The sequence below is a fragment of the Tursiops truncatus genome, chromosome 15 (genome assembly GCF_011762595.2).
Source record: "Tursiops truncatus isolate mTurTru1 chromosome 15, mTurTru1.mat.Y, whole genome shotgun sequence".
Taxonomy (NCBI): domain Eukaryota; kingdom Metazoa; phylum Chordata; class Mammalia; order Artiodactyla; family Delphinidae; genus Tursiops; species Tursiops truncatus.
The window spans coordinates 1,791,998-2,053,896 of NC_047048.1; the positions used below are offsets into that span (position 1 = coordinate 1,791,998).

The 261,899-nt window shown below is 49.6% G+C and overlaps 4 protein-coding genes across 16 annotated transcripts; 2 read left to right on the forward strand and 2 right to left on the reverse strand.

The window, feature by feature from the left end:
• Positions 1–1,696: 1,696 nt before the first annotated feature.
• IQCE (IQ motif containing E) lies at positions 1,697–43,440 on the reverse strand. 8 transcript variants are annotated; one of them, XM_033840435.2, is made up of 24 exons: positions 43,301–43,437; positions 40,912–42,716; positions 34,271–34,318; positions 33,160–33,205; positions 30,799–30,927; positions 29,189–29,259; positions 26,383–26,496; positions 26,213–26,263; positions 24,244–24,314; positions 22,853–22,925; positions 22,604–22,653; positions 20,218–20,381; positions 18,901–18,956; positions 17,476–17,675; positions 15,686–15,790; positions 14,324–14,414; positions 11,685–11,843; positions 10,065–10,088; positions 7,738–7,845; positions 7,148–7,269; positions 6,714–6,859; positions 6,328–6,428; positions 5,275–5,388; positions 1,697–4,028 (listed from the first exon to the last, which is right to left on the reverse strand). In XM_033840435.2, exons 2-24 carry the CDS (start codon positions 41,062–41,064, stop codon positions 3,972–3,974), a joined length of 2,253 nt encoding a protein of 750 aa, XP_033696326.1. In that variant the 5' UTR covers positions 41,065–42,716; positions 43,301–43,437; the 3' UTR covers positions 1,697–3,971. The 8 variants fall into 8 exon arrangements, with proteins under 8 accessions (XP_033696326.1, XP_033696327.1, XP_073647932.1 ...); XM_033840436.2 differs by lacking the exon at positions 6,714–6,859; XM_073791829.1 differs by lacking the exons at positions 1,697–4,028; positions 5,275–5,388 and having other exon boundaries at positions 5,447–6,428; positions 40,912–42,125; positions 42,500–42,716.
• A 745-nt stretch (positions 43,441–44,185) lies between these two features.
• BRAT1 (BRCA1 associated ATM activator 1) lies at positions 44,186–63,963 on the forward strand. Of its 5 annotated transcripts, none has more exons than XM_073791825.1 (14): positions 44,186–44,323; positions 44,406–44,548; positions 48,100–48,254; positions 50,255–50,402; positions 50,904–51,276; positions 51,635–51,748; positions 52,809–52,900; positions 53,605–53,723; positions 53,798–53,984; positions 54,212–54,285; positions 55,174–55,441; positions 55,562–55,660; positions 55,840–56,015; positions 56,339–63,963. In XM_073791825.1, exons 2-14 carry the CDS (start codon positions 44,422–44,424, stop codon positions 57,035–57,037), a joined length of 2,631 nt encoding a protein of 876 aa, XP_073647926.1. In that variant the 5' UTR covers positions 44,186–44,323; positions 44,406–44,421; the 3' UTR covers positions 57,038–63,963. The 5 variants fall into 5 exon arrangements, with proteins under 5 accessions (XP_073647926.1, XP_033696322.1, XP_073647927.1 ...); XM_033840431.2 differs by having other exon boundaries at positions 55,339–55,441; XM_073791826.1 differs by having other exon boundaries at positions 50,258–50,402.
• Positions 63,964–78,696: 14,733 nt separating this feature from the next.
• On the forward strand, positions 78,697–102,685 carry AMZ1 (archaelysin family metallopeptidase 1). 2 transcript variants are annotated; one of them, XM_073791832.1, is made up of 7 exons: positions 78,697–78,954; positions 85,352–85,966; positions 87,078–87,245; positions 95,508–95,636; positions 95,949–96,094; positions 96,526–96,702; positions 101,305–102,685. In XM_073791832.1, the coding sequence occupies exons 2-7, from the start codon at positions 85,663–85,665 to the stop codon at positions 101,845–101,847; spliced, it is 1,467 nt and encodes a 488-aa protein (XP_073647933.1). In that variant the 5' UTR covers positions 78,697–78,954; positions 85,352–85,662; the 3' UTR covers positions 101,848–102,685. The 2 variants fall into 2 exon arrangements, with proteins under 2 accessions (XP_073647933.1, XP_033696219.1); XM_033840328.2 differs by having other exon boundaries at positions 85,443–85,966.
• A 10,493-nt stretch (positions 102,686–113,178) lies between these two features.
• GNA12 (G protein subunit alpha 12) lies at positions 113,179–226,221 on the reverse strand. The gene is made up of 4 exons (XM_019947377.3): positions 225,817–226,221; positions 175,025–175,240; positions 117,084–117,134; positions 113,179–116,011 (listed from the first exon to the last, which is right to left on the reverse strand). The coding sequence occupies exons 1-4, from the start codon at positions 226,126–226,128 to the stop codon at positions 115,442–115,444; spliced, it is 1,149 nt and encodes a 382-aa protein (XP_019802936.1). The 5' UTR covers positions 226,129–226,221; the 3' UTR covers positions 113,179–115,441.
• Between the last annotated feature and the right edge of the window lie 35,678 nt (positions 226,222–261,899).

Here is a 261,899-nt window from a genome sequence, read left to right on the forward strand (position 1 = left end):
TGGGGTCAGAGCCTTGGGGACACCCAGGTCTAAGAGACTGTAGGGGAAGGGCTGGTACAGGCCAGGAGAAAAACCATGTCGACGGGGAGGGTGTGGGGAAGGGGCCACTGCGTCCCCAGCTGCAGAGAGAGCGGCCGTCACAGAGCTGAGTGGGGTGGGGTGCGGGGGGGCCCTGTGAGACCCGCTGACAATGGATGAGGCTGCTACTAGCAGGGACAGCGGCTTTCCGCCGCTTCTGTGAGCTGCGCCCATGGCCCACCTACCCCCAGGCTTCCCGGCTTTTACTCCCTCAAAGCCGGGCCGGAGGGGAGGGCTGGGGGGCTGCCTGAATGGCCGCCCCGGGGAGCTTTGGCACACATGGGGCCCTCTGCTTTGAATCCCAGCCTGTTCTGGGCTTCATTAACGAATAGCTCAGGGGCACCCCCTCTCCCTGTTCAGAAAGGACACAGCACCATGGAAACGTCCCCCAGATTCCCCAGGCAGGCACTGCCTAACGGGGCCACCTTCTGGGTTGTCGCTGCCCGGCAGGGCTCCCAGGATAACGGAAGGCGCTGGCCAAAGGCCACTGGTTGGCGTCCAAGCAAAGAAATACGGACCCGTTCCTCCTCCCAACATTCATGCTCTGACCCCAACAGCAGCTAAGAGAAACCAGGGATTTGCATTCTGACATTTTCCCCCCTTAGCCTGCAATTTTGAGGAACCTCCTGTTTAGAATCATCTTGGCGGAGGCCTGGGGGTCACTCTCGGCTACCAGCCTTTAAGGAGGCTCACGTGCAGACCAAGCTGGGCTCCACCTCTGAAGTGAAGAGAGCTGCCAACAGCAAGGAAGGCCAGTGGCACGAGTGGGGAGAGGGATCCCACGTGTTTGTGCACAAGTACGTGTCCACACGTTTACACCTTCCTGCCGGCTCTCCTCCCGCTGGGTGAAGGCCCGAGGGGGCACAGTCCTCCATTCTCCTCTCACCAGCTCCAGCTGAGACCCCCACCCCTCCCCCCTTGAGGCTGCCTCTCTGCTGCCAGGCCCCAGCCTCACGGGAGAGTAGGTGGCAGCAGGCGTGTGGCCGGGCTAAGGGAGAGATGAACGCTGCTCTCCTCTGTCACAACCTCTTCAAGGGCCAACCAGCACCTCTGAAAGTGCCAAGTCTTCCAAGTGACCCATTTGCCCGTGACAAGACACACGGCGACCCGCTCGGGCCGGTGCTGGAGCCAACAGACCAGTCCCTGTAGGGGCGTCAGACAGATTCGAGGGCCCAGCAAGCAGCCGCCTGCAAACGAAGCCACAGGTGCACCTCGTGCTGCGATTTTCCAACAAAATATTGGAAAACCATTATTTTTTCCAGAAGTCAACTATTTTGGGCTCATTCACGTCCGTCTGAGTCCCCAGCAAATGATTCCTTCCCTGCTCCTAAAACAAAAACTAGAATTGGGGGAAATACTCCCTCATTTTCACTTCTTGATGCTCAAGTCCTCACTGATGAACAAGGAAGAGAAATTCAAAGACAGATGCACGAGTTCCCGCACGGCGGGGAGCTGGCTGTGGGACCCTTCCCTCCGGCCGGCTCTGCGCTCCCAGGGCTGTGCTGTGAGCAAAGCAAAAGCCAGGAGCCCAGAAGCACGGGGTTTGTGCAGCATGAGCTACGGCAGTGGCCCACCCAGAGGTCATGAAAGGTCACGCGTTTATAGGGCAATCAAGACAGACCCTGCAAAACAGCTTTTATTTACAAAGGCCAACGATGAGTAGCACAGAGGGAAAAGCTTATGCCTTCCGAGAGACTTGCGTACAAATTACGCGTAGGTCAGAGTGTTCCTAAATACAGAGGTCAAAGACCAGCGAGTCCACCACTTCCTCCTGGAGCCACCTGGTGGCTTCACATTTCAACTCCCAGATGTGGGTTCTCTCGCTTCAAAGGATGCGTACCCGGCGTGATCAGCTGCTAACAGGCCCTTGGGAGCTCGGGGAGGTCCTCACCTGGAGCAGCTGCCGGCCGGCCCCGGGCAGGTCTGAGTGTCCACTCTCCACTGCTCAGAATTTCTGAGCCACACGAGAGCAAACATTGCTTCCAAAACCACAGCAGGGGTTTGAATTGGCTTAGACGGCTTCTCGTGGAATTTAAATTCTATTCAGCTCTTGAAGGTGAACGGGGCTTTCCGCACAGGGTATTTATTACTTAAAAACGAAGCAAAGCTCTGCAGCTCTCACGCTGGTTGCTCTGAGCTAGGTGGCCGTCCTTTTCCTAATGCCATCGGTCTTTTTGCTGGGACGAGGGTTCTGGTCTGTCTGCAGGGCGGCCGGGCCCGTCCAGAGGGGCAGCAGAGAGGCAGGCAAACAGAAGGCAGGCCCTGTAGGCCCCAGGCCCGTCCCGCCCCGCACTGTGCTGCTCCGGCAGCCCTAGAACCCCAGCCCCGAGCCGTGGGCCCCGCGAGCACGCTGGGCACCTGGCATTCTCCAGGGAACAGGTCCACACAGCGTCAGAGGGTCACAGCCTTGAGTTAAGTCATTTACTGAGGTGTCTTCAAGGCTGCTTACTTTTACTAGATCAACATCGCTGGGCCCAAGGAGCACAGGCAGACAAACGTACGTATCTGCAATTCTCAGGAGCATTTTCTTGGAAAACTCAGGTCCCGGGGCTGAGCTTGCCCATCCCAGCTCTGCCGACGGCCAGCCCGCTGCACACACGGCCTTTTCCTCCAGGACCAGGCGAGGACGTCCCGACAGTGACCCATCCGTCATAGGTCTCCAGAGCCCTGGGCTCCTGAGAGCAAGGAGTAATGCAGAAATGCCCGTTTTTGAATGGGGTGGGGGGGAGAATGACCCCCTGGGGACCTGCAGGCCGCGGGCATCGCCTTCATCACCCTCTGGGTGCCTGACTGGTGGACTGGCTCCTACAGGCCTTTAGCTGAGCCGGCACCCAGAGGAGGAACGGGCCCAGTGGATGAAACAAGGCAAAGGTCGGCAGTGAGTTCACCCGAGTTAGCCATCAGTCCAGCGGGGGAAACAGAAGAAAAAACGGACTTGGAAACTCACAGGCCGAGTAAAGAAAACATGACACAAGCCTGGCCCCCTGGCTGAACTTTTTTCAACCCACTGTATGACCGGCACCTGAGCGGTGAAAGGGGCTGGCGGGTCCCCCGCCTGACTCCGGGTGGCCGGGGCTGGGAGATCCCTCCGCCTCTCTCACGGGACAGGGCAACACAGATCCTCCTGGCCACACGCCTCGCCCGTGCTGGAGCCGGGAGCCTCTGACCGCTGTGAGGAGGGCCCCGGAGTTTCTGAAAGAAGGAAAAGCCTGAGCCGGAGCCCCTGAGGTGCAACACGGGAAGGGCTGCCGCGCCGTCGGGGCGCTGGGGGTCCCGCTGGCGACGGGGAGGCGGAGGGGTGGCCCGGGACTAAGCTCTCCCTGGTGCGCAGGGCCCTCCGTTCGGGCTGAGAGCGAGAGTTCTTGCATCAGCTCTCCCAAGGCGCGTTGCCTGTCCTGGAGCTGGTGGCCGAGTGGCGTCAGCGCCGATGAAGCAGCCCGCGCCTACACGGCCGCAGGTGGCCAGAGGTGCCCCGAGAGGACGTGTCTCGGCCGGGCCCCCTGCTGCCCCCCAGCCCGGGCAGGTGTGTCTGTCCGGCATGAAGACCACCGGGGGTAGGGGGGGACGCGGGCCTGCAGCCGGGGCTGCAGAACGTAGGCGACCCCTTCCCAGAGATAAAATAAAGAGAGGCATTCGGGGTTCCCTCAACAAACAAACGGGCAAAACGGAAGAGAAAAACCGGGGACGGAGGTGAGGTGTCAGTAGGTACTGTTCTCCTCCCCACAAGATAAGTTCCTTTCCGGTCTGAGTGCTTCTGTCCTCTGAACCTAACCTTGCCCGGACAGGGCATCGCCACGTGCCGGGCGACCCGACCGCAGGGGCCTAGGGCGGGGAGGCGATTTTCTTCGTGGGCACAGGCGGAGCTAAGACGATCTCGTCGGAGTCATCGGAGTTCACGTCCTCCGCGGGCGGAGTCGCGGCGCGCTGCGGCCCCGAGGGAGGGGGCTCCGCTGCAACAGAGAAGGGCCGGCGGTCACAGCCACGCTCAGCGCCGCCGGGGGCGGACACGCGAGGGACGGCGGGGCAGGCCTGACGGACGCCACGCCACGCCACGCGGCCACCCTCGTTAGAGCCTACTCGCACCCTCTGCGCTCAGCTCCCAAGCGTCGGCCAGTCTCCCCAAAGCAAAACAGCCGCGAAAGGTGAAGGCTGGCGGCACGGGGGAGGCTCAAGGCGGCGGCGGGGATTCTCTGCACGGCGCCCTCACGGTAGCGTGCGTCCGGGAGTCTGCGGCCCGGGAGGCCGGCTGTGACTCGTGGGCAGATGCAGCCGGTGGCCCCCGGCTTCCTTGGGAGGACACGCCCCCCGCAGGAGGAGGGGGCCGGCTAGGCCAGGCCAACACCCAGGGACCACCCGCGAGCTCTCGCTCCCTTCTTCACGCACATCTGAACTCTTCATCGTAATCGACCCTAGGTTGGGATGCGCCTGCCGACCACCCTGCAGACCCCCTGCGCCCTCAGTGGCCACCTGGATGGGATGTGAGGAAGGGGCAGTTTCCCCTGGGGCCTGGGGCCCGTGCTCCCAGCCCCAGAAGACGGCCTCTGCTCTGACTGCTTCACAGAGTAAAATGCCAATAAAAAAGGAACCAATCCCTGACTTGAGATAAAAGAAGGAAGGAAATCACCACCCCGCGTGCTGCGGATACTGTAACTGTGTCAGCTTTTTTTCTGTAACTGTCAAGAAGACTATGAGAGTGGAAAAACTTATGAAATTAAAAACAGCAGTTTTCAAGGTTAGCTTCAGTTTTTCTTTCCCTTTAAAAACACTTTCACAATCAGATCCAACAAGGGCTCCATGTGCAGTTTTCACAGGGACCGTTTCCTCGTGTCAACAAGGGCCCGAACGAGGCCGGCGGTGGCACTTTTCAGGCAGGAGGATGAGCTACCGCTTTGAAAGGACACGCGTTTAACAAGAGGAGGAAAGGGCGGTATACACAGGCCCTTTAGCCCTGATCGAGGAATCTAAAGGTCGCCAGACGTAGGGTCTGGTGAAATCCGCCTGAAACTGGTTTTGGGAGAATAATATGCAGCCTTTGGGGAGCTTTACAGACGGAGGTTTTGGACAGAACCTCAAAGTTCAAAGTTCGCTCTGACAAAGCCAGACAAGATTACCGAAGAGGACAGAGTACGATTTTTCACACGTGGCGGTTTCCAGGTCAGGCAAGCCCCGGAAGGGCCCCCGCGACCCGACACTCACCAGAGCAGGGCAGCGGGGCTGCCGGTGCCCCTGGCCCCCATGGCCTCGGCGCTCCGTCCCTGGGAGCCGGAGCCTCCGCGGTCTCCCCGCTGCTCCCCTCGCTGTCTTCCTGCCCTGAAACGACAGGCACGTGGGAGGCTCCCATCCTCACAGGCTCGTCGCACCCACCCATCTCCCTAGGCGCACACTTCTGTTCAGAAAAACTGCTCCTTTTACAGTTCTCCCTCGTTACGAAGCACCACGCCCTTCCTGCACCTGCCCTTCTCCGACTGCGCCTCTGCGACCTCAGAACTCAGCCCGCGCGCCACGCTCGCAAACGAGACTCAAGAGTACGCTGTCTAGTGACAGTCCCCAACCTCACGCCGCCACCTCTGTGCCCCCTCTGGCGTACAGAGATGGTCCAAGCAAGTGTCCCGGTTACAGTCTGAGGGAGGAGGACCTGAAGTACAGGCAGAATCATACATTTGGGGACTGAAAGCGACTTGCAAGGGGCCCTGCCCAGCCCTCGGGCTCTCGCACAGGAGGAGTGAGGCCCGGGGAGGACCCCGAGTCTGGAGTGGGGCAGAGCCGGGACCGGGCCTCACCATGGGCTGTGCGCCCCTGCCAGTCCAGGGATTTCTCCACTGACTGTTACTGGATCTTAATGAAGCAGAAGAGGAAATACAGGCAAAGTTTTACTTAAAACCAACAAACAGGAAAAACATTGGCCCAAAGGAGGGACACCGCGTTGCTCTAGTTAGAGCTGAGAATAAAAATCAAAACCACGAAGCTCCGGCGGCGTGGGTTGCGGTCACCGACCCCGGAACCGGCCAGCCTGTCGGGCTCCGGGAAGTCGCTTGGGGCCGGCTCTTTCCCCTACGACCCAAGGGACAGGGGACGGAGCTGTGACAGGAAGGTGTGGCCGAGGCGGTACCCAGCTCGCAGGTGGCCGTGGGACGAGCCCCCTGACACGACTTTACACGTCCCAGCTTCCGGGACGGTGGCAGCTCTTTTGGTTGAAACCTCAGAAGGCCAGCTGCCCCTCGCGTGAAATCCAAAATGAAATGCAATTACCAGGAGAGGCTGCAGGGAAGGGCGGAGAGGAGGGTGCACTGTGTGGGGCCCAAGCAGGTCTGTCGGGAAACGCTGCAGGGGCAGCTCGTGGACCAGCAGCACTGGGAGAGAGAGAGAGACTAGCTGATTCTGACTTTAGGGAAGGCCAGCGTCGTGCGAGGCCGACGGGCCCAGGTCCTGAGACATCGTGCGAGGCCGACGGGCCCAGGTCCTGAGACATCGTGCGAGGCCGACGGGCCCAGGTCCTGAGACAGGCGGGCTGTGAGGGGCCTCGGGCGTGTCCCCTGCACCCCTGGCCGTGGCTGGCTGCACCAGGGACGGGCCCCAACCCGAGCTCGGCCCCTGGCCCGCTGTAAGTCCCACTGTTTGCCCGAGGTGACTCATACAGGGTTCTGAGCCGTTGCAGCCGGGACAGTCCTGACCAAGCCCCGGCGGATCCGGCAGGCACGGCGCCACTGACAAGAATGTGTTGCTGCAGCAAGGCTTCTGACGACACCCACGTCTTCCTGAACACGGGTCATGCCATGGTGTCCTTCAGGAAGGGGCAGGGCATCGGCACAGGCCGACAGGCAGTCTGCAAACCGAGGGCTCCCCGAACCCCATGCTATTAACCCCTCCCATCTGTTTTCTCCCAGCAGGAGGAACGGTCCTAGAAAGGCTTCTTTCCGAGGACCGGAGCCTGTGGCCCACCTCACCCGGTGGGTGGGTGTAGCTTACGCTCTGGTGACACACCCTGTGCCTTTCCGGCTGGGCAGCCCCCGCAGGTGTCCGGCACTGCCCCGCGATACAGAACAGAGGTAGGCCTGCCAGGTGGACTTACCTGTGCCTGGCCCGTGCCAGGTGTGCCCGGAAGGCAGACTGGATGATGGTGATGGCCTCCTCTTGCCACGGGTCCCCCTCGGCCTGGACGACGGGGCTCGGGACGCGGGGCTCGGGCGAGTCCTGGGGCAGCGACGGTGGGGAAGAGAACCGCGTGAACCCCCGCCACCTCCTGCGCGCGGACCCTCGGCGCCGGGTTAGGAGCGCGGTTCCGACTCGGGTGCTGCCTCGTTACTATTTCATCAGCAGTCTCCTGACTGCAGGTTACTTGGACTCTAGAGGTTCTTAGAATCGGTGTCTGGGGGTTTTCCCAGGGGAGGGACTCCTATCTTTGCTGTAGTTTAAGCCTCTGTCTTGACCCCAAGATGGACACGGTACTCGATGGCCCAGCACCTCAACGCCATTCGGCTCCTGAAGCTCAACCCTGGGGGGGGGGCACGGGTGCCAGGGGTTGGAGGGCGAGGCACACGCCCAGGGCGAGGCAGGACGCGAGGACCCAAAGGCGTCTACGCTTGTCCCGCCGACAAAGCGTGGGAAGAAATGGAGAGAGAACGTTAGGACTTGGGCCCGTGTGCAGCCCCTGAGGGTTACCTGGGTGGGAGGGCTTGGCACGGCAGGGGGGTCCGGGCTGCACACTCCACTAGACAATGGCCTCACCCGTGCCGGATGCGCCCGGAAAGCCGCCTGCAGCACGGCAGCCTAGCGGGGGCAGCGGGGTGGGGGGTGGGGGGAGACGGAGACGGGTGTCAGTTTCCCTGGAAGATGGCAGGCACGGGTTGGGGTGTCCCAGAGGGAGAAGCTCCAACGGCCGAGAAGAGGGCTCCCTTTCTGCCGCAGAATCTCGGCAGTGCCTGAAGGAGCCTCTCTCCCTCACTCGCCACAACCTCCTACAGCGAGAAACCCACTGCTCTGGGAAGGAAAAGGCCCTGTGAAACGCTATTACATTTAGCTGCAAATGTGATTCCGTATTTTACACGTAGTTATGTTTTCATGCTGAGATCGTTTATTCCGTGTTGGAATAGTTATTCCACTCCATACGCTTTCCACGTACAACTTCTAAAGTCAAGTAGGGCGGAGCCTGATCTCAGACTATGACAAAGGAATTACGTATCCTTCGACCTCAATCTTAAATCATTTTCTTTAGAGATACACGTGGATGCTCTGTAAGTGCTGAGATCAACGTTCCGGAGTTTAGGGGCGGCACTTTTATTTCAGGGGTCCTGCCTCTAGTCCTGAGCAGGGCTTACGGCTCCACAACGTTTAGGAGAACGACACTCGAGCACGCCGGGCCCCACCGTTGAACCTGCGTTTAGAGGTTCAGATGCTTCCATGATCACAGTCACCAAAAGAACACATCTTTGTCTTCCTTGAACGCAAAGTGAAGGAAATGCCACAAACAGGGGTTAGGAGACAACAAAGAGGCGAGAGAACATCAGTTACTAAGGACAAAATAACGCACGAAAAGCAAATGAGTATCTAGACAAACCCAGAAGGTTCCCACCACGCGGTTCACAGGAAAGCCACCGCACCCGCTGGAGGGGAGAGGGTGCTGACCGAGCAGGCCAGAAAGGGGAGCAGGCGTCCTGCACGCCATGCTGCCCACACGACAGCCCGCACGGCGGGTCTGTCATCACCCTGGAGGCTGAGGGAGGAGGGGACACCGGAGGGGAAAGGGCGGAACACCATCGACAGCACACAGGCCGCCGCCTGCTTCATAAAGGTGCTGTACGGTCCTTCCAGGGACCCTCGTCCCCTCAGTCGCTCACAAACGTTTACTGAATGCCGACCGCACGCCAGGCACCCCTCTGGGAACCAGGGACCTAGCAGCAGAAACACGGGATGGTCCCTGCGTCCGCGAAACTTACATTCTAATGGGAGGGGCAAACAGTTGCAAAAAGGGTGAAGTATCGGGTAGGCACAGGAGCTATGAAGAAGACTAAAGCAGGGCGCGGGGCTGGGGAGTGCCGGTGGTGCGGCATCCAGGGAAGGCCGTGTTTCAGCAGAGACCTGAGTAAAGCCGGGAGCAGGACATGCGAGTGTCTGGAGGAGGAGCCTTCTAGGCAGAGGGCGCAGCAGGCGCAAAGGCCCTGTGGCAGGAGCAGCCTGGATATTTTCAAGGATGCCAGAGACGCCTCCAGACTGAGCGGGGCCGGAGGGGTGACCGGGGAGCAGCGCACGCAGGGCTTCAGGGAACAGCTTTGGGTTTTGTTCCAAGTGTGAGAGGAGTCATTACGGAGTGATGTGGTTTAACATTTAAAAACATCATCCAGGTGGCTGCACAGGGAATAGGCCGTGGGAGGGCAGAGCAGAAGCTGGGGCCGGTGGGGAGGCCGGGCGAGGGTCCCGGCGGCTTAGATGCGCACTGTCTACCACATACCCTACTGTTCTCCTCTGCTCTGACCCGCATTCCGTCACACCCCTGCTCTCCTTTTCCCGGGCAAGCCACACCCTTTCCCTTACCCAGGGCTTTGTTTGCCGAATTCTCCTGCCCAGGATGCCCTTCCTCTCACTCCCCAGTTCAGTGAGTCCCTCTCCTTCTCAAGGCCCGCCCCCCCCGCAGGGACGTTCCCGGCCCTGGTGAGCAGGAACCCCACAGTGCCGTGGACGTGCCCCTAAACCCCGCTTCCATCCTGGACTGGCCTGTCTGTCTTGATGTCTGTGTCCTGAGGGCCCACAGAACTGATGATCAATAAAAGTGTGTTGAGAGACTGATGAATGACTGAATGAATTATGAAAGTGTGAAATTATCCAAGTGTTTATTTGATGTTAACATCACTTCAGTATTTTAACTCAGTGCTGGGGCCTGGCCTGGGTTCGTGAAAACACGGGCTCAATGACGCGTCTTGAGATCTCCGCACAGTCACTTGAACCAAAGTAAAAATACGTATTTTGAAATTAGTAAAATAAAACTGGCTTACCTCGTCCAGAACGGCCTGTTTTTTCTGAAATAAGGAGATCAGTTACGAATTAACATGAGGATGAGTTTTCTGTGATACCGTATTCGTCCCTTGGTCCCTCCCCCTGCCACAGCCAACAGCGACGCAACAGCAGAGTCAGCCCCCTGCCCGCCACCCGTACCCAAGGGGCTCCGGGAGAGGCTGATGGAGCTGATGCAGACCCGCCTGCAACAGCGAAGGAGGAAGCGAGCGGCCGTGACCGTGACCGGGAGGCGAATCACAGCCGAAGCCCAGGCCGCCACGGGGGCGTCTGCGGTTCCTGGCCGGCTGCACGGCAAAGTGACTCGCAGGGACCACTGAGACGGGATTGTCTTAGGCTCCATGTGAGGAAGCCCCTCCCCCAGCCAGAACTGTCCTATAACATGCTGTGTCCTCTCTGGAGGTCCACAGAGCGGCTGACACTGCCCGCTGGTGATGTTACAAAGGGGACCCCCGTGCAGGGTCTGGGTCACTGACTCCCAAGTCTGACCAGTCATCAAAATCACGGGGTGGCGGGGGAATTTCTCCGGTGCTGTCACGGTACTATGGTTAAGTGGTACATCCTCATTCCTAGAAGATACGCACTGAAGTCTCATAACGTCTAAAACTTACTTTCAAACAGTTCTGGAAAAAACAGTACGTGCAGAAAAGAAACGTGGCTAAACGCGCGCTGTTGCTGAACCGCGGTGAGGGGCGAGAATTAGCACCTCACTGAACATACTGAGTTCTTTCAACGTTCTATGTTTTGTAGATTTTCGTCATCAAAGTTGGGAAGAAGCCATGATTAAAAAAACCCTCCACCGGCAGATTTCCGGAGCTAAGATCTTACACTATTCGGGCAGGTGGAGAGCTCCAGTTTCTGTTTGTTTGTCCAGCTGGGGGAACAAGGGTCACGTGCGTTCTATCAAACGGGGGGAGGGGGCTTTTTTGGAGCATTTCGTCATCAGAGAGCACCGTCCTTTAACAACTGCAGTCTCCGCGAGCCCCATCTCCGCGAGCCCCCCCAGGAGCTGATGAGAGGAGCCCCACTCCTCCCCCAAGAGAGACCACGGGACATCGCGGCTCCCGGTCTGTCGTGCGCAGCCTGCGGCCCCTGCTGCCCTACTCAGCCCACCCCCGGGCCTGAGACCCCACGCGCAGCCCTGCTGTCCCGTCACCCACACCGCTGTCCCCTGAGGAGCAGCCCCGAGGCAGGCTCTCCCTGTTCCTGACAAGATGGCCATCCCGGGAGCCCCAGCGAAGGGCTGCCATGGGGCCCGAACCGCCAGGGAGACCCCTAAGCTCAGTCCCGTGCTTGCAGGGGCGCTGCACCCACAGCCTGCATCCCTGGGACCCATCGGGAGGTGACAGAGGCTTCCAGACCAGCCACTGCCCGGCCCGCGGCAGGCACCCCCCAGCTCGCCTACACGGGCTCCAGGCGCGGCCTTCCTCTCGCCCTCGCCACCCAAGACCCCGGGTCTCCGGAGGCTATCTTCTGCCTCCCTACGTTTTCCTACGTGTCTAGGGCGTCTGGCATGGAGCCCGCCCCGGCAAAGGGACGGAGGAAGGGCTGGCGAGTGAGGATGTGGGCGGCAGAGGGCCGGCGGGTGAGGGAACTCTCACCCAGTGCTGGTGCCCCTTCCATCGGCGCTGCAGGAGCCGGGCGGCGGCGTCTCTTCTCCCCTCGGAGCAGCCGGAGAGGGGCCGGGAGGAGCCCCCCTCGCTCGTGTCCAGCTCCGAGTCCGTCTGGGAGGGACCGGGGGGTCGGGGCGCTTCCCGGGTCTGCAGGAAGTCCAAGGTGAGAAGGGTGACTGGGTCGGGGATGGGGGCGGAGAAGCCGGCTATCAGGCCAGGAAGCAGGATATTAGGATGCAGGCAGAGCTTCTCAGACTAGACTTTAATTTAGAGGAAAAAAATCAGTGTCCATACCGCTCAGCATGCCAGACGACAGAAGAAGTCTCTGGAGAGCTAACACATTCGCTAGTAACTAGGGTGAAAGTCGGTTTTCGTTAACCCTGTAAACTCTGGGGGTAGCGCTCTCCCGCGAGGAGGGGAAGCAACGTGACCTGTGGCGTCATCAGGTAACCACACGCACCGTCTGAGCTCAGTCACGTCGGTGCACCCGTTACCTGCTTCCCGGGAGGTCCTTTACCGGCTCCCTTTTCGTCTAATACTGGATTACAGAAATGGGACTTCTGAGATAAAAGGCAATAGATCCCTAGCTTGGTTTTTTGTTTGTTTGGCCGGACCCCGTGGCACGTGGAACTGCCCGGACCAGGGATCGAACCTGTGTCCCCTGCAGTGGGAGCGCAGAACCAGATGAATTGCACAGACAAAGCCATTACTGCCAGTTCCGGTGGACGTGGAAAATATTTTTTCTCCCTAAGGGAAAGCTCCAGGAATAAGCAGAACTCTCCAATCCACGTGTGTCGGGTGCCCCCCAGGGGTCAGGGCTGCCTGCGGCGGACAAGCCACGGGCCGGTCAGCACCGTGAGCATCCCACTGGGAAAGGAGCCTCGAGGAGACAAACAGCGCGGCTCTGCCCGCCACACGCCGGGCAGTCAGCGGCCCGGCGCCGCAGCCACCTGGGGCCGACAGCGCGGGCGTTTGGGTAGGTGGGGGTCTCCTGAAAAGGGCCCATCGGGCAGGGTGGCCAATCTCCTGGACAGGAGGACAGTGCCTCTGCAGGACTCAGAACACTCTCTAAAGCACTGGAAAATCCGCCAAGGAGATGCACCCACACGGGTAACACAGAAAGCCTACTTTCCTGAACAACGGAACGGACCGAGATGGACCCACACGTCCACCCCACGTGTGGCCAGCTGGACATGCGGGGTCAAGGGCACCGCACAACCCCCGGGGCTCCAGCCAGCCTGCGCCAGGACAGCCACCTTTCCTTTGCCGAATCAGTCGGCGGCCTGGGGTTTGTCTCAACTTGTCATTGGAGAGAGACATGCTCGTCAGCTTCTCCACATTCCCTTTTAGGGCTTTTCTCTTTCCCTTTTGTGCTGGGGTTGAACTATATGTAGCGTCAGATGCTAAAAGAAGGAGGGGCCTTAAAACAGGACTCCAGCTAAATAAGAAAACCTTGTAAGAGGGAGGCCCGTCTAGATTTTTAAAAAAAACAAACCCAAACACTTTTCTTTTCCACTCTCAGCAGATCAGTCAACCCCGCACCTGGTATGCCCTCCCTCTCCTAGAGGCCAGTCCCCGTCAGGCTACTGGCTACCGAAACAGCAAGTCGCTTTCTGAAGCAACAGAACTTCTCGGCTAAAACACGTGCCGGGTAAAGCCTGGCCGTCCTGGTGGATTCGGCGTGTTACTCAGATCTGTAGCCAGGGTCGCAGAAGAGGGCGGCACGGCTGCCCATCTCAGCGTGCACCCACGCTGGACGCCCCGGCCAGGCTGGTCTTCCCTGTCACACACTCACACGACAGGCTCCCCTTGGGGCAAACTGCAGCCACAGGGTTTCAATACCTCAGTTATTAGTTTTTTGTGTTAACAGATGTAAGATTATAATTGCCATCTGGGGAATCCATTAATCGGAAAAAAAAGGATTAGCGAGGAGACACACTCTCGCCACTAGAAGTTCTAGCATAGGTGGCACTGGGCCGACAGGGGCCAGAGGGCTCCCCTGGTTCAAGAAGGTGCTCAGGGAGGAGCCAGGGGAGACCCTCGCCGTCGTGTCCATAGAAATGGAGGGAGCGAGGGGACAGGGAGGAGGGTCAGCCTAGACTCACCGCCTGCCTACCTGCCCACGCGCCCTGCGGAGGGAGCTGCGGCTCCCCAGTCACCCAACCCCCGGCCTAGGGGCAGGGGCAGGGGCCGTGCCGGCCCCCGCGAGCGCCTTCCCGGCCGGCCCCCGTGTCCGTGCAGACTCTGCAACTTACATTGAACCTCCCGGTTCTTCACTGAGAGTTCCAGCCTTCCCCGGGGCCTTCCCAAACTCCTTCTCGCCTTCTAACGGCAACCCTTGTTGGATATTTAAACTTTTATTTGAAGTTTGGGGAAGATCTTCACTCACCGGCTTAACTATCTAAGACGCGAATACTAGTTTGAAAAGTCAATTAACTGATAATTAGTGCAGAACTCCAGGATTCAATACACGCAATTTATAGAAATCGACTGTGATGGTAGAAGGAAACTGGACTGTCAACGTTGGACTCAGGCAAAACTCCAGGCACGGAGACAGTCAGAACCATAACGCATCAGCTCAGAGTCCCGCCATGCCGGACAGGAGGTAAAAACACAGACAACCCTACCTCCGGGCTCGTTTCCTCGGGGTCCTCCTCCCCTCCTTTCTTACTTTCTTCCAGTTCTTGAAACTTCCTGGTAAGTGCTTGAATTTCCTCCCTAAAGTGGGAAGGGAAGAAAGTGACACCTTACTTGCCATGACGCCGTGTAAGATGTCTGTACGTGACAGGAGGGGTGGCGGCCTGCAGAGCTGGCAAGGACGCCCCCCGGGAACGAGGTGGGTGCCCCGCCACCACCTGACTGCCCAGGAGCCGGCACTGCCCAGGGCGACCCCTCCGACCCCACTCCTGACACACGGGAGGAACGGAAAAAATACCGACTGCGTGAACGTTGCACGGATATCCTTTGGGGTTTTTAACAAGCAAGGCGAGTGGAAGGAAGAACAACTCATGTACTTGCTACAGATCTCAGAGGCAAGGTAAAAATAATTCTTCACTGTACGCCCGCCCATTCTGATTGACTTTAATGCTAGGCTTCCGGCAAAGTCTAGTCACGTTTATTCTGAAGATACAATTTGGTATTCATTTCGGTAATCCGTGTCTTACTAATTATTCTGAGTGCTAAATATTTCTGCGCAGATTTCTAACCTACTTTTTTGGGCATTTCTTACTGAGATAACATTCATATAACCCCAAATTCACTATTTTAAAATACGCGATTAAGTGGTTTTTAGTGTAGTCACGACGTTGTGCAACTATCCTCACTATCTAATCCCGGGATAGTTCTGTCACCCCAGACAGGAGCCCCTTACCTGCCACTCCCTACTCTCCCCTCCCCCACCCCCAGCAACCCCTAAGCCGCTGTCTTCTCTATGAATGTGCCCATTCCAGATATGTGCGAATTGCACAGTACGCGGGCTTTTCTGTCCGCCTCTTCAGGGAGCATCAGGTTTCTGACTCATTCACGTCGTGGCAGGTGTCAGCCCTCATCCCTTTGTACGGACGTACTTCCGTTATTACTCTCTTCACCAGCTGACGGACATTTGCCATGTGTCCACTTTTTATCTACGGTGGACAGAGGTCAAGGACGGAGCGTGGGAGGTGGCGTCTGGACCCGGGGTGTGGAATCAGGGCGCGTCTGAGGCTGCCCGCAGCGGCCGTGCTGGAGGAGGGTGCGGGCCGGGCAGCTGGCCGTGATGCCAGAGCGGCAAACACTGGCCCAACCGTGAGCAGCCTTTCCCCAGAGGTCGGATATTTACTCTGAGGGAAACAGCCAACCACGGGAGGACCTCAGGAGAGGGGCGATGTGATCGGGCTGGAGCTGTACGGGCCCGCTCTCGATGCGGGCTGAGCGCGGATGCGCCGGGGTGGGCGGGGCTGGGGAACAAGGAAGGGCCTGGGGCTGCGTGTCTTCCGACTTCGTCCACTCACCTCAAAGCCTCCTCTCTTTCTCTTCCCTCCTTCTCACCCTCCTTCATGTTTTCCAGCTCCTTCTCCAAGTCAGCCTTTATCTGCAGTAGCTGCTTCACCTCCAGACTGAACGAGGAACCAGAGATATTTCAGCGTCATTAAAACAAAGGCTCGCAGTGACCTGGGTCACCAGAGCACGAAGAGCTTTCAGAAAACGTAACGGGTCCAACCTCCTTCCTTATGCATGGATGAGGACGAAGAAAGGCCCTTCTTTGTAACTGCAGGGATCTGGGAGCAGCGCCGGGGGCGCCTGGTTATTTACTGAGCACTTCCCGTGCGCGCGGGCAACGGACGGAGCAGGGCTGCCGGACGAGGCGCAGGCCCCGCTCTCACGGGCGTCACCGTCCCGCGAGGAGAGGCATTAACCCAGCGGTCACACAGCTGGGCGCCTAATCTGCTCCTGAGATGAGAGCTCCCAGGACCCGCCACGGACCAGACGGCGATGCAGCCTGAGCTGAGGCCTCGAAGACAAGAGGGTACCCAGGCACCTCCACCCGAGCTTGCCTGTGCCCCACAGGTGACGCCTCGCTGAGAACGTGGCTTTAAAACGTTCCACTGCTCACGTGGTGGTGACCTCACGTGAATGAGAAACATCACCAGGAGTGTCACACGGTAAGGGCTCACGGAGTGGAAGTTATTATCGTGCCATGCGACGGCTTAAGAGATAATCAGAGATGCTATTTACCATGCAAAATGACTGGCCTAATTTTTATAAAGAACCTAGCACATGGATGCACTATTAGGCTTCGACTGGAGGTGAAAAAACAGGTGGAGTGGGAAGGGATTTGCCTTCTGCTGTGAACAGAAGGCAGCAGAGACGGGTCCTTCTCAGACCTCGACGTGCACGTGAATCACCAGGGGGGGTCTCATTAGATGCAGAGTCAGGTTCAGGAGATCTGGGCCAGGCCAAGGTAGCCAGCCCCGGGTGGGCAGGGCCCAAGGGTCTGCATCTCTAACCAGCCCCCAGCTGATGCTGCGGCCGTTGGCTTCCTAGGCCACACTCTGAGTAGCAAGGTCTCAGAAACACCATCTCAGAAGATGCATGGGTTTAGCCTGCTCACGACAGAACTGCAACTGGAGAAGCCACACGTAAACAGGAGGAGACAGGAGCATTTTAAGGGGGCTACAGAGCGAGACACTAGAGAACAAAGGGCAAATGAGCAGAACCTTGAGGCTTCGCCTTCCACACTCTTATGGTCACACTGAATACTCCACACGCCACAGCACTGTCTTGTTTGATGCACAGATTAGGTGCTGTAAACATAGTACTGAATCTTTAACCCCTTCTGCAAGAGACCTGATGGATGGCCTGTTATCTTACACGCATCAATCACAGTCAATGCTTCTCTGAAAAAGAATTTGGAAAGCCCTCTGGAATTCCGTGTAAAGAATTTGGAAAGCCGTCTGGAATTCCGTGTAAAGAATTTGGAAAGCCGTCTGGAATTCCGTGTAAAGAATTTGGAAAGCCGTCTGGAATTCCGTGTAGAGAGATTTAAGTGGCACCCTCCGCCCCGTGCTTTTCGTGACGTCATACGGCCAATCAGTGTCTCCTTTTCCCCACTAAAGCTGCCTTCATTTCACAACTAAAACACCACAAGTTTCAGTATCGTAGAAACGTATCTGTGTGACGACTGCCATGAGCTGAGCCTTCCCCAAATCCCCAGAACAGCTCAAGTCCCGCAACTACACAAGTCACGGGAGCAGGACCCCTCCCGGAGGTGGCCGGGCGCCAGCCGTACGGGACAACGTACTCTCGCTCCTGCAGCCGGGTGTGCAGGGCATTCCGCTCGCCCTTCAGGCTCTTCACAACCCCCCGCAGTCGCTCGCTCTCCTCCTGGCGGTCGGGACGTGGCTGCCGGTGCACCGTGGAGCTGGACACCGAGTGAGCCGGCGGGGTAGACAGGACCACCTCTGAAGCGTGTGATTTGGGGCTTTCCATCAGACTTATTTTCTGGAGGCAACAAGGCATCTGTTAGACGTTATTTCTTACTTTACTTTCCTAGGAAAGGGACAACGGCCAAGGGGAAACTCATCCCAAGCAAGGGAATGGGAAGAGCTCTGCGTGTGATCTGAGAAGCCTGGGACACTGACCGGGGACAATTCTGCTCCACCAGAGTCCTGGGGGCGATGGAAGGGCATTCCGCACCCCCCCCCCCCCCGCCCCCAGAACTCTCTTCCTCTGGAGCAGGGAGCACGCAGACCCAGCCGGGATGGGGCAGGTGCGGTAATAGACAGCAGAGCACGGAAGGTGAAACCGTAAACTGCTTTCCTTTGTGCTTGTTTACCCTCTTATTTCCCTAGGACGTCTGGAATTTTCAGCCTCTGTGCTTTCACACGTCAAGGACGATCCAGCTCTGCCAGCTGGAGATACTGAGCGCCTTCAGATTCCCACTGATACCAGCATCTCCCCGAGCGGAAGAGCGCTGCCCCACCGGCTTCTGGACCACCCCTGGCTGCCCTTCCTTCCTAACAAGCTTCATTCTTGAACTACCCACAATTTATAGACACTTAAGTTCTCTGCTTTGTAAATACATGAAATGATTGTTTTTTTTTATTGCTCCCCTCTAGGTTTCCTCTGCATCCAAACAGTGGACAGTTCTAACTTGACACTGTACCAGTACTCAAAAGGGAGGGACACTTCTGACCCATTTCAACAGAACCAGGTTGACGACATTTGCAAATTCACATGGGGGATATGAGGAAACGGTAACTTCCTAACTTTCCTGGTTGGCAAAGTGCGGATGCACAGTTTTCTGAGAATTCAAATACTACACGAGTGGTGAGAAACAGTCTGGTAAGTGACTGGTAGTAAAAAGCCCCCAGGTGCACGGCAGGCTGGGTGTCTGAAAGGCTCTGGGATCCTACGCACCCAGCGACGGGTGCCCACGAGAGCCTGAAACGATTCGGTGTGTCGTGTGACCATGCTTTGCCGTCTGTGACACGAGGGACAGGCATGACACGCCCTTAGGTCTCGTCCGGACCCGTAAGAGTCTCCTCTTGCCAGCGTGTCCGCGTGCCGTCTGCGGACAGACGGCCACCGTTTACATGTTCAGCGCAACCCGACTCCCTGCGTAAGTCCCGGGAGCGGCGCTGCGTCTGTCCCATGTTCTAAGACCCGCTGCTCTCACATAGGCAGGTCCTGAGCAGGGAAGGTGCCGTGGCGGGACCACACTCACTTTTTCCAGCTCTGCGATCCGCCGAAGCAGCCGGGGCTTGCTCCACTCCACCGAGCCTGATGGGACAGCGGGGTGTGACGGGCGCCCTTCGTACAGCCGTCCTGACGGGCCCCTTCAGCCCGGACCTCCCGTCTGGAGCACGGCCCGACGGCATCCCCTCCAGAGGCTGGCCCCCATGGCCGGCGGCCCCACGCCCGGCAGACCTGCGGTGCCGAGGGCGGCCCCACGGCGACGTCTGTTCCCTTTCACCGCGGCTTTACCGACACAAGCGGTCGGGAGAGGGCTCAGTGCGGCCTTCTCTCCCGATTCCACCCCGTCGGGCTCTGGCCTCACCAGCCTGCCAAGACGGCCCTTCTCCAGCTCAGCAGCAAGTCCACTCCGCCACATCCCAGGCCCCGGCCTCGGCCCCAGCCCCCGGGCCACCAGTGTGTTCCCCGACACCCACACGCTCCTGGAGGCCCCTCAAGCGGCTCAGCTGGTCCATCCTCCCCCCACTCACTCGCTGGGTGACCGGACTCTCGCCGGGTCACCTGGTCCCCGACGGCCTCCAGGACGGGTCCTCCTGCGGAGGGCCCCGCCCGACCCCCGACTCACCGACGCACCGACCTCCACCGGCCACCTACCCACCCCCCCGGCACGCTCGCTCCATGTCCCCCACCCCCCCGTCCTTTCAGTAGCCCGGACCCCATGTGCCTCACAGGCTGCACCCACTCCCCATGTGCACCGGAGCCCGGCCACCTCTCACCACTGCTGTGCCACCTGGGCCAGGCCACCAGCGGCCCCTGCGAGGCCCTTTCCTACACGGCGTCCACTCAGCACAGGAGCAGGGGGTCCTCGAGAGGCGAGGCAGACCCTCCCACCCCTGCTCCAGCCCTCTGTCCCCTGAGTGGCCTGCAGGGCCCTGTTCTCCCCCGCCCTCACCTCTGTGTCCATGGCCAGCGCGTACGCAGGCTGGGCCCCCGGCCTCAGACGCGCCGGGACGCTTGGGGGCTCTGCGCCTGCTGGTGCCCCCCCCCGGCCCCCCTCCTCCTCGCCCCCCGCGGCCCCCTGACCCGCGCTCTTACCATTGGCCGGCATCTGACCTGCTGGCTTCTCGTCTTAGCAAGAGCGCCTTCACTGCTCTAGCTGTGTCTAGAGCAGCGCCTGGCGCTCAGCAGGCTGCCGCCGCTTTGGAACACAACTTGGAGCAGCGCTGCCCCGGGTGCGCGGGGGAAGGAGGGCCATGACTCCCCTGCGGCCGCAGCCGCCCGCATCCTGGGGCCCCTCCTGGCGTCCCCAGCCCCGCCTCCCCCCTTGGTGGCTCTGGGGAGCAGGTACCCTTTATCTTGGAGACAGTGGGGGAGTCGCTCAGCACGCGGTCCAGGTCCTCCTTCAGGCTCTGGTTCTCCTCCGTGAGCTCCTGGACGCTCCGGGACAAGCTCAGGAGGGCGCTGCTCATTCTTTTCTGCCTTTTAAGGCCGACGTTCTTCTCCACTGGAGGCCTAGGAGGAACGAGACCAAGCAGCTAAGGTTTGGTGCCTGAACTGGTTTACTACGCGTCCTGAGTGAGGGCTGGGCGCTCGGCGGCCTGGGCACTCAGCGCGGTTTCTGCCGATGAACGTTTGCGATTGAACAGGGAACACTAACTCTGAAGCCCAGACAAGAAGACTGCTATCCGCTCTTCTCATCAGCGAGCCTGTGTAACGAAATACTGTGTTCAGTCATTAGCAATGGACATTAAACAGGACCACTAAGGAACTTGTGGACGTTTACTTTCTCTGTTGTTCTGTAAGTACTTAGATAATAGTTTTTTTTTTCTTTTTTCTTTTTTGTTTTTAAAGATGTTGGGGGTAGGAGTTTTATTAATTTTTAAATTTTTTTAGATTTTTGCTGTTTGGGTCTTCGTTTCTGTGCGAGGGCTTTCTCTAGTTGTGGCAAGCAGGGGCCACTCTTCATCGTGGTGTGCAGGCCTCTCACTATCACGGCCTCTCTTGTTGCGGAGCAGAGGCTCCAGATGCGCAGGCTCAGTAGTTGTGGCTCACGGGCCCAGTCACTCCGCGGCATGTGGGATCCTCCCAGACCAGGGCTCGAACCCGTGTCCCCTGCGTTAGCCAGCAGATTCTCAACCACTGCGCCACCAGGGAAGCCCCTTAGATAATAGTTTTGATCTTGCCTTTTATTCCGCAAAATGAGTCTAAAATACAGTCAATACCCTTTATTCACAGAATCCATATTTGCAAATTCGCCTACTCACTAAAACGTATCTGTAACCCCCAAATCGATGCCTGTGGTGCCTCTGCGGTCAGTCTGTGGGTCTGAGTTGCAGGCGGGCTCACTCCCGGCTGGGGGGACAAGCGCCATCCGCATCTGGTCTCAGGTCTCGCCCTATCCACAGGGTGGATTTCGAGGTCTTTTCTCGTCTTTGTGCCTTCTGTTGATTTCGCCGCTCTCAGCGGTCCCCTGCAGCATAGTTCTTACTTGCTAGGAGGCTGTGACTCAGCTCAGGGAGGAACCACACGTGTCAGAGCTTCGTTCAGGCCTGAGTCACGGCGCGGTTGGTCAAGAGTTCAGTGCTAAGAACGGACACTAAATAAGGTGCCTTTAAACGGAAACACACATGAAGGCGGGTTGTATGCCGGTCAGGTGATGGGAAAGCTGTGACCAGAGGGTCTCAGGAACAGAACTCCGTGCTTCCCCTAGAAGCACTGGTTCAGCATTTCCCAATTCAGTGTTTGTGGACACTTTACAGAACATAACACTGTGAATAATGGGAATCGACTCCTCTGGCCCTTTACAGAAAGTTTGCCACCCCTATTTTATTTTATTTAATTAATTTATTTTTGGCTGCATTGGGTCTTCGTTGCTCCATGCGGGGCTTTCTCTAGTTGCGGCAAGAGGGGGCTACTCTTTGTTGCGGCACGCAGGCTTCTCACTGCGGTGGCTTCTCTTGTTGCAGAGCACGGGCTCTAGGCACGCGGGCTTCAGTAGTTGTGGCACGTGGGCTCAGTATTTGTGGCGCACGGGCTCTAGAGCGCAGGCTCAGCAGCCATGGCTCACGGGCTTAGCTGCTTCTCGGCACGTGGGATCTTCCCGGAGCAGGGCTCGAACCCATGTCCCCTGCACTGGCAGGCAGATTCTTAACCACTGTGCCACCAGGGAAGTCCCGACCAGCCCTCATTTTAAACTACTAGGAGGAAAGGAGAAAAAGGGAAGACCACGCCTGGCACATTGTAAATGCTCAATAAATGTCAGTAATTCACTGCAGAGGCTGGTGACACAACCAAATCTAAGATAAGGGATCCCTCCTTTCCTAATTTGTTGAAAGCCTGATATCACCTGGGAAAGGGACAAGGGAAAATCCACGAGATAAGGAAACTTTGATGCCTCTCCTAATAAACTTATTTGGCAAGATGAACTTGTACTTGGTACTAAATGTCTTCCGAAAAGGAAGATCTGCTTTGAAAAATAGTGTTTTCTAAGTCTAAGCTGGAAGCTGTGAAGTAGTACAAACAATGAGAGCCCAGAGCACCGACGGTGCTGTTAGTGGGCAACGCATCTGTAACATCCCAAAGGGAGACACGCCAGCTCTAACCATGAGCAACACGGGCGCAGGCTCCCAAGTCAGGGCAGTGTCTGCAGGCCCCACCTAAGGCCTACCCTGCTCTGACAGCAGTTTAACATGAAAACAACACATGAAACATGGCTCCCAAGGAGAGGATCATACTTCTTTCCTGTCGTTTCAGAACTTGCCAGGAGAGTCTGGAGACGATGAATCTGTAAACACCAAATTAAAATGCATTTAATACAAAATGAAAAAACGGCAGTGATTCCTGACTTCCACCCAGTGGCAGGAAGTGAGCGCTAAGTTGCTGATTTGTGTTCAAGTTAAGATGAACTAGAAGAGGGCCCCTCAGTGCAGCTGGCCCCCCACCCTCTGACCCCGCCCCCCACCCCGGGGCAGGAGGGCACGCACCTCCTCGTAATATGTCTCCATGGCGATCCTCATCTCCTCCAAGTTAGTGGTCTTCATATCAGTCTGCAGTTTGCTAAAAACCCAAGTTCAGAGTTGACATGGCGGTGCCAGCATTCCCGGGCAGAGCAAGAGGAAGCCTGTTTCCCGGGACATGGGAGAAGGATGGGCTTTGGAAGAGAACCGGGCTGGGAAGCGAAGCCTGAGCCGGCCCTCAGCTGGCCGTGGCCTTGCACAAGGCCGAGGAGAGAATTCTCACACCTCCAGGGCCCTTCCTTGTTGGACCTGCCGCTTTCCAGGGTGAGGTAACCGACCCCCGGCAGGTATTCTTTGCTAACAAGGGCATGTCTTTAAAAACGGCAGGAATTGTGAAGAAAGACCTCAGGGTTAGACGGGAAGAGTCATCTTTGGGGAAGGTGGAGGGAATGGTTCTTTAAAGGAAAGAGAATCATTTTTTTCAAGTTGTATTGCCTGTATAATTCCCCTTGTTCTCAACACTTAACAGACTTTAGGGAAAAGGCTCTAACAGAGAAATGAAAGTAAAGTTACAGAGTTCAGGATTCTGAGACACAGAAGAAATCGGCAAATGATAAAAATTTTAAAGTTGACGATTCCAGCAAGAAACAAAGGAGGGGGGTTCTATTGTATAAAGAGGATACAACAGAAAGTGAAAACTCAGGTTTCCTTAAGTAAACTCAAACACAGCTAGGAAAGGCTCTCCTCTGTGATAAAACAGCAGGAAAGGAGTCCGCGCTGCTGCCCTAAAAACAGCACCAGGGGGGCTTCCCTGGTGGTGCAGTGGTTGAGAGTCCGTCTGCCGATGCAGGGGACACGGGTTCGTGCCCGGTCTGGGAAGATCCCACGTGCCGTGGAGCGGCTGGGCCTGGGAGCCATGGCCGCTGAGCCTGCGCATCCGGAGCCTGTGCTCCGCAACGGGAGAGGCCGCAGCAGTGAGAGGCCCGCGTACCGCAAAATAAAAAAATAAAAAAAAAAAAACAGTATCAGGATAGTGCATGACAGCGAGAGAAGCAGGTAGGGGAGATGACCAAGCGTTAAGGGCTTGTATCAAGGTCTATACAGTTCATCTTGGAGATGAAAAGTGACCACAGAAGACTAAGGAGAGAAAGCACTTCTTCAGTGGAACAGGAACAAGAAAAGAGGAAAGGGGAACACTGCTCCTTAGGGTCGGATGGAAGAGGCGCGGCTATTCACGGTCCCGTTTTGGTGAACGGGATGCTGGACACAGACGTGGGGGCAGGGTGGGAACGGAAGCTGGAGCTGAGGGCACAGCGAGTGTGGACGTGGAGCCGGAGGCAGGCCAGGTGCGCGCCCAGCGGGCCCCTCCCGAGCCTGGGCCACCCCCCGACCCCGGCCGGCCCCCCAAGGCTCCGTACTCGATGGTGTGGTTCTTCTCCTTGCACTGCTGCTCCAGCTTGAGAATCCTCTGCTTTAGCCCACTGATCACCTGCCAAGGCAACAGGACGCGTCAAGCTGACGTCTCTGCGGCCATGGCCTCGCCCTCCCCCTCCCGCCAGGGGCTCAGCCGGCCCCATTCCCCGGGCGGGGTTGGGTGTCCCCGGCCCGCTGACCCGGCAGCACCTGCACAGCCTCCTGCCAGAGCGCCTTCCTACTTAGCTGTCCTCCCCATCAGCGCTGGCATCTCTTCTAGACTCAGCTGGAGAGACAGGGCCAGGCTGTCCTGCCCGCTCAGAGCAGAGGGGCCGGTGAGTGGGGCCACAGGGGATGCTCCCACTCAAAAGGTGCCGCCGTCCCCTCCATCCCATTCCACAGCCACCCTCTGGAGGAAGGACAGGCCGCCGCACGGTTACCTTCGAGGAAGCCACCTCAGTCCCTGGATGCAAAACTCACCAAGCCTAGCCCGCCCAGGACACCCCGGTCCCCAGCACGCCCCTGGGAGGGAGCGGGCCTGGAGGAGGCCGGGCAGCTGGACAGAGGCCTTGAGACGCCCTTCCGTCTCCATGCCTCCTGTTCTCTGTTCATGGGACACTTTGGGAGATAACACCCTGTACTCCCGAAAGAACATCCCTTTCTTTCTTTTTGTAGAGTCAAACAACTTTTTAACTGGATTTTACGGTAATTTTTAATTATACTAGTAATACATGAATACATTTTCTTGAAAAAAAATTATAGATGACGCTATACCCTTGGAGCTGACCCCTGTCAACTAAATACTGTTATCAACTTCCTGTGCATTCTCTAGGCCTTATTACACACGCACACACGTGTGCACAGCCCCTGAAAGTCTGGCATTTTGCTGTTGTTTACACAAATGGTGCCCCCCCCCCCCCCCCCCCCCGTCATTCTGCAGCTTGTTCTTTTCACTCAATAGGCCGTCTTGGTGATCTGTCCCCACTAGTTCCTACAGATCGATGTTATTCTAGTTACCCGTTCCTCTACTGATAGATGCTTAATTTGTAACCCACTCTTGCTATTACAGAAACTCCCGGCCGGTCCTCCTTGTGCACACGGGCAAGTATTTCTTTTTTTTTGGCGGTACGCGGGCCTCTCACTGTTGTGGCCCCTCCCGTTGCGGAGCACAGGCTCCGGACGCGCAGCCTCAGCGGCCATGGCTCACGGGCCCAGCCGCTCCGCGGCATGTGGGATCTTCCCGGACCGGGGCACGAACCCGTGTCCCCCGCATCGGCAGGCGGACTCTCAACCACTGCGCCACCAGGGAAGCCCTTTTTATTATAAATTTTAAGTTTATGTTATCAAACCCATTATTAATTGCATCATTAATGTGATTTTTGTGTTCAATAATCTCAGAATTGGATCCTGTCCAGTTTTCTTTTAGCATATCAGGTTTTTTTAAAAAATGTACTTCCTTGACTCACGTGGGTTTATTGTGATACATTTTCCTCCACCTGCTATCGTTTGTTGCCATAGCATTCATCATACTGGCTCCATTTGCCATAATTTTGTTCCATTCAATCTGTTACGTGTTATTACATAACACACAAGAGGGGTTTGTATGTGTTTTAAGGTCTAATTCTGTTTCTGCTTTGTTTCTGTCTTAAATCAGTATCACTTGTTAAGCCTGACGTGTGTTTCTTAGGTGTGGCGGGCTAAGTCCCCCACTGTGACTACCTTTTTCTACAGTGTATTTCCGGCCTTCGTGCTAAGCCTGCTCAGCCTCCCTCCCACTCCCACTAAGAGCCCCCCAGCATCTTCTTGTAATCCCTACGGCTCCGCGGAGTAGGGTTTCAGGAGGTCCCGAGCCCTTCCCCGAATCTGCTCCTCCTCTGGTATGAGTGCTGTAGAGAAAAGGCATCTCTCTACAGGCTGTTTGGAAGGTAAGGTTTCAGTGGACAGGTTATCTGTTTTGCTGGAGATTATACTCACCCAGCCAGTATCAGGCCTTTTCTCTGCCAGAGTCCGAACAAAATCCGGGCCCTGTGGGAAGTAGATTGAGGAATGAAGACAAGACGTGGTCTAGCCACGCCCCCCCGCCCCCACGTTGGCCACGCCCCACGCCTGCCTCGGGGCACCGCCGTGCAGGGCCAGGAACTTACTCGGGAAGGATCCAAAAGCTGCTCTATCTGCCGGTCCTTTCTGCTGTTTTCCTCTTCTAAGCGCCGAAGCTTTGTTCTCATCAGATCCATGTTGCTTTTGTGCACGTGTAATGACTGAAGGAAAGAAGGACCACACACACACACACACACACACACACACACACACACACACACACACACACACCGTGCACACACACACACATCCTGGTGAAACACTGAGTTGGAGAGGTGTTTTACAAGCTGCCTGGTTCCCAATCAGGGCTTTGCGTGTGCAGTGGGTGAGGGAGGTCTGGACGTCACAGTGAAGGCTGGGCCAGGGGGTAAATGCCCCGTTAGGTGCAGGGCTACCCAGGCAACTAGGAACTCTGCCCCACACAATGCCAGCAGCACCCCTGCCACAGACAAACGCTGCTCCCCCAATCGATACTGCCAGCAGCACTTCTGGAAGGTGCCCATGTGACGCTCTCCTCCATGTCCGTGTGACAAAGCCCATGTTCTTCACACACCACATACTATCACAGTCTTGTGTCCATTTAAAATTCTTATCCTCAACTAAGGCTCAGTTGGTCAGAGCAGTGGTTCCCAAACGTTTACCTGTGGATGAACTTTTCACCAGTCTGGGGTGAACTTAGAGGGAAGACTGTCAGTTTTTCATAAAACTAAGTTTTTTTGTTTTTTTTTTTTTTTTTTTGCGGCACGCGGGCCTCTCACTGTTGGGGCCTCTCCCGTTGTGGAGCACAGGCTCCGGACGCGCAGGCTCAGCGGCCATGGCTCACGGGCCCAGCTGCTCCGCGGCATGTGGGATCCTCCCGGACCGGGGCACGAACCCGTGTCCCCTGCATCGGCAGGCAGACTCTCAACCACTGTGCCACCAGGGAAGCCCCATAAAACTAAGTTTATTCAATTTTTACCACTCTCCTGTACTTTGAAATTATGCCCTTCCTATTATTTTGGACATATATAGTTCTTTTATAAAATGGTGATGGTAGGGTATTTTTAAAGTTTGTTTTCAACGTCCTCACTTGAAAAAGCTTTTCCCTAGTCCGGGAAGCCCCACAGCCTGAAAAGCGTAAGGTTAAGCCAGTGCTCGTAAGCCTCATCTGGAAATGCCCACGCGGGTCAGCTAGTTCCGTGGTGAACCAGCGTCCAGCACCAGCCTGCCCCCAAATTAGCCAGTTATCCTGGAGAAGCCCTTCTCCTTTCAAGGGACTCGTAGTGCTCAGAAGAGAGTCCGAAGTGTCTGAACACAGCCAGCCCCCAGCACCGGAAGGACAATTCCCACCAAGTGTGCGTCCCACTGGGGGAAGCCTGGGGAGTCGGCCACATGGCCACAGCCGGCAGGAGAGATACTGGCCCTCACAAGTGTTTAGTGAATTAGTCAATTAATGTACGGTCACTGGGAAAGATAAGAAATCCAATACCGGGAATTCTGCTTCCAGAAATATGGATTCCAGAAAAGCGCCCTCCCTTTTCCCTGTTCCTCGTGCTCAGCACAGCTACCAGCCCGGTACTAAAGCCCCTTCGTGGACCATTTTATCGAATCCTCACAAAACCCTGTGAAATTGTATTATGATTAGCCCCGTTTTTCTACAGGAAACTGAGGCATTACCTGCCCGAGAAAAACTACCCTGATGCCCCAGCTGCCAGAGCGACAGAGTCTTGAAGATAAAAGTCTCTCCTCTCTGAAGAGAAGCCTCGGCTTATTTAGTTTGAGTGAAGTTAGCATCATTTTACCCAGAGACCCATTTCTGGCCCCAGGCAGGTTCCTCCTGAGAGTGTCGCTGCGGCGATTGTTCAGGGCTCTCAGAGCTCACGCGGTACGGTCCCTTCACCAAGGTAGCAACCCTCCCTGCGGTGCCCCATTCACTTAACACATCTCTGGACAGGGACGTCCTGACTCATCGGGCGGGCCCTGCACTGCTGTGCAGCTCCCACGGGTGAGGGCTGGGTCCCGTCCACGGGCCCTGGCCCGGTGCCCCTCAGGCGAGATGGCTTCTAGACTCCTCACGTGCTCTGGGCACGCTGGCTGCCAACGCCCTGCTTAACGCTGCCCAGACTGATCACAGCCCTCCGGACAGACGCAGCTCAGCTGGCGGGGCAGGGGTGGGGTCGGGACGTCAGGTCTGTGAACAGACTCACGTGGCGGAAGGGAAGGAAGCCCAGTCGTTTCTCCAGCGGCACAAGAATATGTGCGGCTGTTAAAGACCGGTTTGGTGTAGCGGTGACGGTGAAGCAGGTGAGGATGATGTCATTTTCTGCAGTACAGTTTGTGCCTTAGGGAACGGGTGGCAGGTGACCTTGATGGAAATCCTGGTGCTACTACTGGTTAACCTTGGAGAGACTACTCACCTCTCTGAATCTCAAGGCTATGACCTATATCTCTTGGGGCCCTTGTGGACATCAACTGAGATCAGGCCTGTGAAATGCCCTTAACACCAAAGAATTATGCAAACGGGAAGTTATTGATAATAATAACACCAAAAGACCTATCATAAGGCCAAGTCTCAGGGCGCAGAGGGACTGGAGTTAATCTAGACCTCCCCGGGTGCTGTCCACTGTGGGGGCCGGAGAAGCAGAGCACGGCGGGCTCTAACTGCTGTCCAGGCTCCTCTCACAGCGGGATCGAGGCCCTCTCCGTGAGCCAGTGCCGCCCAGCTGCTCAGGCACCGGGCCGGGGTTTAAACTCAGCTGTCACTCTACAGCTCCTATTTCCCACGTGACACATCCCAGCACAGGTGTGACTTTCCATCCACGTTACCGAGGGCTTTCCCGCTTAAAGTCAACAGAGAACAGAGGGAAACGCTACCTTCTTCAGCTCAATGATCTCGTCATACATGCCCTCCATCTCTCTGTAGACAGGGGTCCCAGGAACATAACCTGCAGGGAGACACACAACCCTCTGAAAAGACTGTCTGCAAAGTAGAAGGAATTCTTGGCCACACCTTAAGGGAAACCTGGAGGTTAATGAAATTATTCTTTTTTTTTTTTTTCTTGTTTTAACTTCTTTCCCCAGAAGTAAGGAAACCAAAACCGGTATTGATATAGAAAGAAGAAGCAAGAGAAAACTAAAAGATGTGAACACGGGGCTTAATTATAGTAAAAGGATTAACGGAGGGGGTCAAAAGGAGAAGTGCTGTCTTTAGATTTTAAACAGCAAACAGATAAAAAGACAAACAAAAACAAACGTGGTCATGTCATCACGCAGGTGACAGCACCCAGTCCGATGTCTAACGGTAGGTACAGTGTACACTGCTCTCTGCTTCCATGTGATCCCTAAGGGGTCAGGACTCTGAAACACACCAGCCTGAAACAGCGCTGCCAGCTAGCAGTGCGGCAAGGTGACCATCCCTGGCACCAGGACAAGGTTCCTCTGTGCTTCCCACGGGGCCAGGGCCGAAAGCAAAGCAGTAAAGGAGGGAGGAAGCACATGGGTAAGATCAGACAGGAAGACGGAAACATGAAAACCAACCGATTCTTTCTGGTGACATCTGGGGTTTTTATTATCCTTGCAGTTCTCATTTCTGAGATTGTTTATACAACAAATTTAAATACAACTCTAAGTTTAGGGAGATAGGCACCACTGAAGCCCGGGACGATGTCTCTGTCCACATCGGGAAAGCCGCTTTCTAGGAGGGCAGGATGGACTTTCAGGGGCCACTGTCCTCAGGACACTGACTGAGGGAGCCCCAGATCTCACTGTCAGAGCACACCCACCAATCCCCATGCCCTTCCGCTCTGCTGTTCCTCAGTCGTGGCTGTGTCACCATCAACGTGCTCACCGTGGCTGGCAGAACGCCTGAGATTTGACCTCTGCATTCTTTCCGCTTCAGTCAAATCGTCAGGGGTGCTGCTGGGGGGGGCTGTTGGTCCATGCACGCTCCAAGGTGAGGTCTGATTTCAGGGCTGGGGTCAGACTTCCCGGTTTCAACGTGCATGGATTTAATATGACAGGGACAAGCAGAGACAACGTAAGGCGCTGCCTCTAATAATCAGTCTTCAGGGTTGAAGAAAGCTTAGGGAGACCAGTGGTGTGTGAGAAACGTCCAGCCACCGGCCCGCAAAATAAACAAAGCCCTGACGTGTGGCGTTTGCCCACTCCCGCGGTGTGCGTATCCCCGGCACACCCAATCTCAAGCTGCCGGTGTGACACGGGACAGCTCACACAACTCCTCAAGCCAGCAGGAGCAGCTCCAACACACGACTTCCCGCAGCGCCCAGACAAGCCAGGACCCAGGCGGCAAACGTCAGGAACCACACCACACGCTGCGTAAAAGCCGTGGGGCGCGATGTCTTTGAGAAGATCAAAAACAGTGCGGCTCCAACGAGTCGTATTAAACGCTCTGTGCCAGGTCACCACCCGAGATTTCTAAGACGCTCCCTTCGAGCAGGAAGGGTTTCTCCCGGGCGACCACATACCTTGCTTTGAGCTTCCCAGCCACAGCTTCTGGGGGGTTAAGGACATTTGGCTCCCGAGGGGCGCGCTGCCGGCTGTCCTCAGAGACCTCCAGGAGGCCACTTTTCGCGGCTTAGAGTGATAAGGTGACTCTGAAAGGCCAACGTGTGGTTTTAGAGGTGCCAGGTATCAATGTCCGCTCAACATACGTGCTTCCGAGAGACAGAAGTGGCAAAGCAAAATATTCCCAAGGGCGTGCCAACCCCAGATGAACACACTCCGACAGAATTAAAACTATAGTTACGACTTGTAGGTATACTTACATTTGTTTTTTACTTTTTATTGTAGAGAAATAACGGGACATTTATTTTAAAATGTGAATCTAAAATTCTACCAATATTACAGTACTTAATTTCCCATTCAATTTTTTCAGAGGCATATGTATTTTTATATAGCTGCAGTCATAGTGAACACACAGTTTTGTATCCTTTATACTTAACACCGTAAATATTTTTTCATGTTGCTGTCAATACCTAGCGTGCAAGTAATAGTATTTAGAACTTGATACGTAAAACGGCTAGAAGAAATGAGGAAAAAATTGTATTTTTCCAGGGCATTTTTGATTTTGTCATCAAAACAACGGAAAGGTTTTAAAATTATATTTTAATCTGGAATCTTATGGAGATTATGCAAACTTATGCAAAACCAAGCTATTCATAAAATATGCTTATATTTCTTAAATACCAAAGAAATTTATATTTGTAGAAGGTCCTGGGATTCTAAATCTAATACATTTAATTTTTAAAATTTCTAAGATTTTTCCATGGCTTCAGAATTTATGGAAAATTTCCCATTATTGTTTAGGGTGAAGGAGTAAAGACACATTGGAGTGCTCATTTATGAAGGTAAATTAGTGATTGGAAAAAACCCACAAACGACATTTCCCTCCTAAACGTATGGGATTTATCGATAAGTAGTAAGGATTCCCAAACATGTACGCCTATGGATAGAGCTGCGAAGGAAGAAGGAAAAAGGCAGCAGGCGGTGGAAACCTGTCGGTGTGGAAGGACCGGAAACTGGCCGCCTGCCCCGGCCTCCTCAGAGCGCTGTGAAGCCCGAAAATCTCAGAGCGCGGGTAGCTGCAAACCCACGTGGCCCCGGACTGGGCAGTGAAGAGAACCACTCATGAAGTGAACAGGACAGGCATGACTCCTTCTGTCACGGCCCGGAAATCAGACAGGCGCACACCTCTTAAGGGAGTGTTAGGAGGGCGGGCTGGGGGTGTCCCAGGGAGGGGACACAGAGCGTCCTGTCGCCGTGTCCATGTTGGATGAGCAAGGTGCCTGGGATCAGCGCTGCTGGGGGGACAGGCGTCAGGCATGGCCGGGGGAGAGCACGCTGGGGGGCGGGCAGGGGCAGGGCCACTGAGTGACAGCACACCTCTCAGGGGGTTTTAATGCTTCGGGGGTTCTGGCCATCCTAAATTACGTGAAACACAATTCTGACATTTACAGAAATCGAGATAAGAGTAATTTGGTTACTAGCATTTTCAACACTTGAAATGCTTGACTTCCAGCAAGAATAATGAGAGATGTCTGACATTTACCTTAGGTACTTTCTAGACAAGAAGGACTGAAACAAAATGGGCTGAAAAGAGAAGGTTTACAACACAAACACCCATACTTTCACTTTATATCAATGCTCAATTTTCTCCACGGAAGGAGAGCCGGGACCTCCGAACTCCAGATTGCCAGATGCTTCTTTCTAACACTCGTATTTGTTTGTGATATGAAACATACTTTCTTCTCTTTGCAGGAATCTATCTTTCTGATTATGTGGTTCCTGGGCTAATATGAAAGTTCACTTGTATTCTCTGAGTGTGTCATATATAAGACAGTATGTTTCAAATACTTATGTGTATAAGAAACGTAAGCCTACGCATATGGTACACACACGTAGATAATAAGTCAGGCAAGGCCGCAGGCTTGTGCGCAGCAGAAGGAAGCCAATCTAGGACTTGGTTTGTCACAAAGGCCTCGGGAAACATAAAATTCAGCAAAGCACCCAGATGAACAGCTTTGTGTCTCGAGGAATAAATCCTGCGTTGTCTTCCCTTTGGCAGCGCTGGGAAGCGCATGGCGACTTGAGAAAGAGAACGTGGAAGGCCGCGAAGCACTGTGTGTGGGAGGGAGGAGGGGGGCTCAATGGGACAGTGACAGCTCGGGACCTCAGCCCTCGCGGGCCCTGCCTCAGTGGCCCTAAGGGTTCAGAGAAGAAGGCGGTCCTGATCTTCCTCGCAGGACGCTGGGGAAGGAGGGCTTCCAACCACCATTTTCTGAGTTAAACTGTGGAAACTTGAGGGACAGGGGCCTGGTCATACTTACTCGGTGATGTAGGGGGAGGTCTGTGGAAACTTTTCCTTTTCGCTTTCTGAAAGGAAGAAGAAACGACAGAAAGCGGGTTGAGCCTTCTCGAGCAGCCCCAAGGGTCCCAACCAGGAAGCACCGGGGTGTTCAGGATGGGCGGGGGCGGCAGATTAACTGGCCGAAGCAGAGTGCACGCAAAGGAGGGCACAGGGCACAGGGAGATGCCCCCAGACGCAGGAGCAGCAGCCCGGCCGGCGTCCAGCAGAGACGGAGGTGTCCCGCCTCAAATCCGCCCTGAAGGTACCACCAGCCGTCCCCACGCCCCCCTGGAGCACGGGGGTGTGACTGTCCGCAGGCGGGACTCAGCAAGATGAAACCTGAGAGTGAGGCAGAGGGGAAGGTGCAGCAGGAGTGGCCCGCCTGGAGCCGGGGGCCCCTTCCATGCCTTCCTCCCCGATCTGCTTCACGCCGGACACAGAACCCCACTTACTTCCCCGCCAGCGGGAACACTGAAGTGCTCCGTGCAGGCTGACTTTCCCCCAGGAGACTGGTCCCGATCCCTCCTCCTCCCGGGAGCATCTTGGGCCCACGCCCTCAGTGGCGTGGAGGGAACACTCTTAGCTCTGCGGAGGTCCTGCGCCTCAGACAACAGGCCCAGGATGCCGCCCCTGGAGTCCCCAGAGCTGCGGTGGGACGTGCTGGGGCCGCCTTCCCCCAGGGCTCCGTGCTGTGGTTAGGCTAGAATTTGTCTGCTGGGAGGCGAGCACCTGCCAAGGTCTCCTTTCTCACACCTCAGCCTCCGACTGCATCACGGAGCTCTGCTCCCGCCCCCCCCACCCCCGCCCCGCCGTTACGTGCAGGCCAAAACCAGGTGCAGGATAGGAACTTGTCATCAGCCTCAAAAGTACTCAGCTCACGACTAACTTCCGGGTAAAAGTTTTAAAATTACCATCTAAGTTATTCAAATCCACCTGAGGGCCTGGAGCTTTTCAAACTCGGAGCAGCATGTGGAATTTGTGATGGGGCGCTAAACACAGCACTTGTGGGGACGCCGCGTGTGAGCACCGCAGCCACGCCCCACCCCCCCCACCCCCCCCCCCCCCCCCCCCCCCCCCCGCCCCGCACTCACCGTCTCTGAGTCAGAGTCGAAGGTTATTGCAGACAGGCTGTCATCTCCCTGGAGGAAGAGATGCGAACAGAGAAAGCTTCAGGCGCCAGCTTGGCTCCACAGTCACCCTGACAGAGTGGGAGCGGCCGGGCCAGGCCGTGCTGCGGCCGCAGAGCCCCCATCCAACTCAGAGCATCCGTCCACAGCAGGAGCAGCCAGTCTGTCCCGTCGCATCCGAAGGAACAGGTGGGGACACAGAACAAAACTCTGCTGGCCCCACCCCTCTAGGTGGTCACAAACCACCGAGGTGGGATGGGGGGGTGGGAGGGAGGGAGACGCAAGAGGGAAGAGATATGGGAACGTATGTATATGTATAACTGATTCACTTTGTTATAAAGCAGAAACTAACACACCATTGTAAAGCAATTATACTCCAATAAAGATGTTTAAAAAAAACAAAAAAACACAAAACTCTGCTGGCAGGGCTGCTCCAGGCCTGTCAGTCTAGCGACACCATCTCCACAGAATTGACAAACACTTTTTTTTTTTAATTTAATTGAAGTATAGTTGGTTTACAATACTGTGTTAGTTTCAGCTGTACAGCAGTGATTCAGTCACATATGTACATATTTCAGATTCTTTTCATTATAGGCTATTACAAGATATTGAATATAGTTCCCTGAGCTACACAGTAAATCCTTGTTGTTTATCTATTTTATATACAGTAGCGTGTATCTGTTAATCCCATACTCCTAATTTATCCCTCCCCCAACGAACGGTTCTTGATAAAAGTATTTCATCTTTGTATCAAAGCACAAGGAACCTGTGACTACATCCTGGTGAGAACAAATCAGTCATTCACGTATCCATCAGTACACGAGTTATTTGGGCGTATGGAGGTTCCTACCTTCTGATTCCAGTGATCTGCCCTGGCCCCGGGAGTGAAGTAAAATCTGTACTAACATCGGCACTGGCATGTCAAGGAGAAAAGGGAACTTTCCCAAGAGAATGATGTGTCTGTGTTAACACACTTACTCAGGTTTAAACCCTACAAGGAGAGAAAGCAGAACAATTTCTAAAATCCCTCCACCGTCCTGTACAGTTGACCTAAAACGCTGATACTGAAGTTAGGACTGAATGCGCCCGTTATGAACCAATAATGCCGTATCTGGGTGGCGGTGTAACTACGGTTCAGCGAGCTGTCTGGAGCGCAGCTGAGTCCATGCAGGGCTGTAGCGGGACTGGACTGCATTCTGGAAAGCACGTGTATCGTCTACAAGCTTAACTATCAGTACGTTAGCAACAATTCTGCTGGCCGCTTGAACTTTTACTAAAAACATGGGGTCGCACAATCACACGGGCAGGGGGCAGCTGCCACAGGGGGCACCCTTCCGGTGCGCGCCTCTTAAACAAGGAGAGTCCAGCGTAAGGGTGCGGAGGGACTGGATTCGGGGGACGAAGGGAAGGTAGTGCGTTCCAAACAAACAGAATCTTTAAAAAATCAGCCACTGAATTACTTTTTTGATGTCATTAAACAGATGACATTTTAAGGTATAAATAGCAAACGATAGTTGTAAAGTTTTCACTGAACCTAGTATATGGAAATGATGTGCAAAATTGAGGCAGGGAAGGGAGGGAACTGGTATACACACGATGTAGGAGATCAGGAAAGCCAGTCAAAGGCTCAGTCTTCGTCCCCTGGCATCACAAAGGGCAGCCCGCCAACCGTGAAGGTGAGCTGTCAACAACTGCATAGAAAAGTAGCAAGACTTTCTTTTGTGAATACTTGTCACTATTCTTTGTTCTGAACAAAGTCTTGAAAACTTTTTAAGGACCTGCAGTTTCTACGAGGGAATGAGGTTACGTGTGTGGTGAACACAGCAAAGTGGTCTCTGTGTTCGTAGGTGGGCTCACCCACACCATCGCTTCCCCCCCAGTCAGTCCCCCTCAAACTCTGCCACCCTCCATCCTGCCAGTCAGAAGGAACTAAACAAGCAAAATAAAAGTATCTGAAATCATAGAACAGCCCAAGATCCACCCCTCAGTCAGCAGCATGAAAGAGACCATACACGGCATTAAAAAAAGAAACAAAAGCGCACGTTAACGGCCGAGTCATTCTTCCTTCTCCAAGTACGATCTGAGCTGCCACGCATTCCTACACGAGATCGCATTCATGCACCGTGAGTCAGGAATCGCAGGGCGGTGATGGTGGCCATGCCCCTCACCCCTCTGCATCGCAGCTTCCTCGTCGACGGGGAGGACACGTTCTCCTACCAGGATTTTTAAAGCATTAAATATATACTAACTAAAACACTGGGGAAAAAAGACATAGTGTCCAGAAAGAGATGCAGGAACATATGGGGACTTAGTATATAGTAAAAGCGGGGAAGGACTGCATTCATCCAGGAGGCATCGTCCAGAGCGTGGAAGGCCCTCTCCTCAACAAACAACCCCTTTAACAGAAGAAGCCACGAAACAATCTTTTGCAGTTTCTGGAAACCGACAAAAGCACCCAGCTATGGAGAAAAATTGATTCAAAAATATCTACTAAGTCCAGGGAAGAACGTCGAGAGTCAGAGGCACCCCTCAGCTCCCCGTCTCCATCTGATAGAAAGGATTCCAGAGAGCTCTCCTCCAGGCGGGTGCAGTCAACACAACAGGGGTGGTGGTGGATCCCCTGCCCCCAGCTCCCAGAAGTAGGGTGTAAGCTCTACCCCAGAGGCGGCAGACGAAGACTTCCCCTGTGCTGGTAGGGCACAGGGTCCACGCAGGGAGGGCAGGCCCAGAAGAAGTGTCACTCCGGGGAAACACTGCACTGTCCCTGCTGTGCAGTGGCCCAGAGGTCCTCCCCAAAGGGAGAGGCAGGACGACGGCTGTGCCGAGGGGACTGACTGTATTTGCACCAGAGAGTGGAGAATTGCACGCCTCCCTGATTCCATTGCCAAGTTGCAGACAAAGTGGGGAGCGATCCCGAGGCCCCCAGCTCCGCGGTCACGCAGCAGAGAGCTCACTGGCAGAGCAACCGGAAGGTGAAGAGCCCAGAGCGCCCTCCTGAGGTCGCGGTCAGCCCTGAGGCTCAGGGAGGCCGCTGGCAAGCCCTGGAGTGCTCTGTCGGAGCAGGCTTGTCCCCACGCTGCACCCACGTCAACCCAAGGGCGCGAGCCCTGGTGGTGCTGGGGCTTTGGCGCAGCTGCTGACCAAACCCTGGCTGAATGATAAACTACCCTGACCCAAGAGCAGACCCCAGGAAGCCAGGCTTCAAAGTACAATGACAGGCACCCCCGGAAGTCCAGAGAGCCACACGCATGTCCAAGGTCGCCCTCTCAGGAGAGATGGGAGAGGGAAAACCCATACGCGCTAGTTCCCCGTTGTGCGTGGGCAAAGATGTAAACCCCTGAACTGTGATAGCAGCCTACACACACACACACACACACACACACACACACACACACACACACACACCACTCAATGGTCAAGGGCGAAAATCTGACTGGCCCAGGGGGTGAAACACAACCTCTGACCAACAAGTGGCTTCTGCTGACCCAAGGGTAACCCCTAGGTAGTTGGGCTAAAAGATTTAAACAAGAAAAAATCTGAGCAGGGAAACAGAGGCTGCACGGTGCGGGGAAATCGACTTCACACGTTAGCTCGGCCAAGTCACTCAGCACATAAACGAACGACTGAGCAAACCACATCAACCCCGTGGGGAGGAGCTGCTGTAATATGTTATCTAAATGTCTAGTTTTCAACAAAAAACGACGAGACACACAGAGAAACAGGAAAGTGTGACCAATATACAGGGGGAAAGAGCAGGCAATAGAAACTACTTTTGAAGGGCCCAGATGCTGGACCTGGTGGACAAAGGCTTCTAGAGCAGGCAGAGCCGTAGAGCAGGGAACAGAGAATCTTCCAAGTAGTAAACGCCCTGCCCTGTAAATGCTCTTACTATCTTGCTCTAGAAACTGTGAGCCCTTTAAGAAGCGTTGGCCCTTAAATCACCAGGGACCACGCCCAGCCTCCACTTCACCCCTGTGGCTCTGCCCTGGCCAGCGGGGCCTGCTCACGGCCACGGCACAGTGGGCTCCCTGGCACCGCGGTAAGTGCTCTGTGAGGTTCACGAGCAAGCCCAGAGGCGGCTGTGTTCCAAGGGACTCGGGGGATTGGACAGACTGGACAGTGCCTGTTCACAGGAGGTTCTTGTCTGGTTGAGAACAGACGTAAGCTCAGCAGAGAAATTGCCAGTTAGCCTGGGCCAAGGGCGGCGAGTCTCCTAAACGCCCGGAGAGCCCTGCCCCAGCCTCTTCCACAGACTGGGTTCCTGGAGACCAAGGCACTGGGGCTCAGCTTGTCTTTGTCTCCTCAGAGGCCGGCATGTATAAGGGGCTTAACAAACGCTTCTATGTGCAAGAACGTTTACAGCAGCATTGCTTCTAACAGCACAAACATGAAAACATGAGAGTAAAAGTGAGCTTCCCTGGTGGGGCAGTGGCTAAGAATCTGCCTACCAATGCACAGGACACGGGTTCGAGCCCTGGTCCAGGAAGATCCCACATGCCACGGAGCAACGAAGCCCGTGCGCCTAAACTACGAAGCCTGTGCTCTAGAGCCTGAGCTCAGCAACAAGAAAAGCCACCGGAATGACAAGCCCTCGCACCGCAAGGAAGAGTAGCCCCTGCTCGCCTCAACTAGAGAAAGCCCGCATGCAGCAATGAAGACCCAATGCAGCCAAAAATAAATGTAAATAAAATAAATAAATTTAAAAAAAGGGTAAAAGCAAGGAAATGGAGAGTTAAAATAGGGCTATCCTATTAGGTTAGCATTTTATTTTTTAAAAATATTATCTTTCCATTTTTGCATGAGTAATAATTGTCGAGAATATTTATTTATTTAGGCCACGCCACACGGCAGGCGAGATCTTAGTTACCCCACCAGGGATCAAATCCGTGCCCCCTGCAGTGGAAGCACGGAGTCTTAACCACTGGACCGCCAGGGAATTCCCACGTTAGAGTTTAAAAAAAAATTTTTTTTTAAATTGAAGTATAGTTGATTTACAGCATTGTGTTAGTTTCAGGTGTACAGTAAACTGATTCAGTGATATCAGACATATATTTTTTCAAATTCTTTTCCATTATAGGTTATTACAAGATACTGAATATAGTTCCCTGTGCAATATGGTAACTCCCTGCTGTTTACATGCCATATATAAGTGAGATGATACAGTATTTGTCTTTGATGTATTTCTTTTTTTAAAAAATTGAAGTAGAGTTGATTTACAAGGTTGTGTTAGTTTCAGGTGTACAGCAAAGTGATTCAGTTATATGTATATATATATAAAGTTAGAATTTTAAAAATCATGTTTTTGAAAGTGTGTGGATATGGGAAGATGCTAGGAAGAAATAAAACGGCAAAGGTTACAAAACAATATAAAAATGATCTCAAGTTTTAAAAAGCACATGAAAAAAAAAGATGCGCTGAAGAAAGGTCGGAAGGAAATACACCAAACATTAACTGTGGTTTTCTGTAGGCAGTTAGATTATGGGTAATTGATTTTCTCTACTGGGCATGAATAACATTTATAATAACAATATGAGACGTTGAAGGAGCAGTAACTGAGGCCACTGTAGACGGGCAGGCCTTCCAGATGAGGCAGGACTTGGTGCCTTGAGGGACAAGTAGGAAACTTTCAGCAGCTCCAGTGGCAGCAGCACTGAGCCCCCGCTTGGGGTCAGCTCTGTACAGCCATGCTGGGAACTGCCATCTCTGGGAGAAGGAAGCAAAGTGAGCCAGGTTCCCTTTGTCTGGAGCCCTCCAAAGGCTTCCCACTGTGGCCCGAATACATTCAAACTCCATGCGTGGCCTGCAAGGCTCTCCACGGTCAGGCCCCTGGCTCCCTTCCATCCACACCCATGCCCTTGAGGAGATCCCAGCAAGCTTTCTTTAAGGCTCTGGAACCACTGCACTTTCCCACCCCAGGACCTTTGCACCTGCTGGCCCCACTGGTCTCTGATCTTTACCAGAAGGCCTCCTTCTCATCAGTGACATCAGGACACTCCAACTTCTCAGAGTGGCTGTTCCTGGCACCCAGTCTAAAGCAGCCTCCCCAGTCCACCTCCGTCACATGGGCTGTTTTATTTTCTGCAGCGCACTTTCCACTTTCTGACTTGATGGACATGATCTGTTTTTTTACCTTGTTCTCCCCCACCCCACCCCACGCCACTGGAATGCAGTTTATTCATCCACAATAATGTCTCCAGCAGATGGTTGGCGCGCCAGAAACACTAGGTAAACCAAGTCCCCCGCCCTGGAGGCACGGGGTGGGCGGACACTTACGCAGTAAGCTCTGTCACCCGGCGGGCCGCGGTCGCTGGCTCGGCACAGGCCCGGCTTCGCAGGCGCCGAGCAGCGAGGGCGCAGTGTCCGGGAGGGCTTTCCGGAAGCGACGGCCAGTGCAAGGACAAGCGGGGAACTAGAGGTGGCTGGAGGCTGGGCGAGGGGCAGCGACGCCCGGCCAGTCGCACGCGGCCGGGGTCCGGAGGCCCGCTCTTATGCGGTAACAACAATGGCAGCTGTCACCGGCGGTCGCCGGCCCTGCGCCCCCTTCCTCCAGCCCGCGCCTCGGCGAGGGGAGGCAGCCAGGGGGCCTCCCCGCCCTCCACGCTTACCATCTCCGAGGCCGGCTCCCCGGTGCTCAGGGACATGGCGGCGGCGCTGCCCGATCGCCCCTGGGCGCTGCGAGTACGGCCGTCCGGTTCTGGGGCTCCGCCGACCGCCAGCCTCGGGGCCTGCCCGCGCGCCCGCCGCGACCCCGCTGCCATGGCAACCGCGCGGGCCCCCGAGCCCCGGATGTGGCCGGCGCCCCGCGAGGCGGGCCGACAGTAAGCGTGCTCGGGGAGCCCCGGCGGGTCGACAGGCTGCGCGCCCAGAGTGTGGTGCGGAGAGCGGGGCGGAGCTGGAACGGTCCAGCCGCCGCCGAGGCTGCAATGTGAACCTGTGCACTAGTCACCAGAGCCGGATATTAATATTTATTAGGTTAACGATGAAAGGGACAAGGGGCTTCTGCGGTGTCCACAGTCTGCCAGCTCTGAACGCCTGGCATTCGGAAAACCATCTTCCTGATCTCGGTACCTCAGGCTCAAGGGTTCTGATGTAGCCACAGGACAATAAAAAATAAGAGTTTGCACTCACTGTATTCAGTGTGCGTCATGAAGATCTTTAGGCGAGTTGGGCTGCAAAGTTTATTTAAATTATTAGCAAGTATAACCTGCCCTTTCTTTTCATACAGACCTCCAAGGGCATCTACTCTGTCCCCCTGCCCTGCTTTATTTTTCCAGCCCCCTGGCCTTTATGATCTACAGGAACTTCCCATGTCTAGCATGTAAGCTCTCTGGGGCAGGGCTGTGTTTTGTTCACGGCTGTATCTCTCTCCTTTGGATCAGGGTCTGGCACATAGCAGGTCCTCAATCAATAGGTATTTGGTGCCCGGCAAGTCATAACTTCTCTGTGCCTGTGTCCTCAAGTAGAAATTGGAGAAAAGCGATGTGGTGAGGATCAAATGAGTCAGTATCTCTAAACTGCTTAGTGCAGTTGCCGGTTCCAGAGTGAGCGCAGTGTGACAGTGTTAGTACACTGTTATGAGGTGAACAAATGAATGAGTCTCCACACAGGGTAGCGTGGTGTAGCAGGAGGAATGCCTGGCAGGTTACGACTGTTCGAATTCTAACACCACCAATTATTATGAGTCCATGACCCTCGTTTCTTCAGTCTCCTCATCTGTACAACAAAGGGGGTGAGCCACACGGTGGTCGGACGCTGTCTCCCCACAAGCTGGTTAGTGCTCAGGAGCTCGGGTTTAGTAGTTTCACCATCGTCTCCTTGTCTGCAAAGTAGAAACAGTTTCAGGGCTTTTGCGGGCACTAAAGGAGAAAACAGCTAAAATTCAGCATGGTGCCTGGCACATGGTGAGCACCTCAAAAAAACAAGCTACCAGGTAACGCTTTGCCGCTGGTCCAATTACTTGAATGGTATTTTAAATGGCAAAATTTTATTTGTTCTGAAATTATCCCCTTCACTCATTGGCGCTCCTCTGCTCTGTGAAGCCCTGTTTCCGGAGTGGTGTCAGGTACAGTCTGTACCCCAAGTTCTGGTTCCCTATTTACACCTTCCCTGATGGATCCTAAAAGAAACCACATGCTCTCCTCTGAGCTGCCACCAGAGTTGTGTATAAAAGGTGAATCTTACCAGGCCTCTCACCTTCTTAACTTCCATTTGCTTCCTCGGGGTATTGTTCACGTGGCAGACAAGTGCTTTCAGGATCTAACCTACCTATGCGCCAGTATCTCTTGCTCCTCTCCTGGGGCTCCGCAAACCCCCTGCCCTTCCTGCATCTGTTGTTTCACTTACTTTCTCTTAGTTACAGACGGTTCCAGAATTTCCATGCTTCCACTTACAGTGTTTTGACTTTACAATGCTGCAAAAGCAATACATATTCAGTAGAAACCGTACTTCAAATTTGGAATTTTGATCTTCTCCCATGCTGCCGATATGCGGTAGGTAGGATCCTTTCTCATGACGCTGGGCTGCGGCGGCGAGCCGCAGCTCCCAGACAACCACGCAATCACAAGGGTAAAAAACCATCCACTTACAGCCATTCTGTACCCAGACAACCATCCTGTTTTTCACTTTCAGTACAGTATTCCATCAATTACATGACATATTCAACGCTTTATTATAAAATAGGCTTTGAGTTAGATGATTTTGCCCAACTGTAGGCTAATGGAATTGTTCTGAGCAAGCTTTAGGTAGGTTACGCTAAGCTATGATGTTGGGCGGCTTAGGGGCATTAAATGCATTTTGGACTTACAAACGGGATGAAACCCCATTCCGAGCGGAGGAAGATCTGTTTACTACGCGGCTGGCGCTTAGCTTCTTTTGCCCGCCCAGACACGTGGTCCTTTGGCCGGCGAGGCCACGCCCCTTCACACATAGCCACGCCCCTTCCGTCGAAAGCCCTGCCTTCCGGGCGCAAAGCCTGCCGGATCCTCGAGCACGTACCTGTGAGCGTCCCGCTGGGGGTGGGTGAGTGGATTCGTTCGGCGGTGGCCTGTCCTTTTCAGCCTGAGCTCGTTCCCCGAGCCTGGGCCCTCTGGGCTCTCGGAGTCACCTCCAGGGCGATTTCACGGTGCCCCACGCCCGCCGTTCCCGTCCTCGCCCCCTCCAAGCCCGGCAGGTCGCACGGTACGGGGCGGGGCCTGCAGCGGTGACGGACGTGAAGCGGGTGAGGCGCGCGCCAGGGAAGGGGTCGCGGTCGCTGTGGCGGGCCCCGCGGGGTCGGGGTTCGGGGCCCGGGACCAGGGCCGGAGAGCAGCCTGGGGGCCGCGTGCGTGGCACGGGTTGGGCCCCGGCACCACCGCGGCCGCCGGCCTGGGGTCCTCAGCGGGGTCCACAGGGAGGGCGCCTTGCGCAAGGACTTAGCCTGGCCAGGGATGGACAGACAGACGCCCCAGCCCAGCAGGCCTGCTCCTGACCCGGCACACAGAGTCACTGCCACCCCACCCCCCTGCAAGAGCCCTACCTGAGCACAGGACCGACGGGCTCCGTGGACCCTTCCCAGGCCGGACACGCAGGTCCAGTTGCCGCCGCGGGAGGAACCGGCAGTGGGCAGGGCGCCTTCCCGCCCCCGCGCCCCGCACACTGCTGCTGCAGGGTTTTCACACTGACCCTGGGAGGGACAGACACACACCGCCAGTCTGGACTGAGCCACTTACAACTCGTCCTGAGCCGCTCTGCCTCCTGCACGTGGCCGGCCCCAGAGCGCGCACACGCCCCTCCCTCGGGCCCGCCTGCAGCCTCGCTCAGCTTCGTGCTCCCTTCGTTCTTCCCTCCCACCAGAGTCCCAGGTCGGCTGACTGAGCTGCTCGGGCCTCAGGCTGTACTGTAGATTCCCTTCCATCTCCACCGCCAGAATGGAGGGCTCTGCTTGCTCTTGACAGTCTCCGGTCCCACCTGAGCTGAGGCTTTACGTCCATCTCGGCGACTTGCAGCTTCCGTCTGAAGACTGTGGTCACCTGGGCTGAGGTGAGAGTTCTGGGGCCTGGGCGGGCATGGGACTGCCTGTGGCTAGGGCAGGCGGGGTCTGGCCCTGACAGTGCCTTTGCAGGAGCCCCAGCCTCGTCATGGACCCAGAGTGCTCCCGGCTCCTCCCTGCGCTCTGTGCCGTCCTGGCAGACCCCGGGCAGCCTGTGGCAGATGACACTTGTTTGGAGAAGCTGCTGGACTGGTTTACAGCGGTAACCGAAGCAGGTAAGGGTGAGGGTGCCGCTGCTGACTTTCCCCGGAGGCCAGAGGGTGCCGGGCTCCCCTGTCCTCTGGAAGGACTGTCTATCCGGTGTCCTTCCTTCATACCTTAGAGATTCCCCCTGGCTTTGGGGACGCAGCAGGCTGAACCTAAGGGGGTGATCAGGAGAGCTCGAACTGCAGGCCGCCTGGTATTCAGGCCATGCTCGGTGGCTGCCGGGGCCACGGGACAAACTTACCTTGTTTTTTTTGTATTAAGAAATCGGGTTTTCTTTCTGATTATGTAAGTAATACATATTCTTTAAATAAAACTTGAACAGCACAGAGGAGTAAACAGGAAGATTAAACCACTCCGAACATTTTTTTCCTTCCAAGCTTTTTTCTTAACACGTCATAATTCTGTACTTTTCTTATAAAAATGAGTCACACCGTAAATATAACATATCTTGCTCTTTCTCTCTTACTGTCCTAGTGCGTGTTTCGCCACTGACACGTTGATTTTATTGACTGTATGTCAGTTTGCTCTGTGAATGGACGTTAATTTTACAATTAGTCCACTGTTGTTAGATGTCTGTGTTTCTAACGCGTCATTATTATAACTAACGACATGATGGCTTTCTTTGTACGTATATCTGCTCATGTAAATGTTTGTCTGATAATTGTTTTAGTGTGGATTACATGTCATAAATTTCTGCTGTTTGTTTCTTTGGTTTATCCTGTTCTTTTACCCTCTTTTGAGTCGAATATCTAGGTCTGTCTTGTTTTCTAATAGATGCATTTAAGGCTACACATGTCTCTGCAGGTATCACTTTAGCTGCACCCTGCAAGTCTTACTATGTGGTGCTTTTGTTGTGATTTACTTCCAAATATTTCATACTTTTCATTATAATGTTTCTTTATCCACAAATCATCAATGTTTAAAAGGGTATCTTTAGATTCATGACTTGGGGTTTTTTTCAGTCTTTTTATTACTGATTTCTAATTTATTTGGTTGGAGTTAGAAAGTATTTGTATTTTGATTCTTTTATATCTGTTGAGGCTTTTATTGTGGCGTAGTACACAGACCATTTTTGCACATGTTCTATAGATTTCTCTATAGGATATTATTTGTTGGTATTTATAGAGTCCTCAATTGTGGCCTAGTAGTTAAATTAAAAAAAAAATCTTTTTAATTGAAGTATAGCTGATTTACAGTGTTGTGTTAGTTTCTGGTGTACAGCAAAGCGATTTTTTTTTGTATATGTATACACACACACTTTCAGAGTCTTTTCCATTATAGTTTATTACAAGATATTGACTCTAACTCCCTGTGCTATACAGTAGAACCTTGTTGTTTATTTTATATATAGTAGTTTGTATCTGCTAATCCTAAACTCCTAATTTATACCCCTCCTTCCCCTTTAGTAACCATAAGTTTGTTTTCTGTGTCTGTGAGTCTGTTTCTATTTTGTAAATAAGTTAATTTGTATCTTTTTTTTAGATTCCACATACAAGTAATAAGATATCTGTCTTTCTCTGTCTGACTTACTTCACTTAGTATGATAACCTCTAGGTTCATCCATGTTGCTGCAAATGGCATTATTTCATCCTTTTTTATGGCTGGGTGATAGTCCATTCTACACACACACACACACACACACACACACACACACCACATCTTTATCCATATCTGTCACTGGACACTTAGGTGGCTTCCATGTCTTGGATGTTGTAAATAGTGCTGCGATGAATTTCGGGGTGCATGTATCTTTTCGAATTATGGTTTTCTCCAGATATGTGCCCAGGAATGGGATTGCTGGATCATATGGTAACTCTATTAAAAATTATTTTTAAATAGCTTTATTTGAGATATGATTTACATATCATGAAATTGATCTATTTAAAGTGTGTAATTCAGTGGTTTTTAGTAAATTCACACAGTTTTGCCACCATCCAAAGGTTAATTTTGCAACATTTTCATCCCCTTAGAAGAAACCTGCTGTCCATTAGCAGTTAACCTCTTCCCTCCTCCCCAAGCCGTTACGTATTTTCCTCAGTGTTGTACATGATGAAAAGGATATAGTCTCCATACTTGTTCCTTAGTTCAAGTTTACGTTGTTAAAACCTGTGATGTTCTTGCTAATTTGTTTGCTTAATTGTTTTTGAGAGATATGTGAAAATCTTAAACTAAGATGGTGGATTCAACAATTTCTGTTTGAAATTCTGTCTTTTTTCCCCCTTTGTATATTTTGAAGTTAGGTTAGGTATGTACAGTCTTAGACTGTTATATTTTCCAGGGTTTGGCTGTTGGAGCAATGACTTTCTTTCTAAAGCTCTGACAGAGCTTTTTCCTTTAAAGTCAGTTTTGTTTGATATTACTCTTTCTGCAGCAGCTTTTTAAAAATTAGGATTTGCCAACTGTATCTTTTCAGCCTTTACAAATCTGGCCTTCTGTGTTGTCACGCTTCATTGTTTCTTACACACAGTGTGAGGCTAGCCTTTGGTTCTTGATCTAGTCTGCACAGCTCTTTATTCTAATGGACAGTTTCATTTGTTTCATTTGTTGAGTTTACTGTTATATTTGAACCTATTTTTATTATATTCTTTTGCATTTAAAATATTTTTTCCATGCCTTGTTGTTATGCCTTTTATCTCCTTTTCTGCCCCCCCATTGGATTAATAAAGCTTTTGTTTTTTCAGTCTTTCTGGTTTTGAAGTGAAGTTTTGAAGCATTCCACTTATGTTTTTAGGGGTTAGTCTTACGTGCAAACTGGATTGTAAAAGTTGAAAGTCAGTTAGAATCTCTGTCTTCTGCGCCAACCACACACGGAGCCTCGGGCACTTTAACTCCAGCTGAGTCCAGTCTTCTGTGTTTTGTTGTCTGGTATTTTGATTCTGTTTTGTTTTAAACTCCTTCAAAATTACTTAATTTTTAAAGTCAGTGCTTTTTTAGGTTTGCCCACATGTTTTTGGTTTCTTTGATTCTTGCTTCTCTCTCCTTCACCCTGTTTTTCCCTCCTTACTGTGCCTCATTGTCCTTTCACAAGGGCCTCGCAGTGGAAGCCCCTCCCAGTGTTAGCCCTCCCAGTGTTGCCCCAGGTTTCCTCCCCCTTCGCCTCCCCCACCCCGTCAGTGCTTTGGAATGACAGAGCAGTTGCCTATAGACGTTTTGGATGCCACATCTGGAAAAGAATGCCTGTTCCATTGTGCTTCTCGCTTTCGTATTCTCAGTTTAAGAGAAAAGTATCTGTTGGAGGTGAAAATTGTCCTCTGCTTTAATTTGCATTTCTTTTTCGTAATCAGCAAGGCAGAATATCTTTCGTGGTTTGCTGGCCACTTGTATATTCTGTCCCAGCCCCTTGCCTGTTGTTAAGGTATTGGCTTTCTATTTTGTCCCCCTCATTGAATTAAAGTTATGGATCCTTTGTGGCAGTTGTTGCAACGATTTCCTCCCGGTTGGACTGCTGAGTCTAATAGCCTGAGAGAAAGGGAATCTGGGGGGTGCCAGAAGAATGGTCCCTTAGGGAGGCATGCGCTCTGCCCCTGGTAACATGCTTCCCGGCTGGGCCTGTCTCCAGGGTCCAGTCTCCTGTTACTACAGGAAAATCCCTGCCTGGTAGAGCTGCTGTTCCACGTGCTGAAATCCCAGGACCTAAGTTCCAGAATCCTCTCCTTCTCACTCCGCCTCGCAGGGATATTTGCAGCCCAGGAAAACTGCTTCCAGTATCTTCAGGTGAGCCTGGGTCCTCCCACCTGAGTGACCCACCTTCTCCTGCAGGTACACAAAGCACTGGTGGCTGTCATGACCCCTGAGTCTCTGAAGCTTGTTTTGCCCCGCGTCTTGACGTGTACCGCAAGGTTTTTATTCCTGAGTATAGTTCTCCTTTGAAGAACTGACCAGGAATGATGTTGGGGTGAACGGTGAACATTTTAAAATACGGCAGAGCTGGGGCTGGCTCTCTGCCCTGGCGCTGCCCTTCATGGGTGTTCCTCAGTTCAGCAGTGCAGGCTCCAGGGACCCAGCCCACACCAGCTCGCTGCGGGACAGGCTTCCCAGGATGTTCCACACGGAAGTGTGTTTTAGGAAATGACTTCATGTGTGATAATCCACCCATACCTCTGGTGCTTTGCAGTTGGTAGAACACCTCAGTTTACAAAATCACATTCATGTTATCCTGGGCGCCCTGGCCAGTAAGCAGGTCAGGAGTCTTCATCTTTCTCCTGGATTAGGAGACAGTGAAGGCTCAATATAAGAATCCCACAGAGCTGGCAGAGCTCACACTAGACCCTGAAGAGTCGCACTGTTCGAATGCTCTGTTACACCACCTGTTGCTCTGGAAGTAAATCCTCAGTCCCAATCAGATGGCCTTCCCCAACTTCATTGATTTCCTGAGTACTTCCCAGTTCCCGTCTCTACTTCTCCACGGCCTCCTCTTCCTTCCCAAGGTTGACCATGGCTTTAGGGGCTTAGAAGGCCACTGACTGCCCTTCAGTCTGGTGGTCGGCCCTCTGCACGTGGGGATGAGGGACACGGGCAGGTTCGGGCTCTGAGTCGCAGTGGAAGGTTGCTTTCTGTCCTGGGCCCGTGGCACTGGCTTGGGCTCCTGTTCCCTTTTCACCTGGCCCTTCACAGCCTCCCAGGGCGTCTGGTAGCCCTAAGGGCCCTTCAGCAGCCGGATGCTCACCAGTAGACGGTGCCTGGGCAGCGGACATGTGGACAGACTACCTGAGGTGGGGGGCTGAGCCTTTGTACCTTCCCGTTGGCTCTCCCCCAGGGAGAGGCTGCAGCTCTGGGGGCGCATTTCGGTGATGCGAGATCCCACAGAGGGCCTGCCCTGTGAGCCGCCACCTCCAGCAACACCCCTCAAGGCCTCGAGGCCACTGCGGAGTTAGAGTCATCCTTGAGCGATTGGAAGTGTGTCTCCGAGGCCCCGTGGTCCCTTACGCTGGAGTCTGAGATGACTTGAGGGTGGGGACCAGCATTTTATTGTCAAGATAGACAAGGCTCAGAGCTAGTAGCTACACCAGTGAGGGGCTCCGTTGGTAAGAGGCAGCCCCCGAGTTTCCCACTCATTGGCACCCTGTAGTGAACAAGAGCCTTGTGCACGTGGCAGCAGATCAGGACAATGCGTTATTGTCCTATGGACGTCCACGAGCAGGTGGGGATTGAGCGGGGAGTTAGCCACTGCCTGCTGACGGGGCGGGGTGGTCAGCTTCGTAGGGGCAGTGGTCTTGCAGCCGGGTTGTAAGGGGTTTGAGCAGGTGTATGGGGGGTGTGTGCTGGGGGATCCAGGGTAGGGGACACCTGGAGGAGGGCAGCTGCCCTGGAGGGCCCCGAGTGCCAAGCACAAGAGCTCAGTAGGCAGTGGAGACCTTTGGGGTCCTTGAGCGCAGCATGTCACGGTCAGAGGGGGACCGTTGGTGTTGCAGTTGGTGGGCTGTTTGGGGGAAGGGTTTCTGAAGTGAACTGTGACAGGGTTGATGAGGCTTTATGTAAAACCCAGTTCTCCCTTCCGAAATTCTGTCCCCTGGAAGGCACAGTTGGCAGTGCTGTGGCTGCCATCGGCCTGCTCTGGTGGCCACCTGCCACCTCTCACAGGCTCTTTGTCGGCCGCTCACGAGAAATTCCCCCAAAGAAGCGCCTCGACCAGCTGTGAAGGATAGAAAAGCCGTCTCTGATGTGGGGTCCCCTGGGAGCTTGCTCAGGTCCCCACTTCCTTCTCTGCTTCCCAGCAGGGGGAGCTGCTGCCCATGCTCTTTGGGGAGGTGGGCCCCCTCGGAGGAGCGGCCTGGACGGCCCCCGCTGTGCGCAGCGGCTGGATCCAGGGCCTGCGCACCCTGGCACAGCATCCTAGCGCCCTGCGCTTCCTCGCCGCCTGTGGTGAGTGCCCCCGTCTGCCCTGCCTTCCGCCTCTGCCCTTGCCGTGCCTGATGCTCTGCGACTCCTGGGAAATCACTGCACCTTGCTGGGTCTCTTCCTCTGAACATGAAAGTGGCTGTGGTATCGTAGGGCTGTTGTGAGGAACATTCGGGTAACCAAGGGCTGGAGGCCCCTCAAGGGTGTACGGTGTCCTGTGGCTTGTAGGTGAGAGCCAGCAGTTGGGGTGGCTTTGAAACTGACGAGAAGAATCCCAAGTGGCCAGGGTTCTAAAGCCCCTCGCCCTGTGAACCCTCCATTCTGATTCCATTGCCTCTGAGTAGCGGGGAGGCTGGGCCTCTGACAGTGCCTCCGCATTGGGTAGTTTCTGAGTTCTGTCCGTGAGGGTCTGAAGTCCAGTGGTTGAAGCTGCTCAGTGGTTTCAGCGTCTCTGCTGTCACCATGGACTCTGTTCCAGCTGAACCCTGTTTCTCTCCCCACCCGTTGTCCCTCCCCGCCCCCCAGGTGCAGTTGACACCATCTTCTCCCTGCAGGGAGATCCCAGCCTGTTTGTGGCCTCGGCAGCCGGGCAGCTCCTGGTGCACATTCTGGACTTGGCGATGCGGGGCCCAGCCGAGGGCCACCGCAGTCCGCAGGCTTGTGACTGGCCAGCATGTGCCCAGAAGATCGTGGGTCACATCGAAGACTCCCTGTGCTCCACAGCCGTCCCGCAGGTCACACAGGCCCTGAGTGTCCTGACCACTGCGTTCGGGCACTGCCACGGCCTTTGGACGCAAGGCCTTTGGGTGCGGCTGAGCCCCCTCGTGGCCCGCCTGCTCGAGAAAGACCCTGTCCCAGCCTCACACTCGCTCGTGGATCTCCTCCTCAGCGTGGCCCGGTCAGGCCCCCAGGGCGCAGCTGGTGGGGTGGGCAGGAGGTGGGGCTTGTTTTCTTCGGGAAGTCTTGGGGCAGCCATCACACCTGGGCCACATCTCCCTGGCTGCCCGAGAACGCTGCCTCGAGTAGAGGGGACACCAGAGGGGGTCTGGAAGCCCGCACACCTGGGCCACATCTCCCTGGCTGCCCGAGAGCGCTGCCTCGAGTAGAGGGGACACCAGAGGGGGTCTGGAAGCCCGCACACCTGGGAAAGGCCTTCTGTCTCAGCCGGCACACCCAGCCCAGGCCACGGCGGCCCGCTGGGCACGGTGTGGGCTGGACGGGGGAATGACGTTCTCTTCCTGGGCTCCTCTCCGCAGTTCTGCGCCGAGCTCTTACCGTGGCCTGTGGGAGACTTTGGCCCAGACACTGAGCCACTTGAGCCCCACACAGGCAGGGCCTCTGGCTTTGGGGATCCTGAAACTGCAGGACTGGTAAGGATTGGGGTTCATGTTGTGTGAGGCGGGCAGAGAGGTCAGGGAGCTTCAGGGGAGCTCCTGAAACCAGAGATCGGTCAGAGGCAGCTGGCCGGGGCGTGGCCGGGCCGTCCGTGGTTATCAGCAAGGTGTTGGCACAGGCTCCGGTTTCTACAGTTTTTAGTGGTGGAATAGCTTTATTCACAGGCTCCCCAAAGATAAAAGAGATCTTGGAGCAGCCCTGCTCAGAGCAGGGCTGGGTTCATACTCAGGATCTGCTCAGCTGCCTTCTGCCACCTCCCCAGTGGCCTCACCTTGTGGATCCTGGGCCACGCTGTGTGCGTGCCACTGTGGGGGGGCGTACTAGGGGCTGTGGGATGGTGGAGGGGGACCCAGTAGACAGGAGTGACAGGACAGATTCCCAGAGGGAGAGAGAGATGCGCCCTACCAGGAAGGGGGTGTGGGGTCTGGAGAGGTGGGAAGGAAGAGAAATCATTCCAGGGTTTCAGGCGGACTAGAGCCGGTCTTGGTGGCCCAGGTCTGGGGTGAAAGTGGGCACAGGGCGCTGGGGTTACGATGCAGGCCTGGCTCTGGGCTCCAGGGTCTCCAGATGTTCAGAGAAAGGGAGTGGTCCTAAGGAAGAGGGAAGGATTGGGCAGCTGGCTTGGAGGGAGAGCTCTGTACCAGCTTGGCCTCCCAACCACCCTGGGCCCAAGCACGTTGGCGAGAGGCGAGACCATGTTCTGGAACGTAGGAAAGGATATCTCAGCATTGGGAGTACTTCCAGCAGCTGGGGCATCCCATCCCTTTGGCCCTGAGCAGGCACCGCCCATCGGAGTGGGTGTGGCCAGGCCTTCCCCAGGCTCTTCCTGGGGCCTGGGTGGTGCTCTCGCAGCTCCTTGGAGTCCCCTGCCAGTGGTGTGAGTGCTGGTCACAGTGCTTACAGGGAGGCTGTTTCTCAAGGGGGTGTCCAGATCCCCAGCACTGACCCCTTTGGCCCAGACTTGCTGGGGATATTAGGAGGGTAGCCAGCTTGCCTGAGGGCGGGGACAGCCCTCACCGTGTCCTCTGTCCTCAGTCCACAGGCGCTGAGGACCCAGGCCTTTGGCATCCTCCTCCAGCCCCTGGCCTGTGTCCTGGAAGCTGCTGCTCAGGCCCCTGGACCCCCAGGTAGGCTGCTTGGGAAGGGTGGGCAGGTGCAGGAAGGCAGGACCCTGGGGTCCTGAGAATCCTTGGGGCCAGGGCGGGCTGATGGGCAGCGGGACACCTGGCTTGCCACCCCACCTAAGAGTGAAGGTGGCTGCGGTGTAGGCTGCCGTCCCAGGTGTGACCGCTGCTCACGTCCCTGCCTGGGAGTTCATAGGGCAGCATTGCCCCCTGTGGGCATCAGCTGGAGTGGCCCCCAGAGTAGCTGACCTGGCAGTTGGTGGTGGTTACCGGGGGCCTGGGCCACGTGGATGGTTCCTGACCCAGAGCAGGCACACGGGCTTGGCACTCGTCCTCCCAGAAGGTCAGTTCTGTGATGGGAGAGTGAGTTTCCTCGCTGCGACTTGTCTTGCTTCAGCCGCACGATGGGGTGAGGATTAGAGAAGGGGGGCCAGCTTTGCCTCGGAGCCCCATGTTGAGCGTAGAGATGGGCCTCTGACCAGCGGAAACCGGCCCAGGCATGGGCTGCAGGGAGAGTGGGACTGCTTGAGAGCCCTGCAGACAGGTCCAGACCTCAGCTCCGGCCGGCTGGACGCCACCCTGGATGAGCCACCTGCTCGGAACCTCCAGGCCTGGTCTCTGGTATGAAGCAGTGACCAGCGGCAAGGCCTGCAGTGGCCACACAGGAGGTGCCCGCTAACCAGGGGCTGTTTCTGGTCGCCCTCTAGGCTTGCTGGAGGGGGCCGCAGGCAACTCGATGACGGTGGACACGCTCCTCTCCTCCAAGTCGGCCTGTGTGGGTCTCCTGTGCTGTGCTCTGGCCCACCTGGGGCTGCTGCAGCCGCTGGTAGGTAAGGCCCGGCCCAGGTCCACACTGGCAGTGGGACTTGTGGCCTGCATTGACCTTCCGTCCTCCCCCAGCCCCAGCGCCCCTCGCCCTGGCCGCAGGCGCCCCTGCTTGGGGCTGCGGTGACAATACTGCGGCTCTGCAGTGGCTCAGCGGCCCCCACCTCCGATGTGGGCAGCCGTCTCTGTGCGATCCTGGTGGGCTGTGGCCGGGTCCAGCGAGCTGCCCTGGATTTCCTGGGGGCGCTGTCTCAGGGGACCGGTAAGTGAGAATGTTTTCTCTTGCACAGCTCGGGTGTTGGGCGAGCCCCACAGCTGCTCAGAGATGTCCCAAGACTGCTGTCCTTTGCATGTTTTCTCTGGGGCAGGGGCTGGGATTCAGCTGACCGATGGGTTCTGTCCCCTGTTTTCCTTGGGTTGCCATACTTGTGGGCTGGGGAGGCCCCAGGGTAGGAGGTTGGGTGCTTCAGCCATCCACGTCTGTCTCAGGCCCTCAAGAGTTGGTGACGCAGGTGTTTTCCGTCCTCCTGGAGTACCTCGTGAGCCCTGAGTCCAGCTCCATGGTACACGCACAGGGTGCAGGGTGGAGGGTGGAGGGAAGGGGAGGGGGAGGGAGGCAGAGGCAGGGCACCCCTGCAGGCCTCTCTGGGGCCAGAATTGCCTCTTTTTTTTTTTTTTTTTTTAAATAATTAATTTTAAAATATTGGCTGTTGCTGCACGCGGGCTTTCTGTACTTGTGGCGAGCAGGGGCTACTCTTCGTTGCGGTGCACAGGCTTTTCAATGCAGTGGCTTCTCTTGTTGTGGAGCACGGGCTCTAGGTGCAGTGGGCTTCAGCAGTTGTGGCTCGCAGGCTCAGTAGTTGTGGGTCGCGGACTCTAGAGCACAGGCTCAATAGCTGTGACGCACGGGCTTAGTTGCTCCGCGGCATGTGGGATCTTCCTGGACCAGGGCCCGAACCCGTGCCCCCTGCATTGGCAGGCGGATTCTTAACCACTGCGCCACCAGGGAAGTCCCCAGAATTGCTTCTTAAAGTGAGTTTCAAGGGGCAGGCAGCTGCACAGGGTTCGGCCCAGGGCCTGGCATTGGTGGAGATTGAGTGAGGGGTCGCCAGGCCATGGAAAGCAGGGAGAGGATCCAGTCTTACGAGGAATTCTCCATGAGAGATGTAAACTAGAACCAGGTGGGCCTTACGCTTGGGGTCCCAACTCTCATTGAGGTTTCCTGCAAATCTCCCCGTTCTCGTAGCCCTGGGGTTGAGTCATGCTCTGGGGGTGCAGGAATAGCATATGTACTGAGCAGGCAGTGGGGAGATTGGATGATAAGCCTGGCAGATTCCGGGGCTTTCAGGAAAAGGTGCCGTGGGTAGTTCCTGCTGTTTTGGTGCAGAAGTTTCATTTCCCCGGTAGTGGGGCTTCCTGACAAGAGCTGGCCTCTCCTCCTCTCTCTCTAGTCTTGGATGCCAGTCGGCCACTTCCAGAGGCTTCTGCCTCGTAAAAATGAAGTCCGGTGTTCCCTGTCCCCATGTATCCCGTCCCCATCTTATACCCCAGGGCGGGGACGGGGGCAGGCGGGCCAGCTCACCCCTGGCCCTGCAGCCCCACTCTTCCCGCTCCAGGTTCTGAAGAAGGCCTTCCAGGCCACACTCAGGTGGCTCCTGAGCTCACCCAAGACCCCCGGCTGCTGCGACCTGGACCCCCACACCCAGCTGTTCCTCAGAGGTGATCCCAGCCCCTCCCAGGGGTGAACTGAGGGAGGAGCAGGGATGGAGGCGACTGGGGGCTGGGTGGGAGGCAGGGTGGACATGGCCCGGGCCCTCTGAACCGTTCCTCCTGCCCCAGAGCTGCTTCCTGTGCTACAGAAGCGCCTGTGCAGCCCCTGCTGGGAGGTAAGGGACTCAGGCCTCGAGTTCCTGACCCAAATGACCAGACACTGGGGAGGTGAGTGCAGGGTGCGGCGCCGGGGGCTGGGGTCCCTGTGGGAGGGCTGGCCTGGCCTTGGCACACCGTTGTCCCCAGGTAGTTGGGAACTCGGACTACCTAGGCTGCCTTTGGGGAGGGAGGAGAGGCTGTGGACTCAGCTTTCGGTCATAGCTGGTTGTGGCTTCTTGGACCCCCAGGGCAGGCCGGCTTCAGACAAGCGCTCCTTGCTTCAGAGGTGCCTGAGCTCACCAAGCAGCTTCTGCGAGACCCTGAGAGTTACGTCCGCGCGAGCGCAGTGACCGCCACAGGGCAGTTGTCTAGCTGGGGGCTGTGTGCCACCCCTGCCGGCCATGAGTGCCCAGGGGCTCAGCAGGTAGGAGGCAGTGGGTCCTGTGGCCGTGCGCCCACCTGGCTGCTGTCCTGATGCCAGGGTGGAGTGGGTCTGCCGTCCAGGGGTGGCATTCAGGGTCGGGCGTGTCCCCTGAATCTCCAGCTACACTTCCTGGAAGCCCTGTCTCTTGGGCACGGCCACCCCTGTCTGACGGTGGGCAGATGGGGGGCTGAAGGGCACATCGCCTGAAGGAAGCCGAGCATGGCAGGGGGTCCTCATGGGGGTTCTCCCTGCTGCACCCCGAGCCCGTCAGCGGGAACTCGACTTCCCTGGTCCCTCCACCCTCTTCCCACTCTGTCCTCCAGGAGAGCCTGCTCGTGGAGCTTCTGCACATCCTCTCCACAGACTCGGAGGGCTTCCCCCGGAGGGCCGTCATGCAGGTCTTCACTGAGTGGCTGAGGGATGGCCACGCTGATGTAGCTGAAGACGCGGAGCAGTTTGTGGCTGGAGCGCTCCAGGCGGCGAGCAGGGACTTGGACTGGGAGGTGCGGGCCCAGGGCCTCGAGCTGGCACTGGTGTTCCTGGAGCAGTTGCTGGGTCAGCGCGGCTCCCACTGTCCCTATGCCGTGGCCCTGCCCGAGACAGCCCCACCTGGTGTGCTGGCCCAGGCCCTGCAGGTGCTCTGCCGTGTGCAGCTCTTTGAGTTTGCCTTCCGTGCCTTGTTTGACTGTGACCGACCTGTGGCCCAGAAGTCCTGTGATCTTCTCCTATTCCTGAGGGCCAAGGCTGCTCCCTGTGGCAGCCCGCAGGAGGCGGGGGACAGTCCCAACGTGGCCTCTGTGGAGGCCACCCTGCAGAGGTGGCAGGCAGGTGAGCAGGGTCAGCCCCTGGGGTACCTGGAGCCCGGGGCCGTCGTAGCTCTGCTGAGGTCTGTAGACCTGGAGGGCCTTCGGGACACTCTGGCTGAGAGCAGTGACCATGTGGAGAAGAGCCCCCAGTCACTCTTGCAGGACATGCTGGCTGCCGTGGGCGTCCTTGGGGAGAACGAGGCCGACTGCTACTGACCAGCCTAGTAGCAACCTCCCCAGGACCCTGCTGCTGCACCACGTCCCTTCCTTGGGCCCTGCCATCCTGAGGGCTCTAGTCTGGCCTGGCTGCACAAGGGACCCTCCGGGGAAGCCAGGACCAGGTGAGCCCAGCAAGCTCAAAGAGCCCCACATTTTGATGTATTGCTGAAGAAGTGGCTTATTTTCTACTCAAAATAAGTGTGATTTGATGGTGCCACTGGGTCAGCACAGTGTCCTAAGACTGCCCAAGGGTAGGCCCCAGGCCTGGTGGGGGCTGGAGAAACATCTGGGGGGGACCCTCTGCACAGTGGCCACGTGCTTCCTTGGCACGGAGGGGTGGTTCCTCTGCTTGGATCCCGCCGTGCCCCAGGGACACCCAAGGTCAGAGAGCAAGCAGCTCAGGCTGGAGTGTGTCTGGCCTTGGTCCCTGGTCCCTAACGGTAGTGACCCCAGGTCTAACCAAGCCAGGTTTTCAGTCTCTGAACCTCCAGGATCAGCTTGACTTTGTAACGGTTCAGAGCTCACCATTTCAACTCACCAGGCATGTAGGGTCGCCAGTGGTAACATCAGGGGAGTTCAGCTCTGGGCTGGTCCTCAGGGGACCAAACAGACGGTACACCAGCCCAAGCTCTGCCATTTCCCAGCCATGTGACCCTGGGTTGACCTGTTCCCCATCTGTAAAATGGGAATTTTACTCTTTGCCTCCCAGAGGTAAGTATCTCAGTGTTCTAAAGCACCCAGCACAGTCAAAGAAGAAATCTCAAGAGAAACTTTAAAATATTTTTAACTGAATGAAAATGAAATTACAACTTACCAAAATTTGTGGGATGCAGCAGAAGCAGTGCTCAGAGGGATGTTTATAGCATTGAATGCGTATATGAGAAAAGAAGAAACATCTAAAATCAATAAACTAAGCTTCCACCTTAGGAAACTGGAAAAAGAGCAAATTCAACCCAAAGTAAGCACAAGAAAAGAAATAATAAAAACTAGAGCAGAAATCAATGAAATTGAAAACAGGAAATCAATAGAGGAAATCAAGTAAACCAAAAACTGGTTTTTGAACAGATCAATAAAGTCAATAGGCCCCTAGCTAGGCTAAGAAAAAAAAGGGAAGACACAAATTACTAGTACCAGAAATAAAAGGGGACATCACTGCAGATCCCATGATAATTGAAAGGATAATAAAGGAACACGGAGCAACTCTGTGCCCACAAATTTGATAACCTACCTGAGATGGACTAATTCTTTGAAAGACAGTCTGCCAAACTGATACAAGAAATAGATGATCTGAGTAGGCCTGTATCTGTTAAATTGAATCCATAATTAACAACCTTCTAAAACAGAAAGCATGAGGCCCAGGTGGCTTCACTAGTGAATTCTACAAAACATTTAAGGAAGAAATTATACCAGTCCTCTACAGTTTTCCAGAAGATAGAGCAGAGGGAATACTTCCTAACTCATTCTATGAGGCCAGCATTACCCTAATACCAAAACCAGACAAATATCCAAGAAAACTAGGAACCAGTATCTCTCATCATAGATACGGAAGTCCTTAACAAAATATTAGCAGATTGCATCCAACAATGTATAAAAAGAATTATACACCAAGATCAAGTGGGGTCTCCTTCATGTATGCAAGGCTGGTTCAGCATTTGAAAATCAGAGCGATCCATCCCATCAACAGGGTAAAGCAGGAAAAGCACAGTCGCATCAGCTGCAGGAAAGGCATTTGGCAAAACCCCTTACTATCCTCAGGTTTTAGGTTGGGCTGAGAGGTGACCCCACAGCCTCTGGGAAGACCCATGTCCTTTGCTGTGTCATAGAAACTTCTTGCAGGGAGAGGTGTGTGTGGACAGCAGGGGACCTGTTCCTGGGAGATGCTGTGCCCTGTGGAAAGCAGCTGGTGTTGTCTCGGGCAGAATTTGCATTCTTGGTGCAGGCCTAGCAGGTCTGTCTTCTCACTCCTTCACTAAGGCAAACGCCCATCAGACGGACCTACCTGGTCAAACCCTGGCTTCACCACTTACAGGCTGCTCTGTCCTTGGGCAGGTCATTTAATTCCACTCAGCCTGGCCTTGTCTATGAAATGGGGATGGACCTCCCCAAGCTGTTGAGAACTGACTGAGACATGGTGAATAAAATGCCTGACATTGTGACTTTCACAAAGAAGATAGTCAACAAGAAGGTGTTAGCTTCTTCCTTTAGTCCTTCCCCTCCCTTAACTGCTGTTCCCAAGGTTGTGTGGATCGGCCTTTTCTCTTCCTGCTCTGCCCACCTCCTCTGAGTGAGTTAATTCAGTTCCCTGGCTTCACACACAACCCTCACACCAACAGGTTAGGACTCCTGTCAGACTTCTCTGAGCCCTGGACCTGCATGTCTAGTGCCAGTGGGTCAGCTGCACTGGGTCAGCTGCACTGGGATAGGACAAGGACCCTGCACGTGTGACAACACTAAGCTGCGTCCACTGCTTCTCTAGTAGATTCCTGAAGTCACTTCTCAAAGGGCCTCCTTCCAGCAGCCTTCCCTTCCTCTACTCTTACCCTCTCTGGCTGAAGCAATCTGTCCAAACCTGGTTATTCTCACTCCCCTGCCTAGACCCTACTGTGTCTCCCCATTGTCAACAGGCTGGCACACAAGACCCTTCAGGCTGGGCACCTGACATCTCCAGCACAGTCTCCTGCAAAGCCCTACCTTAGTCCCTACCCTGGAAAATCGCCAGTGTGTGACTGTGTAAATCGCTTGGCAGTGCTTAGATTTCTGGGCCCTCTATCTGAGTTTCTGAAGCAGGAGGTCCACAGTGGGGCCCGTGAAGCTGCATTTTAAAAAAAGTTTATTTTTGACTGCATTGGGTCTTCATTGCTGCACGTGGGCTTTCTCTAGTTGTGGTGAGCGGGGGCTACTCTTCGTAGTGGTGTGTGGGCTTCTCATTGCGGTGGCTTGTTGTGGAGCATGGGTTCTAGGTGCGTGGGCTTCAGTAGTTGTGGCACATAGGCTCAGTGGTTGTGGCTTGCAGGCTCTAAAGTGCAGGTTCAGTAGTTGTGGTGTACGGGCTTAGCTGCTCCACAGCATGTGGGATCTTCCTGGACCAGGGATCGAACCCGTGTACCCTGCATTGGCAGGCGGATTCTTAACCACTGTGCCACCAGGGAAGTCCTGAACCTTCATTTTTAACAAGCGTAACAGGAGAGCCTGGTGATAAAAGTATGTGTTTTGGTTTGTCTAAAACTGTCTTCACTGTCATACTTGAATATATTGAGCATAAATTCTAAGTTAGTGTCTGTTTCCTTCCAACACACTGAAATACACTGAGTGCATTCCACCATGCCCTGGCTTCCATTGTTGGGGCCAAGAGGTCACCGTCAGTCTAACTGCTGTTCTTGGAGGGAGCCTATCTTTTCAGTGGATGTTCTGAAGTTTCCCATTGTCTTTGGTTTTTCTGTAATTTTACTACCACGGATAGGTGAGAATTTTTAAATTTATTCTTGGGATTCTTGAATCTGGATTGGTGTTTTTCACCAGTTCTGGCAAATTCTCAGCCGCTATGCTTTCAAAGTGCTTTTCTCTGATCCAGGTTCTCTCTCTAGCACCACCCCCTTCTCTTTCTCTCCTAGAATAGAAATCTATACATCTGCGATCTCATTGTTCTCTCCACATCTTTTAATCTCTCCACTATTTTCCGTCTTTTGATTTTTGTATGTTGTGTTTGTGCTTTTAAACATTTGTTAACACTTTAGCTTCCTGTCCTGTGCCGATATTTTCAAGCTTACCTTTGACTTCTTCAAACCTAAGAAGCTCCGTTGTTTTATAACCCATGTCTGTATTACAGTAACACTAGCTGCTTATCAAACAAACCTTAAAATTTCATGGCTTAAACTAATGCAGGTTTATTCACTAACCACAGAGTAGTGCACTGTAGGTGTTTCTCCATTGGGCAGCTTTCCCCCAGGTGGTGAAATGGGGACCCAGGTCCCTTCATTCTGGTGCCTTCTCATCATCAACCCATGGTTCCTAAGATTCCCGTAGAGTTTGGGCCCAGGCCAGGCATCCAGGAATGAGAGAAGACTATGGAGATTCAGATAGAGGTTTTTATGGGTGAGGCCCAGAAGTTGCACAGTTGTTATCACCTACATTCTTTGGCCCAGACTTCAGTCATTTGGCCATGCCTGACTACGAAGGACTCAGGAATGCAGTAGGGCCAAGTGCATGGGACCGACCAGCCGGGGTTTGCCACAGTGCGCCCAGTTCCAGGACACAAAGGCCACACGTGTCTGCTCGTGGCTTGTTGTTTTCACATGTTCTTGGTCATCTTTAAATGTGTGGTGATCACTGGCTTCAAAAACTTATATGTGGGGATTCTTGGAAGCCTAGGGTGAAGGGGCCCCCATCATTCCAAATTCACTGCTTGGAGTTCTCTGCCCAACCAGCTTACACATCCCTGGGTCTCAAATCAGTGAAAGGGCAGATCTGTAGCTCTGACTTCTCAGGAACTTGGTTGCATTTTGATTTTGCTTCTCTTAGCACCAAGTCCGTCTTATCTACGGTTCCCTGAGATTTGGAGCAGGATGGAGGGGGCAGGTTTAATTCTGAGTCATTAGTACCCTGAGAGCATAACTCTTCAGATTTTCAGTTTATTATTTTTGCTTTTTGAAGTATAGTTGATATATAATATTAGTTTCAGATGTACAACATAATGATTGAATATCTTTATATGTTATACTCTATTTAAAGTTATTATAAAATACTGGCTATAATCCCTGTGCTGTATAATATATCCTTGTAGATTATTTATTTTATATAGTAGTTTATACCTCTTAATGCCCTACCCCTATTTTGCCCCTCCCTCCTTCCCTCTCCCCACTGGTAACCACTAGTTTATTCTCTATGAGTGTTTTGTTATATCCATTTGTTACATTTTTCAGATTCCACATATAAGTGATAACATATAATATCTGTCTTTGTCTGACTTATTTAAGCTTAAAACCTTCCAGGTCTATCCATGTTGCTGCAAATGGACAAATATTCTTTTTTATGGCCGAGTCATATTCCAGTGTGTTTGTGTGTGTGTGTGTGTGTGTGTGTACTTATCCATTCATCTATTGATGGACACTTGGGTTGCTGTCACATCTTAGTTATTGTAAATAGTGCTGCTATGAACATTGGGGTGCATGTATCTTTTCAAATTAATGTTTTCATTTTTTCTAGATAATATACTCAAGAGTGGACTTGCCATACCATAGGGTAGTTTTATTTTTAGTTTTTTAAGAAACCTCCGTAATGTGCTCCATAGTGGCTGCACCAGTTTATATTCCCACCAACAGTGCACAAGGTTTTCCTTTTTCCACATCCTTGCCAACATTTATCATTTGTAGATTTCTTGATGGTAGCCATTTTGACAGGTGTGAGGTGGTATTTCATTGTGGTTGTGATTTGCATTTCTTTGATTAGCAATGTTGAGCATCTTTTCATGTGCCTGTTGGCCATCTATATATCTTCTTTGGAAAAAAATGTCTCTTCAGGACTTCCACCCATTTTTTAATTGGGTTATTTGTTTTTTTGGATGTTGAGTTGCATGAGTTGCTTATACATTTTGGATATTAACCCCTTATCGGTTATATCATTTGCAAATATTTTCTCCCGTTCAGTAGGTTGTCTTTTTGCTTTGTCAGTGGTTTTCTTTGCTGTGCAAAAGCTTGTAAGTTTATTAAGTCCCATTTGGTTATTTTTACTTTTGTTTCCTTTGCTTTAGGAGATAGATCCAAAAAAAAAACCCCAAAAAACTATGATTTATGTCAAAGAGTGTTCTGCCTATGTTTTCTTCAAGGAGTTTTATGGTTTGTGGTCTTACATTTAGGTTTTTAATCCATCTTCAGTTTATGTATATGATGTGAGAAAATGTAATAATTTAATTCTTTTACATGTAGCTGTCCAGCTTTCCCAGCACTGCTTATTGAAGAGATTGTCTTTTTCTTTCTTTTTTTTTTTAACATCTTTATTGGGGTATAATTGCTTTACAACGGTGTGTTAGTTTCTGCTTTATAGCAAAGTGAATCAGTTATACGTATACATATGTTCCCATATCTCTTCCCTCTTGCGTCTCCCTCCCTCCCACCCTCCCTATCCCACCCCTTTTTCCATTGTACATTCTTGCCTCCTTTGTTGTAGATTAATTGACTATAAATGCATGGCTTCTCTATTCTGTTGTAGATTAATCGACCATTTCTGGACTCTGTTCTGTTTCATTGGTATACATGTCTGTTTTTGTGTCAGTACCATACTGTTTTAATTACTGTAGCTTTGTAGTATAGTCTGAAGTCAGGGAGTGTGATACCTCCAGCTTTGTTCTTTTTTCTCAAGATAATGTTGGCTATTCAGGGTCTTTTGTGCTTTCATATTAATTTTAGGATTATTTGGTCTATTTCTGTTAGAAATGTAATGTGTATTTTGATAGGAATTGCATTAAATCTGTAGACTGCTTTGGGTAATATGGACATTTTAACAATAATAATTATTCTAATCCGCGAACATGGGATATCTTTCCATTTCTTTTCTGTTTGGTTCAGCTAGGACTTCTAATACTATGTTAAATAGAAATGGCAAGAGTGGGCATCCTTGTCTTGTTCCTGATTTTAGAGGAAAAGCTTTCAGCTTTTCTCTGTTGAATATGATGTTAACTGTGGTTTTGTCATAAATGCCCTTTATTATGTTGAGATATGTTCCCTCTATACCAACTTTTATGATAGTTTGATTAATTGGTGTTGAATTTTGTTAAGTGCTTTTTCTGCATCTATTGAAATGATTATGTGAATTTTATCGTTCCTTTTGTTAATGTGGTGTATCACATTGGTTGATTTGCAGGTATTGAACCATCCTTGAACCCCTGGAATAAATCCTACTTGATCATGGTGTATGATCCTTTTTATATATATATTGTTGAATTTGGTTTGCTAATATTTTGTTGAGGATTTTTGCATCTATACTCTTCAGAGATTTTCTTTTTTCCTCCCTCCCTCCCTCCCTCCCTCTCTCTCTCCCTCTCTCCCTCCCTCGCTCCCTCCCTCCCTCCCTTCCTCCCTTCCTCCCTTCCTTCTTTCTTTTCTTGGTAGTGTCTTTGGTTTTGTTATCAGGGTAATGGTGGCCTCATAGAATGAATTTGAGAGTGTTTCCTCCTCTTCAATCTTTTGGAATAGTTTGAAAAGGATAGTTATTAGCTCTTCTTTATATGTTTGGCAGGATTCCCTTCTGAAGCTGTCCAGTCCTGGACTTTTGTTTGCTGAGAGTTTTTTGTTTTTGTTTTTGTTTTCAATTACAAATTCAGTTTCATTACTAGTGATTGGTTTGTTCATGTTGTCTGTTTCTTCCTGATTCAGTCTTGGAAGACTGTATGTTTCTAGAAATTTATCCTTTTTTTTCTAGGTTGTCTAAGTTGTTGACATATAACTGTTCTTAGTATTCTCTTATGAATCTTTGTATCTCTGTGATACCGGTTGTTATTTCCCCTCTTTCATTTCTTATTTTGTTATTTGGGTCTTCTCTTTTTTTCTTCATGAGCCTGGCTAAAGGCTTATCAATTTTGTTTATCTTTTTAAAAAAACAGTTGTGGGTTTCCTTGATCTTTTCTATTTATTTTAAAAATCTCTGTTGTATTTATTTTCTCTCTGATCCTTATTATTTCCCTCCTGCTGACTTTGGGCTTTGTGCTTCTTTTTAAATTTCTTTAGATGGTAGGTTAGCTTGTTTACTTGATATTTTTCTTATTTCTTGATATAGCCTGTACCACTATAAACTTCCCTCTTAGAACTGCTTACATTTGTGTTTTTATTTTCATTTGTCTCGAGATATTTTCTGATTTTCTGTGATTTCTTCATTGACCCATAGATTTTTTAGTAGCGTATTGTTTAGTCTCCACGTGTTTGTGTTTTTCCCATTTTTCTTCCTGTAACTGATTTCTCTTTTCTTACCATTGTGACTGGGAAAAAAGTGCTTGATATAGTTTCTATCCTCTTAAATTTGTTGAGACTTTTTTTGTGGCCTAGGATGTGATCTAGGCTGGAGAACATTCCATGTGCACTTGAAAAGAATGTGTATTCTTCTGTTTTTGGATGGAATGTCTGTAGATATCTATTAAGTCCAACTGATGTGTCATTGAAGACCACTGTGTCCTTATTGATTGTTTTGTATGGATGACTGTCCATTAATGTCAGTGGGTATTAAAGTCCACTACTGTTATTATATTATTGTCAGTTTCTCCTTTTATGTCTGTTAGTAGTTGCATTATATACTTAGTTAACATTATATAATGTTAAAGGGATCACTACCAGAATAGGATATAACATTTGTTAACATATAACTTATATATATGTTAACAAATGTTATATCCTATTCTGGTAGTGATCCCTTTAACATTATATAATGCCCTTCTTTGTCTTTTGTTATAGACTTTGTTTTAAAGTCTATTTTGTCTGATATAAGTATTGCTACCCTAATTTTCTTGTCATTTCCATTTGTGTGAAATATCTTTTTCCATCCCCTCACTTTCAGTCTGTGTGTATTTTTAACTCTGAAACGAGTCTCTCATGAGCAGCGTATAGAAGGGTCTTTTTTTAAATCCAGTCAGCTACCCTAAGTCTTTTGATTGGAGCATTTAGTCCATTGACATTTAAAGTGATTATTGGTAGGTATGTACTTATTACTATTTTGTTACGTGTTCTCTGGTTGTTTTTGTAGTTGTTCTCTGTTCTGTTCTTCTTCTCTTAGTAGCTTCCCTTGTGGTTTGATGATTTTCTTTGGTGGTATGTTTGTGTTCCTTTCTTTGTCGTTTTTGTGTATATATTGTAGGTTTTGATTTGTGGTTACCATGGTATTCATATATGTTGACCTATAACGTTATCTACTTGTTTTAAAATGATAGTCATTTAAGTTCAAACACATTCTAAAAGATCTGTTTTTCACTCTTCTCCCCCACGTTTTATGTTTTTGATGTCATATTTTACATCTTCATGTTTATTCTTTAACTGTTTACTGTAGTTATAGTTGATTTTATAATTTTTTGTTTTTAATCTTCATACTATCCTTTTTATAAACTTATTTGTTTATTTATTTATGGCTGCGTTGGGTCCTTGCTGCTGTGCGCAGGCTCTCTCTAGTTGCGGTGAGCAGGGACCACTCCTCGTTGCGGTGCGTGGGCCTCTCACTGTGGTGGATTCCCTTGTTGAGGAGCACGGGCCCTAGGTGCACAGGCCTCAGCAGCCGTGGCACACGGGCTCAGTAGTTGTGGCTCATGGGTTCTAGAGCGCAGGCTCAGCAGTTGTGGCACACAGGCTTAGTTGCTCCGCAGCATGTGGGATCTTCCTGGACCAGGGATCGAACCTGTGTCCCCTGCATTGGCAGGCAGACTCCCAACCAGGGAAGTCCCCTCTTCATACTATCTTATTTAATTGGTTGATCCACAGCCTTTTCTATGTATTTGCCTTTACTAGTAGGATTTTTTCTTCCTATAGATTCTTCTTGTTGCAACCTTTTCTTTTCCACCTAGAAAAGACCCTTTAACATTTTGGGGGGGTTGGTTTAGTATTGATGAACTCTTAGCTTTTGCTTTTCTGAGTTCTTTACTTCTCTTTCACTCCCTTCTGGCTTTTCAAAGTTTCTGCAGAAAAATCAGCTGATAGCCTTATAGGGATTCCCTTGTGTGTGACTTTTTTTTTCTCTTGCTGCCTTTAGAATTCTTTCTTTAACTTTTACCATTTTAATTACGATATGTCTTGGTGTGGGTTTCTTTGGGTTCATCTTGTTTGGGACTCTCTGTGATTCCTGTACCTGGATATCTGTTTCCTTTTTCAGGTTCAGGAAGATTTCAGCCATAATTTCATCAAATACATTTTCAACTCAAGTCTCCTTCTGGGACTCCTTTAATGCAAATGTTAGTATGTTTCATGTCCCAAAGGTCCCTTAAACTGTTCTCTTTTTTTTTTTTAATGTGTTTTTCTTTTTGCTGTTCTGATTGGGTGATTTCCATTATTCTATCTTTCACATCATTTATGCATTCTTCTGTTATCACCTAGTCTGCTATTAATTCCTTCTGTGTGTGTTTTTCATTTTCTTTATAGTATTCTTCAGTTCTGACTGTTTTCTTTTTCTATTTTCTGGTTTCTTGTTAAAATTTTAACTGCATTCATTTATTTTTTTCCCCAGATCAGTTAACATTCTTATCACTAATGCTTTGAACTCTTTATCTGGTAAGTTATTTGTCTCTGTTTGATTAGTTGTTATTTTAGTTTTTTTCTTGTTCTTTCATTTCAAACACATTCCTCTGTCTTCTCATTTTGCTTAGTTTTCTATGTCTTTGAAATTAGGTGAAGCAGTTACCTATCCCAGTCTTTAAGGCATGTCCCCATGTGGGAGCGTCCCTGTACGGTCTGCATGTGCCCGTTGGCTTTGCTGGGAGAGCTGGAGCTGAAGTGGGCAAGAGTCATGTCTTCCCCCAGGCTGTGCTGGCAGCTGTCGCCTTGGTAGGGGGTGTGGCTGGAGATGTCAAGGGGCTGGAGCCAGAGCCAGGTGTGAGCTGGAGCTTCTCGTCTGTTCAGTGGCCATGACTGCCCTGTCAGGGCAGGTCCCAGTTTGCTGGAGCAGCTGTCCTGAGGGTCGGGTCCAAGCTGGTTCTGTTCCAAGTGTGCGCTCTCCCCGCTCCCAGCAGCGGCATCTTTGCCCCCAAAGGGGAAGCAGTGCTGGAGCAAGAGGGGCCGGAGCAGGTGCTCAGCTCGGGTGGGGGGCGGGGGCTGGGGCGGGGTGGGGGCGGCTGGGACGGGGGCTGAGCCGTGTGCTGGGGCAGGGGCTGCAGCTTGTGCTAGGGCGGGGGCTGGGGCGGGGCTGGGGCGATCCCGGGCAAGCAGCCAGAGCCCCGGGCAGGCTTCATCTGCTTCCTCCGCCTTATTCCAGGAGTAAGCAAGCCGGCGCCCACGCCTCACGAGTGGAGTCTGGGCTTCTTACAGCCCTGCCGTTAGTCCCACTGGTGTTCAAACCAGCCATGGTGACTCATTGTCTCGGTGTGGATCCTCAAGGCTGGGGTGCCCCAATATGTGGTCTGAACCACTCACTCCCCAGGGAGGAACTCCAAGCCCATGCAATCCCCCTCCTCCTCTGTGTCCCCTCCCAGGGGCACGAGCCCTGACGTGATCGCTTTTCTTCCCTTCCTTCCCGAGTCCGTACGCATCTTTCTCACAGCCTTGGTAGCACAGGAGTCTCTGCCAGTCTCCAGTTTGCTTTCAGTGGGAATTGCTCCTCATGTAGCTGTGTTTCTGACGTGTTCATGCTGGGAGGTGAGCTCCGTGTCCCCCTCCTGTGCCATCTTGCTCTCCTCCTCCAGGTTTTCAGTTGAAGGTCTGCTGGGTGTTCTGTGATACTCCCCACTTGGACAGGACTGGCCCTGGCTTCTGTCCCTTTACCCCGTGAGGTCACAGAATGAGCTTTGGTTGGTGTGCCTGACCAAGGTGCAGCAGCTGTATGCCAGCACTGTTGCCATGCAGATATGTTTTCCCAGTGGAAGCAGGCTAGATTATCTGGGCCAGCCGTCTCACTGAAAACAATGAGAAGTGCTGGGTAAAGTACTTAAAACCATCAGTTTAGGAACACTGAAGTGCTGACAAGAGAGTGGGGGAAATTGGATGACTCATATACAGGCCCCTGTAAGAGGGGCCCTGGCTCTCAGCTCAGGGAGGGAGGGGGCCCTGCCCCTCAGATACCCCAGCGGGCAGTAACACTGATCCACAGTCCTTAGTGAACAGGGACTGAAAAATCACTCCAATAATGACCTAATAGGTGCAGTTACCCAGGAAGTAAAGTGTTTCCAAACAGGTGTCCAAGAGGAGAAAAGCAGAAAGCTCTGACCCAGCCAGGTTCTGTGGCCATGCTCACCTGCTCCTGCCTGTGACAGGCCTTGGGCAGGTCACCTAGCCTCTCCCACCTGTAAGGGGGGCCCCATAAAGCTGCCGTCTCAGTGCTGCAGACTCCTAGAAGGCAGAGGTGGTCATCTCCCTCCCTAGGTTCCAGCACAAGGCTGGCACACAGCAGATCTGTGTACAGCTCACGTGCTCCAGCCCAGCCCTCAGCATGTTGGGGGAGCTTGTAGGGCACTCAGCATGTGCTGATTGCATGAGGTTGGGTGGCTGCTGGCCAGGGCCCTTGGAGGAGGGTGTATCTGTTAGCTATTGCTGTGTAACAAACAATCTCAGGTCAGTAACAAAACAACATTTTATTGTTTCTGAAGGGTCTGCGGGCTAACCTGGCAGGACTGTTGCTCTGGGCTTGCTCTCTTGCATCTGTGGTGGGTTCGCTGGGGGGTAGCTGGTCTAGAGTGGGCTCAGCTAGGATGACCCATATGTTCTCTCACCTTCCAGCAGACTAGCCCATGAGAGAGCAGGCGGAAGCACGTCATCCTTGAGGCCTAAGTTCAGAACTGGCATAGCGTCACTCTGTCACCTTTTATTAACCAAAGCAAGTTACAGGGCAAGCTCAGATTCAAGGGTGGGGAAGAGGCTCCCCTACTTCACAGGAGTTGCAGCAAAGGGAATGATGGTTCAGGGAGGGTTGCAGAATCAGGGTTGCTTTTGCAATTGATGTACAGAGGGGGAGCCCAGCGTCCTTGCCCCACGTGGGCAGAAGGTGGGCGGCTAGGCCTTGGTGCTCAGGGAGCCAATGACCTGTCTGGGATGGGCTCTCAGCTGGGCAGTGGGACAACAGTCCAGCCTCAGGACATGACCATGAGCTCTTGTGAGCCAGGCCTACTCCTCAGGCAGCTTTGTAGCCAGCGTACAAGGTTTGTTGAATGGCTGAGCGACTTACGTCCTGGAGCAGGTAGCCCAGAAGAAGTCCTGGAGCCTCTTCTCAGATGCAGGCCTAGTTCAGGGTGGGGCGGGGGTGGTGTCTCCACTTATGGGAACACCCGCCCTTGCCTGCCTGGGAGCCCGAGGACGCAGAGACCTCGAGTCTCGTCCCTTCCACGGAGGCCGTCTTCCCTGCACTCCACTGCTCCTGTCAGAGCCAAGATGTGTCGCCATGGAAACTGCTTGGCAAACATGCCGCAGGCAGAGGCGGCAAACAGCAGCTCCGCGCCTGTTGGAGTGAGGGTGGGGGGACGGCGTGAGCAAGGCCGCCTGGCTGTGCGTGTGACTGTGGGGGGGGTGAGTGCTCGGGGCAGCGCGTGCTGGGAGGGAGTGGGAGCACGCACGCGTGTGCACGTGTGTGCCGGGGGCAGGTGTGTCCGTGTGGGTGCGCTCGGAGTGCCGTGCAGGCAGGGATGCTGGCTGTGCGCAGGGACGTGCGTGCTGTGCTGTGACGCGTGGCAGCACAGCCACCTGGGCTGAGCGCTCGCTATGGGCTGGGCGTTGCACTAGGTGCTACCAGGAACACCCGCAACCCCCAGCGTGCAGCTGCGGGCCGAAGACAGACACTGGCCAGGTAATCGTGTCGATGGAAGCGCGTGACTGGAGGGCTTCTGGGAAGAAGCAGCCGTGGGGCCTGAAACCTAAGTGTGCAGAGGGAGTCCTCCCTGTGAAGGGGAGGGGGACGGGTGCTTCAGGTGGGGGCCTGGCTGGCTGGCAGAGACCTGGAGGTGAGACGGGGCAGGAGAGGGGAGGGGCTGGAGCAGATGGGGAGGGCAGCCGGGGGTAGGGGGAGCCGGAGCCCTATGGCACCCCCATGAGGTTGGGGCTTACCCTAATTTGGGAATCCCAGCTGGGGTTGCAGGGTGCCGAGGTACCTTCTAGGTAGAGGAGCCCCAGAGGGAGGAAGGGTGGTGAGGGGCTCAGACAGAGCCGGGGCGGCTGACAGCTGGTAAGGGTGTGGTGTGATGGGTGGGTGGCCAGCGCCCTCAGGGGCTCCGTGGGAAGGTTGGGCTTCAACCTAAGAGCAAGGGGAGTCCTTGAAAGGCTTCTGTGGCCACGTGGCTTCACCTGGCTCTGGATGTGTGGCTTGGAAGGGGCCACGGGAGGCCTGAGCCGTCATCCAGGTGAGGCCAGGTGCCTGGCCTGGGGCTGTGGGCAGTCGAGAGAGATTCCAGCGGCTGACCAGATGCAGCCTGGCCTCTTCAGGCCGACTCTGCCTCCACCTGGGACCCTCCCCGCATCGCCTTCCCTGACCACCCTCCCCCCACTCCTGTGCCTGCTTGCAGAAGCTTCTGGATCAGGGGTTCTGAGGACTCAAACCGGCTGCAAAGCTGGGACCCCCTCAGGCAGGGTTTGGTGTGGCCAGGGCCCTGTCTCCTCACAGGCCTGCCCAGGACAGCCCACCACCTAGGGGTCTGCTCCCACTAGATGCTGGGCCTCCCCGGGTCTCTCTAGTGGGGCAAGCAGGGGCAGGTCATCTCTGGGAGTGAGAACATCCCAAATCCCAGTGCTGTGGCCTCAGGTGGGTCCCCTGGCCAGATCACCACAGCCTGAGCCTTCGAGACCCCTGTGTCCACCACACACGAGCTGGGCCACTTGTGCCAGGCAGGGTGCCTTGAGGTCAGGAACCTTCCAGAACGCTGATGGCATTCCTCCCCACGATGCCCTCGTCCTGGCTGATCCCGTCAGCCCCTGTGACCACCCAGGAGGGGGTGGGATGGCCACGTCCTACGGTCGAGGGAATGGGGGGCAGGAGGGGAGGCAGCCAGTCTGTCTGGAGTCACCGCTGTCACGGCTGAGCAGGATGCAGGCTCAGTCCTGGAACCGCCTGCGACTGCCCTGCTCTGGGCACCTGAGGATGGAGCTGCTGTTGTTGTTGGGGACCACATGCAGGGACTGTGGCTGCCCGCAGCCCAAATGGGTGGCACGCAGGTACGAGGGGAACGTCTTCAGGTGCCCAGAGTGCAGGCTGACCTGCCGGGACGGGTGTCGCCAGGCGTGGGGCACATCCCGAGGAGAGCGTGTGTGCTCCGGGAGATGTCTCAGAGGCCCCGGCCCGCTTCTCTGTTTCCGTTCAAGAAGCGGCACGTGGGGGTCCTCTCTGGTCCGCTGACCGCACAAACCACAGTGGGGAAGAGAACGAGGCAGAGGGAGGGAGCAAGATGCCCAGGAGGTGGATATAGACGCAGATGCAAAGAGGGGGGTCCGTCCCCTGGATGCCGAGGACCCCCATTCCCGCTCCAGCATTTGCTGAGCCTGTGGAACCCGGGCGGTGGGGACGACCGGTGCTGCCGCCAGGAGGGGCTGGGCCAGGCTGGGGCCCCGCCTCACCTCGATCCCGCGCCCGCAGGAGGGCCGTTCTCCTGCTGGGGTGCGGGCCAAGCCCACTCATCCGGCCTCTAACGCCAGGGGCTTCTGTCCCCCAGGCCTGAGGGGAGCCCCAGCCGGCCCTGAGCTCTGCGGGTGAGGTCCCAGGGCGCCCAGTGTGGGCTGGCACTCAGGAACCGGTCTCTTTCTTCCTTCCTTCCTCCCTTCCTTCCTTTCCTTCCTTTCCTTTCTTTTCTTTTCTTTCTTTTTTTTCCTTCTTTATTACAGAGAAAATATTTTTATTTATTTAACATCGTTATTGGAGTATAATTGCTTTACAATGTTGTGTTAGTTTCTGCTGTATAACAAGAAATAGTCAATTTAAGATTGGCTGCTGGGTGGTTCCCCAGGAGGCCATGACCTGGGGGAGGCCTCGACTCGCATCCCTGCCCATCCAAGCAGACCCCAAGCCCCCCAGGTCCGAGGTCCTCCCCATGACCCCCCACCTGGGCCCTGGCTCAGCCCCCATCACCTCCCACCTGAACGTCACCTGCCTGACCCCTCCCCCCCACTGCTCCCAGGTGCCCTAGTGAAAGGTGGGGAAACCCCTGCTTGGGCCATCTGGGCCCCCTTGGCCTTGTTCCGGTTCCCTGACCCGCCCCCTCCCCGGCTCTCACCTCCCCCAGATAGCCCTGCTGCATGGAGCCCTGCACTCCTGACACCTGACCACCGATGACTCCACTCCCCACAGGCCCTGCCCACCCTGACGTCCAGGCCTCTGCCCATGCTGTCCCTTCTGGCCGGCAGGACCCCTACCTCTGCCCGGAGACCGCAGCTCAGCTTATCTTGCCCATCTCACATGGCACGAGCCTCTCAGCCCCTCCTTCCTCCTCTGCCCGCACGCGATGTCTGTTCTCCCCCTTGTCTGCCGCCCGTGGACAGAAGGGAAGCGCCGTGTCCCCCGAGCACAGCACCTGGCACACGGCGGGTGTCTAAGTGCTGGCTGGATAAGTGGCTGCCGTGTTCTGAGGACCTACCGAGTGCTGACAACATTCTGGATGTTTTCCTGACCCGTATAACAACCATATGAAGCATTTTCTTATTTTCCAACTTGCATTAGATTCCTGAGGCTGCCGTAACAAATGACTGTAAACGGAGCGGCAGGGGAGGGGAGGAGCTTAAAACAACAGAAATTAATTTTCTTAAATAAATTTCTAGAGGCTGGAAGTCCAAAATCAAGGTGTTGGCAGGGCCACCCTCCTTCCAGAGGTTCCAGGGAGGATCCTTCCTGCCTCTTTCAGCTTCGGGTGGCTCTGGGGTCTCTTGGCTTGTGGCCACATCCTCCACGTCTGCCTCTGGTGTCACCTGGCTTTCCTCCCTCTGTGTCTCTCCTCTTCTGTCTCTTAGGATGCCCCCCCGACTGGATTTATTTATTTATTTATATTTTAAACTTTCATCTTTTAAAACACATTTTATTGAATTGTACTTGATTTACAACGCTGTGTTAATTTCTGCTGTATAGCCTAGTCAGTTATACATATATATATTCTTTTTCATATTCGTTTCCATTATGGTTTATTACAGGACATTGAATATAGTTCCCTGAGCTGTACAGTAGGACCTTGTTGTTTACTCATCCTATATGTACTAGTTTGCATCTGCTAATCCCAAACTCCCAATCCTTCCCTCCCCCACCTCCCTCCCCCATGGCAACCACAAGTCTGTTCTCTGTATTTGTGAGTCTGTTTTGTAGATAGGTTCATTTGTGTCTTATTTTAGATTCCACATATAAGTGATATCATATGGTATTTGTCTTTCTCTTTCTGACTTACTTCGCCTAGTATGATAATCTCTAGGTCCATCCATGTTGCTGCAAATGGCATTATTTCGTTTTTTTTAATGGCTGAGTAATATTCCATTGTGTGTGTATATACACATATCTTCTTTATCCACTTATCTGTCGATGGACATTTAGGTTGTTTCCACATCTTGACTATTGTGAATAGTGCTGCTATGAACATAGGGGTGCATGTATCTTTTCGAATTACAGTTTTGTCTGAATATATGCCTGGGAGTGGGATTGCAGGATCATACGGCAGCTCTATTTTTAGTTTTCTGAGGAACCTCCACGCTATTCTCCATAATGGTTGTACCAATTTACATTCCCACCCACAGTGTAGGAGGTTTCCCCTTTCCCCACACCCTCTCCAGCATTTATTATTTGTAGACTTTCTGATGATGGCTGTTCTGACCTGTGAGAGGTGGTATCTCACTGTTGTCTGCCATTGGATTTAGGGCCCACCACAGGCCAGGATGATCTCATCTTGAGGTTCTTACCGTAATTACATCTGCAAAGACCTTTATTCCAAATAAGATCCCATTCTGGGGGCCTGGGTGGGCACATCTTTTGGGGGCCTCTGTTCAACTGCGGGGAAACTGAGGTGCAATGGGGTGCAGCACCTTCTCATTGGGCTGAAGGGACAGGAGGCCCCGTATCACTGCCCATTTCTAGATCTGGCTGTAGCGAGGTGGCTTCACTAGAGAGGTCTGGGGTCTGAGATGCACGTGTCCCGTGTGCAGGGGATGGACTGCCTGGCCACTGGCTGCCTGAAGCCTCATCTGGCCCTGGGCTGGGTCCGTAGGCCGCCTCTCCTTTCTGGGGTCCCTGGCACTAGGCATCCCCCAACTTAGGGCAAGGATCCTTCTGGGTGAACAGGGGGCTTGCCTGGATTTCCAACTTCATGTGCTAACTGGGCAGCTGAAAGGAGATGTCACCCCAGGCTTGATAGGTAATTACTCTTCCAGTTCCTGTCTCTTCCTGGCCACACCAGGGATGGGGCAGGTGGGGAGGTGGGTATCCCACGCCTTCTGTGTAATAACGAGTTTCAGGACAGAACACCAAGCATTTCTCAGGTTCCGAGTTCTCGGTCCCCCACAGTAATAAATTGGAAAATCCTGGTAGCTACACGTGTTAAAAGTGTAGGCCTGGGCTTCCCTGGTGGCGCAGTGGCTGAGAGTCCGCCTGCCGATGCAGGGGACACGGGTTCGTGCCCCGGTCCGGGAAGATCCCACATGCCGCGGAGCGGCTGGGCCCGTGAGCCATGGCCGCTGAGCCTGCGCGTCCGGAGCCTGTGCTCCGCAACGGGAGAGGCCACAGCAGTGAGAGGCACGCTTAACGCAAAAAAAAAAAAAAAGTGTAGGCTTGTGACCCGCAATCTGCAGGAATTTATCCTAAGGGGGGAAAATCAGAAACCTGTGTAACGAAGATTTATGAAAACAAGATTATCACAGTGATATAGATATAGATATGCTATTTATATTATATATATACATTATTTTACAAAATATATATATTATTTTTTATAATATATATCATGTAAAATAGTGAGAAACTGGGAAAACCCAAAGTGTCACAAGCCAGGTGAATCCTCCATGAAGCAAAACAGTGCAGACAACACAATGAGGACGCCAGTCCTGGGCTGTTGGCCGGGAAGGGTGTCATGTGACACAGCCTCCGGCAGCACAGAATACTGTATTTACATGTTGAGAGAAAAATTATTTGAAGGATGTCTGACAAAAAGGCAGAGAGGTGACCTCCTGATGCTTGGATTATGGGATCTTTCTTTTTTTTTAAGTTTTTTAGAATTTTCCAAATCTTCTACAATGGACATCTATTGTTGTGGCATCATTTCTTAAGGCTTAAACAGAATTCCCTTGCAGTGCCAGGGATGACGGTGACACATCCCTCAGCCATCCGTGGGGGCATTTCTCCTGAATGAGGCTGGGCAGGCAGGGGTGGGCGGCCCTGCCGGGAAGGCCTGGAAGCTGGCAGCCCAGAGCTGGGGTAGCATTCGGCTCAAAGGAAGCCCTTATCATAAAGGGTTCCAAAGAGGCAAAGGGCAGCTGGAGGAAGTCTCCCCGTTGGGGCCGGAGCGATAATGCCGGCCTTCACGGCCGGGCTCCTCCCTGTGCTGGGGGTCCTCTCCCGCCTTGGGGTTCCACGTGGCACCGGGCGGAGGGGCACCGTCCTCATCCCGCTGGCTGTGGGGACTGGACAGGAGTATGCTGACCAGCCACTGTGACCTGGAGATGGGACAAATGGTGGCCCTCGCTCAAGGCGCATGTCCTGAGACTGAGCCCTCCCTCCCTCTGGCTGACTCTCCCTCTGCCCTGTCCCCCAAGACAGGACCCTAGTGGGACAGAGACCTCACGGAAGCCGGGCAGGCAGTTCCTCACCTCCCAGAGTGCAGGGGAAGCTTCTCCAGGAGGCGGGAGATGCTTCCCGGCTACCCAGGGGACCCTGGCGTGACATGGGGTGCCTGTCCCCCGCCTCACCTGTTCACTGCGCCTCCTTGGTCCTAACCTGGAGCCCAGTGGAGAGTCGGGACCCAGAATAGCAGCTGTTGAATTAACAGCCGTCTGCCTGGGTCTCACAGATGGGAGGAAACCAGGGGTGAGATGTGCGGCTCAGCTTGTGTGGGTGATGGGACCCTCACTCTGCTCTGTGCATCTGCCTGTAACGGCCGGCCCACCTGCACGTCTCGGGACATCAGTGCACTGTCAGGAAGGCCTGATGACCCTGGGGCTGGGGAGGGAGCAGCGGGCTGTCTAGTCTCCCTTGCTTAGGGAAGCTCAACGGGGAGCAGACGGGGGGGGGGGGGGGGCGGGGTTGGGGGGAGGGGGGGCGGTGCCAGGCCTTCTCTGCTGTGGGACCAGGCCAGAGCCCGGGAGGGGACAAGGTGACTCATGGCTGGAGCACTGCCCACTTCCCTCTGGGATGGGCAGCCTGGAGGCGTTCTGGGGCTCTTTCGGGGCTCCCCAGACCAACACTTCCAGGGCAGGTGGCCTGAGAGCGGCTGAGTGTCAGTCAGATGGGGACCAACATGGTCGCCCCCACCTCTCCCCCCGGTTCCACAGACACCACAGGGATCACTGACACCTTGTGAGCAAACAGCTTAAAGACAGGGGGTGACTTTTCCTGGTCCAGCAGCTTGAGTAGCTGATCCAGAGCCCAGATGTTTGACCGCTGACCCTGTGGCCCCGGGCGCTTCTTACACCTCCCTGGGCTGCTGGGAAGTCCTTGCAAAATCCTCCCAGACAGGACTGTCCTCGGGCAAGGTTTTCTGGGGGCGGTGCACAGCAGAAACCCCCTGAAAGGCACTCAGGGTCACAGAGACTCGGGCAGCTTCCAGCTCTCAGGAAGCCCCCGCAACCCTGCCTTCTAGACCTTCCCCCTCTGCACTGGGGTCCTGGGCTCTGTGCCGATGAAAGGGGAGCCGTGCAGGGGGTGCAGGAAAGGCCACGGGGCCTGTGGCCTGAACCGCATGCTCTGTCAGGAGTGAGGACACAGGACAGGGCCCCGTGCACTGTGGGTCCCCGCGCTGAGCTGTGGAGAGGAGGAAGGAGGGAACCCTGAGCAGCTGCCCCTGCCCTCGCTCGGCGGCCTGAGGAGAACGATGAAAAGCACAGAGGCCGCCGAGCCTCCTAGGGCCCAGGCACGTCCCTCTGTATCTCAGCAGCTGATGGACGCTGCTCTAGAGGAGCACGGTGCGGCTCAGAGGGCCAAACGCCTCCACCTCCGTCAGCACCCGCCCTGCCACGTGGGGATGTCCCCGCGGCTGTGCCGGCCCCCCGGGAGCTGCACAGCGAAATCCTGACTTCGAGGCGGGAGACACGGCAGGCGGGCCACAGGCTGATGGCCTTGCAACGTGGTGGCAGGAGCACAGGGCCCTTCTCAGGGGACAAGGGGACCCAGAGACAGCGTGTGGTAGGAGCTCCCTGGACAAGGGCTGCCTGCCTTTCATCTCTGGGGATAAAGGCCGCCTGGACCCTCTCTGAGGACCCACGGCGTTCGTGCTGCCAGCGCGTGCCGAGCGCAGAGCCCGTGCTGCTCCCCTGGCCAGGCGCTGGGCCCCCGCCCTCACCGGCGCTGGGGGTCCTCAGCCCCGGCCCTGCCGTCTGCACGGGCCTGTCACTTCCCCTGCCTCCTCAGAGATTCATCTGTGAAATGGGGACAAAAAGGACAGTTACCTCCCAGACTTGAGATAGCACGTGTACAGCATTTAGTATATTGCGCCTGGCGTATAAACGCTTCTAAGAAGATCATCACTACATCTTAATAGGGAGGCCGCCAAATGGAGGGGAAGTTCCCGGGGAACCAGTGACGACAGGGCTGGGCTGTGTGTCATGTGCTGGAGCCGTGCCCGCACAGTGCTGAGGTGACCCTGATGCCAGCCCCTTTCCTGGGCAGCTCTCGTTACCTGTATGACCTGAGGGCCTTAGCTGGGCAGCGCCGCTCTACTTCTCTCACCTGGGCAGCGCCGCTTTCCCTCTCTCACCTGGGCAGCGCCGCTTTACCTCTCTCACCTGCTTTGGCTTTAGCGTCTCAGGCCCCGCCTCTACCCCAGGTGTTTCTGGGAGGGTCAGGGGCGTCGCAAGCGCGCTTTACAAGGAGTCAGCAGAGGTCGGAGCCCATGTCTGAGGACCGGGGACTCCTGCCAGCACTCTGCCCACTGGTGGCCCGCGCGTGATGCACCCATAGCAGCAGGAGGGGGTGTGGCGCCCACGGCCAGGCGGCGCGTTACACTTTCCACCGGGTCCCGCCTCGGTCCCGGCCCCTCGGTGCTGACGTCACGCGGAGACCTCCCCGATTTCCGTGGCCCACGCCGCGTGCCCACGCTGCCCCCCCGCCTGGCACCGCCTCTGCCGGCTCCCGAGGGCGCAAACTGCGAGGTAGGGGCGCAGCGGGGAGGACGGGGGGGGCGCACGGTGGGGAGGAACCGGAGTGCGCGGCCCGCAGGACGGAGGGTGAGGGGGAGGACCCGGGCGCGCGGCGAGGAGGACCGGGGCTGCGAGGTAGGGGTGCGGCGGGGAGGCCGAGGGGCGCGGGGACCCAGGGCGGGGACCGAGAGGAGACCGGCGGGCTGGGTGGGACGACGCCGGTGCCCCGAACCGAGCGGGGCGCAGGGCCCGGGTCGGGACGCCTTGGCCGCGCCGCAGCGCCGAGTCCAGCCGCGCAAGCCCCGAGGACGCCCTGGCGGCGGCAGGCGCGCTCGGGCGCGGGGTGCGCGCGGACACGGAGGGCGCGCTGGAGCGGGAGGTGGGGTGTCGGGGACCGGTGTGCCGAGGAGTGTTTGGTGCAGTGCCGCGCTCTGTGCTCCGCGCCAGAGTCGAGACTTCCCGGCCTGGGCCCGCAGAGGGGAGCCGGGCGAGGGAAGGGGCTCGGGGACCCCTCCTGGCCTTCTGCTCCCCACGGGAGGGCGACCTGCGGGCTGTTTTGCGTCCTGGCGATGGGAGCAAACAGGCTGTGGGAGAGCCCAGGGCCAGGCACGGGAAGAGTGCACTTCCTGGCCGGTCCAGGTGGGCATGGAACGCCCCCAGAGAGCCTGGGGATGCGGGGAAGGGGGCCACATGACCACCTAGGTATTGGAGGAGAAGCCGGCCCAGTGCTGTCTTTCTGTTTCCCAGGAACACCTCCAGCTCAGAAAAGCAGGGTGTCGGCTTCCACAGCGGTGCCAAACTTGAGAATGCTGCCAGGGTCAGAGGGGAAGGCTGGGTCCTCCGCTGCCTGTCGTGGGAAAGGAAACTGTCAGGGTGCAGCCAGGGCAGGGAGGTGAGGGCCCTGCAACAGGAAGCAGGGGTCTGACGCGGAGACCCTCTCCCCGTGATCGCCGCCCTCGGTTCCCCTCTGAGCAGATGGAAACCTCCGAGAAGTGTGAAGCCACAAACCCTTTACATCCCTCCTGCGTGGGGCTGTTCAGAAGGCAGACAGTAGTGAATAGCTCGAGGCAGCTGCCGGGATGTTTTGTGAAGCGTATTCAGAATAACAAGAACCAGAGCGTGCTTTCTTGCCAAAGTCTGAGGCATCTGTCCAGTCGGATTGGGAAGCAGGTGCCCGGGCTGAGGGGTCTGCGGCCGCCTGCCCTTCCTGCAGCAGGCCCTCCCATGGGAGTGGAAGCGGCCTGTACCAGAACATGCCCTTCCCTGGCCTCTGGGCAGGACAGTGGACAGGTGAGGGGGACGTGGGCGCCTCAGGGAGAGGGGAGGCGGGCTGAAAAATTTGGCCGCGGTCCCAGTGTTAACAGGGGCAGGGCAGAGACATCCCACCGTGTACTGACGGTGAGACCTTCTCTGCTTCTGGAAGCCCACTGGCACTTTAAGAGTTCTGGCTCCAGTGTGAGGCATGGCTCTGAGATTGGACCTGGCCTCGGTTTCCCCATCTGAGACATGGGCGCTGTTAATAGCACCTGCAGCGGCACAGGGTTGTGTGGCTTGAATGAGATGATGCCTGCAGGGCTCAGGCGCGAGGCCAGCGTCCAGTGCTCCGCAGCTGCTGCCCCACGTTATGGGCAGAGGAGAGCGTTCATTGTTGCCAAGATTAGCGGGCTGGCGGGTCGCGGAGAGGGCCGGGAAGGCCCTGCTCTGGCTGCGGCTCCCTCGCTCGGCACCCCCTGGCCTGGGGCTCAGCCTCGGTCTCTGCCCACGTCCAGCTTCTGCTTCTGCACGAGGGGTGGTCTTGTGCAGAAATGACCTGGCAGGACCGAAGGGTCAGGGTTTCCCTGAGTGACCCAGGAAGAGAGTGTGGCCGCCTGGGCGTCTTGAGAGGAAATGCTATCTGGGCAGACAGATGGCCGGACCCCGGAGAGAGTGGAACCCATGCGGATGGACAGGACACACCTGTCACACACCCTGGGGCCCAACCTGGAGCCTCCCCTTGACCCGCCAGCCCGCGCCGGTCCGGGGCCAAGGTGGCCACTTCCTCCGAGCTCTTTGGGCTTCTGCGTGGCTGTTAGGCCAGAGGCTCTGCACCGGGGCAGGTGCTCTGGGCGTCCCTGCCTCACACCAGGCCCGTCTTTCCCACTGGATGCTGCAGACACATGCGTGCTCAACACGGCCCTGCGGGCCTGCAATCAGCTGTCCCGGGGGGAGACGTCAGAGTGAAACGGTGGTTCTCCAGGTGTGTTCCGGGGACCCTCACTCAGGTCACAGCAGCGCTCACAGCAGTACCGAGCCGTGGCGTCAGGTGGGCGCTGCTGGTGGAGGCGGTGCTTTGTGTCCTTGTGTTGCACACAGCTTTCGTTTTTAAGTTCCGACGTGGCATATGATCGATGTAACCGCATGAACCAAAGCTCTTAGGATCCCACACGGCTCATAACGGTGCAGACGGGCCCTAAGGTGGACATGCTTGCGGCCTCCTTGGAAACACCGCTTGTGCCTCGGGTCCCTGTGGCGCACAGGACCAGAGGCACCTGGCCGGTTCTGGGCCATCTGAGGTTTACAGTTTGGGCCCAAGTCACTCCTGGGATGGACGTGCCAGGGCCCTGGAACTTTTGGTAAAAAGTAGGCATTTTTCGTTTCCCAAGGCTTTGCCTGGCTTTGAGGTGTTTGCTGGCAGTGAAGGCCCTGAGCGGGGTCGGTGGGTGGTAAGGGACAGTGGGTGCTGGCAGGAAAGACTCTTCGGGGGTGGGAGAAGGTCCTGCACATGAGGCCCAGAGTGACACTAGACAATATTTATTTTTATTGCCTTTTATCGTCTGCCTTACTTCTCTGTCGGGAGTCAGGAGTACTGTGTCTGAATCCTGGTGAGCTGTGCAACCCTGGGCAAGTGGCCTCGCCTCTCTGAGCCTCCATGGCCTTGCCTATAAGACATGCGGATGCTAACAGCTGTGTTTCAGGAAGTTGTGGGTTCAGAGGAGGTGCTGGGTCAAGATGGTGGACCTGTGAGGAGGGATGTCCTCGGACGTCGGTGTCTGTCTCACTCTCACCTCCTTAGCAAAGCTGTGACACAGACCTCCTCGGCGTCTGGAAGGCCCCCGCGGCCCCAGAGGAGCAATTTACAGGCCACTCCCAATTACAGAAAGAATAATTCTGAGCTGGCTGTGACAGCAGGGAATGCTGTAGCGGTACGAGAAGCCTCCAGCTCGCTGTGGGAGGGTGCTGGTGAGCGGAGGGTCTGGGGAGAGAGAGCCCAGAGCAGGTACCGGGGTCCCGTGGGCTGCATTTCGAAACAAAAATAAGTTGGTGAGATGCACGCGGTGTTGGCGCTCAAGGCCGCTCCCGGGGCTCAGGGCGGACCTTGGACTGTAGCTAGCACCTCCTCTCTGCTGGGTCCAGCCTCGCTCAGGGCAAGGGAGACAGGTGGAAGCGGGCTGAGGCCCGGGGGATTGAAGGGCACAGGGCCAAGTGCAGGTCAGAGCCCCGGCTGGCCTTCAGGGCGCTCCCTCCTCAGGGTTGCCTGAGCGCCCGGGTCCCTGTGGCCCACGAGGCACGCCTGAAGCTTCCTGGAGGGTCTGCCTTCACATCCAGGCCACCGGGGGTGGGGGGGGAGCTCCTAGAGCCCGGCTTGCAGCCTCACGCTGCTCATGTCAGCCCCTTCTCCTCGCCCCGGGGGTGGGGAAGGCCAGAGCTCGGGGAACACACGGCTTGGAGGCTGCACGATGTGGCCCTGCCTCCCTCCCTCCCTCTCCCCCCTCCCCCCCCCAGAACCACGCCGGCCTCCCCGCTGCCCCTGCACCCGCCTGTGTGCACTGTGTGTGTGCAGCGGGGCCCTTGCGCATGCCCCTCCACTCGGCAGCCCCCCTGCCCGGCTCCCTCCTGCCAGTCTGCCCAGCTTCTCAGTGAAGCTGCTCTGGTCACCCTCTGGAAAAAGGCCGTGCAGCCCTGGCCCTCCTGAGCCCCATGCCCTGATCAGCCTTCTCCTCTTCAGGTGCCATTAATCACCTGACACATTAGACAATACGTATTTTTCTTGCCTTTTATGGTCCGCCCAAATCTCTAGCATTCCAGCTCCGCGAGGCCAGGGACCCGGGGACTGTCGGGGCGGGGAAGGAAGGGAGCCACAGGGGCTCCTGCGCCGGGACCCTGCCCACCCGCCCCCCCTTGGAAATGTTGACCATGTCCTTCTGGTCACACAGTCCTCACTGGGGCCTCCTGGCACGTGGTCTGGGCTCCTGGAGAACTCGCCGCCGCGGCCCTTCCGTGCTCGGCCTGTGATGTGCTTCCCAAGAGGCTGGCGTTCTTCCCGACAGCCCGGGAGCAGGTTGTTCGTCCCACTGCAGCCTGTCAGTTTCGCCCTAGTGTCTGGCGGCAGGGACGGGGGTCTGGGCAGGGGTCCTGAGAAGGTGGATGGACACGGGGCTCCTTGACAATCGGTGTGTTCCAAGCCCACCTCTGATTCTCATGTGCTGCGTGGCTCTGATTAAGCTAGTTTTAACCTTCCTCTCTGCCTCAGTTTCACCCTCTTGAAAATGAGAATAACTGTCCCGCCTCCCTGGGTGTTAGAGCCCCGCCTGGAATCAGCGGGGTATTCAGTGCTCTTGGTGACTGTTTTTATTGGCTGCTGACTACTTAGAAATCCGGGGCGCTGTGGGGTTGCCGCTTGGTGTGGCCTTTCTGGAAAGCAAATACAAATCGCTTTTGCACAAAAGCACAATTTACACAAATCACAATTTGGCTATACAAACCGAGATTTTTTTTTTTTTTTTTAATCTTTTGGCTGTGCTGTGTAACCTGTGGGATCTCAGTTCCCCAACCAGGGATCGAACCTGCGCCCCCTGCATTGGCAGTGCAGAGTCTTAGCCATTGGACACCAGGGAAATCCCTTCAAATCGAGATTCTTTAAACATCCACACACAGTATCTTCTGGGAATCTCTCCTGAGGAAATGGAAACACAGAGCCATACGCGAAGATGTTCACTGTGGCGTTTTTGTCCAGCCATTAAAAATGGCGTTTTTTAATAGACTGTTTAAGGATTTGGGAAAGCACTCGTAATATACCAAGTCAAGAGGATGTAAGATCGCACACACAATTGGTTGTAAATCGGTGAAGTATATATGCAGCCAGAAATGCTTAAAGCTCTCTGCTGGCAGGAATCTCAGTAGGTGTTCAATCCTGGCTCCTTTCCCTTCATCTAAGCCAGCAATTAACTGAAAAGACACACCCATGTGTGTATGTATGTGTGTATGTACATAATATCCCTGGAAAAACATCACGTGTGTATAATTTTCTGGAGGAAGATTTATAAATTATACACGCGCCCAGTCTCCCCCCTTTATGAATATGTGTGTGTATGTCTACGTGTACATATTTGCACACACACACGTATATGCATATATGCCTTTATTTTCTGGATGAACGTTTTGAACTGAGGTTAGTTAAAGGGAGTACTGCCTCGTGTCTTTATTCTTCCCACAAAAACAAGGCCGTTCCTGTTTCTCCAGTTCGGCCGCTCCCGGCCTCGCGACTTTGTGTTCTGCAGAGACGGGTTTGCGCGTCTGCGTGACTCTCTAAATCAGGGACCCGCCGGAGCGCTGTTCTCCTTGGTCCCGATCTGTTACTTTGTGCCTCTTCTCTTCTCTGGCTTGTTCCTTCCGTCGCTTCCCCCTCCGAGACACAGTCAAGCCCACAGCAGCCAATCCCCTCCCGGTAGCTTTTCAGGGTGTGCGGTGGGAGGGCGCGTTGTTTCTGATGAACCCGGGATGCGATGCGCCAGCCAGACCCTGCTCCTGCGTCGGGAGGAAAACCCCACTTTGTGAAGTGACATTGTCACCGTTCTCCCCGCCCATCTGTCCCCCCGCCCCGCCGCGTCTGCCCTCCCTGCCTGGCCTCCCCCTTTGTTGCTTCCCCACGTCTCCCTAGTGGCGCTTCCGTGGTCGGCACATGTGCCTGCCCTTCGCCTGTGCTAGGAAACTTCTGCAGCCGGCACTGTGGGGCTTGCTTTCCTTCCCCACAGACACCTGTCCAGCCCCTGGCTGGCCTGGCCACGCGGACTCGGGCAGCGCGGCTTCATCCGCAGGCCCACGGGGCCCTTGCTGGGAAAGCCGGTGGCTGCAGGTGCTGAGGTGGCCCAGGCGGTGGGGTGACCACAGGGGGCTCAGGGGTGGCTGGTTTCCCGGTGGAGGGGCCCCTGGCTTTGCGGGTGCTCAGCACAAGGGTGGGGGGTCTCACTGCCAGCGCGCCCTCCCTCCTGAGGGCTGGGAAGGGGCGAGTCCGCGCTGTCCTCACCAGGGTCCCATGGAAACCGCATCCCTGCTTCGGGGGAGGGAGGGTGCTTCCCCACACTCGGTGCTGGTTAAAGACCCGGCCCCCGAGAAGAGGAGAAAATGGCGTTTCTGGCCTGGCTGGGTGCAGGTGCCGTGTCCTGGAGGGTGCGTTCCTCCCCACAGAGCCCCTTCCGCGGGCCTGAGAACGGCCGGAGGCTCAGCCGGGCGTCTCCCCGCAGGTGCCGACGGGCCGGAGGGCGTCCGAGCCCCTTGCTGCTGCCAAGGAGGTCCGACGCCAGGCGGAGCTGGGCCTCGCAGGCCCTCGGCCTCTGGTCCACGTGCCGGGAGCCCACGTGGCCGCTGCGCTCGGCCCGAGGGAAGGCCGTGGACGAGCTGGTGGCCAGGCTCTGGGCGGTGCATGGGCGGCCGTGGGGCCTCCCCAGCGTGGCCAGGCCCGTCATGCTGCAGTGCCGGCCGGCCCAGGAGTTCAGCTTCGGCCCCCGGGCCCTGAAGGATGCGCTGCTGTCCACCGACCCGGCCCTGCGGCAGCTCTACGCGTCCACCTTCTCCCCAGCCGAGCGGCTCTTCCTGGCGGAGGCCTACAACCCCCGGAGGACGTTCTTCCGCACGCTGCTCATCCACTCGGCTTTCGACTGGCTCCTCAGCCGCCCGGAGGCGCCCGAGGACTTCGAGACCTTCCACGCTGCCCTGGCGCCCCGGAAGCAGAGCCTGGGTCGGAAGCACATTTACCTGCAGCCCATAGGTACCTGCAGCCCGTGGGTACCGGCAGCATGGGCACCCGCAGCCCGTGGGGCAGCAAGTGGCGATGAGCTGGAGGGTGGCATCCTGGGCCATCAGGACACCCCGGGGCAGGTGGCGAGGGCCTGGGTCTAGCATGAGGTGGGGATGTCTGTGCCCGGACCCCAGGCAGGACCTGATGTGAAGGGGGATGTGCTGGTGTGCTTGGGATTCGGGGGTGAGGCTCAGCTCTCCCCTCACCCCAGCTCCACACTGTTCAGAAAGCCCAGGGCCTTGGGACCCCTCGGGCAGCTCACTGCCCTGTTCTACCCGCGGGTGCCGCCTCGTCCACCTGTGCCGTCCTGGCCCTGCCCTGTTGGAGCCAGCGCTGTCCTAGGCACTGTACTGGCTGCTTCCTCTGTGGTGCGGGGTGCTGGGGTCTGGGTCACCCCGCTTCATCGGTTAGGACACTGAGGCTGGGAGGGCAAGTCACAGAGCTGGTGATTGGCAGAGGCAGGATTTGACCCCAGCGCCCTGCTCTTAACCCCGAAGCTGTACTTGGAGACACTGGCAGGGCCTGGCGGGGACTCGGGGGCTCCTGCCTGGTCCTCCAGCGCTCAGACTGGGGACACCAGGTGTGAGGGGCTGTGCGTGGACCAAGGGCCGAGATGCCTCGGCCAGGCTCTCCAGGGCTTGCTGGCCAGGTGCTGGGGGTGAGCGGGCGGGCCATTGGCTCTGCATGCCAAGGCAGACCTTGCCGCACGCAGGCTCATTACCCGCCCTCCTGCCCCTGAGGACCAGAGGCCTGCAGGCACCCCTCCTGTTCCACTGCCCCCGGCCAGTCGGCCATCTCTGTCTGTAGACTCTGCTTCCAAACTCCCAAACCATCCATGTTGTCTCCCCGCTGACAGTTCATCTTGTTAAAATGCGGGTTCTGGTTCCAGAGATCTGGGGTGGGCCTGGGCACCTGCATTTCTAATCACCTCCTGGGCAAGCCGCTGCCCTGGGGACACTGCAGCCACTTTCTCGCAGGTCTCCTGGCTTCCAGCCTTGGTCCGTGTCCAGGGTGCTGGGCACAGGCAGGTGGGGGCTCCGAGGAGCGGGCAGGGGGCCTGACGGCACCGCTCCGTCCCCAGATCTGAGCGAGGGGCCGGCAGGCGGCGCGCTCCTGGACCACCTGCGGAGCTGCACAGAGGCCTTCTTCCTGGGCCTGCAGGTCAGGTGCCTGCCGTCGGTGGCGGCTGCGTCCATCCACTGCTCATCACGCCCCAGCCAGGACTCTGACAGGCTCCAGCTCCACACAGGTGAGTGCGTGCGGTGTGGGCACAGGTCAGGCCAGCGCAAGGGCAGGCGGCCGCCGCTTGGCAAAAAGCCCTTTTTGGAGGCAAAATGTGGGAGGGAGGAGCTTAGGAGAAGGAAGGAATCCCCCTGCTTTTCTTGGGGGAGGGAATATCTATTTCCCAGCCTTTAGAAAAGGAAGACTGAGGCAAGGGTTCCCTTCCCCGCTCAGAAGCGTCTGGAGACTGGACCACACAGCCCTCTGTCCACCGGAAAACTCAAGGGCACACAGCAGGTGCCACAGCCTTCTAAGGCCCCTCTAGCTTTTTCTCTTTACAAAGCTCTCTGACCCCATCATTCCCCAGGGGGTCACTGGCAGCTGGAGAATGAGGCTGGGTTGAGAGGCGTAGATGAACTGGGGGCTCTCTGATGTACAGCAGACCCAGACTCAAGTGTAGGGAGGTCCCCAGGAAAGGGCTGGGGCTCTGTCTCTGGCTGATGTTGGATCTGGGATGAGTGGACTGATGTCTTCCATTAGTTGTGGGAAATTCTCAGCCATGATCTTTCTTCCAATGCTGCCTCTGCCTCATTCTTTCCCCCATTGAGGACTCCAATGGGATGCATGTTCATCCTCCTCACTCTCTTCCCCTTTCCTTGTATTTCATCCCAGTTTTATTGTCACCCTCCAGTTAACTAATTCTATCTCTAGCTGCACCTAATATGCTATTAAACCCATAGATAGAGTTCCAAATTTCAGTTATATTTTTCAGTTCTATAGTTTTTAGTGGATTTTCAAATTAGCAGTGTCACTTTTTAAAAATTTTATGGAAGTATAATTCCTGTACAATATTATATAAGTTATAGGCACACAATATAGTGATTCATAATTTTTAAAGGTTATACTCCATTTATAGTTATAAAATATTGGCTATATTTGCTGTGTTGTACAGTATATGCTTGTAGCTTATTTTACACCTAATAGTTTGTACTTCTTACTCCCCTCCCCCTATATTGCCCCCCCTCCCTTCCCTCTCCCCACTGGTAACCACCAGTTTGTTCTCGATATCAGTGAGTGTGTTTCTTTTTGTTATATTTTGTTGTTATTTTTTTAGATTCCACATATAAGTGATATCATATAGTATTTGTCTTTCTCTGACTTATTTCACTTAGTAAAATGCTCTCCAAGTCCATCCATGTTGCTGCAAATGGCAATATTTAATTTTTGTTTATGGCTGAGTAGTATTCCATTGTGTGTGTGTGTGCGTGTGCGTGTGCGTGTATATGTATGTATATACACCACATCTTCTTTATCCCTTCATCTGTCGATGGACATTTAGGTTGCTTCCATATCTTGGAAACTGTAGATAATGCTGCTATAAACACTGGGCCTCATGTTTTGGGTTTTTTTGGATGTATACCCAGGAGTGGGATCGCTAGATCATATGGTAGCTCTATTTTTAGTTTTTTGAGAAACCTCCATACTGTTTTCCACAGTGGCTGCACCAGTTTACGTTCTCACCAACAGTGTACGAGGGTTCCCCTTTCTCCACATCCTAGACAACACTTGTTATTTGTGTTCTTTTTAATGATGGCCATTCTGAGAGGTGTGAGGTGATACCTCATTGTGGTTTTGATTTGCATTTCCCTGATGATTAGTGATGTTGAGCATCTTTTCATGTGCCTGTTGGTCATCTCCATTTCCTCTTTGGAAAAATGTCTATTCAGTTCTTCTGCCTATTTTTTAATCAGATTGTTTGTTTTTTTGATGTTGAATTGTATGACTTGTTTATATGTTTTGGATATTAACCCCTATTGGTCATATCATTTGCAAATATTTTCTCCCATTGTGTAGGTTGTCTTTTCATTTTGTCAATGGTTTCCTTTGCTGAGCAAAAGCTTTTAAGTTTAATTAGTCCCTGTTTGTTTATTTTTGCTTTTTTTTGTTTCAGGAGGCAGATCCAAAAAATATTGCTACTATTTCTGTCAAAGAGTGTTCTGCCTGTGTTTTCCTCTAGGAGTTTTACAGCATCCAGTCTTACATTTAGGTCTTTAATCCATTTCGAGTTTATTTTTGTATATGGTGTTAGAGAATGTTCTAATTTCATTCTTTACATGTAGCCATCCAGCTTTCCCAGCACCACTTATTGAAGAGACTGTCTTTTCTCCATTGTATATTCTTGCCTCCTTTGTCATAGATTAATTGACCATAAGTACATGGGTTTATTTCTGGGCTTTCTATCTTTTCTATCATTGATCTGTATTTCTGTTTTTGTGCCAGTACCATACTGTTTTTATTTATTTATTTTTGGCTGCGTTGGGTCCTTGTTGCTGCGCATGGGCTTTCTCTATTTGCAGCACGTGGGGGCCACTCTTTGCTGCGGTGCGTGTGCTTTTCACTGTAGTGGCTTCTCTTGTTGTTGAGCACAGGCTTTAGGCATATGGGCTTCAGCAGTTGTGGCACACAGGCTCAGTAGTTGTGGCTCGCAGGCTCTAGAGTGCAGTCTCAGTAGTTGTGGTGCATGGGCTTAGTTGCTCTGCAGCATGTGGGATCTTCCCAGACCAGGGCTCGAACTTGTCCCCTGCACTGGCAGGTGGATTCTTAACCACTGCACCACCAGGGAATTCCCCCATACTGTTTTGATTACTGTAGCTTTGTAATATAGCCTGAATTCAGGGAGTGTGATACCTCCAGCTCTGTTTTTCTTTCTCAAGATAGCTTTGGCTGTTTGGGGTCTTTTTTGTTTCCATACAAATTCTAAAATTATTTGTTCCAGTACTGTGAAAAAAATGCCATTGGTAATTTGATAGGGATTGCTTTGAATCTGTAGATTGCTTTGGGTAGTATGGTCATTTTAACAATATCGATTTTTCCAATCCAAGAACATGGTTATATCTTTCCATCTGTTTGTGTCATCTTCAATTTCTTTCGTCAGTGCCTTTTTTGTTCTTCCGAAAGAGAGACAAAGTAGAAACACTTTGCATTCTTTTCAATACGAACAGCAAGATATTGATACCAAAATTTTACAGACATTATTAGTAAGGAAAATTGGAAACCAATTTCTCATATAATAAGAACTCTAATGTAAAATATTAGCAAATCAAATCTAGAAATATGTAAAATACATTATAATTCACTTGTATTTATTCCAGGAACGTGAGGGTAGTTTAACATTTATTTATTTATTTTTATTTTTGGCTTCATTATTCTCTCACTGGTTTTTTTTTTTAATTGAAGTATAGTTGATTTACAATGTTGTGTTAGTTTCAGGTATATAACAAAGTGATTCATTTATACATACATATATATCTATTTTTTTCAGATTCTTTTTCCTTATAAGTTATTACAAAATATTGAGTATAGTTCCCTGGGCTATACAGCAGGTCCTTTTTGGTTACTTACTTTATATATAGTAGTGTGTATATGTTAATCTCAAACTCCTAATTTATCCCTCCCACCCTTCCCCTTTGGTAACCATAAGTTTGTTTTCTATGTTTGTGTTTTGTATATAAGTTCATTTGTATCATTTTTTTTAAGATTCCACATATAAGCAATATCATATGATATTTGTCTTTCTCTGATTTACTTCACTTAGTATGATAATCTGTAGGTCCATCCATGTTGCTGAAATGGTATTATTTCATTCTTTCTTATGGCTGAATAATATTCCATGTATGAATATACCACATCTCCTTTCTTTATCCGTTCCTCTGTTGATGGACATTTATGTTGCTTCCATGTCTTGGCTATTGTAAATAGTGCTGCAATGAACAGTGAAGTGCATGTATCCTTTCAAATTACAGTTTTCTCTGGATACATGCCCAGGAGTGGGAATGTAGGATCATATGATAGCTCTATTTTTAGTTTTTTAAGGAAGCTCCATGTTGTTTTCCATAGGAGATGCACCAATTTACATTCCCACCAAGAGTGTAGGAGGGTTCCTTTTTCTTCACACCCTCTCCAGCATTTATTATTTGTAGACTTTTTGATGATGGCCATTCTGACTGGTGAGGTGATACTTCATTGTAGTTTTGATTTGCATTTCTCTAATAATTAGTGATGTTGAGCATCTTTTCATGTGCCTTTTGGCCATCTGTATGTTTTCTTTGGAGAAATGTCTATTTAGATCTTCTGCCCATTTTTCGATTGGGTTCTTTTTTTTTATATTGAGCTCTATGAACTATTTGTGTGAACTATTTGGAGATTAATGTCTTGTCAGTTGCATAATTTGCAAATATTTTCTCCCTTCTGTAGGTTGTCTTTTCGTTTTGTTTATGGTTTTCTTTGCTCTGCAAAACTTTTAAGTTTAATTAAGCCCTGTTTGTTTAGTTTTGCTTTTGTTTTCTTTGCCTTAGGAGACAGATCCAAAAAAATATTGCTATGATTTATGCTTTCCTCTAGGAATTCTATAGTATCTTTTCTTACATTTCTGTTTTTTTGTTAGAACCATGCTGTTTTGATTACTGTAGCTTTGTAGTATAGTCTGAAGTCAGGGAGCCTGATTCCTCCAGCTCTGTTTTTCTTTCATAAGATTGCTTTGGCTGTTCGGGGGTCTTTCGTGATTCCATAAAAATTAAAAAATTCTTTTCTAGTTCTGTGAAAAATGTCTTTGGTAATTTGATAGGGATTGCATTGAATCTGTAGGCTGCTTTGGGTAGTATGGTCATTTTGACCATATCGATTTTTCTGATCCAAGAACATGGTATGTTTTTCTCTCTGTGTCATCTTTGATTTCTTTCATCAGCATCTTATAGTTTTCAGAGGATAGGTCTTTCGCCTCCTTAGGTAGGTTTATTCCTAGGTATTTTATTCTTTTTGATGCTATGGAAAATGGGATTGTTTCCTTAATTTCTCTTTCTGAGCTTTCATTGTTACTGTATAGGAAAGTAACAGATTTTTGTGTATGGTTCTTTGTATTTCTGTGGTGTTGGTTGTAACTTCTTTTTCATTTCTAATTTTTTTGATCTGGGCACTCTCCCTTTTTTTCTCGATGAGTCTGGCTAAAGGTTTATCAATTGTGTGCAGGCTTCTGGTGGGAGTGGCTGGTGCCTGCCCACTGGTGGATGGAGCTGGGTCCTGGTCCTCTGGTGAGCAGGGCCGTGTCAAGGGGTGTGTCTAGAGGTGGCCGTGGACTCAGTGAGTCTTCGGAAGCCGGTTTGCTGATGGGTGGGTTGTGTTCTCGCCCTGTTGGTTGTTTCACCTGAGGCGCCCCCACTCTGGAGCATGTCGATGGGTGGGGCCAGGTCTTGGTGCTAACATGGCACCCTCCAGGAGGGCTCACACTGATGAATATCCCCCAGTATCTCCACCACCAGTGTCTTTGGACCCACAGTGAGCCATAGCTGCCCCCGGCCTCCCCAGGAAACCCACCAAGACCAGCAGGTTGGCCTAGCCCAGGTTCCTATGAAGTCACTGCTTTTGCCCTGGGTCCTGGTACACACAAGACCTTGTGTGCATCCTCCAAGAGAGGAAGGAATCTCTGTTTCCCCAGTCCTGTGGAGCTCCTGCACTCAAGCCCCACTGGCCTTCAAAGCCAGATGCTCTGGGGCTCCTCCTCCCAATGCCAGACCCCTAGGCTGGGGAGACTGGTGTGGGGCTCAGAACTCTCACTCCTGTGGGAGAACTTCTGTGATATAATTGTTCTCCAGTCTGCGGGTCACCACCTGTGGGGTATGGGATTTGATTATATTGTGAATGTGCTCCTTCTGCTGTCTCTTTGGGTTTCTGCTTTATGTCTTTGGATGTGGAATATCTTTTTTGGAAGGTTCCAGTCTTTTTTACTGATGGTCGTTCAGCAGTTAGTTGTGATTTCTTGGTGTGCTCGTGAGAGGTGAGCTCAAGGTCCTTCTACTCTGTCATCCTGTCCCAGGATCTTTCATCAGTGTCTTATAGTTTTCCGAGTACAGGTTTTCTGCCTCCTTAGGTAGGTTTATTCCTAGGTATTTTATTCTTTTTGATGCAGCAGTGTCACTTTTTAAAAAAATTTAAAAAATTTATGTATTTATTTATTTGGTTGTGCCAGGTCTTAGTTGCAGCAGGCGGGCTCCTTAATCGTGGCTCGAGGGCTCCTTAGTTGCAGCACGTGGGCTCCTTAGTTATGGCATGTGAACTCTTGCATGTGGGATCTAGTTCCCTGGCCAGGGATGGAACCTGGGCCCCCTGCGTTGGGGGCTCAGAGTCTTAACCACTGGACTGCCAGGGAAGTCCCAGTGTCACTTTTTTCATCATTCCCAATTCCCGGCTAAAATTACATTTAGCATTTATATCTATGAGCATAGCTGCTTTATAATCTGTGTCCGTGAGTCCAGCATTTCGAGCACCCGTGTTGCTCTTTCCGCTAATTCTGTCTTTGTTATTTTGCCTCATTGTTTGTCTTATTTTTGATTGTTAGCTGGACGTCTTATGTGAAAAATTAGTTTAACTTTTAGAAGAATTTGTGGCCTGGGATGATGTAGTTTTTCTGCGAGAGGATTTTATTTCTCCTTGGCCAGGCACCTAAGGGAGCTGACGGTCTGGGCCACCCTGATGACCCCAGGAGTACAGACTTCCTCTCCCTGGGTGCGGCCCTTTGGGGTAGCAGGCGGAGCAGGGGCTGTGTCATCAGGGTCACCTTCCCATCCACCGTCTCAGAAACAGCTCAGCTTCATCTCTTGGGATTCTAATCTTCTCCCTGTTTCTAGTTTCTCAGTAGGTCTCTGGTGTTTTAAAAGTCCTGTTTATTGAGGCATAATTTACATATAGAGAAATTATTCCTTCTGGGTGTAACCGTTCTGAGTCCTGACCCCCACACACACATCACGTAGCCATCACCATAAGAGTGTGTAGAACAGCTTGCCTCGCCCCCCAAGCCTTGCTCCGTGCCCTCCTGTAGCCACCCGTCCCCCATCTTCGCTGCCCTAAGAAGCTGTTCTTTGTGTTTCACTCGGCTTGTCTGGTTATCTTGTAGCGGCAGGTAGTGCGCTGTTACAGCCGGCGTTGAGTTTCTGGGGCTGACAGGTACTACTGGCCGGGTGGGTGCCGTCCCAACGGTGGCGTGCCCCTTCCTCTGTCCCAGACTGCAGCCTCGGTCTCTCGCTGGGCACAGCCCTCCCCCGCCCCCCCGAGGGTCTGAGCGGGGCCCGAGGAGCAATGGCCGGCCTGGGCCCCGCCGCTCCTGCCCCGTGCGGCGCCACCACGCCTGCCGTTGCTTCCGCGCGACTCGGGGGAAACCCAGCATCTGTCCAGCTGCCCCAGGGGCTGTGGTGCTGGGGTCCGGGTGTCCATCTCTGCTGACTGCCGAAAGGACTGCTGTTTCCCCCGCCCTAGGCTTCGTGGGCCACTGGGAAGGAAGGGGGCCTGGGAGGGCTCGCCCAGCAGGGGGCGTGCAGAGGCTAGGAGAGGCTGGATTCCCGTGGTCAGATTACGTGGTGCGGATGGCCGTGTTCGTTTCCTGCGGCCGCTGTAACGGAGCACCACAAACTGGGTGGCTTAAAACACAGAAGTGTGTTATCTCGCGGTCCGGAGACCAGAATTCTGAGACCAAGGTGTTGGCGGCCCTGTCCCCTGTGAACGCTCCGGGGGACCCTTCCTCACCTCCTCCACCCCTGGTGGCGGCCGGCGGTCCTTGGTCCAGCCTCGGCCTCCATCATCACGTAGCTTGTGTGGCTTCTCCTCTTAGGACCCCAGGCGAATTGGATTAGGCCCACCCTACTGACCTCACCTTAACTTGATTACATCTGCAAACCCTGTCCCCAAGTAAGGTCACATTTCAGGTGAAATGTGACCTTGCAGCCCCTCCTCCTCCAGAGCCGGCGCTGTGGCCCCTTCAGCTCTCTCTGACCCTCCTGCCTCCTCTCGGGAGGACCCTGGTGATTCCATGGGGTCCAGCTGGGTAATCCAGAATCACCTTCCCACTGGGAGACCTTTAATTTAATCCCATCTGCTCGCTTCTGCCAGGTGAGGAGCACACGCACAGGTCCCGGGGATGCGATGCCACGTCTCTGGGGCCATCAGTCAGCTGCCCGAGGCTGCAACGGCTCTTCCCACGAACACCGGCCTCATTGGCCCGGCGGCCTTTCTGGTGTCCCCCCTTGGACTACCCTTTCCAAACCTGAGCTCTTTCTCCCCCCCGAGGCCCAGGCCCGGAGCCCCCGCTTCACACGGTGCAGCTTGGCTGCTGAGTTTTTCCTGGAATGTCACTAGCTTGCGTCCGACTGTGGGACGAGTTGGTCCCAGGCAGAGGAAGCGGGGGATGGGCCCGAAGGGGCGGCCAGCCGCCTCCTCACTGCCCGCTCTGGCCCTGTCCCCGCAGACGGCATCCTGTCCTTCCTGAAGAGCAGCAAACCGGGCGATGCGTTATGCGTGCTGGGCCTCACGCTGTCCGACCTGTACCCCCGCGAGGCCTGGACCTTCACCTTCGGCACGTTCCTTCCAGGGCATGGTGAGCCGGCACCTGGGGGCCTCCTGCCTCAGCGCTGAGGCTTGGGTACAGGGCCTGGAACACGTGGGGACGTCATCCCCTCGCTGCTTCTCCCAGCACGGCTCCTGGGGGAGGAACGGGCATATATGGAAATGCTCTCTTGAACCTGCAGCCCCAGTTCTCGCCCCTCCTGGGCCAGGGGCTGTCTGCCTGGCAAACGCGCTGGCAGGGCGGGGCCTTTAGGACCTGTGCATCCTGAGGAGGGTGGCTTTGCCCGTGGGCTCCCTGAGCTGAGGCCACTCCTGGCGCCTCCGCCTCTCTGCCTCTCCCCAGAAGTGGGCGTCTGCAGCTTTGCGCGGTTCTCGGGGGAATCCCTGCAGCGGGGGCCCAGCACCCCTGACCTGGCCCCCGAGGCACCCCTGCAGGACAGAGGCCGGACCGTGTGCTTCAGCGCCCTGGGGATGGTCCAGTGCTGCAAGGTGGGTGTTGGGGTGCTGCCCAGGTGGTGGGAGGAGACGGGGGACAGGAAGAGGAGGGGCTGCTGGGGGTTCTGGCGAGCTCCAGGAAGATGCTAGGGTGTGGAATCAGACGGAAGGGCGTGAGTGGACAGCCATCGAGCCCTGGGTCCAGCAGTTACGCTGTCCCGTCCTCACGGTGCTGAGGACCATCCTTCACTTCAGGGACTACGGCCACTTAGGCTCAGAAACGCAAGGTGCTTTGTCCAAGGTCACACAGCTCTCAAGTGGCAGGGTTGGGATTTGAGCTCTCGTCTGTCTGACACCCAACCTCCATGCTCTGAGGCCCCCAGAGCTGACCACACCAGCTTGCCCTTCTCCCCGCACCCAGGGGTCCCGGGGATCGGCGGGTGGCGGGCTCCAGGATGCAAGGCGGTGGGGACCTTCTCCCTCAGGTCACGTGCCACGAGCTCTGCCACCTCCTGGGCCTGGGGAACTGCCGCTGGCTCCGCTGCCTCATGCAGGGCACCCTCAGCCTGGACGAGGCCCTGCGGCGGCCCCCGGACCTCTGCCCCATCTGCCTTCGGAAGCTGCAGCACATCCTGGGCTTCAAGCTCGTGGACAGGTACAAGGTGAGTCGCGGGCAGGGGGAGGGGTGAACAGGTCTGCGGGTCTCGTGGGTCTGGCTGAGTCCCCCGCCAGGCGCCTGGCCCAGTGCCGGTGGCTGTCACCACAGGGGCGCACGGCTTTTATTTCCCAGGCAACCCTAATCAGAGCCCGTCTTTACCGGGCACTGACCGTGTACTAGACCCTGTCCTAGAGCTTCCTGTACTCGGGCCGGTTCTGGCATCACCAAGGGGCCTTCCCCAGCATCACTTTCTCCCTAATTGGCTCACAGCCCCTCCGGAGGAGGAGGCGGAACCAGACTAACCAAGAATCACTGTGGAAAGGCAGGCGCTGCTCTTAATCCGGCCCCGCCCTGCGCGGGGGCTGAGCCAGCGCGGCGATGCTGCCCTCTGCTGTCCGCACGAGGCACTGCCGGGGAGCAGGGCCCAAGAGGGACCCTAGGGAACCGGGTCCATCTGCTCCACTGCAGGGAGAAACCTTATCCAACGGAGAAGTTCGTTTGCAAACTCAGAAACTTTACTCTGAGTTCACAGTTCAAAGGCAGGTAGTGGTTATTTTCTCTTTTTAAAAATCTTTTATTATTTTTTAATTGAAGTATAGTTGATTTACAATGTTGTCTTGATTTCTGCTGTACAGCAAAGTGACTCAGTTATACATCTATCTATCTATATATACATACATACATTCTTTTGTATATTCTTTTCCATTACGGTTTATCCCAGGATATTGGATATAGTTCTCTGTGCTATACAGTAGGACCTTGTTGTGTATCCATTCTATATGTACTAGTTCCAAACTCCCCATCCATCCCTCTCCCACCCCCCTCCCCCTTGGCAACCACAAGTCCGTTCTCTACGTCTGTGAGTCTGTTTCTGTTTTGTAGATATGGTCATTTGTGTCATTTTTTAGATTCCACATATAAGTGATATCATATGGTATTTGTCTTTCTCGACTTACTTCACTTAGTATGATAATCTCTAGTTGCATCCACGTTGCTACAATTGGCGTTATTTCATTCTTCTTTATGGCTGAGTAGTATTCTATTGTATATATGTACCACATCTTCTTTATCCGTTCATCTGTCAGTGGACATTCAGGTTGTTTGTATGTCTTGGCTTTTGTAAATAGTGCTGCTGTGAACGTAGGGGTGCATGTATCTTTTTGGATTAGAGTTTTGTCTGGATATATGCCCAGCAGTGGAATTGCTGGATCATATGGTAATTCTATTTTTAGTTTTCTGAGGAAGTTCCATACCGTTTTCCATAGTAGCTACACCAGTTTACCTTCCCACCAACAGTGTAGGAGGGTTCCTTTTTCTCCACACCTCTCCAGCATTTGTTACTTGTAGACTTTTTAATGATGGCCATTCTGACCGGTGTATGGTGAAACCTCCTTGTAGTTTTGATTTGCATTTCTCTAATAATAAGTGATGTTGAGCATCTTTTTATGTGCGTATTGGCCATCTGTATGTCTTCTTAGGAGAAATGTCTATTTAGGTCTTCTGCCCAGTTTTTGATTGGGTGGTTTGTTTTTTTTGTTATTGAGTTGTATGAGCTGTTTGTATATTTTGCGGTAGGCAGGCCTCTCACCGTCGTGGCCTCTCCCGTTGCGGAGCACAGGCTCCGGACGCGCAGGCTCAGCGGCCATGGCTCACGGGCCCAGCCGCTCCACAGCATGCGGGATCCTCCCAGACCGGGGCACGAACCCGCGTCCCCTGCATCGGCAGGCGGACTCCCAACCACTGCGCCACCAGGGAAGCCCTGTTTGTATATTTTGGAGATTAAGCCCTTGTCGGTCGCCTCATTTGCAAAAACTTTCTCCCATTTCATAGGTTGTCTTTTCGTTTGATTTATGGTTTCCTTTGCTGTGCAAAAGCTTGTAAGTTTGATTAGGTCCCATTTATTTATTTTTGTTTTTATTTCTATTGCCTTGGGAGACTGACCTAAGAAAACATTTGTATGATTTAAGGCAGAGAATGTTTTGGCTATGCTCTCGTCTAGTTTCATGGTGTCATGTATTATGTTTAACTCTTTAAGCCCTTTTGAGTTTCTTTTTATGCATGGTGTGAGGGTGTGTTCTAATTTCATTGATTTACATGCAGCTGTCCAACTTTCCCGGCACCACCTGCTGAAGAGGCTATCTTCTTCCCATTTTATATTCTTGTATCCTTTGTTGAAGATTAATTCACCTTAGGTGTGTGGGTTTATTTCTTGGCTCTGTATTCTGTTCCATTGATCCATATGTCTGTTTTTGTGCCAATACGACACTGTTTTGATTACCGTAGCTTTGTAGTGTTGTCTGAAGTCTGGGAGGGTTATGCCTCCTGCTTCCCCCCACCCCCCTCAGGATTGCTGTGGCAATTCTGGGTCTTTTATGGTTCCATATAAAATTCTGGATTATTTGTTCTAGTTCTGTGAAAAATGTCATGGGTAATTTGACAGGGCTCACATTAAATCTGTAGGTTGCTTTGGGTGGTGTGGCCATTTTAACAATATTAATTCTTCCAATCCAAATGCATGGGGTATCTTTCCATTCCTTTATTAATGTTTTGTAGATCTCAGCATATAAGACTTTCACCTCCTTGGTATTTCAATTTTTTGGTGCAATTTTAAAAGGTATTTTCTTTTCTACATTCCCTTTCTGATATTTCATTGCTAGTGTAAAGAAATGCAACCACTTCTAGTAGCGTTTGTGTGGAGTCTTTAGGGTTTTCTATTTATAGTATCATGTCATCTACAGAGAGTGACAGTTTTGCCTCTTCCCTTCCAATTCGGATACCTTTTATTTCTTTCCTTGTCTGATTGCCGTGGCTAGGACTTCCAATACTATATTGAATAGAAGTGGTGTGAGTGGGCATCCTTGTCTTGTTCCAGGTTTTAGTGGGAAGGCTTTCAGCTTTTCACCGTTGAGTATTATGTTGGCTGTGGGTTTGTCATAAGTGGCTTTTATTATGCGGAGATATGTTCCCTCTCTACCCACTTTGGTAAGAGTTTTTATCATAATGTTGAATTTCATCAAATGCTTTTCTGCATTTGTTGAGATGATCATGTGGTTTTTGTCTTCTTTTGTTAAAGTGGTGTATCACATTGAGTGATTTGCATATATTGAACCATCCTTGTGAACTTGGGATGAATACCACTTGGTCGTGGTGTATGAACATTTTTAAATCTGTTGGATTTGGCTTGCTAATATTTTGTTGAGAATTTTTGCATCTATAGTCATCAAAGATATTGGCGTGTAATTTTCTTTTTTTGGTGGTATCAGGGTGATGGTGGCTTCATAGAATGTCTTTGCGAGTGGTCCCTCCTCTTCAGTCTTTTGGAAGAGTGGTAATTTCTTCTTTAAATCCACCTTTGGATGAAAATACCAAGTTAAAGAAGTTTTTTGTTCAAATGAAGGCATAGGCCCACCAACAAAACAGCTTGGGCTCAACTTTAAGACCCAAAGTTTTAAGCCAGACGCTTTAAGTGTATCCCGTTGTGTCTGAGGTTCTGGGAAGCCCGTCCTCCTCTAGGAGATGGTCAGCTGCTGGAGCCCACTGGATCCGGGGGCTGGACTCGGGGGAGAGGCTCTTGGACAGGCAGGAGTTTATGATCCGGTGCTTGTGGAGGGGTTGGCTCTGTGTTTCTAACAGGCTCCCAGGCTGCTGCTGGTCAGGGACCCCAGGCTGGGGACCCCTGAACACGGGGCTGGGCATGTCCAGGTCAGAGCTGCCTCCCGGCCTGGGTCTCCCCTGAATGTCTCTGGGGTAAATAGCGTGTCGAGGGGCGCTGAGGAGGCGGCCTGCCTCGCTGCAGAGGGGACCCAGAGGCAGTGCCCCCGTAGGGAGGTGCCTCTGCTGCCGACTGGCTGACGGCGCTCAGCAGGATGCGCCGGGCCAGGGCGTCACCGTCACCAGAGCGCCCGCCCCACCGAGCGCAGGGCTGGGGGCTTGGCTGTAAGCTGCCCATTATCCTCGTGTGCGTGTAAGGTGAAGCGGGGCAGCCGCGGCCTGCACAAGGTCTGGGGTTTCTCACCACTTCCTTTCTTGGGGTCTTGCTCGCCTATCGGATCCGAACTTTCAGGCCCTTCGTCCCCCTCCCCTGACGCGTGCCTTCCCGCGACTCCTAACCTCGAGGGGGGGCGCCCTGGGCCTGCTCTGGATCTGTTCCCATCAGTCGGTGGTGTGCTGGTAAGCGCCCTCTAAGGAAGAATCCTCGACTGGGCCTATCTGCCAGTTTCCATCGTGTGACGACTCCACCACGGCCGGTTCTCAGCCATCACGGAAGGAGAGTGGGGAGGAGGTGGGCAGTAGCTGACCGCGGGCGTCTCTGATGCCCGCATGCACCACGCGCAGAGGTGCTAGTGGGATGTAGGAAAACCATGATTCCCTTTGCTTTGAGCAGAGTGGTAACAAGTCAGCTCAATTTATCTACGAATAACGGTCGGGCTTGCAAAGCCCCATTCCGAGGGCCCCATTCCGAGGGCCCTTGTGGCGCCAGACTGCCACTCGCCCTGGGTCGTGGGCACAGTGGGGTCCCCTCGGGAGAGGGGCTGGGTCTCCTGGCGGCTCCCTGGCGAGGGAAGGGGCCGGACAGGCCGACTCAGCCCGCGTCTCTCCCTCGTAGAGACTGTACACCTGGACGCTAGCGGCGGCGGGGACGCGGCCTGGGCCGGCGGCCGGGGAGCCGTCCGTGTCGGAGGACACCCTGCCCTGCAGCGCGGACTCGGGCCTGTGCGGCGAGAGCGACTCGGAGCCTGGCAGCGGCCTGTCGGAGCCCCTGTCCCCGGACGCCTGGAGCCACGCCTTCCCCGCGGGCCCGGAGCTGGAGCCTGAGGACGGGCTGGGCTCCCTGGCGGCCGCGGAGAGCCCGGGGGAGGCCCTGGCGGAGCACGGGCGCTGGCTGGCGGCCTGCATCCAGGCCCTGGAGAGGGACGTGACTGAGGAGGAGCTGGCGCGGGTGGACGGCGCCGTGGACGCCCTGGCCCGCTGGGACCTGTTCACGGGGCGGCTCCCGGCCCCCCGGCAGGACCCGCCCTGCGGCCGAGACGGCGCGGGGCTGCGCCGAGTCCTGGGCGACAAGTTCTCCTCCCTCAGGCGGAAGCTGAGCGCTCGCAAACTGTCCAGGGCCGAGGCGTCCCCGCGGCGCTGGAAGGCGGAGGACAATTAGCACGGCTGCCGCGTCTTGTCCAGCACGGCTGGTGCGTCTCGTCCAGCGCCTGCCTGTCCCCAGGGCGCTGCGGGACCGGCTGTGGGCGGAAGGGACGGTGTCTCGGGAAGCGGAAGGCGATCCGTCTGCACGTGGACCCCGCACCCCCAGCCCTAACCGCAGCCTCACGACGCGGCCGGGTGGGGGGGGGGCGGGGTCCCAGGTACCCCGAGGGCCGTCCTCGGGCCGCACCCGACCTCACAGAGCAGGTGCCGGGCAGGTGCCTGTCTCTCCCGCGGCCTGGGGCTCGGGGCTCTGCTACGGCCAACTCAGATTGCAAGGCCCCAACATGGGTCCTCCGCTCGAAGGAGGGCAAAGGGGGTCTTGTTGCAACCTACAAGGTCCCCCGCCTCCCCCGACCCCAAGCCCATAGAAAGGGCCCCTTTGTGCGGCGCTAACCGCACTCTGACCCTTGGAACTTGGCGTGGGCGTCTCCCTGAAAGTTCCGGGTGGCCACCACCTACCAGACCACGTGCCCAGAGATGTGCCGCTTCTTCTGACAACCGTTGCGGGAAGGGAGGGTGTCCCGTGTGCAGGTCTGAAGGTGCTGCTGCGTGCTGTGACTTGCAGAGGTGAAAGCAAACCGCGGCTCCATCCTCAGGACAGTTTTCTGACAAAGGTGGCCTGGACCCCAACACCAGTGAGGGCAAGGAGATGAGATTTGTTCAGAACACCTGTGTCTGTGTTTTTTTGGTCTCGTTTGACCAGTTGCTGCGAGAACAAGTGATTTAGATGTTAAAATACCCATCACCCCAGTAGAACTGATTTAGATGTTAAAATACCCATCACCCCAGTAGAACTGTCTGTCTGCCTTTAATTTCGTCAAACTTTGCTTCCGGTTCTTGGAAACTCCTTTATGTGCAACACACACATTTGACTGTTAGGTTTTCCTGACCGACTGACCGTTTTCATTATCAAATGCCCCGGGCTGCTGCTTAGGAGTCCTGGGGAGAGATGCTTCTCGTCCGGACAGCAGAGCTCCCGCGGAGTGATGAGTAGTCGCAGCTACTTCCCATCTGGAGAGAGGCACGAACAGAAGCAGCTCCCACATTTCGTGCATATAGCTTAGACAGTTTGGGGGGGGCCTTCTAAGAAAAACAGTACAAACTACAAATACAGAATCAGGAGGGTCGCCCCCCCAAGCAAGGACGCCTGAAGCCTCCTTGTGAGGTAGGTTCCAGCCCCAGAAAGATGGAAGGGATGAGCCCATCCTGAAAATAACGCAGCGAGGGTGCAGCTCTTCAGACCCGCATTCTCTGTTCCATGCGGTTGAAGATACAGCACAAGGATCCAGAGGTAACTGATGGGGAGACGAGGACGAGCCAGGCTCTGCAGAAAGTGTGCTGGGGCCGACCCCACAGAGCGCGTGATGGAGGAAGGGAAGGAGGCCTCGGTGTCTGTCACTGTGAACAAACCACTCACCCCTTAGTGGCTTGAAACCCCAGCAACCTATCCAGCTCAGCTGCAGTGTGGACAGAGCGTACCCCTGGGGCTGGGCTGGAGCGTCCTGCTCTAGGGCGGCTCACTCACGGGGCTGCCGCGTGATGGCCGAGGGCCAGGGCCTTGGTCCTGTCCGGGTGGCTTGGGCTTCCGTGTAGTATGGCGGCTGGCTACCAAAGGAGGGGTTTCCTGGAGTCACGTGGAAGACGTGTAGCCTCTCGGGACCCAGCCATACTCCGTTAAGGCCGCCTGAAAGGCTCACCCAGGCTCACCCACAGGGAGGGGATGGAGATCCCACCTCCTCATAGGGGTGTGGTGAGCTTCTAGAAGAGCTCGGGAGGTGAGAAAACAGGAAAAACCTGCCCCAGTTAGCATCTGCTGCTCAGATTGGCCATCATACCTGCGGCAAAATCTTACCTGTTTTTCTTCTGCAAAAGATTAACGACTGGAATGATGTAAGCACACACACAGGTGACGAAGAGAGACGAGCCTGGCTCAGACTGAGGGAGGGAGCTCAAGGGGGTCGTTACGAGATTCTTAGTGCTGTCTGTCTGCAACTGTGGCCTTTGGCTCCCAACTGTGACGAGTGTCCCAAAAAAGCATTCTGAAGTGGGGAGGGACAAGCCACTTCCTCCACGGGCTTCACCAGTTGCAGATGGAGGACACTTTTTAAAGACAGCTGCTGGGAGGAAAGTTTTGAAATTAAAACGTTTAGGAGCAGAGATGATAGCTTCCTTCCTCTGCTCAAGTATCAGCCCAGGTTCTGCCCCTGCTGGGGGTGGAGAGCAGTTGGGGACAGTCCCCAGGGAGCGGCTTTTGACAGAGGAGGGGATAACGAACGCCATCTCCCATGGCAAAGTCACGGCTCACCAAGTTCAGGCTCAGACGTGGTACAGCTGGGCACCTTAACGGGGCTGAGCTGAAATAGCTTCAGATGACGGTTTCCGAGAAACAAGGGCCTGGTTTTTACTTATGCAGAAGCACCAAGTCAGAATCATCTCATCTCATCTCCTTATCTGTCAAAGGCCCCCCTGCAGGTCAGAAGGAGAGGCCTCCGAGCTTTCCCGCGGACCCTCTCGGAGCCCCTCACTCTCTGGTGGGACTGGGTGGAGGGGCTTGAATGGAGCTAAAAATACTTTGGGGTCGTGGCGTTGTGTCACCGTTCCCGTGTGAGATGGGGCTGGGACATCCACGCATGCCTCAACACATGTGGAAACTGTGTCCTGGTTAGGGGCGATGGGAAGCAGGGCCCGGCAAGAGGTGACAGACCCTCTTCCTGCCTCTCATTCTTCCCCCTCTTCTTCCCCAAAGCCCAAACTCATCGTCGGAGGGAGAGGAGGACTGTTCTCAACTCCTTCCTCCCCACCTGCGGGGCAGGAAAGTGGGATTAGCCCGGGAGCCCCTCCGCCGGCCCCCCTGTTTCCAGAGCGTGGGTCGGGGGAGGGATGTGGGCCTGTTAATACTGTCCCGTGGGACATCTGATTCAGGCCTTTCTGGGAGGAAAGCAATCTCTGCAAGGGCTTAAAAAAATAAACACACAATAGCTTACCCGAGCAGCTAATATTAAAACGAAGAGTCCAAATTTAGATCCCACCAAGTTCAAAGGAGCGGCTGTAGCATTCCAGGGACGGACACACACACACACACAAACACACACACACACACACAAGGTCCATTCGCGGGGCCACAGGAGCTACTCTGCAGACCCGCCAGGCAGGGCCAGGCGGCTAGACCCTCATCCGTCTGCGGAAAGACAGGGAGCTCGTCCTTGCAAATAAAGCCCCCCTTTGAACCTGTCCTTCTAAGTACCGGGGAATTTCTTACATCCCTGCAAGGTAGATACCTTGATCCCATTTTATGGTTAAGGGAGCTGAGAGGTTTGCTCATCTGCCTGAGGCTGCAAAGCAGGGCCTGAGAGTCCCAGCGGGTCTGCTCTGACTTAGCCCTGCGTGTTCCGGGTCTTAGGAAAGCACACCGGGGAAGTCTGAGCAGGCAGAGAGTCAGGAGGAAAGCACAAGGCTTGGGAGGTCTGCACCCCGGGCTCCCTACTTGGGCCGCAGCCCTGCTGGCTCTGCCCTGGCTTCTAAGGTGGCCAGGAAGCTGCCTAGTGGCTGCAGCACTTCTGGGCCAGAGACTCCCCAGAGGGCCGAGGAATGGCCTGGGTGGGTGGGTGGCCGGCTCTCTGGGCGAAGATGCCAAGGTAAAGAGAGCCCGGAGCTGCTGGGGCTTTGATTTGTTTGTAGAAAGAGGGCGAGGCCCCAGCAGGACTATTTTTACCCTGAAGACCGGGAGGATCAGGGCTTTGCTGGGCGGCTCCCGACTGAGCTGGAGCCCACGCGCCCGGGAGTGGACAGAGGCCTCTTCCAGGCCGCCTTCGCCCGCTGCGGCCAGGCTGCAGAGGGCGGCTGGTGCCGGGGACCCGAGGCCCGGCCGGCCCTCGACCCCCGCCTGCCCCAGCGCTGGAGTCTCTAGTGGAGCCAGATGCATCCTGGTGGCTGTAGGGACGACTGTCCACAGAGGAGCCCGGTTCCAAGGAAACCCCAGGAAGCAGCAGATTTACGGCCCCTAGAACGACAGGCTGTGGAAACTAAGCACCGAGAAGAATCTGGGAAATGCCTACTGCGTGGCTGACAGCACCACGGCCTTGGGAGCTGCTGAAACCCGTGCGAAGAGCCTGCCTCTTCCAGCGCCCCCATCTGGGAGAGCCCAAAATAACCGAGGCTTGTTTTTGAACTCTGCTTCTTGGGTAAAGAGACGGATGAAAACGAGCTACGTCAGGGGTTTATTTTAAAAAACAATTTCCAAGAGGCGTCCCAGGGCCACTACGTGTTCAGTCCAATGCCCCTATCCCAGCGGCGAGCCAGGGCGGCCGAGGACGCGCTGGTCAAAAAGGCGACTCCTGGGCTGCTGGAGGGGACCCGTGGGGCATCCCACCTAGCGCACGACCCTGGCTCTCCGCACCCTAGCCGGAAGGGAAGCCAGGTCCCCCGGGAGGCCACCAGCGCTTCCGTCAGCATCCTCTCTGCTGAGCCCTCCTGTCCCTCCCGGCCACGACGCAGCTGAAACGCCCTACAGCCAGGCCCGCGTGGCTTCCCTCGCGTCCCCCGGATGGTCTGAGACATTTACCGTGTGGTCCTTATGGTGTCCCGTGGTCACCACGGGGATGTCTGTTGGCCTCTCACTGGCCGGTGATCAGTGGGGAACCAGTCAGGAAACCCACTCCCAGGCCGCTGCGGCGCCTGCAGTCTGCACTCACCTGCCACGGGGACAAGGCAGGACAAGGTGGGACGAGGCAGGACGCTCCCGGGGTGGCGCTGACCCGCCAAGGCCGACCGGCTCCTCCTCTTTCCCTCCTTCAGCCTTTGAGCCACAAAAGGTGATTTATTTTCACTGTTTCTCGCAGTGCCTGCCCAAAGCAAGAGGGGATTTCAAAAGGGGGGCGGGGCTGACCGTCTACACTGGACGGTGGTTGCAGCCGAAGCTGGGGGGATGCTGGGGGGCGGCGGGGAGCGGGGGCTGTGTCTGCCTCTGTCCTCCTGCCCAGCTCGTACTGTCAGTGGGGACGCCCCTGGGGAAGCCCTGCCGCCCTCCTGGTTCAATGGGGGGACGGAGCTGGTGGCAAAGGTGTTCCTGGAAGGAGAGGAGAGAGCCCCACGGGGACCCAAGGGTACAGATGGCAGCTCTTCTGAGAGCAGCACCTCGTGTCAAAGGCAGGGGCACAGGGGAGCAGGTCCACCTGTGCCAGCAGCAGAAAGTGCAGGGAGGGGCTCCCCATCTACCTGAACTGGCACTGAGTCATCGTCCGCCCTTGCCCCTGGGGAAGGACCAGGGCCGTTCCTCTGAACGTCCGTTTGGGGAGAGTCCCCTTCGGTGGACGGTGGGGACAGTGGCGTCTGGGCTGCCACCTCACCTCAGGTGAGCGGGACCCAGGCTGCGGGAGCTTCTGGGAGCAGAGGTCGACACTCCTCTTTCTTCCTCTGTCCTCGGGCCTCCCCGGCCCTCTCCCGCTTCTCCCTGAAGCAGCCGGTAAAAGTGGGGCTCCCGTTAGCTCAACCCCGGCTTGTCACACGCTCCGAGCAGAAGCGAGGCCTGAAAAAGGTGAAGGAAGGTCCAGGGGACCGTGGCCCCTCGTCCCCCCCATTGTTGGCCCCCAAAACAGGCCTTTCTCAGTGGCAACACCTTCGTCGGATTATGTGAGCTTCAATCACAACTTGATTAAACGACTCGATCGGCCTCGTTCTTATGTTTAAAAGTCCAGAAGCCAAGTGGAAACACACGCACACGTAGGCATCTTAATACCGGGATTATGGATGACTTCGACGTACAGAATAAATTCTGTGTAATTCAACTTTTTAATGCTTACAGATTACATTTTCAATCTCCAAATTAATGCTACAAAACCTGAATCCTGAGGGAAGAGGATGATATTCTAGAAGTCTAACTGAAAACAAGAGAATTCATCACTTGAATGTAATAAGTAGTTCCTTCTTGCTTGGAATGCACAGTGCCCGTTAGACTCGACTTGCAGTGCGGCCAGCGCTTTCACTGTGTGTGCACCTTCTAGAAACGGAATGGTCTGTTCTCCTCCTTAGAAGGGCCTCCTCTCAGAGACTCGGATCCTTGTTGATGTGGACAGACTGGGAGAGTCTTTATTTATCCACGACACGTCCACCCAACACACATCCACTAGACACCTCTTCTGCTCTAGTCACTCTGCCCAAAGTTTAAAAAAAACCTTATCCACTGCACTGGCTCACTTCATAAATGCTTGTTCCTTGTATCCATGCTTCTCAGGGTGAAGGTTGATGTTTTTGATGCGACATAACAAAAAGGCTACTTTTTCTTTTTTTGGGGGGAGTGTCATTACTTCTACTTATACTAACATTACCTACAACATTTCTTCTGCGGTGACCCTGGAGGTTCGACGTTGTCACTCAGCTGTGTTCTTGCATTTCATCCAGACTGCAGTCTGTACTTGTGACGTCGTTGAGACATGCCTGACCCTATGGTTGAGTAAACACTGGAGAGTACGTGGGATCCCTGCCAGGGAGGGGACGGGATGAGGGAGCAGAGTCCGAGGCCCAGACCCCAGGCTCTAACCACCCACCCACCCCTCTCCTGCCCGGTGCCCACTGGAGCCCTGGCCACCCGCCCCAGGGGTGGAGCTTCACCCAGGAAGCTGGCAGACACAACAATGAACACGCACTCAGGGACCCAGTAACATGCTCCCCGTTCAGGGGGCTTCGCTCATGGCTGCCGCAGGGCGCCAGGGACGCAACACACCAGAAGAATGTAATTTACGGCAAGTTTTAATAGATTTATAAAAGTCGTATATACAAAACATGTTAAACTAACCCCCGTAGCTATACAATACACTTTTTACACTGCATCATGTATCTCTTAACCTGGAACACAGCATCTGTAAACCGAGGCCTGTCCCCGCTGTTGGTGCCATTATGGGGGGGAGGGGAGGGGTGTGGAGCTGCAGTGACACCCCAGGGGCGGCGCCCGTGACCCAGCACTCGGCTGTGGCCCTTGAACTTCCTTTCCGAGTGGAGCGAGCCCGGGAGAGCTCAGAGCTGTTTCTGCAGCCGCTGCCGCAGCAGATTATCCCCACAGCCCTGCCCCGCCACGGGGTCCCCCACGCCCTACAGGGGCCACAGCACGGCACTGAGGAGGTGAGCTGAGGACGTGGCAGAGCGGAGGGGGCCGAGCACACAACACTGAACTTCCTGGCTGCGCTCGTGTCAACATAGAATAACATGCCTGCCAATTTTAGCTGCTTCGAATGGACTGAAGGAAAAGACACTTGGAATGTTTTGCCATTTGCATTAACAGGTCAAGAGGTAATGCTTTAAGGTCCTAGAGATGGGCAGACTCAATAGAGATCTCTTTTAAATTTCTTGATAAACAGGCTTGTTAGAGAATCTAAAAGTTAAGATGATGGTCAGAAAGTTTCACTGGGTGCCCGTGAGCCCTCCTGGGACAGGCCTTGGCCCCGGCTTCCACAGACTCCGCAGTGAGAGCTCTGGCCACCTGTTTGCCAGTGAACCTGGAAAAGGTGCCCGGGCTCGTCCAGAAAGCTTGGGTGAAGAGGGAAGCCACAGAGAACCGGCTTGGTTAGCCCGACTGTCAGATCAAGGCTGGTTCCACGTTTGTGACCTGAGTTCCAGAGTCTTCTAGGTGACAGTGCTCTCTGCCCGGCGTGGGCACGGACCTCTTTAGAAGACAGCCGGACAGACGGTGGTGAGGAGACCTCCTGCGTCCCCCAAGGCTGCGGGGGGCGTCCCCGGGGGCCGGGCCCTGAGCAGAGGGGCTAAGGCCCCAGGGCAGAGGGTTCAGCTGAAAGGCGCGTGGCAGTCCCGTGAGATGCCGTAAAGCGCCCAGGCTGCTGCGGCAGCACACCTGGCCAGTTGCCACTCAGGGTGGGGCCTCCCGGAACCCCATTCTCAGTTCCTTCCCGACTGGAGAAATTCTGAAGTCGGCTGAAGAGCTGGGCCCCTGGACCAGCACCGGGAAGCAGCAGAACCCACAGCGGAGGGCCTGTTTCCCCCGACTCACAAGGGTCATGCTCTCAGCTGCCCCTACATTGGACGTCTCTCGGCCGGACTCCGGGTCAGCCTCACCAGGCGGAATGCGCGGTCCACCCCTCCCCAGTGCCCACACCGCCTGGGCCACCAGAGCGGTCTGGCTCTGCAAGCTGCCGGGAAATGCGGTCCCGCGGGGAACCTCCACCTTGACTGTGAACAGCTGCGGTGATGTTCATTTGGGGGAATCACTCGGCTTTTGAAAGCACAAAATAAACTGTGTTAATAAAAAGGCGCCCGATGACAAGCCTGGAACAGACAGATCAGGACGACTGTGAGCCCGCGCGGCTCAGCCCCATCGACACCTGCCGGCCGCGCAATCAGAGTGCCGGCTGCCTGCCCGGGAGGAAACGCGGGCTGGTCCAGGAACCCCCAGTAGCTGCTCTAGTGTTTCACTGTGGTTTGTGTTACACACACACACAAAGAAAACCTCCGGAATAAAAACACCACCTTCACAACCAGCTTGGAAGTGGAGAACCCAGTTTCCAGGGGGAGCCAGGTGTGCGCTTCTCTGTGAAGCAAGCCACGGGGCCGCGTTTACAGCAAGTCTTCAGGTCCCTATAATAAGCACCTCACAGCGACGTGCCAAGGTCCTCGCTGGATCTGAGGAGGAGGGAGGCGTCATAGGTCGGGTGGGACACAAGAGCAGTTCCTGCCTGTTCTCAGCTACTCCACACCCTAATCGCAGGCTGCCGGGGAGGGCCTGCTGCCCTAGAGTTCTGCGTTTTGGGGCAGGAATCTCACGGTCTGTTTCTGAGTTCCACCCCATTTCCTACCTCTTGCTGCACTCAGACGCTGATTCCCGGGAACATCCATCCTGCTAGGATGCTTGAGAACTCACTCGGGCTGGCAACATCCCGCTCCTTCCCGCGGTGACCTGGGGCGGGAGGCTCGCGTAGCAAGTTCCCACGCTGAGCAGCGCTCCGCTCTCCTAGGGGCTCACGACCACCGTCAGGGTCAGCAGAACCCCTGCAGGTGTGTGGTCCACACCGAGGAGCCGCTCTGGGTGTGGCGCATCCCATGCCATCCAGCGAGAGGCGGGCACTGGGGGTGCTTCTGGCAGGTAGCAACCTGTTGTGCTTTGAAGTAGATTTTCACCTGAAAAGGCGCCAACATGGTGTGGAAACCGAAACCACCTATTTCAGTGCCCTCCTGCGCGCCAGCGAACACCCAGCCTCTAGTTCCAGCAGGTTCCGGAGGGCGGGACCTGGCAGGAGAGGGCGGGCCCACACAAGTAGCTGGGCCTCGCGTGCCGTGAAGTCCTCCTCCAGCAGAAGGTAGGAACCACACACCAAGAGTGGGACCGAGGAAGCGGAGTGGCCCTTCCACGCCCCAGGGGCTCCCCTCCACCCACAGCGAGCCTTCCCCTTCCCTGAACTCAGCACGGACCGCGTGCCACCTGCCGTTAAGGGCTGTCAACACAGCGAGTGCCAGCCTCTGAGCCGCCTTAACCAAGCAGCTCCTTCCTCTGGGGACCCGCCACCACCCTCTTCAGGGCCCAGCAGGTGCCTCACAAACTCAGTCAGTAAAAGCAGCCCTTGCTCAGGGGGGCTGAGCTCTCAGCCCCCCGCCAGCTGCAGGCCCAGCACCAACCTTGGCACCAGGGCCTGCACCCGCCCCGAATGCCGAGTCCGTGAAACGCAGGGATCCCACACGCAAGGCCCACCTCTCCCTAGCGCCGCCAGGCAGACTGTAAAAGGGCTCGTCCTCTCCTTCAAGCAGAGCTCTCTAAAGTTCCGGGCATCACTGAGGAATGAGGTTGCTGAGCGCAGCTGATGTACCTTACGGAGAAGGTGGCGTCAACAGGCCTGAAAGGACCACCCGACATGCTGCTGAAGGCTTAGTGGGAACTTCTGCTCTTCACTTAAACCACAACAGAAAAGCCAGCATCACTTTCTTCCTGAGGCAGGTCGTAGGTCACAGCAAGGGGAGGATTCGGGGGCCAGCACGTTGTGGACCACAATTCCAGCGGCCTGGAGGGAGTCCTCCATGGTCCTCTGCTTCATGGCCTGTGACCCCGGCTGCACAGCAACCACCTGGGAAACCAGGAGTGCGTCCACGTGATGCTGTACTGCACAGGTTCTGGGTGGCTCAGCCCAGGGCTTTGCAAAGCCCCTCAGGTGACCTGACTGCGGCGCCAGAGCCGAGCATCGTGATCTGATCCAACTTTTACAAATGGGGAAACTGGAACTCAAAGACCTTAGCCCTCAGCCACGTGGATAATGACGAGTACAAGTTTCTCTGGGGGCGGGGGGGGGGGGCAGTTCTGCCTTCCCCACATGTGGACGCACACAACGCCTACCCGGGTGATGGCCACGGGACAATACATACGTGCCTTTTCTATAAGAGAATCCTGAGCGCCACGAGCTCCATCAGCTGGGAAGCATTCGCACTTTGCATCAGAGGTTTCTTCGTTTTGTGATGGGGACGGTCACCCCACGGGGTTGCGGAGAAAAGAGTTCCCACCCTTGCCTTCCCTTGGGCTTGCCCCAGCCTCCTGTCTCTGGCCACATCCACATCCATCACCAGGTCCTCTCCTCGGGCCCCCAGGTCTCAGGGCAGCAGGATCCCTCCTTCACACACACACGTGTCTTTACATGTATTTGCCCCGTTCCTTGTCCTGAAGTCGTGTTCTAGAGGCATCCACTCAGTGACAGCGCTCCTGTGTCCCACGTGGAAATAAAAACTGTGATCGACAAGTAATGAACCTGTGATCGACAAGTAATGATCGACAAGTAAGGAACATTAGGAGTTATCCAACTGCTCTGAATTTTGGGGACTGTCAAATTAATGTTGACTGCACATGCTGAGTTATTTTCTATTACGCAAAGGAAAACTGAGGATACATCCAGAGACTGAAGGTGGTCAGATCATCAAACCAGCCCCTCCAGCCAATGCTAAAATGCTGTGCAAAGTGTAAGTGGTGAGCAGTTCACCCCGACTGCTCTCCTCCTAACGGTGCCTTTACTCACGATACCAAGTTAGTGTCTGTTCCCAGTATGCCCAAGTTAGTTAGTCATAGCTAATAATCTTGTTTCAAGATTATTTCCTGATCTTGGAGTTGAAATAACCTGACTCATTTTTATCAAAGAAGTAAAAAAATTACAAGAATAAAGAGTCTAGAGAACTCTCTATATAAATTACAAAGCTACAATGCAATATCTTTAAAACAATTTCTCTACAAACTGAAGGGTTAAAAAAATATTTCAGTAAAAAACGTACATGTGTCCTTATGTGTAAACAGTATAACTATGAGGAAAATATCTTAGTTTGAGGAAGTTTATTGTTACATTTTTGTAATAACAGATGAGGCACAACTATCTCAATAAAAAAAGACAATAATCGAGGGTAACAGTGAAATTAAAATAAAAAAATAGAAAAGCCTAAGGTTTTGGAGAGAAAAGTGACTATAATCTATGTGTAGAAAGGCTGTAAATGGTTTCAGTTGACCTTGCAAAGAGCGATCTTCTTCTCGGAAGCCGACCAATCATGGCATTGAGGGCCGGGCGCCTTGCCAGGACTAAGCCGTCCACTCAGCTTACCGTGAAGAGGGGAGCCCGGCCGCAGCGGGGAGAGCGGGTCAGTTCTGGGCCAGGCAGGGGCCCCCCTCGGGCCATCCCCCCTGCTTCCCAGTCCGCTCAGCTTCCCTGTCTATACCAACTCGCTTCCGCCTCCGAAAGCAAACCAGCAGCCGCGTCAGACGGTTGAAAGGACAAACGGCGCTTGCTGACCGTGCTGACCCCACTCGCCAGCAAGACGTTCGGACGGGCACCTGCACCGGCTACGCCGACCGCCCCCTCCGCCAGACCACAGGGAGCGCTGCCAGGCTGGTGAGGAAGCGCGTGGGTCCCGACACACGTGTGAGACCTGGAACCCGGCGGGCGAGGAGCGCTCGTGCCCCAGGACAGGTCCTCTGAGCAGCGACGGCGGGGTCTCGGGCCGCCCTGACGCAGCCTGTTGAGAATGTTCTTTTTTCTTTCAGCCTCGGTCATCGGCCCCGATCCCGGGGCTCGCCCTCTCAGTTTATGAAGAGCCACAGGAAGCAGTACAAAAACAGCAACTTTTCTCCAGCCAAAAAAAAGCCGAAACCCCAGCGAACATCGACAGGAAGCCTCGAGCGCCCAGAGAGACAGGATTTCATGTCGTCTCCTCATTAAAACCCTGTGATAACAAGGCTGACTCAGAAGCAGTTTCTTTCCTCCCTTTCCTCCTGGGCCAGCATCTGCCACAAGATCCCTGTTTATCTGCTGGGTGAAGGCAAGCAAGCCACTCACCAGGGACACAGGACCGGGAACAGTGTGGCCTGGGGATGGGGCCCGGGGACGGTTACTTAACCACAGGAACATTCTGGTGCCACTGACAGAGGAAGCTTTTTTCTCTTTTAAATGCTAGGCAGGGTCCTCAACACGCCAGACACTTTTGAGTAGAGTAATACACAGTGGGGACCAGTTTGGAATGCAATGTATTTTTAAACACAGTGAAAGACACCTGGACAGAGTAACCGGACAAGTTAACTGAGTGTAAGATTGACCAGCTCGCGTCGACATTCACAGCCTCTGCAGTTTCACTCAGAGGAGACCACGTCCAACACTTTTCCTGCTACATGTGTACGTTAGTAGAAGCAAGAGACCGTGATGAGAACCTCGATTCTCGGCCACCAGGAGGCAGCGCGGAGCCCGGGGGCAATAACGAGGGCTCCGCTGGCAATGCCGCCAGCTCTCGGAAGCCCCTGAGAGGAAAGGAGCTCTCCACTTCCTCCAAAGAAGGAAAGGCTCCCTGCAGCCGACTGCAGCGTCGGAGACGACTGAGAAGACAGAAGAGTCATCTGCAAGGCCAGCTGGTTGAAGTTTTTGCCGAGGGGCAGGGAGGGTGGGCACAGAGGCAGCGGGCACTGCCCTGTGCAGAGGGGAGGGGGCAGGGCGGGAAGAAAGTGCAGGCTGTGGGGCCTTAAGTCCACACTGCCAGCTCTCACTGCCACCCTCTCATCTGACAGCCGGGCCAGGGCCTCTCGGGACATCGGCACAAGAGACTTAAAAGGCAGCGCGCTCCCTTGGGGAAGTGGTGGCGACAGCCCACGCTTCACCTCCTACAAACCACCCTCCCCCCCGCCCCGGCAACACTCCTCACCAAGCACTCTCGAGTTAGAGAGAAAAGCCATCTGCAAAGATGTCGGTTTTCGTGTCTCTGTCATTAAAGACAGAGTGTGTGCGCACACACACGCAGTCCTCGATTACACTGTGTCAGAGAAGGAATAGCTTCTGTAAAAAGAAAGAAAGCTGTGTTATTAAGCACTACACATTAATACCAAAGTGATCGCTCGGATTTTCAGTAGTTTCACTAGTCCCCAGGATTCAGTAGCTAACATCAAAGTGTCGCGTCCTTTGGCCTAGAGCGTGGCGGGCCTCACGGCACCCCTGAGCCAGGTGTTGGGGGCACGGATTCGGGAAACCCGCTCCGGGGCACCGGGGAGATCTGGCCTGTGGCCGGCGAGGCTGCTGAAGGACCACAAGAGTGAGGGGCGTCCTCCTTCACTGCAACATAATATCCTTCAGGTTCTCTTGCAGGATGGTGTCCTTCACAGCGTGAAACACGAAGCGGATGTTCTCGGTGTCTATGGCGGTGGTGAAGTGGTGGAAGAGTGGCTTACTGCGATTCCGTCTCTTCCGGTCGAAACACTGGACCAGGTAGCGCTGGACGTCCTCCAGCCTGTGGGGGTCACCCTTGAAGTCTGGGAAGTGCTTCTTGATGCTGACAGTCTTTACTTTCTCCACCAGGAGGTCCATCTTGTTGAGGAACAGGATGATGGAGACGTTGAAGAAGAGCTTGTTGTTAACGATGGTCTCAAAGATGTTCATGGACTCCACCAGGCGGTTGGTGCGCCTGTCTTCCATGAGGACCTGGTCGTACTCACTGGACGAGACCATGAACAGGATCGACGTGATCCCATCAAAGCACTGGAACCACTTCTGGCGCTGAGACCGCTGGCCGCCCACATCCACCATCTTGAAAGGGATTTTTTTGATGACAAAGTCATGCTCCACGATGCCCTTGGTGGCCTTCCTCGCCAGCAGGATGTCCTGCTTGCTAGGAAAGTAATTCTGTAAAATAGGATAAGGGAGAAATTCAGGAGAGGAAGAACATGAGAAAACAAGAACAAAAAGATGGGGTGGAAGGAAAGAGAGTTACAGTGACTTTTGAGAGAAGCTGAACCAAATACCAGAAGCAACTTTCAATTACAAAAATATAAACTCACCATGAAACAAAAAGTGAAGGAACTAAACAGCTCATTTCAAAATGAACAAAGGCTCATCAGGCTGAGGAAGGGTTATCAGAATCTTCACTGTTAGGCCCCACTGCAACCTCATCGGCTTTCTTCTCCACAGGAGACTTCCATCTTTTTTTTCCTGCACCATAGCTACCTTTCTGTTTTTCTAACTTCTAGGGCACACGCATTCCAAACCCTTACTATGAACTGACTTAACTTAGGTTTTGCAACGCTATTTAAACTTAGCCTGCAATATATTTAATATGTTATCCTTGGAGGACTCTTAAAGTCTTTAGCAACACACGGGCAACTGTGGTCACTCAAACCACTTTGATCCTGCACTATTAACAATCCTCCAGTGATTACTGCACACCAGCACTCACGCATCATCCTTGCCAAAGATCCAAACAGGGCTGAAGCCTCTAGCGCCAACGACCAATTCATGAGGCACAGAGTGGGGAGAGAAACACCTTCAACAACACTGCAGGGATGGAAGAGCAAAACTGAGACGCGAGAAACCCTGCAGGAGAAATAATGTACTTACTCCAACAAATAAACTGAAAGGAGGAAAAGATGGAAGGAGAAACCTAAAGAATAAAAGAAGTCCAAGTGCCATGGACCAGTTGCAATGGATGGACCGTAATAGGATGTTGACTCAAACTACTGAAATAAAGCAGCAGCCACAAGAAGACACTAATGAGACAACTGGGAAAGTCTCAAAACTGACTTGATACTAAGGAATTACCGCTAATTTTTTAGGAGCAATAATGGCATTGCAGTCGCCTGGCACCACAAACACGGCTCATGAGGACGGCGAAAGCCCTCACCGCTTGGGCTGCTTTGGTCTCCACACAAACGTTTTCTAATCCTGGATCACAGACGCCTGGGGTGGGGGTCTTACTCACCAGCTGGCCAATCCGGTCCAAGTTATCCAGGAAGTACTTCACTGATTCACCCTGTCGTGGAGGAAATAAGAGTCACAACTCAGTCTAGGTTGAGGAACCCTGATTTGGTAAAATGACTGCCACTTTGCCTCTGTGTAAACAGGAAGGCAAAGTAAAAAGGCTAATGGCATACATGTATTTTTTTAAATTAAAAACACCATTAAAATTTAAAAATGCAATTTCTCTAGCTCTGATCCCAAGGTTCAAATTCAGACTGTGTTTTCCAAAGCGCCCCTGGCTTGATCCTGGTGATGGGCAGGGTACTGACTCCCTTCCTTCCCAGATATGGAGACTGGCCTGCTCCAGGCCACGCCACCAGGGAGCTAGCGCGTGAGATTAAGTGTCTGTGAATGGTTTCGCTCCTGGACAGCTGGCCCAAGGCACTCTAGCCACCGTCTTTGAGGCACATGACAAAACACGCACCAGTTTCTGGAAACAGGCCTGACATTCCATTATTACGTCACATATTTGTGCGACCTGATTTACAGCCTCGAACGAGGGGACTCTTTGGTCTGGATTTCCGTGCTGGGATGACCAGTCTTTCTCTACCCACTGGACGTTCTCCGGACTGAACGTCGATACAAACCAGGGCCGTTCAATAGCCAGAGTGACCTTGAAAATCACCCACGGTCCTGTTCTCGGAGGACTGAACCCCCCAACGCGGCGGCACTCACGGGGCATAAGGAGCGTTCAGAGGGCCTTCAATGTCGATTACATGGAGGGAACAGAGGCAGTGGAAGTGAACGAGCAAAAGCTCCCCTTAAAAAGTGGGACGTTGATTATACCCCGTGTGCCCAGAGGACACGGCTTCCTGCAAGGTTGCACCGAGCCTCACTCTGCAGACAGGGACCGGCGAGGACGCTGGGAGAGTCCCCCAGGGAAGCCACGCCAGCCCCGTGTTCTCACGACAGTGGAGGGTGGCAAGGAGGTGGCACTCTGGGCTTTTAAGGACGAAGATCATCTGGAAGGTCCTGGATGGCAGCTTGAGCTGAGACTCGTAAAAGACGATGAGGAAAGACAGGAGCGGCAAGCCCTGGTTCCTCCCTCCCCACGGGCCTCCTCCGGGCCTGAAGAAGAAGCCGACGGGTGGGCTTCCTTCAGTGAAGAATCAACCTTCCCATGTTAAAATGGAGGCCTGTGGGTGATTCGGCAGAGAGCATTTTGTTTAAGGAACAGAAACACACCTTCCCTGCGTCACAGCACAGACCACGATTTGCGATACGACCTTCCTCCTGGGCACCCGTGCTGTCAGGGCACAGGCCGACTCTGCCCTCGGAGGCCGGGGTCCGGGCCGGCACAAACACCTCGCCTCCAGCTGCGGCCCCCAGCCCGCACACAGCTCCTCCCCGTGGAGGGGAAGCTGGGTTCAGTGCGGCGGGAGGTCGTGCCCCTTCCCGCAGCTGCCGATCGTGCCCTGCCGATTGGCACAGCCTGCCTCCTCCCATGGCCGGACAGGAAACAGCTGGTGAGTGAAGAGCTGCCGGAGTGGACGCCAACTCACCTGATTTACGGCTACTCCTTCCCCAAAGCTCCCATCTCTCTTACCCCCCACCGCCTCTCATTCGGGGCCCTCGGAGGCACGACGAGAGCTCAAGAACAATCAAGGCACTGCCCGTGTCCCCCGTGCATCCTTCCAGGAAGGCGGGGCAGCGGGGGCGGCCCACAGCCAGCCTCCTGCCCGACTCGGGCGGGGGCTCCAGGCACAAAGACAGTGGGACCAGCACCCGCTCCCACCACCACCCGGCCAGGGGTCTTGGCCTGACTGGGCACAAAAAGTCACGGCAACGCAGATACCCCGGCCATGTTCTGTCACCACGGCATGACAGTCGTCCCGGTGGCAGGCACCGCGACATGGGTGCAAGTGCAGAACCCTGACACGCAGACGTGACCTGCAAAGCGTCCCGAGGACAAAAGTAGGCATGAGCTAAACACAGACTATTAAGAAGGGGAGGACATCCTTTTCCCCCAGTTTGACTTTATTTCTAACGATTGCGTTTGAAATCAGGGTCGGACCAATGGACCTTAAAACACACCAAATGCTAACATAAACGGACCTTTACAGTTTGTTTCTCCACCAGAACGGTCTGTTTAATCATCTCACCAGCTTGTTTCACAACCTCAAAGGGGGTGACTTATTGGTGACTCCGCTGCTCTGCATGGTTGGTGGCCTTGACTCTTTCCAGAAGAATCATGTATGACGTCGGAGAGGGGAGAAATCCTGCTTCACCTGGACAATAAGCTACCAGGTCCACGTTAGAGCCGCTGTTGAACCGTAAGGCAGAGGACTACACCATTCTGCTCTCCAACGCGGGGCTGGCGGGAAGGGGACAGGAGGGGATGAGAAACCAACGTGCTCAGACCAGAAATTGGCCCATAACCTGGGCGCGCCGCGCCATCCTGCTGGGCTGAGTTGGAACCGCGGTCGAGGTCACTGTGGTTTATTGTCAGAGACTGGAGAGCACGTCACTCCACTGGACATGTAGCAATAGGCTTCACGATCCCCACAGCGTCAGCTCATTTAAAGGTCCAGGTTTACACTTCTGATCTATCCTCAACACCAGGAGAACGCGGTCATGTCTTCAGAGAATAGTGTCTGGCAGAACCTGAGATGCTAACCTGAGATTAACCACTCAGACTTTGCTACAGACTGAATGTCTGTGCCCCCTGCCCCCCATTCACATGCTGAAGCCTATTCCCCAGTGTGATGGTGTTAGGAGGTGGGGCCTCTGGGGGTGCCGAGGTCATGAAGAGGGAGTCCTCACGATGGGATCAGTGCCCGTATCAGAGGGACCCCGGAGGGCTCCCTCCTGCCTCTGCCACGTGAGGACACAGCGAGAAGACGCCGTCTATGAACCCGGAAGCGGGCCGCCACCCGACACTGAATCTGCCCGCGTCACGGACGCCCAGCCTCCAGAACTGTGAGAGACAAACGCTTGTTGTTTATCTGTGGCGTGTTTATTACCGCAGCCTGAAGGCACTAAGACAGCACCTCGGTAGGAGGAGGCGACGTGACCCCAGTCTTCTCCTGACAGCTACTGGGGCAACGTGGTCTAACAAAAAGGAGTGAATGGAAAACGGGCTTTTTACAACCCTGCTTGGTTTGAAAAATCTATATCACTTAAGATTGCTAAAAACATGGATTCACGGATTAGACAAAACACAACAAATTCATTAGCTCAGAGGCCACCAAACACATACTTGACATCAGCCCGCCCTCCCGACCCAACGCTCCCGGCAAAGCACTGACCCTTATTAGCTCCGGATGGATGGCTGAGGTGGGGCCTCGCGGGTGAAGAGGGGGCTGTTTCAAGAAGGAGCAGCAGGTTTATCTGGGGCCCGTGCAGCTGTGCTAGGCACAGACGCCGAGCGTGACGTGAGGGACGTGCGCAGGGGCCAGGCTCATGGCACCAACGAAGAGAATCATCTTTTTGGCAAATGGACTCTGTTCTTCACCGAATCTTCACTGGACGCTCCTATCACCCACAGCTCTAGCAGAGGTCATACACACTCAGGGCTCCATATTCAAGGCTTCCTTCCGTCCGGCACCATCAGACAGACCCTCCTGCACACCCACCCCACCCTCCGTGACAGCCCCCGCAATACTGAAGCCACTCCTCCGTCGCACGTCGGCCTCAGGCACCCATTCAGCCCATTTAGGCCTGAGGACAGAGCCTCAGCTCTTGCAGCGCGGAGCAAGCCCACTCTGGTCACATCTCTTTCTCTGCCAGTAATCGATCCAGCCTCCCATACTTGGTTGAATTCTGGTCCGTTCTGTCAGTGTCACAGGGGAGCTGTGTGCATGAAAGAGAGCCCGTCCAGGTCAAGAATCACTGGCAGAGGCCCCACAGGGGATGGAGAAAGGACAGAGGCGGGCGTGGGTTAGTCCGAGATGCAAAGGTGGAGGCAGGAAGCAAGCAAGGGCCAGCGAGTGGTTACAGAGGAAACGAACACTAACGCCCACTTCGGGACAGGCAGCTTTCCAGTTCCTAGTCCTGTATCTGTCTACACACGAGCGGTTCCTGTGTTCCTGGACTCAGCGGAAGTAACTGTAGAATTCTAACACAGGGCTTGTCAATGTGAGCACGGGGATTCGAAGATTTAGTTCACTCGCTCAGACGCAGCAAATCAGGAGACAAACCTCAAAGCTGCTGTATATTAGAAACAACAGACTACTCTAGATGTCAGATTTTCATTTCCATCACTTAATAAATATTGAATTTATGATTTAATTTCCATTTAATAGAGATGCTAACCCCACAACCTGTTTGAATAGAGAACTTTTAAAAATACTTTAGAGGATAGACCTTCAAGATGGTGGAGGAGTAACACGCGGACATCACCTTCCTCCCCACAGATACATCAGAAATACATCTACATGTGGAACAACTCCTACAGAACACCTACTGAATGCAGGCAGAAGACCTCAGACTTCCCAGAAGATATATAATATATATATATATATATATATATATATATATATTTTCCTTTTTCTCTTTTTGTGAGTGTCTATGTGTATGCTTCTTTGTGTGATTTTGTCTATATAGCTTTGCCTTTACCATTTGTCCTAGGGTTCTCTCTGTCCGTTTTTTTTTTCTTTTTTCTTTTGTATAGTTTTTAGCGCTTGTTATCATTGGTGGATTTGTTTCTTCGTTTGGTTGCTCTCTTCTTTCTCTTTTTTTATTACTTTTTAATTTTTCCTTTTAATTAATTTTTTATTTTAATAACTTTATTTTATTACTATTATTTTCTTTCTTTCTTTCCTCCCTTTTCTTCTGAGCCATGTGGCTGACAGGGTCTTGGTGCTCCAGCCGGCTGTCAGGCTTGTGCCTCTGAGGTGGGAAAGTCGAGTTCAGGATATTGGTCCACCAGAGACCTCCTGACTCCACGTAATATCGAACAGTGAAAGCTCTCCCAGAGATCTCCATCTCAACGCTAAGCCCCAGCTCCACTCATGACCAGCAAGCTACAGTGCTGGACACCCCATGCCAAAACAACTAGCAAGACAGGAACACAGCCCCACCCATTAGCAGAGAGGTGGCCTAAAATCATAACAAGGTCACAGACACCCCAAAACACACCACCGGACGTGGTCCTGCCCACCAGAAAGACCAGATCCAGCCTCATCCACCAGAACACAGGCACCAGTCCCCTCCACCAGGAAGCCTACACAACCCACTGACCCAACCTCAGCCACTGGGGGCAGACACCAAAAACAACAGGAACTATGAACCTGCAGCCTGCGTATAGGAGACCCCAAACACAGTAAGGTAAGTAAAATGAGATGAGAGAGAAACACACAGCAGATGAAGGAGCAAGGTGAAAACCCACCAGACCTAACAAATGAAGAGGAAATAGTCTACCTGAAAAAGAATTCAGAGTAATGAGAGTAAAGATGATCCAAAATCTTGGAAATAGAATGGAGAAAATACAAGAAACATTTAACAAGAAACTAGAAGAACTAAACAGCAAACAAACAATGATGAACAACACAATAAGTGAAATTAAAAATTCTCTAGAAGGAAGCAATAGCAGAATAACTGAGGCAGAGGAACGGATAAGTGACCTGGAAGATAAAATAGTAGAAATAACTACCGCAGAGCAGAATAAAGAAAAAAGAACGAGAAGAATTGAGGACAGTCTCAAGAGACCTCTGGGACAACATTAAACGCACCAACATTCGAATTATAGGGGTCCCAGAAGAAGAAGAGAAAAAGAAAGGGACTGAGAAAATATTGGAAGAGATTATAGTTGAAAACTTCCTTAATATGGGAAAGGAAGTACTCAAGTCCAGGAAGCACAGAGGGTCCCATACAGGATAAATCCAAGGAGAAACACGCCAAGACACATATTAATCAAACTATCAAAAATTAAATATAAAGAAAAAATATTAAAAGCAGCAAGGGAAAAGCAACAAATAACATACAAGGGAATCCCCATAAGGTTAACAGCTGATCTTTCAGCAGAAACTCTGCAAGCCAGAAGGGAGTGGCAGGACATATTTAAAGTGATGAAAGGGAAAAACCTACAGCCAAGATTACTCTACCCAGCAAGGATCTCATTCAGATTCGATGGAGAAATTAAAACCTTTACAGACAAGCAAAAGAGAAGAGAATTCACCACCACCAAACCAGCTTTACAACAAATGCTAAAGGAACTTCTCTAGGCAGGAAACACAAGAGAAGGAAAAGACCTATAATAACAAACCCAAAACAATTAAGGAAATGGGAATAGGAACATACATATCAATAACTACCTTAAATGTAAATGGATTAAATGCTCCAACCAAAAGACATAGGCTGGCTGAATGGATACAAATACAAGGCCCATATATATGCTGTCTAAAAGAGACCCACTTCAGACCTAGGGACACGTACAGACTGAAAGTGAGGGGATGGAAAAAAACATTCCATGCAAATGTAAATCAAAAGAAAGCTGGAGTAGGAATTCTCATATCAGACAAAATAGACTTTAAAATAAAGACTATTACAGGAGACAAAGAAGGACACTACATAATGATCAAGGGATCGATCCAAGAAGAAGATATAACAATTGTAAATATTTATGCACCCAACATAGGAACACCTCAATACATAAGGCAAATGCTAACAGCCATAAAAGGGGAAATCGACAGTAACACAATCATAGTAGGAGACATAGTAGTGGGACACCCCACTTTCACCAAAAGACAGATCATCCAAAATGAAAATAAATAAGGAAACACAAGCTTTAAATGATACATTAAACAAGATGGACTTAATTGATATTTATAGGACATTCCATCCAAAAACAACAGAATACCCTTTCTTCTCAAGTGTTCATGGAACATTCTCCAGGATAGATCATATCTTGGGTCACAAATCAAGCCTTGGTAAATTTAAGAAAATTGAAATCATATCGAGTATCTTTTCCGACCACAACACTATGAGACTAGATATCAATTACAGGAAAAAAATCTGTAAAAAATACAAACACATGGAGGCTAAACAATACACTACAAAATAACTAAGAGATCACTGAAGAAATCAAACGGGAAATCAAAAAATACCTAGAAACAAATGACAATGAAAACACAATGATCCAAAACCTATGGGATGCAGCAAAAGTAGTTCTAAGAGGGAAGTTTATAGCAATAAAAGCCTACCTCAAGAAACAAGAAACACCTCAAATAAACAACCTAAACTTACATCTAAAGCAATTAGAGAAAGAAGAATAAAAAACCCCCGAAGTTAGCGGAAGGAAAGCAATCATAAAGATCAGATCAGAAATAAATGAAAAAGAAAGGAAGGAAACAATAGCAGAGATCAATAAAACTACAAGCTGGTTCTTTGAGAAGATAAACAAAATTCATAAACCATTAGCCAGGCTCGTCAAGAAAAAACAGGGAGAAGACTCAAATCAATAGAATTAGAAATGAAAAAGGAGAAGTAACAACTGACACTGCAGAAATACAAAGGATCATGAGAGATTACTACAAGCAGCTATATGCCAATAAAATGCACAACTTGGAAGAAATGGGCAAATTCTTAGAAAAAGCACAACCTTCCAAGACCAAACCAGGAAGAAATAGAAAATATAAACAGACCAATCACAAGCACTGAAATGGAAACTGTGATTAAAAATCTTCCAACAAACAAAAGCCCAGGACCAGATGGCTTCACAGGCAAATTCTATCAAACATTTAGAGGAGAGCTAACACCTATCCTTCTCAAACTCTTCCAAAAAGAACAGAGGGAGGAACACTCCCAAACTCATTCTATGAGGCCACCATCACCCTGATACCAAAACCAGACAAAAATGTCACAAAGAAAGAAGACTACAGGCCAATATCATTGCTGAACATAGATACAAAAATCCTCAACAAAATACTAGCAAACTGAATCCAACAGCACATTAAAAGGATCATACACCATGATCAAGTGGGGTTATCCCAGGAATGCAAGGATTCTTCAATACACGCAAATCAATCAATGTGATAAACCATATTAACAAATTGAAGGAGAAAAACCATATGATCATCTCAATAGATGCAGAAAAAGCTTTTGACAAAATTCAACACCCACTTATGATAAAAATCCTCCAGAAAGTAGGCACGGGGGAACTTACCTCAATATAATAAAGGCCATATATGACAAACCCACAGTCAACATTGTTCTCAATGGTGAAAAACTGAAACCATTTCCTCTAAGATTAGGAACAAGACAAGGTTGCCCACTCTCACCGCTATTATTCAACATAGTTTTGGAAGTTTTAGCCACAGCAATCAGAGAAGAAAAAGAAATAAAAGGAATCCAAATCAGAAAAAAGGAAGTAAAGCTGTCACTGTTTGCAGATGACATGACACTATATATAGAGAATCCTAAAGATGCTACCAGAAAACTACTAGAGCTAATCAATGAATATGGTAAAGTAGCAGGATACAAAATTAATGCACAGAAATCTCTTGCATTCCTATACACTGATGAAAAATCTGAAAGAGAAATTAAGGAAACACTCCCACTTACCACTGCAACAAAAAGAATAAAATACCTAGGAATAAACCTACCTAAGGAGACAAAAGACCTGTATGCAGAAAACTATAAGACACTGATGAAAGAAATTAAAGACGATACAGACAGATGGAGAGATATACCATGTTCTTGGATTGGAAGAATCAACATTGTGAAAATGACTATACTACCCAAAGCAATCTACAGATTCAATGCAATCCCTATCAAACTACCCTATACTACCCAAAACAATCTACAGATTCAATGCAATCCCTATCAAACTACCAATGGCATTTTTCACGGAACTAGAACAAAAATTTTCACAATTTGTATAGAAACACAAATGACCCAGAATAGCCAAAGCGATCTTAAGAAAAATGGAGCTGAAGGAATCAGGCTCCAGGACTTCAGACTATACTACAAAGCTACAGTAATCAAGACAGTATGGCACTGTCACAAGAACAGAATTACAGAACAACAGAACAGGATAGAAAGCCCAGGGATAAACCCACGCCCATATGGTCACCTTATTTTTGATAATGGAGGCAAGAATATACAGTGGAGAAAAGACAGCCTCTTCAGTAAGTGTTGCTGGCAAATTGGACAGCTACATGGAAAAGAATGAAATGAGAACACTCCTTAACACCATACACAAAAATAAACTCTAAATGGATTAAAGACCTAAATGTAAGGCCAGACACTATAACACTCTTAGAGGAAAACATAGGCAGAACACTCTATGACATAAATCACAGCAAGATCCTTCTTGACCCACCTCCTAGAGAAATGGAAATAAAAACAAAAATAAACAAATGGGACCTAATGAAACTTCAAAGCTTTTGCACAGCAAAGGAAAACGTAAACAAGACGAAAAGACAACCCTCAGAATGGGAGAAAATATTTGCAAATGAAGCAACTGACAAAGGATTAATCTCCAAAATTTACAAGCAGTTCATGCAGCTCAAAAAAAAAAAAAAAAACAACCCAATCCAAAAATGGGCAGAAGACCTAAACAGACATTTCTTCAAAGAAGATATACAGACTGCCAACAAACACATGAAAGAATGCTCAACATCATTAATCATTAGAGAAATGCAAATCAAAACTACAGTGAGGTATCACCTAACACCAGTCAGAATGGCCATAATAAAAAAATCTACAAACAATAAATGCTGGAGAGGATGTGGAGAAAAGGGAACCCTCTTGCACTGTTGGTGGGAATGTAAATTGATACAGCCACTATGGAGAGCAGTATGGATGTTCCTTAAAAAACTAAGACTAGAACTACCATACGACCCAGCAATCCCAGTACTGGGCATATACCCTGAGAAAACCATAATTCAAAAAGAGTCATGTACCATAATGTTCACTGCAGCTCTATTTACAATAGCCAGGACATGGAAGCAAACTAAGTGTCCATCGACAGATGAATGGATAAAGAAGATGTGGCACATATATACAATGGAATATTACTCAGCCATAAAAAGAAACAAAATTGAATCATTTTTAGTGAGGTGGATGGACCTAGAGTCTGTAATACAGACTGAAGTAAGTCAGAAAGAGAAAAACAAATACCATATGCTAACACATATATATGGAATCTAAAAAAAAAAGAAATTGGTTCTGAAGAACCTAGGGGCAGGACAGGAATAAAGACGCAGACGTAGAGAATGGACTTGAGGACACGGAGAGGGGGATGGGTTAACTGAGATGAAGTGAGAAAGTGGCATGGATATATATACACTACCAAACATAAAATAGATAGCTAGTGGGAAGCAGCCGCAGAGCACAGGGAGATCAGCTCGGTGCTTTGTGACCACCTAGAGGGGTGGGATAGGGAGGGTGGGAGAGAGACGCAAGAGGGAGGAAATATGAGGATGTATGTATATGTACAGCTGATTCACTTTGTTATAAAGCAGAAACTAACACAGCATTGTGAAGCAATTTTACTCCAATAAAGATGTTAAAAAAATACTTAAAAAAATATTATATAATTCCCCAAAAGAAACTTTGAAATCAGGCTTTGCTAAATTAGTAACTATGATATCTCACTGGGATCTTGCGAGATTAAAATTGTTATCACAGCTCTGAAAGTAATTGGAAAAAGATTAAGCATCATATTAATATGTATTAGAAAAATTAAGTTTCTCACATTTTACTTTGGGTGCCTATAACTGTCTGTTGCTAATTATAATCCTAATATATCAGGCAAAAGATTCAGTGGCAAAGTAGAAAATGCACAAAGCTGCTCGCTGCACCACTATTACAACATTAGAAGACGGGGGACAAGCCAAATGCCCGTACCATCAACTGTGGACGGGAATGAGGGGCCTCTAGGGACAGTTACAGAGTGACTTACAGACAGATAAAAAACCAAGGTGCAAAATAGAAAACAGTGTGATTCCTGTTGTAGAAGGAATGGTGGGGAAATGAAAACATCTATACTTATATTTTAAAAAAGAAACATTGAAGGATAAACCAGCAAGAAGTAAAAACGATGAGGTACAGGGAGGGGAGAACAGGGAAGGTGGGACGGGGTGGAAGCAGACCTCTCTGAATGTATTTTGACTTTAGAACCATGAAAACATCTTACATAATTAAAAGCAAAATTAAATTAAAAAATAATCACCCCCTCAAAATTTAGGCAAACTGAAACAAAGGACCCTAACAGTGTATCAAGCTGGAGGCCTCGACCTTCTGCCCTGGAGCACGGGCTCTCTAGCTTTGCTGTGCAGGCCTGTGCCCGGGATCGTGCTTAAGTCCCTGTACCCAAGCTCCAAGCCCCCCACCTGAGATCCTGACAACGGCTGCCGCTTGGCAACCAAGGTGAGACCCCAGGAAAAGGTCCAAACAGGCCCTGGAGGCTGGCCTGGCTTGGGTGGGTCTCCTTGGCCTGTGCAATGGGGCTGAAGCCACAGGCCAGAGCGCCAGGCCCCTCGTGCCTGGGATTCTTCTGTTTCTTAAACTGAAGTAAAATCCACATGACAGGACTAACCATTTTAAAGTGTGCAACACAGAGGCATTGAGCACACTGGCCAGGCTGTGCCACCACCTCCCGTACCCAGTTCCAAGGCATTTCGTCACCCCAAACGGGACCCTGTGCCCACAAGCAGTTATTCCTCAGCAACCACTCAGTGGTCTGTCTCTAAGGATTTGCCTGCCTTGAATCTTTCCTACAAACAGAACCGCACACTGTGCGCCCTTTTGTGTCATCAGGCTTATTTCACCCAGCATGTTTCCAAGGTGCATCCATGTTGTAGCAGCTGTCAGGACTTCATCTTTTTTACAGCTGAGTGATATTCCACTGAACGGATGGCCCCTATTACGTTTATCCATTTGTCAGCGGATGCACATTCAGATTATCTCCAGCTTCTGACTACTGTGAATAGTGCTATGAACACTCATGTAGAAGTTTTTGTTTGAACATCTGTTTTCAGTTCTTCTGGGTATATAGTCCACTTAGGAGTGAAATTACTGGGTCACATGGTAATTCTATGTTTAATTTTTTTGAGGCACCACCAAACTATTTTCCACGGTGGCTGCACTGTTTCACATTCACGTCAGCAAGGCACAAAGGTTCCACATCTTCACCAATACTTGTTATTTTCTGATTTTTAAACTGTAGCCATCCTGGTGGGTGTGAAGTGGCATCTCTTCATGGTCTTGCCCGGGTGTTATGGTGGTTATGTCTGTAGCACTATGAAGTCGTGGATTTTTATACATCAGAAGCAAAGATGGCAAAGTGTAAATACATGTTACTACTGGGAGTGGGTATATGAGTATCTGTTAGGCTCATTATGTTAAATGTTCCATAAAAAGTTTAACAGTCCAAATTACAGATTCAGCTTTTAAAACTATGGATTTAGATTCTACATTTGTATCTCAGGGACCAGACCATCATAGAAAAATGAGCTAAAAAGAAGTTCCAGAGCATGTTCTTAGATATTCTCTTTCTCCAGATAAGAAAGCACCATGGGGTGCAGGGAAGATGAGGGCTTAGCCAATTTTTATAGCCTCCACCACAGAATCCCTAGAAACTTAGTACATGATATACTGGGCGTGTCATAACCATGGCTGCCTATCGCCTTTCTACATCTTGGGGAAATTCACACCAGGATTACAGCCTCTGCAATGTAGCATCCAGAACCCAAGTTCCAAGTCTCACCGGGGCAGGGATAGAAGCGCACGTGAAAAAGTTGCAAGAAGGATACAAAGAATACCCGTACACCCTTTGTGTGGGTTCACCCATCATGAACATTGTGCCTCATTCATTTGCTTTAACCTTTGTTCTCTTCCCTTCAATTTACAGTTGACCCTTGAACGACATGGGTTTGACTGGCATGGGTTCACTCATATGCACATTTTTTTCAATAAATATGTACTACACGATCTGAGGCTGCTTGAATCTGCGGATGTGGAACCGCAGATGGAGAGGGCCAAGTGTAAAGTTAGACTCGGATTTTTGACTGCATGGGGGTCAGCGCCTTCCACCCCCGTGTTGTTCAAGGGTCAACAGTGTATATATTTTGTTTTTTAAAACCATTTGAGAGGAAGTTGTCCATTTACCCCTAAAAACTTCAGTGGACCCGTCCTAAGAACAAGGACCTTTGCTTCTACGACCCTGTAACCCCGGGAGACTTGATGTTGATGTAATCCGTTTATCCTGGCTGCATTTCCTCCTCCAGCACAGAATTCAGTCCAGAACCAAGTACTGCATTTAGCTGTCATGTCTCTTTCGCCTCCTTTAATCTCAAACACTGATCTTTTTGAAGAATACAGCTGCCCCCCCGCCTCAGGTGGGGGTTTTTGTGATGTTTCCAATCTTCACCATGACAGTTGCAAAATGGTTTTCCAATCAATGCTACAACCACTGGTCTGTGGTTGACATTCTCTTGTAAACAAGAGTCCTCCCTTCTCTCCTGTTTCTCTCTTCATTATCTACATGGGCTTATAGATGCCTGTATTTCTCAAGGTTTGCAATTCGCTGCTGTCCTTAATTATCTTGGTGCTTGAACTGAAGACGGTGTTGGCCCTTTGCACTTCCCTCTTAGTTCTGAAACCAGCTGTCAATCTCTACCCTCCCTCCCCACAACAAACCTGAACAGCCTTTAATTCCTCCTGGTAATGCTTTATACGTTTTTCTGCACAGAGGTTCTACACGTCTTGTCTTAGATTTCTTCTTAAGTATTTATCCTTTTATGGTGCTTCTTAAACAGCATCTTTAAACATTTTTCGTTTTCTAATTCTGTTGTTAGTGTACAGAAATACAATTGATTCTTGTACATTGACTTGTGTCTAGTAACTTTGCTAAGCTTCACATTCATCCCAACAGTGTGTCTGTACTTTCCTGTTAATTTTCCAGGTATACAAGCACATCGTCTGTAAAGGAAGACATTTTGGTTTCTTCCTCTCTCTTGCCTTAGAGCACTGGCTGAGGGCTCTAAGACAGTGCTCAGTGGAGCTGGTTAGTCACTGCAGCTTGCCTGCTTCTATCTCAGAGGGAAAACTTTCCATGTTTAATCATTAAAAACGATTCCTGTGGTTCCACTTCCGGCATGAAGGATTAAACTCTTAGCAAAGAGAGTCTCCTGCAGATAACAACCATAAACTCTGGTCAAATACAAAAAAACAAAGATCTGAGGGTTCTGGAGACTGAGTAAAAGCAGGCCCATTTTTGGAGGGGAGTAGAAACTTGGAGGAAGTGAACAGCACAGGGCGAATTCCCGTGGCTTTGCCCGAGGTCAGCCACAGTCCGGTGGGATGTGGCAACAACTAACATTCTGATGGAAAGGCTCCCATCTCTTTGGCCAGAGGAACCAGGGGAAGGAGCCTGGGCAACCAGGGCTGGCAGGGGGTGAGGAGGGAAACCTCAGATTCTGTGTATAAACGCTGCCCAAGACTCTGGTTGTCCCTCAACCACTCGTGCACAGGGCCCTGGAAGGGGTCTGAACTGATATCTGAGCCACCACCAACACAGGCATGACAGAGCTGGGACTCTAGGTCTCACCAAGTTAAGTGCCTGCTAGAGCAAAAAATTCAACATTGACTGGTGAACATAACAGGATCTAGAGCCCCTAAAACAACATTCATAATGTCCAGGATATAATCCCAAATTACTCAATGTATGGAAAGCCAGGAAAATGGCACTCATCTTCAAGGGAAAAATAATCAATAGATACCAACTCAACCCAGATATTGGAATTATTAGACGAAGGCTTTATGTTCAGTTAGATTAAGAAATGCTTATAATGAATAAAGACACAAAAAAATCTTGGCAGATACACAAAATACAAAGACAGCCAAATAGACATTTTAGAACTAAAATGTATAATATATGAAATAAAGAACTTAACTGATGGACTTAACAGACTGGAGATGACACAGGAAAGAATTAGTGAACTTTGAAGTTAGAGCAATAAAAATTATCCAATCCCGGAAAGAGAGAAAAAAAAAGATGAATAAAAGAAGATAATGACTCCAGCATCTTTGGGGGTGATTTCAAAAGGTCGAACATACCTTAACTGGAATCCAACAAGAAAGAACAGGGAGAATCAGGCAGAAAAAAAAAAAAGCAGAAAACTTTCCAAATTTGGTCAAAGACATAAATTTACAGATTCCAAGAAGCTCCACAAATTCCAAACACAATAAATATGAAGAAAACCATACCAAGGATATTAGACAACACACTTCTAAAATAATCCACGGGTGAAAGAAGTCATCACACACTTTTTTTGTCTGACATGTAAAGAGCTTGGCAGTAGTCACTCCAGTCCTCACAACAAAGAAAAAGCTGAACAAACTGAAAATCAACAACTCTTCTTAGATCCATCAGAGAATTGATGTTTCAGGGCCAACTGTTGCTCTCCCAACTGGAGAGACAGGCAAATACAGAGAATTACGGCTTACCAGGAACAGAAGACATGGCTGGAGCCAGCAACTGACACATCAGGTCCGGTTTTCATTAAATTACAAGGCATACTAAAAGGCAAAACTTACGGTCTGAAGAGATAAAGCGAGCATAAGAACCAGATTCAGATTTGGCAAAAACTTTGGAATGAACAGATCAGGAAATTAAAATAATTATGATTAATATACTAAGGTCACTAATGGAAAAAGGAGACACCTGCAAGAATAGATTGGGTAATATAAGCAGACAGATGGAAACTCCAAGATTCAAATGGAAATGCTAGAAACCAAGAAGAAATCACAAAGTAAATTACAAAGTATTTTCAATGGAAAGATAACAAAAATAAAACACCAAAATCTGTGAGATGTAGTTAATGTAGTACTTAGGGGAGAAATCTGTAGGGTTTTTTTTTTTTTAATTAGAAAAGAAAAATGATCCAAAAACGTTGACCAAAGTTTCCATTTCAAAGAGCTTCTAAAAAATGAGCAAAGTAAACCCAAGGTAAGTAGAAAAAAGGAAATAATAAAGTAAGGCCAGGTACCACTGAAACAGAAAATGAACAAGTAATGGAAAAAATTAACAAGGCCAAAAAGTTGGTTCTTCAAAAGATCAACAAAATTGATCACCTCCTAGCTAGAGTAATCAGGTAAGAAAAGTAGAAATCGAATCACTAGTACCAGGAATGAAAGAGGAGTTACACTACCAATACTATAGACATTAAAAGGCTAATAAGAGGGCTTCCCTGGTGGCGCAGTGGTTGGGAGTCCGCCTGCCGATGCAGGGGACGCGGGTTCGTGCCCCAGTCTGGGAGGATCCCGCATGCTGCGGAGCGGCTGGGCCCGTGAGCCATGGCCGCTGAGCCTGTGCGTCCGGAGCCTGTGCTCCGCAACGGGAGAGGCCACAACAGTGAGAGGCCCACGTACCGCAAAAAAAAAAAAAAAAAAAGGCTAATAAGATATATTTTTTTTAAATTATTTTTTAGTTTATTTTTTATTGAAGTATAGTTGACTTACAATGTTTCAGGCAAACAGCAACGTGATTCAGATTATACAGGTAACAATCTGGACTTGTGATTGGCATGTGAAGTATGTGACTGGGGGACAGTCTTGTGGGACTGAGCCTTCAACCTTGGGATCTGATGCTACCTCCAGGTAGATACTGTCAGAATTGAGTTAAATTAGTTAAATTGTAGGACACCCAACTGGTGTCTGCAGAATCTGAGAACTGCTGGGTGTGGGGGAAATCCCCACACATCTAGGCACAGCAGTGTTCTTGTGAACAGTAAAGGAGACACACAGGAATGTGTTTTTCCATACAAGTCAAAACCAACACTGTATAAAAAGGATAATACATCAATAAAACAGAAAATTAAAACCATTTCAACAAAACGAGGAGGAGAAGAGATGAACATTTCAATAGATGCAGAAAAAGCATCTGATAAAATTCAACGTCATTCATAGTTGAAAACTCTCATCAAACTGTATATATGGAAAGGAACTTTCTCACTCTGATAAAGGGCATCTATGAAAAACCCACAGCTAACATCACAGTTAATGATGAAATACTGACTACGTTCACCCTAAGACTGGTTACAAGGCAAGGATGCCCACTCTTACCACTTCTGGTCACCACGGTTTTGGAGAGCCTGGCCAGTGCAAAAACGCAAGCAAACAAATGAAAGGCACAAGGACTGGAAAGCAAGAAGCAAGACTGAATTTGCAGAGCGCATCACCGTTTGCATACAAAATCCTAAGGAAGCTACAGAAAAGCTAACGCTTGACCGAGAAGTGAGTGCAGCAAATTCACAAGGCACAAGGTTAATATATATATATATATATAAAAGACACAAGGTTAATATATATATATATAAATATATAAAAGTGTATTCTTACAGGCTGGCAGCACACAACTGGAATTTAAAATTTGAAAAACACAGTTCCACGTAGTACTAAGAAACATAAAATATTTAGGAATAAAAATTTTTTTGTTTTGCTATGTTTTGTATTTTGAAATAACTAGATGCACAGGAAGTTGCAAAGATAGCAGAAAGAGGTCTAGTGTACCTGTCACCCCATTTCTCTCAACGGTTACACCTTATGTAATTATAATATATCAAAATCAGGGAACTGACATTGGTACAACATATGTGTATAGTTCTATGCACTTCAATCACATCTGTAGATTCACGTAATGAGCCACCGCCCCCAGGCTCTGCTCCCCCGATCAAGGTAGAGAACTGATCCATCACCACAAGATCTCCGTCCAGCCCCCTTTACAGCCACACCCACCCTCTTTCCTCTACCAGTCCTCGTCTCTGGCAAACACTAATCTGATTGCCGTCTCCACAGTTTAGAGTCATTGACCTGTTTTCTGTCTGTACAGTTTTGCCTTTTCTAGAATGTACTTTAAATGGACTCATACAGCGAGTGACCTTTTCAAAATGGCTCTTTTCCTTCACTCGGCAAAATGCCTTGAGATTCAACAAGCTGTCGTGCGTGTCAACAGTTTGTCCTCTTTACTGCTGAGTAGTAACGTCTGGTATGGATGTGCCACGGCTTATTTAACCACTCACCGATCCGGAGACATTTTGGTTGTTTCCACATTTTGGGAATTCCAAATAAAGCTGCTATCAACATTCCCGTACAGCTTTTGTATGGACATAGTTTCCATTTCCCCGGAGTAAAAATGCCCAGGATGTGATTGCGGGGTTTTATGCTAAGTATGTTTAGTTTTTTAAAGAAACTCCCAAACTGTTTTCCAGCATGGCTATATCACTGTACATTCCCACCAGCGATGTATGAGGGATCTAGTTTCTCCACATCCTCACCAGCCTTTGGTGGTGTTTGCTAGTTTTCACGTTCTAAGAAGTGTCTCCACAAGGTTTTTATCTGCATTTCCCTTAATCCGCAGCGACCCAACAGCTAGTGAAGTTTGCCATCTGTATGTCCTCTTAGGTGCAATCTCTTATCTTCTGTCCATTTTCTACTTGGATTGTTTTATTACTGTTGAATGTTAAGTGTTCTTTATATACTCTAGATATTGAGTCCTTTGTTAGATACGTGGTTGGCAGATACTTTCTCTCAGTCTGTAGCCTGTCTTTTCATGCTCTTAAGAGGGTCTTTTGCAGAGCAAAAGTTTTGGATTTTGATGAAAACAAAGCTGATTTTTTCTCCCCCAAAACGATTTTTTTCTTTTATGGGTCATGCTTTTGGTGTCATATCTAAGAACTCTTCACCAAGCCTCAGGTCCCAAAGAATTTCTACTAAGTTATTCTCTCCAAGTTTTTTTTTCTTTTTTGCGGTACATGGGCCTCTCACCGTTGTGGAGCACAGGCTCTGGACGCGCAGGCTCAGCGGCCATGGCTCACGGGCCCAGCCGCTCCGCGGCACGTGGGATCTTCCCGGACCGGGGCACAAACCCACGTCCCCTGCACCGGCAGACGGACTCTCAACCACTGCGCCACCAGGGAAGCCCTCTCTCCAAGTTTTATAGTTTTACATTTTTACATTTAAGTCTATAATCCAGTTTGAGTTAACTTTTGTATAAGGTATGAGATTTAGGTCAAGGTCCTTTGTTTCTTCCTTGTTTTGCCTACGGATATCCAATTGCTCCCCACCATTTAATAATAATCATCAGAAGGCGATTCTTCCTTCATTGAACTGCTTTTTCACCTTTGTCAAAAATCAGTTGGGCATACTTGTATGGAGCTATCTTTGGGTTTGTTCCATTGACCTATGTGTCTATATCTTTGCCAACACCACACAGTTTGATTACTGTAGCTACACAAAATGTCTTGAAGTGAGGTAGAGGTGACTCCTCCCACTTTAGTCTTCAATTTCAAAATTGTTTTGGCTATTCTAGTGCTTCTCCGTATAAATTTTAGAATAATCATACTTATATTTACGGAAGATTTTGTTGAGATTTGGGTAGGAGCTGTATTAAAGTTTGTATATAAATTTAGGGAGAACTGACATCTCTACTATGTTGAGTCTCCTAATCCATGAACACGGTATGTCTCTCCATCAGTTCAGATCTTCTCTGATTTCTTTAATGAATGTTTTATAGTTTTTATATGTCCTATATATGTTTTGCTAAATCTACACCAAAGTTTTTCTCTTTTCGGGGGAGAAATTGTTAATGGTACTGCATTTTAAATTCTGTTTCAATATGTTCATTGCTAGTATATAGCAATAAAACTGATTTTTTTTCTATGTTGATTTTATATCCTGTAACCTGGATGGACTGACTTACTAGTTCTGTGGCTTTTGGGGTGGATTCCTTGGGATTTTTCTATGTCATCTGATAAGAGGAACTTTTCTGATTTGTATGCTTTATATTTCCTTTCTTATATATCTTGCCTTATGGCACTAGCCAAAACAATTAAAAAAGAAAAAAGTAAAAAACCTCTTCGTTGAAAAATGTAGAACACTGGTATGGGACGGCTCCTTGAGCTCATTCAAAGGGCGACGATCCTGGGTGGGCCTGATCTAATCAGTTGAGCTTTTCAAAGAGGCCTCTCCTGCTGGCCTACAGGAAAGGAAGCAGCTATGTTGTGAGAGGAGGGGGCCACATGGCAGGGAACCGAGGGCAGCCCCTGGGAGCTGGGAGTGGTCCCCGGCCAACAACTAGCAAAAAAAGGAAGATCTCAGTCAAGCAACTGCAAGGAGATGAATTCTGCCAAAGACAGGTCAGCTGGAAAAGACCTTGGAGCTTAGATGAGACTGCAGCCGCACTGACACCCTGACCTCAGCCTGGCGAGACCCAGAGCAGGGGACACCGTCAACCCGGGGCAGCAGTACTCCTGATTGGTACACACCGTGAGACACACATTTGTGCTATTGTCTGAAGTTTCTACACTGTAATAACTTGTAAACAGCAATTAAACTAATACATTTCTTAGGGCAAAACCCCACGAACCATCAGAGAAAAAGGTCACTTCTCTTGTATATCTGCTTGCATTAGTAGCTACTGAATGAAGATGCGTATTTTTTCAAAGCTGAATCTTAATGTGAGCTTAAACATTATTTCCTTTAATAACAGTGAATTCCTGACCTCTGTTTGCTGTCTAGGACCTATTTAGAAAAGCTTGCTCTCCCCCCACCCCCCATCAGAATGGCAATACTAAGAAATGATTCCTCCTCCTTCCCGATTAACATAAAATAGAAGCATTAAAAACCCAATAAATGTCTGAAAAATCTCTTGCTTAGGCATTAGTCATTAGCTAACTCAAAACAAATAGGATGAGTCAGGTTTCTTCAGGCTTTTTATGGAAAGCCCCTGTACTTTTACTAACATTCAAATAACACAAAGAAAAAAAGCCTCCAAAACGCAACAGCTCCCAAACTACCAATATGTGTCGTATTAGAAATTAAACCTGAGAGAATTTAAAAATACAAAAACATACAAGCGTATCCCTAGTTAGCCACCAGTGATGACACTGTCACATGTCACACGGCCTCTGGAAAACCCTGCTCTACACTCTTGGGAGAATGGAAGTGAAAAAGGCAAATAATGTCTTAGTGTTATTATGAAAGCAGTCTGACCTTGTGGGGCCCTTGAAAGGGTCTCAGGGCCTTGCAGCCCACACTTTGAGAACCACTGCCCTAGAGAGCTTTGGCACAGCATAATCACCAAAGCCAAGGCTGGAAGCGACCCCAGGTCCATGCGCAGCTCATGCATAAACTGCAGCATCGTCTTAGAACAGAAAACCCAGGAGAACGAATATGAGGGGACCACCACCACGCGCATCTCAAAACAAAACGGGGAGCTGGAGAGACAAGTCATAGTCAGAGATTTACACTATCCTTTATTCACATGAAGTTTGAAAACAGGCAGAGCTAAACAAAATGCAACAGTCACAGTCGCTAAAGCACATGTAGCACTTCCTACGGGCCAGACACTGTTCTGAGTGCTCTTCACTTATGGATTCAATGAATCCTCACAACACTACTGGAGGGAGGTATACTGTTATCCCCATTTTACAGATGAGAAAACTGAAACAGTGTTTAAGTAACCTGGCCAATGGGAAGTCATATGGTTCCTTGGTCCTGTTTAGGGATACACAGGCGGTCAAAATACCATCAGAACGGTGGTTACGGTGGGGTCCACGGGGTTTATAAGTTACCGCTGATATTCTTAATCTGAGGGGAAGGTACAGACGTGATTGGCTTATTTTTTAAACGTTTAAACTGTTTTAAACTAAATATGTTTTCAAACCCTCTTCTGTACAGGATATGAAAAACATTTATATATTTTACAATTTTTAAAAAGAGCAAGAGAGAAGGAAACACAGTGAAGGGCATTACAAAACAACCCTTGAGGTCTGGCCACTCCCTCCAAGTGTTTTTTCCAAAAAGTGTGCAGATCTCATTAAATATAATCATTCCACCACTTTTGTCCAAGTCCCACGATTGGGGCTACTTTCTTTCTACCACCTGATCTCCTGCCACCGGACTGCCACCAGTGGCCTTGTCATATGACCATAAACACATAAAGCAACACAGATACTCAATATTTAAAGCATTGAAATAGAAAAACACCTGGTATTTCAAGGCTGACGAACTAAAAGTCAGAAAGAAAGTCCTCTGTTAGCAATATCTAGGTGGGGTACACGGCTGAGAAAAGAAAAAAGCACCATGTGATGAGGTCCGTGTGTGTTTTCGGAGAGTCGGAGTCTCCGCTCTGCTCTTCCCTATTGTCCGTTTTTGCCTTGGGGAAGAAGTGGAAAATTTGAGAGATGACTAAAACGATAGTAAATTATGAATTATTCAGGCTTTCCAAGTAGGAGAGAGGTCACTTTTACCCAAACAAATGATTCAGGCTTACTTCTGGGTAGCTGCCTTTTGTGAAGTCCACACATCTCATTCCCTACACATCCCTGAGTCAACAAGCGCTTCATCAGAACCTCAGCGGGGCTGATCACTGCTCGTTGACAAACCTAAGTAATCAATCCTACTGGTCTTTCCCACACACAACGCGAAGCACTTAAGAGCTAAAAATGCCTTTCCACCCAGAAGTCCACACTATGGTTTTCCTTACTTCTGGGCACCGTTTATTCTTTGCTCCAAAGACACACCTCTGACACGATGGCAGGTAGGTGACCATGCTCACAGATGCCACATGGGAGCCTGGTAGGATCCAGCCAAGCACACACATCCCACAAGTGTCCCAGAACCATCTTTTAAAACCTGTCGCTGCCCCTTTAAATCTTCCCAACCCCCTCCCCCCAAATCCATCTTCACTTCCTTCTACTGGCAGCTTATCCAGGGAGCTAAGTTTAGCTACCAAATGCTCCAAATGCTAATCTTTCCTCGAGGGATGTCGACTTAGCTGGAGGGGCCGCCCTGGCAACAGAGCACTTGCTTCCCCAGAAGAATCAAAGCAGAGCGGCTGTCAAATCCCTGGTAGGAAGGGGTCTCTCCTCACAGCATTTTTTTTTTGGCGGGGGGAGGGGGGAGGAGGCGGGGTGTGGTAGGGAGGGAGCATCTTCTGGGAGAACTGTTCTTCACTCCAGCTCATCCTATCCTTTCCACAGTCTCGACTAGGTCAGCCAGGTCAACCCTCACGGTCCCTGTCTCATCTTGGGACGGCTTGTTATTTTCAACCCAAAGCAATAAAATTTAAACAGAGTCAAACTGCAGCACAGACCTCACAAAACCCACTCTGGTTTCCTACATCACCTGGGTCTCAGCCGTGGGAATCCTTTTCGAGTTAGACTTATGGAAGGAAAAAGACGACGACCTGCACAAAAGTTCATGTGAAGTTCAAGCCCCAGCTCCGGGGCGGGGGGGGGGGGGGGGGGGGGGGGCTTCACCGCGGGGGCCGGCTCTCTGGGGTGTGGGCTCTCCAAGGGGCGTGGTTCCTCGGCTGAGGCCACACCTCCTGCCACATAGGGCTGTAAGATGGCTGACCTGGTGACAGACTCTGAGATACCACAGAAGTAAAAGGAAAGGAGAAAACCCAGTGAGGTTTTTTTTTTTACCTGATGGTGTTCAGGCTACACAGAAAGAGAAAGCTTAAAGACCTACATCCTCTTCTGTAGCTAATGGAAGTGACTGTGAGATTCTCCAGAATCATGACTAGCTCGTCTCTTTTAATTCCTAAGGATAGAGACAATTCCCACTTTACAGCACACATGCTTCCAAAACAAGCCTCTCAACCCTAAACCCACATAAAATTTCACTTGATTTACAATCTGGAAACTAATGGTTCTTCTTTCCCGTTTACTTGAATTTGCTTTAACAAAAATCATGAACACTTGCCAGAATGGGCTCCTGGAAAACAAAAACTCACCAGCACAGCTGCGATAAAAACGTGAAGAGACAGCAGCTAGAAGGGCTGCATTCACACTTCTGGGAGTGGCTGGTGCCAACCAGCTCTTTAGATGGCCACTTAAAATTCAGCTCCCAACCAGCCCACGTCATCCCATCTGTCACGCCAACAAAATGCCTGAACTTGAGAACAGCACAGGCTGTCCAGCTGCCCACCAGCTTAGCCATTACAGGAGCCCGGCGTCACCTGACCACCTCACATGCCTGCAGAGATGCTGGGCTCTACCCTCATTCCTACCACGACTACCAGCTCTGCCCCCAGCCCCTAAAGAAAAATCTAAAGCGGTGGAGAAATCCGTGAAATCAAGACATGCCAAAAATATTGATCCAGACACCACAAAGCTCTGACTCTGAGGTCGAGGAGGTGAACACAGGTTTCGTTTCTGGGAGGAGTTATAAGGGCCTAGCACAGTGCCTGGCTAACAAATGCTCATAGGTACTTGATTTATGGACAATCACAGATGCGCAAGGGACTGGATCAGCGGAAACCACTCACCCTGCTGGACAACAACGCCAATAATAGGCTCTCGGTGCCCGGTACTGTGCTACGCTGGCGACATATGTTATCTTCTTTGATCCAAACATAGTATGATTATTCCTGCTCCCCAGGGGAAGAAAGCAAAGTTTAGAAGCTAACTTGCTCAAGGTCAAAGAGGCTGCTCAACCCCAAGGCCAGGCTCTCACCCCTCCACTTGCAGGGCTGGGCTGTAACCCACGACCAGAGACCACCCGCCAGCCTCCAGGGATAAGCGCGAGGGCACTTCCCAGAAATTAAGAGATCGGAACAAGCATGGGAATCCCATTCCTGCCACGAAAGCCGGGGAGGCGGCGCCCAGGCAGCGGGACGAGAGGGGACGTCGTCGGGACGGCCCCGCCCCCACGGTGGAAGGGCGCCAGGGCCGGGCCAGGGCGCCTGCAGCGGGCGCTCCATCCTCCCCCACCTCGGCCGAACAAAAGGGGAAGAGAAGGGCTCAAAGCAGCCCTCTGTTTGCCAAAGCCTGACTCACCCGCGGGCTCGCCGCTTGGCGCTCGGAATCAGCAAAAGGCAAGCTCTGCTCAGGGAACCGGAGCCGCGGCCGGCAGGGAGGACGGGAGGCCAGGGGCGGGGCCGTGCCAGACACTCCCGTGGGCGGGGGCCGGCGGCTCACCCCCGTGGCGGGCAGGTCCGGACCCCAGGACCCCAGACTCGGCACCCCCGCCCGCAGGCCCTCTGCACCTGGGGCCTCCCCACGAGCCCACTGCCTCTCCACCCTCAGCCATGCCTCCAGTTTGCTGCTGACCCGAAGTTAAGCAGGATTTCATGAGACACCCCCCCACCAAAAAGGAAAACCCCACCAGAACACACGGCTTAGTGTAAGTGCCAAAGGTATTACAGTTCACAGGAGAGACTCAGTCCCCGCGACATGTGACAGGAACCAGGGAGGTTTAGAACAGGACGGCTTCATGGCTGCGGGCGGGCCAGTGGGCACTCAGCACCCACGTTTATTTGCTTCACCTGGCACAGAACACGCGGAGTCCAGCACAGGTGACCCACCAAGGGCGTCTTCCTTTGGCCTTGCCAACTGTCTGAGCACATGCTCGTCTGGAAAAGCTACCCGGGCTCCCTCGACCTCAGCCACCACGCAGCTCTGCTGGGTGGGATGAAGCTCTGCAGACGTGTACTAACTCATTTTTCAACTGTAAATGGACCAGTGATCTAGACAAAAAAGAATTATTTCAAGATGTGCAATACCTGGAGAGAGCTGCCACAAAAACATGTATGTTTCCCAATGAGAGGCATCGTAAAGAAGATTCTGGAAGCAGGCACTGACTGGTACCTGTGTTGTATTTATTACTGGGTCATGCTGTGGTACTTCAAAATTCAGCACTTCCAGTAACTACTCTTAAAACTAACCTAAAAAAAAAAAATCACATCAGTAAACCTCTGCCTTAAAAAAGGTTACGTTACAAAACAAATCAGGCTGAATAAAGTGATCTTTATTTAGGTTCCAGTTTGTCACCAAAGGAGACAATTCAATACAAAGACCAGCCTGTCAAAATCACCTATAAAGGTGACGTGCAATTCAAGACACAAGATGAGTCTTAAGACATTACTTTTGTGAAACTGATTTGCCAGGCCATTTGGAGAACCAACCTCTGTCAGTAACTAGGCTTCCTGATCAATCCCTGTCTCTTTTCTCCGCAGCAGAAAATGGCATGTGAAATAAACATCCAGCTGGCTTTCTTCCCTCACGAACCAGAGCCGGCCAGAGAGAACTTCGACCTTGGCCCTTGAGCGAACTGCCACGTCCCAGAGGGCGCGCCCCGGTGGAGCAGCCACGAACGTGTGGAAACCCCAATCCGGGCTACTTTTGGGGTTCCTCCTTAGAACAACATCAGGGATTTGCTCAGGAGCAGAGCCAAATGAGACGTAAGCCACCCACAGCCCGAGCAGCGGGGCCTCCTGACAAAGGGCACATTTGAAAGGTGTCAATAAATTGCTTCTCAAAACAACATGTTTTCCACCTTCTCAGATGGGGAGTTTTGCTTGACATTTCCAAAAAACACTTTTTTAAGCTCAGTAAATAAAAGGGTGAATTGTAGGGTTATTTCACAAAATCTTGCTTCTTAAAGCTCAGAGAAGACACAACGTTCTATCACATCCGGCACTAAGACTAGTAGACCAAGTTCCTTTTTAAAAGAGAATATCCACTGAGAAGCCAAAGTAGAGATTATACGACCCACTTCCAACCTCATAAACTAAAAGCTGTTCCTGGTGACCAGCTTCAGCCAAGGCCGGAATGAGCAATAATGAGAGAAAGGGGGGAACTTCCCTCTCGGGGCCACCACTGCTGATTTATGGTGCTCCACGGAGTTTCTCTGGAGAGACAGGCTTGCCCTTTCCTTTCAACAGAACCGACCACCAACTCACCATCGTTAAGGGACCCTAAATTCTCATGCAATGTTGGGTAAGAGGAAAGACAGGGAAAAAATAAAATACCACCTATCGTGAAAACCACCCCCAAAGAGCAAACTTTCCTCCTTCTCGTAAGCACCATTAATATATTTATATTTCCTTTAAGAATGATGCAGAAGAATGTTCATAGCAGCGTTCTTCTTCTGGCCAAAGAGTGGAAAACAACCCAAATGCCCATCACACAACTGGTGAATAGATAAAGGAAAGGTTTACCCACATAGCAGAATACTATCTAGGGATAAAAATGAATGGAATACTGACACATGCTCCAATATGAAGGAACCTTGAACACATTAAGCTAAGGGAAAGAAGCCAGGCACGAAAGGCCACACACTGTATGACTCCATTTATAGGAAATATCCAGAAAATCTACGGAGACAGAACGTGGATGTGGGGCTGTCGGGGACTGGGCGCTGGGCGTCGGTGGACTGGGCGCGAGGGGCCTTACTGGGACAATGGAGAGGCTCTGAAGCTGCCTTCTGGTGCTGGCTGCACAACGTGGCGAGTTTACCAAAAGTCACTGATTTGCACACTTTAAAAAGCTGCGTAAAAAAAGGAAGTGTCCATAAAATCAAGTTATTTATTCAAAAATGCTCTTTTGCTCATACTGAGAATTAATCATCTCCATTTAAAGACTCCTAAGTAGGTGAACATTGGTTCAGGTCTAAGAACTATTTCAGGGGCTCGAAATTTTCAGGGCAGGTAAAACTCCAATTATAAAGTCTGTTATCATCTTTATTAAACCACAGCTATTTAACAAAATAGCGGCTGGAATTACACAGGCCCTGAACGTCACTTAAACGGACACCAAGTTGTCACTAAATGGAACGACAGGCTCCTGCATGAGCCCCCGTCCCCGGCCGCCCCAGGCCTGGGCTGGTGCTGCCACAGTGAGTGGAGGAGGATGGCACTGGGACCCCTGCAGGGTCTGAGCTTGACCTTCCTTCCTGTGCAGATGCGAGTCTGGGCCTCTCAGAACCCCCTAAGGAAGGAAGGCGAAAGCGAATTTTGGTGTTGGCCTATCTACCTTCTAGTCCAGGGATTCCCAAAGTGCATCCCCTCTGCCGAGACGTCCTTGGAGCAAGGTCTGGGCCGAAGCAAACGGCCCCTCTTCCCTGGGAGCCGCAGCATCGTGAGAGGCCTGGACATATTCTGCCCAGAGAGGCCTGCTTAGCCGCGTTTTCCCCATTTTTCTCACGTTTATTCACTGTCAAAATCTTCCTTCACATTAGACTAAAAGTGTACCCTCTTTTAGAAATTAGAAACAAAGCCCTCTTTACAATGTGTCCTTATGAAAAAGGGAGAAAATCGCTATCCTTGTTAATTTATTAAAACACTTTGGGGCTTCCCTGGTGGCGCAGTGGTTGAGAGTCCGCCTGCCGATGCAGGGGACACGGGTTCGTGCCCCGGTCCGAGAAGATCCCACATGCCGCGGCTCACGGCTGTGCCCGTGAGCCATGGCCGCTGAGCCTGCGCGTCCGGAGCCTGTGCTCCGCAACGAGAGAGGCCACAACAGTGAGAGGCCCGCGTACCGCAAAGAAGATAAAATAAAAAATAATTATTAAAAAAAAAAAAAATTTTAAAAACACTTTGGCATCTGACTGGAAGTATATCAGGCCGTCCGTGTCTTACAATTTTGACGTAAGACAAGGATAAAAAAAAAAAGCATTCAGAGAAAAAATTATATGCGACAGAGAATGAGAAAGGCAGTGGGGAGAAAATGAGAGTAAGCCAATGACTGGAGTCCTTAGCACTCCTCTTGAAACTTTTCTGTAGTTCGAAATGATGTCAAAACAAAAAGTTAAAGAAATTAAAAATGATAATCGGAGACACTCTATGCTTGTAAACATGGGCACAAATGCTATCTGAGGAAGGCTGTTAACAATACTTCAAAAAGTCAGCCAGTGAAATAGGTACTCAGAGTCTGTTTCCAGAAATCCTCTTGCACAGGTAATAGTCAGATGGTGCCGCTCTGCAGAAGGGCTGCTTTAGGGACTCACACACAGGACCAACTGTGTCTGCCTGGTCGTGCACTGAACTGCCCCATAAAGATGTTACGGGAGGACAGGTCCACGGCTCTCCCCTGAAAGGCATACATTTTCTAGAGTCTCCCGAAGGCTGCTGTACTGGTAGCCTCTCTGGCTCATTACTGTTTATATTCACTGGTGTATCATTCACGTTCCTGGGAATTTGCTGACTAGATTCCAGTTGAGATTATGCACGAAGTTTATCTGTTCAGCTATTTGAATCCTCCAAGCCATTCCTCCTAACAAACAGCTTACGTGTTAGTATCACGGGGGAGCGCACTTTTATTTCATAACCCAGACTCCTCTCCGTTGGCATCTGGAGAGCAGGTTTTGTTTCCAACATATAAATGAATGATTTTCTCTACCACAGCTTAGGGATCCACATTCGTAATTTTATTTCACCTAATGCTAAAGAATTTCTTCTTACTCAAGTATTTTGTGAAAGTGATAACTTGAAAAAGAATTCAAAACAATTTCTAACGCTTCAATTCTAATATTCTTCCTTGAGGGAAAGAAACCCAAACCATCTCTAATCCAGTGCCTGTCAGCTGGCTTCATCAGAGCCACGGCCTGTCCTCTCAACTGTAGCCGCACATGCGTGCAGTTGAGTCGTCTTTGTTTCTCTGGGACTGGAGGGGAGCTGAATAAATGGCCCTGGAGGTTTCAGCCACAGTTGGGTTCTAGGGAGGCACCTGAAGTTTCCTCTCTCATTTCTCACAGCAGGTGCCAACGAATCCTGAAGGGAATGCAGGGATTAATTACAGCTGGACTTACTTTGGCCCGATCCTCTTAAGGCATGAAATCCTTGGAGACTTAAGGAAGAATTAATTATTTAAAATGCTTCTGTTCAGGCTGAATGCACAAAGTGTTGAGGTAGGGCTGTTAGATTTTGTGCAGTGAAAAAGTAATAATCTGCATCATGAGGAAAATGAAGACCTTTCCTTGAAGGGACGGGAGGCATAATCCTAGGAACTCGGATCCCAAGGAACCCCAACTAATTTTCCAAAATTTTAACCCTTGACATTTATCACTTTCATTAAAATTTAAAGGAAAGGTAACACCAGTTTTGCCAGGCTGATCGATGGCAGAGGCCAATACGAGATTTTGTTAAGTGAATGAATGAGCAGGAATAGTGGGTACTCTCTAAAGCTGAGAACTCCTGAATTTTGTGGCTCAAACATTCAATTAAAGGTAAAGACACAGACGTAGAGAATGGACTTGAGGACGCGGGGAGGGGGAAGGGTAAGCTGGGACGAAGTGAGAGAGTGGCATCGACATATATACACTACCGAATGTAAAACAGATAGTGGGAAGCAGCAGCACAGCACAGGGAGATCAGCTCAGTGCTTTGTGACCTCCTAGAGGGGTGGGACAGGGAGGATGGGAGGGAGACGGGGACATATGTATGCATATGGCTGACTGACTGTTGTACAACAGAAACTAACACAACATTGTAAAGCATTTATACTCCAATAAAGATCTATTAAAAAATTTTTTTAAAAAGGTAAAGAAAATCAGTAACAAGTTGGAAGTTCTGTATCCTGTTTTTATTCACAACAATGTATCTTGCATGCTCTGTTGCATATTAACACACACATATCTTTTTTTTTTTTTTAAGAATTGTAAAAAACAAGTAACATAAAACTTCCCATCTTCACTATGTTTAAGTGTGTGGCTCATAGTGTTAAGTACCCTCACATCGTTGTGAAATGGGTCTCCAGAATATTTTCAACTTGAAAATCGGGAACTCTGAACCCATCCAACAACAACTTCCCATTCCTCTCCCTCAGCCCCTGGTATCCTACTTTGTTTCTATGAATCTACTGTAGGTACCTCATGTAAGTGAAATCACACAGTATTTGTCTTTTTGTGACTGGCTTATTTCACTTAACATAATGTCTTCAAGGTTCATCTCTGCTGTAGCATGTGACAAGATTTCCTTCCTCTTTAAGGCTGAATCATATTCCACTGTTTGGATGGACCACATTTTTGTTCATCTGTTTATTTGTCAAAAGACACCTGTGTTGCTTCCACTGCTTGGCTATTGTGAGTAATGCTGATATGAACATGGGTATGCAACTATCTCTTTGAGAATCTACTTTGGATTCTTTTGTATACATGTGCAGAAGTGGTGTTGCTGGATCATGTTGTGGTTCTATTTTTAATTTCTGGAGAAACCATACTGTTTTCCACAGCACCTGCACCATTTTACAATCCCTGCAACAGTGCAGAAGGGTTCCAATTTCTCATTATTCTCACCAAGACTTGTTACTTTCTGTTTTTTCTTTTTATCATAGCCATCGTAACAGATGTGAGAGGTAATATCTCACTGTGGTTTTGATTTACATTTCACTGATGATTACTGAGGTTGAGCATCTTTTCATATGTTGTTGACCATTTCTGTTTATCATCTTTGCAGAAATATCTATTCAAATCCTTTGTTCATTTAAAAATAGGGGCTGTTTTTTGCTGTTGAGTCGTAGAGGTTTTTAATATATATATATATATATATATTTTAGATATTAACCTTTTATCAGCTATATGATTTGCAAGTATTTTCTCCCATTCCACAGGCTGCCTTTTCATTCTGTTGACTGTGTCCCTTTCATGCACAAAAGTTTGACGTAGTTCCATTTGTCTATTCTTGCTTTTGTTGCCAGTGCTTTCAGGGTTCTATTCAAGAAATCATTGCCAAGTCCAATGTCATGAAGCTTCTCCACCAGTTTTCTTTTAAGTGTTTCTAGTTCTAGGTCTTAGGTTTAGTTCTTTGATCCATTTTGAGTTAACCTATGTATTATAAGTGTCCAAATTAAAAAGAAATTGCTATACAGCATTCCACTGAATACATGTACAAAAACTTAGCTGAGCCTATCAACAGCCACTTAGGGTATTGCCAGTGTTTTGCTATTGTGAACAATGATGACATGAATACTCTTTATGTAAGTTTCTCACACACATGAGAACAAGTATCTCCCGGTCTTTTTAGGAGTTAGAGTTATCTCTTGACTGGCTTATTTCAAATTTTAATTTTTTATTCTTCATTTCATTTGTATTACAATCCCTTTCCTTGAAACCCTTAGGACTAGATAAATGTATTTTGGAATTCAGAAATTTCAGATTTTGTCTGTAATTTAAAAAAAAAACTCCCTACAAACAAAAAAGTCCTAGGATGTCCTGTGGCTTCACAGGCGAATTCTACCAAACATACAAAGAAGAACTTATGTTGATCCTTCTCAAACTCTTTCAAAAGACTGAAGAGGAAGGAACACTTCCAAAGACATTCTCTGAAGCCACCATCACCCTGATACCAAAACCTGACAAAGACACTACTAAAAAAGAAAATTACAGGCCAATATCTTTGATGAATATAGATACAAAAATTCTCAACAAAATATTAGCAAACTGAATCCAACAACACATAAAAAAGATCATACACCACAACCAAGTTGGATTCATCCCAGGGTCACAAGGATGATTCAATCAATGTGACACACCACATCAACAAAAGAAAAGACAAAAACCACATGATCATCAATAGATGTAGAAAAGCATTTGATAAAACTCAACATCCATTATTGATAAAAACTCTTCCCAAAGTGTGTACAGACAGAACATATCTCAACATAATAAAAGCTATTTATGACAAACACACAGACAATATAATATTCAATGGTGAAAAGATGAAAGTCTTCCTGCTGAAATCTGGAACATGACGAGGATGCTCACTATCATCACTTCTATTCAACACAGTCCTGGAAGTCCTAGCCACAGCAATCAGACAAGAAAAAGAAATAAAAGATATCCAAATTGGAAGGGAAGAGGTAAAACTGTCATTATATGCTGGTGACATGATACTATATATAGAAAACCCTAAAGACTCCACACAAAAGCTACTAGAACTGATAGGTGAATTCAGCAAGGTAGCAGAATACAAGATTAACATACAGAGATCGGTTGCATTTCTTTACACTAACAATGAAATATCAGAATGGGAATGCAAGGAAACAATCCCTTTTACAATCACATCAAAAAATAAAATACTTAGGGATAAACCTGACCAAGGAGGTGACTTACATGCCGAGAACTACAAAACATTAATAAAGGAAACTGAAGATGATTCAAAGAAATGGAGATATCCCACACTCTTGGATTGGAAGAATGAACATTGTTAAAATGGCCACGCTACCCAAAGCAATCTACAGATTTAATCCAATCCCTATCAAATTACACATGACATTTTTTTACAAAAGTAGAACAAATAATCCAAAAATTTATAAGGAACCATAAAAGACCGAGAATTGCCAAAGCAATCCTGAGGTAAAAGAACAAAGCAGGAGGCATAACCCTCTCAGACTTCAGAGAATACTACAAAGCTACAGTAATCAAAACAGTGTGGTATTGGCACAAAAACAGACATATAGATCAATGGAACAGAATAGCGCTCCCAGAAGTAAACCCACACACCTACAGTCGATTAATCGTCAACAAAAGAAGCAAGAATATACAATGGAGAAAAGACAGTCTCTTCAGCAAGTGGTGTTGGGAAAGTTGTACAGCTGCGTGGAAATCAATAAAGTTAGAACACACCCTCACACCATACACAAAAATAAACTAAAAATGGCTTAAAGACTTAAATATAAGACATGACACCATAAAACTCCTAGAAGAGAAGAACATAGACAAAACATTCTCTGACATAAATCGTACAATGTTTTCTTAGGTCAGTCTCCCAAGGCAATAGAAATAAAAGCAAAAATAAACGGGATCTAATCAAACTTACAAGCTTTTGTACAGCAACGGAAACCATAAACAAAATGACAACCTACAAGAAAATACTTGCAAATGAAGAGAACAAGGGCTTAATTTCCAAAATATACAAACAGCTCATACAACTCAATAACAACAACAAAAAAAAACCCAATCAAAAAATGGGCAGAAGACTTGGACATTTCTCCAAAGAAGACATACAGATGGCCAACAGACACATGAAAAGATGCTCAATATCGCTAATTATTAGAGAAAAGCAAATCAAAACTACAACGAGGTACTACCTCACACTGGTCAGAATGGCCATCATTAAAAAGACTACAAATAACAAATGCTGGAGAGGGTGTGCAGAAAAGGGAACCCTTCTACACTGTTGGTGGGAATGTAAATTGGTGCAGCCACTATGGAAAACAATATAGAGGTTCTTCAGAAAACTAGAGTTGCCATATGATCCAGCAATCCCACTCCTAGGCATATATCTAGACAAAACTATAATTCAGAAACATACATGCACCTCTATGTTCATAAAGCACTATTCATAACAGCCAAGAAATGGAAAAAACCTAAACATCCAACAACAGATAAATGGATAAGGAAGATTTGGTACATATATACAATGGAATACTACTAAGCCATAAAAAAGAATGAAATGATGCCATTTGCAGCAACATGGATGGACCTAGAGATTATCATACTAAAGTGAAGTCAGAAAGAGAAAGACAAATACCATATGATATCATTTATATGTCGAATCTGAAATATGACACAAATGAACTTATCTACGAAAAAGAAAACAGACATAGAGAACAGACTTGTGGTTGTCAAGGGGAAGGGGTGTGGGGGAAGGGTGGATTGGGAGTTTGGGATTAGTAGATGCAAACTATAATACATAGAATGGATAAACAACAAGGTCCTACTGTAGAGCACAGGGAACTAGATTCAATATCCCATGATAAACCATAATGGATGATAACATGAAAAAGAATGTATATATATGTATAACTGAATCACTTTGCTGTACAGCAGAAATTAACACAACATCGTAAATCAATTATACTTCAATAAAATAAATTAAAAAAAAGAAATTTCAGATTTTGGAAAGTATTATGGCACATAGGCTATACATTACAAAGTATTATCAGTTGGGATTTAGGGTAGCACCCAGATTGCTTTGTTCTGGGAACTCTTTAAGAAAGGCAGTCTTTTCCTTCCCCTCCCCATCATCAAGTCACATCCCAGGTATTGGAGAACTGAGTACATGTTTAAAAAAAAAAAAAAAAAAAGACAGTGACATTCAAAGAAGCTGCCTTTCAATGAGTTACTTTCATATGGCACCAGGAAAAGAATCCATTTAAAACCTGATCCAGTGAATTAAGAAAATTATTTTTTTAAAAAAGAGCATAACTGAGGTATAATTGACATACAAGGAACTACACATATTCAAAGTGTACAGTTTATTAACTTTTGACATATGCATACACCTGGGGGATCATCACTACATTCAAGGTAATGAACATGAATCCATCACCCTCAAAAGTTCCCACATGTCCCTTCCTCTCTCCTGCAGTCCTTTCCTGTCTCCAGGCAACCACTGGGACATACCTTAAAGTTAGGTAGCATCACTCTTCCAAATTTGTTCTTCTCCTTCAATATTGTATTGGCTATTCTGAGTCCCTGCCTCTCCATATAAACATGAGAATCAGTTTGTCGATATCTATGAAATAATGTACTGGGATTTTGATTGGGATTACACTGAATCTATAGATGTTGGGAAGAAGTGACATCTTGACAATATCAAGTCTTCCTATCCATGAAACATGGAATATCTCTCCATTTAGTTCTTTGATTTTGTTCATCAGAGTTTTGTAGCTTTCATCATGTAGACCTTGTACATATTTTGTTATTAGGTTTATGCCGAAGTACTTCATTTGGCTGGGGGGGCACTAATGTACATGATATTGTATTTTAAATTTAAAATTCCACTTGTTCATTATCGGTATATAGGAGAACAATTGAATTTTGGAAATTAACCTGGCATCCTGCAACCATGCTATCATTGTTTATTAGTTCTGTGAGTTCTCTGTCAATTCTTTTGGATTTTCTATATAGATGATCACGTTTTCTGCAAACAGTTTTATGTCCTCCTTCTCAATCTGTATACCTTTTACTTCCTTTTCTTGCCTTACTGCGTTAGCATGGATTTCCAATATGATGTAGAAAAGAAGTGGTGAGAGGGGCCACTGTTACCTTGTACATGATCTTAATGGGAAAGCTTTGAGTTTCTCACCAATAAGCATGACGTTATTAGCTGTAGGTTTTTTGTAGATCATCTTTACTGAGTTGAGAAAGTTTCCCACTATTCCTAGTTTGAGAGTTTTTATCCCGAATGGGTGCTGAATTTTGTCACATGAGTTTTCTGTATCTATTGATATAATCATGTGATTTTTCTTTTTTACTCTGTTGATGTGATGTGATGATTTGATGAATTCAAATCACTGACTTTTGAATGTGGAACCAGCCTTATGTACCTGGTATAAAGCCCACCTGGTCATAGTGTATAATTCTTTTTATACATTTTTGAATTTGATTTGCTAACATTGTTGAGAATTTTGCATCATGTTCATGAGACAGACTGTTCTCCAGTTCTCTTTTCTGGGAATGTCTTTGTCTGATTTTGGTATTAGGGTAGTACTAGCTTCATAGAATGAGTTAGGAACTATTCCCTCTGCTTCTGTCCTCTGAAAGAGACTGCAGAGAATTGGTATAACTTCTTCTTTAAATATTTGGTAGAATTCACCAGTGGACTCACCTGGGCCTGGTGCTTTTGGTTTAGGAAGGTAATTAATTATTGATTCAATTTCTTTTATAGATAAAGGCCTATTCAGAGCATCTACTTCTTCTTGTGTGAGTTTTGGCTGATTGTGACTTCCAAGGAATTGGTTCACTTCATTAGGTTATCAAATTTATGGGCACAGAGTTGTTCATAATATTCCTTTAATATCGTTTCAATTACCATGGGATCTGTAATGATGTCCTCTCTGATTTCTGGTATCAGTAACTTATATGTTTTCTTTTTTTCTTAGATGGCTTGATTAGAGGATGATCGATTTTATTGATCTTTTCAAAAAACAGCTTTTTGTTTTGTTGATTTTCTCTACTGATTCCCTGTTTGCGATTTCATCTATTTAATTCTTTGTTTTAAATCTTTCTTCTGTTCACTTTGGACTTAATTTGCTGTTCTTTTTCTAATTTTCTAAGGTGAAAACTTAGATAATTGATTTTAGATACTTTTCTACTATAAGCATTCAATGCTACAAATTTCCCTCTAAGCACTGCTTTTGCTGCACCCCACAAATTGATAAGTCTTTTCATTTTTACTTGGTTCAAAATATTTAAAAATTTCTCCTGAGATTTCTTCTTTTACCCACGTGTTATTTAGAAGTGTATTGTTTATTTATTTAAAATTTATTTATTATTTTTGGCTGTGTTGGGTCTTCATTGCTGTGCGCGGGCTTTCTCTAGTTGCAGTGAATGGGGGCCACTCTTTTTGGCAGTGCGTGGGCTTCTCATTGCAGTGGCTTCTCTTGTCGTGGAGCACGGGCTCTAGGTGCATGGGCTTAAGGAGTTATGGCATGTGGGCTCAGTAGTTGTGGCTCGCAGGCTCTAGTGTGCAGGCTCAGTACTCGTGGTGCACGGGCTTAGTTGCTCCACGGCATCTGGGATCTTCCCGGACCAGGGACTGAATCTGTGTCCCCTGCATTGGCAGGCAGATTCTTAACCACTGTGCCATCAGAGAAGTTCCAGAAGTATGTTGTTTAATCTCCAGTATTTTGGGATTATTGATATAGCTGGATTAACATCTGTCACATTTGTTACTGTTTTCTACTTGTTACCTTCGTTGTTTCTGTTCCCCCCCCTTTTGTCTCTTATATACAACTGCTTAATAGCTCAGTGGTGTTAAATACAGTCATCATGTTGTGCAAGCACTGCCGCTATTCTCCACAGCTCTTTTAATCTTGTAAAGCAGAAACTCTGGAACCATTAAAAAATAACTTCTCATTCTCCCCTGCTCCTAGCCCCTGGCAATCACCATTTTACTTTCTGTGCCTATGATTTTGAATATTCTAAGTATTTCATATGACTGGAATCATATAGTATTTCTCTTTTAGTAGACTGGCTTATTTTACTTAGCATAGATCCTCAAGATTCACGCACTGCAGTACGTGACAGGACGTCCTTTCCGAGGCTGAATAATATTCCATTGTATGTATATACAACACACTTTGCTTACCCATTTATCCACTGATGGATACCTGGGTTGCTTTCATGCTTTAGCTATTGTGAATAATGCAGCTATGAACATGGGTGTACCAATATCTCAAGACCCTGCTTTCAATTCTTTTGAGTATACCCAGAAGTAGAGCTGCTGGATCACACAGTAATCTTATTTTAAATTTTTTATGAGTTGCCATTCTGTTTCCCACAGTGGCCACACCTTTTTATAATCCCACAACAGTGCACAAGGGTTCCAATTTCTCTACATCTTCGCCAACACTTTTTTTTTTTTTTTTTTTTTGCGGTACGCGGGCCTCTCACTGTTGTGGCCTCTCCCGTTGCGGAGCACAGGCTCCGGACGCGCAGGCTCAGCGGCCATGGCTCATGGGCCTAGCCGCTTCGCGGCATGTGGGACCCTCCCAGACCGGGGCACGAACCTGTGTCCCCTGCATCGGCAGGCGGACTCCCAACCACTGCGCCACCAGGGAAGCCCCACCAACACTTATTTTTTAAAACACTGTAGCCATCCTAATGGGTATGAGGTGGAAGATTTGTATTTCTCTAATTATCAGTGATGTTGAGCATCTTTTCATATCCTCACTGGACATTTGCATATATTCTTTGGCAGTGTCTGTTCAAGTCCTTTGTCCATTTTTGAGTCAGAGAGTTTATTTTTTTGTCGAGTTTGGAGAATTCTCTATATGGTCTGGATATTAATCTCTTATAACATACATGATTTGCAAATGTTTCCTCCCATTCTGTGGGTTGCCTTTTTACTCTGCTGATAGTGTCTTTTAATGCACAAAATCTTATAATTTTCTTGTAGAATCCAATTTGTCTATTTTTCATTTTGTTGCCTGTGCCACTGGCGTCATATTCATGAAATGATCGCCAAATCCCATGTCATGAAGTTTTGCCCTATGTTTTCTTCTGTGAGTTTTAGAGTGTTCAGTCTTATATTTAGGTCTATAATCCATTTTGAGTTCATTTTTGTATATGGTATTAGGCGAGGGTCCAGCTTCATTCATGTGAAGTTCCAGTTTTTTCCAGCACCAGCATCTTTTGTTGAAAAGACTGTCCTTTCCCCATTGAATGGTCTTGGCACCCTTGTCAAAAAATCATTTGAACATATATGCAAGGGATTATTTCTGCGTTCTCTATAGTATTCCATTGGTCAAAATGTCTGTCTCTATGCAAATACCATACTATTTTGATTACTATAGCTTTGTAGTAAGGTTTGAAACCAGGAAATTTTTGAATAGGTAATACAACACAGCACAAAATTAAAAGTTAAAAAAAAAAAAAAGGGAGGGTGGGAAGTGGGACACTGGAGAAGTAAGTCTGTCTCCCAGCTACCCAACTCTCCTCTCTATAGGCAACCACTGCAACTAGTTTCTTGGGTTTTAAGGTTTTATTTTAATAGGGTTGATCGAGTTGTCCATTTTCTGGAGTTACTACACTGCTTTTTCTGTATTTTAAAACCTTGTTTGGGGCTAAATATCACCATATACATTGACTGGAATGAGATAGAGCCATCCTGAACAGTCTTGGGAGACTGAGATTTAAGTAAGAAGTTCTGGAAGATAAAGAACAGGTAAAGAGTAACAGAGAGGAAGAAAAAATATCTGAAAATAGAGCCTTGATTCGCAATCCCTCTGTCTTAGTCACCAGAGCTCAGGAGGACCACTCTGCCCAGTGTCTCAAACAGAACTGTGGCCAAAGTTCTTTGCCAGCTCTGTTAATACATGAGGACCGCTGAAGGATACTGAAGGTATCATCTGGACAGCAGCCTTGTAACTTTCCTCTACCTGGTGCCTGTGCTTTCAGAGCACTTCCGCAGACACTGTCTTGGCAGGCAGCACACCCGTGAGACAGTGAGAAGAAGGAAATGAGGGCTCTGAGGAGTGTGAGTGATTAAAGTTAGTGTCAGAGAAGGACAGGCCAGGACGCCTGGCTTACACTCTGTGGCTCGCTCCTGCTCATCTGCTGCCCTCTTCCCTCTCTCAGCCACCCCCAATCCTTCCCCAAGACAACACCTGGGGCCGCGCTGGCGGGCCGCCAGTCTTTTTCTGGCTAGAGCAGACTTCTGCAATTCTGCAGTTGCCACGACACCAGCAAAGAGGAGGAACGCATCCCCGTGGACAAAAGCCGGGTGGAGAAAGGTATCCTGGAAGAGAAGCTGAAGGATAAAATATTTGAAATGTGAGAATTGTGAAAGAGAGAGTGAAAAGGAGAGAGATGCAAGAACAGGCAGCCGATGATCAGCAAGTTGACAGCAGAGCCTGGATTAAGCAGAAGAGGGGACCTGGGGGCTGCACTGGTCACCGCAGAAGTCACTGCCCCGTTGGCTCAGCAGAGCAAGGAGTGACGCCCGGACTCCAGGGACAGTCACATTTGGTCTGAAACATGAACTGTGTTGGTGAGACAGGCAGGCTTGTCCCATTATACTGCTTGAGAAATACAAACTCAGAAAAAAGCTCTGGAGGATTTGCTAAAATGCCCCAGAATGATGCAGAACGCCCAGTGCAACAGACCACAGCCAAACGGCATTCCTTTTATATCAAACATCGCTTAAGGGGGGAGATCAAAGCCTTATTAAAACAAGTTCCAACCAGAACCGCTTATTCCAGTGTCGTGTGTCCATGTCACCAAAGCATCTCATTCCCACCATTAGTTTGGTCTTTAAGAACTTTACAATGAAACACTGTCATGGAAGGAGCAGGTGCCAGACTGTGAATAAAAATTAACTTGTGTTTCAAGGAATAAAACCCATTTACTGCCCAGAGATTCCTGTAACGAGTTTTGTTAACATTATACCAGACTCGAAATGGCAGAGGAAGAAGCCAAAAAGCACAGCTCCCTTGTCCTGTGGCTCATCAGGGCTGAATGTGCCTCAGAGCTACCTTACTATTTCTACATCAGCATTCTAAACCGGGCAAACTCAAACCCTGGTCCCTACTTTTCTCTCACTACATTCTGATTTTCTCAAAGTTCATGGGGCTGGGGTCTCTTTTAAAATAAAAAATTTAATTCAATCTAATTCTCTGAGTTTAAAACTCTTGGCAGGAAATGAGGGAAATCCCATTTTAATTATAATGCATTCTTATTCCAGCATATGAAAATGATGACACAGATCTGGTAATGTAGCTGAACACGTAATAAAACTTGTCTCCTTATAGAAATAAACACAGAGGACTGGAGTGAGCGGAGGGAAAAAGAGGCTGGTTAATTAACTGCCTTTGGGAAAGGTAGTGAGGAAGAGGGAGCAAGGGAAGGGACACGGCTGTGAACTGACTGTTCGTCCCCCCGACCCCAAATTCTTGTGTTGAAGCCCTAAACCCCAAAGCGATAGTATTGGGAGGTGGGGCCTTCGGGAGTAACTGGGTTTAGATGAAGTCACAAGGTGGAGTCCCCATGATGGAATTAGTGTCCTTGTAAGAAGAGGAAGACAGACCAGAGCTCTCTCTCTCCAAGGGCACAAAGAAGAGGCCATGTGAGCAGAGAAGGCAGCCGTTTGCAAGCCAGGAGCAGGGCCCTCACCAAGAACCAAATCTGCTGTCACCTTGGTCTTGGACTGCCAGCCTCCAGGACTGTGGGAAATAAATGTTTGCTGTTTACACTGCCAAGCCTGCTGTATTTTGTTATGGTAGCCCGAGCAGACTCAGACAGACACCGTGGGGCAAATACTACTGCTGCGGAATCTGCCCACTCAGATCTGAAAGGCTCCTAAATAATAACTCTGAGGTACTTCTACACCTTGAAACTACTTACAAGCAGAGAATATTAATAAAAACTTCTGAGGGGTTCCTGGTGATCCTAGCAAAGATGCCTTCCAAGTTCAGAAGATGAGGAACGCTTCCCATCTTCTCACCTCTGTACTGAGTGGTAAGCCACAGCTGCAGTCACATCCACAGGGAACCGATCCCTTGGAGGAAATGCTCACACACACAGACTAAGCTGCAGCACCTTAACCTGAACTTTCCCAAGACTCACTGGGATACACCTGCTCAACTGTTAACACTGGTCTGCTAGAAAGGTTTAGTGACAAGAGACATAAAAAAGAAAAATGCATATTTTACCAAAATTTAGAAAAAAGAAAAAAGGTCTAACCAGTTAATAAATCAACTGTTTCAGTTGGCTTAAATGAGAAATTCTCAGGAAAGCTTTTTTAAGGGCAGCCAGAATAGAGCAAGCCTTGATTTTTCTAGGTGCTTCTTTCACAAGTTAACTAAGTGTTTCAAAGTCTGATTACGACTTATGGATTTTATCGACCATCAACACCCTCCTCCCTCCCAGCTTCCTTTGAGAATTCCATCTTTCAATAGAACCCCGTCCAAGTTAAGGTCTGATTTCCTCCACCACACCCTGACCGATGATTCCCGCTCGCATGGATTTCTCCACCCTCTGTGTGAGGCAGGTTCCCTCTGCAGGCGTCTGGACCCTGGCTCTGGGTGAGGGGAAGGGGTGAGGTGCTCCTTCTGCAGCCCATGGCTGCAGGGAGCACAGGAGAAACTCCGCATATGTGACCTGGATAATTAAACAAACACTGCACCCCAGGCGTGGTGCCCGGGGCTACCACACTTCTCAGAGTCGACCTAACAGGAAGGCACTGCTGCCCTCTGATTGCGGAGCTGAAGCTCCACAAATATGGAGCAAAAGTGATGAGTGAGGCCGGGGCTCTTCCCATTCCTCCAGCTCACTGAGCACTTGCCGAGGTTGACTAAATTTGTTAAAATCTGGTAAAAGGAGGTGGGAAGGAGGTTGACGCTACCATCCTTCGAAACTTTCAGATTAATAGTACGTTATAGCTAACCAGAATTATTTAAACCCTAAGATTTCTTTCAGAAACAATGCATAAGATTTATAAAATTGTTTTCTGCAGACATTAATTTTTCTAATTCATTTAAAAATGTTTCCATGGCCTTTTCTGATTACAAAAATAATACATATTTCTACCTCAATTAAAATTTTTAGGTAATTTTAAGAATATATATTTTTGTACTTTTAAACATATATAAAATAAAAAAGGAAGATAACAACTGAGATGGTTCAGTGGATATGTTTTCTCCAGCTTTAGATTTTCTATGCATTTATACACACACACACACACACACACACACACACACACACACACACTATTTTTTCACTTTCTAAACAGAGACAGGACTCTCCTGTATATATAACTGATTTTTAATCTGCTTTTCCCACTTGATTTTTCAGGGACTTCTTTCTATGCCAACACACAGTTCTCTTCTAGGTTTTCTAACAGCTGTATAGCATTCTGTCGCGTGGTCAGTATTCTAATTTAGTCAGCCAACCCCTACTGGACAGTACTTAGATTATTTCCTTTTTGTTTCTCCTTTTATAAGCAATACAATCAACACTGTTCACAAATAATTTCTGTGTATTCATCTAATTATATTTTCCCTTTCAAATTCTTATCATTATTCTTATAAATTATGGCATCATATAAGAAAAGTGCATAAAAGAAAAATGCACAATTGAACTGACAAAACAGCAACCCCCCAGGGCCGGGAGCGGACCATGACCTGCACCCCAGAAATGCCCTCATGATATGCTCTCTGACTCCTATGCTGATGCTGGTGATACTATTTCTTAACCTGTCACTTCTCCCTTGTAGTTTTATCCCATTAGCATGTGTTCCTCAGCACGGTGGCTGCATTTTTAAGGTAATCATGCTGTGCGTATGTGCGTTTCATGGCATGAAAGTGCACGCGTGCAATGCATATTCTTCCGTGCCTGCCTTCTTTAGCTCAACGTCACACATCTGTTGAGGGGAGCTGTCCTTTGCCCACGTTCTCTGCAGTACTCAGGAATAAAAACCAGTGTATTTACCATCTTATTCTTGAGGGACATTTGGATTGTTTCCAATTATGAATAATGCTGCTATGAACATTTGCATACCTGCCTTTGTGTGTTCCTAGGAGTGGGACTATTCAGCAACAAGGAATACATATCTTACGCTTTAGTGAACAATACCAATCTGTTTTCTAAATTGGGGGCCCCAGTCTACACCCCCCACCCCAGCACCAGGATGTATTCAATATGAGAGTTCCTGTTACTCCACATCCTTGCCAATTCTTGGAACTGTCAAATGTCTTAGTTTCTGAAATCTGGTGAGCGTATAATATCATTTCCTCTTCTCAGAAATGCCTTTCAAGCCTTGAATCCATTTTTCTATTGAATTGCCTATTTCTCGCAGGTTTGTGGAGGTTCTTTAAACACTCTGGACACGTTTCCTTTGCAGGTTATAGATGGTGAACGTGTTCTCTGGATGAACAGAAGTTCTTAATTTGATGGCAGTCAAAGTATTAATCTTTTCCTTCTGCATTTGCAGTTTTAATGACTTCGACTCTTCCCCACCCCCAAGATCATGAAGATTCTTCTATATCACCTCCTAAAAGATATATCGTTTTGCTTTTCATATTTAGGTCTCTAAGCCATTTGAAATTGGGTGTGTGTATAGGGATCCATTTTCATTGTTCCCTATGTGGTTCCACCAATTTGCTTACCTTATTCTGTTCCAATACCTCCACTATATTGGTTATTAAATTGTTTTAAAAAATAAATCTCAGTATCTATTACAGAAGGGGATAGCAAACCTTTTCTGTAAAGATCCAGATGGTAAATGTTTTAGCTTATGGTGACCACATACAGTCATCCTTACTGCATATTCTTCTTCTTCAAATGTAAAAAAAAAAATTTTTTTTAAACTAGGGGTTCAAACAAAAATAAGCCAAAGGAAAGTTCCCCTTCAGGCAGTAGTTTGCTGACCTCCATGAAGAGCAAGTCCCGCCCACTTTATTCTTCTTCCAAAGTGGTGTGACATCATTCATCCTCAGGGGAATGCAAACCAAAACCACAATGAGAAAAAGAAAACAAAGCTGAAGGACTCACGCTTCCGGATTTCAAAACTTACTACAAAACTACGGTAATCAAAATAGTGTGTTACTGGCATAAGGACAGATACATAGACCAATGGAATAGAACTGAGAATCCAGAAATGAACCCAGACATGTATGACCAATTGATTTTCATCAAGGGTGCCAAGACCACTCGATGGGGAAAGAACAGATGTTCGACAAATGGTGCTGGAACAGCGGATGTCCATGTGCAAGAGAAGGAGACTGGACCCCTACCTCATTCCATATACAAACATTCACCCAGAATGGATAGACAACCACAATGTAGTTGAGCAACCTAAATATAAGAAGGAAACACAGGGGTAAACCTTCCTGATCTTGGATCCGACACCAAAAGCATGACCAACAAAAGAAAAAATACCAGGCAAATTAGTCTCCATTCTTTCTTATGTTTCAAACCCTCCACCTGGAATCCCTTTCCTCTTGCTTCCTGTGTAGCCCCTATGATTCCTTTAGGAGGATTTGCTGATGATCAACTTTGTTTGAAGATGTCCCTTTTGTGCCCTCAATTTTACAGAATTCTAGATTAGGAGTTACATTCTCTCACAGGCATGACCTCGAAGTATCGTTTATCTTTCTGGCTTCTGTTGCAGCTTTGGGGAAGAAAACTGTCATACCGTCACTCACTGAGAGTTAATCTCTACCTTTTTCTGTAGCTACTTTTAAGATGTTCCTCTGTCTTTGGTTTTCCGCAGTTTCGTTATGATTTATCTAGTTATAGCCTTTTTAAATTACTCATCTTGCTTGGGATTCGCTGGGATTCTTGGCCCTGTGATCTGATACACTCTGTCAGCCGCTGCCTGTCCCAGTGCTGCCCCTGCCCTGGTCTTCCTTCTGTAAGTCCTGCTTAAAGGTATATTAGACCTTCTCACTTCATCCTTGATACCTCTCAACCTATCTTTCATCTTTTCCCTGTTTTTGTCTCTCTGTTCTACATTCTTGATACTTTCTTCCAATATTTCTTCTACTTTATTAATATTCTCTTTTATGGGGTACAAACTACCGAGTTTTTACTTTTGGTTTTTGTATTTTTCAATTCTAGAAGTTCTGGTTTGTTCTTTCAAAATATGTTACAGCACTTTTAGTAAGTTTCCAGTTTTTCCTGAAGATATTTTCTAACTTTTATTTCTTTATACACATATAAAGTTATATATGTAGAAAGAATAGTTGTTTATACACATACTTTATACGTGCAACTTTACATGGGTATAAAGTATAGTTGTTTCAAAACCTGTGTCTGATACGTCTAATACCTGAAGACTGTGGGTCCGTTTCTGCCGTCTGTTCTTTCCTCTGATTCTAGGCATTGTGCCCTGTCTCCTGGTGACTTTGGCTATCTCTGTGATGCCCTCTGTCCTCAAAAACATCATTTGCGGGGAATCTCCAAGGTTTAGGACTCGAGTGTCTTTTCCAGAGAGGGTTTCCATTTGCTACTTGGGCACACTACCTGTCTGGTGTCACTTTAACCTAAATTCAGAGCACTGGGGTTCTTGGACTGCTCTTGTAACTCTGGGTGGCAAGTCCCCTGAGGAGCCGGTCTACAGGGGGGTCTTCTTTTGCCTCCTCCCTCCTCCCTGCCCTGGCTCAGCAGCCAAGCAAAGCTCTCGTCTCTCCCCGTTTTGTGGGTTTCCTTCTGGCTCATCCTCACCCTCTGAGGTCCCAGCTTGTTATGGAAGAGTCTCCTACCAATTCCTCAACTTTGATGATCTTAAGTTTCTACCTCTTTCTGAGCCCCTGAAAAGTCTGTCAAACATCATAGCTCAGGTTCATGGTTTAGATCACCAGCTCTCTCAGGAAATAACTGCTGCTCGGGGTCTGCTTATCTCTCGAGGTTCAACTCTCTCTTAGGGTTCGGCCTGGTCATACTTTATAATCTTGTCAGCGCTTAGCTGCTTTCATAAAGTTATTTTTAACATTTTATCTAGCATTTTAAATTACTTTCAGCAGAAGTCTCTAGATAACTAGTCCACTGTAATTAGAAGCCGGAAATCTTATAATTATGGCTTTAGGATAAATTCCTTGGAAGTTGAACTACCTCCAGAGGATACAGCACTTTATGTTTTGACATAAACTGAGAAACTGAATCACATTATACTCCCGCCACACATAGGTATGCAGGACCTATTTCGTATGACCCCAATCAGCCCAGGACATTATTAATCACCACCAATCTAACCGACAAAGATTATCTCATTACTGCTTTAATGTGCATTTCCATAGTTAGTAGCAAGGCTGGTAATCCTGCTTCTTCTTTCACTCAGTCTTCTTTTATACACTTACAAGAGCTCTCTCATGCAGGCTGCAGCTGTTTTATAATCTCTCTTAACATATAGAAAACACCTTTGTTTTAGGTTGCGGATTTTTTTTCTAATTTGTCATCTGTCTTTTAACTTTCTTTATGCTGACTTTTCCCATACAACAGTTAAAAATGTTTACTTAGTCAAATCCATTATTCTTTTTCTTTGGGGTTTCTGGCCTTGTTATCATGCAACATATTCCATTATTGATTCTACTATATATCACATTTCCACCCTGGGCCATTAAGTCACTGGCTTACAAACCCTCCAGAGGTAAAGGTTTACAGCAACATTTTTCACAAAGATCTATGTTAAAATGCATAACACTTCATTTTTTTTTTTTTTTAAGGAATAGCTTTTTTGAGGTCTGTAAGTATATAATACTCTTTGTGATTAATGAAATGGAGGGGAAAGGCCAGCATCACAAGCAGGAACACATAAGTTTCTCACCAGCACATGATCCAAGAATAGCAAATACCTCCGCTTCCTGCTTCTGTGTCCTCAGGCAAGAGCCACCCCAGAGGCAACTAAGAGTGCCGCCCTCTGCGGAGCTGGGTCCAAGGCCTTGACATGCCTCCAGCAACTAGACAAGGTTCCTGTGCCCTCATCTTGGCTGGGCCATTCAGCAGCTTTGCCACTTCAGGCACATTTCTTCAACTCCCAGGCTGCAAACTGCCTCAGTATCAAATAGGATTTGGTTAGAGGGTTTCTCAAGTCCCTCTGACCTTAACAGTAAGTTTTAGGAAGACTGAGATTTTCCCCTATGGACCACATTAGCAAAGTTAATTTAGTTTGAAAGGTTAAAAACTCACACACACACACACCGTATCAAACCCAAACTAAGAAAGTAATTGCCGATAATTCCATTTTCTCTAGAAATTATTCACTAACTTCTGACATTTCTGACGTCAGAAAAAAATGATGCATTCTTCAAATATATGTATGTATGTGTATATCTAGCTGTATGTGTGCATGTCTGTGTATCTGACTATAATTAGACAAAAAACTGTGGCACCTCCACACCATGGAATATGGTTCAGAAAAGATATTCCATCGATACTGCAACAACCTGGGCGTATCTATCTCAAGGGCATTATGAGTGACAAGCGTCAGCGTCGAAAGGTCACATTCTATCTGATTCCATTTGCACAATATTCCCCAAATGATAGAATGTTAGAGATGGAGAACAAATAAGTGGTTGCCGGGGTGGGGGATGGGGGAGGGAGGAGGGCAGGGTGACTATAAAGGGTCAGCAGGAGGGCTGCAGGAGGGTGGTCACACCAATCCCACACACGCACAGGGTACCGGTGGCCGGTTCATGGTTTTCATATCAGACTGTAGTCACGTAAGATGTAACCTGACCATTAGGGGAAATTGGGTGAAGGATGTGAGGGACCTCTTTAATCTATCTTTTAGACTTCCCATGAAATCTATAATTATTTCAAAATAAAAAGTTAAAAACAAAATGTGTTAGAAAAAATGAGCACCTAGTGGTGCTTATTCCCAACAGAAAAAAAGAAGCAAAGGGTATCAATAGCAACGCACAAAAGAATAAGTATAAATGGCTAATAAACACACGAAAAGAACCAAAAAGCATGGGAATTTTCACTTATCAGACTGGTAAAAATTTAAGAAGAAGAATAAAACTAGTATGACTGAGGGATTGGAGGAAAATCCTCTCATACACCATTCAAGAAGGTACAGCTGGTAGGAGTGTAAACTGGTACCATTTGCTGGCTTCAGTTTTCACTAACTAAACCCTAACCAAATACTACCTGGAGACTTCAGAACACAACTCATCGCCACCCAGCACACACTGGGACTGACACCACCTGGGGGAGGTGTGGCGTCTCTAAGCTGCTTTTTAACTTTGCCTTCCTCAGCTCAAGATCTTCCCTCTTGGCATTCCTAACGGTAAGACCTGAGGAAACGAGGGGCGATTGATCTTCGCAGAAAGACTGGGCCATACAGTCTGAAATGTGTGTCCTGGCGGAGAGCACGGTGCCAGACACGTTTGGATGGGCACGGGTGTGGCTGCACGTGCTTTGTGCTGTGGGTGCTGGGCCGGACATGTGGAGCAGCCTGGGAGCCATCGCAAAGAAGAGAAATGGACTCTCCACCAGTGTCCGAAATTTGAAAGATAAAATACCGGGCTCAATATCGACCATCAGGCCTGATGCCGAAAGAATCCCTAAGCTGGACGGGCAGTGACACTAGGTAACCTACACACTCGTCTCCGGGTCTCAGATGCTCAGACCCAACCACTCCTCATCGCCCCCGGCACCACCACACTCAGTTCAGCCACCGTCACCTGCCACCGAGATTACGGCAAAAGCCTCCAAAGGGCTTCCCTGTTTCTTTTATCCATTCAGCTGCCAAAGTGATCCGAGTAAAACGTAAATCAAACCGTGTCACTCCTCTGCCCAAAGCCAAAGTCCTTCCAGTGGCCCCTCACAAGGCCTCCACAAGCCCCTCTGCTCTGAAGACCCCTCCCCCCATTTGCTTGCTCTGCGACACAACACTTGCCCCCACCCCAGGGCCTTTGCACTTGTTACTCTTCTGGGCTAGAACACACTTCCCTCCTCCCCCAGGGCTTGCCTTCCCGTCTCCTTCAGAGAGTTCTCAAACGCTACTCAGGGGAGCTCCATCAGTTAGGGCAACGAGCCAAAACATGGAGGCTTCAACAACGTGGGCTGGGGTGCCTCGGCCACATGGTGTGTGTTGCTTCCTCTTAGGTTTGCGCTGGCTGCCCACTGCCCACGTTCTCGACACTGGACGGCTTGCGGGAAGGAGGAGAGAGGCCGGGACGGACTGTCCGGTCATTTTCAGGGCCAGTCTCAGACCCTGGTTCCAAGGCTGCACCCAACCAGGGAGAGTAGGACATGCAGCCTGGCCCTGTGGCCACATTCCCAGCTCGGCCACCACGATGGAAGGGAAAACAAAAGGTGGGGAGGCCCAAGAATCGCTACGGAAACTCCCCGTGACCACCCTGTTTCTCCATCGAGGCTCCTCTCCACACTCTCTACCCAGTTCCCTGCTTCACTTTTCTCTAATCACACAACATGTATGCTCGTGCATGCGTGCACACACGAATACACATACTGCATGTGCGTGTGCACACACATGTCTATTACTAATTTATTTACTGTTGCTCTCCTCTTGTCAGAAAGTCAGCTCCACATGGGCCGGGATTTTTTGTTTGTTTGTTCGCTACTATTTCCCAGGATTTATAACAGTGCCTGACACGGGGTGGCTGCTCCACAAATATTTGCTGAATTAATGAATTCCATGAAATTAAAAAAGACACACGAGACCGTAAGCACAGTTGCGAGATTTCACAGTTAGCCCGAATGTAACGCTGCGAGAATAGCACACCCGGCCCTGCCCTCCCTGGGGCCCACACAAAGTACCAGCAGCCCCCCATCACCGCCCCCCTCCCCCGTCATCTCAGAGGCAAAAGGTCCAAAAAGGGCTCTGGCAGAGGCTGCAGGACCAAGTTCCAGCCGGCAGGGGGCGAGGGCAGGGGCGGGGGCGAGGCGGGCGCGCTGGACCGCACCTGCATGAAGCCGCCCTAAAAGGCAGAGCGTGGACTCTCCTTCCGCCCCCTCCGCCCCCTCCTGTCTGGCTGGGACGCAGGCTGGTGGCCAAGTCTGAGGACAGGCGCCACGGAGTAGGACACGGGGAAGGGTCTGGACAGAGACCCACCCGGCTACCCCTTCGTTCATGTGACAGGGAAAAGGAAGAGTCACTGCTGTTTGGGGTTTCCCATCACATGAAACCCAGCTTCACGGTAAAAGTACAGACACCCAGGAATCTTGCCACCTGCCACAAACAGCAGGGGACCACTGGCGTTCGAAGTAGAAAGACTCTTGGAAATGTTCCAGACTGCGCCACAGGAAAATCTGGGGCTGAAGGCACCGTCCCTATCACACTTTCTGGGGTTCCCTTGTCTCCCTCTGATCTAAACCGTGGATTACGGTATTTAAAAAAATCAAGAGAGGGGCTTCCCTGGTGGCGCAGTGGTTGAGAGTCCGCCTGCCAATGCAGGGGACATGGGTTCGTGCCCCGGTCCGGGAGGATCCCACATGCCGCGGAGCGGCTGGGCCCGTGAGCCATGTCCGGAGCCTGTGCTCCGCAACGGGAGAGGCCACAACGGTGAGAGGCCCGCGTACAGCAAAAAAAAAAAAAAAAAAAAAAAAATCAAGAGATAGGATATCTTAATAGCAGAGAAAAGAGGAAGAAGCAAAAGGATTACAACGAACAAGGGGTGGACCTGGGAAACACTCAAGACTGGCAGAGAGACCTCTAGACTCTCACAGCACTGCTACCCCCAAATAGCACTCGGGTGTCACCTGTCACTTGCCAAACATGCTGCTACTTCAGGACTTATTCCTAGTCAACCAGCTACCATGACACTGTTCCTCAAGTTGCTGAAAGTAACCACCAAGCCATTATAGAGTAGATTCCTTTCATAGAAGGACAGGGGACTGGGCACAGAAAATGCCCCAAATTGCCTGTTCACTATATGTCACTTTGTTTCATGTGGACTCAAAGAAAGTTACAAAAAGTTACTGTGGCTGCAAATCACCCCATCTTCCATCTAGCCCCGCCCTCTAGCGCCTCAGAAACTTCCTTACTAAGAAAGCTCAGGGAAAGAATTTTGAAACCCAATTAAAATAATGCTATCAAAAGCACAGGCAAGTTACCAAAGGAACATTAACCTGGGGTGTCAGGCCTTTCTGGAAAGTGACTGGTTCATTCTTTTTTTTTTCTAAAAAGGTGTAAGCACCACACAGCACAACCTGATGTTTGTTTCACGAATGCAAAGGAGAATTCTGGGCACTACTTTATCCCAGAGCTTCACCAAAGAAGCATTCCAAGCCTGAGAACCTGTAAACCATGGTTCTCCAGCCCTTAAAAGGCACATCCATCGGGTGAGGGGTGGGCAAAGACCACAGGCCATGCTGACAATGTGGACCATGCCTCCGTGAGCTGATGCAATAAACCCGGAGTAATTCCGAAGCCCCAGACATTACAAAAATTGAGCCCAACACGTGGATTTTATGTCAGGAACTAGGCGGGTAATTCCGCTGATTCTTCTTGTAGTTAGCACGTTACTCACTCCGCCGCAGGGTAATGTTCCTCTTAAACCCTCACACCCAACTGGTTCTAACGCAGCAGCACACACACACACGACCGCGATGGATCTCTCCTCTACATCTAAAATTCAGCCTGAGAGTGAGCCTTTTCTAGCAATTTAGCCATCTCTGGTAGTGTTACAAAGACTCAATTCCAAACACTACAGAAAAAAGAGACCTCTGTAATTAGCAGAATCACTTGACTTCCAGAAATCAAGAAACACTGTGCCATCAACAGAAACTCCCTCCTCTGAACTGAGCCTCCAGCTCCATCTTCCAAAGCCAAGAGGATGGAGACATTTTCAAGAGAGCACAAGGCCCTGCCACTTTGAAATAGGAACCGGAAGGAAGTAAAAAACCATTCACAATACACTGAACTTTTTTTTAATATCCAAGTGTGAAGCAAAAAGCATCCGAAGAGAGAACAAACTGTACTCTGCATGTGTGCTGAGCATTCATCTGTGGAAAGTCCCCCAAGCTTCTGAACAAGCGAATGCCAAGCTCGTAATCGGACAAGAGGAAGTTAGGTGAGGACTCGAGCAGAGGTACCGAACAACCCTGTAACTGGCCAATCCTCTAAGAAAAGACACACGGAACCCACAGGAACAGTAAGCTGTTAAATGCAGCTGCTGGGCTGCAATTTCAAGAGTACAATTGTGAAATGCAAAAACTGGTTCCGTTTATCCCGGCAGCTCTGTACCTACTGATTTTCCCTGCTCACACGGCATGTTTGGAAGGCACGACGATGATGAAGAGGACGATTAACTAGATAACAAGCAAAGAGTTATGCAAAGAACCAGGAGCGGTAAATCCTAAGACTAAGGCCTAAGGCTAAGGGAACCCCTCCTGCCCAGGTCCAAGTTCACAGGCCCTTAACCGGACTCCTACAGGAGCCCCCCATGGCCTTCGCCTCCAGTCTGCCCCCCTTCAGCCCATCGTACGTGCTACCGACAGAGGTTTCTGGAAGCACTGGCAATCGGGTCTGCTCCTCTCTCTTTACACCCCTCACTGGCCCCTCTGCTTACAGGTGACTCCCAGCTGCTCCCCCCGCTGTGCTGCCTGCAGACCACGTGCCCGCGGCAGGAGGGCGAGGGGTGGAGACTCGCCCAGGCCTCGGCAGCCCTGGACAGCATCTCCCTGCACGGGACCCCTCTGCTCCGGGAGGTGGCGGGCACTGCCGAGGCCTTGCTCAGGGGCAGCCAGGCCAGAACTGACCTGGCAGAGGAGGGGCAGAGGCACGAAAAGCGCGGAGAAGCAGCGCAAACCACACGTAAAGCTCCCGCCTCACCCCCAGCCCCGCACTTAGCCAACCGAGTCCCTTATCATTAAGGCAGTTTGAGTGGGAGAGCTGTTCCCTGCATACCAAAGCCTGCCGACCGGCCTGGGCGGCCTCTCCTGGGGCAGCACCGCTGCTCGGGCTGCGCGGAGCTCTGCAGCTCCCTGGCGAGGCTCCCCCTGCCACCTCACTCCCAACCGTGCCCCTGGTTCGTTCCTACCTAATCTTGAGAGGATCTCCTCCAAAAACATCTCCCCACTCCTCCTGCCAGGTGGGATTGCCTACCTTTTCCCTTTATGCCTGATGTAGCTGGATATTCCTGTTATACTTCTCGGCACACTTTATTCCAGCTGTTTGTTTGGACATCTGTCTTACCAGCTCTGTGAGGACACTGCACTCGACCTTGGCAGAGTGCCCAGCACACAGAAAAGGCTCACGGGAAGAGCACCCACCACACCGCCCGGCAAGGAGGACCATGATGTACAAGTCCCCAGTCACTATCAGTGCAGGACTTACACACACACAAAAGAGCAGCGGTCCCCCTGCGGCACCATTCCAGAACTAGACCCCAGGTTAAAAGGCGTATGTAACAGAAAGCAGATCACGGAACTACTATCCATGTGCTGTATCGTAAGCACGTTAGTTAATGATAATTTGCCAGATGTGTTTAACAAGTTCGAAATTCTCTTACTGGAGAAAGGGCATGTAAGTAGACGATATTTATGTGACTTATACTCAGGACAAAAACTTCTCTTTGAGCGTGCTTGTCTTCCTCAAATGTGTTTTAAAAGATAAGGTCTAACATAGCAAGGTTATCTCCCTTTCTTTTTTATGACGCCAGAGAAGTGCCATCGAGTCCTGCGTCTAAACGGCAGTCAACATCAGTGACTGTGCAGGAACAGGTGACTTGTGAGAAGGGCAAGGCTTCTCCTTTTCGGGACAGGGAGAGACCCCTCTGAGGAGGAAAGGCCCTCACAAGGCAGTCACCAGACACTGCCTTTCTTCTTCCCCTTTTTGCTTCTGCCTCTGCCTGGAATGGCAAGGAAAACCGAGGGAGCAGAGGAAACAGGCGGCGTCTAACACCTGGCTGACAGCAGGTCTCACGGCGGCTGGGTCTCCACTGAGAGACTGTCAGAGGCTCTAAGAGTTCCGTCGCCTGGGGAGGGAAGAAAGGTAACAAAACTAGTTGCTGAAACATCACCCTGGAAAGGTTTCTGACACTAAGCAAAGGATCTGAAGAGAAAACTGACCACACCATGTTAAGACGCTTAGGTTGCAACTGTCTATCTTGACATAAAGCCTACTAAGGGCCTACTGTCCATGGAGTTAACAAGATGCTCTATAATTTTTTTAAATAAAAATATAGAAAAGTACGAAACATCAGAATAACAGACACTCACACACCTACCCTCCAATAAACAAAATCAGCAGCTCCATGTCTGCTTTCGGTCATCGCAGTTCAAAAGCACACAACATGTGAACACTTGTCAGGTAACCACACCCTCACAAAGTCGGGCTGTTTGAAGCGTAAGATCAAAACGATGGGATGACGGACCCACCTGGAGCCAACCGCCCCCTAATCACTCGCCAGCTTCAGGTCCAGAGCAAAGGCTCTCTGGAGACAGGCTCACTTTTGGCCTTACTCCCTGCCATGTCCCCAGCATACTGCACAGTGCCTCGCACACAGTAGGTGCCCCAGAAATGCTTAACTAGTAAGTGACTAGAGAAAGAAATAAGCAGACTGGCCTTTTAGGCCCGAGTTCCTCATAGTGATTGCTAAGAAGACAGGGCCCTGGGGACTTCTCTGGTGGTCCAGTGGTTAAGACTCTGCGATTCCACTGTACGGGGCACGGGTTCAATGCCTGGTCAGGGAACAAAGATTCCTGCATGCCACGGTTGGAAAAAAAAAAAAAAAAAAGATAGGGCCTTGGGAAGCCATGACCTTTGGGCTTATTTCCCCATGTGTAGCGAGCCAAGGGCTCCGTGTACCAGCCAGGAGGGCCCTTCTTGCTCCAAAACACTGCGCACCACCGAGAACGGCGAACGCACAAGTCTCACAAAACCATCCCACCACGCTGTTAAACACTACTTGCAAATATTCAGCTCAGGACGTTTATATTTCCTTCTTTGGTAAATTCTCAATTGATAACAGCAATTTCCAACCAAGCTCTGAAGACACTAGAATCTTCTTCCCCAGACCATGTGAGTCTATTGGGGCGGAGGGGGAAGGCGAGACTTAAACCACGATTTCACACTTAGATATTGTGCATTCCCTCCCTGTTTCTGATATTCCTGTCCTTTAGAAGATTAAAATTTCCTTTCTATGGCAACTCTGTCTTCTAGTTCATCTGACTCTTTCACTTTAATTTTTAAACTTAACTTGAGAATGAATGTGAAAATGAAAGAGTTATAAAAATGTCATCCTTCAGATCCACCGATGGACAGTAAGATTAGTGGGCAAAAGCTTGCAGAGAAACAGGGTATTTGCATAGTTGCAAAGTATCTCCCCCAAATATTTATGTTACAGAGACAGTAGTAACTTTATAGTGGAGAAACCTGGCAAACACCCTGTTAACCGAGTAATCAAGGCTCACATCGCCAGGAACTGGACATATCGAGAGCGTGTACCCCTGACAGGATGCTCTGAGCAGACACATCACTTCAGTGGTTTCCTTGCCAAAAAACGCATCATCTCGTTCTAATGATGAGAAAACACCAGACAAACCCAAATAGGGACATTCTACAAAATGACTGACTGGTGCTCTTCCAATGTGTCAAGGTCATGAAAACCCAGGAGAGACCGAGGGGCTGTCACTGACAGCAGGCTCAGGAGAAACAAGGACTAAATGCAGGGTGGCGTCCGGAGCCCGATCCTGCCTTATAAGAAGGGCTTTTGGAGGAAAAGCGGTTAAACCTGAATGAGGTCTACGGGTTAATTAACAGTACCGTACCAACGTCAGTTTCCCGCTTTTGACGAGTGTGCTACGATTGTGTAAGATGTGAGCATCAGGGGAGATCAGGTGAAGAGTACATGGAAGCTGAACGGAGAGGATTACCAGGCAGACTGTGCAGAACCCCACAAATAAATGAGAAAAATACACATAACTCACTAGTAAAAAACTGGCAAAAGACATGAATAGGCATTTCCCAGAAGAGGAAACACATACAGCCAATAAGTCTGGGAAACGTCAATTAAACCCTAAGGAGATACTATAAAAATAGAGCATACCTTGGCTCCTTCGGCTAAAAGGAGATTCTTAAAAATTTTTGAAGTCTGATAACACCAAAGACTGGCAAGGATGAGAGCAACAGGAGCTCTGTGCTGCTGGCAGAAGCACAATTGGTATAATCACTTTGGAAAACAATGTGACATATCTTGTCTATTTGGAGGCATATATGCCCTACAACTGGCCAATTCCCCTCCTTGGTAGATGTCCTGGAGGCCCCTGAACACGTGCACCTGGGGGCGCACGGGAGAGAGCGCAGTGAATTTGTCTGTAATAGCAAAACATGGAAAACGATTCCAAAGTATACGCACGAGAGAACGGATGCACGCGAGTACGTCCACACAACAGGGTAGCAGACAGCAGCGAACATGAAAGGACCACAGCCACATGCACTGCATGAATAAATTTCAAAATACTGGGTGAAAACTGCAAGTCACGGAAGAATACATACAGGATGAAACCATTTATGTAAAGTTTGAAAACAGGGAAAACTCAAGACTTTTTTAAAAATAAATACATAGTATGGCAACACCATAAAGAAAGGCAAGGGGCCGGTGACTTAAAACTTGGGAACCTGTTTCTCAGGGGCAAAGGGATGTGAAGGTCAGTGTGATTTCTGGACACCCCCCAGGGGGTGTATTTATATCAGCCGGGCACATCTATTCTAGTTATAGGAGAAATATGATACTCATCTTCATATGCAGTCAATGTTGAAGGATACTTAGGAAAAAACCAGAATGCAAATAGGCTAAACACCCCAAATTTTCTGTTTAAAGACTCATATCCTAAATGAAGCTAAGTGACAAAGATGACGAGGCTGTGTGAAACTTTCAGACCTTAAAATAAAAGGAAAGAATCCTAAGGGGACAACTTGGAAGGGTTCAGGTTAGCTTCCCAGGCAGAGATCTGAAAACATTCATGATTTGCCAGGCAGGACCCATACTTCACAGCTGGAAAGTTCTCCTAAGGACACATTCATTTCCTACTATGAACAAGATCTAGAAAATGTGAGTTCCTTGAGTTACACCAATCTTGACTATTTTAAGAATCCTTCATATTCCTTGGACAGAAACATTTATCTAGTCTGAGTTAATTAATTTTGTTCCTCTCAAACCATTTAGATAGCTTAATTAGCCTCTGTTATGTGTTTCTGTTCTTAAATATCAGGGTTTAGAGCAATTTACAGCTTGCCCGTACTTTTACAGTTTTTAAAGGAAATTCTACCAAAGGTCAAGAACACAGTCGTGTAGTCCAGACAGAGGGCTCACTCACCAGCTGAAACTCGCTCCTCCGGCTGAAAGCTTCCCTGATGCCAGAATCCCTCCAGAGCGCGCTCAGAGCAGGTACGTACAGCTGAAAGGTGGCAGGCTCCACGGGCAGCCCCGCTTTGTTCTCAAAGGCCATGAGGAACATCCCGTGCTTCTCATTTTCGGAATACTGCCAAGGAATACCAAGCTTGTCTCGTGCATCAACCAGAACCCTTGAGCCCTAGGAAAGAAAAGAAATCAAAGGATTTCACTGTGCTGCAAAGGCGAAATCACAACAGAGGACCTCGATGTGGGCATTAATCGTCATACAGCAGAAAACTCACAAGCTGCAACCAGGACTTGTCTCTTGGTTTGTTTTGTCCTGGCATGAATGTCTTGCTCCCAGGAATGTAACTGTATTAAGACAGATGGACACACAGATCACATCACAGGCCTGCCCTTTGCTGTCACTCGTTTGAAAAGGTCCCGGAAGGCAGAAAATTGAATGGGGAAGAAGCGGCAACAAACTCAGCAAAGTGACATTTGCAAATGAAGCGTGAACCACGTCAGTGAAAGAGACAGTGTTTTAAGACAACTACAACTGTAGCACTACAGCTGTCATCATCACTGAAGTCTGGCAGCTCCTCAACACCAGAGGAGACGCTGCTCATCCCAACTTCAAAGGAGTGGGGAACGTAAACACACAGGCAGTCATGGGACGGAAACAGACCGAAATGGACACAAGTCAAGAGGCCCGCCCACTGAAAACAGGAGCTGGGGGATCACATTCTAGATTTGCGATGATGAGAAACTATTTTTCATTGATTTGCTTATTTCCTCACTGTTAAAAATAAAGTTAGGATTTTCTGCCTTTTCCTTACCTCACTGACAGGGTCAAGGGGACAGAGAAACAGCCTAAACTAAAATAGTATTAGGGAAAGTGGCCAAATTGTGGAAAATACTGTCGTGGTGAAAACTGCCTCCCTGGGCAGGAAGGAAGTAGGTCTATTCCATCCTTCTCAGGTGAGTACTTCAAAGTTAGCAACACAGCATCTGAGGAAGTTTCTAAGTTCTCCGGACTGGAGCCCCTGAACACTCCCTGGCAGCATCAGTACTGGATGAGCCAGAGCAAAAGGGCCCCTCCCTACCTGGAAAGGCCTTGGCTGGCTCCGAGTGGCTGGGGGCCTGGGGCGATGGACAGCAGTGCCCTGTCCCCTAGCGCAGAGGGCGGCAGGACACCACTGCCCAGCTGGTACTCGCTGTTTTCAAAACAAAGAACAGCCTTTTGGAGTATAAGTCACGTAACATACAACCGCCCACTGACAGTGTGCAGCTCGACGGTTTACCCCAAACCAGGGCAAAGGAGACGAGTCCGTGCTGCCTGCCTCCGCCGTAGCACCTGCCTTGAACCACCAAGGTGAGTGGTAACGGTGACCAGAAGCTAGCTACAGTCTCCCCTCCAGACCCAGGGACCTGGACTGCCTGGTTAGAGATGTTCCTGTGAGCGCCCTCCTCAGGGTCCATATGCCCATCTGCCACTGGTGGCCATGGCCTGTCCTTCTGATCCACAAACTTGTTTAATGCTTCCCTGGGGCGAAGCCCTGAGATAGGCACTGTGGGAAAAGAAAATGCTTATGAAGCAATGTCCGAGCGCTGGACGCTCAGAATCTGGCTAGGGAGACAGATATGTGGATTAAAAAAATTAACACCCATTGGGCTTCCCTGGTGGCGCAGTGGTTAAGAGTCCGCCTGCAGATGCAGGGGACACGGTTTTGTGCCCCGGTCCGGGAATAGCCCACATGCCGCGGAGCGGCTGTGCCCGTGAGCCATGGCCGCTGAGCCTGCGCGTCCGGAGCCTGTGCTACGCAACGGGAGAGGCCACAACAGTGAGAGGCCCGCGTACCGCAAAAAATAAATAAATAAATTAAAAAATCAACACCCACTAATAATAAAAACTCCCAGAAAACTAGGAATAGAGAACTTCTTTAACTTCATAAAGAACACGGGCAAAACCTCTCAGCTAACATCAAAATCAATGGTGAAAGACTGAATGCTTCCCTCTAAGAATGAGAACAAGACAAGGATGCCCACTTTTATCACTGCTATTCTGCATGGTTCTAGCCAGTGTGGTAAGGTGAAGGAAGGAAATATAAGGTACATGGATTAGAGAGAAAATAAATAAAACTAAGCCTATTTACAGATGAAATGATGGTCTACGTAGAAAATCCAAAGGAATATACCAAAGAAACTCCTAGAATTCAAGTTAATTCAGCAAGGATATAGGATATAAAAATCAACCTACAAAAGTCACCTGGCTTTCTATATACTAGCAATTAACATATGAAAATTGAAATTTAAAATGCAATACTATTAATAATCACACAAAAATGAAACACTTAGGTATAAATCTAACAAAACATGTACAGGATGTGTATGCTGAAAACTATAAAATGTGTTGATGAAAGAAATGTGTTGATGAAAGAATTCAAAGATCTAATAAATGGAGGGACATACCATGTTCATGGATTGGAAGCGTCAACATAATAATGATGTCAATTCCCTCCAAATTGATATACAGGCCTAACAATTTCTATAAAATCCCAGCAAAATCTTTTATGGATATAGATATAGATATAACTATTCTAAAATTTATATGGAAAGGCACTGGATTAACTAAAACAATTGTGAAAAAGAAAAATTAAGGGGGAGGAATCCAATTTCCAGATTTATTACATAGCTACAGTGAGCAAGACTATGAAGTATTGGTGAAGGACTAGACACATAGATCAATGGAACATAACAGAAAACCCAGAGATGGTCCCACATAAGTATGGTCAATTGATTGTTTTGAAGACCCAAAAGCAATTAAATAAAGAGTAGCCTTTTCAATAAATGATGTTGGAGGAATTGGATATCCATAAGCAAAGGAAAAGAAAAAAACCAAAACCTTGGCCTAAACCTCACACCTTATACAAAATTGACTCAAAACGTAAAACTACAGCATAGGAGGAAAACTTCAGGACCTACAACTTGGCGAACAGTCCTTAGACATGACACAAAATGCATGGTTCATAAAAGGAAAATATCGATAAACTGGACTACATCAAAATTAAAGCTTTTGCTTTGCAAAAGACTCTCTTAATAAAATGAAAAAACAAGCTAGTGACTGGTAGAAAATATCTGCCAACCACATATCTGACAAAGGACTCATATTTAGAATATACAAAGAATGCTCAAAACTCAATAGTTAAACAAACAATCCAGTTGGAAAGTGGACAAAGGCATGAAGAGTTGTTTCACCAGAGAGCACACACACAGCAAGTAAGCAGATGAAAAACAGGATGTCCAAGTTCACCGGCCATCGGGGAAAAGCACACTAAGACTGTGATGAGACATCACTACACGTCTATTAAAACAGCTAAAACAAAAAGCAGTGACAACAAGTGCAGAGATCTGTGATCTCTAACACACTGCTGGTGCACATGTAAAATGGGACAACCACTCTAGAAAATCGTTTTTCAGTTTCTTAAAAAAATTCAACATACGCTTAACATACAACCCAGCAACCTCACTCCTGGGCATTTATCCCAGAGGAATGAAAATTTATGTCCACACAAAAACCTGTGCAGGAATGTTCACAGCAGCTTTATTCACAATGGCCACAAACGAGAAACAACCCAGATGTACTTCAATAAAACAAATGGTTCGACTGTGGTACCTCTGCACCATGGAATACTATTCAGCAATGAAAAGGAACGAACTACTAAGGCACACAACTTAGATGGCTCTCAAAGGTCACATACTATGTGATTCCATTTATATAATATTCTTGAAGTGAAAAAATCACAGGGATGGAAAACAAAATTAGTGGCTGCTAGGGATTAGGGCTGGTAGAGGAAAGAGGGTGAGTGTGACTAGAGAGGGGAGGGGGATCTCTGTGGTGACGGGGCAGTTCTGTATCTTGATAAGCAGCGCTGGTTACACAAAACTACGCAGGTGATAGTTAGTCTCAGAATCCCACGCATACATTGTACCAATGTCAGTCTCCTGGTTTTGATATTGCACTATGGATACATAAAATGTAACCACTAGGGGAAATTTCCTGTGAACCTATAATTATTTCAAAATAAAAGTAAAAAAAAAGTTAACTAGCAATTACAGCGATATATGTTCCAATGACATGGTGTGGAAAGGGAAGATTACTAGAGGCCAAAGGAAGAGAGACTGGTAGGAAGAGGTGAGGCTCAGAAAACCCTAAGTGCCGAATAATTTCAACAAGTGGCAACAGTGCATCAGAACCGACCCAGAAGGGAAACAGGACTCAAATCAATCCTCAGCTCTCCTTCCTCCCTGTCCCCTCCTCCACCCATTCCTGCACTCTCTCTGGCGACATCACCCCGACTCCCCCACCGCCCCAGAGGACAATAGTTAAAATGTTCCAGAACCATGGAGACAAAGATGCTTCACATTCTCCACATTACGCGCAACAGCAAGCATCCGAGCACAGAGAAAGGAGAAGCGATTTCTCTGGTGAGCTTCTAGGCAAAGGGTCACAGCACCTTTGTGTGAATCACAGGAAGGTTCCCGCAGGCTCGGCAAGGAGCTGGGTCAGGACTTCAGCCCCACCTGCCCCCGAGTCAGGCAGCCAACACACCTACCATTCATGATGGCTCTGCCCGCACGACTCAAATGCAGCACCTCCGACTTGACACAAGAGCTATCTTTCCAGTGCTCTGTTTATGAGTTAAAAAGTTTACTTCCCAAGGAGCACACACAGCCTCACTCATGGGTTAAAGCGAGTCTCTACTCCCTCGGGAATTGATGTTGGAGGCAAAGGCAGGGAACCAAACAGGCCTTTAGAAGCCTGAGCCGTCGTTTACCAAGACTGCTTTCAATGCTGCACAGACCAGGCCTGCCCTAATTACTGGGGTGAACATAGGTTTGGCTTAAAAAAGCCCGGTGTATCCAAAAGCAGCCTGTGTTCCCACTGCACACTGCCACCCAGGCAAGCTGGAACTGGTCCAGATTAACTTCACCCAAACACGAAGAAAAGGCTCCTTATTTCTCCTTTTTAGAAATTCAGGGAAATTGGCAAAACTGCTGACCAACTTTGAATTCTACCAGTGAGCTATCGTCCATTTTCTATATCTTACTCACTTCATTTGGACGGAAAGGGCATCAAGAAAAAAAGATCTCTCTTTTGCCCTTATTTTAAATTATTCTAGCCAAAAACTACTCTCTGTTAACTTTGTTCTGAATCTCAAAGCTGAGCTCTACGGAACTTTTCTACTCTGGGACATCTGCTTAAAATCTGAGTCCGCTTTTTCCTCCTTTTCAGCGGGAGCTTAAGGTCTTTGGAAATGTTACATTCACTGTATTTTGCAGAAATGATAGTTATATATATCCCCATCATGATATAGAGTTGCTAAGTCTTAAAAAATACTAATACAGCAGGCATAACAGAATAATAAAACATCTTGCCCCATCCTTTTTCAATAAAAAACCAACTTCCTAAAACACAAAGGCCAGGACAATTCTAAAATCCATATATACTCACAAAAGAAAAAACTAAGGCAGAAAACAATTTACTGAAGTCTCAGTAATGGCTATTTAAAAAGCCCTTCTTTCAGTAACAGTGTTACTGAAGTATTAATTTTTTCAATAACCATGCACTTTTATTCAGTTGCCCAAATATAAACAGTTAAAGTATTAAGCAGATTGATGACTTCATCTCAATACTATGTAACACTTTAGACTGTTCAAAGAACACATTTTTTTGAATTTTAGTTTATTTATTTTTTTATACAGTAGGTTCTTATTAGATATCTATTTTATACATATTAGTGTATATATGTTAACCCCAATCTCCCAATTCATCCCACCACCTCCACCCCACCGCCACTTTCCCCTCTTGGTGTCCATACATATGTTCTCTACATCTGTGTCTCTATTTCTGCCCTGCAAACTGGTTCATCTATACTATTTTTCTAGGTTCTACATATATGCGTTAATATACGATATTTGTTTTTCTCCTTCTGACTTACTTCACTCTGTATGACAGTCTCCAGATGCATCCACGTCTCTACAAATGACCCAATTTCGTTCCTTTTTATGGCTGAGTAATATTCCATTGTATATATGTACCACATCTTCTTAATCCATTCATCTATTGATGGGCATTTAGGCTGCTGCCATGACCTGGCTATTGTAAATAGTGCTGCAATGAACATTGGGGTGCACGTGTCTTTTTGAATTACGGTTTTCTCTGGGTATATGCCCAGTAGTGGGATTGCTGGGTCATATGGTAATTCTATGTTTAGTTTTTTAAGGAACGTCCATACTGTTCTCCATGGTGGCTGTATCAATTTACATTCCCACCAACAGCGCAAGAGGGTTCCCTTATCTCCACACCCTCTCCAGCATTTGTTGTTTGTAGATTTTCTGATGATGCCCATTCTAACTGGTGTGAGGTGATACCTCATTGTAGTTTTGATTTGCATTTCTCTAATAATTAGTGATGTTGAGCAGCTTTTCATGTGCTTCTTGGCCATCTGTATGTCTTCTTCGGAGAAATGTCTATTTAGGTCTTCTGCCCATTTTTTGATTGGGTTGTTTGTTTTTTCAATATTGAGCTGCATGAGCTGTTTATTTTGCAGATTAATCCTTTGTCCATTGATTTGTTTGCAAATACTTCCTCCCATTCTGAGGGTTGTCCTTTCGTCTTGTTTGTAGTTTCCTTTGCTTTGCAAAAACTTTTAAGTTTCATTAGGTCCCATTTATTTTTGTTTTTATTTCCATTGCTCTAGGAGGTGGATCAAAAAAGATCTTGCTGTGGTTTATGTCAAAGAGTGTTCTTCCTATGTTTTCCTCTAAGATTTTATAGTGTCTGGTCTTACATTTAGGTCTCTAATCCATTTTGAGTTTATTTTTGTGTATGGTGTTAGGGAGTGTTCTAATTTCATTCTTTTACATGTAGCTGTTCAGTTTTCCCAGCACCACTTATTGAAGAGACCGTCTTTTCTCCATTGTATATCCTTGCCTCCTCTGTCATAGATTAGTTGACCATAGGTGCGTGGGTATATCTCTGGGCTTTCTATCCTGTTCCATTGATCTATATTTCTGTTTTTGTGCCAGTACCATACTGTCTTGATTACTGTAGGTTTGTAATATAGTCTGAAGTCAGGGAGTCTGATTCCTCCAGCTCCATTTTTCTCCCCTCAAGACTGCTTTGGCTATTCGGGGTCTTTTGTGTCTCCATACAAAGTTTAAGATTTTTTTGTTCTAATCCTGTAAAAAATGCCACTGGTAATTTGATAGGGATTGCACTGAATCTGTAGATTGCTTTGGGTAGTATAGACATTTTCACAATATTGATTATTCCAATCCAAGAACATGGTATATCTCTCCATCTGTTTGTGTCATCTTTGATTTCTTTCATCAGTGTCTTATAGTTTTATGAGTACAAGTCTTTTACCTCCTTAGCTAGGTTTATTCCTAGGTATTTTATTCTTTTTGTTGCAGTGGTGAATGGGATTGTTTCCTTAACTTCTCTTTCTGATCTTTCGTTGTTAGTGTATAGGATGCAAGAGATTTCTGTGCATTAATTTTGTATCCTGCAACTTTACCAAATTCATTGATTAGATCTAGTAGTTTTCTGGTGGCATCTTTAGGATTCTCTACGTATAGTATCATGTCATCTGCAAACAGTGACATTTTTACTTCTTCTTTTCCAATTTGTATTCCTTTTATTTCTTTTTCTTCTCTGATTGCTGTGGCTAGGACTTCCAAAACTATGTTGAATAATAGTGGCGAGAGTGGACATCCTTGTCTTGTTCCTGATCTTAGAGGAAATGCTTTCAGTTTTTCACCATTGAGAATGATGTTTGCTGTGGGTTTGTCGTATGTGGCCTTTATTATGTTGAGGTAGGTTCCCTCTATGCCCACTTTCTGGAGAGTTTTTATCATAAATAGGTGTTGAATTTTGTCAAAATCTGTTTCTGCATCTATTGAGATGATCATATGGTTTTTATTCTTCAATTTGTTAATATGGTGTATCACATTGATTGATTCGCGTATATATAGTAAGAATCCTTGCATCCCTGGGATAAATCCCACTTCATCATGGTGTATGATCTTTTTAATGTGTTGGTGGATTCTGTTTGCTAGTATTTTGTTGAGGATTTTTGCATCTATATTCATCAGTGATATTGGTCTGTATTTTTCATTTTTTGTAGTATCTTTGTCTGGTTTTGGTATCAGGGCAATAGTGATCTCACAGAATGAGTTTGGGAGTGTTCCTTCCTCTGCAATTTTTTGGAAGAGTGAGAAGCATGGGTGTTAGCTCTTCTCTAAATGTTTGATAGAATTCACCTGTGAAGCCATCTGGTCCTGGACTTCTGTTTGTTGGAAGTTTTTTTTTTTTTTTTTTGCAGTACACGGGCCTCTCACTGTCGTGGCCTCTCCTGTTGCGGAGCACAGGCTCCGGACGCGCAGGCTCAGCGGCCATGGCTCATGGGCCCAGCCGCTCCATGCCATGTGGGATCTTCCTGGGCCAGGGCACGAACCTGCGTCCCCCGCATCGGCAAGCGGACTCTCAACCACTGTGCCACCAGGGAAGCCCTGTTGGAAGATTTTTAATCACCGTTTCAATTTTATTATTTGTGATTGGTCTGTTCATATTTTCTATTTCTTCGTGGTTCAGTCTTGGAAGGTTATACCTTTCTAAGAACTTGTCCGTTTCTTCCAGGTTGTCCATTTTATTGACATATAGTTGCTTGTAGTAATCTCTCATGATGCTTTGTATTTCTGCGGTGTCCGTTGTAACTTCTCCTTTTCATTTCTAATTTTATTGATTTGAGTCCTCTCCCTCTTTTTCTTTTTTTTTTTTTTTGCGGTACACGGGCCTCTCACCGCTGTGGCCTCTCCCATTGCAGAGAACAGGCTCTGGATGCGCAGGCCCAGGAGCCACGGGTCACGGGCCCAGCCGCTCCGCGGCATGTTGGATCTTCCTGTACCGGGGCACAAACCCGTATCCCCCGCATCGGCAGGCGGACTCTCAACCACTGCACCACCAGGGAAGCCCCTCCCTCTTTTTCTTGATGAGTCTGGCTACATGTTTATCAATTTTGTTTATCTTCTCAAAGAACCAGCTTTTAGTTTTATTGATCTTTGCTATTGTTTTCTTTGTTTCTCTTTCATCTATTTCTGCTCTGATCTTTATTATTTCTTTTCTTCTACTAACTTTAGGGTTTTTTTGTTCTTCTTTCTCTAGTTTCTTTAGGTGTAAGGTTAGATTATTTGAGATTTTTCTTGTTTCTTGAGGTAGGCTTGTATTGCTGTAAACTTCCCTCTTAGAACTGCTTTTGCTGCATCCCATAGGTTTTGGATCGTCGTGTTTTCATTGTCATTTGTCTCAGGTAATTTTTGATTTCCTCTTTGATTTATTTAGTGATCTCTTGGTTATTTAGTAACACATTGTTTAGTCTCCATGTGTTTGTGTTTTTTACGGTTTTTTCCCTGTAATTGATTTCTAATCTCATAGCATTGTGGTTGGAAGAGATGCTTGATATGATTTCAATTTTCTTAAATTTACCAAGGCTTGATTTGCGACCAAAGATGTGATCTATCCTGGAGAATGTTCCATGTGCACTTGAGAGGAAAGTGTAATCTGCTGTTTTGGGATGGAATGTCCTATAAATATCAATTAAATCTATCTGGTCTGTTGTGTCATTTAAAGCTTGTGTTTCCTTATTAATTTTCTGTCTGGATGATCTGTCCATTAGTGTAAGTGAGGTGCTAAAGTCCCCCACTATTATTGTGTTACTGTTGATTTCCTCTTTCATAGCTGTTAGCAGTTGCCTTATGTGTTGATGTGCTCCTATGTTGAGTGCATATATGTTTATAATTGTTATATCTTCTTCTTGGATTGATCCCTTGATCATTATGTAGTGTCCTTCCTTGTCTCTTGTAACATTCTTTATTTTAAAGTCTATTTTATCTGATATGAGTATTGCTACTCCAGCTTCCTTTTGATTTCCGTGTGCATGGAGTATTTTTTTCCATCCCCTCACTTTCAGTCTGTATGTGTCCCTAGGTCTGAAGTGGGTCTCTTGTAGACAGCATATGGGTCTTGTTTTTGTATCCATTCAGCAAGCCTGTGTCTTTTGGTTGGAGCATTTAATCCATTCACGTTTAAGGTAATTATTAATATTTATGTTCCTATTACCATTTTCTTAATTGTTATGCGTTTGTTTTTGTAGGTCCTTTTCTCCTCTTGTGTTTCCCACTTAGAGAAGTTCCTTTAGCATTTATTGTAGAGCTGGTTTGGTGATGCTGAATTCTCTTAGCTTTTGCTTGTCTGTAAATCTTTTGATTTCTCCGTCGAATCTGGATGAGATCCTTGCTGGCTAGAGTAATCTTGGTTGTACGTTCTTCTCTTGCATCACTTTAAATATATCGTGCCAGTCCCTTCTGGCTTGTAGTTTCTGCAGAGAAATCTGCTATTAACCTTATGGGAGTTCCCTTGTATGTTGTCATTTTTCCCTTGTCGCTTTCAATAATTTTTCTTTGTCTTTCATTTTTGTCAATTTGATTACTATGTGTCTCCGCGTGTTTCTCCTTGGGTTTCTCCTGTCTGGGACTCTTTGCGCTTCCTGGACTTGGGTGGCTATTTCGTTTCCCATGTTAGGGAAGTTTTCGACTATAATCTCTTCAAATATTTTCTCAGGTCCTTTCTCTCTTCTCCTTCTGGGACTTCTATAATGCGAATGCTGTTGTGTTTAATGTTGTCCCGAAGGTCTCTTAAGCCGTCTTCATTTTTTTTCATTCTTTTTCTTTATTGTGTTCCGTGGCAGTGAATTCCACCATTCTGTCTTCCAGGTCACTTATCTGTTCTTCTGCCTCAGTTATTCTGCTACTGATTCCTTCTAGTGTTTTTTTGTGTTTTTTTTGCGGTACGCAGGCCTCTCACTATTGTGTCCTCTCCCGTTGTGGAGCACAGGCTCCGGACACGCAGGCTCAGCGGCCATGGCTCAGGGGCCTAGCCACTCCATGGCATGTGGGATCTTCCCAGACTGGGGCATGAACTTGTGTCCCCTGCATTGGCAGGTGGACTCTCAACCACTGGGCCACTGGGGAAGCCCCCCTTCTAGTGTATTTTTCGTTTCAGTTATTGTACTGTTCATCTCTGTTTGTTTGTTCTTTAATTCTTCTACGTTTTTGTTAATCATTTCTTGCATCTTCTCCATCTTTGCCTCCATTCTTTTTCCGAGGTGCTGGATCATCTTCACTATCATTATTATGAATTCTTTTTCTGGAAGGTTGCCTATCTCCACTTCATTTAGTTGTTTTTCTGGGGTTTTACCTTGTTCCTTCATCTGGTACAAAGTCCTCTGCCTTTTCATTTTGTCTATCTTTCTGTGAAGGTGGTTTTCCTTCCACAGGTGGCAGAATTGTAGTTCTTGCTTCTGCTCAAAGAACACATTTTTAAGACAACTTATAAATCCAGCAATTTAAACTTTTAGTCAAAGAATAGCTTCCCTGTCTGCTGGGGATGTAGATTAGTGTGTGTGTGTGTGTGTGTGTGTGTGTGTGTGTGTGTGTGTGTGTGTGTGTGTGTGTGTGTGTGTGTGCGGTTTTACTGGATGAAGACCAAAAACTGCAAATCCTGTTAACTCGTTTCAAAATAGATTTTGTTAGTTTAGCCCCAATCAAACCAAATCTTTTCAGATTAGTCATTCCTTACTAAACTCTTCCCACAATAAATACTAAAGCTAAGAAAGATGTAAAACGCTAGTAGATCAAATGAGCTTTCTCTACAGAATGAAAGTTACATGAAGAAAATGTTAAGGTTTTGCATGTTCACCCAATTAGATAACAGCATATGTACTTGGAAAGCTCTGTTTTTGTTGTTTTTTAAACCCACTAGGCTGAGTTGTTTGCCTTTGGCCAGCATCCAAATAAAAGAAATGCTGCCAGAAATGTAAACAGGATACATTTCTTTAAGTTAATGAGTCCAGCAAGCAAGGGCAGACGGCTCCTCTCAGTTTCTCTCTGAGGCTGGAGTGGAGGCTACCTTCTAATTTAGAGGTCGGAGAAAAAGCGAGGAAGGGGATGTGGCAAGCAGCAACCCAGTCACCAGAGCGCCATCATTTCTATGACACAGAGCTGGACGGCCTCCCGGGCCAGGGTCCTGTCCCCACTACACCTCTTCCTCCTGTGAGCTTTGGGAACAAATGCATTGCTCTCATAGAACAGACTGTCCCTCACCACGCCCCCTCTCCAGGAAAGCCACCTACAGAGGTCTCCCTGCAGCCAGACTGAAGGCTGTCTGGCAAAGAAAAGTGCCAGGCAACGGGGGAAAGGCCAAAGAGGTGCTCGGTATGGCGCCTGCTCCGAGCTTCCAATGCTATCACAGGAGTGGGCAGAGCATTGAAAGCACAGGCCAGAGGACAACACCACCATCTGGGGTAGATGAAAGGTCTTGGGACAGTCAGAAACGTCACATCAGTGAGAGGAGCAGGTTAAAGCCAGACTGTGACAAGCTAAGAAGTCTGGAATTTCCTCTGTAAGAAGCAGGGAGCAATCAGGGCTCTGGGAAGGAGCAGAACGAGATCAGGGAAGGAGCAACTGCAGGTGGGGAGGGCGCTCAGCAGGCACGCTGAGCCTCTCGCCTACGGAGGTGACGCACAGGGAGATGTAAAAGCGGAGAGCACGGGATGGCTCGGGAGGGGTGAGATTTGGGTGAGTTTATGACAAATTAAATTTAACGGGACAATGGGAAATCCAAGGCAAAATTTTCAGGAAATAGATGGAAGTGCAAGAAAAATTCTAGGTGTAGGAAGTGCCCGGAGAAGCACCATTAGCTCTTTTTTGCTGCCTAGAAAAGGTTGGTTCTCCTAGAAGTTTAAAAAAAAAAGAAAGGAATTCCGCATCAGTTCAGAATTCCTCAGATCTCCTAAACTGGAATGTGAAAATCCACACTCAATTTCAGAACTCAAGAGCCAGCTGACTGGAGCCTTGTGAAGTCATCTCCTGGCGCCGCAAACCAACCAACCTGTCTCTCATCCACTCTTCCAGGTGCGTGAGCACTGGAAGCTGCCTGACTAAATGATTCACTAAACGTTATAAAGACAAACTGTGGTACGAGGGGAAGTGAAGCCTTCCTGTTATGTACAGAAAATATTAAAGAAACTTGAGAATAAGTAAATACTAACTATCATTCCAAGGGGAAAAGATTCCTGCAAACGCTACAAACAGATAACACAGCTTAATGTGCTAGTTCAGGGTTTTCAAAATTCAAGTTGGGACTCACATTGTGAAATAATTTAGCAAGAATTAAAAAAATAAAATACAGTGGTAAATATCTGAATAAACTGTAAATAGTAAAGGTAAGTGCTTCATTGAATTCCCATTTCAGTTTAGACAGATATGCTGATATACGGAAAGATATACATGGATGGGGGTATGCGTGTGTATTAGCTCACTTCATCTTTGTGACCATGAGAGGTATGTAGTATTGTGCCCATTTTACAGAGTAGAAAATGGAAGCTCAATCACCCAGCCACTGAGGGTGATTCAGGCTCAGGCTAGTGTTCTTTCATCTATATTCTCTTCCTCTACGGGTGTGGCTGGGGAGATCAGGGAGCAAAGAAAGAGGCAGGAGGTGGAAGTTGCCCTATTCGCTGTTTTTCACACAGTTGACAGCAGGCACTGAGGCTAGAACCATCTGAATTGACCTTCCATGGACGCAGTGTTTCTGTTATTCTCCAGAATTTTTGTTTTTAAAGCAGTAATTAAATCTAGAACTATGGGATATATGTTGCACGCCTGGTTAAATCAGAGGAAATTCAGCAAGTTCAGATTCTACTTTGATTTCCAAACAGTAAAAAACCTCATATACATTATCTTGGCACAGAATAGAAGAGCCTGTGGCCGCTCTGTCCAACAGGGAGGCCCCCAGCCACCTGTGTCTGGTGAGCAGTGGAAGGTGGCCAGTCTGAATTCAGATGCGTTATAAATACATACTGGATTTCGGAGACTGACTATGAAAAGATAACTGTATTGTATCTTTTAGTATTGATGACATGTTGGAAGTATAGCATTTTGGGTAGTTGAGATTATGGAGCTGTAGTATTAACATTGTTTTTGTGTGTCTCTCGCCTTCCTTACTGCGGCTGAAGTACACGTGTGGCTCACGTTGCATCTGTTGGACAGCATTGCTTATGGGCACATTCCTTAAAATGGAATTTGTTTCTTTCTGATTACGAAAATATTTTTAGTGTAGAAAATAGAGGAAACATAGAAATGCATAAAAAAGATAATTAAATCCTCAAAAATATCACTAACTAAAAATAAATTTTGTTAACATCTTAGAATGTTATCTGTATCATTCTGTATATAAATTCTCTTTGTGTGTATAGGCATTTTATAAACCTTTAAAAACACTTCAAGCAATATATCAAACATTTCCCCATGTCATTAAGTATTTCAAAACACAGAGGTTTGTAATTGTTGCATAGCAATCCAATACTGGGATGTACTAGAATTAAACTGATGCCCCATTGCTGAACACCTGAATTGTTTCCAATGCATGGGAAGCGTGAACACACGTCAGGGACTCCCTGGTACAGGCGTATCTGCACATACCTGACTCTCCTCCTGTGACAGATTCCTAGAAGTGGAACTGCCGGGTCAGAGTATGGACACATTCTGAGGAGTCTGGTAAATATTACTAAGCTGCCCTCCAGAAAGGCTGTACTAATTTACACACTTACATTTGGTAACTCTTCATTTTCCCCAAGTTTTTTTTTTAAATTCGTCTGTTTGCTTTGCTAAAATTGTCCTCCAGTAATATTTAGCCAGTCACACTCTCAAACCATAGCTCCATGAGAAATCACAATAATTAGCAACTGAAAATGAAGCAAATTTAGGGTGTGCATACACGCATGCGTGCGTGTGTGTATACTGACAACAAAGAGTTAGGGGAAAAAAATAGAAAATTAATAGACATGTGCCTTCTATATTTCAAATAAGCTTTTATATAAGTATTCATTTTCCCCTCTAAGTCCTACTAATAACATTAATAATAAGCTAAATAAGTTAATAAAATAAATGAATGATAAATAAAATTAGTTCACTAAAATAATGGAGAAGATAATAATAGAGTAACCATTACTAATAAAAATGCTTGACTTTCCCAAGCATGTGTGATGTCTAAAGTCTCTCACTTCCAATCAGAGAATGTGGATCAGTCAACACTTCCAATCAAACATTTTACATCAAGGCATAAAGAAGAATTCAAAACATTTAGCCCGAGTTCTTAGGAGAAGTTTCCAAATCAGGAGAGCCTTGAATTTGATGAGAGAGTTAACATCAATTTGTGTCTACATAAACAGAAATCCCTAGAAATAATGAGGCCTTAAGAGAAGGCGTAAGAGGGGAAAAAATAGCCTGGACAACATGTCGGCTTGTTCACTGTCCCCACCTCTCCCATCTGAAGCTGGCTCAAAGACTGACTACAGAAAAGTTAAAAGATGATAAAATGACTACTGCAGAATTCAATTACTATGCCACACAATAAAACTCAACGGTAACATAAACAGCACCGAAAACACACTTGGACATGTCAGCGTTAGGTAGACTTGCACCGAACTGCTTCGACACTGCAGCATTTCAAGCAAATCAAGTCTTAGGAATTGAGCAGAATGGGTCATCGCAGAGAGAAGGGCAGCTATTCAGCTCACTAAAGAGAGCACTTAAAAAACGACACGCCCGCTTTCGTGCCCCGCGGAGGAGTGCGGTGAAACGAGGTCGAGGTGCCTGAAAGCTCTACTGCTATTTGGGCCCTTTCCTTGAGCCTGCTCTTCAGAACCTCTCTATGCGATGGACCAGTAGTAGTTTAGGGAGCAGAAAATGAAAATCTTAATTTATGCCTTAATTAGCACTTACAGAGAGCGGAGAGTTGGTCTCCACAACTTTCAATACGTATTTCGTGTTCGTGCATTTCCTCTCACTCGTACCAACGTGGACAAGCCGTGCTGTGGCCTCTAACACCGGCACGTAGCGCACACACGGCAGCACAGTTCAGCAGTAGACTCGGCAGGACACAGGCTCTGCCACCTCTGTGCCTTTGAGAAAGTGACTTCAGGACTCTCTGCGGGTCGCCAAGGCAGGGGCCGAGAGACCTACTTGCCCTTGGAGCCTGTGCCTCCCCCTGCAGGCTGGCACCCACGGCGGCCACCCCGGGAGGCCAACACTCACAGGGGTCGCGAGGGCCTGTGCTGGACAGAGCCGGGCCACACGCCCACAGGAGGGGCCTGCAGCACGGGGTGACAACCACCACCCCTGCCTCATTGCCCAGCTGTCAGCAAGTGCCCCAGTGCCACCTTCAGAACAGGGCTAGAACTTGACCATTTACTGCCACTCCCTTGGCTATCGCTTTGGCCTAGCCACCGTCATCTCTCACCTGGATCACTGCGAATCTTCTAATTGGTCTCCTCGTGTCTACACTTGTCCCCATCAGTCTGTTCTCGAAATAAGTCAGTTCACAGCACTCTCTGCCCAAACCCTCTCTCATCAGAGGAAAAGCCCAGAAGGCCTGATCTGGCGCTGTCACTTCTCTGACCCCATCCCTCCTGCCTGCTCCACGCCAGTCACATGGCCACCGTGCTTCAGCCTCGGGGTCTTTGCACTTCTGGTTCTTGATGCCTGCAACCCTTCTGCCCTAGATATCCACACAACTCACTGCTGTCTCCTGTGAGTCTTACTCAGATGTCAGCTTAGCAAGGCCTTCCCTGGCCATCTTCTCCTCCACCTGCTCCCACCCCATACCTACCCTTCCCATCCCTTCCGTGCTTCTCTCTCGAGCACTTGCTGCTAGCCAGCTAGTGTACCTGACAGTTTACTCGTTTATCTGGTTTATAATATTTCTCCCCCACTGGAGCGCAAGGCCCCAGAGGAAGACTCCTTTGTCTGCTTTGCACACTCCCGTATTTCCAGTCCCCGCCCACGGATCTACAGATGTGGACAGGATAAACACACAGATCTCAGGTTCTTCATCCGCTAAACAAGGGGAACAATCCTTTCTATCTCCCAGTCTGCAGCGAGGAATATCTGAAGCAAGAGATATTGTATATTAACAATTAGATTTGCCTTGTACCAAAATTGGTCAGATAGTACACGAACCAAACATCATTAGTCATTTCAATTTATTTCTCCCTGGACATCTCACCACATGAGGAATCATTATTGAGGTTAATACACTAATACCGGCCCATACTTTATTTGAAAGCAATTCAGTTATATAACAGGTCTGGAAAATTCCTTTTAAAACTATCTCCTTTTCATATGTCAAAGATAAAAGAAAAGCCTGTTTAAAGGAGAAGTTCAATCAAAGAGACAGCTTAATTTACAGTAACAAGTACATTAAATCTGCAAAGTGACAGTTTAAGTAGAAGCAATTTTCACATATATGTATATTACTTTTTTTTTTTTAAAGGAAAACAACATTTTAATACAACCTTTTCAAAATGATTTGAAATGTGCTAGCATCATTGGGAAAAAACTTTCAATATTTACCCACAACATGAATTGATTCTGATTGGATTTTTGGTCTAATTTTTAAAGGTAAATAATGAAATTTATAGGAGAAAACTATGGAAAACATCCCTACATTTTTTTTTAACTGTCCTTTTTTTTACTTCTTTTAAAAGCATACTGATGCTTTTCTGGTTAATAAGATACAAGTAATTCTTTAAAAGCATACTGAATCTGAAGCAGCCTTCCAGTACGATGCCTTCTCCTAGTCAACAGATACAATAAATACGATCACTTTCTTGTAGGGAGAAGTTCTGACATTAGAAAGGGATCAACCCCAGGAGCGGAAGGGATCTCTTGTGAAATATCTAGCTTAAATTTCCAGGGTTTGCTGCAATGGGTAAAATAACAGAAGTAATAATAATAACCATATCATTTCCTTTAGGAGGAACTTAGGATCCTAAGAAGAAGAAGAAGAAGAAGTTGGATCCCAAACAACAGATCCTAGCAGTCGCTGGAAAGATAAGAAGAAAAAACTGGGGAAGTGGGGCCCCAGGGAAGATCTCCTTCACAGGGACACGAGGCAGCAGCTCAGCCTTTGTCGACAGTAGGTGCAGAATCGGAAGAAAGAGACTTCTTGTGTAGTCAAGTGATGGGACTCCATCCTCTACAACCAAAAGAGATTAGAATTTGAAAGAGAGCACAGCCTTACTGAAAGCCCAAGCCTGAAGGCCCCGGGCTTGGCATATGGGGGGTGTGTCCCAAAGGCCGGAAGCACTGGCACCAAGAGACCCAGAAAGGAAGGCCCAGCTCCCACCCGGGCAGGGCCTTCCCACGTCCCAGCCCCAGGCCCGCGTGTTTGGAGGTGAATCAAGCCATCTTACATGGAAGACAAACTGGACCTCCATTCAGCACACGTCAGCTGCTTCACAGTCCTCAGATAAACTTTATATAATGACCATGAGAGTAACTGTTACCAAACTTTTGTTTACTATATAGACTTCTTAAAAAACTCATTTGAGAAGAGACCTCCAGCTACAATCGATGTACCTGAAAGTGCACTGCCCGTACTCCACAGGCTCTAGAGTAGGAAAGAAGATTGTAAAATGAGAATTATTTCTATTGACAGGCTCCCAGTGAGCTACACTCAATTCGATTCCGTTCTGCCAGCCCTCACTGAGGGGCCGCTGTGCCAGCAGGACGGGGAGCAATGCTGGTTTCTAACAGTCGACAGCGCACTCCAGCTGCACACACGTGAAACAGGCGCTCCATCGAATGGATTCTGATCGCTGGTTCAAAGACAGTCCAGCAGGTCACACACACCACCAATGTCCACATCGGGAACCAGGTGAAGTCACATTTTGCTTCCACATAAAACCAAAGGCAATCTGGTATTCAGCACCTAAAGCATTCGTTATTTAGAGCGTGGACGGAACCTCCTGGAAAGTCTCCCTAGCAATGCGATGCCACAAGACAAAAAGGCTTTCAAGCGCTCAACAGAACAGCACTTCAGAGCATTCTTCATTAGAAACTCGCAAACTGAGTTAATCCTTTCGTTACTAATTCTGTGAAAAAACTATTTTCAGTTTTCAAGTAAGGAAGAATACTTCCTTAAAGACCCACATCTGCTTTTCCTCAAAATTATGATAAATCATTCAGACAGTGTTTTCCTTAGCTTACTTTTTTTTCTTTCAAAGCTGCTAAGACATTAACAGACAGTCTTTAGACTTTCGTAATTTGCTAAAACCGGGTGACTTCATGCTCCCGAGCGGCCATTCCCAGTTTCTACGACTTCCACCAAAGCCACACGAATGTACGACATTTATCATGAACCTCAAGGTCCACGGAGATAAGGTGGGGCGAGTACAGAAAAGACAAGCAAAGCCCCCACAAAACCTCTACCCCAACTAATGATAGAGCTGGCAAATGAAGTAGTTACTCAACATTTTTAGATGGGTTTAAGGATAAATACATATATAAAAATCAAAAGAACTTGGTACCTTTAAAGTGTAATTGCTTTGTCCCAAGTCAGAAGTGGTTACAGCTCTAAGGTGAAACCAAGTTTCAAAATTACAAATATTTACCAGCTTTGATGAAGCAGAATACTCTCGTTCAACAGGATGATGCTCTGTATTTTTCTAATTATTTAAAAAGTCGATGATGCCATGCTCACAGTACAAACTTCATCAGGTACAAAAGGGTATCTGGTGACAAGTCTCCCGCCTGCCGGGTCCTGCTGCCTCGCATCCCCTCCGCAGAGGACACGGCAGCCCTGCTCAGCAAAGCATGCTGACAGGTCACAGACACCAAGGAGACCCCCTGTCCGATGCATGTGAAGCATGCGGATAACGGGGACCGACTGACCTGCTGCACCTGGAGAGGACGAGGCTGCATGAAGCGACGGCAGAGAGCAGAGGCGGGCAGGACCAGGCAGGAAGGGAACGCAGGGTGGAAACGGAGCCCGAGGACCAGCGTGCAGGTAGGGTCTGACTGCACTGGACTGAGCCCAGGCAGGACTGGAAAACTGGGACACACCGGATGGGTTAGAAGACTCTGGGATGTGAGGCCCAGGCTGTCCCTGCCCGTCTGCGGACTCCTCGGGGCCTGAGGAAGACCCGCCGGCACCCAGGCTGGCAGCAAGCCTGTGTTCAGAGCAGGCGGAAGGGCAGCTCCCACCCGCTGTCCTGACTCATGTGAGCCCATGCTCGTCTTTAGGAAGCCCGAGTACCTGAGTTAAAGACAATTAGTGGAGCAGAATAAAGACCCCTCTCGACTTTGTCCAAATTCGCAAATAAGGTCAGAGTCACAGCCTGAAACTGTCCGCGGATTTCCTCTGCAAACGTGAAGTCTTGAATATTCAGGAGTCGCCTTCTCATTGAGGCCTTACCTGGCCACCCTATTTAAAACCACAGCCCCACAAAATTCCTCGTTTCCTTTTCCTGTTTTCATGGCACAGAATTTCACAGAAGGTCAGAGCTGGAACGAACTCTAAAAGGGGCTGCATCAGGTCCCCCTGCAGGTGTGAATCCCTTATAACTAACAGCCTTCCAGCTATAAACGGTCGTCAGACTCACTTTCCGGAAAGGACTTCCTGACTTACCCCCTAAGCACCCTTCCTGTGTCCCCGAGGTGCCCGCGCTCACCTGTACCTCTCAGCTGAAATGACCTCTGTGCGGCCCCGTGAGGCCACCTGCTCTCTGAGCGCAGTGCCTGCGACACAATGACCTTTACTTCTGGAGCCTAACGGACAGTGGGCACTCTGACAGGAGGAAACCATTTCTATCCTGCAGCCTCGGTCCCATTCAGTTCATCCAAAGACACCAGGTGCCAGCACTATGGCAGCCACCGAGGCTGCAGCAGAGATGGAGACAGAGGGGCTCCTGCCCGCATGAAGCTTCCTTGCGAGTGGAGGAGCATTTCAAAGTGCAACTCCACAGAAAGTGAAACAAACCGCAACCCAGCCCTTGCGATCTGGGATCTAAAGGAAATAAAAATACTCAGCAGAGAGAAGCGTAAAGGAGGCTTCTGTCAGCATGGTGGTCAGGGAAGGCCACTTAGGTGCTGTGTAAGCTGACCTTGATGACAGGAAGGGGCTTTCCTAGCGGAAAGGAAGCAAAGGCCCTGCGCTTAGCATTTTTGAAAAACTAAACCTCAGAGAGGCCTGGAGCTTGGTGAGCGAGGGGAGAGGGCGGAGGGTGAGGGAGAGGGCGTTCAGTCAGTCGTGAGCTGTGTGTGCAGGGCCACAAAGGCAGTGAGGGCTCCCTGGGGGTCATCTGGATTTGTCCTTGACCACAGTTCAATTACAAAATATAATTCAGAACCAGGAGAAACTTAATGTCAAAGTGTCGTTTTATCAAACAATCTTTGAAAGTTTGCCACCGTAAACTCAGAAATGGCACTGGGATTTGGGATGGTGGGTTTCTGGGTTATTAGTTTATCCAAGTTAGAAGGCGAGGCTCTCTCACAACGGTCAAGAAGAAAACAAACGGAGGATCCCGAGTACACGTGTCTCATTGCACAGCAGGGGAACCAGGCAGAGACTTCGGGAAGTTGGTCGTATTTGCTGGCAAGTTGAAACCTCTAACATTCACCTTTATTCTGAGGTCACCTGAGGCCCCATGTTCTTCTGAGATGAACTTTGGTAAGTGGGCTGCACATCACAACAGCAAAGGGTAAATGAAAGTTTCTCCCCATGCCCCCCTAGTCTGAGAACCACTGCAGGGGAGGGGCCGCTGCTCTGCCCACAGTGTGGACTCCTGGCCCTGGCTCAGAAGTAGGCAGGCCCTCAGCTTGCTGTGTCCAGGGAGGGGCAGGTCGGCAGACTATGACAGCCTGCGGGCCGAATGCATCCTGTTTCCTGACTGTGTCTGGCCTGTGAGCAAAGGATGGTTCTCAGAGATGAATCTCTGCATTTGATTCGATGGTAAGAACACTAACTCTGAACCCCAATTAAGTGAAATGTTATCCCCACAAAAGGATTCCATTCTTTTCAACAGTATATCTGTATTATAAAAAAATTATACTCAGTTGTCATTACTATAGCATTTTGACGTTATCAATACAATCTCTGGACATTTGTTTTCTTTCTTGTTACACACGTACCTAGGTAATATCCCTGATATTGACCCCTGGCCTCCAGAGCCTAAAACACTCTCTGGCCGACTTCTGCGGCTTGGGCTTCTCCCCTCCAAGGCAGTTTATCTGATGTTAAGACCCTTCCACCCCGCCGCCACCACCCCGAGTAGGTGATCAGAATCCTCTCTCTCAGATCAGTGCTTCTCAGGCTCGGCTGCCGGTCCATCACTGGGGAGCTTTAAACATCCTGACACCCAGGCTGCATCCTAGGCCCATGAACTCAGGGTCTCTGGGGTTGGAGCCCACGGTGGGCACTTCCGAAAGCTCCTCAGGTGACTGTACGGCCCTGACTGCTGCCGACCTGAACTCGGAGGGGCAACCCACTCGCAGGGGAGAAAATGAGCAACTTCCCGTGTCTCTGCATTCCCAGCCTACGGCACAGTGATCACCTTCGGATGATTTCTCCTTGTGTTAATCACGTCTTCTACTTTCTGTATTTATGATGCTTTAACATCTTAGGAGACTTGCTAATCCTGGAGAGACTGCCCCTTCCGGGTGAGCTAATTCCCTTTCACAGGGAAACCAACCAGTCCAGAGCCCACCCTCCCGAACCACCTTCTCTCTCTCCGGCTTTACACTCCAGGAGGCACGGTTCCTCTGGCCTCATCGCCCAGCGCCAGGTACTGGACAAGCAGGGACCACCCCCATTGCCAGGGGCCCGCCGCACCATTCAACACGAAACTGCTCCCCCTGCCTTGCCCACTCCTTCCCACAAAATACCATAAAGGCTCCCGCCAGGCTCTTCCTACCCCCTCTGTCTCCAGACTGACCCTGGTGCCCCCCGCAAGGCCCTGCATGGTGTGCTGGGCCTCCTGTTTCTAGGCATCTGTCAGTGTAGACTTCCTCCTTCAAGGCCATCATTTCCACGTCTGGGAGCCTTCCGATTCCTGCTTAAAACAAACCCTGGGAGGGTTCCCTCTCACTCCTCTCCTCCCATCTGCAGTGCAGGGACTCAGCTAGTCTCCCTACTCTGTCTACTCAAGCACATACACAAGTGATTTTTCATGATCTGAAATAAGGACTGCGGTTTCCCGGTTCATTTAACAGCTTTGTTCACTAAGACTCTCCAGAAGAAGCAATATTTGACATATTTGAGAAACAATAGGCCAGTAAAGCTGGAATAAACAATACCCGGTGAAGTTGCATAGAAATGGCCCAGCAAGTCCACACCCAAGCATACACTCCAGAGAAACTCTGGCCACAGGGCATTGCAGACATCCAGTGAGGCACTGCTGGTCGCAAAGAAAACAGAAAACAACTAACTGTGCGCTACTAGGGAATGGATTACAAACCGTGGTAATTACTTCGACGGTTAAAATGAACAAACTAGATCAGTATGTGCCCGCATGGACAGGATGCAAACAAACCGCTGAGATGATGCCTTCAAAATGACACCGCTTACATAAACTCTTAGAGGCATAAATATAGATGTGGATTATGGATATACATGTAGGTAGGAGAAGTATAAAGACACAGACTAAATACACACAAAATTCACGACAGCAGTTGCCTCCGGGGAGAAAGGTAGTAGAAGCAGCGATCGTAACAAAAACAAAGCGAGTGTTAACTGAACCCTCACCACGTCCAGGCACAAACCTAGCAAGCATCAACTCATTCCGTTCTTAGAACTACTGTGAGACAGGCACAATTATCCCCGCTACACAGATGAAAAAACCGAGGCTGGTGAGATGACAAAAAACCACTTCCACTGCTCCCACCTCAGCAGACATCCAACAGAATGAGCTGCACGCCTGCGGTCCTCCCAGGGATTCCCGCCTCCACTCTGGCCCACGCTCCCACGGCCCCAGCCCCGTCTACGTTCCCCACTTAGTAGCACACAGGAGCAACCCTTCTAAAATCCCAAGTCGGAAGGTTTTGCTTCTCTACTGAGAGCGTCCCAGTGGCCTCCCACTGAACTCAGTTTTAAATGTGACATCCCTGGCACGGCCTACAAGACTCTGTGTAACTTCCCCATCCCAGCCACTCCCATCTCTGACTGCTCACCCATCTACACCCGCGCTGGCCTTTCTTCTCTCCAATCCCCCCCCCCCCCAGGGGCACATCCCTGCCTCCAGGCTTCCCAGACCTGGTTCCCTCTGCCTGGGGCACTCTTTCCGCAGACCGCAGGGTGGCTCACTTCCTTGCGGGCCTCTGCCAGCTGCTTCATTTCCAGACCTGCTCGCACAGTTAGTTATGATCTCCTGGTTAGGGGACCGCCCCGGCCTCTTCCTTACAACTTTATAAAGAGGAAACTGTAGCCCCATTTTAATCAACACAGACAAAAATCCCACGGGAAACACATTCTACAAAAATGTCAGGTAAGTGAAAGATGCTCCCTGATTTTCTGAGTAACATTCCGCTTATTATAGGCTTGAGAATTTTGTGAGGATTCTTAGATTGCGGATGTTCTACAAGGACTGGCTGAGAAATAAAATCACTCTGATCGCTCCAACCTTATTTCAACAGCGGGAAGCCCACTTCTTCCGGTGGCCGGGGGCCCAAGTCTTGGTACCGCCCCACGTGAAAGATCACGTGAATGAACCAGCCAACCAGCACCGCCTTCAGCCGTAGGGCCCTCAGCGTGAGAAAATGGATGGCAGTCTCCAGCTGCCAGCGAGCGAAGTCAGAGCCACGTGTTTTCAGTTACATAGAATAATGAATAGAGAGCTACTACCCTTGAAACTCCCAAACTGTATGAATGACTCTACCTAAGGGAACGACTGATGCAACTCCTGACTAACTCACTGGGTGGCCCCGAGCAAATCAATTCACCCCTGAACAACTTCCCCGGTGGATAACGGCAGTTCCTCCAGTTATTTTATTTTCTGAGCCCTCTGTTCCGCTTTCCCCTCCATCTTGGCACGAGAGCTGGCTACACATAACCAGGTGAGCTTTTTTCTTCCCTTGGCAAGTCTACAGGCTCAGGGTTAGTTGCCAGGAAACACAGGGTTAGATTATCTTCCTGCTCAGTAGAATCCTGACCTTCATGTACTTAAAACATGAAAAATATTTTGTTTTACAAGATCAAGATTAAAATTTGGTTTTCAAGTTCTTTCAGACTTTCTTCCTCGTAAAGTGTGTATTCGTACACCCAACAAATATCTGAATGCCTGCTGTGTGCTGGTGCTACGCCAGGCCTGAGAGATACAAGGGCATGAGGCCAGGTCCCTGCAAGCCCGCCCAGGTCTGATATTCCAGGATGCACCCAAGTAGAACTATGTAAAAATGGAACACACACATGAAGATTCAGAATGACACCAAAGTTTCTTAATCCAGTTAAAAAAGATTAGATTGTATTTACTCAGCTTTCCTATTCTCTGTTTTGAGAATTTTTTACTTAAATTACAAATTCTGAAGCTACTACCGGAAGCTACTTTTCCTTTGAGATGTTCTCCTTTGTGGGTTTTTTGTTTCCCTTCCCACATTTCACTGGGACAATATTCTCAGAATTCAAAGACGATCTACCTGCCTGAACTAGCATCTGCAGAGTGTCCAGTAACCAAGAGTAGTAATTCTGAATTACGGGGCCTTAGCCCTGGTGCACTCTTATCTCCCAAGTCTAAGATACATCTTAGGAAGCCCCTAGTAAAGATCAAAGACCGTGACTTGCAAAGGAGTGGAACAAGATGAACATTCTCAACCCTCCCCATCTCCAAGATGGTCTGCTAAAGCTACTCCTAAAAGCACTGACTTAAAAGATGCTACAGGAATTTATCAGCAGGCTTCCTAACGTCCATCTCCTGACCTCGTATTTACCCGAATTCAAAGAGGTTTAACAGATTACAAACAACACGTCTTTCAGGAACACTGCCATTACCAGTAACTGCTATAGCTTTGAGAAAAGTAACTTTCTTTTTTTTTTTTTTAAATAAGGGTTTTTTCGTTTTTTGGTTGCATTGGGTCTTTGTGGTGTGTGGGCTTCTCATTGCAGTGGCTTCTCTTGTTGCGGAGCATGGGCTTCAGTAGTTGTGGCGCGAGGGCTCAGTGGTTGTGGCTCACGGGCTCTAGAGCACAGGCTCGGCAGTTGTGGTGCACGGGCTTAGTTGTTCCACGGCATGTGGGACCTTCCCGGACCAGGACTCGAACCCTGTCCCCTGCATTGGCAGGCGGATTCTTAACCACTGCGCCACCAGGGAAGTCCGTAACTTTAATTCTTATGGATTATTCATACATCATTTGTAACAACAACAACAAAAAGTCAGGTCTGAGGTATTATGACAGGCTTTGTGGGAGGGGCCTCTCCCACGAGCCCTGGTCCACATGGTCCGGAGCCAGCCCCATGCATTGATGGGTCCTCCTCCCTACTACGTACAATACACAGTTAAACCCAAGGGACCTGCCTTCCTATAACTACGCAGAGACAAGAGGGAACTATTTACATACAAGGCTACTTATCTACTGAAGTATTGACAGCACTACGCAAAAGCAAAAGCGAGTCCTGAGATTACAGCTTCCGTGAGCTCAAATTACGAACTTTTGGATGGTCTGGGGGAGAGTATCTAGGGAAGTAACTGAAACAGAGACCATGATGAAGACAACAAAAGAACCTGAAGGACTTAGACGGTCTTTCAATCGTGCGAATAATAAACCTCTGCAGACTGAGGAGAAAAAAAAAAAAACAAAACTGTTTTGGAAGAGGCCCAGTCGCTGCTCAAAAGAATCAGAATTCATTCAGTAAGACTCAGAATCTGCTACAAGACAGAGCAGAGAGAACATCAAAATGAAATCCTGAACTTCACAGGATCTTGCATTCTCGTTGGCTAGACGCATACAATTAACTAAAAAGGCAAATTGAAGGACTTCCCTAGGGGCACAGTGGTTAAGAATCCGCCTGCCAATGCAGGGGACACGGGTTCGATCCGTGATCTGGGAAGATCCCACATGCCGCGGAGCAGCTAAGCCTGTGTGCCACAACTACGAAGCCCATGAGCCACGACTACTGAACCCGTGTGCCACAACTACTGAAGCCTGCGTGCCTAGAGGCCGTGTTCTGCAACACGAGAAGCCACGGCAATGAGAAGCCCGCGCACTGCAACAGAGTAGCCCACGCTCGCTACAACTAGAGAAAGGCTGCACGCTGCACGAAGACCCAACGTGCGACCAAAAATAAATATATATATATATATATAAAGGCAAACTGAAGATGCATTCTGTAGACAAAGTACAAACTATGTTTTTTATAAAATGCAATGCAAATGAATGATCTTGATGGAATAAAGGACATGCAGTAGAACTACACAGAGAAACAGGGAAAAGTTGTTTTTATTTTCTATAAAAGTAATATATGTGCTTACGTAAGTAGGAAAAATAAAAGTAAATCCCCTTTAATTAAAAATAAATACATATTACATTTTGGTGAAAATCATTACTATGTCCCCCCATTAATTTTTTTACACTCAAAATTTGGACCTAAAAACATAAAAAACCTCACTCCTTTTTCAACTGAACACATCACAACCATGCTTCCACGTCTCAAAAACACTACTTTCAACATCAGTACCCTCAAAGCCTTTCCAGACGCTGACCACTCCTAACACCCTGGTCTCCCTCCAGTGGCAGCCAGCAACCCTCAAGTGTCCACGCAAGCAGTATCACTCCAACCTCAAGTGGGGCCCGAGGAGTCCCTCCGACAGCCTGCAAGGCCCCTGGGACCTGCACCGGCTCTGGCCGGTTCCTGGTCTCTAACCTCCCTCCGGAAGCCCCACCTCCCGGGGCCCCGCCACAGGAAGTGCTGTCCCCACGCGACCCCCTCCTCCGCTCACATGCCACCTCTGACAGCCCGTCTCCCCGGCCCCTCCCCTCCACCCCTCCCTCTGCTCCGTTTCTTTTCCCACCAGCACTTCTCACCCTCTGACATTTTAGAGAAGTTACCCCGTCTGTTTCCCACACGGAATGTCAGCTCTGGCAGCACAGGGGTTTGTTTGGTTTTGTTCTGACTGGGGCCTCCTAAGCATCACAAATTTCCGCTGATTCAGGGGCGATTACTGCTGGCTGTGCGGTGCCCATCCCACAGTGTAACTAAGCACGCACCCCCGCCACCCCGGGGGCAGTCAGGGTGTTGTGAACACCGCGACTTCAATGCCTGTGCTCGCTATTCAGAGGGTGGTCTGAGCGCCACAAACCTCCCCGGGAGCTGATCAGGAGTGCAGAACCCCAGGCCCTATCCCAGGCCTATGGAGCTGGCACCTGCACTCGCACAAGGCCGCCAGGGGCTCCCGCGCACACGGACGGGCCTGGACCAGGGTACGGCGAGCAAGCCCAGCACAGACCGAGGAGGCTCCTCTCTCGGGTCGCCGGAGCCGTGCTTGCCCCCTACCACCCACTCGCCCTGGCCCCGGCTGCACAAGCACCAGTGGCCATCTTCAGTCACCGAACTGCCCCAAAAAGAGAGAGAATACCAATTCACACCCCACGTCAATCCGGGTTCCAGAAGGGAAACATACACACGGCACACCTGAATTAGGGATTACGCACAACGGTGTGGGTGCACAGGGAGGATGCCTGGGGCATAAACACCCTGATCTCATGCTCTTCTCGCCCTCCCGCCCTTCCTCTGGCCAAGCAGAGACCAGAGCACAAAACCTGCACTGTCCGCCCACAGGACAGAGGGCAGAGCGGAAAGGGCGGAGCGAGGATCTGGGGGCAAACGGGACTCCCTGGAGTGGAGCGCCACCGCAGCACCAGAGGGAGCCTTTCCCTCTGCCCCAGTTGGCTGTGTTTTCGTTTTATGTGATGATATTTAGCAGCCAAGTGGTAAGGAAAGTAAACTAGAACTTAAGGCACCAGAGAGAAGGCAGCCATCTCAGCAGGGGCAGGAGGGTATCTGTGCCAGCACACAGCTGTTGTGGTCCTTCCTGGCTTGGAAATTACTTGATCTGAAGGGAGATTAAGGACCACTATAATTTTGGAAGCAGGATGATGGCCTTATTGAAAAACGTCTGAGAAAGCTTACATTGGAGGATGAAAGGCAGACAAACCAGCGCAAGGCCTGCTGTGGAAACACAGGCACGAAGCAATGACGACGGTTGAAAAGAACAAGACTTTGAGGTGTTTTCATTCCAATTTCACATTCCCGACATTCTCTTAAAAACAATAATAAAACTCTTTAAAATCACTGGTTATTTCCAATTCTCTGGCATCTGAGTGGCAGAAATGGTCATTAGCCGCCAAATATATATGATCATTATAAAAATATGATGAATCCTCACGCAGGTTTGATAAATAAGAAGAAGTGAGAAAGAAGAGCTTAATCAGAAGCAGAACTACAATTACAAATAAACATAGGAAAAGATCTTCAATGCCATCGGGACACGCACACCCAAACCACAGTGGCTATTTAAAAACAACAACAACATCACAAAGACAACAGCAAGTATAGGTGAGGATGTGGAGAAATTGGAACCCTCGTACACTGTTGGTGGGAACATAAAATGGCGCAGCCACTTTGCAGAACAGTTTGGCTGTTCCTCAAAATGTAAACACAGTTACCATATACTCCAGCAATTTCACTCCTAGGTACATACCCAAGAGAAATGAAAACATGTTCACATAAAACGTCCATACAAAAACATTCATAGCATTAATTAATAAGAGCCAAAAAGTAGAAATGACCCAAATGTCCACCAACTGATGAATGGATAAGCAAAATGTGGCATACCCATACAAGGGAATATTATCCAGCCATACAAAGGGATGAAGTACTGATACATGCTACAACGTAGATGAATCTTGTAAACATCAGTGTAGATGAATCTTGTAAAAAAATCTTGTAGGTGAATCTCTTAAACATTATGCTTAAGAGAATGAAAAGACAAGCCATAGACTGGGAGAAAACTGCAAAATACATATATGATAAAGGACTTGTATCCAAAATACACAAAGAACTCTTAAAATTCAACAAGAAAACAAACAACCCAAATAAATAATGGGCAAAAGATCTGAACCTCACCAGAGATACACAGATGGCAAATAAACAGATGAAAAAAGCTCATCATCGTATGGCATCAGTGAAATGCAAATTAAAACAAGATACCACTGGAACTAGAGTGGCTAAAATCCAAAACACTGACAACATCAAATGCTGGCGACGACGTGAAGCAAAAGAACTCTGATTTACTGCTGGTGAGAATGCCAAATGGTACAGCCACTTTGGAAGACAGTGTAGTGGTTTCTTACAAAACTATACATACTCGGGCTTCCCTGGTGGTGCAGTGGCTGGGAGTCCGCCTGCCGATGCAGGGGACACATGTTCGTGCCCCGGTCTGGGAGGATCCCACATGCTGCGGAGCGGCTGGGCCCGTGAGCCATGGCCGCTGGGCCTGCGTGTTCGGAGCCTGTGCTTCGCAACGGGAGAGGCCGCAACAGTGAGAGGCCCGCGTACCGCAAAAAAAAAAAAAAAAAAAAAAAAAACTATACATACTCTTACCATATGATCCAGTAATTGCACTCCAAGGTATTTATCCATAGGAGCTGAAAACTTACGTCTACACAAAAACTTGCACACAACTGTTTATAGCAGCTTCATTCATAACCGCTAATGACTGGAAGCAACTGAGATGTCCTTCAACTGGTAAACGGAAAAACAAACTGTGGTACATCTAGACAAGGGTGTATGATTCAGCGATAAAAAGAAATGAGCTACCAGACCATAAAAAGACATGGAGGAACCTTAAATGGATATTGCTAACTGACAGAAGCCAATCTGAAAAGGCTACATACTGTATGATTCCACCTATATGACATTCTGGAAAAAGGCAAAACTATGGAGACAGTAAAAGGTCAGTGGTTGCCCGGGGTGGGGGGAAGGAAGGATGGAGGGATGGATAGGTGGAACACACACGATTTTTAGGGTAGTGAAACTACTCTGTTTGATACTGTGATGGTGGATCCATTTGTCAAAACCCAAAGGGCTATTTGACACAAAGATTGAACCCTAATGAAATTATGGACTTGAGTCAATGTATCAATACCGGTTCATCAATAATAACAAGGTACCTAACTAATGCAAGATGTGAATAATAGGGAAACTCTTAGGAGGGGTATGTGGGAACTCTATCTTCTGCTCAGTTTTTCTGTAAACCTAAAATTGTTCTAAAAAAAAATAAAGCTATTGATAAAAAAAAATGTTAAGTGAGAGAAGCCAGACACAAAAGATTACACATGATATGATTCCATTTACATGAAATACCCAGAATAGGTAAATGCATAGACAGAAAGGAGATCAGTGGTTGCTGGGGGAGGGCTAACAGGGAGTCACAGCTTAGCAAGTCAAGGTTTCCTTCTGGGGTGATGGAAATGTTTTGGAACTAGATGGAGGTGATGGTTACACAACATAGTGAATGTACTAAATGCCACGGAATTCTTCACTTTGAAGTGGTTAATTTTATGTTATGTGAATTTTACCTTGATTACGAAAAAAGCAGAGTAAAAATAAGAAGGTCATATTAAAGCAACTCTATCTGGTTAGGTGACCTTTTTGATGTCCCATAGAAATTCAAACACTGTCGTCCTGATTTAAAACATCTGAACTGTGAGAGTAACCACAAAGTGACTCCACCTGGGGCCACTCGGGGGGCTACTGCACAACTGGCCAGAGGCCAGTGGGGCTTGGACTAGGCTGTGCACAGAGCAGGAGAGAAGAGGACTCAGGATACACGCGTCATCAGGACATACCAATGGACTGGATGCTGGGAAAAGTGGTTTTAAAGACGATTCGGTTTTCAGATTGGACAACCAGGCAGTGGGGCCACGAGCTGAAATGTCAGAGGGGAGTGGGACGAGGGGTCAGGAGTTTGGTTTTGTTTGTTGAGTTCAAGATGCCCACTGGACAGAGGTGGAGACATCGAGGAGAATGTGGTACACAGGAGTCCAAAGAGCAAGGGTACAGACAGGGCTACATACATAAATTCGGAAGTTACTGGTAGGTGGACGAATATTAGAGGATTAAGGACACCAATTTTTTACTATATGTTTTAAATATTATTCCCCACTCGACTTCATGCTCTTTTTGGCCAAACAGAATTTTAAAAGTTATGGAGTCAAAAACATACACCCCCTGACCTGATCATTTCTGTCTTTGGTGTCATAACTTAAAAGGCTTTCCTTATCCTGAGATCCTAAAAGTGTTCATCTACTTTCTAGCCTGTCTTTTCATGATCCCCTTTTTAATATTTTTATTTTTAAACCATATGGAATTTATTATTGCATTAGAAACAGATCTAACTTTTTTCCTGAATGGTTAGCCATTTTCACAGCACAATTTACTCAATCATCCATCTTTTTCTACTGTTTTGAAAACCCTTCATGATATTCTTAAGTCCCAAACACATGTGGGTCTGTCTGGGATTCTGTTCTATTTCACTGACCCTCTGTGCATGCCTGAGCCAGTACTGCCCTACGTTAATTATGGTAGCTCCATAATACTTTAATATTTCTCATGATAACTACCCCAAACAATGCATTCTCAGAATTTTATTAGTTATTATCACACATTTACTCATCACACAAACCTTAGAATGGTTCTGTCAAGTTCCAAGAAAAATAAAGAGGGATTTGACTGGTGGTGTGCTCAATTCATAAATTGGCATTTTTACAATATCAAGAATTCCTACTCACAAAAAATAATCAATTTTTCCATGATTTTTATGTTCTTCAGCAAAGTTTTATGGCTTTCATCAAATAGATTTTATTCACTTCTTGCTTATTCCTAGGTATTTTATCCTTTTTGTTGGTGTTATGAGTGGGAGATTTTTCTATTACAGAGAGGCAAACACGTTCAGGCACAAACATTTACTTTGTATCCAGCCACTCCTGTGACTATTTTTGATTCCAATAACTTTTAGATGATACTTTGGGTTTACTACTTATACTGTTAATTTTGTTCCTTCCTTTCTAGTAGATACACCTACTGTTCTTCCTTTTATTTAACTGAGTAGAATCTCCAGCACATCACTGAATTATTAGATTAGTAGTTGGCATTCCTGACTTGCCCCAGTCTGAAATAAAAATGCCTCTGTGCAGGGATAACTTTTCCTCATTCCTGAAACACCTTCAGGCACTCTAACTACCAGGTATTTGTGACTGTTATCTATAATTGAGCACTAAATGATTTCCTCTTTGATCATGTCATTTATATAAGATAGGTCAGATGACAGGATCAATGTCAAAACTATTTGGGGGGAAAAAAGTCACATTCAAGGAAACAGTCGCCTGAGTATTAATTATAAAAACAACATAAAAGAAAATAACTATTTAGGTATATTTATTATATCCCTAATTAACTATACAAACATTGGACGAAATTGTTTTAGACGGTTCAATTCAAGATTTAAGTCTTTAAAGATGTGGTATATATACACAATGGAATATTCCTCAGCCATAAAAAAGAATGAAATAATGGCATTTACAGCTACATGGATGGACCTAGAGATTATCATACCAAGCGAAGTAAGTCAGAAGGAGAAAGACAAAAACCTTGTGATATCACTTATACACAGAATCTAAAATATGACACAAGTGAACTTATCTATGAAACAGAAACAGACTCACAGACAGAGAGAAAAGACTTGTGGCTGCCAAGGTGAGGGGTGGGATGGGGGAGGGATGGATTTCGAGTTTGGGATTAGCAGATGCAAACTCATATACAGGATGGAAAAACAACAAGCTCCTAATGTATAGCACAGCGATCTATATTCAATATCCTATGATAGACCATAATAGAAAATATGAAAAAGAATATATATATCTGAATCACTTTGCTGTGCACCAGAAACTAACACAACATTGTAAATAAACTATCCTCCTATAAAATAAAAAAAAGATTTAAGGGGCTTCCCTGGTGGCGCAGTGGTTGAGAGTCCGCCTGCCGATGCAGGGGATGCGGGTTCGTGCCCCGGTCTGGGAAGATCCCACATGCCGCGGAGCGGCTGGGCCCGTGAGCCATGGCCGCTGAGCCTGCGCATCCGGAGCCTGTGCTCCGCAACGGAAGAGGCCACAACAGTGAGAGGCCCGCGTACCGCAAAAAAAAAAAAAAAAAAAAAGATTTAAGTCTTTTAATCTACTTCAAAAACACCTACATTTAAAACATTCTCCTTATACATTCTCCAATACTTTTATTTTTAAGAATGTTATTGTAAAAAAATTTGTGAAAGACTAGAAAAGGGCATTTTACTTTGTCAGAAGAGTTTTAATCTGTACTAGACAGAGGAAGGAGCACGCAGGCAACCTGGCAGCTCTTTTCCCTGAAGTTACCAAGAATTAAGAAGCAAGTTCCCACTTAAAATGCTGAAGATGCCGTGGTCTCCTCAGCAAATATTTACACATTCTGAAAATATTCAAGATTACAAAAATTCTAAAGCAAGGTTGAAACCACAATTTTTTTTTTTTTTTTAAGAACACCTACGATTCAAAATGAGAATGTCCTGGTAACTGCAGTAAAGTACATAAGGAAAGAAAGCATTAAATCATCACTCCTGGACTGTGCAATTATACTCCCAAGGACTCATACTATAAGATTACTATTACCAAGGCAGTCTTTAAAATAATATTTACTGTAGAAAGTGTATTTTAAAAAAACCAAATTCATAAGTGTTTCATAGAAATAAAAATATATCAGAAGCATAACAAAATAAGTGTTTAAGGTATGGTTACATATATTTTTACGACAGTATCATAACACATGAACTATTTTATAGTGAGTGTGAGTCTGTGTGTGAGGATGTGTGTGTGTGTTTCCCTGAGTTTTGCACCGTATCCTACGTGAGATTCAGTTGTGGTTAGGCTCACCTGTAACAATCATCATCTATGCTAGCAAAGTTCCCAAATCTACCACTGATGTCATAATACAGGAAAATTAAACTTGCTGGGAACATTATCACCATGTGAGCAATACTCCCATTTCTTAAAAAGGTGAGGCTACGTAAATCCCCATGGTCCCCAGTCACCCACTCCCCAGCAGGTGGAGTCACATATGTCACAAAGGGGGGACCACCTCCGTTTTCTCATCAGTAGCGTAGACCCCACCTTGCCTTTCTCCGGTTACTGTAAAGCTGTCACAGTTAACAAACCAGAAAATTATGTTAAAGAGGGTTTGAAAACTGTGAAGCCACACACACACACACACACACACACACACACACACACACACACACACACACGAAAGCAGTCACTTCGGTTACGTGGTGCTGAGGAGGAGACGGAAAAGGACAGAGTTCTTACGAAACTCTGCAGGTGCCGCCCCAAGTTCTCTTCTCCCATGACGTGTCGGCACAAGGTTAAACACCAGGAAAGAGAAACCAGTGAAAATATTCCTGCTGCTGAGGACCTCAGGTTAGCAGGTGGCTAAATAAATGAAGTTCTCTCTACTCAAAAAGGTCCTTCTTTAGGGGACAGACCCACATCTAAAAGGCCCGTTTGCCACAGGGGAGTGCAAAGGGCTCACAGGGGTGACACAGCGATGGGCTGAAAGCACAGAAGTCCACTTGCAGTCCCTGCCCTGGACAGTTTAGACAGAGATGAGAGGAGAGCCAAGTGACCATGAGGTCGGCAAAACCACCTTTATTTATCTCCCTCTGCGGGCACAGCAGGACTCCTTTGGACACCGAAGTTTAGGGATAAGTTTACATGCACGTGTCTCTCTAAGTCCTAAGTCTACAAACACGGGGGGATCAACAGTGAGTCAGACTGGACCCCCCCCCCATGTCGTAATTAATTTTCCATTCAGGTCCTTCCTGTTTCTGGCCTATTTATGAGATCTATAACGGTGTTGCCGAGTTTTCAGTGTATCACTAACTCTGCAGTTTCCCTTTTTCTCTCATTTTATTGTTTTATTATACCCTTGAGCTCTGGTTTTACATCATCTAGATGTTTCTTGTTCTTATACAATATAAAGCACTCTTGGGCAATCTACTTCTGTGTCAGTTTACCTTTTTTTCCAGACTTGGTTTTTCATCTGTCTTTTGCACGCTACAGGCGCCATGCCATTTCTTTCCAACTTTCTCTTGCTTAACTCTCCACCAACCTTTATTCTTTGACTTCAATTTCCCTGATACCACTCCTACCTTAGTTGACATCCCAGATCAGAATTAGAGTTTCACAATGTACGTTGCTTTCAATTTATGTCTGAGGGGATGGAGGTGAAGAAAGCTGAAAACTACGGATTCTCTTCCGAAACCCCACTCCAAGCCCTCCACCTGCCCTCCTCTCCCGTCTCCCGAGCTTCGGCTCAGCTCCGTGCTCTGGCGGCAGCGCACGGTTGGCCCTTGCAGCCGGCCCTCTGCTGGAGCAGACCTCTCCAGGCCCCGGGGCTGCTGCTCTCCAAACTGGAAGCTGTCAGTACAAATGTTCAGGATTCTGCTGACTCACCTTCCTTCCTCGATGTTACTTTCAGGAGGAGGAGCTGAGGTTAAGAGGCACACAACACAGCCCTAGAATCCTCTCTTTTTGTCCCTGGATGCAGTGTTTTTAAGATGTTAGGCTGGACCATATAATACTGCCATTTTTGTAAGTCAAAAAGGGTCAAATATCAGAATTTTATACAGTTCATGTGTGTCAACTACATGTGTAATCATGTTCTTTTTCGTTCCTTGATTACTTCTGCTGAATTTTTCTATATTCATACGTAAGATTATTTTTTAAATGCACACATGGCTGTTTATGTATGCAGCTATACCACTAGGGAATGGGAGAAGATTCTCTGATCCGGCCTCACTCTAACATATTCCCCCAGACGGAGCTTTGAAAAAGGAGATCAAGGCAACCCTCTGCTTGAAACGCTGCAATCCGCCCCCTGTTGCCACTAGGATCACCTGGGCCTGGAGGCCCTGCCAGGTCTCACCCAGGTTCCCTCTCCCACCTCTCCACCCATCATTTCCACAGAGCTTCTTTCATTCCTTCCAGTTTCTTTCTGGCCTTCCTACCTCAGGGCATTTGCTCCTGCTTCCTCTGTGTGAATTCCTTCTTTCCAGCTCGCTACAGGGCTGTGCCTTTTCTTCCTTCAGGAGTTACAGAACACCCCACTGAGAGATGCATGGGCTGTAAGGACACGGCAGGGGGCTGATGGCAGCTCTACCCACCGGAGCGAGGAATTCTCCGTCTTATTCTTTGCTATATCCCAGTACCTGGGGAATCTGCTGAACAAGTTAATTCACTCAAGGAGGGCGAACTAATTCATGTAGAAGGAGGCTCTGCATTTTGTGCTGCTCCACAGAACACTGTGTCAAATGGGTCCAAGTGTGTCAGAGTCTCCAAAACATCTCCATGTCAAGGAAGCTCCTTCAGTGAGGTGAGCTCCCCGACATGGGAGAAGTGGGAGGTTAGAAACCCAGCAACTCCTAGGCTTGCAGGCGCTAACATCTCACATAAGCCAGTAAGCACAGTGAGCTTCTTCTACTTTCTATGAGGAAATAGAAAGTGATGGTGTCCTTCGGGTACAACTACATTTATGCCTAAAATAATGATCACTTTGCTATTTCCTCTCGTGGCAGAAAAAGAGCCAAACGGATCCGTCAACAAGGGAGTTCCAGCCCCGTGGGCGCCCCAGGCAAGCTCGTACTCCCGAGTCTCCAGCTTCCTCTTCCGCTCCCAAGTCTAGAGTCAACGTGGAGATCAGAACAGGAGTCAGAGATAGATAGATGGAGATCAAAATACTGGCTTTCCTACTAATAAAAGCCAGATGGGAGAGTTTGGTTTTCGATTTGCAGCCAAGTAGGTCTGCTCCCTGGCACAGCTGGACCAACACAGGCAGGGCCATGCCTACAGCTTAGGGCTGAGAACCGGCCCCTGTGGGCAGGCGGCCGGAGCCCACTCATCCCTGCCCCCTGCAGAGGGGGCAGAGGGATGGCGAGAGAGGCAAAAATACAACTGCATCTGGAAAATGAAAATCCCTCCGGTCAGAGTAAAAAAAACCCCGACGAGCCTACTGAGCGGGTCCAATGAGATAACAGAGAAGGTGCTTTAAACACAAACCCAGAAGCTCCCCACACCAAGGAAAGGTATTACTCCTTCTGGGCACATAAACACACGCGTAAGTATCTGTTGACGTGGCCTCCTGAGAGGATTACTTTTAATGAGACATCTGCTTTAACCAGTCTGTTCTGCTAGTTCTGGCCTGTTTGTTTAAAAACACAGTCCCATTACTGTGTTCTCATCGGCTCATCTCGGGAGTCCCCGCCCCCTGCCCCCGCCTTGTGTTCCACGTCACTGCTCGCTGCTAACAGAGCTTTCAACGTCCATCTACCTAATCGAGTCATCAGACTCCTGGGGAAAACATTTCCTTTCCCCAGCCTAAAACTAAAATGACAGAACTTCGTTTCCTTGAAAAAAACCACAAAAAAACAAAAAATCCCAACACTTTAAGTGGCCACAAAAAGTATAAATAATTTTGGGGTCATCTCCTGTGTGCCAACAATTGTAGATGGAGAACTCAGTGTCAGTGAAAACACAGATTAAAAATCCTGCTGACAGGTGTTATAAAAATTCCAAAAACAAACCTCTGAAGCAGCTGTTCCCTTTTACCTGTAAAGGAAACCAGCAGTAAGGTGAGACTTTAATTACTTCCTTTCCTTTCTCGGTAAATGTCAAGTCTTTTGCTTGTAACACTGAGTATCTTGTCTTACAGAGATGCACAAAGATTTACCTTGAAAACGAATGCAATCTGCATCACAGGGCGTGCTGTCAGTGACGGTGGAGCTTGCTACAAGCTTCTCTGCAGTCTAGGTCAGTGATGTGGCCCCAGGATATTTACTGTCACACTAGTGTAGGTGAATCTCATCATACAACCTGTATTCGACTGTATGAATACAACGTGGTAGCCTCCTTCAGCTAGGCTAGGGCTCCCCGGTCCTGCCAGTGACTTAACCAGGGAAGTCCCCTTTCCTGCCCTGCCCTCCCTTGTGTTTCCCATCCCCACTGAAGCCAACCAGGCAGAGAAGCACCGTGGAAGGAGGACTCGCCATCGTGCACACAGCACAACACAAAGGGCTTGGCCCGGAATGATGGGTGCAGGTTTCCCATGGCCCTAACCTCTCCCCTGGGCTTCCCTGGATATGGCAGGGAACCTCCGTGGCTGCCCCAGAAGCACTCAAGGCCTCGGTGGAACCCACACCGCGCACATCACCAGAACACCCCACCGAGGTAACGACAGTATTAACACAGCACAGGACACAAGTTCTCTGAGTCTGAGCAATCCCTTGGTTTGGAGTTTCTGCTCAAGTTCACACAGTCACTTGACTGCCTAAGGCCTGGGTGTGCTGGCTAACACCAGCGAATGCTCATTAAGGCCGGTGTGCTGCTGAGTCTAACAGGGCCATCTGACGAGGCTGGTGCGTGGCTTGTAGACCAGACAGTAAACTGGATGCCCAGGTTCAGAGCGAAGTGTCAGCTATTGAATACTTGGCCCGTGCTTCCTTAACAAAGCAGGACCAGGAGCGGCTTCCTCCCCTCGGCACCCAGGACAAGGGCCCTGCTGCCCTCCCACTACCTCTATCCTCTTGCAAATACTCTCAAGAGTAACAACTGTTGCTGTTCTGTCCTCTGGATGCTGCACCTCCAGAGCACAAGTTCCAAATGGTTCAGTTCACCGTACCAAGGCAGAAGCGACGGCGTCTCTAACCGACACACTAACGCAGGATGCAAACTATGCCTTCCATTCCATAAACCACATACCTGGACCTACCTGAACATTTATCCTAACGTGAGATAAATATCTTAACGCGCAAAAGAATCATGCAAAAAGATGACTATCGCATGGTCAGCAACTATTCTTCATACCTTGTTCACTCTAAGAGGGCAATGCATTGTAGCCAAGCAGCTGCTCTGTCCAGCCCACTTGACAGAAGATGCAAAGAGGACTCTATTGCTTCTGTTTAACTCCAAACTATAGTAGTTATAACATGAAGTAAACCAGCCTGTCTTTAAGGGACGGCACTGCCCTTCAGGTAATGTAAGTTAAGCATTAGGTCCATTACACAACATTAGCTTCTTTGGTTTGAAGATCACCCTATCATTAGATCTGTAGGTAAGACTTCAGTTTAAATCTTCAGTTCCATTTAAAACCGGTAAGATCCACGTCCCCACTCTCAACTATGTAACAACAAAAAGTAATTACGAGCTGCCAACAGAACACTACCTGGCATCAAGCACAGCTATATCCCAAATCCCACGTGACAGATGACTAAAGGTCAAATACTGCGCCCTGAAAAATAGATTTGGTTAAAATAATCAACATGTCAACCTGAAAGCTGGAGGGGAAAACCAACTGTCCATGTGCTCTGAATCCCCAACAATGGCCAGAGGACAGTCTCTGGATTTTTTTTAACCAATGGAAAAAGATGTTGTTGTTTTTGTTTTTTGGCATTACTAAAGGACCAACCATCTGTGTCCACATGTAAAAGTAAACTTGCTTACTTAAATGCAATTTGCCAAAAAAGCAATAAAAACCCAACTGTTCTTCCAGACCCCAGAAGCACATTTGTGCTTCCCTCTCACGCAAACCCACTGTAGCACCAAGCCCAGAGTGCTGCTTCGGAACCCAAGAAACAAAGATTCTGCAGGTCAGGAGTTTCAAAGTGCTTAAAAATTCCAGACAGCAATGGAGGCTTCTTCTAAGTCTTCTTCACCTTAGCAAAAAGGTAAATATAATACAGCAAACAATTCTAAAAAAATAATAATAAAAGATTTTTTAAAACCTAACATAACCTTGGTATTCTACAACAAAAGTTCTTCAACTGCAGTCCACAGGGCACATGTAGGCCCACTCTTGGGATTCAGCATGTCCAGGGAGCTCCTTGAAACTGTATGCACACACACAGATTTCATAGGAAGAAGGTCCAGTTTTCAGCCACAGAGCATCGTGACCACAGGTGCCTAGGAAGCCGTCTCATTACAAGTCCTTGGCACTAGAAAGTTCTGTCTCACTCCTACATTCATTCTTTTTTTTTTTTTAACATCTTTATTGGGGTATAATTACTTTACAATGGTGTGTTAGTTTCTGCTTTATAACAAAGTGAATCAGTTATACATATACATATGTTCCCATATCTCTTCCCTCTTTACATTCATTCTTTAATACCTCTACTTACTAGAACTCTGTCTTAACTGATAGACAAACGTAGGGCACTGAGATGGTCTCAGCTGTGAGTTCTCCACCTGCTGGACTCCTGCAGGGCCCTCGCAAGCCAGCTCACATCATGCCTCCTTGGCAGGCTTTCCTGGGTACCTCAGCCAGTTAACCTTCCCTGCTCACCACTGGGCCGCCTCCCTGCCTCTGCACTGGCGTTGAGTCTGGTTACACTCAGACTGAACACTAGTTACAAGAGCAACTGTCTCCCCAGCTAGTCAGAGTGCCTGCAGGGTAGGGACTGGGCAGGACTTGTCATTAAATATCTGTCTCTGGGCTTCCCTGGTGGCGCAGTGGTTGAGAGCCCGCCTGCCGATGCAGGGGACGCGGGTTCGTGCCCTGGTCCAGGAGGATCCCGCGTGCCGCAGAGCGGCTGGGCCCGTGAGCCATGGCCGCTGGGCCTGTGCTCCGCAGCGGGAGAAGCCACGGCAGTGAGAGGCCCCCGTACCGCCATAAATAAATAAATAATATCCCTCTCCCCACCAGCACAGAGCACAAATCCTTGGATATACGGTCCAAAAATTTTGTTGAATTGAATTCGTTTCAGTGCCAACAAAAGACCACTAATTCTAATAATTTAATTACTCACAAGGTTTTAAAATCATCAATATGTATATATACAAGGAAAGTCTGCCTTTGTGTGGTTAAATGATGCACCCATGTGATTCTGCATTTGATTTCCAGTCCACGTAACAAAGGACAGCTCACACAGCTAACATTTTACTCACCTCTAACTGGATGTAAAAATCGGTTAATTAAAAATCGTTCTTGAAATTACAGATGAGGGAGTGGAAAGCATGGTGAGATAAAGCCAAGCTGGTTTAAAGCCTTCCACACATGCACTGAGGCACTCGCTAGCACCAGAGGCGTTATTAAATAATTTCTGAAGCACCAAATACATGAACATTTGGGACAGCCCACTTGGGAAGTGACAGACTAGCATCTTTAAGGTTATAAAAATATGGAAGCAACCTAAGTGTCCATCGACAGATGAATGGATAAAGAAGATGTGGCACATATATACACAATGGAATATAACTCAGCCATAAAAAGAAACGAAATTGAGTTATTTGTAGTGAGGTGGATGGACCTAGAGACTGTCATACAGAGTGCAGTAAGTCAGAAAGAGAAAAACAAATACCGTATGCTAACACATATATATAGAATCTTAAAAAAAAAAAAGGTTCTAAAGAACGTAGGGGCAGGACAGGAATAAAGATGCAGACGTAGAGAATGGAATTGAGGACACGGGGAGGGGGAAGGGTAAGCTGGGACGAAGTGGGAGAGTGGCATGGACATATATACACTACCAAATGTAAAATAGATAGCTAGTGGGAAGCAGCCGCATAGCACAGAAAGATCAGCTCCGTGCTTTGTGACCACCTAGAGGGGTGGGATAGGGAGGGTGGGAGGGAGACGCAAGAGGGAGGGGATATGGGGATACATGTATACACATAGCTGATTCACTTTATTATACAGCAGCAACTAACACAACACTGTAAAGCAATTATACTCCAATAAAGATGGTAAGAAAAAAATGATTATAAAAATAAAAAGAGGGCTTCCCTGGTGGCGCAGTGGTTGAGAGTCCGCCTGCCGATGCAGGGGACACGGGTTCGTGCCCTGGTCCGGGAAGATCCCACATGCCGCGGAGCGGCTGGGCCCGTGAGCCATGGCTGCTGAGCCTGCGCATCCGGAGCCTGTGCTCCGCAATGGGAGAGGCCACAGCAGTGAGAGGCCCGCGTACCGCAAAAAAAAAAAAAAAAAAATAATAATAAAATAAAATAAAAAGAAAGATTAGGTAGTCTTATGGATAATAGTTACAGGAAGTCAAAGCAACTAGTAGATTCAAATAATCCATCAAGGGGGTAGAGTGAGGCAATGAAGTTAAAGAAACAATGTGCTCAAACTCAGGCACAACTGTGATCACGAAGGAAGAGCCCTGAACCTGGAATCAAGGACCAGGAAGATGAAGACGTCTGGTCCGGTTCTGCCAAGACAGAGTAGCTCCATTCCTCCCAGGCCCTCCCCACTACAAGTGAAAAGGCTCTAGAAACAACGCAACAAAACACGCATAGGAAAGGGGGTGGGAAGAAGGTGGCAGGCTGCCTGGGACCCCGGACTTGAGGAAAGACGTGGCAGCGAGTCCCCCAGGTGTCCTGACTGTCCCTACCAGCCCAGGATAAGGTGCTGCCAGTGCCTCCAAGCTGGAAAAGCCAAAAGGCAGATGGAAAGAGCTCCAAGAGCAGCTTGTCTCCCCAGCCAAAGGGCCAGGAAAAGGGTGGTCTTACAACAGAAAACGTTTTTGACAACACCCACCCTATCCCAGCCAAAAACCAACAGAAAAACTGCAGAATCGTCCTCTGAGGTTTCAGTGGGGTTGAAAGGGAAGCTGACCTTCCACATCCCCTTCCTGTGCCTCAGAACCAGGCATGTTCCAAGTGGCCCACCACGTCGTGCTGGCAGTGGGGCCACACAGGGACCTCAGCGCCCATCCCTGCCTAGACACACAGGAAGTGTTCCCAACCCCCAACCAGGGCAGTGTTGGGGGAGGGGGAGCTGAGCCTCCACCCCACCCAGTCCCAGAGGGTAGAAGGTGGGGGGGGACTGGGCCAAGTGTCACTTCCGCCCCCTCGCCTTCCCTGTTGTCAGCCAGGCCTAGGGAGAGCCAGAGCTAGAACCCCACAAACCCCTCTGTTTCCACAAGAAACAGAGTCTCAGGGACCCAGAGGTCAGGAACAAGAGCTAGATGCCTATCAACAGAGTCCCAGAAGGACGGGAGAAAAAGAGCAGGACCGAAAAAGTATGTGAAGAAATAATGGCAGAAAATGTCCCAATTTTGGCAAAAGACATAAATATACAGATTTAAGACGCTGAGCAAACCCCAAATATAATAAGCTGAAAGAAACCTATGTCCAGACAAATCATAATTAAACTTCAGGAAACCAACGACAAAGGAAAAATCTTAAAATCAGCCAGAGAGACATGACAAGCTTACAGAGGAACAGCAATTCGAATGATTTGATTTCTCGTCTGAAACCAGAGGTCAGAAGGAGGTGGCACATTTTTCAAGGACTAAAAGAAAATAAGTGTCAGCTGTGAGTCCAATCGCTAGCTAAGACATCCTTCAAGATTAAAGGTGAAATAAAGACATTCTTGGACAAGGAAAGCTGAGAGAATTTGTTGCAGGCAAATCCATGCTTAAAGACTGGCTAAGGGAAATTCTCCAAAGAGAAAGGAGAGAGTAACAGAAGGCTAGAACTTCAGCAAGGAACGGACACAGTCAGAATAGGTAAAAACAGGCATAATTATAACAAATTCTCCTATTTCTCGTGCATTTCTTAAATCCTATTTGATGACTCAAGTAAAACCATCTGATGTGGTGCTCAAAGTATAAGAAATACTTAAGACACTGATATTTTAAAGGTGGGGAGGGTAAGGATTTCCCTGGTGGCGCAGTGGTTAAGAATCCACCTGCCAATGCAGGGGATGTGGGTTCCAGCCCTGGTCCGGGAAGATCCCACATGCTGTGGAGCAACTAAGCCTGTGAGCCACAACTACTGAAGCCCTCGTGCCTAGAGTCTGTGCTCCGCAACAAGAGAAGCCACCACAATGAGAAGCCCGTGCACAACACAGAGTAGGCCCCACTTGCCACAACTAGAGAAAGCCCGCGCGCAGCAACGAAAACCCAATGCAGCCAAAAATAAATAAATAAATATTTTTTAAAAGGTGGGGAGGGTAAAGGGATCTAAATGGAAATAAAGTTCCCACACTTCACTTAAAGCTGTAAAACACAGCTTCCAGTAGACTGGGATAAATTGCGTATGTATATGGTAAGCTTAGAGCAACTACCAAGAAAATGATACAAAGCTTTGATTGATATGCTACTCAAAATATCAATCAATAAAGATGTTTAAATAACCTGCAGGAAGCATAGAAACAGAAGAAACAAAAACAAAAACATAAAATAATAAAATAGGAGACTTGTGCCCTAACATGTTAATAATTACCTTAAACGTAAATCATCTGAATATACAAATTAACAGATTGGCAGAGTAGATAAGAAAATATAACAATATGCTGTCTATAAGAAACTCATTTCAAAACAACAATGTGGGTAGGTCAAAAGGATGTAAACATATACCATGAAAGCATTCATTAAAAAAAAAAGAGTGGCTATGTTAAAATAGCTGATAAAGTAGACTTCAGAGCAAAGACAATTACTAGAGACCAAAAGGGACATTACCTAATGACAAAAAGACCAACCCATCAGGAGGACATAATAATCCTAAATGTTTACGTACCACACAACAAAGTCTCAAAATACATGAAGCAAAACCCAATAGAACTAAAGGAGAAATGGACAATTATAGTTGGAGACTTCAACACCTCACTCAGCAACTGATAGAACTACTAAAAAGAAAATCAGCAAGGATACAGAACTCAACACCACCATCAAGCAACCGATCAAATCAACATATGCAGAAAACGCCACCAAACAACAGAATACACATTTTTTTCAAGTACCCATGGAACAGCCACCAACGTAAGCCCACTGAGCATATACCAAGATAGACCATATTCTGAGTCATAAAACAAACCTCAAAAAATTTAAAAGAACTGAAGTCATACAAAGTATGTTCTCTGACCATAATGGAGTCATAGAAATCAGGAACAGAAAGATAACAGGAAAATCTCTCTACTCTTGGAAACTGTAACACACTTCTAAACAATCTATGGGCCAAAGAAGCTATCTCAAAAGCAAGAAAAATACATACGAAACTGAATAAAAATTAAAATGCCACATATCAAAATATGTGACTACAGCTAAAGCAGTGCTGAGGGGGAAATTTATAGCACTTGAAATGCTTCCATTAGAAAAGAGGAGAGGCCTCAAGTAAATCATCTAAGTCTCTACCTCAGGAAATTACAAAAAAAGAGCAAAATAAAATCAGAGCAAGTAGGAGGAAAAAAATAATAAAAAGCAGAAATAAATGAAACTGAAAACAGAAAGATCAATGACATAAAAAGCCAGTTTTCAGGGGAAAAAAAAATCAGTAAAAGTGATAAGCCTCTAAAATACTGAGAAAAATAAAAAGAGAAGACACAAATCACCAACATCAGGAAAGAAACATAAGATATGACTATTCTCACCTCTCTTAATACTGGAAGTTCTAGCCACTGCAGTAAGGCAAGAAAAAGAAATAAAGGCATACCTAACTTTAGGGAAAGAAGAAATAAGTGTCCCTATTTGCAGATAACATGATGATCTACATAGAAAATCCCGAAGAATCTATAGGAAAGCTCTTAGAACCATTAAATGTATTTGGCAAGGTCACAGGACACATGATTGACACAAAAATCAATCCTATTGCTATACAGTAACAATGAGTATGTGGAAACTTAAAGTAAAAGCACAGTATCACTTACAACTGCTCTAAAGAAAATGTAATACTTAAGTATAAATGTAACAAAACATGTACAGGATCTGTATGTTGATAAGTGCAAAATGCTGATGAAAGAAATCAAAGACAACCTAAATAAATGAGGACATACTATGTTCATGAATTGGAAGACTCAACATAGGAGAGATGTCAATTCTCCCCAAACTGATCTATGGTTTAATGCAAATGCTATCAAAATCACAGCAAGTTTTTTTTTTTAATACAGACATAAGAAAGCTTATTCTAAAATTTACAATGGAAAGGCACAGACCCTAGAATAGCTAAAACAATCTTGAAAAGTGAAGTGGGAGAAATCACTTTGATATTAAGCCTACTATATAGCGATAGCAATCAACATCGTGTGATACTGGCAGAAGAGGAGATAGATCAGTGGAATAGAACGGAAAACCCAGAAATAGATCCACACAAATATGCCCACTTGATTTTTGACAAAGATGCAAAAGCAATTCAAAGGAGGAGGGATAGTCTTTTCAACAGATAATCCTGGAACAACTGGACATCCATAGAGAAAAAACAAAAAAATCTCCACCTAAACCTCACACCTTATACAAATATTAACCCAAAATGGATCAGGGGCTTAAAAGTAAAATGTACACCTATAAAATTTTTTTAAAAAACAGGAGAAAATCTTTGGGATCTAGGGTTAGGTAAAGAGTTCTTAGACTTGACACGAAAAGCATGATCCATAAACGGAAAAACTGATAAATTGGACCTCATCAAAATTAAAAACTTTTGCTCTGCAAAAGACCCTGTTAAAAAGGATGAAAAGACAAGCTACGGGTTGGGAGAAAATATTTGCAAAACACGTATTTCACAAAGGAGTGGTACCCAGAATATATAAAGAACATTCAAAACTCAACAATAAAGAAACAAGGAACCTAATTACAAAACAGCTAAAAAGTATGAAGAGACATTTCATCAAAGAGAATATAGAGACAGCAAATGAGCACAGGAAAGTATCATTAGCCACAGGGAAACGCAAATTAAAATGGCAGGAACATAGCACTTACGCACCTATCAGAGACGGCTGAAATAAAAAATAGTGACAACACCAAATGCCAGCAAGGATGCAGAGAAACTGGATCACTCACTCACACACGGCTGGTGGGAATATAAAATAGTACAGCCACTTCAGAAGCAGGTTGGCAGGTTCTTATAAAACTAAACATGCACCTGCCACACAGCTGAGCAACTGCACTCTTGGGCATTTATCCCAGAGACGTGAAAATTTATGTACTTACAAAAAACATGTACACAAGTGTTCATAGAAGATTTATTCATAATAGGCAGAAACTGGAAACAACCCAGATGTCCTTCAACAGGCGAATGGTTAAATGGTGTACGGTGGTAAATTCTTACCATGGATACTACTCAGCAATTAAAAGGCAGGAACTACTGATTGTGAACACACACAGTAACTGGGGTGTATCTCTAGGGAATCATGCTGAGTGATAAAAGCCAATTCCAAAAGGTCACATCTTGCAAGACTCCATTTATATCATATTCATGAAATGACGAAATTATAGAATTGGAAAATAGATCAGTCACTGCCAGGTCGGGGGAGGGCGAAGGGTGGCAGTGGCTATAAAAGGCAACGTGAGGAATACTTGTTGTGATGGGAACGGTCTGTGTCTTCACTTTCTCAACGTCGGTATCTTGGTTGTGATATTGTACTAGTTTTACAAGATCTCACCGTTGTGGGGAACTGGTTAAAGGGTACATAGGAGCTCTCTATTATTTATTAAAACTGCATGGGACTCTACAGTTCTCTCAGCATTAAAAGTTTAATTTAAAAAAAAAAGATCAGGTTTGGTTCCCAGCTGTGCCACCTATGAATTAGGTAACTGACCTTACGCTGCGACAATACCATTTGAAGCATTACGAAAATTAAAGGCCATATATGAAAAGGCCTGGCACATAGCTAGTGCTTTAAAAATAGCCCGTTAACACGAACTCTATTTGTAGACACAAATATTATTCTGAAGAGTTATTATTCAAATATCTGCTACTAGAGCCACTACAAAGCAATTTATTTAAAAAGTCTCTTCCCAAAGTGATCTGTCCAAATAAAAATGAGGGGAGAGGTAATTATTGGTTTTACAGTGAAAGATGAATCGCTAACTACTCATTGAAATGGTCAAAACAGACAAAGTGAGCTTAATATGGAATTACAATTATTAAAAAAGAAAAAAAGTTGACAAGGAAAATAGGATACTGATTAACAACAAATCTTGTTTCTTGCTGGTAAGGAAGTTAGTAAAAGTTAGTGTCTGTATGTATTGGGAAAAGCTAAGACTGAGTTTTCTAAAAATGCACTTAATACACTGATTTAGATTTAAGATTCTGTTTCTAAGTATTTTCTCTGCCTCCCGAGTTGAAAGAAACTGCGAGTCCATCAGCCAAATCTTATAACCTGCTTGGTTAAGAGGTCCAGAAAAGCCGCAAAAATAAAATCGAGCTCTGTGACAGAGAAAGACAATCAAATGAACTTTACCCCAGAAGATGAGGGGAATTTTAAACACACAGTTAATCCCTTGGATCATACTGGGCACCTAGCCTTTAAAGTTTATGAAGTATTGGGCCAGAGCTCTGACTCACAGAGAGGCTTTTGAAAGAGGTGAAAAGGAAACGGGTGTTTTATCATTCAAATTATTCTCTTCCCGGCAGGATCCTAAAAGAGCTATTTCTATCAAAACGAAATGTTTTACTAACAAATACAGCAAGTGAGAATACTGGTGCGAGATTCCTGATGCAGGCCTGGAAGTCTGGAGCCCAGGGTTCCAGGTCCCAGCGGGGAGCCACTTCATCACCAAGGCCCAGAGCTTCCTCATGGGTGAAGTGAAAGACACGTGCCCATGGGCTGGTTATACAGCCCTTGGCTAAATTTAGAGTTCCTCAGGCACCGCAAGATCTCATCTCCAGAGAGGATTCTGTTTGACAAGCTTCCCTCTACCTCTGTTTTGAGACAACTTTCCTCATACCTGTAATTTGGTTTCCCCAAAATGGGCCATGGAAAGGGCAGGTGAAGGGGAAAGGAAACGGTAGAGGTAAGAAACTATAAGAAAAAAAAAAAAAAGGAAATGACCCTATTCTAGGTACAGGAGAGGCTCTCTTTTCCCCTCATCAGGTTTCTCCAGAATTCCCTTCTTTGGGGCCCTCTACTACAGGTTCACACAGTACACAGAAACTAGAACCCAAACTTGGTCAGCTCTACGCTTTTTTTTCCCACAAACAAGTAGCAAATGATAAAAATGGAGCAAGGGACAGAAGGAGCACCTGGGGATTAAACACACCTGAGAGATATGTTAAAAATTGCAATGCAAAGATTTATATCCTAACGCAAACAAAACAGTTATGTGACAGTGGAGGAAATCTGAACAGGGCTGGGTACTTTACCATGTTAAGGAGTTATTAAATTTTCAGGGTTCATAAGGCATCATTTTAAAAAACATAACCACCGTACGCTTATCTGTGAGCTCTGTAAACACTTTCCAGTGAATCTATACAGTGTCTGGGGTTTGCTTCAAAATCACAGGGTCAGAGGTACAGGTGAAACAAGACGGACGCTGAATCCATCACTGCTGAAGTTGTGGAGAGGGGCCTGGGTACTTACTGTTCCTTCTATTTTCTCTACTCTGTATATGTTGGAAATTTTCCTAATAACCAGTTTAAAAGGAGAGACGTGCGGCCGGTTTCCTCCCCAGTCTACACCGCTCTTCTGAACCTACTGGGAGGGCAGGGCAAGGACGGCACCCTGAATCCAGGAGGGGCCCTCCCCACCGCTAAAACCCCCGCGCCTCCGAAGCCCCAGAAGGTGTCCGGCTTTCCCGCTTCCTCAGCCCCCAAATCCCCGAGAAGAGCAGAGGCGAAGGCCACCAGGCCGACGGGGAGACAGGGTGCGCATCCTTGGCCGGCTCCCCCAAAGCTGGGGGCACGGGGCCGCTGCGGCCAGACCAGGGGCAGACAAAGGCGTGGGCCGCGGTGCCGGCCGGGGCGCAGGAGTCCGCGGGGCCGCACCTGCGCGCACCTGGGCGCAGGTGTGCGGGCGGGGACGCGGGGAGAGCGTACCTTAAGGATGTTGTCGAAGATGGTGTCGCGGAACTCGAGCAGCGCCTTCTGGTCGAACTCGCGGCCGTGGATGATGCGCATCTGCTTGAGGAAGGTGGACTTGCCGCTCTCGCCCGCGCCCAGCAGCAGGATCTTGACGAGGCGCCGCACGGCGCGCCGCTCGCGGGCCAGCCCCGCGTCGATGTCCCGGCTGCGCCGCCGCGCCTCGCGCTCCGCGTCGCGGGCCCCGCCGCCGCCCGCCCTGCGCTCGCGGGCCCCGCCGGCCTCGGCCGGCAGCAGGCAGCGGCTGAGGGTCCGCACCACGCCGGACATGGCCGCTCAGGCCATGGACCCCGCGGCGGGCGAGGCGGCAGCCGGCCGCTCCCTCAGGCCGCGTCCGCCGCCGCCGCCGCCCCGAGGCCCGCTCTTGCCCGCCGCTCGGCCCGGCGGAGGGGCGGGGCGACGCAGCCCGAGGCCCAGGGATTGGGCCGGCTGCCGTCCGTCCGGACGGTCGCGCCCTCCTATTGGGCCATGCTACGCCGAAAGGCGGGCATCTCTCCGGCCCTGGGGGCGGAGTCGGCGCCGAAAAAGGAGGGACCTTTGGGGTGGGGGCGCTTCTCATTGGGCGCCCGGGCCGAGGTTCTTTCTTTCAGAATGAAAGGGAGGCGGAGTCTTCGAGGAGGCGGAGCGGCAGTACGTTATAACCAATTATAACTGTTCTGGGGTCACGTCAATCGCGAAGAACGGACTTAGGATTGGGGGTGTCGCGAAACGGGGCGGGACCAGAAGTGCCAGGTGTACAGAAAGTCTCTCTGGGTTCCCAGACTGCGGTAACCTGTGAGACCCAGAGGCTCCCGGAGTGCACTCGGCCTGGCCCGAAAGCTGGGAAATGTCGATAAGAGGTCCAGCTGCTCGTCTTAGGTTTAGAGAGAAAGCTGTTCTTTCCAGAAACACTGGAGGGGGATGGGCCAAACATTGCAAACAGATGCATCCTTTAAGGGTGGCGTGGGCCTCTGGGCGGCGTTTCTCACAGCTGGCTTATCATCAAAATCACCAGGAGCCCCTCCCCGCCAACCCACCCCGCCAAAGGCTCCTGTAGCACGGATCTGAGATGGAATCTCTTCTCGACCCGTTACTAGTTACATAACCTTCTAGGCAGCTACCCCCCACCTCCCCCCCATTTTTAGCTTAAATTTCTTCCTCTATAAAATAGGGGCCATAACAGCAACTACCTCAGATGGTTGTGAAGATGTAAACTGAGAACATGAACTTGTAAAACACTTAGCACCATGCCTAGACCCAAGCAAGTTCTTGATAAGTGTTAGCTGATCTTATTACTAATTCTTACCTATCCCAGATCTATTGGGAGTCAGAACTTCCAGGAAGGAGCTCAGGTATCTCTTAATCTCCAGGAGACTGGTGGGCTTTGGGAGCCATGATCTGTTAAAAGATAAACTAAGACATATTTTAAAAGTTTAAGAGTTTATTTGAGCAAAAATCAATTCGAATAGGGTGGTGTCAACCCAGTTGGGAGCACTTTGCAGCAGGGAGCCAGGGGAAACTTACAGAGAGAGAAAGTGCAAAGCAAAGGTAGGAAATTATTTGATTGGATACAGCTTAAAGGCTCGTTAGCTGTTTGTGATTGGTTGTCTTTAGCTTATGGTATCCAATTTGGGGATTTGACAAGGTCTCTGAACACATCTTTCACATTTGTTAAGAGGCTAAGGTGCTTGAAATCAACAGGCTTATCTGCGTTGTCTTTTGCTTTCATAACCTTGAAGCATTCACAGGCTTAACTTTTGGTCTGCTCCTGTAGGCGGCCAGGGCATTAGGGACACCTCCTTGTTTAATTAAACAGGTCCTAAAGATCATCCTGTCCAAACCCTCCCTCTCACCAGGTGGATAAAATAAAGACCAGTCTACAAATGACTGACATGCCGTCCCACACAAAGGCCAACAAGAACCCGCTCTGCCTCTAACTAGAGAAGGGTATGTGCAGTGGAAAAAAGAATTCATGAAGGTGATGCCATTCAGTTCTACAAATAAGTTTTGCATAATCATGAAAACACCAGGCACTGGGGACTTCTGGAGCAGAATCTGAAGATGAAGAAGATGCAGCCTTTGCATCAAGAAATGTTCACATTTTGGTAAGGGAGCCAGGCTGCTCTAGTTACCAGGCAAAGCGCCAACTAAAGGAGTGCCTAGTTTCTGCCATGGAACCGCGGTATTCAAGGATTTGACTCAGAAATATAAACTCCCTCGGGACCTTGAATGCCCATGGTGTGTGGCATTTGTCAATTACTGAGGTGTGAATTTGTACCACTTATGAATCAACACATTATCTAGTACTTTCTCATCTTTCAAAATGATGAAAAATAAAGTCTTGTTTCTTTGTGAAAATGGCCTTCCGCAGAAAGCCAAACACTAGTGTATGACAGAAGTGCAGAGGAAGTGGAGAGGCCTAAGAAAGCAATGTTTCTTACACACACACAAAAAGGAATTTTGAACAAATAAAGAGAGGAATGTGGAATTCAGCAGTGGACTAGAGTTAGTCTGTCATTCAGTTAAAAGAAATTAAGAAAAGGTGATTCAGAGAACACTTGGAGCAGCTGCTCCAGGCATTTACAGATAACTTTGTATCTTTAAAAACAGCTATGCCTTGTTTCTGCAATCATTATATAGTATCCACTTTGGAGATCTGACTAGATCTCTGGACATCTCTTTCACATTTGTTAAAGGGCTACAGCGCTTGAAATCAAGAAGCTTAAATGTGTACTCAGAAAGAATCTCAATTATTTGTATTTGTATTATGTGTATGGCACGTTATAGTTTTTAAAGTGCTTCCACGTACACGATCTCTTTGACCTCTTCCACACTGCTGGGAGGGAGGCAAGGCAGAGATTATGGTAACAGAAGAATCTAGGTCCCAAGAAGCTAATGTCACTTGTCAGGGGAAGTGTGGTTATTAAATTGCAGAAACTGGACTGGAAATCTGACCCAGTGTATTCTCCATGCAGGGTATGGAGATAGTGAAGGCATGAGAACTTTGAAGCTTGCCTCCATTCCCTATTAGCTGTGTGACCTTGAATGAGTCACTTAACCTCTCTGAGACTTAATTTCCTTATCTGTAAAATCAGGATAAAAATAGGGCTGTGAAATTAATGTTAAATAAGTTAACACATGTAACGGCCCAGCACATCACGGGCATTCAGTAATTTCTAACATTTTTATTATCATCGTCACGGAGCTTTGGGAATCAGGTACTGCAAATTTAGAATAATAATAATGGCGTGATGATGAAGATTCATAAGGACTGTACATTGTATGATATTAAAAATCAAAATCTGGGAAAAGCTCAGGTTAAATAAATGAACGCACAGCCATATAAATGCAATAACATATGGTTCCTAAAAAGAATAAGCAAGACCAAAATTTGCAAACAGATGGCCACTGTGTGTTTAAAAATTGGCAGAGGGGGTGGGAAGGGTGGCCTGAAAGTTCCTCCCGGCTTGTATTCAACTCCACCTCCTGAGCTAAGGGGCAGTCAGAAGGGAGTGTCCGATGGCAGGGCCTGGAGCGTATATGTGGAACAGAGAGCTCTTCCAGAATCTCTAGAAAAGGGAACAGCCACCAGCTCTTTCACCCTCCAGCTAGGTAGGAGTGAGGGGATCAGATCTCAGAAGCCTAGGATAAGGCCCAAGATTCTGGGGTTCCTAAAAGGAAGAGGGTCCCCTTGGGTCCCATTGTAGTCTCCTGTGAGCTTGTAGGGCTACTCTGGCCTGGGGAGGATGTGGGAGAGCCGCATGGGTGAGGGGCCTGGGAGCTTGTCAACACACTGCAGCTACTGACAACTGGGAGCTTCCTCTCAGTGCTTGTCAGGGTAGCAACAGCTGGCTTGTTACCTCGGCTTTCATCAGTGCAAAAGAGAGCCTAAAAGCTTTCACTGAAGGCCAAAGAGCTCTGAGCAAGAAAAAGAAAATTTAAATAGGCCTAAGGGGACCCAGGTGCCAGAGAGAAGAAGACAAAACAGAACATCTCAACTAGTGGTAAATAAATGAAAACACCATCGCTAACACCAACATCACCATCACCACCACCACCATCATCTCCATTGTCATCACCATCATCACCACTGTCATCACTATCACTGTCACCATCATCACCCCACCTTAGGAGAATTGTTCATGGCATAAAAAGACATTATACAACAACAACATATGATTTTTTTTTCCCATAGAAGATAGAACGGTAACCATTGAGAGGGGTTGAAAACAAAATGAGAGAACTGGAAGATAAAGTGAAGGAAATATCTCAAAACGCAGAGGAAAAGTATAAAGAGGGCTTCCCTGGTGGTGCAGTGGTTGAGAGTCCGCCTGCTGTTGCAGGGGACATGGGTTCGTGCCCCGGTCTGGGAAGATCCCACATGCCGCAGAGCAGCTGGGCCCGTGAGCCGTGGCCGCTGAGCCTGCGCGTCCGGAGCCTGTGCTCCGCAACGGGAGAGGCCACAACAGTGAGACGCCCGCGTACCACAAAAAAAAAAAAAAAAGTATAAAGAGATGGAAATCTTGAGAGGAAGGATCAGAGAGTTACATGTGATTGGTAAGAGTTCCAGCAGCGGGGGAAGAGATGGAGGAGAGAAATAATAAATAGACTTCCTTTTCTGGCAGTGTGGTAGACCAAAACACTACAACCCTCCTCCAGCAGCAATGAAAAATGCTATATAAAATATTACAACTTTTTGAAAGAGTCACCAAGCTGAGTAAGGAAGTCTCAGAGGGCAAACTCAAAGCAGAAGCAGAAATTCAGAGTTAGACTGGCTAGTGGTGGTCTCCAGCCGCCCTGAGGACATCTGCTGAACCCTTGTGAACCTGCCCTATTTTCCTGGCTACAGGTGAGGGACAGGAGATAAAACCTAGAGATCATTGAAGGTAGTGAGTCTGATAGGAGACAACTGCATAAACCCAGGACCACAAAGGACTATACATTCAGTGAAAGGGTAAACTAGTAAACTCAGTTGTATGGATACCAATCACTTATCAAGAGACTGAATGCCAAGGAGAGTAAGTTTACATTTAAAAACAAAATCACTGGGACTTCCCTGGTGGCACAGTGGATGGATGGAACTCTGAGCTACCAATGCAGGCGCCCGGGTTCATTCCCTGGTCAGGGTGCTGGATCCCACAAGCATGCCACAACTAGGATATCGCATGCCACAATTGGGGAGCCTGTGAGCTGCAACTAAGGAGCCCATGTGCTGCAACTAAGGAGACTGCCTGCTGCAACTAAGACCCGGTCCAACCAAATAAATAAAAATAATAAAAATAAACACACAAGAAAATAAAGCATCATGAGTAAAAGTCCGCCCAAACTACATTCAGCAGAATTGCACTCACAAGGATTTGAGATGCTGGAACTATCAAACACAGGTCATAGAATAAATATATTTAATATCTCTAAAGAAGAAAAAGAGGGTATTGAAAGTATAAATATAAGAGAATATTAAAAATGTCTGGGCAGATGTGAAAAAGAACCACATAATACATCTAAAAATAAAAAATATAATAACTGAAATAGGTACTTAGTAGGTAAGTTGCAGATTAAGACACAGATGAAGAGAATAAACTGGAATATAGCTCTGAAAAAATAACCTTGAATCCAACACAGAGAAAGATATGGAGGATAAGAAAGAAACAGGAAAGACAGAGGGAGCATATCGAACATATATCTAACCAGAGTCCCAGAAGGGGACAGAGAGAATGAGGAAGAGGAAATATTTGAAGTGATAATGGCTGAGAGTTTTAAATTGACAAATGACATGAAATGCTTAGCTTGATAAAAAAAATCCAGGCCAAGATATACCATCATGCAATTCAAGGACATCAAAGACAAAGAGAAGATCTTAAAAGCATCCAGAGAGAAAATAATAATAGCTATTTGTGTGGTTTTTTTTGTCTGCTCTGGTCTGCTTTGCAGGATCTTAGTTCCCCGACCAGGGATTGAAACTGGGCCCTTAGCAGTGAAAGCGCTGAGTCTTAGCCACTGGACCACCAGGGAATACAGGGAATTCCCAACGGCTACTATTTATATAATAGTTACTTAGGCGCCAGACACCATTCTAAGCACTTTGCATGTACTGACTCATGTAATCTTCAAAGGAACAGCATAAATGGAGAGTTGATATCTCATCGACAAAAGTAGAAGCCAGGTGACAAATAATATCTTAAAAACATCGAGAGGCTTCCCTGTTGGCCCAGTAGTTAAGACTCCATGTTTCCACTGCAGGGGGCGTGGGTTCAATCCCTGGTCGGGGAAGTAAGATCCCTCATGTCTTGTGGCACAGCCAAAAAAAAAAAAAAATTGAGAAAAAATTGAGAAAAAAATAACCATTAACTTAGAATTGTAAACCCAGTAAAATAGCTTTCAAGAAAGTGGAGACAATGAGAGCATTTCAAACAAATAAAAATAGAAGATTATTTAATACTAATAATGTATGTTATGGGCTGAATTGTGTCTCCTTCCCAAAATACATATGTTGAAGTCCTAACCCCCAGCACCCCAGCAAGTGGCTGTATTTGGAGATAGCGGCTTAAAGAGTGATTAAGTTACAGTGAGGTCACTGGGTGGGCCTTGACCCAATACAGTGGATGTGCTTATAAGAAAAGGAAATGTACAGAGGCAGACCATGTGAAGACACAGGGAGAAGAAGGCCATTTACAAGCCAAGAAGAAAGGCCTCAGGAGAAACCAACCCTGCCAACACCTTGATTTCAGACTTCTAGCCTCCAGAATTTTGAGAAAATAAATTTCTGTTGTTAAGCCCCCTAGTCTGTGGTACTTTATTATGGCAGCCCTGGTGATCTAATGCAATGTGCTTCAGGAAGAAGAAAAAATAATCACCAAAGGAAGGTGTGCCACACAAAAGGGAATGCTGGCTGTTTTGTGAACATATAGGTAATCCTCATTAGAGAATGTATTAAACAGCAATAATAATTCTAACTTGCAGAGTGAAGAAAAAAATAGGACTAAACTACTGGACACTAAAGGTGTATATGTAGGGAGGGGACAGTCATAATTATAGTGTTCTAAGGTCTTTGAACTGTTTGAGAGGAGAATAAATATTTTGATTAATGTTAAACTTTGTCAAGTTAAATATTCATGTTAAAATTTTTAGGGTAAACACAACAAGTAGAGAAATAGAGTATATAAATTCCACACTAGTGGAGGGGGAAAATGGAATGGGAAAACAAAAATCAATCAATATAAAAGAATGTGAAAAATGAAGAAAACAGTAACATAAGAATAAACACAAGACAAATAGGGAAAAATAAGAAAGTGGAAATAAATCCAAATATATGACTCATCAGAATAAACGTACGTAGACTAAAATAGTTAAAAGACAATATTGTCAGGGCTTCCCTGGTGGCGCAGTGGTTGAGAGTCTGCCTGCCGATGCAGGGGACATGGGTTCGTGCCCCGGTCTGGGAAGATCCCACATGCCGCGGGGCGGCTGGGCCCGTGAGCCATGGCCGCTGAGTTTGCGCATCCGGAGCCTCTGCTCCGCAACGGGAGAGGACACAACAGTGAGAGGCCCGCGTACCACAAAAAAAAAAAAAAAAAGACAATATTGTCAGACTGGATAAAATAAAAACAAGGTCCAGCTACATGCTTGTAAAGGACATACCTAACAACCCAGAAAAGAGCGAAGTAAAAGAATGCAGAGATTTACCAGGCAAATACCAACAAAAAGAAGTCGGACATATTTACATACATAGAAAGCAAAACAGATTTTAAGTCCAAAAGCATTACTAGTGATAAAGAGTCACTTTGTACAATAAAAGGTTTAATTCACTGGTAAGATGTATTGATAACCATTCTAAACTTGTATGCCCTTAATAACATAGCTGCCAATATATAAGGGAAAAAATGGACCAAATCTCAAGGAGAAACTGAGGAATCCACCATCATTGCTGGGATGTGGGTGTGGGTTAAATATGCCTCTTTTAGTAATTAATAGTTGACGTAGTTGAAAAATACAACTGTAGTAGTCTATCGCGTTAGGAACCACTAAACCACTAAACCTAAATGAACCACTTCTCCTGGTTCTTCTTCCACTTGAATCTGGATCAGACCCGGGGCTCATTTTGACAAATATTAGTAGAATGTGGCAGAGGTGACATTCCACCAGTTCCAGGCTTAAGCCTTAAGAAAGCCTGATGGCTTCCATTTTTGTGCTTTTGGAGTCCTGAGCTGCCATTTAAGAAGTCCAGCTACTCTGCTGGAGAGACCACGGGAAAAGGTAAAGGCTGTGAGACTACTCGGAATGACCCCCTGCCACCCCAGTGTCCCAGCTGAGGCAAGCCCTCAGTCAATCTGCAAGTGAATACGGCCACTGGAAGGACGAGTAGAACTGCCCATCTGAGCCCTGCCCAGTTTGCAGAATCACAACCAAAGAAAATGTGTTCATCCTCTAAGTTGTGGAGTGGCTTGTATGTACCATGAGATCACTGAAGCAACAATTAACAAGTTTGACCTAAAAAAAATTGTATATACATATAGCTCTCTATATGTCTCTTTATCTATCTATCTATCCATCCACCCGGTAATTAGAGAATGTTACACTCAAATACAAGGAAAATTTTCAAAAATTGAGCACGTAATTGGCCATAAAACAAGTTTCAGCTCATTTTAAAAGCTTGGTGTCATGTAGACCACAGGCTCTGTTCATGGTGCAATGAAATTTGATATCACTAACATAAATACATCTTCTAAAAACTCCAAAGTTATAGAAATGAAAAATATACCTTCTAAATGAACTCGGCCCAGTGTGTTCAATTTGTTTGTTACTGCATCATAGTAAAAAAAAGTTTCTGGGGTTGTTTGTTACTGCCTCATAACCTAACATATCCTTACTGATACAACTTGCACGTGGCAATGTAGTCTAATAGTTAAGAGCATGGACAGCAGGGCCCATGGGCCTGCATTCAAATCTCCATGCTCTACTAGTTGTGTGACCTTGAGAAGGTTTCTCAGTCTCACTGTGCATCACTTTTCCTGATCTGTAAAGTGGGAATAATAACGGTACTACAATAGTGCAAGGTTGAAATCATTGTTGATTGAATAACATGTGTAAAGTCCTAAGAAGAATGACCGGCACCGAGTGAGATCTCACTAAATGTTAATCATTGTTACTATTACTAACTCCATATTACATACAATAAAACTGACCCTTAGCAATGTAAAGTCTCTTGCCCCAAATCATGCACTGAGGAAGTGGCAACACCAGCATTTGAATGCCAGTCTTTTGGCCTCACCTGGAGCCCCATGCTCCCTTGACAGCATCACGGTTCTCCCCCAGCACAGCCCCGCCACGTGACTAAGAAGAGCGTCTCTACTGCTTCCTCCTCCTGCCTCCGCACAGGCCCATCCACTCTGAAGAGTTTGGCAACCCCGGCTCACATTCTGGGAAAGACTGCTCTTGCCTCAGGGCCTTGGCGCCCGGTATTTCTTCCCCACCCTCAGTTCTCTCCCAGGCTTTCCTCCGTTAGAGCTGAGCTCAAACAGTACTTTCTCAGGAGGCCTTTTCTGACCTGAAATTTCCCCACCACACCCACCAAACCAGGCCCAGTTCCCATTATCTTTCCTCCTAGTGTCCCATACTTTTCATTCCCTAGCATTTATCACATTTAAAATTATTTCTGCAATTATATGTTGAGTGTCTGTCTCCGCAACTACGTCCGTGAGGCAGGGTCTGTGTCTATCAGTGTAGAGCTGGAGGCCCTGCGCTTGCACAGAGTAGAAACTCAAATCACTGTTTGTTGGGTAGACGAGTGGAAGGAAGGAAGGAAGGAAGGGAGGAAGGAAAGATGGGAGGATAGATGGATGGGTGAGTTGATGGCTGGTTGGATGGTTGGATGAGTGCATGGTTGGATGGATGGATGGAAGGAGGGATGAGTAGATAGATGGATAGACAAGTGGACAGATGGATGAGTAGATGGATGGATGGATGGGTGGATGAGTGGATGGATAAGTGGATGAATAGACGGATGGACGAATGAGTAGATGGATGGCCGGCAGGCAGGCGTAGTCTTCAAGGGTCTTGAGAGCATCACAGAGGGCTCACTCTTTAGGATATAGGCCTCTTCGCTTCTCTTGGAAGTGGACCAGGGGATTCTCCAGGGTGCTGCCAGCATGGTTTGGAAGAGAGAATTAGTTGTGTTGCTGGATGACTATCTCAGCCAAAGTCAACATGTTCTAAAGGAAGAGTTAGTTGTGGGACCCAGGTCTCAGGTGCTGTTTGAACCTAGGATCTACTTATTTGTCCTCCAAACCCCAGAAGGAGAACATTTATGGGAACAAACAGTCAGCAGTTTTAGGAACCAGGTCAGCAGGCTAGACAGCTGGGTGACTTGCTATTCTGGCGCTGACCAAGGTTCAGACATCACAGGTTGGTGTGTGTTATTTCATCCTTGGTAGCAAGCGTAGAGCCTTTCATAACACCACCTATGAGGGGAGGCTAGGATGTGGGGATGCCTCTGGGGGATGCTCGAGAAACAGCAAGCCAGTTCATGAGGGTTGCACGAATGCAAGGTGGAGCAGAGGGACCCAGTTTATTTAGACCTGGTTTAGCTTCACAAAACTCTCCCAAATCCGAGAGTTTTTTTTCTGGCTCCCCTTCCAATCCCATCAAGGTTGTTTAGGAAACCTCTTTCATGTCACCTCAGTCCAGGACCCAGGCTGACCTGGCAGCCCCCATCTTGAACGTTGCTGGTCACTGAGCAGAGAAAAAAAGGAGCTTTGGAGGTCTTCGCACTGACAGTTAAATGCACAACCTGCAAGTGACGAGCAAGTTCTGCACAGGGCTTACTGGGCTTACTGGTCAGAACTGGTGGTGGTTAGTTTTGTGTCAGTTTGGCTGGGCCATGGTACCCAGTGATTTGATTAAACGCTAATCTAGATGCTGCTGTGAAAATGTTCTGGAGGTGTGTTGACTTTAAGTAAAGGACGTCACCCTCTATAACGTGGCTGGGCCTCATCCGATCAGTTGGAAGGCCTTACGAGCAAACACGGAGGTTTCCCAGAGATGAAACTCTGTCTCAAGCCCTCAGCATCAACGCCTGCCTGAGCTTCCAGCCTGCTGGGCTGCCCGACAAATTTAGGACTTGCCAGCTCCACAACCGTGTGAGCCAGCTTCTTAAAATAAATCTTTGGACACATATAACTATATTATGTCTAATTATTACATAATCGTTGTATATATAATATATATTATATGTAACATTATATGAATATAATCTCCTGCTGGTTCTATTTCTCTGGAGAACCCCCAAACTAATGCAGATCTAGTTGAGTTCACCCCAACAAAGGGGCCAGAAAGTACCATCTTACCACATACCATGAAGACATCCGAAACCTTTGGTTAGCATTAATCACCACTGTGGAGTTATTGCAACAGTTAGAGATAACAAGTGGAAAACACCCAGGGCACAAAGTATACCCTGGGGACACGGGGGCTCTGCCACTCACTAGCTACGATGACTCTTGGACGGTTACTTACCTCTCTGTGCCTCGTTTCCTATTCTGTGGAATAGAGATGAAAGAGTCAAGGCGGCATGCTTGTGAAGATTAGGCAGGTTAACACACTGACCCCAGTAATGTAGGGAACTCAGCACAGAGCCTGGCGCCCGGGAAGTGCTGAGTCTTTGCACTTACTTGATTCCTGTTGTGGGACTGTCTCCCACTTTGCCCTTGGCCTTCTCATTCCATTGCAGCTTCTGGAAATTCTGTGTAACTTCCTGTAGGTTTCTGTGCCCTAGAGGACCTATAGTGCTGCCCACCCCACGCCTGCCCCCCAAAATGGGCAAGAGCTGTGTCCGATGGTGACCTGCTCCTGCTGGCTGGGGCCCCTCTTCAGGTGGTCTGCGCAGAGAAGAGAGGCAAAGTGGGTGGTGGGCTCAGAGCTTTCCTTCTGGGGAAGGAGGAAGGTGGGGAGCCTGCCTGGGCTCAGAGACCCCCGGAAGGTGCCGTGGGGAGCAGTTTGCACAGGAGCCCTGGGACCTAGGAGTGGGTTCCATTCGCTGACTGTGACCTTGGGAAGAAAGTAACCATTCCAGGACCAACTGAATAATTTTCAGGGTCCAGTGCAAAAGGAAAATGTGGGGTCCCTTGTTTGCAAAGGTCTTAAGAGTTTCAAGACGGGGACAGCAGAGCATCAAACCAAGCAGGGCATTTCTGTGCATGGGCTCTGAGTCTGCTGAGAGCATGGGCTCTGGGGGGCAGGGGGCGTCCAGGGCCAAGACCCTCATGGGAGCGCGTCTGGGGCATGGAACTCCCTGGTGGAGGGAGTGACCCGTCCTCCAGTGAGGCTGGGTCGGCCACCAGCTTGCTCCAGGCGCTGGGAGACAAGCTGATCTGTTGGCCTGCTGGGAACGCAAAGGAAATAATTTGATTTTTTCCCCACTAGTGATTCGTTCTTTCCAATCTCTGCTTCCTGTCCCTTTTCTAGGGCTCGGGCAGACTCCGTCATTTCCCCGGGGAATTTTGAGCAATAAAATCGCTGGTTTAGGGCTTCCCTGGTGGCGCAGTGGTTGGGAGTCCGCCTGCCGATGCAGGGGACACGGGTTCGTGCCCCCGTCCGGGAAGATCCCACATGCCGCGGAGCGGCTGGGCCCGTGAGCCATGGCCGCTGAGCCTGGGCGTCCGGAGCCTGTGCTCCGCAACGGGAGAGGCCACAACAGTGAGAGGCCCGCGTACCGCCAAAAAAAAAAAAAAAAAAAAAAAATCGCCGGTTTGGTTGAATCTAAAACTTCTTCTCAAATCCAAGTTCACCCTCATCCTGTCCCCTTCCACAGAGCAGCCAGGCCTTGCTCTGCTCTCCAGGAGGGAGAGAGGGAACCGCCTGCTTTTCCTTCCTCTTCCTCCCTCTCTGCTGGGCCGTGGGTGTTGGGGGAGGGAAAAACCCAAGTCTCTTGCTTAACTCGCTCCCCAGCCCTCCCCCCTCCGCAACCCCCCCACCCCACCCTGCCCCGTGGCCCTGGCCTAGGACTCCTGAAGGTCCCTCTGCCTCTTCCACAGTCTCCTGCTTATGTGCCTGGGGGTGGAAGGATTCGGCGTGGGGGGTGGGTGGGGTGGGTGGGGGGGTGGGGGGAGGGCAAGGCAGCATTTTGGCAGCCTCTTCAGCCCTGAGAAGCCTTCTTACCCGCTTTGCTGCTGGTTGAGGTTACCTGATATCCCTCTGCCGCCAGCTTGGAGTCCCAGACCACAACTCAGAGGCAACAGGAAAAGCCCCCTCCATGAGACAAAACACGACAGGATAAGACTCTCAGAGTCTCTCTGGGAAGCCACACAACAAACAGCTGCTTGTCTGGCCTCAGGATACAATTACAATATCAATACCAATACCAATAGCAAGATCAATACCAGCTGCAGCTAACATTTACCTAATGTGTTTTCTGGGTGCCAGGAGATGTGCTGAGCACTTTACTGACATTAAAGCATTAAATGTTCATAACTAGATGTGTGCTATTATAAGTCCCACTTTTCACTGGCAAGGAAACTGAGGCTAAGAAAGGTGCCCAAGGTGACAAAATTTGGGAGTGACATTCAGGGCTGGACACGAGGTCTCCCCAGCTCCAAGTCCAGTGCTCATGGTCACCCCACTCTCTTACCTTCTGGAAGAGTCCACACAAGGTGCAGGAATAATATGGTGGGGGGCAAGAGGGCTGATGCTGCCCGTGGACTACCAGGGTGGGCTTCATGGAAGAGGTGATCCTTGCGTTTAGCTGTAAAGGACAAGTGGGATTTGTCGGGGGATGAGGTGGGAAGGGCTCTGCAGCTAGAGGGAACAGCATGTGCAAAGGCCCTGAGGCCTGGACGGCACCGTAGATCAGGACCTGCAGGGCGCTCCATGGGGGTGGGGCTCGGCCTGTGTCAGCATTGGTGTTGGGAGATGAAGCTGAGATGAGGCTCACAGGAGGCCCTGAGAAAGATTCTGGACTCTATTCTTTCTCTTTTTTTAATAAATTTATTTATTTACTTTTGGCTGCGTTGCGTCTTCGTTGCTGTGCGTGGGCTTTCTCTAGTTGGCGAGCGGGGGCTACTCTTTATTGCGGTGCGCGTGCTTCTCATCGCGGTGGCTTCTCTTGTTGCGGAGCACGGGTTGTAGGTGCGCGGGCTTCAGTAGTTGTGGCTCGTGGGCTCTAGAGTGCAGGCTCAGTAGTTGTGGCTCACGGGCTCTAGACCACGGGCTCAGCAGTTATGGTGCAAGGGCTTAGTTGCTCCGCGGCATGTGGGATCCTCCCGGACCAGGGCTCGAACCCGTGTCCCCTGCATTGGCAGGTGGAATCCTAACCCCTGTGCCACCAGGGAAGCCTGGACTCTATTCCTGAATATTGTAAATTCTCATGGCGCTTAACCCAGCATGACATTGTCTCATGACTTATATGCTTGCCCTCTGCCTCCCCCATTGTGGCGTGAGCTCCGTGAAGCCAGGCACCTCTCTCTCTCCCAAATGCCCTGAATGCAGTAGTGTTGGGGGAGGGAAAGAATGAACGCCGCCTGACTGGGAGGTGCGGTCCCTGTAGCTTTACCTTGCTGCCTCTGTGCGAGGTCCTCGGGCAGTGCTCAGTGGTGGGCCCGCAGAGGGTGGGGTCCAGCCTGGGGGTGTCCCTGGCGTCCTGGAGAACATGACTTGCAGTTCCCGCTTGGAACCACCAGGTGTCGCTCACACCACACCAGGACACCCAGCGTGGGGCTCCAGAATCGAGGGCGCAGAGGGGGCGGGAAATCCCATCTGCGGGCCACAAACAAGCTCTCCAGGCTGCCATTGGTCCTCACTAGCGCCCGAGTGCCCCCTCCAGGACCAGACAGGGGTGACCAGCGCTGCGGGCTGAGGGCCCCCCCCCACCAGCTATGGGCAGCTGTAGGTGAGGAAGCAGGATGGCCTTGGGGAGGGGTCACTGGGGCCAGAACTGGGAGGCCGGTGACCGTCACTTCCACTCATCCAGCAGCCCTGCCACTGACCACTACTCCTGCCCACCAGCCTTGGCCTTGGCCGTTCAGGGAAGGCTGGTTGTGCGAGGCTGCCCTCTCTGGACGCTCAGCCGGCCCAGAGGAGGGAGGTCAGCCTCCTGACACAGCTCCAAGGGAGCCGGCCCTGTTCCCTCTGCAGGGTCTTAGCTCAGGGTGTGTGCTTCAAGCCCCAGGGGTCCGGCCATTCCTGTCTTTAGCCACACAGCCGAGATCTGGAAGCTTCCTGGCTGCCTGAGAAGGAAGTGGTCACTCAGGCAGTGGGGATGCATTTCTCACTGCACGGACTCAGGCGAAGCAAAACCAGGCCTGTGTGTTTCTGTAACTCAACCCAACGGCTACCGGGCCCCTATTCAGACTGACGGCGGATAAAGTCATCTTGGACAACCCCAGGTAAACATGATCATTTGAACTCAGACAGTTTGAGGGTGGCCCTTTGCCCTTCCTTTGGCCTGGAGTGGCAGCTACATTCTAGGGTGTTATGGGGACTTATGGCATTGGGGTACGCCTGATTTTCCATCAGCCCCCCAGCGCTGGTGTCCCCTGAAGGGACACTGTCACATCTGATCCCCCTGCCCTAGGCGTCCTCCAGGTGCCCAGTCCTCCACGGAGAGTGTTTCCCCTGTGTCAGCCTGTTCTCGCTGGCCCGTGCTAACCTCTGGGCCCTCGTCCTCCCTGCCTCCCTGCGTGTGCCTCCTCTTACCAGTTCCCCGGGTTCCATCTGTCCGCAGGTGTCCGGCCTCTGGGGGATTCTTGTGCCCCAACCGCCTGAGAGTCAGGACCCCTTCTCAGAGGCCCTGGTAGCATCCGAACCGCTTGCTTCCCCTGGGCCTTTCCTCATCCCCCCACTGGAGGGATCTCCATCCCGTTTGGGAGTGGGGAGAACCCAGATGTTCTCAGGATCTTATTTTCTTCCCAAGTCTTTCTAGAACCACATTTTGTAAAAAACGTAACGGTCAAGGTTTTGCATTAAGTTCTCTGCTCTGCGGAAATGGCTGCCCGCCCAACAGGGAGGGTCGGAAAGAAGTGTGTGCGCGTGCGTGCGTGCCTGTGTGTATGTGCTTCACGTGTGTTAGCGCTCCAGGTCCTTCCACCTGGTCCCTCTGAGCCACTCCTGTTCCACGGGACAGGGGTGTGGCCTCGTTCCTAAGAACTGGGGGCCGTGGGCTGGGGCAGGTGTGAGCCAGGCTGGGAACGCGGGCTACCAGCGTGCTGGGCTTCTGCTCCCGCTCTTAGAGCAGATCTGACCTTACAAACAGAACGCAGGCCACAAACACAAGCCATGCAGGTAACCTAAACTTGTCTCCTAGTCTCATTAAGAAACAGGTGGAATGAATTTTAAGAATATATTTTGTTTAACCCGATAGGTGCCAAATGTCATCATTTCAACATGGAATCAATATAAAAGTTGTTGGTGACATAGCTTAAGTTACTCTGTTTGCATGAAGTCTCTGAAATCTGGCGTGTGTTTTACAACACATCTCAACTCGGACGCTACGTTTTTTTTTTTTTTTTTTTGTGGTATGCAGGTTTCTCACTGTTGTGGCCTCTCCCGTTGCGGAGCACAGGCTCCGGACGCGCAGGCTCAGCGGCCATGGCTCACGGGCCCAGCCGCTCCGCGGCATGTGGGATCTTCCCGGACGGGGGCACGAACCCGCGTCCCCTGCATCGGCAGGCGAACTCTCATCCACTGCGCCACCAGGGAAGCCCCGGACACTACGTTTTATCCAGCAATATTTGACCTGTATTTAGATTTCACAAAACTAACAGTCGGAAAAGTGGGTTAGCGTACACGAGGTGACCAAACATACTTAAACGTTTCCCAATAATTGAATCTGATATCAGTTTTGTTTTTTTTTAATTGAAGTATAGTTGATTTACAATGTTGTGTTGGTTTCTGCTGTACAGCAGTGACTCAGTTATACGTACATCTACATTCTTTTTGATATTCTTTTCCATTATGATTTATCCCAGAACATTGACTATAGCTCCCTGTGCTATGCAGTAGGACCTTGTTGTCCATCCATTGATACCAGGTTTTTTTTTTTTTTTTTTTTTCCCCCGGTACGCGGGCCTCTCACTGTTGTGGCCTCTCTCGTTGCGGAGCACAGGCTCCGGACACGCAGGCTCAGCGGCCATGGCTCACGGGCCCAGCCGCTCTGCGACATGTGGGATCTTCCCGGACCGGGGCTCGAACCCGCGTCCCCCGCATCGGCGGGCGGACTCCCAACCACTGCGCCACCAGGGAAGCCCCATTTATTGAATTTTTACAACAACTTTGCAAGGTGAATATTGTGATCACCCTCATTTTACAGGTGAAGCGACGGAGGCTCCGTGTGTTTAAAACTTGCCCGAGACCATCTGCCTTGTGAGGAGTGGAGTCCCAGGTCCCTCCGAAGCCTGTGAGGTCCACGCCCCACTGTGCTCAGACGTCTTCATTAACTCGCTCATTCATGCAGCGGGTAATCTTGAGCTCATAGGGCCTGTGGAACTCTACGCTGGATGCTGGGGGTTCAGTCATGCACCAGAAAGATGCAGTCCCGCCCTCATGGAGCTTGCGGTCCATCGAGGGGGGACAGATTTCAGGGAACTCATTACAGTTGTAGTTGTTTGGTTACACATGTCAGTTTGGGTTGTTTGGGAAGCAGAGGCCAAGGCAGAGGTGGATGAGGAAGAGATTTATTGGAGGTGATGTCAGTGCAAGATAAAGGGGAGAGGGTGTGAGGACAGGTAGGGAACACCTTCGGACCTTGATGCGGGTCTGATGCCTGTGAACGACAGAGGGGAGGAAGGAGGTTGGGTAGAAAGAGCGTCGGGCGGCAGTCAGCTCTGGCAGTGTCTGGGCCTGGCCCCAAGGGGCTCTGCGAGGTTCCGGGTGGGTGGGAACGGCCCCCTCACGCCCCAGGTGCTGCTCCAGGCCGTCAGCTCACTGTGCTGTCTTGGCGGTTGCCTCCTGGAAGGAGAGCTGAATGGTGCGCGCCCGGGGCCACCACAGCACTGCAGCGTTACTGCTACGGGGAGGGGGACAGGCTCACGCATCAGGCTCTCGACCGAGGGCAGAGGGCAGGGAGATGACCGACAGCCAACATATATATATATTTTAACATCTTCATTGGAGTATAATTGCTTTACAATGGTGTGTTAGTTTCTGCTGCATAACAAAGTGAATCACCTATACGTATACATGCATCCCCACATCTCCTCCGTCTTGCGTCTCCCTCCCACCCTCCCTATCCCACCCCTCTAGGTGGTCACAAAGCACGGAGCTGATCAGGAGTGTCAGAGGGCAGGGGCCAGGACATCTCTGAGGGACTGGACCAAAGAGCATCTCGGGAGCAAACTGAGGACTGGAATCATGGTCTGAGGCGAGGCTGTGACAGCGGCAAGGGCCAGTCTTGAGGAGCCTGAGGGCCACGTTTGGGGGTTTGGTGCTGTCCTCTGATTTGTTTGATTCCAACAGCCGGTCCACCTCAGACCAAGCCTCCCCTGCTGACTTGGTGCGGGTCCTGGTCCCAGACCCCCACCTGAGTGCTCTCCGGCATTCCAAGCCCTCCGCCCCATATGGCTGGCCTGATGCTCTAGGATGAGGTCTAAGAACCTTCTCTTCTGTGTGGGGTTTGGAGAACATCCAGGCAGGGGTGGGGGGAGGGTGGGAGTCCAGAGCTACTCACAAGGCCATCTGTGGTGCGAGAGCATCTGCATCACCGGGGAGCTTAGGGGAAATGCAGAATCTCGGGCCCCCCCCAGACCAGCAGAATCAGAATTCTGGAGACCAGGTCCAGGGATCTGCACTGTTCGAGCTTCGCTGGTCATTCTTATGCCCACTCGAGTTTGAGAAACACGGCTGGTCTAGGGCATGTGCGTTTCACAGGTGTGGGGACTTATATCCAGAGGCTTGGTCCGGGTCCCACTTCTAGAGAGTGGCTGAATGGGACTGGAAAGCACATCAGGCCTCTGGGCTCTGAAGAATGTAGTTCAATGCTTTAGGAAAAAAATTCGTCTGGGGGACCCAACTTACGACTTGTCAAAACCCACCTGGGTGGTTGTCATCGTGAAGTAGAGCTCAGAGGCTCATTCTCCTGGAAGAGAAATCCATCCATCTGTCTGCAGTCAGAGGAGGGCGTTCATAGGATGCCAGATGCCGTTTTGGGTGCCATGGTAGCGGCGTGCTTTGGTCAAGACTGTCCTGACCTGCAGGCAGTTTCTGAAACAAATTTAAAAGTTGCCACGGAAGTTACTGGCCCTTCTGGCTTTGTTCCTGCGCTCCCAGGAAGATGCCCTGCCATCCCCTCCACTTCTGTCTGTCGGGCTCCTACTCATCCTTTCATACCCAGCCCAAATGTCTCCTCCTTCCCACTCGAGCCATTGAATATGTCTTTACGTGGCGTTCTCCTTTCTGTGTGCCCCAGTTTCCCTCTTCTTATAAAGATACAGGTCATTGGATTGGAGCCCTCCCCACTGCAGGGCTCATCTTAACTAGTTACATCTGCAAACACCTTATTTCCAAATAAGATCATATGCACAGGTTCCAAGAATTAATACATTAACCTACCTTCTTTGGGGGGACATAATTCAACCCACAACAGAGCGGGTTATAGCTGTGGGCTGCTGGAGTTCAGTCTTGCTGGTGATCCTTCACGAGGCTGGTGGAACATGCCTCAGAACTGTACCCCCGGAGGTGAGGGGCTGAGGTGTTCCCCCACCCGCTCCCACCCCATGGAGCCGGCTGAGACCAGCCTTGAAGACTTGGTGGGCATCTCTTCTCAACGTTGCATTCATCAGCAGCATGGAGCTAGCTTGACCTTGGCCACGGGGAGGAGTATTTACACCACAGAAATTGGGGAACCTTACCCATCAGGGCTTTTATTTTTTCCTTCGATTACCAACTCACCACACTGCTCCCGCCCCTCCGTGGTTGGGGGTCTGAGCTAACTCTAGCCCTCTGGCCTGCCCTGGAGTTGGCTGGGCGCGCTCCCCGGCAGAGGGCTCCAGAAATCATGTGCCTCCAGGGGATCTGGGCGTGGCTTTGGGGGCCAGACTAGGGGGACACCTGGCTTCTCAGGGGATTAGCCAGCCCAGGCCTCTCGGAGGCCTGATCTGCCCACGGGCGTGAGCAATCAGCCGTTGCTTTCAGAGTTGCACTGACAGATGTGGCCAAAGGGCAGAGGGTGTTATTAGGAAAGAGAGACTGTGTGATCTACAGCAGTGGTGGCCCGGGACGGCTGGGCCTGTGGACAGTGGGAGGATGGAAGAGAGCCGGCAGGAATGTGAACGGGATGAGGGATCTGCATTTCATTGAGACAGTGTGCTGGAGTCCGCGCTGGCTAAGATTAAATAGCCCGTGCCCTGCGTGCAGAAAGGCAGAAATAAGTGAGGCTTTCCTGCAAGCAGGGTGGCAGCGAGTTATTTAGGAACGGGACAAATACGTTTCAAGTCACAAAGAAGCCCAGTAACAAGCGTGGAGCATCTCGATCCCACCAGTTGTCCCTCTTGCGGAGAGGCTGCGGTCCGCCCCTCCCGCTGAAGGACGCGCAGGACCCGGGGGGGAAGTTGGAGAGGAGAGGAGGGCAGAAGGAGCTGGTGTAGGCAGGAGACCCTTGCTGTGTCCAGCGGGAGGTGGTGGCGGCCGGGGCTCGGGGCGGAGGCCATGATTGGGAGAGAAGGACTGTGCGTGGCACCCCTGCCCCGTGGCCCTCGTGCTGCACCGCTACCCAGGCTGGCATGGGCTCACCCTGGGTCCCTGTCTGACTCTCCATGCACTGCGTTCTGCTGCTCTTCCGAGCCGTGAATCCCTGGAGGGCAGGGATCCTGTCCGGGAATTGCAGCGCTCAGGGATGCGAAAGAGACTTTCATAAACACTCGTTCTCGAAACAGGAAAATGTGAAATGGGGAGAGAATCACCTTCTACTGACCCCCAAAGTGGAGCATGTGATGCTCTGGGAACTTACTGGCGCTGTAGGAGTCATCAGCCTGTTTCACAGAGGCTGTGGGCAGAAGCGGAGGCCCGGCTGGGCCCAGTGGAGCAGAAGTGATGACTCAGAACCCACAGCGTCTCCGAAAGAGATGTTGCGTCAGGGCCACGCTTCTGGTTTCCTCCCTGCCTGGGGCTTCCAGCTCTGGCCATCCCAGTGTCTCCCCTGAGACTCTGCAGCCCCTGAGTCAGCACTCCCCTCCCCCAAGGAGGAGGTCATAGGACAGGGAGGCTGGCTGGGCATCCCAGTCCTTGTGGGAGGTGCCCAGGGGGTCCCAGCGGGGTGGGCGTGGGGGGCATGAACCGCTGAGCCCTCCTCCTATGGACCCACTTGAACACCTGACGCCCAGATGGGGGTGTGGAAGCTTCCAGATGCGGCCAGACGCTCTGTGAGTGGGAACGAGGGTCTTGAGAAGTGCTTTATGGCGTTCACCTTTACAGAAGTATTACGCGCTCATTGCAACATTCAGATCCTGACAAGGCGGAAAGCGGGCACTGCCCTCCCGCCTCCGGTCCCTAAACCCAGAGGTGCGCCCTGTTGACGTGTGGCATCTCCATCCCCAGACCTTTCTGTGCGCACGCAAGCCTGCACACTTAGACATATACATGCTTTGGGCACATATAACACACAGGTTCAGAGTTTGCTTCTTCCACCTGCCAGTGTCTCCTGGACATCTTTGCGCGTCAGGACACGTGGGGCTCCCTCGCTTACTTCGTGAACCTAGAATTCTGTGGGTCCCGTTATTTGTTGCTCTGTGGCCTGCTGAGTTCTTCTGTTTTGGGCAATTACAGGCAAGGCTGCCCCGGGCACCCGGGGACGCAGCTGGTGTGCACTTGGCCTAGTGTCCTGGCAGCGCCGAGGCTGAGCCGCCTTTCTGGGCTTCGGCTCAACAGGGAGCTCTGCTGTCAGCCAGCCCCGGGGTTGAGGCCCAGATCTCCTGGGCAGGTCACTTAACTCTGTGCCTCGGTTTGCTGACCTGAGAAATGGGATTCCACGCCCTCCTTTACACGACAAAATGGGTGACGGTTCAGCGGGTGTTACCACCCGCGTGGGCTGAGCTCTCTGATTCCGGGTCTCTGCCTGGGCGTGGGTGGCTCGGGCCTGGGCCCAGGATCCGGGCCTCCGCCAGCGCCTGGCCGGCGGGAGAACAATGCCTGGCTCCAGGAGAGCAGCGGGCCCTTCCCTGGCTGTCAGGGCGTGAAGATTAGATGCAGAATAATGCAGTCCCCATCAAGCCTGCAGCTGTAACTCAGGCCCCAGACTCTGCCAGCGCCATAAATTTGGGCGAAAGTGCAGCTCTAGCAGTTTGCGAACAAGAGCGGAGGAGGCCAAGTGAGCTGCGGCGGAAGCGAGGCCCCCTGCCCGGCTTTGTTAGCCACAGCCAGGGATTGATCGCTCACGAGCTTAATGAAATTGAATCTTAATTTATACCCAGCCCACGGTGGCGGTGGGGAGCGCCTGGGCAGAGGGGGGCTCAGCCCCGGGATGGGGGCTCCTTTACGGGGTGGGGGCCCCAGCTGCCAAACCCTACAGGAGGGAGTGATGGGCAACCCAGGGTGGCATCTGCTCCCCAAAGTTTCAAAGTCCTGCCAGCAGGGGGCTTTGGGCAAGTTGTGGGACCTCCCTGAGCTTCATCGCCCCGTCTGGTCGTAGCTGCCTGGCTCAGGTGCAAACCTCCCGTGGGCTCAGTGAAGGGAGGGTCCCTATCCCGCCCCTTCGCGGGCACTGGAAGCCCCACGAGGTGCTAGGACCAGGTGGGGATGAGATGTTGGGGGAGGGGAGGGTGAATGATTCGGGGGGCTCTTTGGGGGTCCCCAGCTCACCTGTCCACGTGTCCACAGGTGTCCAAAGATGACACTTTCCAACCTGCTGCTGCTGGTTGCCACATTAATGCAGTATTTTCCAAAGCCTGACAAGCATGGGGCGCCCTGGGCGGCGTTGACCTCTCTGCCGAGCGCACACGTCACACACGTGCTCTCGGGGCCACATGACAGATCTCACACCGCCGGTGAGACTGGCCTGCCTGCTCATCCCAGCTGCGTGTTTCCTGCCCTGGGAAAGCACTGCCCGCCCTCCCCCTTCCTCGGCTGGAGGTGAGGAGAGCTTCTCCATCCCAGGTGTTTCGAGGGTTCTACCGGTCGTGTTCCTAAGTGCCTGGCCCACAGTGGAGGCCACGTTCTCCATGGAGCTTCCCCAGATGCTGCTCAGGTCTCAGCGGATGACACAGTGGGGCTGGCGGGGTGAGTGCCACCAGCACCCACCACTGTGGCCAAGTTTGAATGAGGGTCTTCTTTTGGGCCCAGTGAGAAGGGGCTTCACAGAGCGGCGAGGGCGCTTGGGCATCCCAGGAGCAGGGGTTATCAATTGTGCCATTTGCAGAGACATGGATGGACCTAGAGTCTGTCAACAGAATGAAGTAAGTCAGAAAGAGAAAGACAAATACCGTATGCTAACGCATATATGTGGAATCTAGAAAAATGGTAGAGGTGAACCGATCTGCAGGGCAGGAATAGAGACACAGATGTAGAGAACGGACATGTGGACATGATGGGGAAAGGGGAGGGTGGGATGAACTGGGAGATTCGGATTGACATATATACACTACCATGTGTAAACTGGATAGCTAGTGGGAACCTGTGGTATAGCCCAGGGAGCTCAGCTCGGGGCTCTGCGATGACCTAGATGGGTGGGATGGAGGGGGTGGGAGGGAGGTCCAAGAGGGAGGGGATATATGTATACATACAGCTGATCCACTTCGTCGTACAGCAGACACTAACACAACATTGTAAAGCAACTCTACTCCAATAAAAAACAAACATTAGAAACCAGCTCCCACCTTTGATTTTAAAGATGGAGACCCACAGGCCCAGAGAGGGACGGGTGCTTGCCTGAGGTCACACAGCAAGTGAGCGGGAGAGTGGGACCAGCCTGGGCCACCGTGGCATGGACCTGGGTGTGGCGTCATCGGGCCTGTGGGCCCCATGGAATGAGGGGGATGGCAAAAAGGCAGGCTGTTCCTGTGTCATCAGGCAGAAAGGAGGCCGAGCGTCCCGACATCCCTATCTGGTCCAGAATTCAAATTCCACCCCTACAATTTTTGGTGCCTGGACAGTTCCTTCAGATACAGAAAAAGATGCCCATCCTCTGGGCGGCCACAGCCGGTGTGGCCTGGTGAGTGGGCACAGGCAGACAGTCAGCCCCACTCAGACCCTGGAGCAAAAGGCCTTGGTCTGCACCGACATGCCATCCTGACCCCAGCTGCGTCTTTCTTTAAGTCAAGTCACCTTTTTTCACTACACACAAACTGATGATAAAAGAAAACTACACGTTGCCATGATTTAGGGGAGACCAGCATTGTTTGCCCAAATAGACAATAACATAAAAATAAATGCCTTCAACACATCCTATAGTATTACATTATAATGTATATCACATATATGTGTATATATATTATTTCTATATATCACATATATATCATTATACTATATTTTTTCTTATGAAAAAAGCCCACACACCTCTCAGATCACTTGTGTGTTGCATGTTGGAAACACTCCCTTTTCTGAGCCGGTGGCTGAGTGCTTTCGGGTGAAGGTCTTGCCGCTCTGCCGGGTGTTGCTAAAACGTGCACAGCTTGAGCACGAGCGAACCCACTCATGAGGATGCGCTGGCCGGGCTGGGTCTGCTGGCGTCGGGGAGGAGCATTCTGGCCCAGGTCCGGGCTGGCCAGGAGGTGGGGTGCTGGCCGCAGGGGCTGGGGACGGAGTGAGCTGGGCGTCGGGTGAGCACCTCTGGGCTAGGTGCCTTGCATCCATCCTCCCAGCAGCTCTCGGAGGGGTTTTAATATCCCCACTTCATTTTGCCATCTTTTCATGGAATAATTCAAACATACAGAGGGCCGCAGAAGGCAGCAGCAGAGCCTGTCGTGGGCCCCCCGCCCTCCAGCTCCAGAGTTCCAGTGTTTCCTGTGCAGGTGCTCTCCCGGGATTTTATGAAAGAAGTGGACGATGACAGGTGTGGCTGAAGCCCCTCTCGCCGCGTCCCTTACCCCAATCCTTTCCCTTCTCTCCCCTGAGAAAGAGCCGCATCCCCACTGGTTATTTCCTTCTCCATTGCATGAATGTGCACTGTTACTGCATATTGTACGTGACCCTATATGATATATGCGGTGTTGCTTTCCAGTTTCATACAGATCCGTGCCCATTTTACAGTCGGAAATACAGAGACAGCTGTTCAAGTTCACACAGTTGTGAGGGGCCAGCCAGGCTCAAATCCTGTTCCTGGGGCCTTCAGTAATCACGGGGGGGCCCGGAGAGAAGCTTCCCCTCCAGCCACGCCACCCTGGGCCAGCGGTGGAGGGCACTGGGTTTATCGGGATGACTTCTAGGGTCTGGGGACCTCCTGGGCAGTGCTGGGTCTCAGAGGAGGGCAGGATGGCCTGCCCTTTCTGCTCCGTGTCGTTTCCCAGCAGGTGAGCCACCGATTCCTGCTCCAGGAGCCGGCGCGGGGAGTCTGCGGCCTCGGGGGTGACCAGGCGAGGCCCCTTCTCCGCAGATCCGTGGAAGGCGTCATCCTGGGAGATTTATGTCACCAAGGACTGCAGAACTCTGGGTTGGGGGAACGGGACCCCAGCCACCCCTCCCTGTCACTCTGATGGAAAGGTGGGCCATGGGCCTGAGGGAGAGGGTCTGCAGGAGGCTGGGTTTGCCAAGCTGGCAGCAACCTGTTTTGGAGCATTTGAAGAGGGTGGGGTGCACGGGGGGGCAAGTGGCAAGCCTGGAGGGAACCGGGCCACCAGTGGGGCTGGGGTCCTCATGCACGTGTGTGACCTGTGACCGGGGACCCAGCACCCAAGTGTGCACCACCACAGACCTGACACCCCACACCCCAGCATGAGCAGACGTGTGTGCACACACACCCAAACACACGTGCATGCCTGTACATGAGCACATGAACACACAGAGATCACATGCACACCCCAAACACACACACACGTCTGTGCATACCCAAACACATGTCCATAAACGTGTGTACACACACTCCCAAACACACACGTGTACACACCTACACAGCATAGTGAAGCCCTTCTCACCACTAGAGGGTACTACACGGCTTCCCAGCCTAGAAACTGATTTGCTGAAATTGACGCGCACACACACGCTCGCACAGTCAAAAAAGATAAAAAAAGAAAGAAGGGAGGGCAGAAAGAAAAAGAAAAGAAAATCCTTAGAAAAATATAGGAGCTGATGGTAATTCAAGCTGACGATGGCTATAAATCCTGGGGGCTGATCGTAATAAAGTATGAATGGGGCTGGGCCACATTAACAGAGATATTTAACGCTTTCCTTCCGAGATCAGTCGGCTGCTCTGAGATTTCTCCCGACACGTACGCCCGCTGCCTTGACCCCTCCTCCAGGTTTGGGGCATCCGGGCACCTCCTTCCCTACCTGCCTCTTAACTTCTTTCTGCACCACTGAGAGCTTGGGGGGCGGTGAGAAGTAGCATTTCAGATGGCAATGTCTCTGGCTCTTAGCTGGCCATCCTGCTTCCCACTTGCGACCAGGAACGGGTCCAGCAGATGTTGCCGTGTCCGGATTCCCCTGCCTGGGTGGATGCAGCCCAGGTCCCACCCCCAGCTTGCCGTCTCTCTGGGAGAAGCAGGACCAAAACGAGCTGCTCTTACTTGACCCGGGCTTGCAGCATAACTCTCCTCCCTCCCATCTGGTGCACAGGGCAACGGTGAGTATCTGGGGAGTTGTTTATTTTAAGCTGTCAGGGCTCCAGGGACAGGGAAGGATGGTTTTTCTCCAGGTGAATTCTGGGCCAGGCCTCCCAGGCTCAAGCTCTGTCTGGAGGTCTGCCTTCCTTCCTGCTTAGGGGCCCCCAGCCATGCTCAAGGTCAGACACACCCTCAGGGCCACTTGTAAGGAGGCTGGAGGGGCCTCTGCCGTGGGACCCGGGCCCTGTCTTGCCAGGGCTTGGGGACCGAGCGTGCGCTCGATGGGCCCTGGTTCCGTCCTCGGCTCTTCCCCGCACACCAGACCTTGTCTCTCTTCCCTGTACCGTGGGTGCAGGACTGGCTCCCTGCCCCCATCTTGCTACCACTTCGTGGTTCCAGGCTTTGCTAGGTTTGGGGAACAGAAGGATGAAAGTGACTCAGGAGGGGGTCCCAGGGGTGTGGGGAGCGGCAGAGCCAACCCCGACTGCAAACCCAGCCCGAGTCTAGGGGGTGGTCAGCACTGAGACCCGGTGCCTGTGTCGCTGAGGACAAAAATACCGCCCCTGCCGGGACGGAGGTTTACATCTCTGGAAACGCGTTCACCCTTTGCGAACGCTTCGTGAGCACCGACTGTGTGCCAGGCGTGTGACTTCTTGACCGAGAAGGCAGCCCAGGCTCTGCTGGAGTTGACATCCTGCGTCTGTTTCTCGTGGCCGCCGCAACAAATTACCACAAACGATGGGCTTAAAGCAGCAGAAGTGTATTCTCTGGATGCCACCAGCCTGAAATCAAGGCGTCCGCAGGGCTGTTCTCTCTCCAAGGCTCCAGGGGAGGATCCTTCCTGCCTTTTCCCGCTCTGGGGTCCCCGGGCGTTCCATGGCTTGTGGCTGCATCACCCCAGTCCCTACCTCTGTCCTCACAGGGCCGTCTTCCTTCTATGTCCCTGTATCCAAATCTCCCTCCCGTTTCTCTTATGAGGACTCCAGTCATTGGATTAGGGCCACCCTCAATCCAATACGACCTTCTCTTTCCTCTGTTGCATTCAGAGAAGTTCTTTGACATAGAAAAAGTGTGTACCTCAAAGTGGTACCACTTGATGTTTTGATAGATGCATTCATTGTGAAGAGATTGCCATCATCAAGTTAAATAACTAACCCATCACCTCGCATGGTTGCCAGTCTGTGTGTGTTGTAAGAACTCTTCATTTAAGATGTATCCTCTTAGCAAACTCCCGCATACGATGCAGTATTTTTACCCATTCTCACTGTGCTATACATTCCCAGAACTCATGCATCTTGTATAACGGAAACTGTGTACCTCATCTTAACGTGATTACATCTGCAAAGATGCTATTTCCAAATAAGGGCATCTGCATGGGTATTGGGGGTTAGCTCCTCAACGTGTCTGGGGGGACATGGAGCGTTAGAGAGGGCTGAGGGGCCGCATCCCTGGCAGAGGGAGCAGCATCTCTGCAAGCCTCAGACAGGAAGAGTTTGGGGGACCCAGAGGGAGCATGACCAGCGTGGCTGAATGTGGAAAGCAGGAGGAAGAAGGTTCCGGAAGGGGCTGGATGGGGCCGGCTGCTGGGCCAGGGTCAGTCACTCTCATCCAACCCCAGCATCTCCCAGGGGGAAGGTCTAAAGCAGGGGAATGATGTGACCCCGTCGTGTTCCAGAAAGACCCCTCCGACAGGGGTTCTGCACTTGGGTCCATGCACACGATCCAGGTGGTGGGGGTTTTGACTGGAAAAATTACATCTTCATTTTCTCTAACCTCTAACTGAAAGTTAGTGCTTCCTTCCGCTGTGAACGGACGCGATGACCACAGGGTTGTGGGCACAGCTCTGGTACTTGCTCGCTGACAGAAACCTGGCATCTCTGTGTCTCCTGTGACTGTCACAGGTGGCCTGAAATGCCGCCACGCTCATCACAGCTTTGGGGTAACGCCAGCGGTCCGCCCCATCACTGGGTCTTCTTGGTGAATATTGTTATTTAACGCATTTCCGACAAAGGCATAAATTACCAGATTACGGGTTTGCTCTTTAAATATTTTGATAACTGTATTTCAACAAAGACAGTTTCCTTTGCAAGCCTGTGCATTTTATTTTATGCATTAAAAATGTTATTTTGAAGCTGGAGAGGGTGTGGAGAAAAGGGAACCCTCCTATACTGTTGGTGGGAATGTACATTGGTGCAGCCACTACAGAAAACAGCGTGGAGGTTCCTTAAAAAACTAAAAATAGAGTTACCATATGATCCAGCAATCCCACTCCTGGGCATATATCCGGAAAACACCCCAATGTTTATAGCAGCACTACTTATAATAGCCAAGACATGGAAGCAACCTAAGTGTCCATCAACAGAGGTATGGATAAAGAAGATGTATGTGTGTGTGTGTGTGTATATATATATATATACACACACACACACACACACACACACACACACACACACACACACACAATGGCATATTACTCAGCCATCAAAAAGAATAAAATATTGCTATTTGTAGCAACATGGATGGACCTAGAGATTGTCATACTGAGTGAAGTCAGACAAAGACAAATATATCATATCACTTATATGTGGAATCTAAAAAATGATACAAATGAACTTATTTACAAACAGAAACAGACTCACAGACATAGAAAACAAACTGATGGTTACCAAAGGGGAAAAGGGGGGAGGGATAAATTAGGAGTTTGGGATTAACAGATACGCACTGCTATATGTAAATAGACAAATAATAAGGATATACTGTATAGCACAGGGCACTCTATTACTCAATGTCTTATAATAACCTATAATGGAAAGAAAAAAATATATAACTGAATCACTTTGCTGTACACCTGAAACTAACACAATATTGTAAATCAACTATACTTCAAGTTTTAAAAATGTTATTTTGAGAGAGTCTCTGGGTTTTCAGATGCCCAAGGGTTCATGGCACAAAAATGGGTTAGAATTGCTGCTGGTCGACCAGTCAGGAGGGCTGGCCGGGGGTGGGGGCTGGAGAGAAGCAGGTTAAGCTATGAATTGAGGCTGAGTGTTAGCCTTCCAGCTTGAGTGGCTGGCGAGGGTGTGAGGCCATATACAGAGGGGGAAGAGGAACAGGTTGGGGAGGGAAATGGCACATTTGTTTGGCTTTGAGCATCTAATTTGGGCAAATGCCACTGGAGAAGCCAAGGGGCCCTGGCCTCACTAGACCTGCAGTTAGCAACAGCTGAGCCAGAGATGCCAGGTGGAGGGTTCCCTGTGTGAACTTGCTTGGTCCTCACAGTGACTCCATGTGGTACATCACCCAGGCTTTATAGTCTCGCTTTACAGATGCCCTTTGCTGGGGTGGGTCATAGAAAGTTATCTTAGAACTCAGAAGTCTCCATGCCATCCCTGGGATGCTTTCTCTCCGGCCCACAGATACCCAAGGACCCCTCACTGTGCAGCCACACCTGAGCACACCTGTCACCGAGATGCCTGCTGTCCCCGTGCCAGGTCTTGGGCTGGGGGCACGGAAGGGGAAGAGCGGGCCTTGCTCTGGAGGAGATGAGGGTCTTTCAGTCTTGAGCTCTGTTCCTCTGTATGTCTGTCTCTTTCTGTTTCTCTGCTTCTCTCCATCTCTCCCCACCTCCACCCTGAGGCAAACACAATTTCACAGCCTCACACCCACATTCACGTTCAGTCAGAGACACAAATGCTGGAGGAGACATGCAGCATCGGTCAAAACAAGATCAGAACCGAGCATGACATGTGATAGGAAAGAAAGAAATTCCTGTATTAGAGATTCATTTCCAGTCACCCCGACTGGCTCGGAAACTTTCAATACAATTTTTAGCCACGCACCTGGGGTTTCGAAGCAGCCTGGGCTCAGAGAATGGTGTGAGCCCTCGGCCCCCTCATTTACCAATTGCTAATTTTAGTAACCAAACAAACCAGAAACCTCCTCTCCTCTTCCTCCTCCACGCCACGCGCCCCCCCTTCACAGGCAGCTGTGGCTCTGCCCACGTCCGGGAGCCCCAGACTTCCTGCCGCCTCGCCGCGGCCCTGCCACGGAGGGCAAGCCCAGGGGCCCAGGGACCCAGGCCCAAGTGCTCTTGTGGGCAGAGGGCTTTGTTGGCAGCAGGGACAGTGCAGGGAGTGAGGGCGCGGGGTCAGCACGGATGAGTGGCCGGTGAGGGGACAGGACGGAAGGAGGCAAACCCACCTGCATCTCGGTACCTGTGGCCTCTCCCACAGGCCCCCTCAGCACAGGCTTGGGGGCATCCCTCTCTCTCTTCAGCGCTCCCTCCTGAGCACTCCAGCCTCCCTGACTTTTGTCTGACCTTGACCCCCGCCCCTAAACTGGAGCAAGCCCCAGGCAGCTGGGACGAGCGTCCTGAGGTTTCCCTCTTCAAGTCTCAGCTCTGCCCCTTCCTGGCGGCGAGGCCCCTCCGAGCCTCAGTTTCCCCATCTATTAAATGGGGTGATATTTGCCACCGGCACAGATGGGTGCCAGGCTTGGAAATGACATTCGTGAATGTGCCTGGCACACAGTAGGTGCACTGGTCCGCTGGAGGGGCGGCGCTCTTCAGCTAGTTTGGAGGGTCTTTTTTGAGGTCAGAGGTCTAAGGCCCCCAAACCAAAGGGAGCAGCAATCCCGCAGGGTTCACCCGAAGCGGTGCTCAGAGGCAGGCGCGAACAAATAATTCATGGGAGGTGATGGGGAATTGATGTGAGTGTGGGAAGGCGGCCTGCGTGGGCCATGGTGTCCCCGCCCAGGGGCTGCCGCTTCATCCATCAGCAGAGCTCTGCTAACAAGAGGCCGGGGAGCTGCCTGGCACAGGGCGGCGGCTTCTGGGCCGGCCAACTGCATCCCCGACCCGGCCTGCGAGGGGCGGACTTGGCCCGTTAGGAGGAGCCCAGCCGGGCCCAGCTCCCCGGAGACCCCCATGAGCCCCGTGAACAGAAGCGACCTCCCCCTTCAGTTTACATTTTAAAAAACGCATAAAAATTCAACAACACAACGGGACCCAGAGAAAAGTTAGCCGTGAGCCCAGGAAGGGTCACGGGGTGGGTGCGGCCATGTGCTGCCTTTTTTCTCTCTGAGCTGCATCTCTGAGCCGCCCACGTGGAAAATTATCCCTCTGGTGTCTTGCTTGGATTTTTTCTCCTCTGAAGGCTAAGGCCACAAGGGAAAGCCAGAATCACAGAGTGGGGAACGTCTTTGGGGCTTGTGGGACTGCCTCGGGGGCCTCCACTTATGACTCCTTTTCTGCAAATGGCAAGTCCCCCAACCCCGGCCTGCTGGTGCCCACGGCTGGTCGCACCAGGGGTGGATGCCTGACGCGGCCTGGTCCAAGCTCTGTAGGAACACTGGGGGACGCCTCTGTTGAATAATCAGCTCTGGCAAGACAGGGTCTTGTTTCTTACCCGCAACCAAGCAACTGGGGGTGAGTTCCAGCTGCCCCTTTTAGATGGATTATGTGTTTGCCAGTTTGCCATGGTCCCCACCTGTCCCTATTGCCTTATTCTGGCCCGCATCACTCTTGAACATCCTTGCTGGACCCTGGGAAATTGCAATGGCAATGCAATGACTTGCTTAATTGTGTGTCCATCCCAGCAGGCCGCCAGCACCCAGCCACTGGAGGCGAGGGGTGAACGAAACAGGCATGCTCTCCAGCTTTGTGACATTCACAGTTAAGACAGACAATCGACAGTCATTCCAACACGGGAAGATGAGGGTTGTGACGGGGCGTGGACCTCAGCTCAGGCCAGGGAGGGAGCCTCTCCACCTCCCAGAGGTGATGGTTCAGCTGACACCTGAAGGCTGAGCGGCGGTTAATCAGGCAGAGTGAAGGGAACAGTGTTTCAGAGAAGAGGAACAGTGTGTGTGAGGCCCCAGGGTCCAGAGGAAAAGCAACAGGGCCGATGTGGTTGGGTGTGGTGAGTGTGGTGTGGGAGGGGCTCCTGGCCATCCTGTGAGAGACAAGGACCACCTGGACCAGGGTGGTGGCCGGGGGACAGGGGAGAGGTAAGCCGATGCGGTAGGCAGTAAAGGGTTTAATCAGTGAGATGAGGTGATGGAGAATGCAGTGATGTGAGAGTGTGTGTGTGTGTGTGTGTGTGAGAGAGAGAGAGAGAGAGAGAGAGAGAGAGAAACGGAGACAGAAACAGAGACAGGAAGACAGAGAGAGGCAAGACAGAGAGAGAACGAAAACCAGGTTTTTGGCTGAGTGACCGGGTCAGGGACGGGTGGGGTGAAGGCGTGAATTCAGTTTTAGGCCTGTGTGGACGAGTGTCTCTGAGAGGATGGGGGAGGCGCCGGCCTGTATCTCGTGGAGGTGGACTGGGGTCCCAGCACCAAACTCCCCCCCCACGCCCCCGAGCCCCTGGAAGGGACCACAGTCCACAAACCACACACACCGTTTGGCAGCAAAGAGCAGCGCCAGGTGTCACGGTCTTGGAACCGTCAAGTGTAACCGAGGCTCGAAGGTGGTGGCGAGTCGGCCCTCCGGAAGCCAGCGGCCCCTGCGGGTCCGACGGGCCCGAATGGAAGAGTCCCAGAGCGGGGCGCCAGGCCGGCAGCAGCAGAAGCCCCGGGCCGTGAGGACCCGCAGCGGCCGGCAGAGGGCAGTGTGGACCAGGCGAGGGAACACGCCACTGCAGCCCCCTCTCAGGGGAGCATGTCCTGCAGGGCCTCCGGGCAAAGGGATGCAGAGGCACAGCTGTTCCCTGGGGCATCAACGCGGGCGGCCGAGGAAACGCCGGGATCCAGACAGGGGACACTAGACAGCTGTGAGAAGGAATAAGGAAAGAGCCCCCAGGAACATGCTTCAGTAAAAAGAATAAAATAAGTAAAGGCAGGCAGAGAACAGTGTGAATAATGTGTTTTCGGTCGTGCAGCAGAGGGGAATAGGCGTGGGTATCGCTTGTCTGTGCGTGAGAACTGCGAAAGGCACACAGACCTAAGAAAGGTGGCTTCCTGTGTGTATGGGGGGTACGAGGACGGGCAGAGGTGAGAATTTTAAACGGATGGCCTTTTAGAACGTGTGGCTTTTGAACTCTGGGTGTTGTATTAAAAATAGATACAGAAATTCCAGATTAAAAACGATGGTGAACCACGTTTCCTCGAAACCTCTCCCCTCTCTGAGGTTCCCGGTACCGTGCAGGTGACGGGTGGATGCCCTCACGTCCCCGTGTCCCACGACCGCCTGCGGACGGGCCCGGCAGGTGCGCTGCACGTGCTGTGCTTTCAAGCTGGTCACAGCCCCTTGAGGATGGAGCTGCCCCCCGGGGGCTCTCTTCTCCTCCCCAGCTACCCACAGCCTGGTGACCCCAGAAGGATGCGGGCCTCTGGGGGCAGCAAGCTGGCCTGAGTGGGTGGGAGGGTGGGAGCCAGAATAGTGGGCGTGGGGAACACTTCCTGCTGCTTTCGGTTTGGGTTCCTGGGGTTTGAAATTGAAACTAAAAGCCAAGGTTCAGTCTCAGCTGGAGCAGCGCCCCCCCCCCACACCTTCTGGAGTTTGCATTTCTCCCCTTCTGGTGCCAGCCCCTCAGAGCACAGAGGCAAGGCTTTCTGGAAGTTGTTGGAACCCCTGCAGAACACTCTGGATAATAAAATGGGCTGGAGCAGGGCACTGGGAGCCGGGCCTCCCCATCACGTGGCCGTAGCATCCTGGTTGACCTTGGCGGGACTGCCAAAGACAAACCCCGGAGGGGGAGCAAAACAGGGCTGGGAGGGGGACACCAACCCGGATGGACACACTTACAGGAGAACAAGGCCCTTGGATGCAATGGCTTTTGAGAGCAGCATGACAGCATGGCACTGGGGCTCAAAGACATTCCTTTCCTGCATTCCCACCCACCTCGCCCCCAGACTGTGGCCTGATTACGTAGAAACCCAGGGCCTGCCCAGGTGGTATTGCTGGGCGGGAGAAGGCTGCCTCAGTCCAAGAGAGGAAATCCACATCCTCGATCTGATCACTTAGTGACCTGGCCCCAGATCAGACACTGCCCTGGACACCAACCACTTCCCCAGTCACTGGAAGAGCAGAGGAGAGGCACACAGATGTCACCAGGGCCCCAAATAGCACCTCTGAATTAGAAGATCCAGTTAAGAGCCTGCAGGTAGCCAATCAGCCAGGCCTGGGTGGAGTTCCAGCTATCAGCTGTGTGACCTTGGTCAAGTCATTTAACCTCTCTGAGCCTCAATTTTCTCCCATATAACATGGAGAAGAGTTTTGGGATCAGTAAGTAGACGAACATTTAGGAAGTGCTTGGCACAGAGTAGGAGCTCAAAAACTTGTTAATATTTGCCCAACCCAAGAGCAATTGTCCTTAATCTTTTGGGGATTACAGGACCCCTTAGGAATCTGAGAAAGCCTGGACTTTCTCCTGAGAAAAATGTAGGTCTACACGTACAACATGCTTTCTGGGGCTCTGAGCTGCGTGGCTGATGCCCTTGGAGGTGGACCAAGCGTTTGCAGTGGTGTCATCCGCCTGGCACAGGGTCGTTTCCAGACCCTGGGGCCTGGGCTTGCTGTGCAGGCTGCACGCCCCACCGTGTGGCTCAGGGCAGCCTCCCGGCGTCCTGGGCTGGCTCCAAAGGAAACACTGAGCTTGCAGGCCCTGGTGTGGCAATTCCAGCTGCAGCCAGACTTTGCAGGGAGCTCCGCGCCGCCCTCGCCACCCAGCCCCGCGGCCCTTCCTTCCCAGGCCAGCCCTCGCCACCCAGCCCCGCGGCCCCTCCTTCCCAGGCCAGCCCTCGCCACCCAGCCCCGCGGGCCCTCCTTCCCAGGCCAGTCGGAAGCCCGGAGCTTGAGCAGATGCTGTCACGGGTCTCCTTTGAAACCCTCACGTGGCCTGACTCCCTGGGGTTCCAAACCCCGCCTCCCACCGCCTTCTCCCGACTTTCTTTCGTGCAGGGAGTGACCCAGGGCACGGAACTCATCCCTCACTTCTCTCCTCCCACCCCAGCTGATTAACATATATACAACCCTGCAGCCCTGTGTCCTGGAGCCTGGCTGAAATTACTTGGGGAAAAAACCCCACCACACATTCTTTTAAGGTATTTTCTCCAAGCGTGGCCTGTCTTCACCCCTTCTTGTCCACCACCCACCCACCCCCAGTTATATGCGAGTTGCGGGTTTGGTTATCCTGCACAAGCCTGAGAATTCTAAAGTTAAATAAATAAATACAAATAAATCAGCAGGCCTTTTACGCCGGGACTCCTTTCCAGTCACGTCTGTCCCCTCGGCTCTAAGTACTTACAAGGAAGCACGGTTTCTAAGTGGAAACACGATTGCCCGGGCCTGGGGAAAATTTACTGTTTGACTTAGAGCTCTAACAAGATGGAAGCGGAAGACCTTCCAGCTCCTGCGTCTCCTCGTGTGGTGGTTTAATCTGGCCCTAAATAATC

Bases quoted from the DNA above. Each gene is read 5' to 3' on its own strand.
- BRAT1 (XM_073791825.1), top strand. From the start codon at position 44,422: ATGGACCCAGAGTGCTCCCGGCTCCTCCCTGCGCTCTGTGCCGTCCTG. The intron at 48,255-50,254 runs GTGAGCCTGGGT...TCTGCTTCCCAG, and splicing joins ACTGCTTCCAGTATCTTCAG to CAGGGGGAGCTGCTGCCCAT. The intron at 54,286-55,173 runs GTACACGCACAG...CTCTCTCTCTAG, and splicing joins GCCCTGAGTCCAGCTCCATG to TCTTGGATGCCAGTCGGCCA.
- AMZ1 (XM_073791832.1), top strand. From the start codon at position 85,663: ATGCTGCAGTGCCGGCCGGCCCAGGAGTTCAGCTTCGGCCCCCGGGCC. The intron at 96,095-96,525 runs GTGGGTGTTGGG...CTTCTCCCTCAG, and splicing joins GGATGGTCCAGTGCTGCAAG to GTCACGTGCCACGAGCTCTG. The intron at 96,703-101,304 runs GTGAGTCGCGGG...TCTCCCTCGTAG, and splicing joins AGCTCGTGGACAGGTACAAG to AGACTGTACACCTGGACGCT.
- IQCE (XM_033840434.2), bottom strand. From the start codon at position 41,064: ATGGCAGCGGGGTCGCGGCGGGCGCGCGGGCAGGCCCCGAGGCTGGCG. The intron at 24,315-26,212 runs GTGAGTATAATC...TTGCCTTGGCAG, and splicing joins AAAGGCCTGATACTGGCTGG to GTGATCAGTGGGCTAAAGCA. The intron at 7,270-7,737 runs GTAACCCTCAGG...TCGCTGCCCCAG, and splicing joins TGCCAAGCCCTCCCACCCAG to GACTCGCCCGAGCCCCGCGT.
- GNA12 (XM_019947377.3), bottom strand. From the start codon at position 226,128: ATGTCCGGCGTGGTGCGGACCCTCAGCCGCTGCCTGCTGCCGGCCGAG. The intron at 117,135-175,024 runs GTGAGTGAGCCC...CCTCCACGACAG, and splicing joins GGAGGAGCGAGTTTCAGCTG to GGTGAATCAGTGAAGTACTT. The intron at 116,012-117,083 runs GTGAGTAAGACC...CCTATTTTACAG, and splicing joins TGGACCGGATTGGCCAGCTG to AATTACTTTCCTAGCAAGCA.